The sequence below is a fragment of the Harpia harpyja genome, chromosome 2 (genome assembly GCF_026419915.1).
Source record: "Harpia harpyja isolate bHarHar1 chromosome 2, bHarHar1 primary haplotype, whole genome shotgun sequence".
NCBI classification, from domain to species: Eukaryota; Metazoa; Chordata; class Aves; order Accipitriformes; family Accipitridae; genus Harpia; species Harpia harpyja.
The window spans coordinates 33,285,299-33,504,363 of NC_068941.1; the positions used below are offsets into that span (position 1 = coordinate 33,285,299).

The 219,065-nt window shown below is 39.1% G+C and overlaps 6 protein-coding genes and 2 long non-coding RNA genes across 19 annotated transcripts; 6 read left to right on the forward strand and 2 right to left on the reverse strand.

Annotated features, from left to right (window-relative positions):
* Window positions 1-77,536: 77,536 nt before the first annotated feature.
* LOC128136106 (radial spoke head protein 4 homolog A-like) lies at window positions 77,537-85,072 on the forward strand. 2 transcript variants are annotated; one of them, XM_052775245.1, is made up of 7 exons: window positions 77,537-77,675; window positions 77,707-78,383; window positions 78,892-79,120; window positions 80,766-81,521; window positions 82,652-82,790; window positions 83,623-83,740; window positions 84,422-85,072. In XM_052775245.1, exons 2-7 carry the CDS (start codon window positions 78,115-78,117, stop codon window positions 84,660-84,662), a joined length of 1,752 nt encoding a protein of 583 aa, XP_052631205.1. In that variant the 5' UTR covers window positions 77,537-77,675; window positions 77,707-78,114; the 3' UTR covers window positions 84,663-85,072. The 2 variants fall into 2 exon arrangements, with proteins under 2 accessions (XP_052631205.1, XP_052631194.1); XM_052775234.1 differs by having other exon boundaries at window positions 77,537-78,383.
* Window positions 85,073-85,413: 341 nt separating this feature from the next.
* On the forward strand, window positions 85,414-125,754 carry CENPE (centromere protein E). 3 transcript variants are annotated; one of them, XM_052775204.1, is made up of 44 exons: window positions 85,414-85,513; window positions 85,833-85,924; window positions 86,776-86,865; window positions 86,944-87,062; window positions 88,147-88,266; window positions 89,239-89,320; window positions 89,521-89,588; window positions 89,667-89,738; window positions 91,973-92,024; window positions 92,862-92,949; window positions 93,151-93,277; window positions 93,955-94,074; window positions 95,396-95,554; window positions 95,922-96,066; window positions 97,437-97,531; window positions 97,856-97,912; window positions 97,993-98,160; window positions 100,370-100,444; window positions 100,700-100,822; window positions 101,182-101,316; window positions 101,938-102,115; window positions 103,180-103,334; window positions 104,384-104,698; window positions 105,544-105,855; window positions 106,055-106,213; window positions 107,096-107,305; window positions 108,213-108,497; window positions 108,609-108,767; window positions 109,604-109,825; window positions 111,002-111,164; window positions 111,376-111,593; window positions 112,631-112,768; window positions 113,640-113,840; window positions 113,923-114,069; window positions 115,538-115,750; window positions 116,994-117,209; window positions 117,556-117,765; window positions 119,245-119,466; window positions 120,101-120,304; window positions 120,744-120,856; window positions 121,376-121,473; window positions 122,042-122,204; window positions 122,659-122,921; window positions 123,815-125,754. In XM_052775204.1, the coding sequence occupies exons 1-44, from the start codon at window positions 85,458-85,460 to the stop codon at window positions 123,910-123,912; spliced, it is 6,705 nt and encodes a 2,234-aa protein (XP_052631164.1). In that variant the 5' UTR covers window positions 85,414-85,457; the 3' UTR covers window positions 123,913-125,754. The 3 variants fall into 3 exon arrangements, with proteins under 3 accessions (XP_052631164.1, XP_052631179.1, XP_052631171.1); XM_052775219.1 differs by having other exon boundaries at window positions 107,096-107,200; XM_052775211.1 differs by lacking the exon at window positions 100,370-100,444.
* A 935-nt stretch (window positions 125,755-126,689) lies between these two features.
* On the forward strand, window positions 126,690-141,422 carry BDH2 (3-hydroxybutyrate dehydrogenase 2). Of its 5 annotated transcripts, none has more exons than XR_008233266.1 (11): window positions 126,728-126,776; window positions 128,816-128,896; window positions 130,448-130,526; window positions 133,802-133,898; window positions 134,420-134,528; window positions 135,721-135,781; window positions 136,461-136,574; window positions 137,105-137,163; window positions 137,868-137,960; window positions 139,207-139,800; window positions 140,554-141,422. XR_008233266.1 is itself a non-coding variant. In XM_052775282.1 (10 exons), exons 2-10 carry the CDS (start codon window positions 128,825-128,827, stop codon window positions 139,258-139,260), a joined length of 738 nt encoding a protein of 245 aa, XP_052631242.1. In that variant the 5' UTR covers window positions 126,690-126,741; window positions 128,816-128,824; the 3' UTR covers window positions 139,261-141,422. The 5 variants fall into 5 exon arrangements, 3 of the variants coding, with proteins under 3 accessions (XP_052631242.1, XP_052631234.1, XP_052631257.1); XR_008233264.1 differs by having other exon boundaries at window positions 139,207-139,563; window positions 139,681-141,422; XM_052775282.1 differs by having other exon boundaries at window positions 126,690-126,741; window positions 139,207-141,422.
* On the forward strand, window positions 139,207-173,694 carry LOC128136110 (sodium/hydrogen exchanger 9B2-like). 2 transcript variants are annotated; one of them, XM_052775254.1, is made up of 13 exons: window positions 139,207-139,305; window positions 145,877-145,979; window positions 147,585-147,768; window positions 149,276-149,446; window positions 152,154-152,296; window positions 154,236-154,363; window positions 155,266-155,441; window positions 155,980-156,086; window positions 157,263-157,412; window positions 159,731-159,839; window positions 160,047-160,183; window positions 161,158-162,043; window positions 169,856-173,694. In XM_052775254.1, exons 1-12 carry the CDS (start codon window positions 139,292-139,294, stop codon window positions 161,395-161,397), a joined length of 1,662 nt encoding a protein of 553 aa, XP_052631214.1. In that variant the 5' UTR covers window positions 139,207-139,291; the 3' UTR covers window positions 161,398-162,043; window positions 169,856-173,694. The 2 variants fall into 2 exon arrangements, with proteins under 2 accessions (XP_052631214.1, XP_052631221.1); XM_052775261.1 differs by lacking the exons at window positions 139,207-139,305; window positions 145,877-145,979; window positions 169,856-173,694 and adding an exon at window positions 146,951-147,006 and having other exon boundaries at window positions 161,158-161,557.
* On the reverse strand, window positions 147,144-166,826 carry LOC128136146 (uncharacterized). The gene is made up of 2 exons (XR_008233278.1): window positions 166,713-166,826; window positions 147,144-147,699 (listed from the first exon to the last, which is right to left on the reverse strand). It is a non-coding gene; the product is annotated as an uncharacterized LOC128136146 (long non-coding RNA).
* Window positions 167,650-175,976, reverse strand: CISD2 (CDGSH iron sulfur domain 2). Its single transcript, XM_052775310.1, has 3 exons — window positions 175,776-175,976; window positions 169,034-169,245; window positions 167,650-168,009 (listed from the first exon to the last, which is right to left on the reverse strand). Exons 1-3 carry the CDS (start codon window positions 175,876-175,878, stop codon window positions 167,920-167,922), a joined length of 405 nt encoding a protein of 134 aa, XP_052631270.1. The 5' UTR covers window positions 175,879-175,976; the 3' UTR covers window positions 167,650-167,919.
* A 9,393-nt stretch (window positions 175,977-185,369) lies between these two features.
* Window positions 185,370-187,148, forward strand: LOC128136143 (uncharacterized). Its single transcript, XR_008233273.1, has 2 exons — window positions 185,370-185,550; window positions 186,005-187,148. It is a non-coding gene; the product is annotated as an uncharacterized LOC128136143 (long non-coding RNA).
* Window positions 187,149-190,220: 3,072 nt separating this feature from the next.
* Window positions 190,221-213,837, forward strand: UBE2D3 (ubiquitin conjugating enzyme E2 D3). 4 transcript variants are annotated; one of them, XM_052775333.1, is made up of 8 exons: window positions 190,221-190,556; window positions 205,428-205,491; window positions 205,577-205,608; window positions 208,195-208,272; window positions 209,125-209,230; window positions 210,637-210,730; window positions 211,275-211,324; window positions 212,344-213,837. In XM_052775333.1, the coding sequence occupies exons 1-7, from the start codon at window positions 190,533-190,535 to the stop codon at window positions 211,321-211,323; spliced, it is 447 nt and encodes a 148-aa protein (XP_052631293.1). In that variant the 5' UTR covers window positions 190,221-190,532; the 3' UTR covers window position 211,324; window positions 212,344-213,837. The 4 variants fall into 4 exon arrangements, with proteins under 4 accessions (XP_052631293.1, XP_052631295.1, XP_052631287.1 ...); XM_052775335.1 differs by lacking the exon at window positions 190,221-190,556 and adding an exon at window positions 191,388-191,496; XM_052775327.1 differs by lacking the exon at window positions 190,221-190,556 and adding an exon at window positions 201,240-201,320.
* Window positions 213,838-219,065: the final 5,228 nt, after the last annotated feature.

The window sequence follows — 219,065 nt, forward strand, 5'->3', positions numbered from 1 at the left end:
GTTAGAAGATACATATATATGTATTAAATGGGACCTGAGCATAACACAAATGGTATGGAATAAGGGGAATAATTGGGTCTGGCTGAGATGGAGTTAATTTTCCCCATAGCAGCCCTCATAGTGCTATGCTTTTTGTTGGTAGCTAGAAAGGTGTTGATAACACACCAGCGGTTTGGCTACTGCTGAGCAGTGCTGGCACAGCATCAAGGCTGTCTCTCCAACATTCCCTCCTCACCAGTAGGCTGGGGGTGGGCAAGACCTAGGGAGAGGACATAGCCAGGACAGCTGACCTAAACTGACCAAAGGGATATTCTATACCATAGGACATCTGCTCAGCAATAAAAGCTAAGAGAAAGGAGGAGGACAGGGGGCATTCGTTACTACGATGTTTGTCTTCTGGAGCAACAGCTACACGTATTGAAGCCCTACTTCACAGGAAGTGGCTGGACATCAGATGGGAAGAAGAGAATAAATCTTTCGTTTTCTTTTGCTTCCACACGGCCTTTGCTTTTGCTTTATTAAACTGCCTTTATCTTGACCCACAAGTTTTTTTCCATCTTATTTTCTTCCCCCATCCTGCTGAGGAGGGAAGTGATAGAGCAGCTTGGTGGGCACCTGGCATCCAGCCAAGATCAACCCACCACAAACGGAAGAAACATTCTTCTTTTATCCACTCACATTTCTGTGAATGTCATGCATGTATTTAATTTGCCATGTCCCTCTGTATTTGACAATATTTTTATAAGGCAAGCTATATAGTTGGTAACTTAAATAGTTTTCAGGAAGTTTTAACAGTTCTACTCCTTAGACCAGAATGCTTATGAGTAACTTAACAGATTAATATTTCCACCAGATATAAGCCTGCCCAATACAGTGTAAGAATAGATTCCTAATCTGCATTTTAGTTTTATTTTAATCAAGATTTCATCCCAGCTTTCTGTCACAAGACCACAGATAGAAAAGAGTAAAACAAGATGTCCCATACCTATGTCTGTACCTAAAGGTGTTTGAGCAGCCCACCAAACAATATCATCTTTAAAAATCAGAAACTCATATAAGTACATGTAATGGAAACCATTATACCACACAAGACAAGGCAGAAAGCTATCTTAACCTAACTGTGAAACTTAGGGAAGCTGAACAGTATAATACACATTGTCTGGGCAATTCAGGTACTGAAATGGATGAATCACAGGCACAAAAGAAAAAAGCTAACAAAAGTATCACTGAAAATTATTCTTGGGCAGGTATCTTACAAAATGCACACACACCATCATTACAAGTACAAGAAGAACAGTAATCACTCATTTCCCTTATATACCAAGAGTTACTAGTTAACACTTGTATGTCTAGGACATACTTCTCTATCCAATGAGCATCAGAGAAAGCACTTATTCAGCCTCAGCTATTCCCTTGTGATTGCTAGTGTTCACCATTTAGGCCAGGGCATCATTTCACAACTAAACAAAAGCCAAAGAAATCATTATTAGAGAATATTATGTAGCAGAACACCTTACAATTACAATGCAAATAAAAGAACATGAAAAAACACAAGGATCAAATCACAAACCAGCTTAGAGAAGCACAAAATATCCCCAAGGAATCAGAGACTTAGACTTTTCCATCTTTTTAAGAAAGCTTCAACTCATCTACTAGCTAAATGCACGTGCCTGTGTAGGTATCCGGGCACATAGCTAGGTGCTCTGAGACACAACCAAGTAGTTAGATACCTAACTAGAACATCTTCCGTCTTCCCATTGCAACTAAAATTTTTTGGCTTGAGTAAATTGGGGACAAAAGTTAGCAATTTATAAAAATTGATCCCTTTCCCCTTAGGAGCTGGTGCAACATATTGAATCTTTAAACTAATGTTTTTAATTAAAATGACCTACCTCAGGCAAACACAAAAGTTTCATAGGCTTTGACCCAGAAAGTTCAGTGGCACCCATTAAAAGTTTTGTTAGAAGTTTTGTTGTAGCAAGTAAATTACTTTCCCATAGCATTTGATTAAAGTAATACAGGGAACATCAGGACTCAGAGAATTCTTCTGAAGTGTACATTACTTTCACAGACATCTGTAAGTTTAAGCATACAAGATGAAAGACCAAAAAAATCTGACACACACTGATTCACAGAGCAAAAGGAAATACAAAGCTTGTGGGTGAGGTGGAGTGCCATATACCACTCTTCTCAGCTACTTGTTCAGCCTCTGCACTTCGTTTGTCCCACTGCCAAATTAATACTGTCATACTCCATGGGAAAGAACACATTGGCAGGCTCCCTAGCAATAACAAGTACTATAGTTTTATCTGCAATGCATTACGGATGACCACTGCTGGTTTTCTACCACAGAAATGTGTCTGAATCAGGTAATAAATAGTCAGAAAAATAAATAAATCCTTAATAATCTCTTTTTGAGATTCAGTTCTATCCAACCTGGTTGGATTGCTTCACTATTTTTTTTTTTTGACGTGTAAACTACAAACAAAATCAAAAGGTAATATGGAATTTTCATACACACTACATCAAAAAAAGAAAAAGCAGCAGAATTTATATTATGATGAAGAGTCATTGATTTATGAATATATATTAATTATAGAGCCACTAAATCTCCCAGCTGATAGCTTTGCTAGAATAAAAGTTATTTCTTACAACTTGTTTTATAATTTTTTTCATACCATCCTTTAAAAAATTAGAATCAACAGTTTCCTGCATTTGCCTTTGGAAATTTTCCATGCTCAGTGAATCTGTTTGTCAGAAGATTTTTTCTGTTAGTCAAAACAGTTGCCTTTTCTTGAACTGGATAAAATTAACCTTAGTTATAACCCATTCTGTTCCATTTACATAAGACCTTTCAGTGACTAATCCCACTCCAATATGTATTTATTTACCTCCTTCTCAAACAATTTCTACCAGGTTTTTATATTTTATTTCTTTTTAAACTTAGTACTGCTGAGTTTTTTCCTGCCTACTTCTAGCATTACTTTCTAGCTCCAGTTATGAGATGTCTGGAATTAAACATGCAGTTGTAAGTCAAGGTCAAGTTTGCACAGGAAGAAAAGACAGTTATTTCTTTGCACTGTGATATGACACTTTCGAGGAAAGCACAGACCTCCCTTGGCTTTTGCAGTTGGTCTATTTCATTACACCTCATATTTATGTAGACATTCAGAGGGTATTACAGCAATAGGCCTTCCTAAAAAATGAAATTAAGTTTTTTAATAATGAGTTATTTTCTCCTTCATTAATGAAAACTAACTTTCAGTTTTCTTCTTGTTTAATTTCACTTTTCTCCTCATATATTTGTAAAGATCCTTACTCTAGCTAGTTTCTTTGTCCAACAGTAAATCACTACGTTTAAGTTTGCTTGTCTCTACCAAGTTAAAGAAAGGAAAAGAGTAATGGAGCATGAAGAATTCTATGCACTGCTCTTCTGGGGCATGACCCTCTGCTAGAATACTAGTCATAGCACAGTCTCTAAAATGGACAGAAATGGGTGACAAAAAAACATTGCAATAACTTAGTGTTCCTAAGACAGTGAGCCAAACACTGACACCCCCTCCCCATCCTTAAGTGCCCACAGCTTGTGATGCATTCAGTTTTGCAGCGTTGTCAGTGTAAAGTCACATGATAGGGAAGTCTGTTGTTTTACAGATTCTTTTGAGGGAAATGAAGCTGGCTGTTGTCCTCAAACATTTAAGAACTTTTGTGGAATATAACATAAGTCAGGATGTCTTGCAAACTTATTATACCAATTATTTATTTTTGTTTCTAACAAATCTCTAGGTTTAATTTTAATTCCTACAAAAAAATGCATACCCATGTAATTGGTTATTTTCTAAAAAGTCAAGAATGATGCCTCTGCAAATTGAGAAATAAACTGTTAACAGTGATGAGGTTTTTTTATAATCAAACATGTCACAGATTATTAGATATGTCATCAAGCTGTTCTCATTATTTTGCAACAAGTGAACCAAACATTTGTAGATTTGACAGTGGTTTACTCACTGAGATGTCTTTAATTGTTAACGTGATAGATTTCAAGCTGTCATTGATGGTTGCTAAAATATAATTCAGAAATTAGCATCAGGCACTGAACTTCAAACTGAGTCCTGCTGTTCAGTGATTACCACCTCTGGAAAACTTCTCTTTTTAGATATTTAACTTACAATCAGTTTAACATAACTTGCAGCAACTGAAAGCTTTGCTTGAGTCCCTAATCTCGTTAATTCATAGACAGAGGCTACAGTAAACAAGCACTATTGTAAAAAGCAGTAACTAAAATATCAGTGTCCAGGACTGTCATTCTGTTGTGATAAAGAAACTTGAAATAAATCAACTGTTGGACCACACTGAGCAATGCAGAGGTATTACTGTGTCAGGCAGAGCGTGAAGTAAAACAGTACCCCATAAAGATTCTAAAAGAAAATGGGAACAATACCCATGTCACATTCCCAGTGCACATAATAGTGAGGGTCCTGTGATAACACAGTACTTTAGTAGCCAGGTGAAGAACTCATGTCACAAACATTTTGACTTGCAGCTTAAATGGCTCTGACAAAATAATTTGCATTCTGAAATTAAAGAGAAGACTTTCCTTGTCCAGAGGAAAGAATTTAGTGGTCTACACTTCTGGCTATGCACAGGATGAATTGTTTGGTCTGAGGTTGCCCTGACGATCTGGCTTTGGCAAACAGCAAGCCAAAATCATCTTCCAGTTTTACTGGCTTCACCAAGGGCACTACTTGAGCCACTGCTTCTATTTCCTTACTTCTTTTTCTTTTGGGTGCTAATGAAAGATTTGTGACTTTATGTGGCATTACTTAATGGAAGATCATTGTCTGCCTCCAAGAAAATTTTGTACTGTCTCAATGTCTATTAGAGATGCACAGAGTAAGAACTGTACCTTTCCATCAGTATCTATTCACATTTTTGCTAGCAGCATTTGCTTTTCATCTAGTCAGTACAGTGCCTCTCTTCAGAGACTTGATAGATAAGAAGAGGCTGAACTTCTCTTCATTATAAGCTAGATAGTGAAAGCAAGCCATTTGGTGTCCAAAGGCTAATTTGGAAGATCCGAGAAATTATCTTATCTGGTCCTCATCAATGGTGAGCACTTGCTCACTTCTTTAAAGAAGCATCCACTATCTGCATTACTGAAGACTACCCCACACGCACATCTGAGTATCATAAAAAGCCATAGACAGAAAGCTGACATGGTACCTGAGCTACATATAAAGTGGCATCTGTCCAGCAGCTTCCATTAAATCCACATCAAGAAGAATGCCACTTCTTCCTGTGGGAACTAAAATATTTGAAGTGGGGAAAACATTGTTAAGGTTTGTTGCCTATCTTTCATACCAAAGAGAGAAACAGCACTATACACTTCAAGTTTGTTAATCTTACACTTTTTTGAGATGGCTTGTCTGCCACTTATTAAGCCTAGCTAGACATATGAGAAGGAAAGATGGTCAGGAAAAGGAAGACTAGTTGAACTAGCTGAAGCAAACAGACTATGGGAGACAGGAAGGTTTGGTGTGTACAGAAGGCAGCTGTTTTTCTCAGGCAGATTTCTAACAGCCATCAGTCTGGTGTTTTCCATTAGTGCTGTAAGTTGTACCTATTTTAACTTATTTAGGTAATTACACTAAGATTGTCAAAGAATGAAACTAATACAATGCATTGGCTCTTTAATGCTTTTGTCAGCATGCACTTTTGTTTTGTTTAATGTGAACCAACAGACACAAGGAAAGTCATTAAGTGTAATAAGAAATTTCTTCTTTTCAGCTGAATTCAAGGTGCGTATACGTGAAGGAGAACAGGAACCAAGTCTGAATAGAAAGACCAATTAATTAAAGACACAATGAATGTATCTGTAGAAGACAGTAGGCCAGGTCTCCAGTAGATACAGGAGCCAATTCTAATTACTATTCAACTACTAAGCCAATTGTCATGGTTTAACCCCAGCTGGCAACTAAGCCCCACACAGCCACTTGCTCACTCCCTGCCAGGTGGGATGGGGGAGAGAATCAGAAGGGTAAAAGTGAGAAAACTTGTGGGCTGAGATAAAGACAGTTTAATAAGTAAAACAAAAGCCGCGCACGCAAGCAAAACAAAACAAGGAATTCATTCACCACTTCCCATTGGCAGACAGGCATTCAGCCATCTCCAGGAAAGCAGGGCTCCATCACGTGGAACGGTTACTTGGGAAGACAAATGCCATCACTCCAAACATCCCCTCCCCTTCCCTCTTCTTCCCCCAGCTTTATCTGCTGAGCACAATGTCATATGGTCTGGGATATCCCTTGGGCCAGTTGGGGTCAGCTGTCCCAGCTGTGTCCCCTCCCAACTTCTTGTGCACCCCCAGCCTCCTTGCTGGCGGGGTGAGAAGCAGAAAAGGCCTTGGCTCTGTGTAAGCCCTGCTCAGCAGTAAGGAAAACAGCCCTGTGTTATCAACACTGTTTCCAGCAGAAATCCAAAACATAGCCCCATACAAAATACTATGAAGAAAATTAACTCTATCCCAGCCAAAACAAGCACGCCAATTCACTCTTGCAATACTAGCTCACTTCGTAGGTGATAATAATGATTTCAAGAAGGTTTCAGTCAGACACATTATAAATGGAAAGAAATTGTATGGGTAAGGAATCTTACTCTTACAAGGATGTGTCTGTATTTGCTCCTGCAGTGAAGCTAGTAAAACTCATCCCTGCTGACACACAGACACTTCTGCCAAGTCACGTGTTAATGCATACCTTAATGTCACTCAATAAGGACACTAAAAGTGCTATGTATCACAGAACGAAACTGTCCATTATATCCAGCCTTCAGGCTTTCCCATGCCAATATACAGCTTTGTGCTTAGTTATATATGCAACAAATGCACTTGGGATCTCTTTCCACATGAAAATCAATGAACATCTGCATTAGAAAATAGGCAATTATACATGAACATAAGAATCACTAGAAAGGTCTTAGAAAAATCAGCTACCTGCAGATTCCCAGACTACATTCTAATACTGAGAAAATATCAGAAGCAGTTTTGGAACAGAAATGAAAGACTAAAGTCAAAATTTCTGATCCAGTGTCAATGTTTTCCACTTGCATAAAGTGGCTGCCTCTCTGTAATAGAAATTTCATTGTTTGTTTATAACAAAAAAAAGGCATTCATGTCCCAAAGTTACTGGGGGAAAAAAAAAAAACCTCAAGGACTTTTTTTTTTTCTTCTTTTTTTTTAAAGATTCATGTGAAGGTTTTTCAGCCTTCTCCTTGCCTGGATGAATACACAGTCTAGTTTGCAAAAGGAGATTATTTTTTCTCCAAGTAGGTTGTTAACAACAATCTATTTACTCTTCCATAGGCTTTGCTTAACTAGCTTTCAGCTACTAGAACAAACAAAGAATATTTGTAAAATTGTTCATTTAAAAATGGCAACATATTATACTATCAAAATGTTCTATCATATTAAAACAAGCATTAGCTAGTCCACAAAAATCTGAACACTAAAAATTCCTAAATACAGGCAAAATACTAATTTGTGTTGAGGGTTTTTTCTCCCTCTCATTCACTGAGGAATTTTTCTGCTTAAATCTAAAGTGGGTCTTGAGCCAGCAAAAATGAAGATGAGTCCTCCTCCACTGACTTTCTGTCAAAGGCAGTAACCAACTAAAACATATTTTGGAAGTTTAATTTTATAAAGTTCCTTTTGATGTTCCAATCATATCAAGAACACATATATGGCATTACCTAAAAAAATATAAACAGAGCATCTGACTAGCATAATCTATGAGAGGCATATTCAGTAGTAATAATGATTCTTTTGCAAAACCAATTTATCATATTTCAAGTACCGTCTCTCATGTTGTTGGAATTTTTCCCCATATGTCAGAGACTGTTTCATATCACTGTTCCAAAGATCAATTTTTCTAACAGTTTCAGCTTATCGTTGATTCAAATGACTGCCTACTGGCTTCTCTCCTTAGTTATCTCATTTACAGAGTATATTGTCTACCTTTTTAACATGAAAACAGAGCTCATCTTTGCTGTGAAAATGCTTTCCCTTTTTTTTCCCTCCAAGAGGTATCTTATGGTTTCTTCCATGTTTCCCTTATACATTACATTATTTTACACCTGTATAATGCCCCAAACTAATCTTAGTATCTTCCTTGAACACCTCCTTCCACTTCCACTCTGTCAAAATGCCTACAAAGGGTAGGCGTCTAAATACATGATCATTTGCTTGTACTCAATAAATATCTTTGTGCTCCCTTCATACCACAGCTGTTTTTCTTTTGTTTTCTTCAAAGAAAAGTTCTGCAAATTCCTTCAAGTAGAATCTGCAGTGCCAAGCTGTCACGAATCCCGATTTAGGATCCTGCTGACTACGCCAATTTGTTGTGAATGAGTGATTTAGATCACTTAAAGAATCAACATCAAAGATATTAGCAAAAGTGATTTTTTAATGTGAATTTGTAAAAGTGTGACTTAATAAGGTTCAATGGCAAGGTTCACTCTATTACTTACTACATGGAAGAAACATACAAAGGAAAATCGACTTAGAATCAGTTTAAAATTATTTACACAGAGACCAGAGATGAAAAGGGTAAAGGGGGACCCTTCTGTTGAGTCATGAGGTTCAGAGCGGACCCCCTTGCTTTCTAAACTCCTAATGGAGCTTAGATGTGGCTAGATCCAATCTTAGTCCCAGACTTGGTCAATGGTTTATGTCTAATGGAAGGGATACAAAGGGTAAGGAAAACCTACCATTGAATTACTATGCCAATTTGTTGGGGAATGAGTGATTATGGATCCTAAATGACTTTGAGGTAGCAGCAATTTAAGATTTATTAACACTATTACGGTAAATCACAAGATTAGTTTATATGATTTTTAACAATACTTAATCATCAGCCAATTATCAGAGTGATTTAATAAAGTTTGCTATCAGCACTACAAAGTTTCCTAAATCAAATCGCACACACGCACACACACACACACATACACAAATACAGAGGTTAACCTATGATCAAGATTTTTCTCTCTTTGCCAACTGTAATACATTATTGGTACCAAATGATCTTTGAAACTTCGGGAAGTCTAATTGTAGTGAATTACCCACTATTCTCCTTCGTCAGCATTGGTCAGCAGATGATCTTTGGCCTCTTCTTCATCAGCATCTATCAGCGGACAATCTTGGAATCCTCGCAAAATCTACTATTTAAAATCCTCACGAAATCTACCCTGTGAAATCCTCGTGACATCTACCCTGAGAGGCATCCCAAGTCAGGGGGAGGTACTGGGTCACAGCCTGCTGCGATCCCGGAGAGCTCAAAGGGTCTCACTTAGGATCGCTATTTATAGGATCACAAGATGATTGACTTTGGTCAGTATACTTCCATTCTGGCTACAATTCTTGTCAGGTAATTCTGGCACCTTCCACGGTAGGCCATGATCCAGGCAACCAGAGTGTCAGGTACAGTTAGGGAGTGCGTAATCATCCTAGCTCACTTTACCATAGCTGGGACAAGAAAGTACCAGATTGTCCCAAGTCACTGCACTTGTAGCCAAAACAAGAACACAATGTCAGCTGCTCCTGACATTGTAATGTGGCCCAGGGGTCTGCACCATCACACAAGCGAATACTCCCAAACCAGCTTGAATACACTAGGGGTTTTTTGCTTAGTTGATAGAACTGCAGAGTGATGTTCCACCCTGGCTACTGAGCAGGGGCTTTACTATAAATAGCAAAACACACAACTGTAATGCTGCCAGGAACTAGATAATACATTCATAGCTAAATCAGCATATCTCTGCAAAACAGCGAATTGCATTGTGTTGACATATCTTCAGTTATATATTGTACAGTACTTCAGACAGTGAGGTATTTATGTCTAGAACAAAAATGAACAGAAAAATCCATTTTATTATTCTGCAATGCAAGCCTTTCCCAAGGAATCTGGACTCGTTAATCCCCATTCAATACCATGTCATCACCTTTTGTTTACAGGCCTTCTCGAGACTTCTTCATGTATCTTTTCACTTGATTCTGGCTGACTAGCATCAAAAAAAATTTTACCTGGACATTAAGACAAGTCTATGTCACTGCCACCATGTACTATCTTTAAATCTTTCCTATCAGCTGTCTTGAATGTGACATACTGTTAATAGTAAAGAGACTGGTAGAATAATAAGGAGTTCAAAGTATAGCTATGCCAGTAGAAAAAGGTGTAAGGCTGATATGAGAGCAATATCTTGGCAGTTTTGACTTTGAATGTGGAACAGCTGTATAGAACAGGACTCAGAATAAATAATAACAGCAGCAGTCACAACAGAGCAGAACTTCTGTGAAATTATAACCATGTTGAAGGAGGAGAAAATACCTTGACTTACAAATAAGGAGGAGCTGAGTCCTACTGAATGCATAGCATCCAGGATAAGAGAGGCTGTGGAAGACAGAAAGGGATTTCTATTCACTTCTCATCTTGAGGGACAATTTCAGCAAACAACTTACTGTGTTTCTGCGAAAAAGTATTTCCCTATCTCACGAGAGGATGCGTGTGCATGTGTGGAGATGTTTGTCAGGATCATTTTGTCAAGGTTTGTAAAGTGCTGGGAAGAAATGAGAACTGAGTAAGGGCTGAGTGAGGGCAGGAGTCAATCAACCTCTCAAACATTAAATTTCTGTGGTTTGAAAGAGTTCTCATGAGCTTACTTCACTCAGTTTGGCTACAGAATAACTCTTCTTTTACACTGTTTGTGACACTGGCACAAGTCTGTGCCTGAGGTCTCATTCTTAAGTGAATTTTACAGCTGAAAGTTGGTTTTTAAGATTATTTTTAGTCATTTAATAAGGACCAGACATGGACATCACAAATAAGGCAAAACTGCCAGCAATGCTGAAGCCTAAGCTAACACTGTAGAGTTTCCCACAACGATTATTAAAACCATGAAGTAAAAGGTAAGCTTTGAATGTTATGAAATGGGTATGTAGAACAACATGGCCTGTACTTATTTGAACTAATAAAATCTTTCTTCTTCAGGACATAAAATGATCACCTTTAATGCCTATGAAAGTCATTAAAGCTATGGAATTTTTTATTTATGGATTTTCATATAACTACACACACATATTTTTCTTTTTGGCATCCATACCTGGTTCTGCCTGCTTACAAAAAGAAGTATGACACTAGAGAGAGAGAGCGCACATTTTATCTCATGTGAACATCTTCATGCTGCTGCATGTCATGAAAAGATTTTATATACATACACACATGTATAAAGATATTGGTTCTTGTTAAAATAGGCACTCTGAATATACTGCCTCCCAGTCTCATCACTTAAACTTTTCTTCTGCAAGAGCTCATTAAAAATTCAGGTTTGGGTGTTCTAATTTTGATAATCAGCATTAGAGTTGAATATTATTTCTATACAATCAAGCTGAATCAAACTCAGATGTAAAGCTTGATTAATACTTATGTTTGCCTACTGCTCCTACCTCAAATAACTCTTATCACCCCCTGTGACTGGCCTGATCACAGTTACTGTATATTATATCTTCCTTCATTAGTTAGAGAAAATGACTTGCATTAAACACTTAATAAGATTTGATTCACATTCCACTTTCACTTTGGGGCACCTGAAACTGCAGTATTAAAGCAGAGCTTTTCTCTATCATGATAAAATTTCTGTAAGCACTTGCATAATAAATATATTAAGGCTTGTTTCTGCTTTAGTCATGTATTGCAGATAAACTCCCAAGAAAATGAAGGGTGCTTTCCATGTATTATAACTGAATAAAGGCAGAATATCTTTCCTTTTCTGAGCCTTCTGCTTACTGCTACTGCTAATTAGACTAGTTGCCAGTTACCTGTATGGTGCCTAAATTTCAGAAATAGCCTGGGAACACACCACACACATTCTGAGCAACATTAGTCCCTGTCAGGATACAAATGTGAGCTTCACAATGCTAGTGCCAGCAAAAAAAGCCTGGAAGTCTGCAGGCATATCCCATTTTCTGCAATAAACTTGTAATTCACAGTTGGTATATTAGACATTCATAACTTAATATTGCAGGAATTAACAGCTTGGAAGGAAGTAGCAGTTCATAATTCAACTGCTCCCAACCTTCTGATGGGCTGAATCATCCTTTGTTTCCTGTTTAAGAGCAATCACAAGCATGACCATTCAGCAAATGCTTCTCCTTCAGGTGTTCAGGAAATATATAATCATGCAGGGCTTTGTAACTGTCCATAAATGACATACCTAATTTCTTAGTGACACTAGGAGCAGGCCCACTTGTTATCTGTGAAGCATCAGGGGACAGCCTTTGTGACCACAATCATATAAAGCACTTGAAAGCCTCCTCCAAAAGTGTTAGAGAGAGCTTAATCTCTCTTTTCTGAAACAGAATATAAGTAACAGCATTGTCTTGAATACAAAACCAAGATTTCATATGAAGCCGGGATTTCATTCCCATGAGCTTGTCCCACTTGGGAGAAATTGGAAAGGGGACCAACATTTACATAAATAGTAAATAAGAAAAACATAGGAAGAAATCAAGCAAACAAATGTTGGAGCCCTTATCAGAATTCAAAGTAAGGAAGCCATTGCAATAAAGTGAGCAGGGGAAAAAGTTTAAGCTAATCAAGTTTCAACACCTTCAGAGAGCAGTCAGTAATGATTCCTGGTTCCCATTTCCAGACTTCTGTGACAGAATATTCTTGTATGCTGATTAAAGGTGATCCCAATGAGTAGGATGCAGTAGAATGTATCCTAGAAGATCTAGATAATGTGTTTTCCAAAGAAATGGAAAGAAAAGTACACAAATACTGCCCCAAGAGTGCCTGACAAACTTCTCTAGACAGTAGCTTTACTACTGAACAAAGACACTTGAGAAGAGTTACAGCAAAAAAAGTTCCCTGCCACCTCACCACCTTACTGTAGTCCACTCTCCTCAAGTATGAATCCACACTCCGCAGACTCCCTTACTACTTCTGCTTAGTTACCATTTTCTGTTTCAGAGACCCATTCTATCCTGTACCATCTACAGCACTGGAGAAGTGCATCTTGGCTTATGAATTTACATAACAATGGGATGTGGAATACCTGACATCCCAGGTAATTTCCATCCAAGAAGGGTGGAGAAAAAGACGATGCTGATGGTGATAAAGTAGAAATCGCTTTTAATAGGACAAACCCTTTCTCTTATACAACAATCATAGTTACAGGGCGGGAAGCAAAAAAAGGTGAATCCAGCCGACATTTTAGCCTGCTGTCCCAGAATACAGAAATATGCTTGTTGAAGTAAAAAGAGAGTGAAAAGTGTGTGAAGAAGGAAATGTGGCAGATAGACTAACAGAAAAATGGGTAGGATAGCCTACATATCCAGGACACATGAGTTTATTAACTCACCTGTAAAAGCCAAGTTAGAGACAAACTTCTTAAAAATTATATTTTGTATGTTACTGTAAAACCAAGGAAATTCTGCAGTAGACCACCAATGAGGACGTATTGTCTCCCACAGCCCAAAGAATCTTTATAACTAACATGTAAATAATTTTACAAACAGCCTTTTCCTATCTGGTGTATCTTTTTCAAGTCTGAACCTGCATGAAAAGCATCTTCCTCAATATGTTGCCTCTAACAGTGAATTGCAGACTTCAACCAGCCACTAGATGTGTATACCTTCAAACCCTGTTTTCTAAACTCAGACAAAAACATTAATTAAAATTGTCACTAAATAGCTTATGCTGAGGAAAAGAAGTTAATTCTCATTGCTGGAGAATGTAAATAAACTTCTTCAATCAGGAAAGATTTCACAAAGCTGAGAAAATTTTCAACTTTGGCTTTATCTCAAAGGTAAAGAAAAGTACTTCTAAGATTTCTCTGTATCTCAGCATCCATCATTGGCTTATCCCCAAAAATGTCTTTAGTGCATTTTGGCACACAAAATCCAACACTCTTGAGACAAGACTTAGTCAACAATACAATCTGAGTTAATGCATTGCTGAACTAATTTTATTTACTGTGTATTGATTGTCATAAAATTAAAGGCATGTTCTTACAACAAACCTGAAATTAAGTGCATGGAACTTAATTATATAGAAAAATAATATTCTACTCTGTTACAGAGCTTTTTTTTCTTTGCAATCTGTAAAAGCAATCCTTTCTTTTTTCTTGTGTTATTTCTTTATATTATAATGTCATTGCCGAGCCTAGGTGACATCTAAAATCAATAGTAAAACCATATTAATACAGGCTTAAGGGTGCACCTAAGGGCCCAGTCAGTCTTACAAGCAGTTTTAATTAACAAGGATAAATTGATGTCATGCAGTTCCTCAGGACAGTAAAGGTTATCCATATAAATGAGGACTTCAAATTCACCGATGTTAATAAATAGAAGTAAACCTGCAACATTTCTTTCTTTAAGGTGTTGTCTTTAATTTCATACACCTTTGGGCAAACTTTTTTCAAAGTCTGGGTTTTAGCGAAGAGGGCATTTTATACAAAGAACAAACCAATTTGCTACAAATATTTACATTATTTATAAATTATTACAATTATTTCCCTCACAGAAACTTAACCAAATTTGGTACATACTGCACTCTACAAGCCAACTCACCAAGACGCTAGTAAACTTGGACTCTGACATCTGATAGTGACTGATATCCAGCCTAAACTGACAGAAAACTTGCAAGCAAAGGCTTCAGCCTCTAAATCCTAGTTCAAATCAAGGTATGACAACTTTTTGATGATTTTCTCCTAGATTGCAATTCTGAATTAAAGAAATTAATTTACTGTTGCAATTATACTTCCATGGTTATATTGTCACAATTAGTGGGACTCTACATTTATCCTGTTCCACTGCGTAGTGTGGGGAAATAATAAAATATAAGAGAGAATGTATATTTCCAATGTCTAACCATGAAAAAAACCTGATCATCCTTTTGTTTCACTGAGTCAAAGGTCAAGTCCTAACCAAGAAATAATTTGTGTCATTCACACTAAATGCTTGACTTGCATTTAAGCCACCACTATTGCCAAAAAAAGTGGCTCCTACCTCTACATACCCCTTCTGCTGGCAGGGGTATTTCTGCAGGCATCTTCCAAACAAGCAGTGCTAGAGAACTGATCAGACTGAAAAAAAAAGAAATTTTTTGAGCAGGATTTTTTCCCAAAGGAAAGATAGAGTCATTGCAGAAAGATTAGTTCCATTCATGAGTGGGTGATGGAACTGAGGCAAGAACAAAAGCCATGGAGCAGAAGATGCAGGGTTAAGACAGCTCAAGTAGCACTGTTGTCAAGGCTCCAATCACAGTCCCCAAGTCAATGTTCCCAGCAGTCAGCCTGGGATAGCTGCTGTCTGAATCTCATAGTTACGTACTATGCTTCCATTAAATTTCAAGGATTGCCTTGCTCCAGATTTTTCTCCAGGTAAAAAGCACATCTTTGAGATATGAGGGACAGAAAAAGTAACTTTTTAAACCTAAATCTGGTATTTGCTGTAGTCAGTCAGTTGAGTCCATTTTTTTTTCCTGCATAGGTAAATTATTTAAACTGTCCCTTCTGCATATTTCTTGTACCTTCTTTAAATATGGCTTCCTACTTCAGAGTTTACTTTCTTCATGTTCAGTTTGGCAGGCTTTTATACACTAATCAGTGAAAAAGATCACAAAGAAGAAAACAATACTGATAAGTCACTTAATTCATTGAATGAGTGGCTACCACTGCTGTGAGTTTCATTCTCTGACTCACTGGCTACGTGTTTATTCTTGATAACCTGCTTGCTTTTGGAAACCAAAAGCTGGTCTATTTTTTAAAGCCAATTTGTTTTCTGCTAGAAAATCTTGTCAGTTTGCCAGCGCTAAAGGTAGCCACACAGATGTAAAGCCCTGTCTGGTTTGTTACCAGGTGCAACTATTAACTCTCAGTCCAGCACCTAACCTCCATAGGGCTTATACAGCTGCAAGAACATAGCATGAATAGATACCAGGTTTACAGCATAGGCAGGACTACATTGAGATCAAGAACTACAGACCAGGAGCTGGCAGTGCAGAAATGGGTAAAACAAATTGGGAAACGGGACTGGAATGGAGATCGCTGGTGAATGGTACCACATGAGGGCAGTGTCTCAGAAATAATACATCCTCAGAACTGCAGGAGGAGTTGGCAGGCACAGGTCAAGTAGTTGAGCACTGTTAAGACACATAGGGCAAAAGTTCTTTGAGCTCTTACTCATCAAAGCAAGACAAAATTTGTGTTGACAAGCACTGAGGCTTTGCACTGCCTTGAGTTAATGTGATAATCCAATTCTGTCACCATGAACCACATAAACCAGATGTATGACTACTCCCTTCTGGCACCAAACAAGGCTGACATTGCAGCCCCTGATCAGCTTGCACTGATACAATAGTGGTGGACAGATTAAAAACTATAACATCATTTTAAAAATATACACAGCATCTTCACATGCCACTTGGCTTCTCAAATTCTACCCTATTTACTTTTCCTTGAAAAGCAGTTTGGAAGATGGTGACACTCCTGACTTCCTTTGAACAAACTTATTTGATACTTTGAGCACTGAATTGTGCCTGTGCCCTTGTCTTAGGCTTTTGTTTCATTACAAAATTTTGGTAACTACTATACCTCGCCTGTTCCATGTCATAGCACTTTCTGCCTATATTTTTCTTCTCTGCTTCACAGCTTAGTTTCTGGATTAGAGTCCCTTGAGAACCACAAAGTTTTCTTACCTCCTATAACCTGATAGAAGTATTTACACTGCAGACTAACGCATGCTCGAGAAGTCGATATCGGTACATTACTATTCTGAATGAATACAGATACTTATAGCAAAGACAGCTGTTCAGCAATTTTTCTGGAAAAAGATTCTCAGAAAGAAAAGCAGCAAAGAAATTCCTTTAGATGTCTCCTGCATAATGCATAGGAGAAAATGTTATAAAGCATCTCCATGAGAATAAATTATTTCTGTAACTTTAAGGCCAGTTTTCTGGGAAAATACATTTTCATTTACTAAAAGAGTAGCAAGTTCACTCTTGCTCTTGTTCCAGAATTCCCAGGCAAGTAACAGCCTAAAAGATGGAACAAATACATTAACTTGACAAAAGTTTCTCCAGGATATGATGTCTTGAAGCACTGCAGTAAAAAGGCAGAATTTAGTTGCAATGCTTTATTGTTTAAATGATGAAGAAATCAGAACTTCCACCAGGCTGTTAAAAGAGGTAAAGCTTGAAATATTTAAGTCAAAATGAAGTAAAAAATGAAGCCTACCTTTAGACTCATCATAGCACAGAACAAGGGCTAGAGGATTGTCTAAATCCTGCAAAATCTGCATATACAGAAACTTCACTAACAGAATTATTTTGTGTTTTCACCAGTTGCTACATCAAGTGTTTTAGACAAAGGAGCAAAGGGTAATTACAAAAAGAAAAACCACACAAGCATCTTCCCTATGGACTACAGAAAAGCTACTGGCAGTGAATCTGTCAAAATTTCACATGGAATAATTGAATATAGCAAAAATAATTAATTGAAAAGACAGATGTACCTTGAGTGAGATGCCCCATAGTAGTATATATGATTAGTGAGGCTAGTTCCTGTCTGCTGCTGCAATATTAAAAAGTCCTCCTGTGAGTGATGCTTTTAATATGCTGTTCACTTTTCCTCTTTTCATCAGTAGAACAAAGAAAGGTTAAAGATATCAAGAGAAAAAAATCTAGTATATATGATCAATATATTTGCCAGTCTCTCTCATCAGAGTTGGAAGTGTGACAAAATGTCAGATAGAAAACAACTTTTGCAATAAGTTCTTTAAAGCAAAACAATTTACATAATCAGAGCAAACTCTGACATCCTTTCCAGAGACTGTCACATTTGGGCTCAATTCTATTATAGCAATGTAAAGATAAGGCCATCTTGGAGTGTAGCCTTTTCTTGTCCTTAGAAGAGACAACACTGAATTATTAAAATAACTAAACAAATAATCCAAATTTATAATTTAGACACATCTTTTGGAGAAACAAACAATATATTTGGATTCTTTCATGAAAAACATTGTAGATGCTTAACTATGGATACCTTCTGTATTAAAAAATGTTCAGATTTTCTGAAATCAAGGTTAAGACTACATCTTGTCTAATACTTCTTGCTTTCTTAGGGGTATTAGTAAGTACTATCTATTTGAGGATGGGACATACTGTCTGTATGTTAGAGGGGAGTGGAGTCCAAGGTACCTGATGCAATTTAAGAATGTTCAGGCAGTATACTTAATATTTATCAGACATTTATTTTGTAATTGGAGTAGCAATTATTAAAATAGACCCCAAACTAAAACAATGTTCTTTCTGCAGGAGTAAAAGCAGACCAAAATCTTCCCTTGGCTTTTTGTTTTAACATAATCAATCCTGAGTGTTTGTATAAACGCTTTACTAAAGTGTGTAAGAATCACTGCCAGCAAAGGCTTTCCCACTGAGCTATATATGTCAAAGAAAGCCTGTGAAAAACTGGTTTCCTGCTGCTTACTAAAAGTTTTTTCATAAAGATGCTGTAAGAATATTATTATATGCAGTTGTTTTAGTTACAAATTTCTAAGACAACTATATTATATGTCTATGAAAATTCTCCCAGTAATTTTAGACTGATTTATCATCACAAGTAGATGTTAGATCACATCCAGAAAACTTCTAAGATAATCTTGGATTTGGTACACAAATCCAAACTGTTAATTTCCTCCATTTCAGAGGAATTGAGGAACTGACCTATTGTACTGTTGTAATGTTATTTGGAATTTGAGATAGCTGGAGACCATAGTTTGACAACATATGAGTATCTGCAGTGGTGCAACAGCAGTACTCTCCTCAGTACTTTCTCTATGTGTTTTTCCTAATTTTCCCATTCTTTTAAGCTGGATAATTGATCTAGAAATGTAGCAAGCTTGCCTTGGTGCTGCATGTGCTTTAGCAGGGTTTTCTACCCTCTCAGGGTTTTCATCTTTCAATTAGTCTACCACTTTACATGATGTTGACCATTTCCCCGTAATGGTACACACGCAGTGCTCCATGGTTCAAGACTCAAAGTGTAGGGCTCAAATGAAAACCATATAGATATAATCTGACACAAAAAGAATAGGTTATATAATATCACTTCAATTGACATCCCAGTTTAGGTTGCTTTAGTTCTGCTTTCTGTGCACTTAAGTCATTTAACGTTTTAATCCATGGACTTCCGTCTGTTCTTTTATAGCTAATATTATAAAATCACTAATTTAAGCCATTAGTTTTTTCTGCATGGAATATAAAAACTGGCAAAAAGCTATACTCTGAAAGTCTTCCAGTGAATTATCTTTCAATAATGAACAATTTCATCAGTTCCAGTTGGAAGGACTCCCATCATTTCAATGATTAATGAAAAAACAGTAACAATAAAAACAGGGCACTGTCACAGGAAGAAAGTTTCACACCTATCATACCTATAAGTAATTTCATCTCTTTGTACACCACCCAAGGAAGGTAAATATCAAACCACTGCCACAACAGAAATCAAGTTTAATTTTGCAGTATCTCCTCTGGAGCTGCCGTGGCAAGTGATGGAACCTGTTAACTGGCCTCCAGCACTGGGAGGGGCTCCCTGCTGAGGGGTCTTGTTGAATTAACTCCCATCAGCCCTAACTAGACTTCAGCTTCCATCCATATTCATATGAAGAACACTTTAGAATATTCTAGAGATTGCCTTGGCCAGAGCCTTTTCTGGTGTATATGACCAATCGTCATCTTAATTTAGAAGGGCTGTACTGTTTTATAGTAAGAATGATTTTAGCCTTTACACTTTGAACAATATTAGTGTATTGTTCAAAGTCTGGAAATAGAGACAGTTACAAAATTATGGAAAGTCTCTCTATGTCAATTCTCCCTCTTCCTGTTTCAGTGACTGCAGCAGAACTATGAACAAGACCTACCTTCCATCAGCTGTTCCCTGACCCACAGCCTTTTCTCTGAGCATTCTCTAACACCACCCATCAGTGCAAGACTCTGCTTTCTCCATCTGCCTCAGTCTTGCTGCAAAATACTCTGTCAGCTGCTGGCATGTTTGGAACAGAATTCCACAGTACAGACATCCAGCATTTGTTTAAATAGAAATGAAACAGATGGTTAAATATGCCCATTGTGGATGTGATGGCAGATGCATTTGGATATATTAGCAGGTTATAGTTTATAGGTGTCATACACACATGTACATGCTATTGCTGAATTAGGGGCTTGAAATATTTCTGGTTTTACCTCTGATTTTTCCAGTATCACATTTAAGGTATTTGGCATCATGTAGCAGGCAAACACATCACAGTCACCTTTAGCAAAAATAGTCTGCAAAACTGTTATGCAAATGTATAGCAAAATCTATTTTGTCCCACCTCTTAAGCTTCAGAAACATAATTGTCAAGATATATATTTAAACAAAACAGCTAAGCACACTGTGCTGGGAAAAAGCTGAATAGCCCTATGTCTGTCTTAGTGAAAGCTATACACAGCTGAGGAAGAAGGGAGGAAATACACACAATGACTGAAAATCAGAAAAATATATTTGTCTGAAATATTGAAAATAGTGAGATGCAGATAAGGACTAGCTTGAAAATGAACAGGAAGGCAGAAGCACAACTAATACAAATCTAGTTCCTAAGTGGCTTGATAAATTCTGAAATATATATTGCCCTACAACAGAAAAAGTCTAATAACCAGAAGAAAGTCACATAGCACAAAATTGTTACACTCCAAAACAAGTGTGATAGTACATCGACTGTTAGTTCTCTTCATGTCCATGTTTGCCTCTTAGCATCGATTTCTCTCACAACATGGAACTTGATACATCTGTTTGTTTTGTTGTGTGCTTTTTTTTAATTGGGCACAGCAGATTTAAGATAAACTTTGAGAGGAATACTATTGAACAGACTTCCTCATCAGAATTACTTTCACAAATTTGTTGTTTCACTTCTTCTTTTAAGTGACTGGTTTTATCTTGCTTCAAAGTGTTTGAATTCTAACTGAGCTCCATGAAAACATTTTAAAACCACCGAGTTAGCCTACAGGCTTTTTTAAAATCTGTCATTAACATTTATATCATAATTAGTAATACAGCTTTAAAATATATAAATTATATCCCACTAGGCTAAACTAAGTACTAACACACATGAACAAGTTATTATGAGATAAAAAATTGCCCTGTGTCAGTTCATCCATCTAGAATTTATCTGCCACTCTGCATCTATTTAGCATACAGTAAAATAATTTTAAGTAGATTCTCCTACAATGAAAAAATGCTAGAGCACTCCATAGGTGATCCCTACAACATATTTTAAATGTGAAGATAAAAAGTATTCCATTGTACAAGACGTCCTAGGAGTTTTCTGAAGAGAAAACATAACGAATTCTACTTTATTCATCCCAATAACTCCAATAAAGACCAAAACTATTCATGAAGCCCCTTTCTTATTAATTTTTTGTTTGAATTATAAACCAATACTTTTCCTTTTTTTTATATACCTCCTTTGTTTTCCACCAAAGACAATGGAGATTTGATACCTTCATTGGAGGCCATTAAGACAGACTTGATGTTAGGAATGGTAATTATTCCTGTTTAGGGACTGAAGACTCCTGCTGCTAAGAAGCTGCTCTTAGGTCCCCTGCTCTCCTTTGCTCTTCTCTAACACCGGGGTAACCCGAACACTTACATCTTACACTACTGTAGCAAGTTTTTACTCATGGGTTCTTGAATTGATGCATAGGTGTATGCTACATAAGTGTTCTTACTTGAATTGGGAGTGTGCTTTTGAAACAGATCTTTCAGTCATTCCACTCCTACCAGCCAACACTTTGGATCACACCTCCAAATGGTCTTAGTTTTATCTTCCAGAGGAGATTAACCCAAAGACACACTCCAAAGACTAGCAGACATTCCATTAACAGGACTAGATTAAACCTACTCCAAAGTAGCCCCCCACCCCTTAGAAATAAAGCATGATTGTCAGGTCCTCAGCACCAGCAATGTGTCTACAAATCTCTTCTAACGGAGACATAACAATGTCTGCTGAATGGCAGTTTACTTCTTGAAAGCAGTGACCAGTACTACCTTAAATTTCTTCTGCCTCCACAAAATTATCTATCATCTGACCTTTGCATAAATTATGCAACTAAAAATCACTCAGTAGAATTTAGCTTACAGATAGATTCGTGATCAATCCAGGCACTTTCAGGTACAATTGTGTTATAATACTCCTGAAGAAAGAATATCGAACAGTCCTTTAAAACTTTTGACTGCATAACATTGCATCCAATTATGGTAACTTCTGCACAGTTTACTGCAGTTTTACATGGCCTTGTTTGAGGTGTTTATAAAATCTAGAATGGGGGGTGACAAAATATAGTCAGACAGGATTATAAAGATATTTGTAGCCTGACAGTCAACTTTATGGTGGAAAGCCAGAAGGGGTTTATATTTCTGCAGACAAGTAAGGTTGTGCAGAAGTTGCAATGAAAAGGATATCTAAGACATCTATTCAAGCAAAAGTAGACTTTAGAGTGGCTACAGGCATAGTACTTTAAAATGTTTCACAGATTAGACAAATAAAGCCAGGGATTCATGCACATAAGCCATGAGATCTCTTCCTGAAAAATGGGTTAAAAAAGAGTACACTGAAAACTCTTCATTGTGCATAGCAAGTCATGAGCTTCCTGGTCCACTACATAAGTGTTAAGTGCTAGTTTTAAGAAATCAGGGATTAATTTTATCCCTGTAAATGTAATTCTTCTAATATGAAATACTTTTTACATGTGTTGATCTCTACTTAATCTTTAATATTAAAATGCCAAAATAAGTAATTTACAGACATTTTCCATGTAATTTTGATAAGTAAAGCATATTTTCCTGTAACATCATTTGATTTTTGGCTCACGTAACAAATTTATGATAAGAGTTACAACAGGTGTCAGTTACAGTAAAATCAAATGTTGCAATATTAGTGAAAGCAAATTTCCTTTTAGAAAGAAAATAATGTCTTTATTATCCAATTTTTTCATTTCATACCTGAAGACTATGACCTGATTTAAAAAAAAAAAAATTTCTCCATATATTCTAGTGCTTAGGAACCTCAGTCATGGCATTCATTCAGTACATGTTACAGTATCAGAACATTGTTACCAGATCAATCTCAGGGAGAGAAGGAGCTCTCCAGAGGCCTTTTTTCTGCATGGAGAATGGGCTGAGGAAGCAACTGCATTTCCAGAATGGCGTCACACCACAAATTTCTTCAACATGAGGTTGGATGGAAAGATTCACAAACAAAATATCCTATCCCATTACATGTTTAGAGGAACTCAATGTTAGAAGGGGAAGTCAAGGTTTTTCCCTTGGCTTAGCTAATGAAAATTCATGATTTGCAATCTAGGAGACCATATTCTGACACCTGTTTTACAACTGCGTGTAGTGATAAAAATAGGTAAAGGCTAGACCAAAGGGAATAACAGGGAGGTTATGCTGTCTGCCTGAGCCATAATTCTCTTCACAGGAAAATTCTGTAACAGAGCATCTATATACCGCCTCCCACTCACAGACATTTGGTGAAGGAATTTGCAATGCAAGGCATTTTGAGAAATGAGAAATAAACTCATACTCCCTTCTCCATTTATTTTGATTATTAAAAGTACTAAAAGAAACTAGCTTTGCCTTTCATACATCCATACTTTTGTTATGCTTACTCATTGTGTCACACCTAAAATGAGATCATCCAACTGACTGAAGCAGGAACTAGGTTCTCTATATTTGGTCAGCTTCCCATCTCATTCAGAGTACAACAAAAAAATAACAATAACCACCTCTGAAGAAAGACTTACACCCAGAATCACAAAAGATGAGCAATCAGGTGTAAAGAATTTCACTAGATCTTTTTCTGAGGTTTATCATCCCTTCAAAACCATAAAAAAGAATTACATCTGCCTCTAACGGGAAGAAATCAAATGTACTAATGCATCCAAAATTTAGCATAAAGTTTGATTTATTTCTGTGAGCCAGAAAACAACAAACTCACATGGTTCTAAATAGTTATTCCCCCATCTGAAACTATTCCACTGGGAAAAACAACTATCAGTAAAGGCACTGTCTTCAAATCTGCAAAACTATAAATACATTTATCCTATTGTTAAACAGTAGGTGATGTTCAGCTCTGAAGTTTGAGCCTGTCATTAAATACCTTCTGCTGGAACTTCCTCTCCTCTTCTTCCAGAGATATCACCTTGCAGAGTAAAATAGACCTGAAAGAAGCATGGTACCCTCTACCTTCTCCCTTACAAGCTAGTCTGCCTCCCTTGCTCCAAGGAAGCATTTACTAGAACAACATGCAAAATGCAACTATAAGGGCAACATTATTATTCTTTTTCATTAACCAATACCTCAGGTCTCATTCTAGCTTTTGGGATTTCACAAAATTCATTCCTGCCTATCTGAAAATAGCAGATATTAAACCAGTCATGTATGTAATCCATGCAGGACGTTTCCTGATAATGTACTTGCTGCTTGCACAGTATCTTCACAAGCAGTAGAGCATTCTCAATGCTGATTGATTTTAGTGGAAACTGAAGATGGAACAGAAGTATTACAAAAAAGTGTTTATTTGGAATTTCATCGCTGTCACAGCTACAGACTTGTATGAGGTTTGAAATGGCCTCAGTGTTCATTCATCTACAGTGAAAGACTGAACTGGTGACAGAAGTTTCAGACTTGTCATAGCACTTACAGGATACTGAAGATCAAGACAACCACAAGCTTAACATAAAGTAAATAAGACAGGTTTAGGATAGACATGTCCTACATCTGGGAAATATGTAGCATCACAGTGGCATTCTTACACAGGTATTAACAAATGACAGGAAATTAAGATTGGGATTCAGCTTCTGCTCTTGTCCCCTCAAAACCTTTTAATAGCTATGTGACAAAACAGAGTTGCCAAGGCAGACATCTGATCTCCATTAGGTCTTCACTCCATTTACACTTCTAAACTGTGAAAATACTTGAGAGATGTCACTCCTATTCATCAGTGTATAATACCTGAAAAGCAGCATACTGTCTAAAAATACTCTGTTGCAAGAACTACTTGCTTCCCTCAAAAGCACTCCCTGGCAGGAGGTTCATCTTTGTCTCTGTTCAGTTGGAAATACATCCACCTCCACAGCCAGGTGATCACCAAAACCTTCCAACTAAGTGCCCACTGTTACAAAACCATACTTCAATCTCATTAAAATAGAGACCATCTTCAATTAACACAATCACATCTTGTTACTATAAAAGCATTGTTGCATCACCCTCAGAAATAACAGAGAAGCAGCTCTGTAGACACACCTTTTTCAGGATTCTGTGAGTGTGCAATATGGCCACAAAGCAAATGCATATGTCTAAAGTTTACAAGATGTTCAGTATAACAACATAAACATAGTGCAACCTTTAATTTGTAGTGCACTAAATCTCCAGCAAATTTCCACTTACGTATAACCAAACCAATAATGACAATCCTCTTCCACACAATATAAATTTTTAATCAAAAAACCCTGTTGTTACACTGCATTATCAGTAATTATCTTGTGGCCACAAAGTAGGAGTACTTATCTGTCCTATTAAGTGCCTCTGTCCACATTAAGACTGCATCTCTCCAACAGCTTCCCACACATTGCCAAGCATTATGGCTATGCTTAACAACATCCATCTGTATTTGTGCATTGATGCATTGATTGTGCATCTGTATTGATGGAACAACATCCATCAATATTTGTGAGAACATTACTATCAGCCTGTCTACCAGCAGTAAAACATTACTATTAACAAACAACCATATGGTAGTTAGCTTCCAGGAAATAATTGCTTTAAATTGTTTTCTCTTCATGCAACTTAGCCTTTTGGAAACACGGAAAGACAGTTTCATAACAAGGCAACCTTCAAATTAGGATAATATTTTCTGAAGATTATATTTAGCATTTTCTCTTCTTTTTCTCTTATGTGTGATAATCTCAGTAATTATGCTTATACTTTAAATATCTCACTAAGACTGTATAGTCTTTGAAATTTGAAAGTTAAAAGCACTCAGTTTTGAGATTTCATGGAGCACATGATGCAAGAGTTATCCTAGCCTTTCTCATCAGCATCTTTGCACAAATTCTTTCAGTGACTTCTAGTTTTGTCCATCTCAAGGTAACAGAAGACTGAATCCACATGTACAAAAGTGGAGTAAAGAAGAGTGGCAAGGGCTGTCTTCAAGAATAAAAGATGATGAAATAGTTTCAAATATTTAACTGTACATGTAGCCATAAGAGATAAAGAGTCATCTCAATGCTGATACTGGGTTCAGACAGAAAATTCTTCCAATAGTTGCAATTTGATTAATTATCCAAACATTTAATCCTGGAAGAATGTAAACTCATCTAATCTACTGATATCTTAGTATGCACCATGTTTTGAGTTAATGAAACAGAGGACTTGGAAAAGCCCCAAACAAGCTACTCTCTCTAGTCAGACTCTAACAACATGTGTTTGAGGTTTTGTTTGTATTAGTACATCACACTACACTATTCCCATAACTTACATCCAATTTACATCTGTTCATACTACTAGATTATGCAGAATGCTACAACCTGTCATTGAAAACGCAGTATCTGTTTCAAATTAAATAAATTTCCCTCAAGAATGAAGTTTGATGCTGGGAATGTGTTGTAGTTTAACCCCAGCCGGCAACTTAGCCCCACACAGCTGCTTGCTCACTCCCCCCACAGTGGAATAGCGGAGAGAATTGGAAGGGTAAAAGCGTGAAAAATTGTGGATTGAGATAAAGACAGTTTAATAGGTAAAGCAAAAGCTGCGCACGCAAGCAAAACAAAACAAGGAATTCATTCACCACTTCCCATCGGCAGGCAGGTGTTCAGCCATCTCCAGGAAAGCAGGGCTCCATCACAAGGAATGGTTACTTGGGAAGACAAACGCCATCACTCCAAACATCCCCCCCCCTTCCCTCTTCTTCCCCCAGCTTTATCTGCTGAGCACAATGTCATATGGTCTGGAATATCAGCTTTCATCAGTTGGGGTCAGCTGTCCCAGCTGTGTCCCCCCTCCCAACTTCTTGTGCCCCCCCAGCCTCCTCGCTGGTGGGGTGGGGTGAGAAGCAGAAAAGGTCTTGGCTCTGTGTAAGCGCTGCTCAGCAGTAACGAAAATATCCCTGTGATATCAACATTGCTTTCAGCACAGATCCAGAACATAGCCCCATACAAAATACTATGAAAAAAATTTACTCTCTCCCAGCCAAAATCAGTAAACAGTGCCAGTGCCTAACTGGCAGAGAGCTAAAAAATTGTGGATTTCAAAGCTAGAGTTGTTTTCCTTTTTTAACCATTCAAAGCTTGAGGCAGTCATTAAATGACACCGGTTCTACAGTGACACGCTACCTTTTGCTGGTCAGTCTCTACTCAGTAAACTCCTGTGGGAATTCTGCCTTGTCTTAGTGTTATCTTACACTCAAGGAGCAAGGACTGACTCCTCCTGTTTTCTGGTGTATCCAAACTTGATTGTACAAGACTTGTCCTTGTACCAGTCATCATTTGGACCATGAAGAAATTAAAGTGAAATCAGACTATTCTTTTTTCTATTCCGTTGATTCTAATTAAAGAGATGAAATTATTTTATTTTACTATTCCCCACAAAATTATATAATATAGTCTACAATCAAGATGCTTTCAAAAGAGACACTATCATCTCACTCTCTTCTCCCTGGAAGCCAGTTCTGTGTAGATACAGTTTTATGTTAGCATGAAAAGGGCAAGGAAAACTTGACTTAAACATGTCATTGCTAAATAAAGATAGAAAGCTACTCTGTCTTCTGGAATATGAGCTCCTGTCCTTCTCAGGGGAGTTTTTTAGATTCACACTAAATTAGATCAGTTGATAACTGAGTTACTTTAATTAAGATACTATCATTCTGTATTCTTTCAGATTAATTCTGATAAGATTTGAATTACTTTGTTTGAACATCCATAATTTTTTCTACGTAAGTTGCCTTTGAAAAACATTCAGCACAGTTGTCTGTGGGATACTTGGAAAGTAATGGGCACATAGTGAACAATCCAGACTCGACAGAATTGATCAATTTGTGAGCCAAGGATGTTTTGTAGGCAGCAGGCTTCAAGGACGCTTCGCTTGTGGACACATATTTAGCTAACGGTAGTAAGAGCATTCCAGATGCCTTTAGAAGGCCTTGAACAGAATAAACAAGAAGACAAAAAAAGAAAGATGCCAATTAGAAGAACACAGGTGTGCATTCCACGATAAAGGGAACTTGGCACAAAGAACCTCAATTCGGCAGCTTATCTTGACCAATTAGACTGAGACAAGTTTCGCATGTTTTAGTTAATACAACCAATTATGCCTTATGTTTATGCACGTGTACAGTGTTGTTATAGTGTTATAAATATGTGAAGGTTTTGCAGTAAAGCTGAAGCTTGCTTTATCACTCACATTGAGTCGACTGCTTGACTTCCCTCGCTCGTCGCAGTTGTCTATGAACAATTTAGTTGTAATCTCCAGTCTATCATTTTAATTTTTATCATTTAAAAATCTTAGCTTTAATCCTTATGATTCATCTATTTTCAAGTTGAGTTTTATTATTCAAAAATACATTTTCTAGCTTTGATGAATTAGTGTCTGAAGGCTAAATTGATACTTTTATGTTCAAAGGCAGCTCAGAAAAAATTCCTTATCCAACAACTATAAAGCTGTTGCTATTACACTATCCAAAACCTGTAGCCTGCCTCTTAGCTTTATGAAGTTCTTCTATATTCCCACTTTCTTACCTGCTCAATCTTTTTCATGAACACCGTATTTGAAAAGTCACCCTGTTAAATTCCCACATTGGGAGTTCTATTCACATTGAGTTCAACTCTGCAAAATGAACCCACCTTAGCAATAGGGAAGGAAACTGGATGTAAGAAAAGCAATAACTCAGGAGGAATCCTGGAGAAAATGCACCATACTATTATGCACTAAAACCATTGCTCCCTACCTAAGCTACTCTACATGTTTCATAGCTATCAGAAGACCTAGCACATTTCATTCTCCACTGTTATGGAAGATGGTCTCATCTTTATTTTCCTCCTGAAAGAAAATACCATGTTATATTGTTGTTGCTGCTTTAATTTAAAAAGTAAAATTTGCTGTATAATAAAAACATATCCAGAAAAGGTTAAAACAATATAACAAAACAGATCACATAAAAGGGCATAGCTTTACAAAGTATGTTTCAATTATAGAAATTTGACCTGATACTCCAGCTCTTGCTCCCTGAAGAAACCCTAAGGATGGCAGCAGTTTAATTTTCACTCTCACCTATTATAGCATTTTAATGTAACTTTTGCAGAGCTGCTCCTGGTTGCAGGGTGAAAAAGTATTGAGGTAGACTCTACTGGGAGAGCTTCCATGGGTTTTAAACTATTTGCAAGATTCTGGGCATGTTTGTTATCTATTTATTCCACTGCCCTGAGTGCCCATTTCCAGAACTTCTAAGGATTTCTAAACCTGTTTATTGAATAGCAAACCCCATGGAATTTCATGTGGCATTTCCAGCAGTGAGTGAAGTATCCTTTCCAATAATGTAAGCAATCTTTCAAATTTATACTCTTTGGTATTTTGAAAAATGGAGTTTTAGCCTTAAAAAAAAATGTATATTAAAAGTCAGGCTGTAGATAAGGAATTTACTCAGTTAGCAAAAGAAATTATCTCTTTTCTTACCCTTCAGTACCTTCATATGCAAAAAGTCTCTGGAACTCACCTGAAGGAGGAGGCCTGGTCCCCATTGCAGCATTGGTCAGTTTTCACTAAATTTGACTCTGAGGGAGAAAATCATTAGATTGTTTCTAGAAACAATATCAGGGACCTAATTAGAAAAGAGACTTAAGCTATCTATTCATGAAATGAAGTATTTGGCAGCACATTTGTCTTTTACTAGCTTATGCACTGATTTGAAACTATTCCTGATACATACTGATGTAAATTCTCAGAATTTCTTCAGTAGTTTCAACTGAGACCATTTCAGTTATTAGTTAATGCAACCACACATATTTCTGATATGATCATTATCCTGTATGGCCATCCTTAAGGTTTATATAGTATACAGATATAAGATGTGACAAGTTCTTATAGAGGTAATCTTTGTGTTATGCCCTGAGCCATCTCCAAATAAAATTAACTCATTCCACCTGCTAAAGATGCTTTCTGTTCACACTGGCAATAAAGGTTTTAAATAATAATTCTCAGAATTATTTCTGTTGCGCGACTGGCATGTCGTCAATACTGAGTGATGAACAGAAAATTATGTTCTATGTTGACTCATTTTTTCATGACAAATTCACAAAACTTGCTATGAGTACCAGCAATTACTTAAATATTAGTTTATAGAGGATAGCAAATCAAATTCAAGTTTTCAAATCAACAATAGTTCATTAGTTTGGGGTTTATTTTTTTGTTTGGGGTGGTGGGGAGTGTTGTTGTTGGTGTTGTTTGGGGGACAAGTTTACACTAATAAGTCAATACATTATCCATATTAATTTTAAGGCTTGAATCTCATGGACAATTTTGTCTGTATGCCTGTTTGCTTCTGCAACTGCCAGATTGCCTGGCTGAAGTTATTTTACCCATGTTTTAGGCTTGAGTGGACAGAAACTACTGCATGCTTGAAAAAGATAAATCCTCTTTCATTCCCAGATCAATTTTGCATCCTAAAAGACAGAATAAAGTTCTAGATCTCCCAAATTAGTATGAACTAGAACTGAGCTCTACTTTCAGGTCCAAAGGAAAAAAAGCAGAAAACATTTGTAACTCATTTCATAAGGTCAGTTACTATATTTGGTTTGAATTTTTAATTTGCATTTTCTAACAGAATGTGTCAAGATATAGGCAAGACTGGTTCTGACCCTTGATCAATTGCTATTTACAGATGCAAAGCCTATAGGAAAAAGGCTGGAAAAAAAAACTGAACTCACAACAATTTCTTATGCAGAACTCCTTGCTGACATTCACGAGAAGAGTCTGCTGAGAAGTTACTGTGTTACCAGTGTTGATTTCAATGGGTAAATGCCGTTCTCCTCTATGTTGGTGAAGTAACCTGAAAACAAAAATTAAAAGGGATTGTAGGGATTAAAGCCAGTACCACATACATACTATTGCAAGAAAAAGAAAGAAAAGAAAAAAAAAAGAGAGAAAAGTAATACAGGCAAGTACTCAGTAAAGGACATATAACTGCCTAAACAATGGCCTTCTAGGATCCATTCAAAGTCCTGATAATGGCAACAGGATTCACAGTTAGATCAATGTGCTACTTTGTAGTGCTGCAGCTTTTTTCCCCCCCTCCCTCCATTTGCCAGGCAAGTGAGATTGTGGAGTGCACTGGCCTACATTAACCTTGGCATTACTATCAGAGGTAGGAATCTAACCACTATCTCCATGGTCATCCAGGACTCTGAGTAACAGTCGTCTTGTGTTCCACTCCTCCACCCCCACTCTCTTACCCAAATAGACACCTGAAAAAGGACTTCATTCCAGAGTCCCTGTAGAAGCAGCAAGAAACAGCTCAGAAGCAGCTCTATTTGGTGGGGAAAGTTTCATTAATAGAATTCATTTTTTGATGATTGTAAGAGTGACGTGGAGGGGACATTTATCAGACATGGATTTGTTTTAAGCCTGAAAGGTCATATTTGGAAGGAACTCAGATGAGAGATTTTGAACTTACCTGTCTTCCTTTCTGCCTTTTCTTTGTAAAGACTGTTTTCCTTCAGTCATATCAGTAGTCTTTAAAAAGTCAATACACTTTTTTTTTTTTTAATTTAGCAACTTCAGATTTATTTTTAGATTATTAACTCTGTCAGGAGCTTTTAGGCTTTGTGTTGTCTTTCAGCATAGTGGCTGAACTTTAATTTTGAAGGAGTTTTTCTGTTAAGCTACTTTTGAATAAAACCCTACTCAATGCCTTTGAGATGTGAGCAGGCTCTGTATTAATTTTAAAAGTGTGTAGACCATATGCCTTCTGTTCAGATCCACATACAGGCACTAATTCAAACCTCTAGTTATAAACACAGTTTATCTACTAACGTTTCCTTGTATTTACAGAGGCAGTTAGATGAATTATTTTCACAGATTAAATTTATTGTCAGTGGGAAGCCTTCCTGCCTATACTACTAAGAACACTCCTGTTGCCCAGTTAGGCAGCAACAATAAATCACATAAGATAACCCTATTCATAATTATTAAGCTTTGTAGGGAAAGCTGATATGCAACATAAAAGTTGGTGCTGCTGTGGATTTTGGCTAAGCCACTGTAGTTTCCATTAGACCAAGATCTGTCCTTACCGGATGAAAATGCTGGAAGAATAAACATAACTCATAGTAAATTTTGGAGGGTGGGATTTGACAATGCCAGTAAGTAGTAAGTAGTCCTTAAGACAGAAAGCTTTGTTTTAAACAGGCATTCAAATGTCAGTACTAATGACAAGCCTCTTGGCTTCTAAAGATTTGAATGACAGGGCTGCAAACAATGGAACAATCATCAGCTTTTGCATTCCAGCACCTGCTCTTTGTAGACCAGGTACAAACAAAAGGTCTATTCCTTCACAAGTATTTCAGACAAGGGTCAATAAAAATAAGATGACCCCAGATATCATCATCTGAGCTGACAAACTAAGAATTATTTACAGTTGTGCATCTGTTATGAGCTCTCAACAATAGTGGAGTATTCATAAGCCTCTCTCACTTAAACACCAGCTCGAGCTCTTTCTTCATCATGAAAGGTGGAAATAAGAAATGTTATTCCCCTTGGCCTCATCCGGAGCACTGCAAGAAAACACTCCTTGGGTATTCTGTAAATCTGCAACATGATCAATCCTCTACTTTCCTATAAGTTAGCAGCAATTAAACAGTCATACTAATACTAAAGTCTGATGTGTCATTGAGGCTGTAAGTCAGCACCCGCTATCATGAAGCTATTATTCAATAGTTTACAGATTCAGACAGAGCATGTTACATTAGTAACTCACATTTTCAAAATTTATGCATAATCACAAGGATCATACAGTTGTTAAATAAAGACTGTACTTATCACAAAATATCCACTTCTGTGCCATAAGGTGTAATACTTCATTTAGCAATAAACATTTTGTCGTCTTTTCCTCTCCCAAGAAAAATTTGTTTTCAAGTACTCTGTTACATCTTCGGTTGGAATAGACAGTTGTTCTTAATGCACAATAGAACTATGGTATTTTAAATATATGGCCAAGCTTTCAGCCCTCCCTTCAGCCTTTAAAAAGAAAAGCACCTTGATAGACATGCGTGAAATTTCTCCTAGACACAATGTCACTCAAGCTGCCTCAAAGGAAATAATTTATGCCCACAGTGCCAACAACCATGAGAAGGAAAGGAAATTTAACCTTTCTTGAGACAGTAGAAACAAAGAAAAAAGTTATTTAAGCATTCCCAGAAATCTTAACAACAGAAAAATGAGAGAAGTGGGTCACAGTTCAGGGTCTTCTTGCCCCAACAACCAAAAAAAAATTAAAGTCAGGTAAAAACATGCACATTTCCCTTGCTTTCTTCAAGATAGTTCAAGGGTAATAAACAGAAGTGTGTTCTTTCAACTTTTAATGCTGGGGGAATATATGTGCTAAAGCTTTTTCTTCATGAATAAAGAAGAAAGAATGGACAAATAGATACAGAAAGACAAACCAGCAGACAGAAACAGCTTGTTAGAATAAATGTGCTTGTACTTGGTGCCATGCTGGTGCATTTATTTAAGGATTTGGGGGTTTTCCACTTTAAAGCAAACATTAATAGTAGTTTGGAATTAGATGAAGGTGAAGCCTTTATTCAGAACTCAGGCAAAATTCCTACCACACAATGCTCAGCTGTGAGAAGCTTCAGTGTTTCTCTCATTTTAATTTTATATTCTTCTAAATCACCTATCTTTTATAAATGTCCTACCTCAAGCTTTCAGCATTAGATTACAGCAATAAAAAAGGGACTTATTATGACCTGCTATCTTTGAAGTTCCAGAATGACACAGAAGAGCTGAAAAATGGATGTTACTACATCCAATTCTCTTTTGTGAGAACAGATCAGACTTCTATGAATTATCAATTCTTTTTTTTCAACAAACAAATCACCATCATCTAACTTAGCTGCTCATAAATCAGTTCATGGCTGTTTCAGATGACTAAGCATATATGAGGGAAAAGTCTGTTAAGAGATAATAAGAAAAATCATTTAAAATAGGTATCACACAAGGCACAAAAGTTTAGCTGAAGAAGATAAGCAGAAACTGGGTAAGAATAGAATAAAAAAAACAGGAATTAATCTATATATGCAAAAGGCAGAAAACCAGATTTCAACTCCAAATCAAAATGACAAATCTGTGTTATCTCTGTGTTGATATAAACTTTGACTACTGAATCTTAGATATTTAAATGGCAGCTTAATACAATGTAACTTCAACCATACCTTGTTGTTGAGACTGGGCAGCTCCGTCTATGCAGCAGTGTAATGAACACCACACAACTTCAGTTTGCAAGGGTTTCACTAGGTGGCTAGTTACAGTTTGTCTTTTGGACGTGTAATTCTTTATAGGTTACATGTAGTGCATTTAAGAAAAAGGTGACAGGTTCACATGGTTTAAAAACCTATAGTTATAGTAGGAACAGGTCTAGACTAAAATAATATCTTTTGTTTCAGTTTTCATACATGCATTCATCTGATGATAAATTTTCCAAATGCTCATTACATAGCTCAAAGAAATTCCTTTTGTGCTTACTCTCATAAAGGGCTTCAGGGCTTCACTTGTGAAAACGATTACTTTGCCAACTTTGCATATGACAGAGAGGTTCCCTGTATGATCATATTTGCCAGGATTTTAGTTGCCTCATTACCCAACTGGACCTTTTGGATGGTAGAACTTTATAGTTTGCCCAAAGTTTTAGTTACTGTGGTACTGCTAATTGAATTACTGAATCCCCAGGCATTCCACAAAACCAGGCTCAGTTTTCACCACTGTATCCCATTAATCTTCTAATAATCTCTTCTATCTGGATTATTATTTCCATGTTGCCATTCCCTCTGCTCTCTTACTTTAGCCTCCCATTCCAGTAATTTTTCACCCTGTTACCAGTACCGGTACTGCTACAGTAATTTATAAACACTACAGAAATAAAAATTACTCCTCAGTCTCCCACTGAGACTGCTGCTTATTTTCCAGTGTTAATTACCAATATGGTATTTCAAAGACATCTTTAGGGGATGACAGTCATGATTAGGCCTTACTATAAAAACAAGTTGTCCAGAAATTTATCATAACTGAATTTTGCACTGTATGCAAGTATAACTAGTCAAAAGGGATAATTAGCTCATCATGCACAGAAACACGGTCAGCAGAGTTCAAGAGACGGAAAAGCCAAAAAAGCAAACCTCAGCTGCCACCACAAACCATGAAACCTAATATTATACATCATGCTTTTGACTTTCCTAGGCAGCTAAGTGAAGATTCCTTTTGTATGCTATTGTCCTATCCCTGTATTAATGAATCTCCATTCTTTCTTTTGAATGGGCTTTGGTATCCTATTACACTAGTGTTTCAAGGCTACCTACTACACTACTACTTTCAAGTAGCTTCTCCATTCCCCCAAAACAAAGGATCCCAGCCCTTAACCACCAGATCAAATTGCAATATCATGCCATTTGAGTTTTCAAACTAAAGTTCACACAGAACGTAAGTTGCACTGGAGTCTTTTGTCCACTTGCTTCTCCAAAGCAATGTTCATGCTGATTTTATATGTAAAACCCGTGTTCTGACTTTTCTGTTAGAACAAAATTCACAAAAGATAATACCCTCTCCATTAAGTAATTTGTAATTAGACCAAACACAATCAATATCTCTGCTAAAAGATTATAACAAAATATACCAGATGTTGCCTCACTGCATTTCATTAGAACATTACTTCCATTGAGCTATTTACTTACTTACACTCAGCATGTGGAAACAAACATAGGCCAAGCTGCTAGAACATACCATTGACAGAATGATTGCTTCAATCATCAGTTTAGTTCACAGACCTTGTAGCTTCTGGCTAAAAGTTCCTTTTCACTACACTTCTGTGTCCAGAATTTAATTCAGTCAATACTTATTGCTACAATTCCACAGGGGAAATTAGTTTACACTACATCAACAAAATTTGTAGCAAGTAAGTTTATTAATATAGATTGGGACTGGAGTTAGTAAATTGTCTTGCAACATTTCCCACAGAATAATATTCTGCAACACAGAAGAGAAGTGTTCTTTACCATTAATTACTAGTTCATGGGGTAAAATTGCTACCTGCTTTTTCTGTTGGCCTGTCCATGAAGCATAAACTACAGACAGAAAAAATATACCTTCTTCACTCAAATGAAGTCACACAACATACCTGTCAGCACTTACAACGCTGCTATGTAGTTAGTGCGCAGCGGCAGCCCACCATGCATCAGAATCGTTACTTATAACCATTTGGGAAGTCAAGGAACATGAACATGATGGCACACCAGAAACTGATGCATTTCAGCTTTCTCCCTATACACAGTTTTACACGTATTGACACCAAGTATCCATTCCCTGAATGCAGGCTGAGACCACTGCAATGGAGCTATCATCTGTCAGGCATTTTTTCACTCTGGCAACCAACTGACAACACTTTGTATACATTCAGGTTTATCATTTCCAGTGTGCTGGCCAGTGAAGAAAAAACTAACTACCTGAACTGGGATTTAAAATTTTCTCTTATACTTTTCAGTTGGACTATTCACCTTCAGTTGCTGCTTCATATCATGGCTGGTTTTCAGCTAAATGTTTTCATCCTAGTAATTTGTGAGGCATATCTAAAGAGCTGACAACACTTTAAGTGCTGAAGAAGCAGCAAGCCTTCCACTCTAAAGCCAGACACCATGCTTTATCTGTAAGATGATACGCATGATCTTTAGCAACAGAATTTGAAAAGGGACACAGCATACCGCACAAAGGCAGGGGATAGAAATAGTTTCATTCAAAGAAAGCAGAGCTTGTGGGAACCAGTCTATCCCTTTATCTTCCCAACAAATATTCAAGGGGTGAAAGGGAGGTGGGGGAAAAAGATTAATTCTTCTTTTGCTTACTTAATCTCCTGCAGCCTACTGGCCAGCTTCTATATACTCTTCATGGAGAACTTCCATCTACTGAAGGTTAAAAGAGACGAAAGACATATCAAGTGAAGACAAATCAGATTATTTCATTCAGATCCAACCAAAGCAAAAGAAAAACCAAAAGCCTTAGAAGATTCTGGTCATTATCTAATAAGCACTTAGCTTCAGTTTTCAATAATTTAGTGGACTCGATATCAAGACAGGCTGCGATGTACCCAGAAGCTAACAGGACCTTGAGAAAGAAAAGTGAATCCATTGGCTAGGTGGGACCCCAATCTGAGATTTAAACTTCTACTGCTTCAGACTTCCTTTCTGTCTTTGAGCAAGTCACTTCGGATTTTACCCAGGATTCACTGCAATATATAAAAGCTAAAATTCAAACATAAAAGTGAAATGCTTCAGAGGACTAAAGCAAGCTGAGACAAAAAGAAATCATTCCATACAGAACTTGATCTTTGTCACACTGAAATTCATTCACCCCATGCACACAGGGATCCATGCAAGGTAAGCAGAAGAGTTTACCCTACAAGAGCTTACACTACCCCCTTCCACAGCTTCATGCAATCAGCCTGAATTACATTAAAGAATCCCATCTCCTTCCCCTCAGCCTTGTCACACACTCAGAGTCCTGAATGCCAGAATGACCTTTATCCAACAGAGAAGGAGTCTTCCTCTTGTCTTTCAGAATCTATTTCAAACATGCTTCGAGGCATAGTTTATTAGTGCTAATACAGTCGTCCACGGAGAACACACAATAATTTAAAAGCTACCCTCATACATGCGCATTCTGAAAAATAAGTCAGTATCATACAGCAGTTCCTCCTTCTTTTGCAGCTTATTCCAGTATCAAATTCTCTTTGGCAACCACAGGATTTGCAAACCTCGTATTAACTGTGCATATTTGTGAGCATCTCTCCTTTCTACCTCTTACAAAGTTTTTAACTAAGATTAAACTTTTAGGGGCTGCAAAAGTTATTCTCCTTTGAAGAATATCAACTACCTAGACAGAGTGGAGTGCCTGGCTAGGTTCAGGGAAATGATCAGACTTTAGAATTCTGAGGAAGTGCAGCACTGTAGCTGGAGCGGGGCTCTAAAAGGACTGCAAAGGGGCAGCCAAGTGCAAGTAAGGGCTGCTTGAAGAATGCTCCTGTAAGAAACACTAAGCCTGTGGCTGGGGTCTCCTGGACTACTAAATAAAGAAAAAGATAAAGCACTGAGCTAGATTTAGAGGGTTGCTGGAAAAGTGCTGTCAAAGGAAACTGGGGCTGCAAAGTTTTCCTCGGTGAATTACTGGCTCTGTAAATTGAATTGGGTCCCTAGTCTAAGGTTCCAGCTAGGGCTCAGTTTAGGGTTGAAAGAAAAAGTGCAGAATTACCAGCTGAAGGTAACTCTGAAAGAATAAAAGATACTTCTTTGTCCTGGTGGACAATTTCATTAGATGTTTTTACTGGTTTTATTGTCTTCTCCATCCCTTGTTGGAGAACCAGGATGGTACGGGGAACACAATTTCAGTTTGCTAAAACTCAAGGGCTAATACGTTTGCTACAGTATGTTATGGCAGGGTCAGAGGGAGCAAGGAAGGAGTACTGGAAGAAGACTATCACCTTTCATTTCTAAATAAAATGGCTGTCAAAAGAATATATAATTAAAAAATATTAAAAGGGGTTTGGCATATTACTCTTTTGGACTTGTAAAATAACACCTGCCCAGACTCACTAGCTAGCATGCTTGCTAACCACGCTTCTCAGCCAGTGTCCAAATGAAAATGTTCTATCTGCTGTTTGTGAACAGAGAAGCATAGAATTTCCCTACTGTGTGACTCAAATGTCAGGTCTTTTTCCAGTACTACATGGCTTGGTGCAATCTGTTTAGAGCACTCTTCCTCTTAGTTTTGGGTTAGGTATGAGAAATTTAAGACTGAGAAGTAACAGACTCTGAATCTTATTCTGTGTTCCCTAGTTGTAGTAAGAAAGATCCTCATACATCATTATTATAGGGAATATATATCTAAATTCCCTGTACATTATTGTAAAAGAAATTATTTCTTCAAGAAAAAGGCCACAAAGCAAACATTATAGGGAGAAAGAGAAGTGACAGGTGCTATATATAAAATCATGAAGTAGTTTTCCTTTAAAATTTCTAAAATTCTACATTTATATATGTGCAAGTTTGGAAATGATAGCATTCTACAGAACACATTAATTTAGGAAATGACGTCTTTAAATAAGTGTTACAGAAATAAAATTGTTGCAGCTATTTGGAGGAATAGCCATCCAAATACTAAAGTGTGCCTTTCAGACTCAGGAGATCATGGTACAACTCCCTCCTCAGTCAGAGGCTTTCTGTATCCAGATACATAAAATTATTTAGGTAATCAAAATTAATGGTAGAAAGATATTTAAAAGACAACGAGAATCTGAGCTTCAGTGTCTCATATCCTCAGCTCTTTGTCTGTCATATAAGCATTCTCCTACATCACCAGTGCTGGGAGAGAATAAATATATCAGGGAATGAAAAGTGTTCATATCATTGTTAATGTATAAATGGAGAATGCATAATTTTATTATTTTTATATATAAAGGTATGCATTATATGTATATAGAATTCTGAGTCTTATATGCATTCCAGTGATTTCCTGTTGATAGGAAATAGTGATTATAGCCTTACTGTTAAAAACTGTAGACAGACAAACAACAATAAGGTTCTGTATTAAAGAATTCACGATGCTAGGTGCAGATCCTGCAATTATTTATGCACAGCCATAACTCTAAGAACATAAGTAGTCCACTGACTGAATTATGATTCCAACAAGTGTTTCTGCAATCAAATCCAAATTATTTGATGACAGACAAGTGGGTGTACCACCCAGACAGGGAAAAATAATTTCTGATTCATTTCTGAACTGAAGCACATTAATAAAATCCCCTTTAAAACACTTTCATGATCATGCCCCAAGAGACTACAAAGTATTTATGCACCCAGAGTTTGATTTAAAAGGATTCTACTAAATAGCATTCTTCCAAATGCAATCACAGAATTCTCTAGCATAGAAGCTAATTATCCAAAATATTGCTAATTGTGACTCTTAGTTATGCTACTGCTAGTCAAAAGGAGTTCTACTTAATTCATATTTCACTGGAACCTGTCTGCACACAAGCAATGAAGGAACTGAGAAGACTTGTTACGTCTGTGAGTATGAAAGGAGAACCAGAGCACCCCCACCTATTCATCCAAAGACAAGCTCTGCTTCTCAGGACATCATGATATTCACGGGAATTTCTCTGCTCACACTTTGTTGACACCAGTCAAATCTTTTCACTACTATGGCCTTTATGCTCCACAACTGATGTTCTGATGTCAAAGCCTATCAAATCTCATAATGAAGAAAGAGGCTTTGAGAGGTAATCTTTTTGTATTGCATTTTTGTATGTATTCTTTGAGCTGCCAACTTCTTTGGCCAGTTGTCTATGATAACTCAATAATTAACTCACTAGTATAAGTTCTTGCCAGGAAGCATAGATGTATTCACTGTGTGATGTCTCTTGATTAAATGAACCACCTAAACAGAAAGATTCTTCTTTTCTGTAGTGATTTCCATTAAGAAATTCCAGCCTCAGCAATGATGTATAAGATTTGTGTCATAATGTAAAGAGTCTCTGCAGCTGTTGGACTTCAGTGACTTCAGCAAGGACCTTCATTAATAAGACTATTGTTCTATTTATAGTCAATCAAAAAAATGATGTAAACACTAATTTGCAGAGCAGGCTTTTTCAGTAAGACCATTTTAACACTAACATGTTCACATCGAATAAACAATGGTCAGTCAATTTTCATAACTTTTTAATGCATACATGCTTTGGCACTTGTCATGGGGAACTGTATTAGTGAATTAGTTCTGTGCCTGATGATGCCTCAGAGACAACTTAAGAAATTCTATAGTACACTATTATCCGGTAGCCTCCACGTTCAGAAACTACATGCTTACTTCTGTCCTACAGGTTGGTTTATATCATCAGGCACAAGATTTTGAATTTAAGGTAATTCATCTGTTCTTCCTCCACTAACCCCATACCCCTCACCTTCTCTACCCTTTCAAAATATGGTTTACACAAGGCCCTAACTCAACATATCACTTTCATGCATTTCCTTGCTTTCCCTCCTCTCTCTCTTCCAAGTCAGGATCCTTAATTGTGCAAATCACTTGCTATGATTTTATCCTAATTCATTCAAAATAACTTTTTTTTGTCCCAGTGAACACACAACAACAGAATTACCCAAAAAATAAGACTTCTAAACTTCCATCTTAAAGTGTGATACTTCTGAAATAAAAGCTAACTCAACTTCTGTTGCAAGATGAATCTGGTTTGTGTATACGAGGACCTATTGAAGATTTTTTTCTTTTATCTTTTTTATACTGTTGCTGCTTTTCGTATACATAATAGATTATTAGTCTGCTACTTTTATAGTATTTACTTTCCAAGTTACTTCTTTTCAATTAAAAAAAAAGAAAGATGAGGAATGAGGGATGGAGCATTATCATACATCTGAAGATACTATTTTAAGGGCACACTTTAGTACAAAATAAGAGAACAATTAAATGCGAATACCTCACTTCAGAGTTGTTAAGTGCCTTGACAAAACAAACACACCAGGTCTTCCCCTTGCTATGTTTTCCAGCTCCCTGTTCAGCAACTCTAATCTACAGATTGCTACAGAACCACATCAATGTGCAGTGTGGTCACTGTAGTGGCTGTTTAGGTCAGTAGAGAGAACCCCAGAGCCATGACTTCATGACTCTGAGATGCTTGTGAACTCCAGGGAGCTTCATCCTTTCTCATGGCTTCACCTGCACCACAATCTACAGCCAAGTGAATCCAGTCTATGCATTACTGGAAAGCCAATTAAGCACAGTTCTATGCTTGTCCAAATCTAGCTGGGACTGACAGGCTTGTTTTCTTATACACCTCAGGCACAGGGCTGAGATCTTTGAGTGCCTGTGGCTAACAGCCCCCAGATCTATTAGCAGCATGCCAGCCATAATTATGTTGAAGAAAACATTGCCATGTACAGAGCACAGAATTTTAGGGCACTCAGTCTAGCAGAGGGAGTGTAGTTAAGAATTGGGCTCCACAGATCTGAAAGAAATTTAGACTGTGGAAAACTCTGCAGCTGGCTAAAGATCTGTTGATAAAAGACTAGAAAGTCATGGAGAGACCAGTCTTGTACACTTTCCAACCTCAAGTTAAAATAATCTTTGTGCATTTAAGTAGCAACAACGTCTTCATCTCAAGGTATAAAAACATGCCAAAACACACTGAGGAGAAAGGAAAGAAAAAACAGAATGTGAACTATGTTAAAATAATTACACCCAAAAGCATCAGAAGTATAGTCTCTTGATAATACAGCAAAAGTTTAACACATCAAAAACATTTGCAGTTGTTTTTCCAAAGAATATTCTTGAAAGCTTTATGAATTAAATATGTTTACAGATAAAAAGTGTCAGAAAGCAGAACAGAGCAGAAGGGTTATAAAAGACTAGCAGAGTAAAGCTATATATGTATGACGTGGAGTAAAGTTTTACCGAGTACAGCTAATGGAACCTCATTAATTTATTTCACTATTTTTATCAGATTTCTGAGCTTTCTAGTAGGGAAACAGAAAACACTACCAGGTCTGGTTGTTTCAGAGAGCTCCTTGTTCAGTTCAGAACAGATTTCTACTCCTAGTAACTATTCCATCCAAAAATCTCATTAAGGTATTGTGCTGGTTTTGGCTGGGATAGAGTTAATTTCCTTCATAGTATTTTGTATGGGGCTGCGTTTTGGATTTCTGCTGGAAACAGTGTTGATAACACAGGGCTGTTTTCGTTACTGCTGAGCAGGGCTTACACAGAGCCAAGGCCTTTTCTGCTTCTCACCCCACCCCACCAGCGAGGAGGCTGGGGGGGCACAAGAAGTTGGGAGGGGACACAGCTGGGACAGCTGACCCCAACTGACCCAAGGGATATCCCAGATCATATGACATTGTGCTCAGCAGATAAAGCTGGGGGAAGAAGAGGGAAGGGGGGGGGATGTTTGGAGTGATGGCATTTGTCTTCCCAAGTAACCATTCCTTGTGATGGAGCCCTGCTTTCCTGGAGATGGCTGAACACCTGCCTGCCGATGGGAAGTGGTGAATGAATTCCTTGTTTTGTTTTGCTTGCGTGCGCAGCTTTTGTTTTACTTATTAAACTGTCTTTATCTCAGCCCACAAGTTTTCTCACTTTTACCCTTCTGATTCTCTCCCCCATCCCACCTGGCAGGGAGTGAGCAAGTGGCTGTGTGGGGCTTAGTTGCCAGCTGGGGTTAAACTACAACAGATGTACATTTTCTGGAAATGTTAAATTCTCAAGATACCTCCCCGTCTTCCAGGCAGACAGAAAAGCAAGAGCTATGGTAATTAGTTATATTTTATGATCTTGCTGCACTTAAAATTAACTCCTTGCAACTCACCTTAAAATACCTTACCTGCCAGTAAAATCAAGCCATAGTCAGCTCTAATTTTTGCCTGCTATCCAATCTCTCCTAGTGTGAGCGGACAGAAACATTTAGAATTCTGTCCTTTCCCACTAACCTAGTGAGAAAGAGATTACACAAAGCCACAAAAACTGTAACTGAAAAATACTTCAGTACTAACATCGCTAATTAATCACTGACAAAGACCTACATAAAACTTTCACATTGTTTTGTTCATGGACAAATACAAATAAATACACCAAATACATAGCCATATAGCTGCCTGCTGGTACTACCACAGTCACTAATATACCACTATGCACAACATTCAACACATACTCTGGAACAATCAACGCAAGGTTCCAACCAAGTATCTGGCATAATCGGATTGCTGTGTTAATCAAGCTGAATTGAGGCTTGAAAATGTGAGGGAAAAGCCTAGCTGCTAGTTTTTCAACACTTCAGTTTCTTTGCATATTTATTAAAGTCAAGATGTGGAAATGAAATATGCAAAAAAACCTAAGCAGCAGAGTAGGTGCACTCTGCTTTGACATGCCAAGACTCAAGCAGCTGGCTCTGGCTTAGGAGGCATCTTGGTGAGGAATGTATTTTGCTTTTATTTAGTTCAAAGCCTGATACGTCTGATAAACAGATGATGCAATTTCCATGTCTAACACAAAGTAAAACTAAATTGGAAAAATCAGAAGCCAAATTTGTGTATTAACTTCATGTTCATGCTTCAAAGCATAATACAATCTGAATTTGACAGTGCTTATCTGACATACTTTTAATGTGTCAAGGGGAGCACAGAAAGATAAATCAGTATATTGATTTTTCAGAATGTGTTAGATACCTGTCTGCTCCTAATAACTCAGTTTCGTGTGATATTTTAGCTGCTGGAAAACAGTGTTCTGCTCGCCTATCCTTCCGTACCCCAGGGAACTCCACAAAGACAACATACAGTAAAAGATAACTAACTTTTCATGAGTCTGGATCAAAGCTTACAAAACTTTCACAATATCTTGGTACAGACTCCACAGAGATATCTCTAGAAAGCCAAGAAACAGCAATAAAACAGTTTTCCTAAGTCCTTGATAGTTAAGCACAGGAGCGCTGGAGGAACAGAGCAAGCAGTAAATCAGGCTCAGTGGGTGAAGAGAAACACCTAAGCCAGTTTAACACAGCCCTCTAGTCTTTTCTTTCAGTGGCATGCAACAGCATTTTTAAGAACCAGAGCTAGGGATGATGGCAAAGAGCTGTCATACCCATCAGATTTTGGCAAGAGGCGTTCATAGCTCTTTTCTTACAGACTTAGCCCAAGGTTCTTGAGACCCTTTCTCACAGGGTATTATGCTTTTCAGCTTACCTACTGTTATTTTAAAGACTCATCATAGCTACAAGCTCCAGCTGAAGCTCTCATGGAGATCCATATACTTATCACCATCATTGGACATTAATTCATTAATAGGAGAGATGAGAAAGCAGGTAGTATGTAATCACCAGCACTAACTGCATCTTGCAACACTACCATGTTTCTAGGCGACCTGGTGCTACTAATACAACTTGGTAACACTTCTTAGCTTATGTGGAGTGCAAAACCACACAGCTATGTGAAAGCAGCAAGCAATGGAATATGTTTTTTTACTCAGCTGTATGTATAAATAGGAGTAATACAAAGTACTAACAATTAAAAAGGCTCTAGTCTACAGACAAAAAAGACCTGTTGGGTTTGTATGTGCTTTTTTGATAAATTGCCTATCTAAATTTGCAGATTAGATCAAACATCCTGCCAGCTTTACACAAGGTGGTTTGGCAAGTACAGAACCTGAAAGCTGACAGCAAATAAAAGCACATTAGCATTATTTGGCATTTTACTGCTCTACTGAGAAAACTCATTTTGTATCTTCCTAGTCTCTCAGTAATATCCCATTTTATTCTGTGCCTGCAAACTACCAAAACCCATTAGGTCTCTTCAGGAGATTCATCCTGGAAAACAAAACAGTCCTTTTCAGAGTATTTTTAAGGAAAAAAAAGAAAGAGAAAGAGAGAGAGAAAATGGATGATAGGCATGTTACTTATCAAGTTTTTTTACACTCCTACTTAAGGTCCAGCCAAACCAAGATCCCAATTTGCTAATGATTAGGAAATCGAGGTTACCTTTATCTTCCCTTCCTCCTCCCCAGGATGCTACATGGCTAATTTTCTTCATGCTTCAAATTCTCCAACTACATGGCTATTCTATGCTAAGTAAACTGCACACACACATTGTATGCAACTCAAGAGCAGTAAGGTGACCTATCTTTCCTGCTCTGTAGTAAAAGATGAAGTATCATGTAGAGTGTATAATGGATAACAAGTACAATTTCCCTACAGCATTTCTATCTCAACATAAGAAACAACAAAACATATCATAGAATCATAGAATGTTTTGGGTCGGAAGGGACCTTAAAGATCATCTAGTTCCAACCCCCCCACCATGGGCAGGGACACCTTCCACTAGACCAGGTTGCTCAAAGCCCCATCCAACCTGGCCTTGAACACTTCCAGGGATGGGGCATCCACAACTCTGGGCAACCTGTTCTGGTGCCTCACCACCCTCACAGTAAAGAACTTCTTCCTTACATCTAATCAAAATCTACCCTCTTTCAATTTAAAGCCATTACACCTTGTCCTATCACTACATGCCCTTGTAAAAAGTCCCTCTCCAGCTTTCTCGTAGGCCCCCTTTAGGTACTGGAAGGCTGCTATAAGGTCTCCCCTGTCTTCTTTTCTCCAGGCTGAACAACCCCAACTCTCTCAGCCTGTCTTCATAGGAAGGGTGCTCCAGTCCCCTGATCATCTTCACAGCCATCCTCTGGACTTGATCCAACAGATCCATGTCCTTCCTATATCAGGGGCCCCAGAACCTAACACAGTACTCCAGGTGGGGTCCCACCAGAGCAGAGTAGAGGGGCAGAGCCACCTCCCTCGACCTGCTGGTCACACTTCTTTTGATTGTGATTGGCTTTCTGGGCTGCAATGATCAAGGATTGAGCAAGAGTCCTGGTAACACAGGAAATACAGGGCTGTATTTGGATAGGTAGACTAGCAACTAAGTAATGATAAAATTTTTACCTTGCCTGTCCTTTTGATGAATAACCAATTTCTGCAAAAAGGCTGACTGATTTATTTACAAAAGGGAAGGAAGAAGAGAGTAAAACCCACACAAACAAAATGAGACAGTCACTGAAGAATGACCCTCTTGGGTCCGGTGTTCTTTATGACCACTCCAGTGAAACACTCAAAACCTATATTCATGGTGGTACATTATGCTTTCACTGCAGTATGCTGCTTCAGTGGAATTACTGTTAAGCTTAAATTTAAGTGAGTGGGGGGGTGTCTAACAGATGTTTCACAGGCTAACATTCTACCTGCTCTCTGGGCAGTTCTGCTTACATGCAGCCAATTGTAATATATGTAGCTGTGTGAGTGCAGCTTTTAACCATAGGCAATATACTCCTGAACAAGGGTTGTTGGCTCAGGCTCAGAGCCACACTCATTGAAGTATATTGTTTTGGACAGCTTGAAGTGCATGTGGGGTGAGATTATATCTCAAGGCAAATGATGTCATGCACAGAGTATTGTATTAGATTAAGACCAGAGCATTTAGCATCTTGCAGATCTGAACTCTAGCTTTCATACATCTTGCTCCACAGCCAAAATTGTACATACATCTAGACCTTATAGATGCAAAGCCTTCCTTAAAAGTCTTGAAGAGTTATCTATTTGTCACTCCTGAGATGGTGTTCATGATGCTCTTAGCTTTCTTGCTAGAAGAACTAATCATTCATTTGGCTGTAAACTACATTTTTTAAATTGCTACTTATCAAAAAATATTCAATGCTCTTCTGTGCTATTAGAAATTACATGTTGCACTGCCCTGCGAGGAGCATTATAACAGTGTATCTCTCATATTCAAGGATGAGAAGCCAAAAGGAAGAGAAGCTTATGAGCTGTTTGACTAAAGAGTCACCATGACCTACCACCACTAAAAACCTGCTTCTGTAGTTTAGGGTAAATTTGAACTGTGGAAAAATCCGTTACTACAACAATTTCTCCAATCTAAGAAGGAGACAACAAAATGGACACAAGGTAAGATTTCAGCATTAAAAAAATCAAGAGGTTTAAATTACCAAAAACTTTGAAATCATACAACAAGTAATCAAAAGAATTAGGAACCTGAAAGATTGCATTAATGAATCTCAGGAAAATTTAAGAATTGGTTTCTTTCAGTCAGCATTCTAACAAATCCAGTGTGTTCATGAAGTGTGGAGGACCCTGGCTGGACCGAGGGGCCTGGGGAGGATATTGACCTTGACAAGATTACAGTGTTCCCGTGAGAGAACAAGAAAGGATGAGAAGCATGCCTGGGAAACTAAGTTTAAGGAATGTGTTGACCGTTTGCAGTTGTGATAAGGAACCTGAAAAAGTCACCCAATGAGGGGTGAGAAAAACAACTTCTGACAACTTTTTGACCAATAAGGGACAGACATATGTACAGGGTAACAAGTATAATGGGTAGAAATTTGCTGGCTTGTAGTAATAAAAAAACCTTCTTTGCTTGTACTATAAGAATGCGTACTTGTCGTTTGTCCGTCTTGACCACGACAATTGGTGACCCCGACGTGATGCTGTAAATAATGCTTGTGACTGCGAGGAGAGCAGTGGAGGAGAGCAGTGGAGACGGAGCCCGGCATAGCTTGAGAGCGGCGGGAAGAGCTGCTAGTCTGGACCGATACTTGACACCTGGAGATAAACAGGTGAGCTGCCGGGAACATGGGCGGGACCCTCAGTAAAGAGGATGCCGGAATTGTAAATATGTGGAAAGTAATATTGCAAAAGAGAGGACTTAAAGTAGAAGAGTTGATGTTGCGGAAAATGCTCTTATGGGGCAAGCAACACAGGTGTAAAGCAGATACAGTGACTGCATTTAGTGTGCCTGTGTGGCAAGGACTCGGGGACAAGCTGTTTGACAGTGCGTCCCGACGGTCTAAGGAGGCAGCCAGCCTCCTGATGACGTGGTACCTGCTCCTTGAAACCGTCAAAGACATTAGAGAACAAAGGGATAGGATGAAGGAGCCAGACATCCCTATTGTGGGGGGAGGGCAGTCCTCTCCCACAGAGGACGTGGGGTCTGTTGCCCAGTCCTCTGGCAAGCGTGCAGGGCGGCCAAAGCCACGGGGCCGACAAAAGAACCCTTTCGTTGCTGACTCTGATGATGAGCAGCCCTCGGGACATCCTCGGACTATTAAAGATAGAACATATAAGCGGCCCCAGGCCTTGCTTCCTGGTAGTGACGTATGCCCCGCTGAAACGGCAGAGGCGCCGGTTAACCCGTCCGCCCCCCCCCCCCTTGCCGCCTGATTCAGAGGATCGAGAAGGGATGAATAGCCCCCCCCCCCGGGCACAGGGAGGGGAAAGGGGACCTCATGCCTGTACCCCCCTGTATTGGTTTTGTGTGGCAAGGTTTTGGTAGCGGGGGGGGGTTACAGGGGTGGCTTCTGTAAGAAGCAGCTGGAAGCTTCCCCTGTGTTCGAGAGAGCCCATACCAGCCGGCTCTAAGACGGACCCGCCGCCGGCCAAGGCCGAGCCAATCAGTGATAGTGGTAACGCCTCTGTGATAACATTTTTAAGAAGGAAAACAGTTGGGACGGCGGTATTCAGCAGCCGGAGAGAGGAGTGAGAACATGTAAGAGAAACAACCCTGCGGACACCAAGGTCAGTGAAGAAGGAGGGGGAGGAGATGCTCCAGGCGCCGGAGCAGAGATTCCCCTGCAGCCCGTGGTGAAGACCGTGGTGAGGCAGGCTGTCCCCCTGCAGCCCATGGAGGTCCACGGTGGAGCAGATATCCACCTGCAGCCCGTGGAGGACCCCACGCCGGAGCAGGTGGGTTCCCGAAGGAGGCTGTGACCCCGTGGGAACCCCGCGCTGGAGCAGGCTCCTGGCAGGACCTGCGGATCTGTGGAGAGAGGAGCCCACGGAGCAGGTTTTCTGGCAGGACTTGTGACCCCATGGGGGGCCCACGCTGGAGCAGTCTGTGCCTGAAGGACTGCACGCCGTGGAAAGGACCCATGCTGGAGCAGTTCGTGAAGAACTGCAGCCCGTGAGAAGGACCCACGTTGGAGAAGTTCGTGGAGGACTGTCTCCCGTGGGTGAGGCCCCACGCTGGAGCAGGGGAAGAGTGTGATGAGTCCTCCCCCTGAGGAGGATGAAGCGGCAGAAAATAACGTGTGATGAACTGACCGTAAACCCCATCCCTGTCCCCCTGTGCCGCTGGGGGGTTGGTAGAGAATCCGGGAGTGAAGTTGTGCCCGGGAAGAAGGGAAGGGTGGAGGAAAGGTGTTCTGAGATTTGGTTTTATTTCTCATTACCCTACTCTGGTTGATTTGTAATAAATCGAGTTAATTTTTCCCCAAACTGAGTCTGTTTTGCCCGTGACGGTAATTGGTGAGTGATCTCTCCTGTCCTTATCTCGACCCACAAGCTCTTTGTTATATTTTCTCTCCCCTGTCCAGCTGAGAAGGAGGGGGAGTGATAGAACGGCTCTGGTGGGCACCTGGCGTCCAGCCAGGGTTAACCCATCACACCCCCTCTGCCAGCCGAAACATCAGAGGGTTGGGATGATCCCACGGACAATGATATGGGAGATCCTGAACCTGGGGGGTCTGCGGGAACACCGAAGGAGGGACAATTACAGGGAGGCTCGCGTTGCCGAGGACAGCCCTGGGTCCCTCCGCCGGCTCGAATCACTGTCAGTCCCCACAACCCCCTGAAATTCTGGCAGCAGGTGAAAGCTCGAGCTCTGCAAGAAGGAAACTGCGACCTATCCGAGCAAATTAATGTTCCTGTAACAGCAGGCAACTCCGGTGAAACGAATTTAAGGGGGACTGGGGCCATGACTTTCCCCGTGGTACGGGCTGATCCAGGACAAGGAATTATGGATGAACATAGACCATATTCGTGGAAAGTTATACAGGATTTACAAAAGGCAACTGCACAATATGGTCCCAACTCCCCCGCAGTTATGCAATTAATACGCCTATTAACTATGGAAGAAATGACACCTTATGATATTGCTCAAATTGCTCAAATTATTTTCCAACCTGTGCAATGCACCATTTTTCGTAGTATCTGGACTCAGAGAGCAGAGGCACAAGCAGTACACAATTTGCAGCTTTCACAAACCGATCCACGTTATGGTAACGGAGCTGATGTTCTGACTGGGACTGGTCAATTTAATAATCCTCAACATCAGGCTCAATGGCATCCACTTGTATTGGAGCAAGTAAAGACTATTGGTGTAGAAGCTTTGCTCCGAACGGCGGAGCTGGCAGAGCCTAAGGCAAGATATACCATGATTAAACAGGGGGCTAAAGAGCCATTTCTGTCATTTGTAGAGAAATTGATGGGGGCTATAGAGCAGCAGGTATTTGATGCACACATATGAGAAATGCTGGTAAAACAGTTAGCCCGTGACAATGCTAACACAGATTGTCAAAAGGTGATTGAGACGCTCCCTGGGGATCCAACCCTAGAAGCTATGATTACGGCTTGCAGGAAGGTGGGCTCTGTTGAACACAAAATGTCTGCATTAGCTACAGCTATGTCTGCAATGCGTATGTCTAATCAGAAATGTTACTGCTGCGGGCAGACTGGACATGTCAAGGCTAACTGTCCCGCTAAAAATAGAAAAGGAGGAGCCGGGCAGGTGGCCATGGGAGCAGCTACATGTCTTAAGTGCGGAAAGCTGGGACACTTTGCAAAGCAATGTAAATCTAAATATCATGCTAACGGTCAACCCCTCCAGTCGGGAAACGGCAGAAAGAACGCGAAGGGGCACGTGCAGACACAAATGCCCTACCACTCCAGCAACCCCTTTCTGGTACAACAGCCAGCGCAGACACCACAAGCCTTTGTGACAAGTTACGGGGACAAACCCAAGGAGCAGCCAGGATGGATGTATGCACCGCCCACACAGTAACTTTATCTACCCAAGGAGTGCATAAAGTGCCCCTGGAAGCCTGGGGACCAATTGGTAAAGGATTAAGTGCCTTACTAATAGGACAATCAAGTAGTACTTTGCAAGGGTTAATTGTGCATGTGGGAGTTATTGATGCTGATTATCACGGGCAAATATGTGCAATAGTATCTACTGCAACCCCTCCAGTCACTATAAAAGGAGGCACACGAATTGCTCAACTCATACCATTTATGAGCTGTGTGCCTGCAACAGAACAGGTAATTCATGGTACTCGAGGTTTTGGGTCCACTGGAAAGCCGCAGGTATTTTGGTCGCAACGCATTACGGAAAGCAGGCCAGAAATGACCTGTACCCTCACTATGGTAAATGCATCCCCATCACAGATAAAATTGATAGGTTTGCTGGACTCTGGGGCTGATATGACCATCATAGCGCAGCATAACTGGCCCTCTTCATGGCCATTGTTTGTAAATGCAGAAGGAGTGTTGGGTGTAGGTGGAGTTTCAAATAGTTTTATTGCAGCAAAACCTGTGCTAATAAGCAACCCAGAGGGACAGAAAACCACTGTGAGGCCATATGTCACCACTTTGCCACTTAATTTATGGGGTTGAGATGTGTTGGATCAATGGGGAGTGCGTCTTACCACGGATTTTTCATAGGGGCCACTGTGCTACAGGGCATGGAGCACCCGACACTGGCACTGACCTGGTTAACAGATAAACCAGTGTGGGTGGATCAGTGGCCCCTCAATCAAGAAAAACTCCTCGCCTTGAAATCTTTAGTTGCAGAACAATTGGCCGCAGAACATATTGAGACCTCTCATAGCCCATGGAACACACCAGTGTTTGTGATCAAAAAGAAATCTGGAAAATGGAGGCTATTACATGACTTACGAAAGATTAATGAGGTAATAGCAACCATGGAGGCATTGCAGCCAGGGTTACCTTCTCCAACTATGATTCCAATGCAATGAGAAATTATTATAATGGACTTAAAAGATATTGGTTTTTCACCATCTCTTTAGCCACACCTGATATGGAGAAGTTTGCTTTCACTGTACCCTCAGTGAACAACAGTGAGCCGGCAAAAAGGTATCATTGGAAAGTTTTGCCTCAGGGAATGAAAAATTCTCCCACCATTTGTCAGTGGTTTGTGGCAAAGGCCTTAAGTCCAGTTTGTACTGCATTCTCAACATGTTATTGTTATCATTATATGGATGACATTTTGTTAGCCGCTCCATCTCAACAGATGTTAAGCGAAATGGAATTCACAGCACGTGATTCACTACAGCGATTAGGCCTAGTTATTGCACCTGAAAAGATACAGCGTCAACGGCCATGGCTGTATTTGGGTATGAAAATATTAAATCAGACGGTCACACCACAACCCATTCAGTTACAATTGGAAATAAAAACTTTAAATGATGTACAAAAATTGGCTGGAGTAATCAATTGGGTTAGACCCTATTTAGGGTTACCATCATCGAAATTACAGCCACTTTTGGATTTATTGAAGGGCGATACAGATATTGCTGCACCACGGGCATTAACCCCTGAGGCAAAAGAAGTAATTACAGAAGTAGAGCAAGCAGTTGTGCATAAACATGTGTGGACAATTGATCTGACAGTTTCAATTCAGGTTTTTGTATTAATAGACAAATTGGTACCTTTTGCCATGATCACACAACGGAATTCTGATTGGCCGGATCCATTGCATGTGTTAGAATGGGCCTTCTTACTGTTCAGACCAAACAAAACCGCCCCAGGTCTTTTTGAGCTTTTAACCCAAATTATCATGAAGACCCGAGTTCGATGTATGGAATTGATAGCCAGGGACCTGGAATGTATCACTGTGCCTGTTAAAACCGATTATTTTGAATGGTGTCTCACTAATAGCTCTGCATTGCAAGCAGCCTTGGCAAATTATACTGGGCAAATTGGGTATCATCTTCCCTCTCATCCGTTAATTAAAATGGGAAGTCAAATATGCTTTACACAAAAGCAACTAAGTCAATCAGAGCCGGTGATTGGTCCCACGGTGTTCACTGACGGTTCAGGAAAAACAGGAAAAGCAGCCATTGTGTGGCATGATGGCCAGCAATGGCAACAGAAGGTAGAACAGCAAGAAGGCTCCCCTCAAGTTGTAGAACTTTGAGCAATGGTGATGGTGTTTCAACATTTTCCAGATCCTGTAAACGTTGTCACCGATTCAGCTTATGTGGCAGGTTTGGTTCAAAGATTGGATAAGGCTGTGCTTGGTCAGGTGGGAAATGAAAAGTTATTTGGGGTGTTGAAGCTGTTATGGATGGAGATTCAGGAACGCCGCTCCCCATATTATGTCATGCATATTAAAAGCCACACAAGCTTGCCTGGTTTTATTGTGGAAGGGAATGCTCATGCAGATGCTCTCGTATCGGGGGTGGCAATAGGTCCAGTACCAAATGTGAGACAACAGGCGATCGAAGCTCATCGTTTTTTTCACCAAGGACATCGGGCCTTAAAGCGGCAATTTCGATTGTCGAACTCCAAGGCTCGTGCCATCGTTGCCGCGTGCCCTGACTGTCAGGGCCACCATGTACCTCATTATTATGGAACCAACCCTAGAGGCCTTCGAGCCTTGCAAATCTGGCAGACTGACGTGACACATATTCCTGAGTTTGGGCGGTTGAAATATGTGCATGTGTCTATTGATACTTTTTCTTCTGTTGTTATTGCCACCGCTCATACAGGTGAAGCCGCCAGGGATGTTATTCGACACTGGCAATGAGCGTTTTCTGTGGCTGGTGTAGCTCAGCAGATTAAGACTGACAACAGTCCAGCTTATCTTTCTACCAAGGTGACTACCTTTTTGCAGCTTTGGGGAATTACCCATGTCACTGGTATCCCTCATTCTCCCACAGGACAAGGCATTGCAGAGCATGCCCATGGAACTCTAAAGCATATGCTTCAAAAACAAAAAGGGGGAATGATGGGTGAGGGCCCGGAGGCTCGACTTAACAAGGCCACATATGTATTAAATTTTTTGCAGGTCACTGATGATGTTCAACAACCACCAATGCTGCGTCATTTTGGGTCATTGACAAGTATATCTGGTGTGACCCCCGGGGTTAAGGTTCAGGTATAGGACCTGCAGACGGGTCAATGGTCTGCACCTTGTGACTTATTAACCTGGGGTCGAGGTTATGCTTATGTCTCCACAGATACTGGACCGTGATGGGTGCCGGCACGACTGGTAAAACCCTACTTAGAAGTGTCATCGCCTGCTGCAGTCTCCTCAGAGTAGTGGTTGCAATATGGGTACCATCACAGCCCAAGATGAACATATGGGTAACGCTTGCAAATGCTACGGGCCAAGAGGGATGCTGGCTAAGCACGCAAAGCAATGCTACATCACAAGCTCTTTCTGGATTATTGCTAGATATAGATTCTATATGCCATGCTACGCTATAAAACAGAGCAGCTATTGATTTTCTATTGTTGTAGGTCTGGCTGAGATGGAGTTAATACTCCCCATAGCAGCCCTCATAGCGCTGTGCTCTGCATCAGTAGCTAGAAAGGTGTTGATAACACACCAGTGTTTTGGCTACTGCTGAGCAGTGCTGGCACAGCATCAAGGCTGTCTCTCCAACATTTTTGCCCCCCCCTCAATGGCAGGCTGGGGCAGGGCAAGATCTTGGGAGGGGACATAACCAGGACAGCTGACCTAAACTAACCAAACAGATATTCCATACCATATGACGTCAGCTCAGATATAAAAGCTAAGTAAAGGGAGACGGAAGGGGGGCATTTTTGTCTTCTGGAGCAACCACTACGCATACTGAAGCCCTGCTTCCCAGGAAGTGGCTAGACATCGCCTGCTGATGGGAAGTAGAGAATAATATCATTTGTTTTTCTTTGCTTTCACGCGTGACCTTTGCTTTCACTTTATTAAACTGTCCTTATCTTGACCCATGAGCCTTTTGTTATATTTTCTCCCCCCTGTCCAGCTGAGAAGGGGGAGTGATAGAACGGCTTTGGTGGGCACCTGGCATCCAGCCAGGGTGAACCCACCACAGGCCCATGGCCACAGTTGTGAAAACCTTAATGGTATGTGTTGTATGAACCTATCAGATCATTCGGTGTCAGTGTCCCAGAGTATCCAACAGCTGCGAAAGGAGGTGCAGAAGCTGACAGAAGACCCATTCTCTCAATGGGGGATTGGAGGGTGGTTAAAGGGAGTATTGAAAACAGGATTATTAATATTGGCAATTATTATCATTGCATTGAGCATCCTCCCATGTGCTGTCCTTGCTGCAAAGGGCCCTGCAGTGGACAATTCACATGGCATATTTGGCGCAAAAACAAAAAGGGGAAATTGTGGAGGACCTCGGCTGGACCGAGGGGCCTGGGGAGGATATTGACCTTGACAAGATTACAGTGTTCCTGTGAGAGAACAAGAAAGGATGAGAAGCATGCCTGGGAAACTAAGTTTAAGGAACATGTTGACCCTTTTGCAGTTGTGATAAGGAACCTGAAAAAGTCACCCAATGAGGGGTGAGAAAAACAACTTCTGACAACTTTTTGACCAATAAGGGACAGACATATGTACAGGGTAACAAGTATAATGGGTATAAATTTGCTGGCTTGTAGTAATAAAAAAACCTTCTTTGCTTGTACTATAAGAATGTGGACTTGTCGTTTGTCCGTCTCGACCACAAAAATGAAGGATGTCAGGATCCATAATACCAAAACAACAGATCTAAAAAAAGGGCTCAGAACTAAAGTGTGCATAGAAAGAATTTAAATATAGGTGAAAAAAAATCACAGCAGACACCTAATGCTGCTAGTGTCATTTCTCAGTATGACTTTCAGGTTAGTGTCCTGTACATGCAAAGAACTGAGCAAAGCAGTTCAAAATGTGCCTTACACCAAGCCCAATCAATAACTGCACTTTTTCCCCTCCACTGAAGTCCTCCATGAGGTCTCACTGGGAAAAGTGTGAAAGAAAAAAGAACATATACAAAATGGATTTTTTTTTTTTTTAAATTACAGGAAGAGGGTGCTTTCTTCTACATTGATCTTCTGTTAGTGTTCTTGTATTCTACGCCAATTTAGAATCAGAATCTGTTCTTAGCTATGCCAGAGTTGACTATAATGGAGTATATATTAAACTCATTGCCGAAGTTCATAGGCAGAGATGGGGCCTGACATTTCAAAAGCAAAACAAAAGGTAAGTCTCTTCAAGTACAAAGGCTCCAGGACGGGCTTAGACTTCAGCCTACACCCCAAATACCTATAAAAGATACAGAAAAATTCTGGGAAAGTACTTTTAATCCTAACTTCATGTGACCTGCATGTTAGAATATGGATTTAACTTTGTCATGAATTAGCTTGATGTGTGGCCAGAATCCCTGTTCCTGAATGAAATAAGTCCATTGCTCAGAGACCCCTGAATGAACTTCAAATCCCCCATCATGGAAAAAAAAATGGAAAAACATGAACAGATCTTCTCCAGTATTTGACAGAAGGAGGGGGGAAAAGCTCCTTTGAAGTACCTGGAAAAAGAATTACATGTTACATCCCCAGAGAAAGAATTACAAGATATATCACCAGCCATATACACAGGTTAACTTTGCAATGGAAACATATCTTGCATTCCTAGAGCACTCAGGGTAAAGAACTGCCCTCCACTATAAGTACACTGATGTAAGAGGAAAGATAGTAGGATCTCTAATATATAGCCAGTTCTCTTCTTTCTTGCACCACTTTCATACTTGTGCCACTCCAGTGACTAGACTTTATTCAGCAGAATTGCTGCAGATTAATGTCTGGGCAGATAAGTGTAGAATTAGACTTTAATATTTTAGGATTATCATATGGCTGAAGAAAGCTACTTCAAACTTATCCTCAGGTACATGAATGTTCATGTATGAAATTAGGTGGAGGTCTCAGTAATTTCAGAATTACTTGGTTGGCTTACTGACTCCATTTAGGGGCTTCATTCTTGTTTCATAATTTTACCTAACAAACCTTCAAGATTTCTCATGATTTCTTCTAACAGAAGCAGAGCAGAGAATCTGAGTTTGCATCAGGATAAAAATATGAAATATCTGCCTAAAAGTTGATCTCTCAACCTCAACAAAATTTCTCTCCTTTTCCTTTTTCTCTCCCCTCTCATCCTCAGCTCCTGTGCAGAATTAAGGCTTTAAATTATGCTGAGAGATTATAACCAACGTGGGTAAAAACAGGAAATAATCAGATCATTCAAACTCAAAACTCAAACCAATTGTAAATGTTAGAAGGCAGATGTTATCTAACCAGAGGACAGCTGCGGGCCAAAGAAAGGGAGACTAGGATGGAATCATCAAATAAATTTTCATATCATAACGGTACAAATAAATACCATCCGGCCACCCACACCTCTAATTTTTGTGGAAGAAAAGTGTTTTCTTTCCCAATACTCTCCCCAGAAAGAGCAGCACTCATACCTCTTTTACTGCTGAACTGCTTCTTTTATGTTCTTGGACAGTACTCAAAATTTGTACAGACAAACCCAGGATCCTTAATATTGCATTAAGGGATTACGTGCAGTGGGTTTTGCAGCCTTTTTCATTTTCTCACTCCTATCACACCAGTATTTACTGAGTTGAAGTGTGCTGGCGGCAAGTTCAATTTCCATCTCTGCTCAGGGGAGTGATTAAATTTACCTGATGCTGAGAAAAGAAATTCAGTGTGATGAACATAGCAAGATTGACTGCCAAGCCTATGAGAAGGGATTAGTACCACAAGCAAAGAAGAGCTACCAAAACACCTGCAAAAAACCCTACGTATAGAAAAAAGAAAAAGTAGGAAGGAAATGGAAATTTATTCTTTTTCTAAAGAAGCAAACCCAAACCACTATAAGCCCAGGACTTAAGTTCATTAAACTCAATTGTATATTTCAAAACCAAAGAGCATTCTAATAGTACAATTTCAGCTTCATTAGAATAACCCTTAACTTTGAGAGAGTTTGGAACATAATTTGAGATTTTGATTTTGTGGCTAATATGCATCTTTTAGCAAAACTTAAATGAAATCCTAAATGTGAGTTTCACTGAAGTTTGGAGTTGACTCAAATTTTGCAGCATTTACTTATTCCTGACAATAAGACATTGTATGGCTGCCTCTGTTAGGGAAAACTATTCAAACATTTGCTTCTGGCAAACTGGAGTAACCTTTCCTATAACCTGAAACTTTCCCACAAACTGAAACAGCAGTCATCTCTTCACTCAAGGAGATCAAAGAACACTTCAAAATTAACCATTGTGTGTAAAGGACAACTTCTACTCATACAGCAGGCTGAACACTTATTTTGGAGTTACACATTAGTCCAATTCTTTTTTTCTGTAACATAATTAGGTTTAACTGAAAGCACTGCCTTTTCAAGACCAGGAGAGAAATGTGTTGGCCCAGCACAACCACATTCCAGAATTTTCTACATTTTTACCATTTAGAAAGAGCATGGTGTCATCTCAAAGGCATGGTGTCATCTCTCTTCTCAGAATGAAGGATTAGAACAGGTTTTCCAAGACTGAGGCAAACATACGATAAGGGATTTTTTTAAAACCCTGCTTTTCCTCAAGGAGGAAAACATAAGGGTCTTTTGGGGTTTTGATTTTGTTTAACTTTTTTGGCTTTTTTTTTTTTTTTTAAGAAACCAAGCAGATCCTCTAGAAGTGAGGTCTGCTAATTTGAATAATAACTAAGGAATGAAACAGGCCCCAAATTATCTAATCCTATTTCCATTAAAGGGTGATTTTGAAATCAATTCCATTTTGAATTAAGAAAAAAAAGAATGAATTATCTTCTAATTAAGCTGAATTACTCTGAACAACTGTGTCAGATCCAAGCATATCAACATCAACAACAAAAAAAACCTGTTCATCACAAATTGCACAGAACAATTTTTATCTAAAAGCAGCTCAGTGTGATAAATTACCACCCACAATATGTGTGTGGCTTAATGTCTGCTTTAAAGAATTATTGCATACACAATTAATTTACTATTAGCTCTGAGCACCTAGAAACCTTGGAGCTGATATATAGGTACTTTGGCTTTAGCAAGGTCTTTTGGATACTCTGTAATCCCAAGCGCACTATTCATACCAGGTCCTTTCAGAAGTTGTAAATGGTGAAAGCTACTACCTATCACTGCCATCCCGTATGTCTTGAACACTTAATGACTGGCAACCTACCCATTTCCTATGCCAAGTGGCTCATACCAAGTTTGGGATTGTTTTGTCTAAAGATCATAGTCAAAATTGTAACAATGATGTCCAGCCATTTACATACCTAACAGCCACAGTGATTCATGGCTTGTAGCAGAAAACAAAATATCTCACCATACCAAGGAAACTGGCAAGATTCAGGCAACAGCATTTTCATTGCTTCTTCATGGGCAAGAGTGCACTGCTACAGGAAATCAGTGCAGATCTTCCCTGATATTTATGCAAGCTTTTCTATACATATGAAATAATTCTCAAAAATAGTTTTTACTAGTAAAACTGTACTATTGCTTGCCCCATCTGCCTAAAGCAGTATCATGGTTTGTCTTTTTATTTGTTCATTTAAGCAAATTCATATGGTATGGGAAAAAACAGTTACCAGAGATTAGAGTCCAGTCCAGTTGCCCCTTCCAGATGGTCAATGCTAATATCAGCATATGAATACAAAGATCTAAGAGGCCTCCAAATATTGTAGCACTTTGTTTTTCCCCTTTAATGTCCCTGTCCCCCTTGAGTTAAACTGCGTATACTATCATGACCCTAAATAGCATTGCCACATCACTGTTTTCATAAGTCTAAGGAGCTTTGCATTAGTATAACTGTGCAGGTAATTCATTAATTGCTTATCAAAATAGTTATCCTGATCCAAAAGAGTTCCCAGGGTTGGAAGTCAATGATTCAGTTTTATGATGATCTCTTGGATGATTGCCATGAGTAAGATTTCATGCTTATTTTGTGAGTTTTAAAAGGCAAAAATGTTTTAAAGCTGGAAAGCAAAGTCTTGATTCTTTCCCTGACAAAAAGAAGAGTTGGGGGAGATGCTTGGACACTGTTAGGGAATGTTGCTATTACATCCTCAGCAGAAAGACTGAAAATCCAGGATCTGACAACCAAAAGACACTTCCTTCACCTGTGAAAGCTCAGCATGAGATCTATGCTCTTTTTTACCATATAAGAAGTGAGGAGTGGGAGTTGTACTCCTCCTCCTTCCTGGCTTGAGCCCCTCCTAAAAGACCAATCACTGGAACCAGTGGAACTGAATTCAGTGCAATATTAGCTTTTGTATTCTTTGATCCAGTTCAATAGCAGTTACAATGCAGCTTGTTTTCATAAAATTAAAAAAAAAAAAAAATTTAGATGTTTCTAGTTTCAGAAGTTCAGTGTGTCAATGAATGGAAATTTGCACCTAACACACGGGTAACAATCTATTCTTCACGTTAGGCTACAGCACCTCTCAACAATTAGACTTGAAGACACTTGAAACATTGACCATCTAACCTATGAGTCAATTCTTGCTACTGTTGTGGTAATGTTCCACTCCCAAGATTAAAGTAATTTCAGTTGAAATACTCAGACAAGTGACAGAAGTTATATATTTCAAATATAAAATCTCTTCTACAACAGAAGTTGAGTTTATTAGAATATTTATCCTCTAAGCCATACTAAAACTGTTCCTGCCATAATTACACAAGTGTGATGCAAAAAAACCCCACACACTAACACATATGCCAGTCACCACTGCAGCTGTTGCAACAATGAATTCCTGACCTCTAAAAGAAAGACATGGGCTGGTGTTCCCATTTGCTTGCACATTAGCATCAAAAAATAAAGCAAATATACCTGTAATCACAAGACACTATCACCTAATGACAGAAGGGAAAGAGCTCCTTGATTTTGCACAGAGCCGTCTGAGAAATAATGTTTCTTCTTGTAGCTCCCCAACAGCTACAGAGTTTTCCTAACTGCTCTCTATATGAAGTTCATCTTTAAAGAAATGTTACTCACTTCTGCAATTCAGCTTGTTGGAAAACAAAAAAATATTTAAATAGTGAATTCTTTAATTACAAACACACAGACAGAGAGATCTTTCTCTCCTCATTTTGTTTCTCACCTGTGTCTTATCAGATGGCATATAGATTATATGCCATAATATGTAACTGTCCAGTCATTTGAGGAAATCTTATCTACTTTTTCTCAGAGGTTGACTGAAATGTCCACTGGTCAGGCTTTTATAGAATCAACATTTGTGACATCCAATCAGCTAGTGAGCAAATGCTGCCACTGGCGTACATTATTTACAAGTTGGTCAAGGATAGAGCTTACAACATTCATTTAGTGTTAGATCTGTTTTCAAGTTACAAAACTCATTCAGCCATAGTGGAATCAGCCCACATTTTTAAATCTAGAACTAGAGTTAATCTTCTACAGCACTCCACCATGTTCAGGGATTCAAATCTTTCACGTAAATAAAGCATGAGATTTGCTACAACATTTTCATGTAAAGCAAATGGGCAGGGCCCAATGTTAGAGAAACACAAAATTGTGAATGCAATGAAGTCATGGGTGGACAGTATGGGCAAACATTCTAATTGGCCAAAAATCCAGGCTTAATTAAAACAGTATATAAAAACTAAAATAAAGGCTGCTACACAATCCATAACAAGCCAAACATTCTCTCATGTAACTAATCCCTGTTATATTTATTGTTGAATATATTAACTGAAGACTGAATACTACAAGAAGCTGATTTGTGGTGTTTGAATTTTGGGAGTCATAGGATTTATTTACTATGCATTTGTTACAGCATTTTTCATTTTGTCCCCCAAAGGTCTTAGCAGAAAAATCTTTCAAGAAAGAATTTAAAAGGCCCTTATAGGTGAAAAAACTCCATCAACACAAGCATTTGATAAATATAAACTAATGAGCTATTATTTAACTTCATCACAAGTGTCAGAGGTCTAAAACAACAATGCTTAATTAAGATGATGTGTGCCCCAAGTCTTCTCCCAGGAAACTGGTGAATCACAGCAGATTCCCTTCATTGCCAAATATATTCACAAAATTATATGAACACATCTGTTAAAAATATATGAACGGCATGAAGTCTCTTGCTGTTAATTCAGATTGATTACTTGTTAAACATAATTAAATGAGGCAGGAGGGAGGTTGTTAACTGTTGTTTACATTAGGATATATAAAATAATGGAGAAAAAGCAGTTGTGGCATTTAAAGAAAGGTTAAGGTACTGTTTGAACAGCAAAGTTTATACATTTCAGATGAAACACATAAAATAACTGTAAGAAAACTAATGTTTCCCTTTCATTTTTTACTCTTGTGTGCCTACTGATTTAACAGATTTCAGTGCCTGAATAATATAAACCAGGCATGGTGGACCCTTTATTACTTCTGACAACAGATAAATCATAGTCTCCCATTGTTGAGCTATGACTGCTTCTAAATCCTATTGCTTCACTTTACTGTCTGTTTACAGAAACAGATGCATTACTAGATGAAACTCACACTCCTGAAAGTACTTTGCATCCAACTAGAGAAATGTTTTATACAAATTTACCTTCTGTATACATTGCCCTTCCTCTCAGAGGCAGAAAGAATCTAGCCAACTGAAATTGAAAAAGTGTAAACCTGAAATGATGGAGTCAGATCAGGTCTTTTCTTTCAGTTTTTTAAACCTACCATGATTTTGCCTGTTAAATGACTGTACATCTTTCTGGGCTAGATCTCAGAAGCCTTCCAGGAGAATCTCAGCTTCCTCTCTTGTAATTGTTGTTTATGTAGAAAATTGATTCGAGAAATCCATTTTAGGAAAAGAGCTATTGTTACTGCAACTCCAACCTCTTTCAAGAGTGTTACCTCCACAAGTGAAATGAATATTACCTTTAACTGTTGAATTTTAGGCATGGTGTTCTCCTGTCTTCTGACATATTATTAGCCAAATCTGTTTGACTTTCCTGAGAGTTAATCAACTCGATTAGTAAAAGGTCCATCAGCTTGACACTTTAAACTTATCTGCTCATCTCAAAACACTCTTCTTCATTCACTTTGGACTTAAAATAGGTAGAGGAACTTGGAAGGGAAGAAGATAGCAAGATAGCACCAAGAAATATCAAGAGACAGACAATACAAGAGAGATTTTCAGCTAGCAAAAGCATGCAAGTTAATGGTTTGCAATAGAACTGTTCTGATTTGAGAATCAGTTGAGAACAGCCTTATAATTACAATTGTATCCATTTAGAAAGTCAGTATTATGACTATTTCTTTTCCTCTCACCATCTTTGTCCAAAATAAAAAATAAAAATTCTTTACAGTTACAAATGGGGTTCACTTAAACACAGTACCTTCAAACAGTGACACATTTAGAAGTGTTTTTTGCTAAAGAGTACTCTTGTCCCATAATCCAGGCAGTAACTTCTGTATAATTAAACTAGAATGAAAACTGTCAAGATCTCAGAATGACTTTTCTGTTAATACTGGACCAAAACATTAAAAAATCTCAAACCAAGGCAAAAGTTAATTTGTAACCTTATTGCACTTGTTGCAGGGTGGGGAAGAGAGAGAAGAGACTCAATAACTCAGTAACTGAGTTCTCCCTAGCAGGAAATTCGTAATAATCTTTCATTCCTCTCCCCACCCACCCCAAGTGAATGTGTTAATTTATTCAGAGCTTATAGACCCTGAGTTATGAACTCTCAGTCACTGAAGGGCAAGTTCCACATTCAGGAGAAAGAGCTGGAATGGAAGATAGATGGTAGGTAAATGAATTTATAGTACATGCTTAGAGGAAATGAACAGTGTATCAGCTGCATATGCAGGATACACCTGTGTCTACAGTGACAGCTTTCAAAAAACACCTACCACCACAACTAAAAAAAGGAAAAAATAAGGCTTAGGGTAGAAATACAACTTCTGGAAGAGATCCAGAATTTCAGAAACTACACTGTCTCCCAAAAGTAATTCAAACATCTACATTTTTTAGATACTTGGCAAGTTTTACCATTACTATGTCTTGATTCCTATTATATTTGGATTTTTGTGTTTTCATAAAACAGACTGAAACCCTGCAACAATTTTCAGATTAAGAGATTTAAAATTCAAAGAATTAATACTTCTATATAGAAACCTTTTTTTTCTTTTCTTTTTTGTTGTGCTTTAGTATTAAGCAAATGAAGAGAAAGGCAACAAACTATACGATTTAAAACTGGACCTGATTTTTTTTGAGAGCAATGTCACAATAATCCAGTAGTTTTATTAGAGGCTTTAATTACTCAGAGTTAACTTTCTGACCACAAAATTATTGAATAAATACACAGAGTGAAAGGTTAAGAATACATGGCAAGAATTGTTGAATTAATTATCACAAAGAGACCAATACAATGTCTATACAACATTTAAATAAAGTTCAAACTCTGGATTATGTATTAAAAGTAGTTTTGAGTCAGAGCTACTCTAAGATCTCGGGCTGAGGAAGTGTCTCTTTTCTAACAGGTACAGCTTTCACAGACCTGGTAAGAAACCAACTGGATGCTATTTTAATCTCCATAGAAAGAAGAATGTTAACAAGATGCGTCTTCAAGCTCAGGGGAAGCAAATCCAAAGTCAAACGGCACATAATTAAACCTGTTAGTTAGCTCAGAATTCCACAGCCATAATACTCTTTTGAATACCAATAATGAACTAACTAAACCTATTCACCCAATTTCTTAATGTTTGTTTCAAAGCAGTAGTTAAAGCAGTACCTCACGAAACTGAGTAGTATTTATTAAATCTCAACCTAAAATACTAATTACCATGAGTTGTCAAGGACAGTGGAAATGCAACATAGGTAGGCATATTCAGTGTGCTGAAGTTTTTCCTGTTACAATTTATTTTCAGTCTGTAAATACACCACCTTGTAAGAGGCTTGGGCACTTTTTACTGTGCTTTAAAACTTGAAGCATTATTCTGATCGCTTCATACTTATTTATATCTGTGCAAAAAGTTTGGTTTTTTTTTTTTAATGCATAAACTTAGTGTGTCCTTCTGTGGAATATCATTAATGAAAAACCCATAATGCAGATTCCTAACAGACAGGAGTTTGGGTCTCACTGAGGTACAGAGAATTTCACTAATTAACCTCATGATGGAATTTGCCCCCCAAAATAAAATTATGGTCACTTCAGGAAGCAAACCACTATCTGATTAACAGATGGTGTTTGGACATAGATTCTTTAAAGAGAAGTCTCAAACTCCATTATGAATTATTTTAATACCTTGACTTTTTGATCCCCATGTTTTCTTCTTACAGTTATTACTATATCCCGGAAAACTACTGTTGGCTATGAAGTATTAGCTCTAATTGTTTCATCTTTTTATTGACTGCACTGGAATCTCTCATGAGTATGCTCCAAGATCATGGTTTTCTTTACAAAAGATTTAAGAAAAAAAACCCCAACTTTGAATACTAAGCTAGGAAAAAGATAGTAGAATTTTGTAGTGTACCCAAGTCCCCCCAGACAGACCCAGTTCCCTTATTCAAGATGCAGGGAATATGATTTGAGTCTTAGCCTGAACAGAGTTGAATTCAGGTCTCTCCCCTCCTGAGCTCTACCTAGGTGGGTATAAAGGGTGCATGCTCCCAGCAGCTGTTCTTTAGAAAACAAGTCCTGCTTATTTCTTTGGACCATGAAGGAAAAGGGGGGAAGTCACTTTCTCCTTCAGTAGAAGATCTATAAATTTGGAGTCTGAAATAGATAATCATGACCCATTTCAGTTCTGAGAAGGGTGACTAAAGCCTGAAGAGATGCATAATTTATAGCATACCATGACAGAATTTCTACATCATTCAGTTAAGCAATCCTTGCTCAATGCATGGATTGTCACATCTTTTTAACTTCCAAACATTTTACCCTATGTATATTAACTCTAAGCATCAAAGAGCTCTCAATCTCACTCCAGACAGCTAAAAGTAAAATGTTATAGCCCCTATGTTTTACATACTTAAGGGCACCTTTTAAGATGCTCTGACAGTTTCTTACATGGACACAATATTTTTTCATATTTTGACAAAGGAATACAAATAAATTTATGGTTTAATATGGATGCTTTGAACACTTAGTAACAATGACAGGCAAAGAAGCAGTTTTCATCAACAAAATATGGAAGAGGGAAGCAATTTTCAAATGCAGGTGAGCAAGACTGTTTACAATGGTTACATAAATATTTTGCAAGAAAAACACAAACTAATAGAATCTATTCTACTATCTGAATTCACGGTATATTTTCTACAAAAAACTTATTTATATGTAAAATAGGGTGGAAACTGTTGCACCAAAAAAATCTAGTGATATTGATACTAATATAAAATACGGGAAAACATATCTCAGAGACATTTCATACGTACTCCTGTTTACTTCACCTAAATATAGTCTTTTGATTGCTGATGCAAATTTTTTGCCTTGTTTTTGTCATACTTTTCATAGATAGAAAAAAGACATGGAAACTAAGTGACTAAGTGAAAATAGAAGCCCTATCCAAAATAATAGAGAGGAAAACAAAGAACAAAAAATATTACTTTTCAAGTGAACATGTTACTAGAATAAGGTTGTTTACAGGAAGTTCTACATCTCTGGAAAAAGAAAATGGGACAAAGCTGTCCACAACAATGTAGACTGAACCTAGACGTCCAATTCACAATGAAAGAGTAATTGAACTTCTACAAATTATTTCCAGATGTCCTGATTTCAGCTGGGATAGAGTTAATTTTCTTCCTAGTAGCTGGTACAGTGCTGTATTTTGGATTTAGTGGGAGAATAATGTTGCTAACACACTGATGTTTTAGCTGTTGCTAAGTAGTGCTTATCCCAAGTCAAGGGTTTTTCAGTTTCCCATGCTCTGCCAGTGAGCAGGTGCACAAGAAGCTGGGAGGGAGCATGGCCAGGACAGCTGACCAGAACTAGCCAAAGGGATATTCTGTACCATAGGATGTCATGCTTAGTATATAAACTGGGGAAGTTGGCCGGGAAGGGCAATCGCAACTCAGGCATCAGTCAGTGGGTGGTAAGCAATTGCATTGTGCATAACTTGTTTCTTCCTGGGTTTTATTTCTCTCTTTGTTATATTCCTTTTCATTACTATATTATTATTATATTTTATTATTATTGTTGTTATATTTTATTTTAGTTATTAAATCGTCCTTATCTCAACCCACAAGTTTTACTCTTTTTTCCAATTCTCTTCCCCATCCCACTGGGAATGGGGAGGAGCAAGCGAGTGGCTGTGTGGCACTTAGTTGCTGGCTGGGGTTCAACCATTTTCTCTGGTGTCATGGTTTATCTAATGGTATTTCATGAAATAACAATGACAGAGATGGATTTCTCTTTATTGGAAATCATCACGAAGTGAACTTCATGGGCTTGCTACCCCATTACACTTTGAGTATTATTTCAAATGAAGAATGCAATTGTATTATGAACTCAGTAGATACAAATTAAACATACTGTTTCTGAGCATACCGCTATCTTCAACCAAGTCAATTATTACATATCACACAGTCAAAATAGCATAATATAGGACACTTTGCTTGGACATTGTTGAAAAAACATGGCCTGAAAAGTTGCATTTTTTAAAAGTGATACTCAGTAGCATGGATTTTCTAATGGGACCGCAATATAAAGATGGATTTTTGAGCATAATTTCTTATTTGAGTCTAACATGGCAAGCTCCTCCTATAAAGAATTTAATTATGAACTTACACATATGACTAATCCTAGTGAAATACTGAAACTTCTTCTGTATATCCCTAGGTTCCACAAAACCTCCTAGCCACTTTCATTGTCCCTAATGAAAACAATGTCATCTACACTTCTGAAGGATTTTGATTCTAGAATATTTATTTTCTAAGTATTTTAAAAATAGCAAAGCATCTGCTCAGATAGTCCTTCTAATCATTTGAAAGGGCAAAATGTCAGGCCTGGTTCTCTATTTCCTCACGTTTTGTATAGTTTTGTAAAATACTGCTGAATCATTATACCTTGTTTTACACTGCTGCTGGAGACTAGAGGGTTTACTACAGTAGGGGAAAAAAAGATCGAATCCATTCTCTCTACAATGAGAAGTGCTATAACATACACAGCTAGGGAAAAGCAAAATAGGAATTGACTGAAATTTATAATGCTCTTGAAGTGATTGCAGTTGCTCAGCTTCGTGTAAGAATAAAACCATTACACATAATCATTGTAAATTGAGCGCAGTATCTAATAAATATAAAAGTTTTTTATCACTCTCAGAAATACAGTAAAGGTTACAGATGTGCAAAGTGAAAAGTAAACCTCCATTTTTTAAAATCATTGCCCCATGTTAACTGTCACTTAATCAAATATTAACAGAAACAAAATCCCCAAGAATTTCTACATTGAACAAAATCTCCCCTCCCTTTCACCTCCCTATCCCCCAGGAAAGGAGAACTTTAGATGCACAGCAAGGAGAAACAAGCCTGTTTAATATTTCACAAGCCTGCAACAAACCAGAGGAGAGAAGGTTATTTGAAGCTCATTCCACCACACTACTGCCACATGGTAACACTGTTGTGGCAATCAAAGATCCTAAACTCCACCAGCCCATATTTCCACTGTTGCAACACCACAGTCATCAGGATCTATACAGCTCTGAGGAACAAATTTGGGTATCTTCAACATGAACCACTGGAAGAGGTTCAATTGATGAGAATAGTACAGAAACACACAATTACACGTAGTTAGACCTTTTAAAGAGAAGGCACTATCCCACACAGACATTCAGATTTCTCTGCATAACAGTCAACAAAAACACATAACAGAAGCTGAGCTGGCGCTACGTAGATCCAAAACAGGCCCACTTGAACTCTGTGTCGCAGCTGTAACGTGCTAGCAAGGGTCACCACTGCTTTTCATCTCACCGTAGCAAGTATCACACCACACAGCTTCTGAAATCTGCAGTTGTGCTCTAGCTGTCTTGTAGGAAATGGATTGTTCTGAGCAGCAGCACAAAGTACCTAGGCTGACACTGGTTAAACCCAGCATGTATTTAAAAGATGCATGTATTGGCTTTGTGTGGCAAGGTTTTGGTAGCGGGAAGGGGTTACAGGGGTGGCTTCTGTAAGAAGCTGCTGGAAGCTTCCCCTGTGTCCAACAGAGCCAATGCCAGCCGGCTCTAAGACGGACCCGCCACCGGCCAAGGCCGAGCCAATCAGCGATAGTGGTAACGCCTCTGTGATAACATTTTTAAGAAGGGAAAAAAAAAAGTTGGGACAGATGGAAACAGCAGCCAGAGAGAGGAGTGAGAACATGTAAGAGAAACAACCCTGCGGACACCAAGGTCAGTGAAGAAGGAGGGGGAGGAGATGCTCCAGGCGCCGGAGCAGAGATTCCCCTGCAGCCCATGGTGAAGCCCATGGTGAGGCAGGCTGTCCCCCTGCAGCCCATGGAGGTCCACGGTGGAGCAGATATCCACCTGCAGCCCAGGGAGGACCCCACCCTGGAGCAGGTGGGTTCCCAAAGGAGGCTGTGACCCTGTGGGAACCCCGCGCTGGAGCAGGCTCCTGGCAGGACCTGCGGATCTGTGGAGAGAGGAGCCCATGGAGCAGGTTTTCTGGCAGGACTTGTGACCCCGGGGGGGACCCACGCTGGAGCAGTGTGCTCCTGAAGGACTGCACGCCGTGGAAGGGACCCATGCTGGAGCAGTTCGTGAAGAACTGCAGCCCATGGGAAGGACCCACGTTGGAGAACTTCATGGAAGACTGTCTCCCGTGGGAGGGACCCCACGCTGGAGCAGGGGAAGAGTGTGATGAGTCCTCCCCCTGAGGAGGATGAAGCGGCAGAAAATAACGTGTGATGAACTGACCGTAAACCCCATTCCCCGTCCCCCTGTGCTGCTGGGGGGCTTGGTAGAGAATCCGGGAGTGAAGTTGTGCCCAGGAAGAAGGGAAGGGTGGAGGAAAGGTGTTCTGAGATTTGGTTTTATTTCTCATTACCCTACTCTGGTTGATTTGTAATAAATTGAGTTAATTTTCCCCAAGCTGAGTCTGTTTTGCCTGTGATGGTAATTGCTGAGTGATCTCTCCTATCCTTATCTCGACCCACAAGCTCTTTGTTATATTTTCTCTCCCCTGTCCAGCTGAGGAGGGGGAGTGATAGAACGGCTTTGGTGGGCACCTGGTGTCCAGCCAGGGTCAACCCACCACAATGCACAACTGCCACACCCTCTTTGCCAGAAAACTAAGCTTTCTTCTTAGAAATAGTAACCAAAAAACACCACGCTCTGCTGGTGTTGACAGGGAAGAAATGGTATACCAACATCAATGAAAATTATAATAAATTAGAGATACAGCACCCAGAAAGCACTAATCATGGTGTCCACTGCAATTTTTAGTCAGTCACACAGTGCCCAAAACCAGAGAAATACCATCAAGTTCAGTAATAGAAATAATAATCACAAAGACATTACATTCTAGTATCTGAAAAACTATCAATTTCCTGCACTTCTCCTAACAAAAGTCCTCACTGTAATAACATAGTTTGAACAAAAGCTTTGTTTGCAACATAGGTTTAGCACTCTGATTACCAGGTGATATAAAATTTTTTCCCCCCTGAAATTTTGCTCATCCACACCAACATTGCTGCCACTGCACGGTTATAGTTAAATGTTGTCCTGGTTTCAGCTGGGATAGAATTAATTTTCTTTCTAGTAGCTGGTATAGTGTTGTGTTTTGGGTTCAGTGTGAGAAGAATGTTGCTAACACACTGACGTTTTCAGTTGTTGCTAAGTAGTGTTTAGACTAAGTCAAGGATTTTTCAGCTTCTCATGCCCAGCCAGCAAGAAGGCTGGAGGGGGCACAAGAAGTTGGGAGGGGACACAGCCAGGGCAGCTGACCCAAAGTGGCCAACTGGGTATTCCATAACATGTGATGTCACATCTAGTATATAACTGGGGGGAGTGGGGCTGGGAGGAATCGCTGCTCGGGAACTAACTGGGCGTCAGTCAGCAGGTGGTGAGCAATTGCATTGTGCATCACTTGTATATTCCAATCCTTTTATGATTATTATTATTGTCATTTTATTATTGTTGTTAGCATTATTAGTTTCTTCTTTTCTGTTCCATTAAACTGTTCTTACCTCAACCCCTGAGTTTTACTTTTTTTTTTTCTCCAATTCTCTCCCCCATCCCACTGGGTGGGAGGGAGTGAGCAAGCAGCTGTGTGGTGCTTAGTTACCAGCTGGGGTTAAACCACAACAACTGTCTGTTGAACATTATCCTGTAACTCACAGTGATTTTCTGAACTCAGAGGATGTACAGAATACAGAATTCACACCTCAGGATGCAAACTCACGCTTGGCCTTAACCACAGCAACTCTCCACTGTAAGTCCGGACTAAAATCAGTTTGTCTCCCAGCATATAACCTAGTCTATGGGAAAAAATGGTAATGAAATGACAAAGGACCTAATCTTACTTCCACTGAAGTCAGTAGCAAAACTCCCACTGACTTCAATACGAGCAAGAGCCAGCACTAGATCTCCAAAAATGATTATTCTTCTCTTCAGAGCACTATATGCATTTCCTATCAGCCCCCTGCAGAAGTATGACAGTCTCTCAGCTTTCCAATAATATTGCCTCATAGAAAAGCATCTCAGACTGCCAGCACTAACCTAATGTCTATGACCACCTGAGGAATAGTGTTTGACTTCAGCATATAACCCAAAGAAGAGAAAAGAATCAAGACCTATGGAAGAAGAAAGAGGCATACCAGCAGTAATGACTCAATGATAACCTTGTAACTAACCAAAAAAAAAAAAAGTCACTGCCATATTTTAAGGAGATCTTGTATGAGCATCTATTCCTCTCTGCACAATAAACACCTAAGATTGAGAATAATATTTGCTTTAATACAACAAGCACTTGTATATTTAGCAGGAAATTGCTATTAGAAGTGACATTAAAAAAGAACTTCAATCAAATGGAAAACTATATTCTGAAAGTGATGCAGAAATACATTTTGATCCTCTCTGGGTTAAAAAAGAGTAAAAGAGAAAATTCTGTTACACAATTAAAACCACTTGCTGTATGTTTAACTAAGCATAAAAATTGCATGTGGATTTTTTGGAACTGCAGGAGAAACGTAGGTCACTGGCTTCTGAAGAGAAAAAAGATATTAAAAAGTAGTTATGTAGTTAATAGTCTTTTCATGAGAATTAACAAAGGTAACAAGACAGAACCTACACTTTTCAAGTACCTTTCCTCTTGAAGCAATTTAGAAGCAGTCAGAGCAAGCATTAAGTATTTAATTCATAAACATAGTATAAAGGAAAAGCTAAAGATCATCTTCATATGCTCAGACACTTTAGTCTTGACCATGGTATGCAGTTTGAAACCTATGCCATGCCAAATCCAATAAGAATCTACTAATTATGCCTTCCTCTTAAGTGAGCTGACAGCACACCTGGCAGCCGCTTGCCAGAACAAGCTTCACACAGAAAGCAATAGCAACTGATTCCTAGTGTACAGGCTGTAATTCAGCTGAAGTTGCCTTGCCTGCTACACAGTAAAGAGCAGATTCACCTCAGTAGTTACAGGTGCTACTTATTGGTCTGGTGATGAAGGCATTCTTCTGCAAAGACACACATGGGACCTGAATCTGGGCCTTCCAATTCAATACTTGTTTGCACAGAAATCAACAGAGCACAGAAAGATTGCTACTTGAAATGGGAAGGTCTATTCAGATTGCCTGTCATTCCCTTCCCAGTGCAAGCATGTTCAAAATTCACCAATGAAACTGAGTAGAAATGCAACACATGTCCAGTTCTACATGCAACATTTTATACCATCTTTGGATCTCCACTTGGAAATCAGCAACAGGCAAGAGTTCAGTTAAAAAAAAAAAAAAAGGCTACTGGAAAACAGACTTGAATCCATAGGACATGAGACCATTGCTACCTGGCCACAGCAGAGGCAATACAAACCATTAACATATCTCCTTTGGAAAGAGAAAACATTAATGCTTTAGTTACTGTTCAGCTGATTAACCCATGCTACTGACAGTGTTCATCAGAGTAAGATCCTGCAGCAATATTGCATATATCCATTTCCTACTTTTCTGTATCAACAAGAGATCATCACAGTACCTTGCTGAAACATCCTCCTGCACTGAGGTACTCTTTGCCCTGAGCCATTGTACATTTTACACGTCCTAACTTACATAATTGCAATATACATGCTCCTAGTTTTCTCTTTCCTTGCTGAACAAGATTGAAAAGATAAAGCAGTTGCCCTTTCTTGAGCAGCTGCTTCACAGAACATCACAGGTAGAAAGATAACTTAATTCCATACAATTTTTATAGAAGTGAATTACTAAACGAATCAAGTTTTCCCTTCAAATATGAAATATGGATATCAAATAAAAAGGAATTCACAAGTAATTTGCAAGTACTGTACCGCCCTCTGCAGTCCATATGCAAGTTCTGCAAATACATCTGCAAAATGAACTTGCACACATTCCTTGCAAAGATCAGTAGGTCAGTAATACAACGCCTGCAAGGTGAAACCTAGCAGAAGTAACATTTTCATATTGTCTTACTTGTTGGAATCATAGGAACACAACACAGAAACTTTTTAATTCTTCATATAAATGCTCTGCCTACTAAAGGATGTGGAAACATATGTTTTACTGCTGTTTCAGAATGGGTCAGATTCCTCAATGATACTTCTGGCATTTACTCTCTTGGAACTTGACAGAAATTTGCAATGCCCCATCTAAGAATTTTTTCTGGTTACTTCTAATAAACATCCAAAATAAACTGCATTTTTTAAAAGTTACATTAACTGACTCATCAATGACAGAAGTATATTTTACAGTTCAGGTATTGCGCTATTTTATTTTACACAACTTATAACCTTAATAGGCCATTTTGCTGAGATTTGTACAGCACTGGTGGGTTGACCCTTGCTGGACACCAGGTGCCCACCAAAGCCGCTCTATCACTCCCCCTCCTCAACTGAACAGGGGAGAGGAAATATAACAAAAGGCTCGTGAGTTGAAATAAGGACAGGGAGATCACTCAGCAATTACCATCACAGGCAAAACAGACTCGACTTGGGGAAATTAATTTATTACCAATCAAAATCAGAGTAAGATAATGAGAAAATAAAAACTAAATTTTAAAAACACCTTCCCCCCCACCCTTCCCTTCTTTCCAGGCTTAACTACTCCTGATTTGCTCTGCCTCTTCCCCCCCAAAGGTGCAGGGGGACAAGGAATGGGGGTTGGGGTCAGTTCATCACACATTGTCTCTGCCACTCCTTCCTCCTCAGGGGCAGGACTCCTCACACTCTTCCCCTGCTCTAGCATGAGGTCCTTCCCACAGGAGACAGTCCTCCACAAACTTCCCCAGTGTGGGTCCTTCCCATGGGCTACAGTTCTTCACTAAGCACACTAAGGGACCCATGCTGGGTCCCTTCCACAGGGTGCAGTCCTTCAGGAGCACACTGCTTCAGCGTGGGCCCCCCATGGGGTCACAAGTCCTGCCAGAAAACCTGCTCCAGCATGGGCTCCTCTCTCCACAGGTCCACAGGGTCCAGCCAGGAGCCTGCTCCAGCATGGGCTTCCCACAGGGTCACAGCCTCCTTTGAGCATCCACCTCCTCCGGCGTGGGGTCCTCCATGGGCTGCAGGTGGATATCTGCTCCACCATGGACCTCCATGGGCTGCAGGGGGACAGCCTGCCTCACCATAGTCTTCACCACAGGCTGCAGGAGAATGTCTCCCCCTCCTTCTTCACTGACCTTGGTGTCTGCAGAGTTGTTTCTCTCACACATTCTGACTCCTCTCTTTTCCAGCTGCGACTGTGCCTGCACAGCAACTTTTCCCCCTTCTTAAATATGTTATCACAGAGGTGCTGTCACCATTGCTGATGGGCTCGGCCTTGGCCAGTGGTGGGTCCGACACGGAGCCAGCTGGCATTGGCTCTATGGGACATGTGGGAAGCTTCTAGCAGCTTCTCACAAGCCACCCCTGTAGCTCCCCCACTACTAAAACCTTACCGCACCAAACTTCTTCACATGTACACCTTAAGACAGTATTATTTTCCCTGTTGAATTGTTAGAGAACACTTGACAGTTACCCTTGATCCAGCTGTAGATATTTGCTAAAATGCAACTCCTTAAAAGGCCTTTTGTTTTTTAAACCTCACCTGCTCTATGTTTTTTTTTCATAACCTCCTTGTTGAATACTAGGCAAGAGTATAACTTTACTCGGACAGTAAAAGTTCTTCACTGACTTAGTTATGAGCAATTAAGGGGAGAAGTCATGTGAGCAAATTTTATATACACATGATGAGGGCTCTGGTTATTAACATAACTTTGAGTATCTGTTGAAGTAGAGAGCACTGTAGCACATAATACCTGATAGGACTAAAAAAGCATACAGCAATGTGCTACTGTATTTCTGTAAAACAAATCTTGAGTAACTAAATTAATAGAAGTTAGCGGGTTCTTCCTCTGCAATGTGACATTTGTCCTTTGCATTTTAGTGTTTTAATAATGTTGCAAACAGAGGTTACTTACATTATGGCCAGCTCTCTCCTTAACACTGATAGCATCACATAAGAAAACCGTTTTCTATCAGAACACCTTCATTCCAACTTAATTTACGTCTGCTTTTTTCCCTGGATCTGCAAATACAATTTTTTAAAGTAATTATCAGATTTTACAATATTTTTCTCCTCCTAAAAGAACAAACTTTGTACCTTATGGCAAGAGCATGATATATCACCACTAAAATGCAGGAGATTAAACTGCATTTTCTATCGCACACAAAGTCACAAAGGCAAACGAACGTCACTTATTTCTTTTTAAATGAAAATTAAGCTTTTGAAGAGCCATTCCTCTGCTCTCAGCAGAGATCTGAAGGATTCTTGTACCACAAACGTTCCAGACAGAGTACTAACAGCACTTCGTGGTTTGGGGGTCATGATGAAAGGAAACAAGCAAGGCTTGAAAACCCCTCCAGAAAAAAAAAAAAGAGGTAACAGCTCGGGCAGCTCAGTGGGGTTTCCTGCCTAGCAAACGCACCAAATCTGTTGGGCTGAGGGCAGCGAGCCCAGCAGGAGCGCCCCCAGCCCCCCGAAGGCGGTTCCCCTGGGGCCCGCCCGCCGGGACAGCCCCCTCAGGCAGCCGCCATGCCTCCCGCCCGGCACTGAGGAAGGCTGACGGGGACGGCGGCCCCCTCAGAAATCGGGTCGTTCTCCCAGCCGGCTGCTGTTCCTCAGCGTGCGGCGACGCAAACGGGACACGGCCCTGCCCGCCGGGTAACAGCGGCCGACGGGAGGCACCCGGGCGCAGCGGGAGCGACGGCTCCAACGGCCACCCCACCGCGCGCGGCGCCTCCAACGCTTTCAACCGCCGGCCTCGGCGCGCGGGGCTCCGCCAACGGTTTCCAACGGCCACCCTCAGCCCCGCTGTGCCGCCGCCGCCGCTCCCTTCCAAGGGCCCTGGCTGCGGCGGGCGCGCCTAGCGCGCCCAGGCGAGCCGCTACCCCCTCCCCAGCGCGGAGAGAAACGGGGCAGCAGTTCCGAGTGCCGACAGAAAACCCGCTGCCGACCCACCCCCTCCGGCACCGCCCCGCCGGGCGTCCCAAGCAACGGCGGCCGCTTTACCTCGGCCACGCTCCGCCCCGCTGGCGGCAGTCGTTGCTGCGCGACGAGCGGAGCCGACGGCGGCTGAGGGGCAGCTTGGTGCCTCCGGCCCGGCCCTCACCCCCCGGGCCAGACCGTGGCCGAGCCTCCCGGGGACCCGCCGCCCCAGGCTGTCCCGCGGGAAGGGCAGGAGCGAGGCCTCGGGGAGCACTTGTGGGCCGGACACACCCCTGACCGGCCCGAGCCGTACGCTTCCCACCCGCCTCAGCGGGGCCCCGAGCAGCCGCCTTTTGAGGGCTTTGAGCCTGAACGAGACCCTTATCAGCCTCAGCAGTCGGAACCGGGACCAGCTTCCTACGAATACCAGGGGGTAAGGCAAGGGTCTGATCAGCCACAAGGGCTGAGAAAGAGCATCTCTCAGCCAGAAGCACCCGACCAAGACCCCTACCAAGAACAAGACCAAAGAGGAAGTGTCGGCCGGACCCATACACCGGGACGAGCACCGCATCAATCACAGACCCCAATGCAACACCTCTATCATCCACGGGGAGCAGAACAAGCCTCTTAAACGCTACAGGTGCCAGAAATAAACATCAGCCAGAGACAGACGCTGGGACAAGACTCTCATCAGGCACAGGAGGCAAGGCGAAGCATGTATCAGTCAGATGCAGTAGGATTAGACCCTTACCAAACACAGGAACCAAAAAGTGCCTATCAGACATACGCAGTAGGACGAGATCCCTATCAAGCCTACGAGCGTGCGCATGGCCCCTATCAGCCACATGAACCAGGTTATGGTCTTCATCAGCCAGGACACAGTCCGTATGATGATCAGATACCCGATCCCAAATCCCGAATGCTGGCAATTCAGAATGCAAAAGCCTATTTACTGAAGAGCAGCACAACATCTGGCCTGAACTTGTAAGTCTGAAAAAGGGACACAGTTGAAATGGGTAGGAAGTACGAGTGGAGAGAAAAGTAGTGTTGGTAAAAGGGCAAAGGGTTATGTTGAGAAAGGGAGGGATACCACAGGGGTATATATAGAATGGGAGAATATGTTATAAATGCAATAGTTCATCACTATGTGATACTTGTGTGGGTCCAACATCTTTCGGAATCAAAATTCCCAAGGGAATTTATAGAGTTCAAAGGGAAACTGATTTGATTAAGAGCAAGTTTAAATTCAGCTTCAGGTCCTGAGGCAGGTGCGGTGTATACCAAAAATGGAAGATGGGACTACTCCTAAGTATATTATAATCAGGCTACCTTCAAGTCTAATTTCCCATAATGCTCCATGATCCCCTTTCATCTAACTATTCCAATGATTTCTCCAAAGCTCCAGGTGATTAGCTTCTACTTTTGATATTAAAAACATAATATTCTAAGACTTCTGTATAGTAGGCCAATAATATTTACATTTATATGACAGATATGATCATCTTGCTAATATGCTAACAAAGATCCTGGATGAACAGCCCACAAATGCAGTAGACATAATTGAGAATATCAGCAAGGATGTGAAGTGGGCTCAGTTTCAGAAAAAAATGGACACTCTTCGAGACGAACATGAGATTCTTCCAACATTTGAAGCTGCAGAAAAGCGTAAAGCTTTGTTCCTCAAGGCAAATGGAGGAGATGAAGAACTAGAAGAAGAGATAGTGAGTTATTATCAGAGAAGAACAGATATCATATATACCGGGGAATGGGTGGGAGTATGGTGGGAAGGGAAAGGAGGACGGGAGGTAGTTGTGGTCTCCTTTGTAGTATTGCCCCTCATGATCATATGAATAATTGCAGCCACAGTACCACATATCCTCTTCATAGCTGAGTTGGTCCCCTGTCTAGCTGTGAAGAAGAAAACCCATCTGGTTACTTAGTTGGGATTTTTTCCTATAGTAAATCTAATATCCTGAGCCTTTAAAATCATAGATGTTCTAGAGATGATAAACAGAAGGTAAAGTTTACAATATCTCCCATATGCCAGTTCAGCATGGAATACTGCAACCAAATTTCTTTTCTTTATCTAAAAGTGACATTTCTTTACCTGAAGTGAGCATAATTCTGGACACCAGTTCAAGAATATTGTGTACAGCTGCTACTGTAAAATAGAGAATGGAGAATTTTGTGATCCTTCCAGCTCCAGCTGTGGTTCCAGTCTTTCCTTCTTCAACTAAAAAAAAATATGGTTATAATGAAGAACTACTGGAATGGAAAAGGCACTTCTTAAAACAGGGATTTTTCAGTATTCAGTTGCTTATATGCAGAAGCGTTTGTACCCAATGAAAAATCAAGAGAATTCTTCTAATAACCAAGGGAAAATAATCAACAACATGTTGATTTTCATATAAAGTTACCAGTATATATTCAAATGAATTGCCATTGCAGAATACAAATACTAACAACAGAAGAGATAGCCTTTCATCTTTTCCATAGCCTATTACTTATTTTACAGTAACAGTATATGATGGTAAAAATGGAAAAAGTAGGGTATTTCAGAAAAGAATTTTGAATTTTTCATACTCCTGTCTATCTTGCTTTGATATAAGAAACCTGGCAGGGCCAAAGAAATTCCATACGCAACTAGTACTACTTCTTCCAAATTCCCTACCCTGCCGTGTACAACTTCTAATATCTTTGTCTGTGTGATATAATCACCTACCCCCATGAAATGAGAGAAGGGTGATAAAGAGAATGGAAATACTTAATGAAATCTTCATTATTGGCCTAGTTCTCCTTCCACTGAAGCCAGCTGGAGTCTTAATATGGACTTCAGTAAGAACAGGGGCCATCATTTTAAAAAATGCAGGGAGCTTTATGCCAGGGTTTTCAAAAGAACAACATTCACTCCAGAGAAATATTGCTGGTTTGGTGTCTAAATGTATAAAATATGTATTATATTTTCCCCAAATGCATCTGCTGCAAACACAAGGAAACACAGTGACACTGTTTGTGGGCATCAAGGCTTCTTACATAGCTGACGTGCCCTAGCACTGAAGTCCTTTGTAGATCCTGTGTAAGAATTCTGACCTTCCTTATTTTGCAGTAATTAGGAGTTTGACTTTTGAAATCCTGTATTCTAAAAGCTGCAGTTCATCGGTGTTCTCTTCTTTAACCTTAAAATGGCATTTTTAATTTTTCTAAATGATAGTGGAAGATGTAGTAAGTGAACGTCTGCAAAGCGCTCTGAGAGAATAAGTGGCACTACAGGAAAGTAAAGTATAACATTCAGTGGATAACATGTTTAATTTTTCAAATAGATAATTACATTGTTCTTCAGCTCTAACTCTGGATCTTCTTTCCCAGGGAGAGACCCCTCTACCTAATGTGATGGAAACAGCCTTTTATTTTGAACAGGCTGGAATTGGCTTGAGCAAAGATGAATCCTATCACATATTCCTTGCCCTTAAAAAACTAATTAGTGTTCAGCCAATCCAGACCTGTCGCTTCTGGGGCAAAATTTTGGGCCTGGAGATGAACTATATTATAGCTGAAGTACAGTACCATGAGGGGGAAGAGGAGGAGGAAACAGAAGAGGAAGAAGTTATTGAGGAAGGAGGGAAAAGGAGGGGTGAGGTTGAAGACGAAGATGAGGAGAAAGAAAAAGAAGATGAACCACCAAAGTCCACCTATAAGCCCCCACCTGTCATCCCAAAAGAAGAAAATGGGACCGGGGCTAATAAATATGTCTACTTTGTCTGTAATGAGCCAGGCAAACCCTGGGTGAAGTTGCCTCCAGTGACACCAGCCCAGATTGTCTGTGCCAGGAAAATCAAGAAGTTCTTCACTGGTAGGCTGGATGCTCCTGTTGTGAGCTTTCCTCCTTTCCCGGGAAATGAGGCCAATTACCTGCGTGCACAGATAGCTCGGATCTCAGCAGGAACCCATATCTCTCCCATTGGATTTTACCAGTTTGCAGAGGAGGAAGGAGATGAAGAGGAGGAGGGGGGGGGAGGAAGAGATACATGTGAAGAAAACCCTGATTTTCAGCCTCTTTCTGTGGCTGAAATGGTGGATTCTCTCTCCACATGGGTACACCACGTACAGAATATTCTAAAGCAGGTATGTTCCGGCATAGCTCACACTGACCTCGGATACTGTTCACACTGTAGTACCTGTAGGGTTTCAGAACGTAAATGACACTCCTCACCTGCACGTTTGAACTATTCACCAGAAATGGTATTGGACTGAAATATTTTTCTACAGAAAATATATTTTATATAGTATATAACACATAAATATGCTGCACATATTTACATACAGCATATATTTATATATATATATATGTATTTAGGAACCTTCTAGGTTTAGTATTTCAATGGTGTTCTTGAGATTGAAACCTATCTTTAGATAACCGTATGGAGTTAGGCCTTGATAGATAATAAAAATTTCTGGTAATCTTCTATAATAGTTTTTCTCTTTTGAAGTCCTTACTTGACAAAAATGTTTTAAATTCTCTTTTCTTGGGTAGGATGCTAAAATGCAGATAGCTTATTATTGTTTGCCAGATGGAACTTACTTGATGTTTTCTTCTGGTTTATTTTTTGTGGCTTACTTTCTGCTGTGAAACATGCAAATGAAAAAGCTTAGAAGCTTGTGATATCAGGCTAGTGCTGGAAAGGGGTATTACTAATTTGATGACCATTGCTGGATGACTTGCTGGCCAGTCAAGAATGCTAGTGCGAAATAACAGCAAACGGTAGGAAATAAGGTTTAAAATTATTACCAGCAAAACCATAGTTGTAAAAATAAAATCTATGTGCATTAGAATCTTAAGAAAATTTTGTTACGTTCCTCTGACTGGTAGCTAAATAACAAGGCAGACTTTAAAAGGAAGGGGAAAAGTCCCTAAGTTAAGCCTCTTAGTTTGCAGTCATCTAGCAAGGATATAAACTAAACTGGCAAGGAACTGAAGACTACAAAATAACAAAAAGCTGATGACAGAGGTATAAGGTTATTCTGAAATAGTAAGCAGGGACGAGGGAGGAATGAGGGATATAGGGAATGCTTTGCCAAGAGGATACAATATTCTACCAACCATATACCAGTTGTGGAATATGTATTTTTCTTTTCTCCCCGCCCCCCCCCCCCCCTTAACTGTGTGTGCATGTGCCTGAGCCAATTGTTTTAAATGGCTTGCATTCTTTCAGTGATTGTTACATGTATTTATTATTTTACCATGTCAATTATAGGGTCGCTGTGTTTGGCTTAATCCTTTTCAAAAATCAGAGGAAGAAGAAGAAGATGAAGAGGAGGAGAAAGCAGAGGAGCCAGATGAACTACAGCAAGAAATAGGACCACCTCTTCTCACTCCACTCTCTGAAGATGAAGGTACTCTTCATGGAATATGAAGTTTTTGATAGAGAGCCACTAGGAATGTTGGCATTTAGGTAGTAAATATTTGAAGATATAGGACTCTGATTCTTCATGGAGCAATATAGTTTGCTCCTGTAGGTTAAGCACATTCTTTTACAAAATTGATCAAAAGCAAAATGGTTAACAGTATTGACATTAAAACTGAAATAATTTGGTTTACTAGTTAACAATATTGTTGAGAATGAAGAGAAAAAACATCTCAGACTTGCCAGGCTACTGCAAGTTCAAGACAGCTCACTACGTGAAATACATTCAGCTATTTTTCCATATCTTTTTAGGTTAAAAAAAGTGTGTGTGCATGTGTAAATAAATAAACATATATACATACACAGATGCACAGATATACAAGTAAAAATTTAGATCCTGTAGTGCATTACTGCAGTAAATCATGGGAATATGGGAACCTGAATATTAGATTACATCAACAGTAAATTATTTTCCTACTCTCCATTCTTTAATCAAGGTGAAATAAAACTATGTAATTTATCCATAAGTGATATAAAGTCCTTGGCAAACGAAACAGCGGTGAGTACTACTGAATTTCAGGAGCATGATCGTTTCCATACATGGCTCTATTAGCGTTCCTGTGCTACCCACCCATACATCCACAACACCTGTTTGAATACAGCGCCTACGTGTCTTGTTTCTGACTTCCAGCTTTTCTAATATGCAACTTAATATAACCATTGCTTGAATTCTGTGAAAGTCTTGTAGCTCAGTCTTAAATACTTTGTAGAGGCTCATAAGTCAATTTATTCATAGACCATGTGTGTTTGGCTGCCTCCAGGAATTCAAAACATCCCTGCTTGGACAGCTCAGCCTTCTACAAACCTGATCCCCCAATATGCTGTTGCAATCCTCCAGTCTAACCGATGGCCCGGAGCATATGCCTTTGCATCTGGGAAGTGAGTAGCTAGTTGGCATGGTTACAACACAGACTGTAAATGCTAAACACAGATACCTGTCTAATGAAGTCAAAGTTGCTTTATTATTAATTCATTGACTGAATTCTAACTATTCCAGAGATTGATGGAGAAGGCCACTTAAATGTGCATAGCAACCGTAAATACGTAAGACAGAAAATGAATAATCATTGGAAAGGCTAGTATAAAGTTAATGGAAGTAAATATCCAGTTAGTATTTGGGCACAGTCCTCGATTTAAAACCTATATTCTTGAGTCTGCGGTACTTTTTACAAAAACAGCTACATTCTGTGGTTCTAATGTTCGTTCGTTTCCACTGTACATGGTACAGTCATTACCTCTACGTGCTTTTAAATGGGCACTGGAGTTGGGGTCAGAAACGGTGCTATGTTACCAATGTGAAGTTGGAGTCATATTGCAATACACTGCAGTGACAGAGTATGTACAGCCTTCATCATTTAGCATTTGGAGATTTTTAAGTGGAAGATGTCTTAATCAACAGTTACAGCAGTTAAAAAGAGGTGCTGTCTTCTAAACACTTCAGTTATAGGATATCTGCACCACAGTGACTTTTTGCACAGCAGAGTAAGGATAAGCTTGACAATATCTCCACCGATGTTTTGTCGGGGGGAGAATGTGCCATCTTTCACTTTTCTTTCTCAGGAAATTTGATAATATCTACTTTGGCTGGGGTCACAAATACAGTCCGGAGAACCACACTCCCGCACTGCCTCCGCCAGTGCAAGCAGAATACCCCAGCGGGCCAGAAATCACGGAGACAAGAGACCCCACTCTGGAGGAGGAACTGGCTTTCAAGGCTGCGAAGGAAGAAGCCTTAGCTGCAGCGGAGGAAGAAGATGATGAGGAAGACATTGAGGATGATGAAGAGGAGGAGGATGATTAAAACGGGGGGGGGACGACGACACACATATTTTTACTTTAAAAGTTTAAACATGAATTTTCATAAACTAGTCATTAATTAGCTGACCCTAAAAGAAATGCAACTGGAGCACGCCTTCTTTTTTGATTTCTGTAGGCTCTTGTTTGCAGCTGCCTTACCCTCCTTCCCTACCCGCCAAGCCCGCCCGCCCTGGCCTGAAGATTGCATCGCTTTCACTGGAAGACGACACACCGAAGCAGCCCCTTTTTTTTAGAAGAGTAGGCAAACACAGAGTCTGCCGCTGCTTCCTGCAACAACGCTGCTTTAAACTGAGCAACTACCATCCACCTCACGTCCACGTTGTTTTTCTAACCCGCACTCCAATACCAGCGTAACTTTTACTTAAACAAAAAAATAAACCTAATTACATAACAATGTCACTTTTATGTGTGAAAGCATACTATTCAAATGCAGTAGATAACTTATTAAGTTACCGGCCGAGAGCTGCCGCCCCCAGGGCGTCACTCCTACGGCGCCGCGGCCCTGGCCGGCACCATCGCAGGGCTCTCGGCAGACGAGGGGCGTGTGGAGGGAGCGCTCAGGGGGCTGTTCAGCCAGCTAACCCTCACTACACTTTCCCCCTCCGTCAGCCCTTGGCGGGTGGTACGCTCCGCCGTGGCGTCTGCCCTGCGCGGGCCAATAGGAAGCGGCCTTGGGAGAAGTTTAAACTCTGGTGGCGGTTGGGTCGCTACGTTGCTGGCCTGGGTGCGGGCGAGAGGGTTCCCTCTCCCAGGCGGCGTGTGGCCGGCGGCCGCGGGGATGGCGGAGGAGGGAGCCGTGACGGTCTGCGTGCGTGTGCGGCCCCTCATTGCCAGGTGAGGCTCCATCCGGCGGGGAGGGCCGCACCCGGGCCCCCCGCCTGAGGGGAGGCTGCAGTGCTGCCCGCGGCTTCCCTGGGCGTTGCCGTGCCCCCCCTCGCCTTCAACTGGGCCTCGGGGAGCGCCGCTACCGCCCTACGAAGAGGGGAGGAAGGGGGCATTTGTGCGGCGTCCGTCCCCGTGGAGGAAGGGGAGAGCCGGGAGGAACAGGGCTGGCGAGGGCCTGGGGGAGAGGTACTCGCGGTAAGGGGGCAGACTCCCCTTATAGGAGCAGAGTCCTAACCTAATAAAGCTAACAGAATGTCTCTGCTTTTAGAGAAAATGCGCTAGAAGATAAAGCGTCGCTCCACTGGAAAAGTGAAAATAATACTATTTCCGAAGTGAATGGTACAAAAGTATTCAGTTATGGTAAGAATATGAAAGCAATTATTTTGATGCTTACGTGGACCTTTGTTACTGTACTAGTTGAATGTACCAACTCGCATTAATGACCTTAGCTTTTTCTAACGTCCCTGGACTTTGTTTCCAACTTCATAATTTTGAAGGAGTGCTGCCGGGGCACACAGGATTTCTGCTTTAGTCGGTACCAGGAACGTGCTTTTGAAGTCAGCGTCCTGATGGTCGTTGCTTTCTCAGTTCTGGTTTCACGCTGTAGAGTGGTTTTGGAACACATGAGCTGGATTCTTTTCATATAAATTCCAGTTAAAAATGGACTAGACTAGGGCTAGTCCAGAGCACTTAGGGAGAAGGGGGTGGGGGAACCCAAACTGGAAAAGTGCCTAGTGTGGATGTTAGATCCTCGTAACTGCCTCACTTTGAGTCTCTGCTGATCCACACTACTTGTTAATATAAACGTAGCCACTACAAATATTTTTCCCAAATTATAGATTCAATAAAAGCATGCTCCGAGCTAGGAGTTTAACAAGTAGCCTGTCTTGTCAGGCTTACAATCCTCATAGATAAACTAGCCATAACTGGTTTTAGGATTAAATCAGATGACTATTTAATAGTGTCCATCATTCTTAGGTTTTTTGACTTGTCTGTTGTCTGTTCGTTGTATCTTTCTTGGTTCTGGGTTTAATATTTCTTTAAAAAAAAAAGTTAGTGTCCGAATTACATTTTATGCTGGAATTATCCTATAAACCATCTGATGCCCATTTATTGGATTTGAAGTCAGCAATACCAAGTAAGATGACAGCTTGGTTTTGACTTGCAATACAATGGATACACATGCTTTATTTTAATTTATTTTTTTTAAGATCGTGTCTTTCACTCAAGTGACAACACTCAGCAATTATATGAAGGTGTAGCTGTTCCAATTATACAGTCAGCTGTGCAAGGTTATAATGGTAAGTTTTAAAACTGTGTTTAAATCCTGCTTGTAATGTATTTCATAAGTAATTAGTAAAATTTAACCATCTTTCTAGGCACAATTTTTGCTTACGGACAGACTGCTTCAGGGAAGACATACACAATGATGGGAAATGAAGATTCTGTGGGCGTTATCCCTAAGGCAATTCAACATGTTTTCAAACTTATTTGTGAGGTGAGCAATTCCATTAAATTGAAGTGACTGGAAGGACTAGTAATATTTGTGATTGTTACATAAAAGTTAATTTTAGTATTAAGGAGCTTATGAAGGAAATGAACTTATATTGGACCATACGTTGCAGTTGCTTTGGTAGCCTTGCAAAGATGAGTGGTTTAAAAAAAAGATAATGGGATTCTATTATTCAGAATCAAATCAGGACAAAACTGAGGGGCGTTGTTAAACTTGCGAATATCCTAAACCTTGATTACAAGTATAAATGGATGCTCACTCATTAATGTGGTAGATAAGGTAATGTGAAGCTTTGTGTTTATTCTGCTATTTTAAAATGTTGAAAAATTGACAGTATTAAAGACTTTTTTAGTGGGAAGAATATGACATTAAATTTACTTATTTCAGGCTTTCAAAAGAATCATAGGCTAAATGCTAATAGGAAGTAAGGAGAAGGTGTAAGTTAAAACAGTGATTTCCAAAACATCATCGGCAGAGCACTTGCTTCTGCCTTGAGGACTTCAGGTAATTGTTATCAGTTATGTGAAATCTTCACTGCTCCTTTGAGGAGGTACAGAGTACCTTAGGGGGTCTATAAAAGTAACTAAAGCCAAGAAAGCTTTCCATGGTGCTGTAGTCCTTGAGTCCATTTGCAGCCTTTCCTCACCCCAGTATTCTCTACCAGGGAGGCAGGGGAAGAAGCAGCAGCAGCAAAGTAAGTCTAATCAAGCAGAAAGAGAAGACTAGGTATACAGAGAGGAAAGAGCTTAAGCAGGAGGAAATTAGATACGGAAATGGCACTTAAGTGGGAGAACTATTGTCATGCTTCCGTAGGGCAGTTATCTTACTTTTATAACCCACTGAAAGTGATATACCATTAATGCAGATGGAAAGAGGTGGGATAGAAGAAAAATGATTCTATATTGGTAGATGCTAATGTGCAAAGAGGATGAGAGGAAAGAAATCCGTGGAATGATATCCAAACACGTACCTTTGAGTTAAGAATACTTGCATTAAAAGGTGTTTGTTGGTTAGTCTGTTATTTTTTTCTTTTTTCTTTTTTCTTTTTTTTTTTTTCTTTGAACAATAGATTCCAGATAGAGAATTCTTGCTAAGGGTTTCTTACATGGAAATCTACAATGAAACCATTACAGATTTGCTTTGTGATATCAGGAAAAAGAAGCCTCTGGGAATTCGTGAGGATGTTAATGTAAGTGGATGTTATGTAGCGTAAGTATTGTATCTGCTCGGAGTAAAAGAAGTAGTTAAAAAAAAAAAAAAGCTTTCAGAGGCATCTAGTTGAAAACTTTTCTGCGTCAAATTGTGTAATTATCTTCAGAATTAGCGCAAGGACACTTGCAGTAGAATAACAACAGTGAAGCTGGGTTTGCTGTTGCTGGTTTATCTTTACAAATGTTTGTAAAAGTAGACTTAATCCCTTAAGTTTTCCAGGACAGTATATTTTATTTAACTTTGGCAGCGAATACTTGGGAGATGTCTAGCTAATAAAACTTCTACAAACACAATATTAAGCCTCTAGCTCAATGTGTTAGAAGTCTTCAACAGATGTACAGAGTTACTTTAATACCATCTTCATATCATCGACAAAATAGATACACTTTTCTTCTACTCTGAACATAGAATAACTATCAGACTAGAACTATTCAGTAAGATAATCAGTAGGGAAAAATAAATCTGTATTAATGCCATCTTCAATTTCTTTATATAAAGTTTTGTAGCAAATAATAAAAACTGGTGTTTTGTGGTGTTTTGTTTTGGTTTTTTTCTTTCGATGACCTAAATGATCAATGCTTTTGGAACTTGGTAAGAAGGGAGATTTATCGGTTGTACGATTATGGCCTTATAACATTTACTGAGAAAAATACTCCTGGATTCCCTTAGAAAATGTCCAGAAGGATATTTCCCTTACCAGTTTTATTTTTAGGAAACTTTCTAGATCTCTGTTGTTTGATTCTTGTGCCTTTAGGCTACAGTTCTAATAAAGGTCTAAACTTTCCCTGTCCCTTGTGTTCAGGGTAAAAAGACATTCAACTGATGTTGCTTCCTTTTAAGAAGGAAGCAAAATGGAATAAATACCATAATAATTGCTGCTAATGTTAACTTAATGTATTGAAGTGAGTTTTAGAGTTCAGTAAAATTTACTACTGTTTTTGTTCTTAAGAGGAATACATATGTAGAAGATCTGATTGAAGAGGTGGTGGTTGCCCCAGAACAAGTTATGGAATGGATCAGAAAAGGAGAAAGTAAGTTGTTTAGCCAATGTCAGCTGATATCTTAGAAAAGCATTGATGAATCAGGTATATCTAGAATCATGGGGTATCTCTTTGAGATTATATTCAGAAATCAGTGGTTTTCAGATAGTTTTTTTAAATTGTGCATTTTGTCTGTTGTCTCCGGTTTATCAGAATATAAGCAGAAGTATTCTAATATTGCTTTTTGACAGAAAATCGCCATTATGGAGAAACAAAAATGAATGAACACAGCAGCCGTTCTCACACTATCTTCAGAATGGTAAAAACTGTTTCACTATTAGGAGGGGTTTTATTACTTTCAAAGTGACAAAAACTTCATTGCACCCTCTTCTTCTAGATAATTGAAAGCAGAGAACGAAGTGACCCTGCAAATGCAAACTGTGATGGAGCTGTGATGGTATCCCACTTGGTAAGCTGTACTCCAAGAAGTTATTAAATAGGCATTTATGTAGAGAATTTACTGTTACTGCTTGTTTGAGAGAATAATGTTACTTTAAAATGACATTACAAGCATGCTTTGTTGTTAACTTCTAGCAGGCGTTTCTTGAGAAAAAATCATGTTTCTGATCAACTGTATAGAGGGAGTCTCCTGGGGTGTTATCTAGAGGAGATATCTATCTATATATCTATCTTCTCACCAAAGGGAATTCCAACATGGGAATAGTTCCTAAACGATTCAGGCTGGACTGGGGAGTGTTATGCCCTTCCCAGGAGCATAAGGGGCTGTTGTCGGAGTGCTCTTGCATTTTGTTAAAGACAGCTTCCCCTACAGTTGTTCTTGACGACTGACAAGCCCAGTGAAGTAACTTGTAAAGTGGTTAACCTTAAGGCTTCTCTTCTCCTCAAATTTAGTTGTTAAAAGAATGTGTGGCCTACCGCTGCAATGGTCAGAAGATTAATTTTTTCAAAAGTAACCCCACTTAGCATCTCTTTGGTGGATTACTAGTATATGAAATGTCCTAAGCTGCAGGGAACACACTGCTGATCTCTAGGGGATTGTTTTGGTTTCTGAAGCCTCTATACAGCCTTTCCTTGATTCGCAGAAGAGAATCCAAATCAACCAGAGGAATGAAATCAATATGAAAGCATTCGAGCTTGCTTAAAATCTGCATGAGCACTCTTACTCAGAATAGGGAATAGTATTAGGTCAATCACATGCATAGTGGAAATAGCTTTCTGTTCTGGCTTCATGTGAAAAAGCTCTGGGATCTGAATGTAAACACTGCTTATGCAGTATCTGAGAAACTACTGCCTACTTTTTTTCCTCACCATAACTTATGGGACCTACTCTTCTTACACCACCCCACACCACCTACCCTCTCTCTGTTCCAACTGACTTTATAGTAACCTCTACTAACTGGGGGGGGGGGGGGGGGGGGGGGGGCGGGCGGGCGGGCAGAGGGGGTTTTGGCCTTTTTGGTCTGTTGCTGCTTGGTGGAGTTAGTACAGGATTTTACCCTTCTGAAACAGAAGCCAATTAATGTGAGGGCTGCTTGCTTAGGCAAATCATTATGGGATGCTATAAAGTTCTAGTTGACTTTGAACCACATTGAGTGAGGCTGTCCTGGTTTCAGCTGGGATAGAATTAATTTTCTTTCTAGTAGCTGGTATAGTGTTGTGTTTTGGGTTCAGTGTGAGAAGAATGTCAACACACTGATGTTTTCAGTTGTTGCTAAGTAGTGTTTAGACTAAGTCAAGGATTTTTCAGCTTCTCATGCCCAGCCAGCTAGAAGGCTGGAGGGGGCACAAGAAGTTGGGAGGGGACACAGCCAGGGCAGCTGACCCAAACTGGCCAAAGGGGTGTTCCATAACATGTGACATCACATCTCGTATGTAAACTGGGGGGACTTAGCCTGCGGGGGGGATCACTGCTCAGGAACTAACTGGGTGTTGGTCGGTGAGTGGTGAGCAATTGCACTGTGCATCACTTGTATTTTCCAATCCTTTTATTATTACTATTGTCATTTTATTATTGTTATTACTATTATTATTAGTTTCTTCCTTTCTGTTCTATTAAACTGTTCTTATCTCAATCCATGAGTTTTACTTTTTTTTTTTTCCTGATTCTCTCCCCCATCCCACTGGGTGCTGGGGGGGAGTGAGTGAGCAGCTGCATGGTGCTTAGTTGCTGGCTGGGGTTAAACCATGACAGAGGCTTTTCTTCTGGTATTTAATTTCTTCCTTTCCTTATCCCCACAATGACAGGCAAGGAGAGACATACAGCCAGTTCAGGACAGGGTGCTAGATAACTCATCCAAGCTCTCTTTCCCATGAAAGATTGAACCAGATGATCTGTGATTCCATGAAGCTTCCTAAGCTTGAATCTGTAGTTAACACTTCTGTATTGAGAAACTACGTTTTATCTTTTTGTTAGTGAGGGTAGGAGGAATTGCACTGCAAGTTTGAAATACCGTTCAGGGTGGTATGATAGAGTTCATACAAACTTATTCCTTGTCCTTATGTATCTTGAAAGAGTTGGTTGGTATGTGTGTAGTAGCTATGGATTACTTCCAATAATGACAGACTTCTTGCTTTTTTCTAAGTGTATGAATCTTACGAAATTCTTAGCAGAGATTTAGAATTAAGAGGATCTAAAACTGAATTGCCTCAGAACTAACCTGTGAAATATTTAATGATTTGCAGAACTTGGTAGATCTGGCAGGCAGTGAAAGAGCTAGTCAAACAGGATCTGAAGGTGAGTGTTAAATAGGGCTCTCCTGATGACCACTTCTTATAAGAGTTAATAAACTCTTATAAGAGGCTGTGGTAGAAAGGAAATTATTTGATCTATGTGCTATTGTGCTACTTATTGTTTACAAATAGTCCCTTTTCCCCTTGGTAGGGTAGGATCTACTCAGGAAAATACTGAAAATGCTGTAAAGTGCAAACAATTAGGTAGTAATATGACTTTTCTAGAACAGCAGGTCCAGCAACAGTCATGCACTGAACTAATAGAATGGAGATGAATCAGTAAAGATTCACCTGTAGTAAAGAAATCAATAGAAGCTTGTAGGGACTTGTATGTAAAGGTAAAGACTGAATAGATGGCTCACTCTTTAGCTAGGAGGAAGCTTGATTGTTAACAATGACAGCATGAAGCTGCACAAAAATGCCTTTATCATAAAAAAGTGATCTGAGAGGAACACAAGTTAATATTCTCTCTTACAAGGAATAACTAACCCAAAAGTTGTATCTAAGGCTGGTTTGTTATACTTAGACATGTAAATATGGGCGTTTACAAAATTTAAATAGGAAACAAAATTAAAGTTCTTATAGCCCCAGCTGCTTACTATGTAAAGCTTATTAATGTTTATTTGTGATAGATTACTATCTTATTCTGATGCATTTCAGCTATTATAAAGGATTTGATATTGGTTGCTGATGGGTCATAGTGCACTGGGGCACTTGAGATCTAACTCTTGAATAATCTCTCTGAGCATAACATAGCACAAAAGCTTGACAGGTTGAAAATGTATCTTAATGTTGTTTTAAATTAAAAAATAAATTTAAAAAATTACTGTGTGATACCTAGGTGTCCGACTGAAAGAAGGCTGCAATATAAACCGGAGTTTGTTCATTCTGGGTCAAGTTATCAAAAAACTTTGTGATGACCCTTCTGGGTAAGCACTTGTGTTTGTATACCTGTTTTAAGATAAGTCACTGATAAACTAAGAAATTATAATCCTTTATATATAATCCTATTTTATGTGGGTAACTATTTCAAATAACCTATTACCTCTAGAAAAGATATTTCCTGTGTGTTTTTGATACAAAAATATGAATTCTTTCTTAATTTTTTTTCCTTCCCTCTTTTTCATCAGCTTCATAAATTACAGAGACAGCAAGCTGACTCGAATTCTGCAGAACTCCCTTGGAGGAAATGCTAAGACAGTTATTATTTGTACAATTACTCCTGTTTCTTTTGATGAAACGCTCAGTACTCTTCAGGTAAAACTTCTCGCCTGTTTTCAAGCATTATTCTGACTCAGGGCTTCATTGTAGATTGGAAGGGTGGAAACTGTAATCTGCTGGATCTGTAGTCATTTGAATCTTCTAAAGGTCCTCTGTGGACTTGCAACTTGAAATATTTGTTTTGTACACAGCATCTTTTCCCAGTCATCATCTTGTACTAGGTTGTCTAACTAGAGCTTTCTGGCAGTTGGAACAAAGCTCCTTCTGTCACCTTGCAGGCAGGAGATAACCTCTGTTTTCTCATTTGCCTTTTCCAAACACAGAACTACAAGTCTTTGCTAACACAAGATGTTAGACAGGTCCTGCAGGAAAGGAGCGTAATTGAACTATTTATGAACTGTGTTTTTTAGGTAGGATTGTCTTCCTTTTTGGTAGTCTCTTGTGCTTTTTATTAAATAAAAAATAACTTGGTATATTTTTACTTAAATGTTGGGCTTCACTTTTTAGGTATTGATATCAAGCAAAGAAAACTTACCTTTTCAAAGCTTAGAATACATGAAAAACAAGCAAATGTAAATATTGGTGTCCTTTATTATATGATGTTCTTTATCTAATAAACTGTCCCTTTAATTCTGTTGGGAAATAATGAGACAGAATAAGTCTTTTGATATATTTGTTCTCTAACTATTGCCCATGAGAGAATATTCTTCCAGTTTGCCAATACAGCCAAAAGAATGAAGAATACTCCGAAAGTCAATGAAGTACTTGATGATGATGCCCTCCTGAAGAGATATCGCAAAGAAATTCTGGATTTGAAAAAGCAGCTGGAGGAAGTATGTAAGAAACTTATTAAAATTCATCTATCCTTAGTACTGATAGCTATTAGGAAACATTCTTTTTTTAAACCAAAATCAGTTAAATTTGGAGGGGTAGGTAAACTGTTTGAAGTTATATCTGTCATTTCTATTGAGAGAATAGAAATTGAAAAGATGATGTGAAGTTTAGAACAACTGGTGGTAGTCAACATATCTGTGTGAAAGCTGATACTGAATAAGATCAAGTAACTGAATTGCTTGCTTTCTGTAGGTTAACATATTTAAGAAATAGAAATTTGTCATGCCTTACAGCCCACTTTAACATTGCCACATATCAAAAGGAATAATTAATTGCAATATAAGAATTTATTGAATGTCAGTTAGAGATTCCAACTTAATTCATATTTTTCCCCTTTACTGATGTTTAACTTCAGTTTGAGTTGCAAGAAGTTGCAACTGCGTGAGATCACTGGCAAAAGTTATGTCATGTGTAGGCAGAAGATATATTTAGAAAATGAACAATAGTAACTTCCCACCAGTGTAGTCTTTCATGTGTTCATCTTTCTCCAAAGATCTATGGAGTTGAGGAGCAATCTTGCAAGTCTTGTTAGAGCATAGATCATATAAAAAATAAAGCACAGGAAAATCAATTCTGAACATACTGTTTTGGCGAATTAAATCATCAAAATGTGCTTTTTTCTTTTTTAATTAAAGTCATAGGAAAAGTTTAAGGAAAAATAACTGACCTCTTATTTTTTAAGGTAATTAATTTGCAGTATAAACTTGCGCCTAGAAGTATGTTTGCTTGCTATCTTCTGAGATAGTGAGGGAAGTACTTCACTAAGTACAGAAGAGTTTGTTGGAAAATCCCATGTGAACTTTGAATTACTCTATTGTAAGCTTATAAAGTTGTCAAAAAAACTAGCTACTGTAATGCAGTTGCTTTACATCAGAATAAATTTTCAGTACCTCAAACTTTAAAGGACCACATACATTAGAGTAGCTTGCTGTTATTTGACAATTGAATCATAGCTCTCAAAGAGCTTCAGGCTTCTGGCACTGTGGGAAGGTCATCTTAAATTATGTTACACTTGAAATAATGCTTTTTGTCTAGAAAAATCTGAGGCTATATTGTTTTGGGGAGTTTTGACCCCTTTAAATACTAAGTCTACAGGTAAATTGTAGACTAAATTGTCAGTTTCATTGTTAAAGATTAAAGACATCTCTTCCAGGCTTAAAAGAATGTGTGTAGTTTTTAAGTATTAGTAATTGTGTATCTTCTGTAGGAGTAGTTTGTGCTCTTAAAATGTCAGTTTGGTTAATATTCTTTTTATGCAAGGTGTCTTCAAAGACTCAAATTCACGCAATGGAGAAAGACCAACTGGCCCAGCTGTTGGAAGAAAAAAATTCTCTTCAAAAAGTACAGGAAGATAGGATACGAAACTTAACTGAGATGCTGGTGACTTCTGCCTCCTTTTCCTCAAAACAGAATGCTAAAGTAAGCACTTGTTCTAGATCTTATTTGTTAACTCTAAAATACTTTGCAAAAGATAATGTTAAATGCATAGGGTTAAACTGACAATGAAGAATAAGTCTGATAGGCAATTTTCACATCATTTTTCTTATTTTTAAAGGAGTAACTTTTAAAATAACTTCTGAGTGAGTATCAATTCAATGTTGCCTTGCAGTGAACAGACTGCAGAGACTTTTGGTTTCAAACCATTATGCTGTGGTTTAATTTTGAAGAAACTGCAAACAACTGTCTAGTTAGCTGCTGGTACTATTATAGAACTAGTCTAATGCGACATCTACTCTCTACTTAGTGCTTTGGTTGTATCACTTTTTCTGTAAATACTTTTTTAAAGACCAAGAGAAGAAGAAGAGTTACTTGGGCTCCTGGTAAAATAAACCAGGCGAATGCGAGCTATTTTGAAGACTTTGAAAAACCAAGGCTGGCTGAAACAAAAAAAATGAAAATGTCTCTGTCGTCACTACCAGACATGGAGGATTGTAAGTATCTTCAGGAAAAAAATAAGGAAACTCTGCAAAGCAGCTTTGAAATGAGAAATAATTCCTTTTTAATAAATCTAAGTTATAAAGCAAATTAATTTGCTAATATGAAAACTACATTTAGTTGTCAGTATACTACTCAAATTATGTTCCATGAACCCAATTTTGAAAGAGTTACCTGTAGCCCATAAGGAAATTACCTTTGTCTGCCAGCAAAGAATGCCTGGAAGGGAAGTGGTTTTAGCACAATAATACTGGTAGTTCTTGTGCTGGAAATAAGGTTAATTTTAAATAAAAAATGGGAGCGTGAGTCTTACTATCCCAGGTGAAATAATGTGTAGCAAATTCCCGTTGGGTAGCTTTGCAAGCATTACTTAGTTTCCCATAGGGAGCAAGCTGACTCTCTGATAGCATGAATTAAAAAAAAAAACAAAACAAACAAAAGGGCAAAAAAAAAAATCAAAAAAACACCACCCCACCCCACCCCCCCAAAACCAAAACAACAGAAAACCCCAACCAAAACTAAATGTCCTTGTACACACCTTCCAAGGAAATTACTTCCCCACACACACACTTCTGGATATTGAACTTTTAGTTTGTTAAATCCAAAGGTAAGATCTGTGAGGTGAAAGGCAGGGTCTACAAATACTTCTGCCATGCAGCCTACCCCAACCCCCCATTTTTTTTTTTGTAAAAGTAGCCAAAGTTATTCTTTATCACAGACTATCCATCCAAACCGTGTTCTCCCCCAAAAAAGGATAGGAAAAAAAAAAGTGGGGGGTGGTGAAATTCCAAAATCCTCAACAAGAATAGAGAAGTCATTACTCAAAGATCAGACTGAAATATAGAGAAATTCAAGGTTTTATTAGAGGAGCTAGGGGACAAAGAAAGTTGAACTGAAGACAAGAGCATAATTGGATAGTAGTGTTGCTGAATTGCATCTTCTTACAGCCTTATTACCTATCCTTCTGCCAAGCTTTTTTTGCTTGTGTGTGGATTGTCATGGGGTTTTTTTCTGTATGTGGGGGGGGAGTGGTGCTTTTTTCTTTAAATCTTGCAGGATACTGTTGTGGTTCTTTCCTTGACACTTAAACACTTTTCTTAGTCTGTAGTTAAGTATATATTCTGGATTTGGTTTAGTATTCATTAACTTGTGGTAAGGTGGTCAGCATAAGTGTTGGGACTGGACTTCAGTGTTGTTCCCTTTCATAAGAGAAAATGATGAGATTCAGAAGTCCTACTCAGTGTGCTGCTACTTTGCCATTGAATGATTGCTTCCAATGTGATAAAATTCTTTGATAAAATAATTCTTAATCTCCAGTTTAAAATCTACTGCTACTCTGTATTTTTTAATAGATCTTTCTTTTCAGCTATGTTAGAGAATTCTGAACATGACAACCAATCTCTGATGCTTCCTGATCAGATTTCAGATGTAGAATGGACGGCTGGACCTAACATGAATTGGGTAATGTCACAATCTATTTCAGTTGTCTATTACAGTGCATGTGTGTTACATGCTTCTCAGTAAGATCTGCCTTACTCTTCTGTAGAACAGCAATATTCTTCTGTATGTCTGAAGAATTATTATAAATGGTTAGAAAGTCTGTCTCTTGGTAATCTCTGTGAAGGTGTAGGATGGTTCTGTGATTCTATGGTTTTGTTGCAAATGATCCAGTAAGCATTGGTATTTAAAAAGGACTAGCCATGAAAAGACAAGCAACAAGGAATATAATACTAAACTTGCTTGATCTTGTAGATCAGTTAACCGAAAGTGATTCTTTTTTTCTAGACTCAGAGAGACTTTGAAGAATCTGTGCAACTCTGTGAAGCATTAGCGCTAGAAAAGGTAAGTCTGTTCTGTATTTTCCAGAAATAAGACTGACATTCCAACAACAACTTCTAAAGTTTCTTGTGCTGCTTCTTCAGGATATTGCTGTAAATGAGGTCAACGTCCTGCAAGCTGACTTTAATAACCTAGTATTGGAAAATGAGCAGTTGAAATCAGAAATAAATGAAATGAAAGAGAAACTGAAGGAAAAAATAGAAATGGATGAATTTGAGGCACTGGAAAAACAAACACAAAAAGATCATGAGGTAAGGTGTATTGCAATAAATACAGAGAGATAAGAATTCTCTATTCTCAAATGTTTTCTAGAGTTTATTCAGTGTACATATACTTGGATGTCGATTCACAAACAGATGGTGTTATAAGCTACATTCAGCAACAGAATGAATGAACCCAGGATTTAAACTGCATTTACTCAGAGTGTAAAATTCAGACTTAAATTTTGGGAGAATCACATACTAAAGTCTGGTTAAGCATATATTTGTGTGTGTATACATGTATCCATATATTATTTTTATATATTCATGATCTGAATTTCACTCTAGATTTCTGCAAGAAACTGTTGTTTTGCTGCGTAAATATATTTTAGAACTGTTTTGAAGTTAAAGTATGGTTGCTAAACCATCTTTCATATATTTCTTGTGCAAAACATCTTGGTTTACAATCCAAGATAGCTCTGGCTTTTGGTAATCTATTGAACTATGTGAGCATTAACTTTTACCATATTATTTAACTTAGTAATAAAATATTTAAAATTAATAGCATGAATAGTAATGTCTGTGGAAAACTGAAACGTATTTTGTGCCTGGAAGTCAGAAAAGGTAAACCTACCTACTGGATAACCTATGATATAGGAAATGCTGACTTTCAGTTCTCTTCACCTCCTTGTTCTGTTAGTGGAGATATACCTTGTTTTTCCAAACATTTTATGCTCTGATTCTGTAACCCAAAATTTGTTTTACTTGTATTAGGTTCTAGCTGCCCAAGGGCTAAACTGTGAAATAAGTCACAGTGCAAAAAAACAACCAACAAAAAAAACCCTAAACAAAACCCCAAAACCAACAACTTGAGGTATTGAGACATGGATGTATTATTCCATTTCTTTCCTGATACCTTCTCTGCAGATTACTTGTACATGCTAGTCTGTTTAATATCCTCTGACCATGAAACTAAGGTTGAAGCTGAAGATACATCCTTTTGCATTGTTGTTTCAGGTTACAATTTAACAAGATAACCTCTCATTTCCATTGTGTTCCCTACAAAGATTTATAGGCCTTAAACAAAATGGATCCATAATAGATTATGATTTAGCTTGTATTTAAGATTCTTTTTAGAAGACCTTTTGTATGCTAGACTAATTCTGCTATCTTCCTTATCAGCCAACATTTAACAAATCCTCAGCTAGTTTCCCCTGCAAAGCTTTTGTGTATCTAATAACAGATGCAATGTTCTAAAGTAGCTTCTATTACAAGAATTGCTTTTTGAATGATTTGTGTTTTCAGATACACATCTGAAGACAGTCCATAAAATGTAAGCATTTGCTGATACCAATGTAGCAAGTTAATTAAAGCAACACTGAAAGGTCACATACTTCACTAAATACATTAGTTGAAATACATCAATTTAAATCACCACAGATATATATATATATAGGTAAACTCTGTTATTCTGAATAATGACATTAAATGACTTCTGACAGTAGTATTGTACCATACCTTCTACAACCATACTCTGATTTTAAGATTACAGATTGGGTTTTTGTCTCACTATACTTCTAACTATATAGAAATACTCATAGGACAGTGCTTGTTTTAAAGCTTTTCACTGATCTTAAAACTACAGATTGGATTTTCTCCTTACCTACGCTTGTGACTCTACAGAAGCACTTGTAGATGAGTGCTTACTGTAAAGCTTTTCTAACAAAGACTGAAAGAAAAGAGTTCTTCAATTTTAGAAATGCTTTTCTATCTACTCTTCTACTTGTGCCTCCTTTCAGAGGATGCCACTGAATGTGTTCATGGCTTGCTTTACCTCAATTTTGGCACCTTCTCATTCTTGCTAGTGAATAGATTAAATCATAAATATCTGCATTGTGTCATAAAAAGGTGCTTAACGTGACTAGAATTTGAAGTGTTGTATCTGTACAATTCCTGCATTAATTACTTTGATCACGTTGCTCTTGCTTCTCGAGCTGTTGCAGATTAAATTGTACTTGAATCCTGTCTAATGACTGGGAAGATAAAACAGCTTTGCATCCTATCTATCCATTTGAAAGAATATGTAGCAACTTGCTTTGTAGCTGTTTAAATAGATATGCTTGTTTTTATATGCTTTGCCCGCTAATAGAAAAGAAAACACAAGATCAACCTTGCTTATTTTCATGGTGTTGGCAACTAAAACTACTGGTGTGGGTGCTTTCTAACATCCTCTGCAATTTTGCTTCAATTTGCTCCACAGATACAACTAATGCATGAAATTACCAACTTAAAGAATCTAGTTTCAAATGCTGAAGTGTACAATGAGGAACTTGAGGTGAGCCTGTCCATTAATTTACATGCAATAAGACTTGTGTGAAATGTGCTTGGTTTGTCTATCTTGAAATACTGCATCTGCTGAGGACAACCTAGACATCATTGGGCTCTGGTTAGTTTTACCAGCTGTGAGGATATGTCTAATACCCATGAATGCTTACTATGTACAAAGCAGGTTTTTGTTAAATTCTTACTTGGAAAAACCAAACTGGGCACTAGAATCTTCCTTATCCCTTTTTTTTTCTCCAACTTTTAGGCAGAAATAAACTCCAAATTGGAGCAGCTGAAAGAGAAAGAGAACAAAATAAAGATACTACAGAATCGTGTGGAAGAATTACAGAAAGCAGGAGCAGAAAAAAAAGACACGTCTTTTTCAGTGGTAAATTTGAGTTTTCTGCTGGGTTGAGAGATAGTTTTGGTTTTGTTGGAGGTGGGTTAAATTTAGATATAACTTTGGTATAATTGAAATCTGCTTCCTTACAGATGTTAGGAAAATTTTTTTACAAAACTTAAAATGCTAATTACCACATGATCATACAGCAGTACTCTGGTGAAGTAAAACTATAGGAAATGCTGCTCTTTATCCCATCTCTCAAATGCGCCTTTTACTGTTCTTTTCAGAGTAAACTTACAAAGTTTTCTGAGCCTGTATTTACATTTTAACCACATTACAGTGAACACATTTGCTTTAGTATGTCTATATATTTTTTGATTTGAGTACTTATTTGTCTTTTTCAGGGAGATTCTGATAAGCTAATTGAGGAAATTCAGCAGCTGAATAAATCCCTCTTAGATAGTGAAACCATAGCCTTGGATGCCAAAAAAGAATCTGCTTTTCTCAGAACTGAAAATCTGGAGCTTAAGGAGAAGATGGCAAGTACTTGTTAAACTGCATTTACAGCTGTACAAAATGCTGTTAAGGGCCTGTCTGCTCCCACACTAGTGAAGGAGGCAATTGATAAAGACAAGATGTGCTAGAGTGTTTGGAGAAAGCTAATGACTTGTGCTCCAAATAATGTTTTTATTATGGAATTAATGGAAAATGGATCTTCAGGAGAAAGATAAAAAGAAAATAGAGGCTTCTTCTACAGGAGTGCATGGTTAGTTTTAGGTTTACCAGTAGAGAGAGCGAGCAGATGAACAGTCTTTAGGGAGTTACTAGGACATAAGACTCCAAACCTAATTTTATCAGAGAACAGAAGAGAATAAGAGATGTGAACTCAGGGAAGTGGGATGGAACTTACTTTGAGCATTGAAGGAGTAAAGACAAAATAGTAGAAGCAGTTATGGCCCTGACCTCTGAGATAAGGTATGTTTTACTGTAGGACTCTGACAGGAATGTAGTTGTTAAATTGTGTCTTTTTCTGCCGTATTTATCAAGGCCAAAGTTGTTTGTTCAGAGTGACAACAGGAAATGTGACAGATGCAATATTTAAATGTTAAGCAAGTAGACTTTTATTCTGTGTGTGAATTTCATGTTTTGTTTTCCTGAAGAATGAACTCTTAAATAATTACAAGCAAATGCAAAAGGATGTTCAGTTCTACCAAAGCCAAATAGAAGCAGGAAAAGCCAGTTACAAAAAAATGCAAGCTGACTTGCAGAAAGAGTTGCAGTCTGTATTTCAAGAAAACACAAGGCTAACTTCACTGATGGAGGGTAAAGTTCCAAAAGGTACTGTTTCAGATGGTGCTTTATTCCCCTCCTTCTCTCCTCTCTTTTCCCCATAATGGGGGGGGGTGTCCTGGTTTCAGCTGCAATAGAGTTAATTGTCTTCCTAGTAGCTGGTATAGTGCTGTGTTTTTGAGTTAGGTATGAGAAGAATGTTGATAACACACTGATGTTTTCAGTTGTTGCTAAGTAATGTTTAGTCTAAAGTCAAAGATTTTTCAGCTTCTCATGCCCAGCCAGCAAGAAGGCTGGAGGGGGCACAAGAAGTTGGGAGGGGACACAGCCAGGGCAGCTGACCCAAACTGGCCAAAGGGGTGTTCCATACCATGTGACGTCATGCCCAGTATAGAAACTGGGGGGAGTGGGGCTGAGGGATCGTGGCTCGGGGACTAACTGGGCATTGATCAGTTGCTCACCACCTGATCAACGCCCAGTTGATCAATTGCATTGTGCATAATTCATATATTCCAATCCTTTTATTGTTACTATTGTCATTTTATTATTGTTATCATTATTAGTTTCTTCCTTTCTGTTCTATTAAACTGTTCTTATCTCAACCCACGAGTTTTACTTTTCCCGATTCTCTCCCCTGTCCCACTGGGTGGGGGGGAAGTGAGTGAGCAGCTGCGTGATGCTTAGTTGCTGGCTGGGGTTAAACCAAGATGGGGGATAGGGAAGACTTTAGCTCTTGTTTTCTTGAATACTCGGACCTTCTTTCAACACAAAATATTAGACTCTCTGGTGCTGCTAGCACATAGTAACTGCTTTAGCACTTTCTTGAACCATTTGGAAAACTGCAGCTTACGGAATGTTTTCTATTTCACACAAAGACAGTCAAGTTAATGAAGGCTATCAGGGAGAATCTAAAATAAACTAGATGTCAACCTAACAAATGATGACCAAATTCAGACCAGTAGTTTCATCTTTTAATTGTTGGCCACTGTAAAATATACTTTTCTAGAATTATACTGATATGACATCCAGAATATGTTATAAATATTCTGCTTAATTTAAAACAAGCTTTTTTCTCACACTGTCTTATTAATCTAAACTTGTTAATTCTCTAGATCTGCTCTCTCTTGCGGAGCTGGAAAAAAAGGCAGCTGACTTCAAAGGAGAACTAGAAAAAGCATTGAAAGAGAATGCACTTCTACAAAAACAAGTAAATGAGCTATCAGAATTTCAGTGTCTACCAAATACTGTTGAGATACAGCAGAAAGAGGTAAACAACAACAAAAAAAATCTAACTGCTTCCTTGTTTTTATATTGTGCTTGACTGGTAATGTATTAATGGAGGCCTATTGGATATGAAGTTTTAAAGCCAAAGGTTATCTTGAATCAAATGACCTAAGATTTTACAACTAAGTTCATTGAATTATTGTTCCTCAGGTATTTAATATTTGCACCTAGGAATAAATTTAAGATCACATGTTTAATCACAAAGTCTACTATAATTAATCAGGAATTTCTGGTCCAATGTTTGCCTGTCTATTTGCCATGGTCACTATTGATAACTCTGTGTGTATGTGTAATGGTGTTTGATCCTGGTTTACTGTTCTAAAACCGAATATTTGTCTAATTGGGCAAAGAGAAAATTTTAAGACCTCTTAGCAGAAACGCTGCTTGAGAAGTGAGATTTAACTTGCAAATTCTGGAAAACTTGTAAGGAAACTTTTCTGTTTCCTGGCAGGTTAGGGATTAGTAGACTAAGGTTGCTATAAATGTGTCTTAAAGGGTTTGTTTTCAAACACTTTCTAGGTTTCTTCATCCTTAAATACCTGCTACTAAGCATGTGCAGTGAAAATTATCCAGGGCAAATAATCTCACAAACTCATGAATGCTTTACAAAAAGTTCCAAACCCTTCCAGTGGTCTATTTCCAGTAATAAACAAAACTTAATTAGATGTTAACAATTTTATAAACTCTGTACCATGAAGGAACTATTGATACATCTGAATATTCTGTTTAGGAGTTACAGCTAGGAGTATCAGTCCAGTCCTAGCTCAAACATAGGAAAAAGGAAATATTTAAAGACCATCTAAAGAACTAGAGGAAGAGGTTTCAAGGTTTTGAAAGGCTTGTCTCTCTTCCTTCCCTTTGAAGGATTACTTGCTAGACAGCTCCCTCTGAACAAAGCAAAACCCAATGTACTATGCTGTGTATTTCTCTGTACTTTATTTCCTATATCTGCATATGAACTTGGCTTTTATTATGCAGCTATGACAAATACTGATTTAGAAAATGCTATTAATATTGCTTTTCTGTTGGCAGATTCTTGAAAAATGTGAGGAACTACGCTTATTAAAATTGGAAAGAGAAAAGCTGCTTTCTGAAGTAGCTGATAATGAAATTAGACTTAAACATATGACTGAAGAAATTGGAAAATCAAAAGACAATCTAGCAGATGCACAACTTAAATATGTAAAGTCTGATCAGGAATATGTAGCACTTAAACAGCTCCATGAAGAACTAGAGCAAAAATATGTAGCTGCATCGGAAAACAATGAACAAATGAAGTTCCAAATAGATATTTTATCTAAAGAAGCACGAGAGTCTAAAACAACTTTGGATGAAGTGAAATTAGAGGTCAGTGTCAGCTTGCTCCTTTTTATAGATAAGACATGAGGAATTTATTTATAGTACAAAAAAAAAACACCCTACCTTTTTTTGAGAAGTAGACTTAAAGGCTTGAGTAACACTATCATTGAAATTTCTCTAGCATGGGTGGATGTTACTTATTCTGTGCCAGGTGTATAAGGTTGCAGGATTATGCAGCTCGACAGTCTCTTTCTTCATAGGCAAAGAAATGTATAATGTTGCTCTGGGTTGTATGTTCTCCGTCTGTACTTGACCTTTTAATTCTTCTTTTCCCATTCTTAAGTTATGTCTTTATTATGCAAATATTTTTTAAAATATGCTGCTATGACCTACTCTATCTAAAGTCATAGAAACAAAGTTTCCTCATTGGGAACTGGAGTCTGTATAGAACAGATGATTTTCAAACCAGAGAGTACTGCATAAATTGGCAACTAGAAAGGAAAAACAAATTAAGAAGAAAAGAGAACTAAAGATGTATATTTTGGACAAGGCTTTTGGCACTGATATGGCTGTCATATTCCCGCTATGAATTTGATAGGAATTACCAGATTAGGAGTTAAGGTAGACTACAGTTTCATGTGTGGTGTTATGTTTTAGTAAGACTTGTTGCTAAGGCGAAACCACAGGAAGGTTCTGTAAACAAATGCTTACATAACATGGGCAAGAATGTAAGCAGTGACTTAAAGTAAAATGATGAACTTCTTGTTCTCTTGTTGAAAGCTAGCATTTCTCACCTTTTCTAAGCTAATGTAAGATTTCTGTGAGAACATGTACACATTATGCAGTTTTGCATTACAATGAAAGTGTCTGGCCTTTTCCTTTACAAACTAAAGCTCTCTAGTAAAATGAAAGAACTGGAAGAAAAGACAGCAGAGCATAAACAACTTCTTGAGGTAAGAGAAGATTTTATTCAGACTCAGCGAAAGTTACATGAAATGGAGCAATTAAAAGAGCAGGAAAAGATTATGGAGTTGAGACTGGAGGCCAAGGATTCAGAGATCCAGGCAGTTCTTCAGCAGCTCAATGAATGTCAGCAAGAAATAAAAACTTTAACCCAGGAAAGAGATTACCTGAAGCAAAAAGAGGAGTCTCTCCAAGCTGCGACAGACCAACTCAAAGAGGATATAAAGGACACTGTTTCAATGGTAGGAATTCTGCCTTTATAGAAATGGACCATATGTGTTAAGGGGAGGGAGGAGTGTAAGAACACTTATAAACTTTATTGAAATATATAGGGGAGTGGGGTTTTGTGTGGTGCTTTTTTTTTTTTTTTTAAATCAAGGAGTGCTTATTAATTAAATACTCGATTTTTCTTTTATCTGTTTTCTTTCTTTTATTCTGAAGAACATTTTGGCACATGAAGAACTGAGAAATGCACAGAGCGCTCTCAAGCAATCCCAGGACACTGTCAAGAAGTTGGAAGAAAATATTTCTGAAAAAGAATCTCAGATTCTGTGTGTTGAAGAGGCACTAGGGAAAACCATTAAAGAACTCGAAATACGGGTAAAATGTTATGTAATAATTCAAAATAAAAATGCTTTTAATGTGTCTTCCAATGCTGTGAAAACAAGCCTAGTTATTCTGCATATAGTTTTTTCTGCTTGTCCTTGGAAAATTTCTAAGCTTTTGGTAGAAAGTAGGCGAGAAAGTAGTACTGCCTGATCCAAGTCTTCACCAGTTGCTGATCTATTTCTGTAGAGCTTCAGGCTGTAATGTACACTGTAATAAATCTTTAGTGTGCCCCATGGTTGTCAATTTGAGTGGTGGCATTAGATGGCAAATGAAAGAAGGGATAAGGGTTACTTAGAGGTAGGAATGAGTCTAATGGTTCATAACACTTGGTCCCAGTGAGAAGTGTAACACATGGTTGTAAATGGCAGCTCAGTGCCCAACATACAGTAGAAGGCTGATCCACTGGTTTTTGTGCCTGTATGTTCAACAACTGACAAAGAAAGGTGCTGAGAATATTGTATCTTACACAGTTGCTTCAGTGGCACAGTTTCTCTGAAGGGAGAATCTGTAGTATGTGAGATAGGATTTTTCTTGAAGTATATGAGCTGCCAGACCCAGTCAGTCAATGGTGTCAATTCAGCATTTGCATGTTTCGGAACAGATGCCTAAAAATAATCCAACAGGTGTTTATTTGTTTTCTTCCTCTCAGACTTTTTCCAGATAAAAATCTGGCCAGTATTGCAGAAGAGACTGCTAAAAGGTTAGCATTTAAAACAAAACAGGTGACAAAGGCCAAAGACTCAGTTCTGGAGTTTTTCTAGTTTGGTTACAGTGGTTTGATGTTAAAAATACTACAGCAGAGTGAACAAAACTTTTGCTTTTAATTTTGGTTTTGAATTGATGGAAATACTGTCTTTGTACGTTTTTTTATAGATATTACAAATGACAGAAGAAATAAAAATCATCACATCAGAGAGAGACCAGCTTGCTGAGGAAAAATCAGAAAATAATAACTGTAGAGAAAGTGATCAGCTTCAGGTGCAAAACAAACAAATCTTTTTCCTTACACAGGAAAACAATTCATTGCAGGATAAGCTGAACAGTTTACATTTGAAAACAGAAGAGTATGGGGAAGGAACTTCGGTAATTATGCTAAAACTGTAATGGAAAGGATGCTTATTTAAACTTTCATTTGAGTGAAAATAATTTGCAAAACAAACTGGAGAAAAGGGTCCTGCTACTTGACTGCAGACCGTTAAACACCATGGTTACTACTGTTTACTTGAAATATATTCCACCCCATTGTTCTACATGCACAACTAGTAGTAGAATATGACAAACACTTTTCTGTAAATAGAATTTTAACTTGATACAGGATGGTGATGTTCTGAGTTGATCTGCACAGAGATGTGGTTCTATAACTAGTTGCTAAAAAATTGCTCATGTGGAAAGCGTGGTTGTGCTTTTTCAAAGCATAGATAGAACTGACTTTTTTCCTGGTAGTTAAAGGGATATTGCAGCCAACATTTTCTGTAATTGGACATGCTGATTGCACATATGGGTTATATGTATATATACAAAATATATACAAAGTGTGTGTGTGTATACACACTTTGAAAAAAGTGTGCATATATTTTAATATTTGTGTGGAGAGTGGACAAATTTCAAGGTAATAATTGTCTTGACACCATTACTATCTACTGTTGAGGCTAGAAATATGGATAAGGTCTCTGTAGTTTGATTGGGGGGGGGTGGTTGTTGGGTTTTTTTGGTTTGGTTTGGTCGTCCCCTGGCTTAAACTATGGCCATGAAATTCTGCTTCTGGTACCTTGTTTCAGAAGTCACCACTTCAAATTTTACCGTGTATGTCTCTTATTTCAAGAAACTTGAATTGCATATTGAGTTCAGTTGCATCTTATTCTGAAAAAAAATACAAATCTCTAAAACATTGTTTCTGTTTGTTTTACATAATCAACCTGTCAAAGGTCAGGTATGTTTCGTATAAAGCTACTTCCCCAAATGTGTTGACTTCTATCTCTGTATAAAATAGATACCACAGATTCAAGAAAAATCTATTGAGCAAGAATTACTTCTTCTGAGAGAAGAGCTGAGCCAGGCACAAAGGAAATTGCATGAAATGGAGGAAGTGAAGGCCAATGAATGTCAAAGAGAATCTGAAAAAATGGGGAGAACAGATTTTATTCCAAAATTGCATGACTGTCAGGAAGTGAGCACTCTGACAGAAAGAGGAGATGATAATCTTAAAATGCAACTGGAGAATCTTCAAAATGAGAGAGACCAGCTAAGAGAAACTATACAGGAGACAATTAGCATGGTAAGAAAAATAGTCCTATTCCTTTAGGATAATAGCCATAGTAAACTTCTGTCTTAAATTTTGGAAGTGTTGTTCAGGGTTTAATGTACTCTAACTGTGTTGTGTCCAAAGAATTCAGAGATGCAGGAAGAGTTGAGATGTGCTCATAACTCTCTTGGACAATATCAGGAGACTATTGTGGAGCTGAAAGCAAGCATCTCAGAGAAAGAAAATCAACTCTTGAAAGCGCAAGAGGCATTGAAGGAAACAACTGATGAACTGCAGCAGAAGGTCAGATGCAGTTTTGTCAAGTAAACTAAAAATTCTGTCAGGATTGGCAACCTATGACCTCTGCAGACTTCAGTTTGTAAGGGTTCAGTAAATGTAATAATGAAACTTAATTGAAAGTTTTTCCCTTCTTTTTTTTCCCTATACTGCTTCTCAAAAGAATTCCATAGAAACAGAGGCAGTGAAAAGATGATCAAATGGAATTTGACCTGCAAGCTACAACCCTTACTTATAACTAAACATGCCTTAGTGCTGAGTGATGGATTATTACTTGGAATCAATACTGCTCTTTGACATCAGTGCATTTTCCAAGTCTTAAAACTTTTTAAATTCTAATAATATGTCTTTTAACTATGTAACTGAAGATACTCGAGCAACTAAAAGGCAGCTTAGCTCATTCTTTAACTTGGTGCACTATTATAAATTCTTACCTACTTATTTTCATGTCTGAAGCTATTGTGGCTTTTGGAAGACATTAATGCTTGTTAGAATCAAGCCTATCTGTTGTGGATACAGCAATGGAGTAATTTCTATGGAGTTATAATGGCCTGTAGGTTTTTACACATTCACTTTTGTCTACCAGTGAGACAGAAGCACTGAAATTTGATTGACTTAAGCAAAATTGTTACATCTTCCTCATAACAACCCATATGTACAGATAGTGCTTGTGAAATATGATCTAATAACACTCTTCTTAAATCAGAACCTGATTACTGGGACAACAAAACTTAATAAATTAGAATGTTACTGGCTTCTTTTCCAAACTAACTATCACATTAATTCGATCCATGCTAGAGATCATTAGAAATATTAATATTTGTTCTTACTTGTTCTTTCAGCTCACTGAAGTAACTGAAAACCTGACTCATGTCTCTTCTGAATATGGCAAGCTACTGGCAGAGAAAGAACAAAATGAAAGAACAATGAACGAGCATATCCGTCAGCAGCTTGAGAAAATCACTTTACTTAATCAGGAGAAAGATGAGCTGCAGCAAATAGTAGAGACTTGTAAAGCAGAAAGAGATCAGCTAGAGGCTGACTGTCAGGAAAGCAAGGAGAGAGTATGTATAAAATCTTAAATAACTGTTTTAAAGGCAGGTTGTACCACTCCAAATTATTTCAGTCGTGAAGCCTTCTGCTATTTAGTATCTCTTCCTCTCCCTTCACTTGTTCATAGCAGCAGTAAACTAAAAATTCAGTTTACTAATCCAATCTGGATATTGGAATCTGTCTCTTATTTTTTTCTTCCCCCTATCCCCTTCCTGCCCTTTTGGGCACTGTGCCGCTCTGAGTTTAGGCACAGTTGTCTGCCACCTGCTGGACAAGCACTCTGCAAATTCCTGTTACATCTCTCATCTATATGCTTTTGCATTTAGAACAGTAGAGGTAATCTAGGTTTACTGATATCTAAGGGCCTAATTCTCCTACCACTTCAGCTCGTTCTAGACTGATGAAGAGAAAGATAAACCCAGAAAAGAAACTGATTAGCTATCCTATTTCTCCTTCCTGATGTCTTATTTTCTGGCAGATTAGTGAGTTCAGTATTCCAAGTATTTGCACGAAAAGTATGGTTATGTTGACACACTATTTCAGACAAATATGTTCTGATATGTAGTTAACAAAAATCAAGCTGACAATTTCTAAAGTTACAAGGAAGTCTGGTAAATACTTTTTTTTCCGAAGAGAAGCTCTGCAAATTATTTTAAGAAATGTAAAAGCTTTCATATGAATTTTAGCAGACCTCAGGTAGAACCACTGATCTCTTTTAAGTATGTATAGACCAACTAATTTAAAAACTAAAATCAGCAAACTAAGATTATCAAATCTTTAATTTTAGATTTATATCTTGCTACTAAACAATTGGACAAACTGTTCGTGTAACTTGTGGCAGTTGCCACAAGAATAAGGATATCTTTCATGGTGGTGTGTTTTGGGGGGTTTTTTAGTCATCTACATAATCTGTTCCCCCCACAACATTTTTTCCTCACCTCTTTACTTCTGCCTACTTTTTTTTTTTTTTTTTTAACCGATAAAGACTATTTCTAAAGACTGTCTTCCTTTGGAGTTCTTAAACTAGGCATGGGGGAGTGACAACCGAGGGGTTTTTTAATAAGTAAAAGACTGATTATTCTGATAGTTCTCTCCTAGAAATTCAAATGTTTTGACTTATTCTTAACTCCTGGTAAGCAAAACTTAGTCATACTGAGTGAACATCCATGTAATACTTTGTTCTGCAGTCCTTAAAAGTTCTGACAGAAATGGAAAATCTACAGGAAGAACTAAGGCATCAGAAAGAGCAAGCTGATATCCAGAAGAACATGCTAGCACATGGAGAAGAGAAATTGCAAAACACTGAAGAAAAACTAAATGAAGAAATAAACAAACTGAAAGAAAAGGCAAGTATAGTAATTAGAAACTTAGAAATAATTTAGAGGATGTCCCCTCAAGGACTCCTTAGAATAACAGGTATTTTACCCATGAGAATTTGTACTGGGTTTTTTTATCTAATAGATGATGTCATGGTAATACAATTTAGCAACAGAAGAGAAGTTGTTGCTAATAGTTATGTGTTGATTTTATACTTTTTTTAATGAAATTTTTTAATAGGTAGTCAAGTTGAATGAGAACTTAAATTTGGTTACTAAGGAAAGGCACCAGCTGCTGGGAGAACTCAAAGAAAAGATTGAGAGTGAAAGCGGTAAACTTCAACAGCTGGAGAAACATTGTGACTTGTTAGCACAGGAGAGAGATCACCTCCAGGAAATGCTGGAAGGTCTTCAAGCAGGGAAGAACAAACTGGAGATTAAACTACAGGAGAGTGTTGATAAGGTGCTTTATCTCTGATTAAAGTATAATAACTATAAATGCTTGGTAGAGGAAGAAGGTTAATTCTTGAAGCTGTCTTGAAAAATATCTTACAAGTATTACTGTTATACCCAGACTGAAGAATATTGGCATGCTTTAACTTCTGTCTCGTGGAATGGTAAACATGCATGTAAATTCTTTTGAAAACGTTATCTGAGGCTGCTTTATTTGGGAATGAATGAGGAAGCAGAAAATACATGGGTTTCATTACCAAAGCACTTAACAGGCGTTTTTTTAATGACTTTGATGAAATGGTATGTTTTGCAGTTAAGCTCCAGAGTTTTGAAACTGAAGCTGACAAATTCTGACACTTTTCTTTCTCTTCTGGATGAGGCATATCTTAACAACAGTGAAGACAAGTGAATTGGGTGGTATCCATTGGGCAGCAGTCCTTGTTCAGACATTGAGTAATCACTTGAAGTATCTGTAGTTAATGCAAATCTATGGTGGGAGGAGAATCTTCTTACTCTTGCTACCAATATCTTCCAATTCATCTGTTTCTGAGTATCAATTCTCTTGCTGTAAAACTTAACTTCACTGGAAATTCAGAGGTTTAGTGAAAGGAAAGCTAGTTCTATAATAAATTATCAAAGATAATTTAACTGCACTCTGAGAACAGTCCAACTCATAAAATTGTGGTAAGTAATAATTTCCAGAGAGTTCTTGATGTGAACCCTACTCAAATTACATCTCTGCTTTGTGTTACTCATCTGTGTAAACAGTGATTGCAAAAAATATGTCCAAATGTGTTTGTAGCATACTTTGTCTAATTCTGTACATTACTAAGGATTTATCAATATGCTAGTTGGCAGGCTTTGCTTAGTGAAGGGAGAAACTCTCAAAGACAAAACTTGAGATTTCTTGTACTCAAAGCAAGGGCGGGGGGGTTGTGCTGAGTATTTTGACTGCAATGAGATATTGAATGGCCTGGTGTGTGAACAGTAGATTCGCATGCTATCTCAGGACTTAATTTTAAATTAGCTGCTCTATTTTTACTCCAGATTCTTGAAACTGAAAAGGAATTGAAGTGGCAACAAGAACTCCTCAGCAATGAGAAGATCAAAGCTGAAGAAAGGGAAGAACATTTGTTAAAGGTTCAGAGGCAGTCAGAGATTTTGGAGGACAGCCTAACAAACAAGGTGAGGAGTTCTGGTTTTGGTAGCTATTCTGTCTTCCAATGTTTTATCACTGATGTGCTAAACTTTTGCTCAAGACAAATCCTGCTTGACTTTTAATTCTCAATGCGTCACTTTTATGGGTGCTAAACAAGCATGAACATGGGCAAAGGATTCTGTACAAGTTTCTTTACTGATGTTTAGGAATAGCATCCTCACCTCATCTCAGCCTCCTAACCAGTTGGGTTGGTCATTCCATTAGAATGGACACCAATTTATCCAATGTATGCAGGCTTAATGTAATAGTCAGTAATTGTACATGTATTTATTCAGCCTTCAAAAAGTACTGTGTGGACAGTATGAACCTAAGTGGGTTTGGAATCCGTGGTGCTTTGCACACTTTCAAACTATATCTGTTATTCAGAAAGTCTTGTACTTAGCTCTTGCCAACTCAGTCTTTTTGCAGTTTTCACTTCTTCACTTTTCACCTGTCGAACTCTTCCTTGGTCTGTAGGTCAAAGAATATAACTAAGGATTGCTTCAGATTAGCAAATGTGTTACTGTTCTATTCATTAAGCAGATGGGCAATCTATTTCATTTTCTTGTGATGTGGACATATGTTGACTGCCTTTTTGTTTGTTTCCTCTTGCTTTACTGAAGACCAAAGTTGACTAAAGTAGAGTTCTCTGGGTGTCATGGTATTCCTCCTCTTCTTAATTTCTGACTAGAACACCAAAATTACTTTTTAATTTCTCTTGCTGTTAGTGTGAATTTTAGAGTTATTGGAAATTGTGTTCATTGTATTTGACACAACTGATTTGAGTACTTCATAGGGGACTATACAAACCAGGATCAAATCATAATTCTTTTTTTTCTTCTCCATTACTTATTGTAGATTCAACAGTTAACTGAGACACTAAATAGCGTATCATGTGAAAAAGAGCAGTTATTGGCTGAAAGAGCTAGTCACTCTTTCCAATTTAAAGAAGAAATATCATCAATTAATCGAGAAAAAGATGAGCTACAAAAACTTCTCCAGGATGTCAGGTCTGAGCGGGACCAGCTCAAGACAGAATTGCAAAAAAAAACTGAGATGGTTGGTGTTGCAAGTTGCATAACTAAGTTATTCATAACTTCTTTTCTTGAATGGTACTTAAATATGTATGCTTTTATTTTAGTGTGTTGAAACAAATGCAAAACTGGAATCTGCTCTAGACCAACTGGAGCAGAGAAACCTGAATGATATGTCTATTCAGGTGAACCCAGTGGATAATGCAGAGCAGGTGGTTGATGACAGCCTGAAGCAAAAAACCTTGAAAATTAAGGTAAACTTACTTCTCTGCTTATTTTAAGGATGTATGTAAAACCTTAATACCATTTCTTCTGGAGCATAAACTTTGCTTCTGTGTATAATGTATAAAATTGTTTGCATATCTTGCAAGGATGCTGCAAACCCTGGGATCAGTTGATTTGCTGTTGCTGTTCAGTGACCATGCATCTTGTTCTGAGAATGTTAAATTGAACCTCTCAGTTGAGACATCTCACTTGATTTCACTACTGTCCAGCCACCCCAATGAAAATAACTAGTCATGTAGAAGCGTTTCACCATTTTGTTTTTGCCACCCCCCTGCCAAAACCCTCCCTTCTGTTACTCCCCATCAAAAATAAACTGGTTTAAAATAAATTAAATAGCTTCTCTCCTCAAAATAGGAACTCCTGTAATTCCTCAGAGCTTTTGATAATTTACTCTCCTGAGTATACTTTCTCACAGATGTGAGAAGTACTACTAACCTACTGAAAGCCAAAATGAACCACGATTTACGAATATGTATGAAATACTTTCAAGGGTGCCATTGTACTGCAGTCTGTACGTCTATACAGCAGATTTGGGCATCATTCTATACGTGCTAGAAAAGCCCTGAGTGCTGCTTCATTTAACACCAAGAGTGGTAAAGGACCAAATTGCAAAAATCAGTTATGTGTAGCTTTCTTCATTCACACTGTCTTTCTATCCTACATCAGCAGTAGGGAGCTAATAATGAGGGAAGTAAATGTCAGTTGATCCCTTTTAATGGCATTCTCCCCTTCTGACTTTTGTAATAGGTAAGATCTTATCTGCCTCTTTCTTGTGTGGTTTTCTCAAGTATCTTGTACTTGCTCCTGTTGGACACAGGGTATGTTAGTTCCAATGTTTTTACTGCGGGGTGAAGAGTTAAACTGGTGAATCCTGCTCCTTTCAACTAAAAACCAAAGATGGAGGTAGTATGCCTAGGAAGTTTTGCTTCATATGTGATACTTGAGTTTACTGGGAGTGCCTCGAAGCCTATTGCATTTCTCAGCCTGCTCACTGCTTGATCACATCTCCCTTTTTATGGCAAAGTGCTAGGAACAATTTTGTGATCCCTTTCTTTCAACAAAGGACCAAGTAGATAAGTTGGGAGCTCATCCTGAGGGCAGCCCAGCTGGCAAACTTGTGAACAGGTGACAATTTCATGGCCTGATCTACATGTCTTGATGTGGCCCGGCAATCTAAATCATCAAAATAATTTGAGCTTGTGAAATGATTTTCTGGAAAACTAAGAAATTCTCTGCTTTTGTGCCTGGCTTAGTGTTTTTGTCATATTCCTGTGGTAAGTCACAACTGAAGTCTTAGTCCTATTAACTTTTCTGTTGTAAAACCAATACATACTGTAGGGGTTAGTCTTGGAGTCTGATGGTTTATTTTAAGCTTCTGTTGATAGCTAATCATTCTTTTCCTTATTGTGACTGAATGAATTTTTCACTTGCATTTAGGAGCTTCTTGAGAAATTCCCAAATATGGGGAAGAGGTATGAATGTCTCTCTACAGTGTCTCTTAATTTAAAGAATGAACTGAACAGTCAGAAAGCACTGATAGCTGTGATACTGACTCAGCTTTCCTCGGAACAGAGTAAACAAGTCAAAAGACTTCAAACTGAAAACGAGAAAATAAACAGTCATCTCCAGAGTTTATTGAACAAACTGAAGGTACCAACTTAGAATGCTGAATATGTGGATGCTTCATATTGCTTTGGTTTGGGGGGTTTTTTAATAAGCTCTCAATATTAACAGCTAGCATTCTATATACTCTAGCTTTGATTTTTGTGAATCCATATCTTGTGGAAAATAATTTGATAGTAAATGCTTTACAATCCTGGAAAACTGGAACTATTTAGTTAAGTTAATAAACCTTAGTTTTTGACTGTAGTTCAGCTGCTTTGCACAATATTATTTCATTAATATTAATCCATTTTAATTGGGAAAAGAAGTTTTCTTTCCGTACTCAATAAATAAAATTATGGGCCCCTAAGTATGTATTTTATTGTGAGGGAAAGAGACATGAAAGATGCCTTGGAGATGCATGTTTACTCTGCAAAACTACTCAAGAGTTTGATAACTTCTATAGCCTTGCAGACCTTCCCCAATTTGTAGTTCGGTAGAGAAGCTGATTCCAATTATCAGAAAAAAAGTTGAGAGCAATTGGGAAAGAATTCCTGTTATAAGCAGAAGTACAGTAAGCGATAAGGTGTTTTCTGTTTCTTTATTTAACATGAAAAGTTAAGGGGGGGGGGGGGGGGTTGTTGTTTGGGGGGGGGGGGCAGGAGGCAGGCCCCAGGGAGAGGGTGAGGTTCATGTCCAGTATACAAAAATACTGGACATGATTTTCAAAGTCAGTCATCTCTATAAATATCCATTAGCTAAAAAGTTTAACTATTCCAAAGACCTTTATTGCATAACTTCATGTAGTATTTTTAGGTTTGATCTTTCCTTTTTTTTTTTTCCACAGATGCCCATTAACTTTTATGGTTAAAGATGTTTAAGATTTAAGTAGTGATCTCAACTAGATTAAAGCTTTAAATCAGCACAGTGATAATATTCTTGTAGATCATCTGCACCTTCCATAACTCTAAGAGAAAATAAATACAACAAAGAATACTTTGCTTTTTAAAGACTAGATTTATGTAAGGCTGTCTGGAGCCTTTCAGATTTTTGGCCTTTTTGGGAGTCTACAGAAAATAACATACTTCAGAAATGCTGACCCAGCTAAGTCTTACATGTCATTGCTATACAGCACGTGTGAACTTGATTTTTCTTAGTCATGTTTTAGTTGTCCTGGACACCTATGGACTAGGAGAGTAAATAGATTGAATTATAAAATATGGAATTTTAGCTGGATGCAGGGTACCATTTTAAAGCATACTCACTGATACATCCTGTACTTCTACAACAGTTCCTGTTCAGTCGTGTTTGCTCAAAGAAAAGAGATCATCATACTACTGTTAATAAGTATGAAATGGAATTGCTTGAGGAAAAGAGAAAACAAGACCAGCTACGAGCTCAGATTCAGTGTCTCAGCAAGATTTATTTGAACCGGAATGAAATATCTTCTCAAGAGTTAAACATCAGTACCAGTGAAGTGCTGCAGCGTTTGCACTTAACTGCAGAGGTAGTATTTGAAACAATTTTCAACCAGAAAGAGTTGCATGTTTCAAGGCATGGGGTAATGTGGTGGTGCTAATCTAATGGCATTGCTTTTATCTGTTAAAACTTCACTTAAGGGGGGGAATAGAATTTGTATTTTTCTTATGCTACTAATTCTATAATATGAAGATTCTGTTGTTCGAAGTTAAATTATTAGGTTATAAAATAGTAGGAATGTTATTTACTTGTTTGCCCTGTAAAACACATACTACCCGATACCAAGATGACTTTTAAAACAATGAGATAAACTTTTACTAACATGCATATTTTCCCCTTTCCCCTTCCCCTTTTTTTTTTTTTTTTTTGTAAAGAGCATTCTCAAAGATGTATCAGAAATGGAAAGTGAACTTCTCTGCATAGAGGCAGAGTTACAGCAGGAAGAAAGTGCTAGAAAAGAAACAACACAGTTCTGGGAAGCTTGTTCAGGAACTCATTGTGATGCAGAGGAACTTAAAGAAGAGTTAAAGAAAGATAATGAAAGGCTTTTGCAAGTCATTAACTTCTGGACTCCTAAAGTAAAGGTAAAGTTAAATCTTTAATCAGAAATGTATTTTGTGTAAGCACTCTGTAAATGCCTCTAATCTGATTGGGAAAAAAAAAAAAACCCACCACAACAAACAAAACAAAAAACCACAAAAACCTACTATTTAAAGATTATTCATTATTATCAGCACTTAACTATATTCATACTTAACTGTACGATGGAGGAATACTTAGAAGATTTTTAAAGACTTCTTTCCTCATGCATCCAAACTTAAACTTGCTTTGTAAAAGACTTTCTAGGTGATAAATGGGGGGGGGGTGTTTTTATCAGACTGAATTCTGGCAACTGTAGGTTCAGAATTGTTATATAGCTTTGCTTGCAGAACTTGGCAGCCTGATACAATCACGTTCTTCAAGCTTTATGCCCACAAGTTTGTCTGCTCTCTTTTGAGCCAACTTTATCAAAACTACTTTAGCCATTTTTAAAACTCAATTGTAACTTATATTCTCACACCTTTTCTAATTTCAGAAAGTCAAATTATTCTAGAGGTGGTTCAGTCTTCCTTTTTCTCTTCATTCCTTCTTACCTCTTGTCACCTTTGGAAAAAACGACTGTTTTACAGGGTTAAGTGCATCACGAACAGGATTTCATGGGATTTCATCTTTCTCATTAGATGTATTGAAGATTTCTCAAAAAACAGGTTATGGGAGGGAATCTACTACCTTCTGATTTGTTGTTAGGAACAGTCTTCCTAACCAGTGTATCCTGGAAGTTCCTGGTCCATTCATACGGTTATTCCTTCTACTAGTATTGATCTGAAGTATGAAGAGCTCATCGCCCTCCTTCCCCCAATGTTGTGACTCAGTTCTGTCCTGTTAAGTTTAGCCTATTTTTAAAAGTTTCTTCTGTAGTGCCAATAGCCAGTCTTGACTTCTTTGCCAATGTTGGCAGGCTTTTTGAAAGAATTCCCTGACAGACATATTACGTGGATCAAAGCTTTTACTAAACAAACAAACAAACAAATCTAGTATAATGATGTCATTTCCTGACAAGTGTGAAGTTCTTTATCTGGCATGTTAAGCATATGGGTTTCTAGAATAATCCAATGTGTATGTTTTCTCTCAAATGGTTTCACTTTAGTCAATGAATACATTTTAGCAAAAACTTCTGCGAATAATTGTGTTTCTTACTGTTAATGATATTCAAGAAGTCTTTCTAATATAGTTCCTTTATTTCTGTAATGTTAGTGTTTGAGTTATGCAGAAATACTAGTAAATTTGCAATGCATTATCATCTTCTCTTGTGCCCCTTCCTGCCTCCCCCACTTTTGGAAATGAGACCAGTCTTTTGAATGTTAGTGATTCCATTTCTGATAGCAAGCATCTTCAAATGGGACACTGAAACAAGAATGTGAAATTACTACAGGCCAAGATACTTCCTGTTTCTTTGCTTACCACCTTTCTAGCTGATTCAAAAATTATTTAAAAATTATCTGTATGACACTACTTATTTTCAGATACTCCTTCAAGTTTCTTCAGAGCTGGATGCCAGAACTGCCAATTATTGTAAAAATGCTGATGTTGAATTGAAACAGAGAAAAGAGAAAAGTGAAGAGTTGCTTCAGGAGCTAAACAGTCTTAAAGAGCAACTGGTCCCTGGTGGGTCTGCCAGTCTCGCGTTAGAAGAAGAAAACTACAGGCTTCACAACAAATTAAAGGCTGCAGAACAAGATATAAAGGTATCAATACTTGTTTCTGAGGAAAACTTCTTTGCTTGTTTTCTAAGTGAGAGCACTTCAAACTGAAAAGAAAATAAAGATTGATGGCAACTGTAAATCTGTGCCACACAATACATTGGCCCAAAGTCCACTTTATTTTTGTAGCTTTTGTTATTCCCACAGTTAAAGTTTGAGCTCTTGCCTGTAATGTGATTATTTTAATTGCCTGTTTTCTGTACGCAAATAAATGTCAGTTTAGAAATCCATATGAAGTGTTCCCATTTGTTTTTGAAGTATTTCTTTTGATAGTGTAGTACTCCTGATATGGTATTCACTATGTCAAACTGGAAGCTGGAGAAGAATTCTGTCTTTAATCCTAGGAATTTAGGACTCATTTTTCTCTCTGTACTATTTTTTTTGTCACAGTTACCCTTGTTAAAAGCACCTTTTTCTTAGACTTGAGTGTTCTAGAATACTAAAAGGTGACACAAAACAGTGAGGTAGACACCAAGAGTTGCCAGCCATAGAGCCTGTAGTATTAGATTTTTTTGTGCGGTTTGGGTTTTTTGTTCATTTTATTAAGAATATGACCATGTGCTGTTACTGTTATATCTCATGGCACAACTACTCATAAGTGATTGATAAATCTCAATAGGCTATGGAAGTAAAAATTCAGAAGTTGGAAAATGTAATAAATGAAGTAGGAAAAAATGTCAAAGAGAAAGATGACGAGATAAACAAGTTACAAGCACAGATAAGAATAAAAACAGCAACAAGTGAGCTCACCCAACTGCAAGCCAAACTGAATGAGACAGAGAAGTGCCTCAGAACTGCCTTAACAGAGAATCAGAGTCTTCAGGTATGAGCAAAATACTTTTCCCATTCTCCTCTAATCTCAGAGACAGAGCATGAGCATGCTTGAGAACAGCTGTAGGTGAAACGTAGTGCATTTCTGAAACATTCTAAAAAAATATATAAATTTTGAAACTGAAGCATAAGCTGTTTTTTCTATGTAATATATTTGCATACTAGTTCAAAATTCCCAGACTTATATCTGCAAACAAGTCAGCTAAACTTTCTAAAATATGATTGCATGTAACACACCAGAGTTAGGATACTAACTAATACTATAGTGCTAGTTGGTAATGTGGGCGTTCTTGCTCCAAAATAACTTCCTGCTCCCAGTCTTGTCCTGCAAAATCTAGCAGATCATAGTAAAGATACAAAGTAAGCAACCCTTAAATTAATTTCTAGGTAAAATGCCTTTCTTCATACTATATCTTTTCTTTTATTTTCAGGCAAAATTAGATAAAGGTGCTGAGTTGTACAAAGAAGAAATTGATCATCTCAAAACACAATTGGTAAAATATGATATGGAAAGAATGAAACAATCCAACTCTTTTGATATGAAGTAAGTTAAAATTGAACTTGTTACAATTCTCAACTACTTAGTTCTTAGCTTTTACTTTCCTGGGTTTTTTCCACAGAATAAGAGGTGAGCATTCAGCTTTAGGTGTCCTAGGTTTTTTTTGTAGCTAGGTTACAAAGAAAGTAAAAACCATATGTACCTCAGTTTGATTACAAAACTCCTTCCCTATACACCCACCAAAATTTCTCAACCAGCTCATGTTCAGCCATAAATGAAATAACTGTTCTGACAACAGAGGGTGAGGGGAAAGCAGTAATTGAAAGCACTCTCTAGTTCACTGGAGAGAAGGGATATGCAGAAAATAATTCTAGTCCAACTTTCGGTTTTCTGCACTTTATCTAAAATCTAACTGACAACCAGGTTTATGTAGTTCTGTCTGTATAACTTGGGTATGTTTTTTTTATTTGAGAGTTCATCTGGAAATCAAACTAGCTCTCCTGCAACTGTAATAATTATTAAACTGAGGATTTCTTTTTCTTCTTCCCTTCCTGCCCCATATAGACTTGCTAATTATAAAGCTCTTGCAGAACACCAACAACAACAGTTAACAAAGCTAAAAGAAGAACTTAGAAGAGCACAGCAAGAGCAAGATGTTACTGGTAAATTCAAGATAAATATAAGGGACTCTTTCATGTTAAACATTCAGTTTAAAGGTTATATGGTTAAAGTCCAGAATGAGATGCAGGCCTTTGAGGTAAAAGGGTATGAGGAGGATTGGGTGCATTGGAAGATGAGATGGAAATTAAAATGTTAGCTGCACATATACCACATTAGAATCACAGCAGTTCTTGTCTTTATTTCTCTAGCCGTGTTTGTGCTTGTGGTGGGATAAGCTGCAGTTGCAGTAGGTCATGTTGCCATTTTTATCTTGACTGACTTTGCATATGAATAGCTAGTTCTAGTCATAGTTATGACATACCTGAAACTATAACTATTTTAACTCTAAATGGCCCAGTGAAGACACTTTTAAGTGTCTTTATCTCCCTGGCAGTATGAATGCTGGGAGGTGTGTTTGTGTATAAAAAAGAACAGCTGTTGTAATGACCCTTATAACCTAGTGAGGTTTTACATATAAGAACACAGGAAGGAATAGGCTTAAAAAATATATTGACTTGGTTTTAAGCACTGTCCAAATAACGCACACATCCGTATAAAACTGTTTTCTAGCGGTGCTGGAAAAAGAAGCTCCTCGGCAATCCCAAATACCCCTTACTTGTGGTGGTGGTAGTGGTATTGTGCAGAGCACACAAATACTTGTTCTAAAATCTGAACAAGCTAAGCTACAGAAAGAGAACTTACACCTGAAGAAACAAAATGACCTTCTACTGAGGTAAGTATAAAGCTGATCAGCAACATGTCAAATCATTTGTTGTTATTTAACTATGCATGTCATTAGTGTTTCTTTCTGCAAGATGTATAGAAGTGAGTAATTACTACTAACTTTAGACTTTCTAGATTCTTTCACTTCAAACTTTTATTTAAAGCTAGTGATTGCTTATAAATATCTTTATGGCTTTTGAACTTTAAATCGCTTTCTTTCATAAGAATCTCTTAAATGCTAGAAGATATACTCAAATTGTATGTTGAAAGGAATTTTAGCTTAAAAAATAAAAAATAAAATTGCCTCTGAAAGCAAGATATACAGATATGGTCTTGCATTGCCATGTCTGTGGTATGTCATCTTGCAAATATAGGAACTGTCTGTTGTCAGGAATTTTTCCTTATTTAAAGGAACTACTTGAAATTTTTCTTAATTAAATGCTGGGGTGTTTTTTTCTTCTCAGTAATGAGCTTCAGCTGAAAGAGGAACTTAGAAAATGGAAAGAAAGAGCACTAAAATTGAAAGAACGATCCTCAAGGGAAACCACTCAAGAGACAGTATCAAGGTCTCCAAGGAAGACAGTGTCATATTCCCTTAAAGAGCAAATGCCTTCACCCTCTAAGGAACCTATTTCTCAGGAAATTGTGACTCGGGACTTATCAAAGCCTCTGCCACTGACTTGCCCAACAAATTTCTTTGATAATTCCAGCTTGGGTACACTAACAGGTATGTAACATAGTGGTGTTGTCCTATAAAGATTTGGAAAGGCAAAATATAAGGGGTGGTCTGTGAGTTGAGGGTAAATGCTCTACTTTCTATATTCAGACCTGAAACTTGCATGATAACACAATTTTCCTGAGTGGTTAAGTCAGCTGACTGTTGAAGGGCTGACCAGCTGGAGCTGGGAAGCTTATATAAGCTCTACAGAACCTAAATATTTAAGTGAATCCTTCACCCCCTGAAGATTATACAATTTTTTTTTTTTCTTTTGCTGTAGTGGAAGTGTTGATGACTGACTTAGAGTGAATTAGCAGAATATCATTACTAGACAGCTGATGCTCTAAAATGTTTTGCTTTTTAACTTTACATTGGTTAAGCACAGGCTTCTGGCAAAGCTATTCAAAGTTAACTGCTGGTTGACTTTTTTCTAAACTTCTTCAAGACAGTAGACTTCAGTCTTTGATGTTGAATCTGTCAGTCTGCCTGGCTCCAGCTGCAGTAATAGCTGTTTTAATAACTTCTGTTCATCAGTCCTACTCAGGACTTCTTGTATCTGGCCTGGTGACTTCTGGGGAAGTCTCTTAGTGATCTATGCTAGCATATTAATGCTACTGCCTTCATCATTACACTTGCTTCTAAAAACTTTCAGAAGGCCCCAGCAGACATGTTAAAGAGTTAACCAGTTTTCAAGGCATTAATGGCAGACTTCCAGAAAGAATATGACTCATTGCAGTTTCTTGTGATGGCCAGCTTGGTAATAGTACAGACTTCCTCACAACACAAAGCTCCTCAGAGGCAAGCTTTGATAGTTGACATTTAAAACAGTAGTCAAGATTAAATTGCTGTATTCCTACTGCTTGTCTAATGGGGAAAGTTTAACGCTCTTGTCTTCTCTATAGATACACGACCTGCAGGAATAGAGCCTACAGAAGAACATCTTAAGCACTGGTTTGGAACTTCAGAGAAAGATAAGGCCCCTGATTGTACCACCCAATAAAGGTGCTCTGTTGTAAGCTGCCTTTGCAGTGGCTACAGCCAGAATCTGCATATGCAAAAGATAATTGCTTCAGGTCAAAAGCCATCAGCCTCTCCCGCAAATTGTGAGAAGAGCTCTGGTGGCATGCAAATCCCTTGGTGTCTTGGAGTTGCTACTTCCCACAACTGGGAAAGCTGGAATACAAGAACAAAAATGGAAAAGCAGTCATGTTGCCCACAACCTGCTGATCTGATGGTATTCTACTTTGGTGGGTTGTTTTTTTTTTTTTGGATGGCAAAGAAAGAAAAGCCAATGTATTGAAGAAAAAAATGGAAACAGGAATGAATCACGAACTGATCTACTGTGAAACTTTACAATCTTAAACTTTTCATTCTGTCATTCCTAAAACAGCCCTGTTCTGGGTGGTCAATATTTGTATCTTCAGAGTGTTGTTGAGTTGGAAAGAACTATACTTTTTGTTTCTCAGCATATGGGTTTTATACCATGCTTTCTCTAAGTCTGCAGAAACTGTGTTTTCACCATAATTTTAACCTCTCATTCTGGACATTGCAACTGAAGTTAACTAACTTTCTGTTTATAGGGCACGTAATCAAGGATTCCTCTTAAACTCCTTACAATATTTCTGCAGCTCAGCCAATTATGGTACCAAGAGTAACTTTGTATTTTGCATCATCTTTCAATATACTTCTAGTTCCTGTCTGAAGTCGGGTATTGGAATTTTTTTAATAGTAAGCGATGGACCTGACACTTTTCTGCTACTCTAGTGAATGGAAAATGAACTGGATGATCAGGGCTCCAAGACAGAACTATTTTACTAGCCTGCTTATCTGCACTGTGAGACCTACTTTTTTGTATGTTTTGTATAAGAAGGTTTGTTTGACAATAAACTTTAAGGTGTTAAGTATTTAAAAATATTTTTGCTGGTCACTTCGCTTGTGCTATTATCTAAGGATATTGATTACAATATTCAGTGTCTAAAGACTATCTTTTATAGTAATCTCACCACTTCCATCATTATTATGCTTCTTGTCTGTGTCCTCCATAACTTTCTGCAATCATTTCTTTGTGCAGAAGTTGCACAAATCTGTCACCAGTGTTTTGTTTAAATCTTCTAATCGAGTCTTTCTCTGTCAGGAAATGCTTGAAGTCTGAAAGAGATCTTCCTCCCTTTCCTCCCCACATGCCCTCCACTGCCAACTATATAGGAATTTGGCACTCAAAACCTGAGATCAACTCCGTTAAGAATGAAATCATCATCATAGGATGAGAAAGTCATACCTAAGCAAGATAACTGCATCAAAAGCATCATCTGTATTTTATAAGAATAAAGGTCTCAGTGATGCGAGGTCTCTTAAGTACTCCCTTTTGGGTTACCCAAACTGATAAGCAAATGGTTACATTGACATGTTCCTGAGCATTCAGCAGTTACTGGGATTGGAGGAATTGCACAAGTGTCACTTACCTGATGGAGGTACTTCAGAGATCTTTATTAAAGAACTGACTGTTTACTTTGAATAGCTGAAAACTCTGCTAACTAGTGTAACTACTAAGAAACTGCAAGCATTTATCTCTAAATCTCTGACCTGGAATGTATTTTGGGAAACTTTTAAAGATACTGCTAGCCAAAAATACACAGGTTCTAAATACCCTTACTGAGTTCAGCACTGCACTGTCTCCTTTCCTGCCACAGCTATGTAGGAGCAATTTATTTCCTGATAGTGATAAGTGCAAAGCACTGGTGTTTGTGGTGGGGTTTTTGTTTTGTTTTGGTGTTGGGTGGGAAGGGGGTTCGTTCTGGGTTTGTTTGTTTTTTCAATTTCCTACTATGGTTGAAAAATATTTCCTTTGGCTGCCAGCTTTTTTTTCATTCCCTCCATTTTGGTGTTCTAATAAATTAATTAAACTGACCCTTCCAGAAGGGGGAAAGAAGATGTATATATAGATCTACCTCTTTTATATACAATTTCAAGGAGGGGGGTTATTAATTATTGCTTGCTTGGAACACTTCTACATTTGGAGATTTTTCTGGTGGTTCATCTGAAAAACCAGAACCTATTGCAACAGGTCTGTGTTTGAATTCAGTAGGCAAAAGGTTAGGGATGGAAGGATAAGTGCTTTTAGAAAACCTAGTCATTAAAGATTTTGTTTACTGGGAAGCGGATTTACAAAGCCTTAGAAAGCTATCATAGTTTAGTGGAAAGACAAGATAAACAACATTACTGAACTTTGTGTATGTGTGTCCCAGTTTACCCACAGAAATGGCTTTTATGAGGTAAATGTGCCCAGCTGAAGTTCAGGCAGGACTCCAAATTCTTTAAGAATGCTGTCAGGGTGACTTTAGGTCTCATATGAGCTTATAACTAAATTAGTCCTAGAATTTTCCAGTCTGATGATATTAACTTCGCATTAATAAATATAAGTTAAACCACTAGATATAAAAAGAAAAGCTAAGTTGGTAAACCACCAGTTTAACAAAAAAACAAAAAGAACAAAATTAATCATGCAAGTATTGTCCTAGTTTGGAATTTGATAGCTTATATTGCTAAAGAGAGATTACTTGGGGAAAAATGTTTGTGGTCTCTTTTGGTGGGAATCCTGTTGATTTCTTCAATTCGTTAGGGAGAATGGACAGCTAATGCTGGCGATCCTTTTTTTGTCCTTTCCTGTGCAGGAGAAAAAAAAATTACACTTTTAAAATCTTGAGTTTCACTAGATGGCAGCATCTGAATGCTTCAACAGGAAATTACGTTTGCATAGAGAAATTTACCAGTTAAACTACAAATCCCAACAAGCACAGGAAAAAAGTATAAAACTTCCTTTTGTACAAAGGTCGGTAAATATAACAAGCTGTTTGAGATCGCTTGGTGAGTGACAATATTTATTTTTAAATGCTTCATAGAATCATAGAATAGTGTGGCAAACGTTCATAAAAACTGTTAGATTGAAAAATGTATTTTGCTTCCAGAGTGTTACGGTGATTTGGGAAGTACTTGAACTGATCGGGGGGTTTTTTCTACTGAAAAGATGTATGTGACAACAAAGAGTAAGAGCGAGCTTCCTCTGCCTTGAGGGAGAACTTTGAGCTCATTGTTGAGATACTTGGGACTTGCTTACAATTCATAGAACTTTTCCCAGAATTTTGTGTTTGAGGAGTTGCGTTTTGGAAAGCTTGGTACATTAGAGAGACAGTACAACCTAGTTGTGCATGTAATCTCATTTTGCTCCATTAACTTGGTATTTTTTACCTGTCAATGCAAAAAGGTTATGCTAAAACAGGCCCAATCTCATATAACCTTATCAGGTCTACCATCAGAGACATCTGAAGAGATGTCTTTTTACTAGCCAACCTAGAAAATTATTTTTAAGATATTGTGCTGTCCCCTAATTAGAAAGATGCATCTCAGTTACTGTTTGCTTTGGAGACTGTTCTTTTGTTTTGTGCTTTGTTTCCTTCTTTGTGCATGTGTGCATGTGTGTCCCAGTTATGGGGGAAAAACCTACGGTGAAACATTTCAATGTCTTGAAATGGTCTGTAACTCAGTCTGACTTTAAATCAAAGGACAAAATGTGTTTTATATTAGAAAGGAAAGAATTTTTCAGTTAAATTCTTCAGAAGAAGTCTGATTTGCTGAATCCGTAACCTTCAGGGAAACTAGTTTTGCTGCAACTTTTGTCTGGAAAAGCTGCTGAGAAAACAGAATTTCTGATCAAAATCAGAAATGAATAATCTGTTTTGACATGTAGAACACTAAATTTGACTCGGTAATGTAAGGCACAGCATGGATCTGAGCATCTCTAGATGGTAGCATTGGCTGCTAACCTAGGGGAGATTATGGCATCTTTATCTTAACTTCTCAGTGAAGTACTCATGTTGGATTCAAACATATATTTAAAGACTTCAGGTTCTTGGGACACCTTTCTACACTCATAGCTACATAAACAAATTTTGTTTTGTAGATTATAAAAGTGCAGAAATTTTTGCTTATTGGAAACCCAGTTAACAAACACTAGATATCGCACTCTGACTGGAATACAGTGACCTTACTTTTTAGGCAGTTCTTTGAAACTTCCTATTAAGTAGTTTACTCCTTAAATAACCAAAAATCTGACTGGAAACTTTTGAATCCATAGGACTGAGAGGATGGCATTTGCTTTTACTTGTGTGTCTGCAACTTTAGGTGCTGTATTTCTTTAAACATAATAGAGCATTAGGAAGTGTGTGCTTGGGCAGAAGAGAGGAGGGCTACATTTTGCCTTTTGGCTGCTACAACTTGAGTAAGGTGGAACCTCCTAGAGGTTCCCTACCGCTTGCCCCAAGCATGCTCAGTAGTTCCCTGAGAGCAAGCAATGTGAGAGAGGCAAGACAGTACAGAGCTTCATTCCTGCCCCCGCTCTCCTGCCTTGTTGGAGCTGGGAATCTGCTGTGCTGGAAGATGCCTAAGACAATTCAAAGCAGACACCAAGACCCAGGGTATTGCGTGGAATTTATTGCAATCTAGGAAGTTGATGAATTTGTAGCTTGAGAGGAGTAGAAGACCAGCTTTCTAAGAACACAATGGACAGTGGAAGCATTAGATTACAAGCTATTTATTGTACTTCCATTCTGTTTCATCCTGATTTTTTTTTTTTTTTAATGTTTAAGGAAAAATGAAGTCAGGTTTCTATTATAATAAATCTTGGCTTTTGAGCTCAAATGCCTTTTGATCTTTTTGAGGTCCTTACTTACGGTGAGGAAAAAAAAGTTGAGGCAGTGTCCCCCCCTCAGAACCCTGGATGACTCAGGGTCACACTGCAGCCAAACAGGACAATTTGTGATACAATCTGATGGCAGAGGTACTCTGAATCACGTCTAGTTTTTGGAATGCATTTGCATCTGATTCTGTGACGTATTCTGCCTGCACAGGTAAGCAGTATGGGTCGGCTTGATGGGAAGATCATACTGCTGTCTGCAGCAGCACAGGGGATTGGACGAGCAGCTGCTATAGTAAGTTGGAAAATGTTTGTTCTCCTGTACCTAAGCTAGGTCTCTAATGCTAGCTTGTTTGATGCAGGTGTCATTGGACAAGTTCTTGAATTAATAAACCATAGATGAAGCTAGAACCACACATTAAAAAGTTCGGGGAATAAGGTAGTCACTATACTATATCATGCGTGCTTTCTGCTGTTTGAATATCTGAAAGTCTTCAGCTCTGAGTGATGATATTAGGCAAGGATAAGAGCAAGATTTGAGAACAGCTGCAAGTGCTTTTTAACAATATATGGTTGGTACTGTCTGTTCTTTTAATCCAAAGTCTCTGCTGCTTTGTTCTGGGAGAACATAAGGATGATAGAGGGAATATTTCCTGTTATAAGGCTGGATACTGCAAAGTTCCCCTATAGTAAACCCAAGATATTTTATCTACATTAATAGCTGATGTAACCAAGTCTATGTGATACTAACAGCACAGCTACAATGTTGTTCACAATGAGCAACTGTGAGAAATCCTTTACAAATTTTATTTCACTACTGTTAAACAGAATTCAACATATGTATTAACTTTCTGGTTATCTTTTAATTCCTTTTGACCAGTTCTTCCCCTGCCACTTCCTTCTTCATTAGCAGATAGAGGAACTAGTAATCTCAGTGTCTCTATAACGTAATCAACAAGCTAGGAAAAGCTCCTGTAAGTAAGATTTTTGCCAGACCAGTTAGTTTCTCATGCATGCAGTTAAGAATGCAGAAAACTGCTGATCTATCACTTACATTAAAACACTCAGTCCAAGGAGCAGGTAATTTTCCTGACGATTTCACTTTGTGAACACCCAACAAGTTACAAAAAGCTGGCATGTTTAATGCCACTATCCTCTTAAGCTGCACTTGAGACACTTATTTTGAAGATGAGGGGCTGCAGTCTGAGATGTCAGAATACTTTTGACACGGAGGTTACTTTGTTAACATAGCTGTTAATGTATCAGTAATCACAATGCAGAGAAAGCTGTTTTTGAGGGGAGCATCAAGAATCAAGAAATATCTCTGGGCAAGTATCAAAGAAAAGTCGTGCTGCTTTTAATACTGCTCTAGTCCAATGAATTGGATGCAAAGGATTTTCATAAAGTTTATATACCATCATTCCTTTTTTATGACTTGTGCTTTTACCTGTCAAATCCCATAACTTCATTTAAATCCAACAATATAGACAATTCTAGCCCTATGTGTTTGTAATGTGCTTGCTAGTGCACGTGCAGCTAATAAGGGCAATAATAATTGTTGTCTTAGTCTGGTTATTGTTCTTATATTTTATTTATGGATTCCTTTCTTTAAGAAGAAGATCTTAAATCTGTCTTATATCATGTATAGTTACTTAGTAGTCCGCAGGGTGTGTGGTAATTGACGTCCATTACTCCCTGACATGCCCAGAATGAAAAGTGAGAGATCAGTTGCCTTCAGCCAACTTTTATTTCAAGTCAAAAAGGAAATGAGAAGAAAACAGATTTTATTTCTGGTAAGATCTGGAATATCTAAATGTAAACTAATTCTCTTATTTGTATTCTTCAGGCTTTTGCTAAAGAAGGAGCCAAGGTCATTGCTACAGACATTAATGAGTCTAAGCTGCAAGAACTGGAGAAATATCCAGGTAATTGACCTACAGTAGGTATTACTTCAGATCTTGCAAGTTTTGTTGTAGACTGGCTGAAATATAATTCGAGGATAGGGCAAACTTCAAAAGGTCAAAAAAAATGGAAAATATCCAGGCTAATTCTTTAGATGTTGGCATTGCTTTATTCTGTGGTGTGGAATGGCAGAGATTTAGCATGTAAAATACTGCAACATCAGCATATCAGACTATTGTTCCAGGCATGTGGAATAACTTTGAGTTTCTCATGTCACAGAAGCAGTTGATTTCTGCTTCCCAGAATGGCACCCTTTTCAGTTACCTTTTGAGATCAATAGGCTAATTGTCAAACATATCATTCGAAAAGGCAAGGAATGCTTTTCTCTGATCACAAGAACTTTCATCCAGCTATACGAAAAGTAGATTTAGTGTCTTGCATTTCTATGGTCCATACTTACTAAGGAATGCATTAAAAGGATAGCTGTCTAGTAGAATTCCTATGTCTTCAGAAACCAATTTCACCAACACTAGAAAAGCCTATTCCGTTTGTAGAAATGCTCAGGCCTGAAGGTTGCTTTTCTACCAATATCACAGGAACACACTTTAAGGAGCAGGTTTTGCATAGCTGTGTTTCTTAATCATAAGTGACACAAGTGTGGGACATTATATTAAAAAAAAATTTTTTAAAATCTCAAAATGAAAAATAAGACTTGGATAGATTTTACAACTGAAAATGCTTACAACTTAATTTGATGGAAGGAAGTGGATTTAATGAATTCCTATTACAGGGTGACAGTCAAATACACAAAACCACTTTTCTCTGGCACAGCTTTTGGAGTAAACATCGGTCTCTACTGACTGGAGTTCACCACAAGCGATCCCTTTGTAATTCTTTAGGAACTTTTAGGACTTTCCAGGTTCATTCTGAGGGTATTTAGGAAAGTGTTGCTTTTTGAACTGTGCTTTTTTTTCCCTTCTGCTAGTGTTCACAAGGAAAGAGGTAATTTTCCATATACTCAGAGCCATTTCCATCCTTTTGACATCTGATTAGTTAAGCTATAATTCATTAAGGCTTGGCACATTGTGGTCTTTGAATTTTATCCAGCAGAGGTAATTCCAGTGCTGATGTTAATCACCAGCCTGTAGTCTAATTGCATCATTATACACCAATCTCTTCAAAAGTGTCTATATCGTTTAACTAAGGCATATAAAGCCTGTTCATGGACTTGTCAGTTTGGCTTCAAAAGAAACAGGTTTTTGTCTATTTCAGATCGCATTCTCCCATAATTCAGACATCACTCAGATGCTTTACAGGCAGCTTTACAGTATTTCATAGACTCATGTATGCTGGATGAGACCTCTGGAGGCCATTTAGTCCTGCCTACTGCTCAAAGTGGTTCTGGTTCGAGCAGGTTGCTCAAGGCTGTGTTGGGTCAAGTTCTGAATATCTCCAAGGATGGAATTTCATCAACAACCTCTTTAGGCACCCATTCCAGTGCAACTGCCCTCATGATTTTAAAATAATAATGATATTTTAAAAGCAAAAAAAAAACAAACCAAAGAAAAACAACAACCCCCCCCCAAACCCACCAAAAACCAAACACACCTTATATTCAGTCAGGCTTTCCCATGTTCCAGCTTCTTTCTGTTGCCTTTCATCTTTCCACTGTGGGCCTCTGAGAAGTCTGTCTCCATCTCCTCTACCGTCGCTCAATAGGTAGTTGTAAACACTTATTAGACTGTGTGTCACTAGTTGCACATGACTAAATTGTAAAAAAAAAAAAAAAAAACACACCACCAAAAAAAAAACCCAGACAGAACAACCCTATGTTTTGGGGCATAGGTGTATTCTGCACTAGATGTCCCTTCATCCTTGATGTAGGATATGCTGTGACCAGGCTGTGGCAAAAGGATGATCAGCAGCAAGTCTTAGTGCCCTGGGAGCTTAATTGTACCCACTAAGGAAACTACTGGAGTACACCCTGACTCCTTTTCCACTCATCCTAGTTTCCTTTGGATGAAAAAGTTCATGTATTTGAGAAGGAGGCACAGCTCAATCTTTACACGCAGTATGGAACAAAGGTGCAGGCAAAGTGTATCACAAAGTATGCCTATTCCGTAGTAAGGATTCAGCCTTGGCATGGGTGAGAAAAGCTAGTTGTGTTAGATTACTGGAAGCTACTCAAGTAAAATGAGATAAAATAACATGTAGATTGTATCGTATTTATATCATATCATATTACAGCTCATCTGGAAGAGTAGTTCTTTTACTTAGTTCTTTTCACTTCTGGCTGGGGGATGGCACAGCTGTGGTTGGCCCCAAAGCAATTCTGTTAGAGGGGCTGATTCTATTGAAAAGGGTTTGGAAGAGTTGAGCCTGACCCTGGTTTGCAGTAATTACGTTGCTCAATCTTTCAGAGACAACTTCTCTGAACAAAATAGGAAGATTGTTTCGGTTTGGGGTTTTTTTTTGCTATCAGTGGATTTCTTGGAGGTATGGCACAGGCACAGCTGGTGCTATAAGCACTGACAGTGACAGCTGTCAGAGGCTGAAATACATGGAAGCTTATAGTGAAAAGCAACACGTTTCCAGCCCTCTTTTGTTTGATTATAAACAAATAATTGCAAAAGTATAAGCATTGTATTTTTAACTAGCCTTCATGATAGAAGTCATCAATTTGTTACACTTCCTCTTCATTTCTATTATCATGGCTATGACATCTTTCCAGGTTATGTAAATTATTGGCTCATGCAAAATCACTTTTTCTCATTAAGTGGTATAAAGCTGATTCATCATATCTTCAACTACACATGGATAGATGGCATGTAATGTGATTGTGAGTATATGTGATACATGTGACTAGTTTCAAGTAATTATTATTCTCTAATAGTGGGCATGAAAGCTTGTTATGATTATACAGGCTCTGTAATTCTTCAGTATGAGAGCACGGTGGAACTCAAATTTATTGGAAATGTTTTTATGGTAAATAACATTAGCTCATCTGCTTGTGTGATGCTGTAAGACAATCAAATCAGTTGATCTTTTGTTAATTCCTTTCTGAAACTTTAAATAGCATGCCATGCTGTCCATTGCTGTCCTGATTTAACTATTACACTAATTTGATCATTAAGCGTAGCCCTCGCTCAGTGAGTCTCCATGTCATGGTGAACCACTGAGAGGAGACTGTTCCTGGCAAGCCACTGACTTGCATCGTACATGCAGTCCTCAGCACTTCAGAAAAATAAACTGCTGATCCTTAGCCAAATACACTGAAATTAATTCCATGTTTTTCTAGGCATTCAAATACGAGTTCTGGATGTCACCAAAAAGGAGCAGATAGACAATCTGGCCAAGGATATTGAAAGGATTGATGTCCTCTGTAATGTTGCAGGGTAACCAGCTTCTATTTGATCCTACTTCTTTTTCCAGGTTTCTCTGTCCTACAGAAGTAGTTTATTTTACTTAATTGCATATTATTCCTTTTGTTTAATGCATTTTATATCTTTAATATAAATTTTCATATGTTTTCATCAACTCTGAACTTTTTGTGCCTAGCTGTGTTACTCAGACCAAGAGAGAACGGCTCTGGAATTGTTTTCCCCACTCTGTGGGTACCCTATACTGATAGCTTTGGCCCTTCTGGCACAACAGTGAGCAAAGTTGATGGTCTGACAGTGCTCTATCTTTTTTAATTTCCCTATTACCAAATATTTCTTCGCACATATCAGGTCTGTCTTGTCTCCTTGATACTCATCAGAGGAAATATACTGTTGCTTGCTTTCTTCAAAAGAGCTCTTGCCCATCCTTTTCAAAGTTGGAAGGGTTAGCTATTACAAAATAGCAATGGAAGAATGTGCATAAGTCATAGAAATGTAAATCTAAGACAGTAATTCACTTCATGCACTTACTCTAGGTTTGTTCATCATGGGACTATTCTGGAGTGTGAAGAACAAGACTGGAACTTCACTATGAACCTTAATGTTCGCAGCATGTATCTAATGATCAAGACATTCCTTCCTAAGGTAAGGCTTGGTTGCCCATCACTTTTAGTCTGTGCTGCATTGTGTTTAAAGTGTGAGAGGTCTAAGTTGTTGCCACTCTGACAGCATGGGCTTTGAGATAATGCAAGTATGCATCTTTGGATAGGGGAGGCCCTTAGATTATAGTGATCCTACTCTAAAACATTCTCTGCATCGTGTAATCCTTCAAGTAGACAATCTATCTAAAGGATATGGTAGAGAAGATTAATTCAGGGGTTTTGCTCTGTGTAATTTGTAATTAAAAATCCTTCAAATGCAGAGCAGTGAGGGAGCCGTTGCAATACAGTGCTACTGTATTATACTATAGCACACAACTGTACAATACCACTGCTCCAAAATATTTATAAAATATGTATATTAATATGAATTTTATGCAAATCTGGAAACTATCTTGTGAAGCAATCAGTGCCCCTAATGCCAACATGCTGGTTATATCAGAACAACAATCCAACTGGATAGTCTAGCAGCTTGAGGACACTTGTGTTTGATGTAGTAACTAGGTTGGGGACTACAAAAATTTGGGGACTGAACAAGGTGTTTGTATTCCTGTAAATGCAAAGGCCAGAAGTGGAAGCTGTGACCATGACTGGATGATGACTACTCTTTTCAGTGTTGTTCCAGTCCTTTTTATTTGTTTGTTTAGTTTTGTTTGTTGGTTGGGTTTTTTTCTTAGCTGATCTTCATTTTCAAAGGTGCTTTATAATAACTTCAGGTATCTGAGGTTTTGAGATGCCTAAAAAGGTTATAACTTAAAGAAATTTAGCTACAATTCAAAGATGCTAGAGAGCTGTGTTTTAGTTTTCTCCAAAGCAATGGAGAAGTGAATTACTGCATTGGTAGATGGTATGAGCAGATGTCTATGTAGGGTAACTTACTGTGGTGACAAGAGGACAATGATCCAGAGGTGGCTATCTAGGAAAAAAATCCTTTCCTGTCATAGTCTTTGTCCCTGAGATGACTGAAGAGAACCTAGAGAGAATTTCAGATTCTGCTTTACTACTTCAGTCAACAGATCAAAAAGAGATAAGCACCTATTCATGCCAATTAAGCTGTGTTACCCTGCGTATCAATTGCATGTAGGGCTGTTCTGTGGGTTGTCATAGGCAAAATTATTTTGCTGGACCTGCAGATGACAAAATAGTTTGCATTTGAATGATAAAGTATTCTTTTGCAGATGCTTAAACAGAAATCTGGAAATATTATAAATATGTCTTCTGTGGCATCCAGCATTAAAGGTCAGTTCCTTGCTAGAGAGTTCCTTATATAAATTTTTAAAATTGTGGGAATGCAAAATAAATATTTTACAACTTTAAATTTAGAGGACACTGCCAATCCTGTGGAGAGATGCAATTAAAACCAAAAGTGAACACATCAACTTGTACATACATGCAAGAACACAGATGGGAAATTGCAGAAACACTAAGATTCTTGCCTTTGAGCTTTTGAATCTGTGTCCTGAAAGTTTTGTAGCATCCTTTTTACCAGTTTATATTAACTAAAAAGGAATTGCTTCCAGTGATATCTTGCTACATATGTTCTTCAGAGAAACAATGAAGAAATGATAATTACATAAGCACTGTAGCTGTGTTTCCTGAGGAAGCCTGATGGTGACTTAACAGATGGGTCTGTGCTGTTCCTAAATCTTTGTTTGCTTTGTTAACTTTTCTAGACTACTCCCCAAACTTATACTATTGAAAGATTTTGTGCTTTTCTCTGGTGTATGCCCGAGTAGAATTCTGGCAGTCAGTGTTCTAGTTAGCCTGCCCTTATAGAGAGACTACAGGTGCTACAGGAAGTGCTAGAGTCCAGAAGCAGGTGCATGTTGAACAAATTTGGCACTCTTTTTTTTTTCTTTTCTTTTCTTTTTTGTTTTAAATATGTTTCTACACTGCCTTCACACTGATCTTCTGTTAGGAGTTGTGAACAGATGTGCATATAGTACTTCAAAGGCAGCAGTTATTGGTCTAACAAAGTCTGTGGCTGCTGATTTCATTGAACAAGGCATCAGATGCAACTGTATATGTCCTGGTAAGTCTTCTTACATTCTTTTGTAAACTAGGAGCAGGTGCTAGAAGGCCCTAGTTAGTTTGACATTAGTTGCCACTTTCCAAGTCTATTCTTTGTTAATAAAGTTACCAGCAATCTAAAAGAACAGGACATGCTTGAAACATTTCTGAGACTTAAAATAGAAAAGTTGTTACTTTTGTAGTTAAGCTGTACCTTTAGTCTCTTAACCCAGCACGTGCACCTTGTATATGCATTACACAGTATTTGAATGCTTATTTTCAAAGATACAGTCTAGGAAGTTAGAAGCAGGCAAGGGCTAGCTAACAGGCTACCCATTGTTTAACCATCTGAAACGGATTGAATCTAATTCTCAGAAGTCTTGCCTTCTATTGAAATTTAGAATCCTACACTATTTTGCAGTCTTTCTCCTGAATCATTATGAAGTTACACATAAGTGTTAAGACATACAAACAGAACCAATGAACTGCATTTTTTTGTTGATTATTGATGCAGTTGATTTTTTTTAACACTGAATTTAAAATTTTGCTTAGGAACTGTTGACACACCATCTTTACAGGAAAGAATCCAAGCCCGGCCTAACCCAGAACAGGTGAGAAAGCAATTTATTAGTTTGATCATGTGTGTACATATGTTTAACTCCCTTTAAAAAAATAAAATAAATATATAGTGACACTTCTGCCCATAATCAGGCATGTCGCTTATTTCAGAGTACCAATGAAAACATAACAGTAGCGTCTCCTTTGATAGTTTGGTCAGTTTGTACTCAAGACAGAAGTCTTAATATGCCTCAGAAGGATACTATTGCTTAGTGAACACAGAGGGTATGTCGTCTCTGGAAGTATTTGCAACCATTGGTTACAGTATCTAGTGCAAAAGTAGAAGACCTTTTTTACTGTGGCATGTGGCAGGCACGAACTAGTGCAAAACCATGGTAGAAAGGTCATTCTGGCCTATGCATTTCAAAATTATTTGGGATGCTTAACTATACTGACTAGATAATTGTGAGCCCTCATTTGAAGGGCCTGGGAATATCTACCACCAAAGGAAGAAGGACTTGTGTTGGCTTTATTCTGGAACCAGAGATTTAGGTCCAGTCTCCTACCTGGAGACCTGAAACTCATACCACTATTAATCTTCTAATTTCTTTTTACTCACATAAATTCCCAACTCAGTGTACTAAAGGAAGTTGTGACTTAGGGCCTGTTTCCAGTATTGCTTTGTACATGTCCTACTAATTGGATTAAAATAATTGGGTTTTTATTTTTGATATACCAAATGTTCTTGTATATCTAGGCATTGAAAGACTTTCTAGCCAGACAGAAGACTGGTAGGATGGCTACTACTGAAGAAGTGGCCCATCTCTTTGTGTACTTGGCCTCTGATGAAGTAAGTGTGGAACAATAAAATTTCCTGTCACAGAATCCCATGCTACTTTGCCACTTCACAATAAGGAGAATTTGTTTTAGGAGGATTTATATTGTCTTTGAGCTGGATTGTTACAAAAATAAAAAAAATCTTTTACTGAGTTCAACCTACAATACAAAAAGTACTCTGAGTGTTGACAGTAACTGTTAAGACATTTTGTATTTGGTACCATAGCCTGGTGGTTTCACGTCATCTGAGCAAATTGACTGACCCCAGATCATCCTGAATGATAGGAGAAGTGGGCTTGTCTGCTTTTACAAGTTTGCACCATGGCTAGATCATGTTTTAAGGAGGTAGAATTAGTAGTCATCACCTACCTTCACTATTTAAGAGCAAACATTTGCGTAGAACTGCTGGAGGTTTTGGCTAAAAGCACTAATGCTCACAGTGAATCTACCCTTTCAGCATAAGGAAGACAATAGACCCACTGAGGCTGTTATACACCAAACTCTTAATGACCACTGCAAATACCACCAACACTAGTGAGTACACATCAAGGTTATTTCAGATGCTGTAAATTTTACTATGATTCTAAAATTGGACTGGATTTCTCTCGACTTGTCCAGCAGTCCTACTGAGCATAATACAACACTTCAGCGGAATTAATTCAGTCTTAATGTTGCCATCTATCAGTAATTGGCTTCTCACTTTCATCTTGGTTTTAGCATTTCTGTAAAGCTACTAATTTTTTGCAGTCTGGTCATAGGGTTTTCAACCATGTGTAGACAAAATTCCACTTTTCCAATGTATTCCAGTATGTTTCAGTACTGACATAGAGAAGAATGTCAACAGCTCAATTGCTTACCTCACTATCTGCATGACCTAAATTTTCAGTTAGGTCCCCTTACAATTATTGTCTGACCTGGTCAGATTCTGCTCAGCTGAACAGACCTAATAACACCATAGCATAATGTATTGTTCCTGCAGGTAAGATATCTGAAGTCTAGTTTGTGTGAATTTGTACGCTCAGGATGCATTCTCATCTTAATGCCTCTAATAATACTTTTGCTACACTCCCCTGAGTTAGCTGAAAGGCTTTCCTTTCCAAGTTTGTTTATATTCCATTTATTCAGATATTTTTGTAAAACAAAAAAAGTGTTTGTGTAAAAAGAAAGCATCTTTTTTAATTTAAAGAAAAAGTATTTCCCTGTAATTAATAGCCATGAAAAATTAGGTAAAATTATTGTTACTTGTTATGTAATTTCAGTCTGCCTATGTGACTGGTAATGAACTAATCATTGATGGAGGATGGAGCTTGTGACTGACCCTACCTGCAAAAGGAAATTCCTACCATGAAAGGCAAAAAGTGAGGATCATCTTTCTCAGTTAAGACAGCTTGCAAAGATTCAGATCATGCACATGATGTCTTTCAAAACAAATTTGGTGCATTTTTACTGCTATATGATCTCTTTCTAGATTGATCTTACTGATTCACTTTTCCCTAAGTAGTGAAACGCTGGAGTAAAGCATACTTCATGTGGCTTCAATTTATGGTAACTCCAAAAACATGAAAGAATAGCAATTTTACGCTTAAGATTTCAGAGGGCAAAGAATATTATTTAAGGTACAAAATCTGACTTGTGTTTTAAGCAAATCTGAGTGAAAGGAATTAAATACTACCTTTATTCTCATCCTGCAAAGTATTTGGAAGCTAAATATTCACAATTACATTTCCTACTAGCATTGACAGACTATCCAGAGAAAAAGGAGCAACTACTGTTAAATCAGCCAAACGGATCCTGAACTAAGTGTGGTTTAAACAGAAGAAAGCAGAAATAATAGCAAATTTGAAGATTGGAATGTTTGAATCATTTTGTTACTGGTAATGGATGTTTCTATATTAGAGAACATACTAATTGCAAATTGTACTTGAAAGCACGTTCTGCTTTGCAAATTACAAACTAAGTCCTTTCCGCTCTGTATAACTGTTAGTAAAATGTTTTAGAACAGTAATAGCTGTAGAAAAACAGTCTGAATCATTGAAAAGAATATGTCCCAAGCCTGACAACACTTAGAGATCCAAAGTGGGCAGTGCAAGACAGTCAAACACTGTAGATGTGTGGTATATGAGCACATGAAACTTACTGTGTATACAGCAAAGAGTCAGTGTACATGCACAGCTGGTTTGTGCAACTGCAATGTCCATTTTCCAGATCCTGGGCAAGTTAGGCTTTTGGAATCTGGAAAAGCAGTAGCGCAAAAGGCAGGGCAACAGATTAGCATTGGAAGCAGTAGGATTTTTGTGGAGTTTGGGAGGGTTTTTTGTTTAAGCACATAACCGCTATAGACACTGTCTTTGTGAAGCAGAAATGATGGAGAGGAGCCTGCTCTAATGGTTAAGACTAAAGCTTGTACCATGCAGAGAGCACAGAGAATCACATGTAGTTTTATAATCAGTTAGAAAATGGGTACATTAACTTGTACAAATGAGGACCTAGTGGGAAGAAATAGAGACCAGAATTGTTTCACTAATGGTATAGATCACTGCTAAAATGATCTTGAAAGTATCATTACTATATCTTTTTTTTTTTTCTCTCCTTCCATGTACAGAAAGTACTGTGCAAGGACATCACTCTGGCAGGCATGAATGGGAGTATATGTGGGAGAAATATTCTTAAATACATGGGTGGATCTTTGTGACTACACTTGAATTCTGGCACACAAGCAAAAGGAGTGGATTTTACCACTCTAGATAAAGCCAATATATTCCTTTTCAAAAGGATGTACTAATATTAGACAAATACTGTCAAATCTATATGCTAGGTGCTAAGCTTTGGTACTCTATTGCTTGATTCTCAAATACCAATAGAGTACTTCATGCTAAAACACAAGGCTAAGTTTCTCTGAAAAGGACTGTTTCTACAAGAGTTTGTGTTGATATTTCTATTGTGATAGCACATGGTAGCTTAGATTTATGAATCAGAAACCTATTATCGTAAAGTCTTATACTCTGGAAAAAAGCATAGATCCTGACCAAGAGATCTAAAGCAATGAATAACCTGAATTCCAAAACTATTTGTTTTGCTAACATACTGCTAAAATTGACATGAATGACATGTGCTGACTGCCTAGAAATATGGTTACTTTAAAAAAATTGCACACAGCTCTATTTATCTAGTTTGTGAATGAAGCTGTATGTAATTTCATATATATATTCATATATATTAAATACACATGTACATACATAAATGCTACTGAGTATGATTGATCAGTAATCAGAAAGCACAGGGAAAAAATGTACAATATTTTGTGTGTTTCTGTAACAACAACTGTTATGTTTTAAAAATTATTGCTTAAGCTTTTCAATATTAGCTGAAGCATTAATATAAATTATTTTATTTCAAAGATAATGGAACATGTCTAGTTAAGATCAGGCTTCTTATTTTGAAATTATAAGTAAATGTAACTTTTACAAATGAGAAAGTATTGTGGATGTTGGCTTCCTCAGGCTCATTATGGGTTTAACTTTTACCTTTAATCATGGTTGGGGCATTCTGATCTGGTTTGTTTATGGGATTTTTTGAGTGTCTAGTATTTCAATAAAGTGACCATGGCGGCCAAGCAGGATCAAGTTGAGGCAGAAATCTGAAATTATCCAAAATGGCTTCACTGACATAAATTCAAGTGTTAGAAGTTCAGGCTGGCAGGATACTGTTTCAATGGTTTCAGACTTTAATATGAAGGCCCAAGTCCTTCCTCTGCAGTAGCTGTAGAAGGCCTACATTGAGAAGAGAATCTCCCCACTGCAGTAACATCGGAAACTTGCACTGTGTATTCTGAAAATATGATTTAGAATCTGAGAGAAAATCCATTATACTTATTGCATCTTGAACGTTACTAGTTAACATTTCTAAGCTCACTGGTGATTGAAATATACAGATGCTACTCAGAAATGGCTTTTCTTATCAAAGCACTCCTGCAAGAAAAGGAGGTATCATCTGCTTTTTGCATTGCACTAAAAGCACAGAGATAGGGATTTTTCAGTGGCAGTCGGTGGAAATCAGCGGAGATTGCTGTTTCTTGCCTAATTAGCAATGCTTTTCATGGATGTGTTAACAGCTACAATTCTGAAATGTGTTCTAATGTCTAGGGGTTTTCCAGCAGACTTGCTGGGATTATTAGAGGAGAATGCTTCTTAATGCTCTTGTGACCTCTTAATTCCCTGGTCTGCTTTTAAAAGAGCCGGGTAATTCTGTTTGTTTTCCTTCCACCCCAGTGATAATACAAAGAGGAGTTTTTTGACTTTTCAGATTCTAGGTCAAACTTTTCTCTTGTGGGGGAGGGGGAAAGAGACTTCCCTGATTCAAAGTCCTTCTGGGAAATTTAACCTGATCAGAAAACAGTGCGCTTTTCTCTCAGATTTGTAGTCCGCTTAATTCTGTGTAATGCTACTAGGAGCAAAGTAGCAACACACTGCATTTGGATCTGCTTTCATGTGCACCCAGTGTAGCTTGCAAAATGAGGTTGAGAGAGGTCTGTCTCGTACCCTCATGTGCACTTACAGATGAGGTGGACAGAGGTAGAAGTGTCTTCATGGGAACACCACAAATATGCAAGTTTGGTTTGGTTTTGGTGTGTGTTTGGTTTTTTTTTTTATTCTCCTGCCTGCCGCAATGCAATTCTTCTGCATGCACCCAGAGCAGAATCATCTAGTGACCGTTACCCTTTCTTTGCACCCACCCTCCCACAGTCTGAGTAAGAGGATTGTGTGTAGCTTCCCCGCATCCCTTCCCACAGTCACGGGAAAGGCCACGTAGAAAGCAACCTGCTTCACGGGTGCAGCTTGCGATGAAATGACACGGGGAGCGGAGGGCTGGTGTTGGGAGACACAAAAATCTGCTTCCTTCTCCCTCCTCCTCCTCCTCCTCCTGGCCGCCGTGGGCTGCGGGCCGGTCCATCGCTCAGACCAACCCGAGGCCCCTCTGCCAGCTGGGGTGATAGCCACCCCTCGCCTGCCCGGCGGGGACCCCTCCGCATTGCCAGGAGACACGAAGGCATCCGGGAAGCCCTTTCGGTCTTCCCAAGCCCCAGAGGGAGGTTTTTGCTGCTGGTCTAGCTGAAGCTGTGGCTTTGGAGGAGGGACCGTGGCACCAGCAGCAACAGCGGGGGAGGAGGAGCAAGAGCTGGCACGGAGCTGCTGCTCCTCCTGCTCCCGCTGCTTGCAGGGAGTGGATTACCACCTCCTCAGCACGGAGATGTGGGACTAGCCGGGCGGGAGAGGCCTCAGAGAGAGCGGTTCCTCCCCTCCGATCCCTGCTGTTCCCCAGGTAAGTTTTGTTCCCGGATTCGCAGGCGGGAAGCTGCTGGGGAGGCGGGGAAGGAGGTTGCATCAGGCTTTACTCACGTCTTTCGGTGGATGGTGATGCGTGGTTTGGGCTGGGGCTTTTGTGGGGTTTGGTGTTTTTTGGATTTTTTTCCCTGCATGTTAGTTGCTCTGGTGGTGGTTGTGGTATTTTATTTGTATTCCTCTCTGTACGGTGTGTGCGCAAAGCCAGAATGTCGGCAGTCACCAGGGCGATACAGCTAATGACATAGGCATGCACATGCTGCCCCTGTCAGTCATCTCTTCAGTTCAGCTCTCCCTCCCTTTCTTCCTCCCTCACAATTAAAAAGAAGTAAAATGAGAGGGTCTAATAAAAACCTATAATAAAAACCTTTTTTGTTTCAAAATAAGGGAAGTATATTTTACAGGGCGGTACTGAAATAAGTCTGTTACTGGCTGGTTTCCACGGTACAGGTCTTAACCCTGTGGTATGAATTCTGCTCCAATTTCTCAATCGCTGATTTTGTTTGTATAGGGGGTGAAGCTTAAAAAAACAAAACAAACCCACAAAACAAACAAACAAATACCATGAACCCAAAAAAACCCCACCCTGGTGTGAGTAAACTGACTACTCGCTTTGGTCTCATTAATCCAAGTGGCTGTTGCTTGAAAGTAGCAGTATCGAGAACCTGACAGCATGAAGACCTGTCACAAACCAGGTAAGGACAGTACATCCACTATCAGACTCCTCATTCACACCTTGAAACCATTCCTGCTAAGCACAACATCCAAGCTCCTTGTTTAGTCAATCTTTCCTTTCCTGTGCGCTACTGTGAACAATGCATTAGGGAGCTGAAGCTGTTGTGAGGTTGATTTGGGCTTCTCAGAAGTATTAACATATTTTGTGTCAACAGTTACATGACCCCGAGAACTGGGATGTTGCCCATGCAAAGCTGGATGGAGAGCAATATCCTTCTGTCCCTTACCTACATGCACCCCTTTCAGAATTACAAAATTAAGTACATATACCCTGGGGAAGTGGTTGGTGAAGGGAAGGAAGGAGGCGCTGGTAGGTTGCTGATATTTTCTATTCCAGTTAGTAGACTGGCCTTTGTGGATTCCCAGTCCCAACAAAAGGATGAATGAACAATCCTATGAAAAAATCCCAAAGTATCACTTATTTCATTAAAAAACTTTGAGACCACAGCTATTTGGTTCCACAAGTGGTAATTAAAAATATAGAAAAGTACTGGAATTTGAGTAAACTAACACTTTACATTTTAAAAGGAAAGCAAGCAAAAAACTATTACCTTAGAACACACTGAAAGTGTTTGCCTATGGGTCTGTATTCTTCCTCTATGCCTTGGCCATGTCTCAAGCCAGTTTCATGTCAGAACAGCTCAAACAAAACCACCCTGGTGTTACAATAGCCCCTGTCTTTGTTCATGGCGTCAATTGTTCCCAAATATCAAACATATCATTATAAATTGAAGGCTTGATAATTGTGAGAATCGGCTCTCTGACTTGCTTCCAGCAATTTAGCAAGGAAGGAATTTCTTGGCTCAAAAGTTCTGGTTTAACTTGAGCAGTGTTTTATATGGCCAGAGCAATGTAAAAGACTTCAAGTAAATGCTGTTAGCACTGAAATGTAGTTGGTGGAGAATACATGCACACCTTTGCTGTCACAGAGAAGAGCATTAGCAAGCCTTGTCTTCAGATATGTACATGTGACTCTTGCTGGCTCAGACTTGTGAAACTACAGTAAATACTTGCAAAAACAAAATTCTGACATCCAGAACAGTACACTGCCATATCTCTTGTTAGCATCTATGGGACAAGAAGTGGATCAGTTAGACTGGGTAAATACAACGACAATTACCCACAAACAACTTGGACCTTATTTCCCACTCTAAGAAGTATCTCCATGGGATATAAGCAGTAAAAAAGAGCCATGTTTTCTCAGCCTCACCTGAATATAGAGTGCAAGTTGTGCGTAGTCCTGATCTTTATTCAAACAGGCATCTTCTGTTTCTTAGATATTCAGTCAATGCGTTTGTGAATAGTGATATCTAACAGAACTATGTTCTTGAAAATTCCCCTGAAAACGAAGCCGGATCTGGTCAGATTTAAGTTAGGGAGAAAAGTGTCCCCTTGTGTGTCTGCTTTAGAAACTATAGTTGTTGTTCTTAGCTTTACAAAATGGTCACTTGCGCTGCCATGCACACAGGGCCTGTGACACTTCCAGAACTAATGGTCCTGGTAAATGGTGTTGACAGTAAATAAGCTTTATCTTGTGCTGATAGGAGGCACAAATAGATATAGATATTACACATTAGCACAGATCACTGATTCCAAAACTCAGATTTTTTTTTTTTATTTTTTTTTTTTTAGTGCTTGACTTTGTAAGCTTAATACTGTTCTTCTGTTAGTTTCTGTCTCTTGTTCTACGTACAGCATATACAGGCATGCAAAAAACATTAAATTCCAAATTGAGCTGTGAGGGTTTTTTCACGTGATCTATGGGGAAGGAGAAAACATTACTGAGAAGTCTTCTATCTGGAAAATAGCATTATTTGCTTCTCTCTAACTTTTCTATCTTTATTGTTTTCTTTAGGTTTACAACAATGGTAAAGGAGGTTAATGTAAATGATAATGAAGATACTGAGCCATCAGTATGTGAGACAAATGGCATGATTCCCATGCACGAGCAAAGTGAGGTAATTAATTAGGATCTCAAGTACAATTTTAGTCAGAGGAAACCCTCCTTTTCCTTTCCTTTTTCTTCCTACATCTGTTAAAATCCCTACATCTGAAGGGAATACAAAGAGAAATCTCAGTGGGAATTTCTTACAATTAACAAACATTCAGTTTTTAAAAGTCTGTGGTGCATTGGATTGCTGGAAATCAGCGGTTGTAATTTCAGCTTGAAGTGGAAAATGCGTCAGCATACGTTTTACAATCAGCTATGGAAGAGAATTACATAGACTTAAGATTGCTTCTTTGCTTTCAAATTGTGCCTATCAGTCCACTTGCTGAAAGTTGTTCATGCATGTCTTCCTTTTCTTATCTAATAAAAATACCACACACCCCCCAGTTTTAAACTTCTATATGCATATTTCCAGTGTTCCTCGAAACTTCTATGCCTTTAAAAAAGATTCGCAGTAAATGCAAGTAAAAATGAAATTCTTAATGTAAAAGGCACTTTAGAGTAAAAATATAGTGTTGACTGTAAAGATAAGTACCGTACGGCATATCTTTACACACATGGGTAGCTGGTGATCACAGAATCACAGGGTAGATAAACAAGTAACTCCATGCTGAAAGCTCACAAGATTTGTGTTCCAACTGTGACTCTGAGTAAGGGATATATATATATGTATCGAAAGAGAGAGAGAGAGACGAGACAGAAAAATTGTCAGAAATGTGGAACTATTGCTGGAGGAGGGCCAAACCACAGTATAGGCAAGAATTCCATGTCCATCCTGTGACAATGAGCTGACATGAAGGTGAATAATCATAAGGGAAGGTAGATGATTAACTTGTCAAAAATAAGGACCCTAAAATGAAGTGAGACACGTATCCAAAAATGGTCAAAAAGTGCTTTGGCTATGAATATGGATAAGTAGATGAATCAGTATAAGTGAACAGCTTCAAGGAGCCATTCTTCAAGGAAATAACTCCTAGGGCAGTATTTCTCCATCTCTACCTTGACTTACCAACTTGAGCCTTTCAGCAATGGATCATGTGAGTAATGCTTGTACTGGCCAGCTGTTCTGTTTCTTTCATCTTTGTCTAATCATAAGTAGGTTTTGTTATTTTGGTTCAAGACTTTGCAACAGAAGTTATTTAGGAGTTATATTAAAGACACTGTCTCACTGAAATGATGCTAATTGTTAACTGTATTGTGAAGTCCAGTCTGGAAGCAGAACCTTATCAAACTGTAGAAAATATTAATAAATATTTAGCTTGTACACAAGACAAGCTGAACCTGGCCTGTTAATACTGTTTCTTCATCAAATATGCTGATATTGTTGCTGAACAGGTGCTATTTGTATTGGGACGGGAGTCCTGTTGGTTGCAGATAAAAAGGCAAATGTCCCAGAGCCTCTCATATGCAGTTCTTTGTGCCGTGCAAAAACAAATACATAACCCAAAATCCCAAATGTACGACAAAGCTGGACCATTCCTACAGCGGTTGTTTAGTTAATGTAGTCCTCTGTAGACAGTGTGGATCTAGCGCATCACAGCCAATTTCAGGTCTTGTATGCTACTTCAAATGTATACGGTACCAATTCTGAGAGAGTCTTGTTGTTTTCATTCAGGAGGGACCAACAGCAGATGCCAAAGGTACTGATGGGAATGTACAAACAGAAGAAACTGCTCTTCTGAATCGTTGTGCTCAGCAACCTCCGGAACCGATAGCAGGGTCTTCAGTACCTGCAAGAACATGGAGGCAAATATTTATTTGTCCTCCTCAGGGTTTACTGGCCCGAACAGTGACAAATGGTATGTAAGAAAGACAGAGTTTAATTAAAATGAGAAATAGCAAATGAAGTACTCATTTCTCTGGATGTAATGATATCTGTCCGTTGTCCTTGAAAATAATGAAGGGAAATACATATCACACTTTTGTTTCAATGTTTTAGCAGAAAAAAAATAACTAGGTGAAACAAAGATTTGAATGTATAGTTTTTGTTCCTCCATCCTCTGTTCTGTGTTTAACATGGTAGGTACGTTTTTTGCATTGCAAATTGTTTTCATCAGAAGACCGACCTCTTAATTCTCATCTCAATAGTTCGTTTTGGTGTGAGAGCATTACGATTATTATAAATACAGTGGTATTTTTGGCACACTGGATGGCTTTTTGTTGAATTAAGGCAACAAATACGAGACTTTGCAGTGATAGCTTCTTTTGTTCCTTAATACGCCAGGCTTGCAAAGCCAAGAATCCTAACTACAAGGCAAACTGACTCATTGTCTTTAAGATTTGCCCTACTCTGAAGGCTCACAGAAGACAATGCCTGGCTCACCAGTTATTTCAGACTTTTCCTAACAAAAGGCACTTCCTGTGGCTTTGACTGCTTCCACAGCCTCTGTTCTCTCTCACTTGAGATTCTTAGGCTTTTATGTTTGGAAATCTACTGGTCTTCCCTCTGCCACCTGTCACCCTCATATAAGATTAAGAAAAATCCAATCTGAAAATGCAATATGTTTTCTTATGATTATGAAAAGAGGGGTTTCTTCAACACATTTTTCGGTCTCCTTCAGTCTTCTGCTTTTATATTTATGCATGCCTGTTCTTGTTGGATAACTGTAGCAACAGATTTGGGAACCTGGAAAGAGCTTAATATTTTCACATATTTTTATAATATTTTCACTTAATGTTCACATAATATTTTCCAGGAAATTCTTTTCCCTGTGTATTATCCCTCTTTGATTGCTGTATCAAGGGAAGTATCTGTACTACTTCAGGCTGTTCAGAGACATGATCTTCTTCAGATTTCCCCCCACCCGCCATGGATAGCAATGTGTTGCACAAGCACATCCAGCCAAAAAATTATACTTAAATTCTTTTAAAAATTAGACTGGAACTGCAGTCATTAGCTTGAAGATATGCCAGGCTGTACAACAGCAGGTTCTTACTGCAGTTCTGAATTAGCTGAAGGAAGATAAGCAAATGCAAGATAAGTTAGTGAAAGTCTTTGCTTTAAGTTTGGGACCTCTTAAGTGCTTTCCGCAGTGGCCCAAGACTCACTCGGTACTTTTTGGTCCCTATTGATGTTCCTGTTACCATTTTTTAGAATATCTTAACATCTATAGAATCAGAACATCAGCTTAGGGAGCATCAAAGATTAAACACGTTGTTATGATTAAACTAATTTTTAAGGTAAGTGATTTTATTTCTGAAAGTCACAGTACCTTTTTCATTAGTAGAAAAACAAATGTGATCTAACAGCAAAGAAAGTTGTCCCTGAGAGATGATTAAATATGAATATTGCTTGTTTTGTTCCAGTTGCAATTGTGGTCCTGGTTTGGTCCGTGGTTTGGTCCATCACTGGGACTGAGTGTCTCCCAGGTGGAAATCTGTTTGGAATTCTGTTTCTTTATTTTTTTGCTGTCATTGGAGGTAAAATTTTTGGATTCATTAAAATACGAACACTACCCCCTCTCCCTGCTCTTCTAGGTAAGATACCCTTCTTTCTTTTTTTCCTGCATATTTGTGTTGTTTAAACCGTCAAGTAGTATTTGTATGCTAGGTATGTTTGGATTAGGAACAAACAACTGCATCACGCTCAAAATCTGCAGCTTTTCCAAGTGACTCTTATCTGGTCCTCTCTGAGAAGGTGCAAAATTCCCCAAACTAGCTCAGGTGAAATCTCCCATATGTTACTAAGGCTCTCCTCTTAATTCTTTGGGGGCCAGAGAACTGTATACCTACAGATTCAAAGGTTATTGTCCTTCAGTCCCCTCTGTCACAGTTACTTAGAATTTGGGTTTAATATCACTAAACAGGAGTCTTAGTCTAGACCTCCTGTTACAGTAGAATAATTAATTCATAAGAAAATTATCGTTGAGCTGTTTCGCAAGTATCTTGCACAATTAAAAGGTTTTCCAAAGAAAACTCTGCAGGAACTCCCTACTACTGGTAGTCTAAAGCAGTTTCTTTCTTCTCCTTCCTTTATCTCAAGTTAACTGAAACCTGAGAAAGTAAATTCACCACAAAGAATAATTCTTCTGAAGAGAGTTATTTTGAACCAGTCATAACATTGTTTTTCATATCAACATCTTATTTTACATAAAAATGCAAAACAGAAATGGGAGATGAAAATTACCTTAATTCTGACATCATCAGAACCTTTTCAGACATCTTTCCTAGAGGAGGTTTGGATTAGATCAGTAGAATATTGTGAAGCGCTGCGATGCTAACAAAGCTGAAAAATGAAGCTCCGGGTTCTTCTCACCAGCTGTATACTGCCCCTTACTATGCTTAGTGCATAAATGAGTAAAGCTGTTGACAGACAGTAAAACTTCATGGTAGAGTGGGCTACAGATATCCGACTGTGGTGCATGGGTGTGATTTTGTAACGTGCATAGCTGGTGGTGTGCCTCACACAGTAGCACTGCTTACAGAAGGGCAGTTCAGCTTCATATACGGCTCTCTCCAGGCAGCATGTGCGTTCTTGCACCACTGAGTTTCACGAGGGAGAAAAAAATTCAAATGAGAGGGAGGGAAGTTTTGCGTATAGCATGCATGCCTGCAATAATATGAATACAGAATGTAACACACAGGGAGTCTGCCCTTGCTAAGTAAACATCCCTCTTAAAAAAAAAAAAAATTCTGACCATTTGGATTCTGCTTTTTTTTAATTACATCTATATGTAAAAGTTATGAGTTGAGCATGAAACTGCTTGTCAGACAGGTAATACTGAACAACAGAAACTTAAGCATGACAGCACATGTCTGTTGAGTTGCTTAGGTCAGAGTTCATTGTTCAGATCCCTAGTCTTTGAGAAAAATTGGAGAAATCTGAGTCAGAAGAAGAGATAGACAATGTCTTTGAATACTCCTTTTTACACTAAAAAAACCAGATCTTGTAATCTTACATGCCTTTAATCCACTTGTGCTAGGTGCAGTTCAGTATAATGTGGCTGGCTGAGCACTTAAGTACCTTCTAGTAAGCCTCTGTCTCAGGAAAAGGGAGTGAAATTGCTACTGAAATAGTCACATAGTATATTTTGCAGAGAGGTTTCTGCAGCAGGCAACACGGAGCAGAACAGTGAAGATACCCTTTGAGGTGGAGTCGTTTTGCTTTAAGTAGATTTCTAGATCAGGGTAGCTCCAGTGACTTGGACTTCATGCAAACATTGCAAAGAGCATGTGATCATTATACTAGCCTGATATAATTGTCATGAAGTACCACGGATTAATTATACCACTGTTTTTTTCCGGGACGTGGTAGGAAGAACAATGTCAGAAAATTTAGCATGTTCCAGGACAAATCAAGTCCGCAGCCAAGGCTCACACCAAGCTGGGACTAACTGGAGCACAGTGTTTGTTTACTTTTTGCCTTTTTTGGTTTCCTGTTTCTTAAGGTGGCTGATATAAAATTACGCTACAAAAATGTATCTTTGAATGATCAGGACCTAGAACGTATCTTTGCAGATCTATATTTATAGTCAACCTTTCCTGTACTTTTCTGTATCCTTCCCGAATGACAGTTCCAACAGTTTTGCTAATATTTGCAAGAGGTTGAATCTTGCAAATAGCTCTAATAGAGGATAAGATCAAGTTCCTGATTCCCCCCCACTTTTTCCCCCCTCTTTGCATGAGTCATATTGCCAGAGCATTTTAAAATGTTTAAGTTAGTCCATGATTAGCTGTTTTAGATTATATTTCCCAATGAATTCAACATTATGGTTCCTGTGATACCTGCATTTCTTTACACCTGAGAGGATTTTTAACAATTTTCAACTGCTGAGATAAATACACAATATTAGACGATCTTCCTCTTTTCATGTTAAAACAAGCTAACAAGAAAATGATCTTTAAGGATGCAGAGGAGGTGTCTGCTTATGGTAAGTATGACATGCACCTGGTGAACAAAGCTGCATTCTGTTGACTCGCACTAAAGCTATGTGTCAGCATCCTGCAGATTTATTCGTTGGTGACCTGGTGTGTTCTTAGGCCACTTTCAATGCTTTAAACGTGTCTGTCTCTTTCCGTGCCTTAGTCCACATTGTTAAAACACGGCTAATAATTCAGAACATGAGTTGTTTCTTTGTCTTTCACAAATACATAATATGGTGTCTATTTTTGAGAATGCTATGCAAGCTTTTCTCGTGCAATAAAACCAAATCATTTGACAGGAGCTTATTTGCTTTCATTTAAGGGATGCTACTTGCTGGTTTCCTAATCCGAAATACCCCGTTCATTAGTGACATCGTCCAGATAAACCTGCGCTGGTCTGCAGCACTGAGGAATATTGCTCTTTCAATTATCTTGACCCGAGCAGGACTCGGCCTGGATCCAAAGGTATGGCACCAGTCATTTGTCTGAGGCACAGTATACAAGAGCCCTCAAAAAAAAGTGAATAATTGGTTCTGTTAAAAATATTGAACTGTTCAGTCTTGGAGGATCTGCAAATTAGATCATTACAGAAAGCATAGTTTCTATTGTATAGTCATATGTATCTTAATATTGGCAGTTGGATTTGTAGAGTAGGCAAGCAATCTAAAAAAATACCTGAAGAAAACTGATTTTATGGCTATTTTCCCCCTTGTCTTAAAGAAATTTCCTGCATTTTGTGAGCAGAATATCTTGAGGATGTGTGCTCCATCATGGTCTGTCAGGAAGAGTTTACGCCCTCTGACAAACTCCCTGTCAGTTTACACTGACAAACTAAAACAAGTAAAGCAGGGGATCCCCAGTCCTTGAAAGAAAATGTTGCTTGTGTTCTCACAAATCAAAAAAACCCAACCAACCAAAAAATCCAAACCTGTATGTCTTTTTTATTTTTTCTTTCCTTTTTTTTTTTTTGAATCATTGCCATTTTTATGCAAATATATTAATTGCTAAGATGAGTCCTGCTGCACTACAGAAACAATGCTTCACATCACAATGAAAGCCCATAACACTGCTGTGAACAAAAAAAAAATAGTCTTCCTCTGCACACTATGAAATGCAATGTTCCATAAATTAATGAAGGCAAGGTTTTGCTTGATCAAAATCAGCTGGCTGAAATAAAGCTGTACCATATTGGCCCCTATCTATTTAAGTTTAAGGGACTGCTTAAAGTTTATATAAAATTTAGGTCAAGTATAGCTAGTTCAGAACAACTAAACTGGTTTTTCCCAAGAAAAACTAGGGAGTTGCCAGTGCTTCAGATATTTAGGAAAATAGGGTTTTGTCATTCTTGAAGAATGCCTGGTTTCCTAGATTATGATCATTTTTTTCCAAGACATTGAAGCTTGTATGAGCATGGACTGTGTGTTGTTACACACAGCTTGGATGCCCAGTTCTGTGAGATTGCTTTTTTTTTCTATTCTGTGACAACTTTTTTTTGCCAAGGGAACTTCATCTTTGACTCCTTTTTCTCCCATGTGGTATTGAAACTGTCATTTGGACTCTGTATGTAGCAATGCTTTGATGCAGCTACAATTGTTCCTCATGTAATTGAAGCTGTGAAGCCAAAGATGTCAGTTGCTCGGGTGATTCTCAGCCCTAATTATGCCAGGATAAACTGCACTGGTAAAAAGTGCAACTCGTTGATTCCCACCCCCCATGTCAGAATTAGGCATCTGTCCTAGCAGAGTCAGTCATGTTTGTGACTATTAAAGGCAGCTGTTACAAGTAAATACTCTGTTTTAGAGAAATTTTTTAATAGAAGTTGCTGAGCTAAATGGATCTTAATCTTCTCTGGGTATCAAGTGAGAGACAGGTGAAAGAGGTGCTTGGTTCCTTGTGCCAAGTTTATGCAGTTCTACAACTTTTCATGATTTGTTCATGGATTTGGGGATAATTTTTGGGGGGTGCTCATGCAGCTTGTGGGAACATAGCAAAATCTTTTGTGGATGGAGCAAATGACCTCAAGTAACTGTGGGTAAATCAGCTGTGCACTTTTTTTTTTTGAGGTTGCACTTTTCAAATGGATCCCAGCTAGCCCAACCTCTCACATTTAGTTTGCTTTGCACAAGAAGCCAAACAGAATTTTCTGCCACTCCTTCCTGGGTGGGACATGCAGGAACTTTGTCAAACCTAGATTCAGTGGGTTTCACTGCCACACTTGGAATTTTATATTCAAATCCAGCTGTGCTTGACCCTATCTCTGGCTGAGGCCATGTAAAGCTGTCACATCCTGTACTGCAGCTCAGAGGGGATTCTTTTAATAAACCACATCAGATCGTAAATGTATTTCTTCTCTTTAAAGCCAAGGGTACTGATACTAATGTCTGAATGTGCTTCTACATTGCAGGCTCTTAAGAAGCTCAAAGCAGTCTGTTTACGGCTTTCTTTTGGACCATGCATCTCAGAAACATGCACAGCCGCTGTTCTTGCCTACTTGTTCATGCATTTGCCATGGCAATGGGGATTTATATTAGGGTAACGTACCCTCTTTTCTCCTGCATGACAAAGGTGCCTGTTTTCATAAGCCACAGCTAAATGATCCAAGTGCGGTTAGTTCTCTGCACCAAGCAGAGACCTCAGTTTAACACCAGTTAGGAAGCTATGCTTAGCCCCTGTGGTTGTTTGCTTACCATTCATGTCTGGCTCTGTGGCTAATTTAACGGTCACATTTCCAGGCTGTGGAGGAGTACTTGCATCATCACTCTTCTGTGTTTGTGTTCTGAGCACTTGAAGAAGGATGGTGCAATCCCTGAGTCTTTAACCACAACACAGGGGGCTCTTAGAGACAGAAAATGATACCACAATTTGGAGAATCTTCATATTGGAACTCAGAGTTTCCTTGCAGAGAGATGCACGTAGGACAGTCTTCCTGTTACAAGGGTAAGGATATGGCATGTTATATTCTGGACTAATATCCTTGAAGAGGAAACCTTTTCTATCTAGTCCTATCTAAACTGGTGGACTTGGTCAGGACCCGTATACTGGAGCAAGATGGGTGAACTTCTCCTCTGCCACACACCGATTTTTATAAGAAGGAACTGGGCTACTGAATCATAAGCATGTCTAGACTAGGTTCCTAAATGGGAGAACCAAGGCATATATCAGGGAGCATAAAGCATAAACAGACCTTTACATAAGGTATTTTCCTTACCTTTCCCTGCTAATTACAAGCAGAGATATTTTTATGCATAATTGCAGTCAGCTCTTACTTCCTGCCCAACTCAATAGCATAAAAAGTAAAGGGCTCCACAGACGAAGACTTAAGTCTACCCTGCAGGCCAGTTATGCTCCCTGATATATGAATTGGGGTCAGAACATTTGAAGTTTTTTAGTTCAGCACTTTCTTTTTAAGAGAGGCTGAAACTATGTGTTTTCAGTTTTGTTCTAGGTGCAGTCTCCCCTGCTGTGGTGGTTCCCTCAATGCTGATTTTACAAGCTGGGGGATATGGTGTGGAGAAAGGTGTCCCAACTTTGCTAATGGCAGCCGGCAGCATTGATGACATTCTGGCTATCACAGGCTTCAACACTTGCCTTGGGATGGCTTTCTCTTCTGGTATGCTGGTTAATCTGCACGTGGTGAAATCCAGAACAGTGATATTTTGAAGAATGTGTGCTCTGTTGTGGTTGACTGGTCTGTAACTTAATGACATCTCCTTATAAAGTTCATGTATGGACTTGAATATTGAGAGGGATATTACCCACAATCAAAAGTCTTGCTGTAACATTGTCTGCTCTGAGTTGTGGGTCACAACAACTTTCAGGGAACATTTTTCCCTGTCTGCTCCCTTAGCTGCCAAGTCTGGTCCCTGCATGCCCAACATAATTCTTTCAAATTTTCCTGGGTTTGGCAATGTTCTCACAGTGGCTCTTCCTCTGACTTCTCTGACACACCTTCTTGGCATGAGCTTTCAGAGAGAGAAAGTTGTACTATCCAGTTCTTTCAGGCCCATCGGTTCCTTCCTGAACCCTTTTGCCTCCAAGTAATTTAAAGCGGACACTGTCTTGGAATCACCCTCGTAGGTCTACAGTGTGGTTTGTGCATGAAGGGTCTGTGTACGGCTTACTGAACCCATTTTTCTTTTGCCAAGTAGGTTCTACTCTGTACAATGTTCTTCGTGGAGTGCTGGAGGTTGCTGTTGGCATAGCAGCTGGGGGGATCCTGGGAATGTTCATTCGATATTTCCCAAGCCATGATCAGGTAAAAACCCAGTAAAAAAACCTTTTTATAAAATAGAGATTCTTTGCTAAGGGATAATGTTCTTAAGTTATTAATTTCCAAGCTTCATGTGAAGCTGGTTTTGGGGAAAGTTGTGTCCAGTGCTAACTTCCAGGTTGCAAAGCCTATCAATTGAGGATGTGTTTTATAGGTGATTACTTGTTTACTGCAACTATAACAATATATGATCTCATAGTCCTTCCTGATGCAGAGTTTGGAACCCAGCTCACCTTCCTGCTCTCATTGAAGGTGGTGGAAATGTCCACATGTAAAGGAGAAACGGTTTGATACCCATTTCAGACAGTAAAACAATCATCAATTAGATTGATGTGCGATGCATTTACTTTTGTAAGATGTTTCCAGTAAGCGTAAGATTAAAAATGAGTAAAGAGGACAGATTGTAGGCTTTAAGTGATTGGGTGTATTATTAATGCTAATTAGAATGTGTTACTTTCAATAAAAATTAAGCTTATATAAAGTGGTAGATGAATTTACTATAAAGGGGCAATTAAGTGAACAGAAAATTGTGGAAGAAAGTAGATATGTTCTGGACTACTGAAGTCAATTTGAAAAGCATCTATTGCCTTCAGTGGGACCAAATTTTCTTCTTATTAAATGACGTAAGAAGTGTGATACAGAAGCTAGAGAGATATATAGAAATGGGGAGCAATGGCAGAGATATAACTGTGTTCTGTGAGACTGGATCAAATAAAACTAGACTGTCCCTGGCAAACATTTGTTTGACTTGTCCTTAAAAACATCTAGTGGCAAGGATTTCACCTCTCCTTGGATAAACTGTTCTAGTACTTGACTGTACAGGTAGAAAATCCTGTTATCACAGAATTGAAGCAGGGCTGTTAGAATAGAGCATCGTGTTCCTTGTGATACAAAAAGCCTATTGGCTGTAAGATTTTGGATGGGCAGAGTAAAGAAATTATTAAATTTCCAAAATTTAAATTGCTTAGGAATTAATGTCCAAAAAAACCCCCTCAACTCAACTTAGCAGTTCAAGTCTCACTGAAAAGCTTTGATTCTTTCACAAGGGTTAATGGCAATTTTTATTTCCAAATTGTTATTTTCAAAATTAACAGAAGTAACGTTTTTCCTCCATTTGTAAAAGAAATTTATGTTTTTGTTTGTCTCTTTCCTTGGCTGCAGGCATCTCTGGCATGGAAGAGATCGTATTTTGTACTTGGGCTGTCCATGTTTGCTGTTTTTGGCAGCATCTACTTTGGCTTCCCTGGATCAGGAGGGCTCTGCACGTTAGTCTTAGCTTTTGTTGCAGGTGTGGGATGGTCTGATGAAAAGGTGAATGTTTACATAAAGAAGCATACCATACCAAAACTCCTTTGAATGTACAGTCTGACAGGAGTTTGAATTTCTGTCAGGAGTGGTAATGGTGCATTTATGAAGCTTTAGGGGGTGTATGGATTAAAAAAAAACATTCTATGTTTATTTTGGAAGTGTTTAACATTTAGCATGACAGAAAGTTATCATGTATGTGAATATATATTGATACAGAGCCTAATGCTCACAAGCTTTTCTTAGACATCTTAAGCCATGTAAAGGATGGCAAGTTGTCAAGGCACTTGGCTAGGAATCCAAAGCTTTATGTCCCAGCTCTGTGAGTGTCTGTAACCTTACACAGCCACTTTATGGTAAGATTTACAAACAGGTGTCCAAAATACAGTTGTGCACATGGCCTGAATACCCTGAGGTTTTGTTCCCTGTGGTTTTGCAGGGGGTGAAATGGAAAACACTAATTAACCATCCTCTCTCATCTTTCCCAAATCCCAGCCAGTGTATTCTGGATAAATCAGAGAGCAGGGTGCCCACAATAAATGGTGATATAAGGCCATACAAAAGACTGCTTTTTAGTCACTTTCCCTTAGCTACTAAGCCTGCTTCCTTTTACTGTTGCTGCCCCACTGCATTTCTGTACCTTGGCATGTCTCACTGCCTCTTTTGCTTGATACCATCTACACTTAATGTTTTAAGGGCATCTTTCTCTCCACAGCTGTAGCATTGCAACATGCAGTAGGAGAAGGGGAGAAGAAGAGAAAGGAAAGGGCATCAGATATAGCAGAGTCCACATTATTATCCCCATCTAGACCCTGACTTCAGTAAGATCTCAAGGTTTGTTAAAACAATGAAAAAGAAACCATGTTTTCTGTTGAAAGTATTACATTGTTGTCCAATTTTAAAAGAAGAAAAACTCATCTTGGGACTAACTACTTAAGCACATTAGAACTGATAAAGCTCTCTATTGAAAAGCTTTTAAACCATTTCAGAAGGAAGGACCTTAAAAGAGTGTATGCAGTCTATAAATGCTTAGTTAAATTTCTTTTGATCAGTGAATGAAGCTTCTTGGCCTTAAGGATGTTGATTTCAAATACCTTAGGTCTTCTTTATTAGATACAGTCAGAGATGTCTGCATACTGTATACTCAGTATATTACCAAGGTTTTCCTGCTGAGCTTCTCAAGGGCCACTGCCTCCTACTGTCCCTGGTGGAAGTCACTTGGCAAATGCTGTCCACTGAGAACAAGGACCATCGTACCTATTGCTGGAACAGTTAAGTGGACAGTAAACAGACTGAAATAATGCTAACATCTGTAAAGAGGATTAATTTTTGCCGAAAAAGAAAAGGGTGAGATAACCAGGAGAAATGAGGCAAATAAAGAAAAATGTTCAGAAGTCTGTATATTTCCACCTTGTTCTCTCTAAGGTTACAGAAGTTTTTGTATTACAGTCATCTACCATTGACTGAAGAGCAAGAGATGTTGCAGGATCAGTCTTAGAGAGAACACCAAGGACAGGACATGTCTAGGCTCTGGACTGATTATTAAGTGACAGAGCACTGCACCTATATTTTCCACACACTCCAGCCTGAAGGCTCGTTCGCTATTGCAGAACCCACTTAATTAAAAAAGAAGCGCTATTAGATATGCTATGTGTAACTTTTCAGGTAAGTGGAAGATTCCTGTTTATCCTGACAGCAGTTGTTTTAGGAAAATTGTTAGGCGTGAAGTTCAAACACAAGGAGAAAAGGTGGCTTTGCCCTTATACAGTACATCGCACTGGAAAGTTCAACACCTTTCACTAGGAAGGGATTTCAGATTTGCTCAGTCTAACTTTGCTGCTGCCGCTTACATGGAGACAGGCCTCTGACTGCATGCAGCGTGAGCGGAGTTACGTGATGGCTGAAACTTTTGAGGGTCTAACTCTGCTCAGATACAAACGGAAGAACACGCTTAAGCACGCAGTTCCCAAAGGCTCAGAAACTTCAGAGCAAGCTGTTGAAATTACTTCTTCCTAAATACTGAAAATCAACTATGCGCTATTTTCTTCCTCTTGTCTGCAAACTGCTGTTACTGTTCAAACATCAGTGATTTTTATTTCTTTTCTTGAGATAGCAAGCATTTATTTACTAGCAGAGCTAGACAAACTCTGACCTTTGAAAGGTGCGCAACTGATTTTGAATCTTTTAGTATTAGGTCAAAGAAGGAGGAGCAATTCTGGACAATCTTTATGATACATTTTCACTTTGTCTTTTGATTAATTAAATGTTGTGTCTACTTGGCCATATTTTTGTGAATTTATGGATTATTTTTGTTTTCATTGCAGAGGGAAGTAGAAAAAATTGTCGCAGTTGCGTGGAATATCTTTCAACCTTTTCTTTTTGGTTTAATTGGAGCAGAAGTATCTGTTATGTCTCTGAGGCCTGAAACTGTTGGTAAGATCGCTCACTAATTATCCAGCTTTCAATATTGGTTTCCAAAGAATCTCTATAAAGACATCTAAAGCAAAGCAGACTACAGCTGACCCCAAAAAATCCAAAAAACCAAAAGCCAACCTCACTGTAAAGCTACAGTTTTAGGAAGCTTATTCCCCTCGGGCACCTATGCACAAAAGTACTGAGAAGCGTTTGTCTTTGTTGCAGGGCTCTGTGTGGCTACACTAGGCATTGCCCTAGTTGTGCGAATTATAGCAACATTCCTGATGGTGTGTTTTGCTGGGTTTAATTTCAAGGAGAAAGTATTTGTCTCATTGGCATGGATTCCCAAAGCCACTGTCCAGGTAAACAGTCCAACATCACTTTAATTCCCGGCTAAATCTATTGGCCTTAGCAAAGCTCCTCATAACTAGCACAGCAGTAATCAGGCTCAATAACAGCGGAGTGTAGCATATGGACAGTTCATATTCTAAACCACCCTATATCTGCTTGAAAAGTGCACGGAGAGCCTTCTATGTGAAGGTGTGTTGCTTGCATCCTGGGTTGTAGTCTTAATAATGACAGCAAATTGTACATGTATCATAGGAAGTTTAGCTATTTCTCAGCTACTGCAGATTATTGTGCCTTTACATACAGATTCTGAGAATTCTCAAAACAAAAGTAAAAGCATTTCCCTCTTACACGTGAAGTGTCTGCAGGGGCAGTCACACCAGAGGCTCAGAGTGGGTTTTCAGTTTGTGGTCATTTTGGTAAGGGTTAGTCTGACAGCCGTATTGCTAGAGAAGCCTCAGGCTGTCTGCATTCCTGCTCCTTTATTTCAGTGATTGTTAAGTCATTTAGACTTTGGCTCAATAGCATGATTATTTGCAAACAAAAGTTAATAATCAGAACAGGCAGGGATTATTGTAAGATTTGTGAACTAGATTTTCAGAAGCTGCTACTAGCTAACTGCTGTCAGGACGCATTCTCAAAGTGTGGCATTTTAACAGCCGCAATACGCAATATACTGGCCCATTTCATTAATCACACATCCTCCAGAAATGTGGATAGGATGGCAGCTAAGCAATGTTCTTCACGGGAAGGAACCACCCAGATAAACTCATTAGCTTAGGAAATTTGAAGTGTAGCCAAGTGAAAATTGTTCTCATAGGTGTAATATAACATTTACTTTTCTATGTACTGCCTAGAAACAAATGGGTTGAATGTACTAAAAATGTCAAATTTATGTTAAATGTTGACAGATGATTAGTCCCTTTTTTTTCCTCTTTCAGTGCTAACGGTTATTTGCTCCATCTCAGCAATGTTTTCTTTCCTGCAGGCTGCAATAGGTTCCCTTGCCCTGGATACAGCGAGAAGTCATCAGGATGAGCAACTTGAAAAGTATGGAATGGATGTACTGACAGTAGCTTTCTTGGCTATCTTGATCACTGCTCCAATTGGAGCCCTGGTTATTGGCTTGGCAGGGCCCAGACTTTTGCAGAAGGCTCAGACAACTAGCAAGGAGGATGAGGAAGGTGCTGAGGTTGGAGAAGAGGCAGAGGCCTGTGAACCTTCGTAGGACAGCCATCTACAGCAATATGGTCCTTCAGCCCTTACACTCCTGCTGAGTAAACACAGCATGTCTGTAATCTTTATGGAGGAAACCAAAACAAGTATTAGTTTTGTCTGCTATTTTAAAAGCAGCCCTGGTGGAGTTTTGTAAAATATTTTTATGTGTTGATGGTGCCTTAAGAGATGAAATAGCTGAACATACAGCGAACAGGCTGGCCAGGCAGTGAGTCACTGAGAAGTCAGCAGTGAACAGTTACTTGAAATGTGTGGGTGTGAGGCCAGGGAGAGGCTCAGAACTGTTCAGGCATGGAGTGGAGTCATGAGGTGGAATATAAACAGAAGAAAATTGAGACTGATGTGAATAACTTCTTGACAGCTGAAACTGGGCTGTGAGATGACGAGTTCAACAGCTCAAAGAATGCAACTTCTGAATAAGAGACTGCTGACACATGGTGAATGAGTCCTGCCACGGGTCGGTGATTCCATCTCCTTCCTCATTTGGGCTCCAAAACTTTCCTTTTCCTATCACTGTTCTTCCTCACAGCTCATGCACTCCTTTGTGCCTTCAAGGCACTGTCAGCTCTGGTCGTAGCAAGAAACAGCAAGTGGTACTTATGTGCTGAAAGAGACAGTTGGGTCCATCACAGACTCTGGTAATACAGGTGTGGCTGGTGCTGGTAGACAAAAGAACTGAGCTTGAAAATGAAATGAGGGTTGTGGAGAGGCTATAAGGACTGGGAGAGGGCTGTATGGGATCAGGATGGCTGCTTCTTCACGTGTGTACCTCAGCCTTTGCACAACATGATGTCAAGGGAAGGAAAGCCAGCTCTTCGGCCACTGAGAGTGGCTGTGGTCTGGTGCTGGCCACTGTGGGATGGAGGGGAGGGCTCTTCTCGGGGGGGGGTTGCTGACACAGCAAGGCCAAGGTGGCAATGAGTTGTCCCTTTCTTCCTCAGCTCCTTTTGGGGAACTTGGCAATAGCAGCAGACCTCTTCTCAAATCAAGATTCGTGTGTCAGCCGGGATCTCCTGTTGCTTTGTCCTAAGTTAATACTCATCTGGCTGAGAAAATGCCATGATCAGGTCCTTCTCACATCTGCATTTGGCTAACTGCAGCAAACGAGGTAGTTGCTAAAAATATAGCCAGTCAGTGCTCATTTTTCCAAGAGGTGGCTGGCTGGATTGACTGTGGAGAGCGGAGGCCTCTCAGATTTGTCAGGGCATTTTTTACCTCTGACCGATGCAGAAAACTAATATACTTTAAAATGAACAGCCTTGAGAATGCAGTGCTGAGAGGGATGGTACAAAGCGAAGGGAGCCTCATTCTCACCTACCTTCAGAAAGGCTGCTGTGTGAAGGTAGGTGTCACGAGGAAGCAGTGTTTAGGACACAGCGCTAACACCCTCAGCATGTACCCACAGATCCTGTGGGTCTTTCCAGAAATGCAAGTTGTGTGTGGCTGTGGGTCGCAGTAATGACTGGCAACACTCATGTCACCAGGGGGAGCAAAAAGCTCAAAGTTGGTTTTCTTCATTTTATTTAATATAGATGCCTCCTGCACAGTCAGTTGCAATATAGTTCACATTTGATTTTCCCATGCCCAGAAGAGTTTCCTTTCTCTTCTTGACTGTCCTAAAGCCAGGAGTAAACCTCCTCTGTTGATCAAAATCCTGCTCTTGCCTTTAGCTTTGGTATCAGTTAGGGTTTAGTACTGACAGATATCAGCAAATCTTTCTTGCTCTATATGTTTTGTACAAGTAACTAGCTCCAAGTAGGTCATTCCCAGCTCCATTATGAGGCATGGAGCCAGTACAGCATGCCTCAGAAACTGGAAGTTTTGTTATTTTTTACTAAGGGTGTTAGTGCCTATAACTGAGGTGGACAACGCCTCGCTGCAGATTTCTACACTATATTTCACTGAACTCATTTTACAGGATACTGTATAGAATATACTTGATGTGTTTAGATGTTTTTGGCACAAGTCAGAATTTAGCTTTTACACTTTTAATATGCAACACAAAAATACTTTTAAAAGAAAACTATCTGAAACTGTATTATTTGCAGAGTGTCAAAAGCGTATGCCTCTGTATACAGATTAATTACAGCTCAGTATGTATGCCTTTGTATATGTCTTCCTCTCCAAGCCAAAAAGAAAGCTTCCTGAGAAATATTTAAGGTTCATAGCCTGCAATTCAATTCCAGCACAGTGATAAAAAAACCAGGAAATTCTTTGGTAAGTTTTCCCCTAACAGTTGTCAAACACATTGACATTTTTCTTACTATACACACTGCTGTTCTCTCCGCTTCCTTGGGGAATGTACAATCTTTAGTTCAGTTCATGTTTGTACCCTGACCACAAAGGGAGATGCTTTCGAACTGCACACTGATGAATGGATAGGGTGCTGTGCTTGGTGGTTATTGTGTCAGCCATTGACTTCTGTGCCTGTTCTGTCTACTTTGCATGGCTCACAGAGGTACTCTGTTACTTAAGCAGGGGTAGTTTTAACAGGAGGTTATTATACTTGGAAACTGTAACATCTATAAACCTAATTGACAAGATGAAGGAATATGGTGTTCAGTTCATCAGTGACTGTCTATACAATAATTCTACTTGAGTAAAACTTACAGGAGTAGAAGCTTTATATAGTGCACTTTTTCATAAAGTTTTATAAGTAGAATCCTCCTGCAGGGAGGGATCGCTATGCTGAATTTGGAGTCTCTTCAATAACAGAAGTGTGACATGTAAGGATTATAGCCCTTTAAATTTGAACACAACCTTAAGTATGCAAGCAAACCTCTGACAAACAGCCCTTGTTCATGATAGCCTCTAGTACTTGCTCACCATCATAACAGCATCTCATAAATTGGATTTATCATGTTCCCTTAACCTCAGTGCACTCTCAATTTATTCATTACATCACTCCCACCATTCTAAGTGCCTGAATAGCTCTATACCAATAAAGTGTCATCTTGTTCACTAATCTAAATGAAATTGAATCAATTTTCCTTTCCTCACCACCATATGTGGATGTTTCTTCACAAGACCCCTTTCCCCCAGCTTTTATTAAATCTTCAAAAAGAATCAGGTTGAAGCTATTACATAGACCTGCAGATCTAAAATGAAAACCATTAATGCTTTATAATCCTCCTCTCCTTGCCTTCCCGAAAGGAACAAAACACTTGCATCTTGTCATGAAAAGAAATGTTATATCGGGGCTAAGAACCTAGGAGACTGGTTTTAATAAGTATCATGACAATTTCAGCTGATTTTTAATAGCAGTTAACTTTGAGATACGATTTCACTTTTTATCAGAGTTTGTGTGGGTGAAGTCATGACACTTAAGACCATCTCCCTTCTAACAAATGCCATGAAATCACTCATGAATAATGCATAAATTCAAGCCAATAAAATCTTTATGCCATGCCAGTCTCTTATTTGCAGGAAATAAAATTATAGCACAATGTGCAGTAAACTATAACCAGAGGAGTCCTGCTGTCATGAGACATAATCACAGGCATAATGTAGGAGAGTACTGAGCACGGCATGTGTGTGCCGTTCCAGAAGGTTCACAAGAACCTCTGCAGCAGAAGGGTCTGACAGCACAGCGTGTTTCTGGGGGCCAGCAGCAGGCAGCATATGGGAAAAGACAGAAATTGGCCATCTGGAAGGAGGAAGTCGCACAGGTCAGGGGCTGCAGTGATAATGCAATTATAATCACTGCTTTCTCTCTTTTAGCCAAACTGAGCATTTTAGGGAATTTAGACTGAAGTCTAAAATTAACCATGAAACACTCATGGTGTAGTACAGCCACAAAACAATGAATGATACAGGTTTTGCATTTTGCTTTTTAAATAAATGGTGTGCAAGAGAGCAAATTTTGTGCCAACTGCACTTCAATTACATTTACTTTGTCTAGTAGTTGCCACAAGTCAGTCATCTTTCTCTAAACATATCTGTTTTACAGGTTTATTTGTGGTCTATTATAACTATTGTTCAAATTCATAATCAAAAGAAAGGTAAACATTACTGTTCTTGTAGAGCAAAAAGCCATGTCATGACATGACAAGTTCAGCTTCCCCTGATTTTGCATCAAGACTGTGAAGACTGCCTCAGTCCTGATCTTTATTAGCAGCCAGGACAAATTTCTAACCTAACCTGGAGGCTCCACACAAAGGGATAAAAGTCATCCAGGAGCAAGACATGACCAAGCACATCCTAGCAGGTAATTGGTTCAACTCTCCCAATCGCTGGTGAGACACAGGGCTCTGCAGACACTTCAGTTCTTGGCTATAGACTTTAGATGATAGATAATTTGAACTGATTAGTAAGTTCTTTGCAGTTTTCTATAGAAAATTCTGTGGCCATGAGAGACAGTATTACCTTGACAGATTTCGAAATGCAAGAAAATGGTCATTTATCTTGCTTGTGATCTTCACTTTATCTTGTGGAAATTACTAAAATGTCCTTTTTACAAAGGAACTGTGACTGAGTGCTGCTACTGCAGGCCCATACTACCAAAGTGTTCCATTCCTCTATAGACATAACCAAAAACAAATAAAAACCCACCCGTTTGTTCCATAGCCACATTTGTAGATAGTTTAGCAGCAATCTCATCTAACTGCAAGCAGGGAGAAGAAATTAATTACATGATGAAGCCATGCTAGAGATGAAGTCAAGAGTTTAAACCTTACACTGTCATTCTCCTTTTAGAGGAGCTTTGTGGGAGAAACAAAACCAATTTTGCTGTATTACTTACTCTAACATGGTTTGTCTGAATAGAGGAACAGAAGTGAGAACAGGATTGATGTACGTAGTTTACTTCTCGGACTTTGGAGGAAATAAAACTATTTGAATGCAAAAGTATCCTGATAAAAGCTGGAAGCACATACAGACTTGTATATAACAACAGCCTGCTACAATAGGCTGTGGATTTTAAAGCCTGGAAAAAAAATAAATCTAAAGGCAGGCTTTTGCATTTCACATAGTAGTTTCTTCACTGAACCCAAGAATTGGGGCTTGGTGTTCAATATAACACATCTATAACTGAAGACTGAGTATGAGACACTTAATAACATTATACATTTTCCTCTACTATAAATGTTATATTCTAATATAACGTTTAGGATTTGCTCATCCATTAAGCTAAGGCCACCATGAAGCATTTAAACATTACAGATTGTACCATGGTTCTACTACACACTTTGTAGAAGCAGGTATTTAACTTACTTACAACCACATCCTGATCTGCCATCTTTCACCACAAGGCAAGAGGTTTAGGTACCTAGAACTACAACCATTACAAATGCAGGAGGACTGATCTACCTTAGTTCTACTGCTGCTGCAAGAGTCATTAAGTGAGAACTGCTTTTTGACTTGCTTTCTGTTTCAGCACTGTGATGATCAAGTTTGACAATGGCACACCATGCTGGGGCTTCCCACCTGCCTAACAATGGGTCAAATGAAATGCTGTCAAGGAACAGCTGAAATCTGCCTTAGTACAATTGTCTAAAGTCATAGCATGGGACAAATTTTTATTTTTACATTGATGAATACAGTCTTTCATTGGAGAATAAAGCACTCTGGAAGAATTCATTAGAAGTCTAGCAGCTAGATAAGTAGCAATTATTTAACTGCATCTGAAATTAAGCCATACCACAGCAAGGTTCTGACTTGCCCAAATAATCATTCTGAATGGGAAACAAGCCAAGAATACAGCTCAGCTCTGCTTTCTCGGTTCTGTCATTTAACCAATTCCTCCCATGAAAGTCCCCACTACAGTACAAATGAACTTATAAGAAGCAAATTTGTGCTTCTCTTACAAGAGCTTATGAATGATCAACACAGGGGCCCAAAATAAAGGGATAATGTTAGTGGCTGACCTGCTCAAGTTTAGCTTATATGGTCTAGAACTGCAGCACTCCACCTAGGATGCTGTATGAGACTTTCCAGCTATGCGGGGTTTGTCTGAGCTGGGCTGCTTTGCATGAGACTAACAAACTGTCCACTTAGGCACAGGCCAGACCTTCACCTAGCATAACTTAACATCGCTACACTGCCTGCCCTCAGTGGGACGCTTACGTATATTCACAAAGGATGAATTTAGTATCTTTTCCTCCCACTTAAGTGCACTTAAATTTGTTCCTGAAAAGCAGAATAAAGCATGGTTTCTCAGCAGAACAAAATCAACAGAAAGGTACACGTCTGTCACTTGGAAATAGTGCCAGTTTTATAACTGCATGTTCATACAAAAGAGGCTTAATTGTAGGAAGTCATTTTATTGTTGAAATAAACGACTTATTTACAGAGATAGTTACTTTACAGTTTTACAAAGCAGACATAACTCTTCTCAGAATAAAGTATTAAAACAGTGACAGATTTAGCACTGTCTAAATGCAGTTTATTCCAAAAAGAAATCTACAGCAATCATTAGACTAAATCATACCAATCACATAATAAAATGCTGTCCCTTGCAACTACAACAGTATAAAAAGACTTTTTATCAATCATGATCTAGTGGATTAAGCATCTGCTATACTTCTTTCTTCTTGAGTATTAGTGGACCTACATTATCTCCTGTTAATTCATTGTGCTTATTGTGGGAGCCATCACAGACAGGGAACTGGAAGAAAACATACATGAGGAATTAGTGTAACTCTGTACAGCAATTGCATGGTGATTTTTATACTTCTTCCTATGTCAAGAGCACTTTGATAATGTTGCTAGTTCCTCCTAGTATGTCCCGTTTCAACATCAAACTCCCTGTCTCCTATCAAACACAGGACACATGTTACTAAGGGAAAAAACAACCCACTGCTAACAGGTAACTTAAGTTTTTAAGGTCCTAAACTAGCTGTTCTTAGACACAAAGTCAGGGACAAAGCCTTTTCCATGAAAGAACAAGCAGCAAAGCAGCCATAAATGGTTTAAGGTTTATTGTACAACTAGTAAAAGTGCTCTTAATAGATTTAATCATTTGCAACCAGAAAGTACTGTTTAAAGGAAAGCCGAGATACTTTGCTGAAGTGATTAGCCTGAAGCAAGAATAGTTGAGGCAGTTTCTTAGGTCCAGGGCAGATTTTTTTTGTTAGAACAGGAAAGCATTTGGTCCAGAGAGGACAAAACCAGCGTGCAGTCAGGACATTCAAAAGAAATTGAGGGTAGATGAAAAATACTCATGTACATCTAGTTGATTTGGGGTATACAGACTATCCAGACCAGTCATCTACTGGCTGCTCAGGACCAGATGGGGATATGCTCTCCCTCACCAACACAGGTCCAGCCATACTTTCATCCTACTATGAACAACTTTCTAAGCATTGTTTTTGCAAAATAGAGTAGTTTATCTTCTAATTAGTTACAATGTATTTCCAAATATTAAACAAGGCTTGCTTGGTTTTAATCTACTCACAGGTGGTCACTCTCTAAGTGTTTCTAGAAAAAACCCTACTGTGTTTCTTACAAGTTTCTACTGTTTCTTTCTGCATGCAGATAGGTTTACAGTGGAGAAAAATAAGAACTGTGCCAGTCTCAAAAAACAAAACCATGTTCCACCTCCAGAGAAAAGCAACAGGTCAACATAACCAAAGCACTGATAAAAATATGCAAGTTTCAATCTCGAATCCTACAGTAGCACAGTGTCTTACCGTCTTAGAACGCCAACACCTGCAGTAAGCTTTAGTGAGGCACAGATCTTCAATGTTTATTTCATTCACTACTTTTGGATTTTCCTTCTGGATCTTGAGGTTAATCAAGCTATCCTTTTGCTGTTTCTTCTTGGGGAGGAATGGACGAACAGCAAGGTAACCGAGCAAGGCCAGCACACCCAGGAAAGGCAATAACCGCAGCCATTCTGAAACTAAAGACAGGTGGAATTTAGATTGGCTCTTGACACCATTTCAGTATGGTGCAGCATCAGCTACTCTCAAATGACGTAGGCTTAGGGTAGGGAATGGGGTTGCTCAGTCAGCAAGGCTCTGAGGGCAAACAAGACTCTGTGGTAAGTCTTAAGAAGACAGACCCAGATTAAGAACCTGGGTTTTACTGTAGCCAGAGTAAATATTTGACTCCTAGAATTTCATCTGAAGTTTAATTTTAAAGCTCTAGAAGATGACTCAATGGAAGAGAATAAATCCAAACCAAACAAAAGACATACTGAAATGAGGAACCCTAAAAATTACAGGAGTACTGCTCACCCAAGGTAAACCAGCACTGTGTACCAGCAAACTGGGTGTGATTACATGCGGTAAGTATATTCAGTGCCAGTATCTTAACATTCTGTATATGAAGAACTATTCAGTATGTTTTATAATTCAATTTTTAATTGCTTATTTCAGATTTTTAGCTTCTTGAAGTTTTCCTCATTTTATTTGTTCCAAGTTTTGTTAGAAAGTTTTGGTAGAAATGATACAGATTATTAGATAAGCACTAGCAAAACCTTCACCAATCTTTTTTGGTTTATTTTTCAGAGCTCTGTTTGCTCAGTGATCTGCAACCAGTATCTACAATACACAGAGAAAGAAAGAGTCCTGAGATCAGATAAGTCAAGCCACAGAAAACTGTTTTTATACCAAGATGAGGAACGTCTTTTAAGTACAGGTAAGAGATTCAAGTATCCTCTGCAGACTTAGCTGCCTTGCTACATCATTGTAAATCTTCTAGACACACTGGTGAGAGAAAGACTTACTGGACTTTTTAAGAAATTCATCAGCACCTGGCATAAAATCTATATATATTGAAGGTGGATCCACTTTTCCAGCAAAACATGCTGTAACAATACTCCAGTGTAATTTAAGTACCATGGTGAAATAAAGGAGAGAGCATTTTTCTAAATTTCTGGAGAATACATTAAATCTAAACACTTATACAGAAATGGAAAAGAGTTTAAAAATGTTTTCAAATGAGAAACAAAGTGTAATGAGCTGGAGCACAAATAGCTGCACAAGCACTTTGTAAGACAAGGCACTGTAATCAAGTTCCTCTTTTAAATTATTTAGGATCAGAACATAGCAAAATTTTGTTCTACAGTTTGTTTTTTGAGATTAAGATGTACAAGAAAGGAAATACAATAGAGCAGGCTAAGGATGCTAAGTAGGTTGTAGTTCTCAGAAGTTACGTTATTCTGTATAGCTTGATTTTATTTGTAACAATAAAGCACACACTCATGCTAATACTTTACCAGTTAGAACACAGTGGCATTTTCGTAAAAATTTCAATTTTCTGGAAGTACACCATGTAATGAAAATACTTTGTGGGACTAGTTTTATGTTGTTTGAGCTTTCTACAGCCTTTGATGTGAAAGCCACACTTACTGCATTTTATCTGGGAATGCACCACAACTGTATACATGCTGAAGGCACTGCAAGAACTTTCAGTAGTCTTTCCACACCTGCGCTTGCAGCAGTCCCTGTGCACAATAATTGACAAAATTTGCTAAGAGTCACTGCAATAGACTAATCTCTGTTGCTCTTTTCTCAGTTCCTCCAAAATGCTGTAAGCCCTAAATAATAACAATTAATACTGAAATACTTAAACATGTTCAGTTACACAAAATACTGAGTGACAGCAGTGCCTGTTGGTCTCTTCTATCATTACTGTTCCAGAACACTCCGTCAATAGGAATCCAAGTGCACTTTCTGACCTGATGTGAAAGACTGACTTGGAACGTACTTTAGAAGAGAGGAAAAATATTTGGTCACTGAAAAAAATTTCCAAATTGAGTATTTAACCTGGCTGTTGGCAAAGAGGTGGATCTCTACAAAGCTACTCTGAATTCCAAGACAGAACAGATGTTCCAACAGGTGCACCATAACCAGAAGCAGGGCACCTATCAAGTGTGTGATGAATACAACTGGGCTAAGATTGACACACAATAAGGAAATGTCTCACATCAGAATTAAACATTGTTAAAGGAGACCAGCAAGTAAACAGCAAGTGGCATCTAAATACAGCTTGAAACTCCCTGATACGCCATCAAAATTGGAACAGTAGTCATGACTATGGGAGACTCATATCCAGTTGGGTTCATCCAAACGAAACAGGAACATGACAGCTGTACTCTCTGAGAAAGGAAATTAGAAACAAACAGGAATAGGAAGTACAAGGGTATTATGTATCATGGTTATTAGCTAATATTTATATCATGCTAACTGCTGATAAAGAGTTTTGTCCTCACTAGCCAATGATTTCTTTACATATTTCTAATCTGGGAGTCTTTGGAAAGCCCCCAATTACACCAATGTGAACACTAATGATAAACTGACTTGTTATTGCCAAAAGACTGCCAGAAGCTCATACTTTTAGATCACAAAGTCAACATGACCATGCTTATAGGGCATGAGAGACAAGATACTGTCACAAAGTAAAAAAGTCACAGATCTTTGGATTGGGTGGGCAGGGATGGGAGAAAAGCTTCACTCAAACTAATGCAGCGGCATCATCCTACAACTGTAAGCTGCTCTGTGTTTTTGAAGCCATTCATACCTTTCTGAAGCAGATGTAAGGCAAGTCACAAGACTGTTTATTTTCACAGCTGATAACTCAGAATTCAGCAGTTACATTGATTCTGGAGATTCTTTATCAGTTCTGCTGCATGGGAAGAGGCAGTCTTTGGAGCCAAAAATGGAGAGTAGAGTATCGAAGAGGTTAGTCTTCAAACTTGACTTGTGTTAGACACAGATCAATCCCAAAGATAAGTCCTGGAAAGTATCAGGAACATCACTGAAACAGGAATGCCCAGAGAATTCCAAGAAGCTGAGGCCACAGACCATAGGCCACAGTTACATTTTCAAGGAGAGGTTGTCTTAACATTTAGTCCAACAGTAACAAGCCCCCAAAAAATAATAAACACATGCACTGGGAACAGAAAGGGACTGGCCAGTCACTGAGAGTCAAATCAAAGCAAGTGGTCCCTGCTTGTCTTTCACCGACTACTCCTTTGATATCTTTTACTTTGATTTATGTTTTAGCTAATTTCTGTGGAAATGACCCTATGCAGACCCAAAAGCAACTTCTTACAGTAACAGCTCAACTGTAAGCCAAAATTTTAACAAGCATTAGCTACCAGTCAAAATGGAGATTGGAACTGTGATTGTATATTCTCTAAACTGATGAAATTCTTCATGCAGATTCAAATTACTTACTCAATTACATGCTCTTCAGAACTAATAAGCAGTTCTATCCTAACTGTTTTCTGTTGTTTGCTTGGGTGTCGTAAAGGTGTTCACATTGCTACACAAACTAAACACAGAGGACTCCACACACCACTTTAATATGTCTGTTAGCTTATGAAGGTAGAGAGGTGACAGTCCTTTTAGCGACACAGCACACTTTAAATAAATTAAAAGCCAAAGCTATGGGTAGGTTAGCAAGCCACTTTGCAAATGACACATTCATGGTTCAAATGGGTTCTGAAGACTGTTATCATGGTATCACCCTTCTTTCCCTCAGTACTGTAAAAGACTATCCACAAAACTGTCGTCTTCCTGCCTGGCAGCTTGTTACATTAAAGTCCCTCTTAACATGTAGGCCAAGTGTAAGACAGCCCACACAGGACTGTATCATGTCTCTGGAAAGAAGTCTAACACCTAGATTGTTACAGAAACCTTGAAAATCTGACCACATGCTATTTTGAGGTGAATATCTATGCCGTTTTAATGACATGTACCAGGATAAAAAGCAATGGCAGCACGAGACAACACTGTTCATTTCAGCAAACTTGAGAAGGGAAGGGTAAAGCAGCTATGACAAGAAACTGAAAGAGGCATCTGAGCAGCAGCAGCGTGACGATTTAGATATCCACTTTCGAACCCAAGGTCAAACATTCTTTCCTTCCTTCCTCATTGCTTTTACCTTCAGGAGATTCGCACTGGATGTTAACAGTCTCCCTCTCTCTAAGCAAGCAGTTTTCCACTGTGATTTGGTGAGGTCACGACAGACAACAGCTGTCTCAAGATTTTTAATCAGCACACTATACAATATCCTACACAAAAGGATCCTCCCTATACTTTTGGTCTGTTGTTTCTACAGTTGATGCACTACAGGAACTGAAGTTGCACCTGCCTGGAAGCTAATGCAGGTTTACAGAAGCAATAAAAGAGCCAACGAGCAAAGGACTGCACTGTTCCAGATTTGGGTTCTGGCCTGCCTTTGTGAACAAGGTCTATGCTAGCAAGTGTTTTATAGTGCTGGTCCCTGACTAAGTTCAGTAGATGCCACCAAAGGACAAATACTAATGCACTTCAAATGTTTTAAGATCGGTATTTTTTCCCACTTTCCAAAAAGAAGCAAAGAAAAATGCTTGACATGTCATTTGCCAAAGAATATGCTCCTCTGTAATTTGTAGTAGTAAACACAAAAAGAGAATATTAATCTAATCTTCTCTATTGTCTAATAGTCTTTCACTAACAGTAATTCAATAGATATGATCCTGTAAGTTACTGCTGTAAAATAACTCCCAGAATTGGGAATCCCCTGCTCTTACAGGCTTATGACTTTAGGACAGGACAGACTAAGATCACAACAACAATATAGAAGAGGCTGCACTTGCTGAAGAAATCCAGTTTTCTCAGATGAAACTTTAGACTGACAGCAGCTCTGAGTGCAGATAACTACAAGACTCCTCAATGAGCAATGAGGTTTCAATGACTTTCAATAACTTTTAAGCACTAAGGGAGGATAATTTTTTAATTTAGGTGCGTAGGAGGTGGCTTCCTATGATTTCCTTTTGAAAAGACTCACCATGTTGCATTTACCCTATGCCATAACTTTAAGCACCTTGTACAGTTTTGCTGTCTTCTCCATTTCCATTCATATCCACCCTTCCCTGAGAGGAAGGTATACAAGTACGACAGCAGCTATTAGTCTGGTCTAGCTGACTGTTGAGGTAAGTAACATGACAGCAAAACAGTTCTCCCCCATTGATGTTTCATTTAAAAAAAAAAAAAGAGTTCTGACCAGAGGTTTTCAGAATAAATTATATTACTACTATATAGTATGAATAAATACAGAGACTGCAAAAATAATCCTATTACAGAAATGTATGTTTGGACAAGTGAAGCAAGAAGAAATTAAACTCAATCATTACTAAGTTTAACAAATTTAAGTACAACCTGTGGTTAAAAGGGCAATGACTTAAGTAGGAAACTGCCAAATACTAGGAATATGAGAAGCTTCGTTGTTCTGTAGCTTATTGTATCCCATTCCTCCCAACTTTGTAGTAACTGAATTTCTCTATTCGGTAAAAATAATTAACAGTATTTTCAGATGAGAGAGTAGTTGTGGGGAAAGAAAAATTGTTCATTTAAAATGGGTTTCCTTGTCATGGGAAAGATAACGGGACTTAAAGTTTACAAGCAGCCTAAACATGCTGGAAAAAAGTACTCAAACCTGGTTTTAAATAAATTGTGCCTGTTCTAAATTAAATCATTTTCCAGCACTATTAAAGTCAAATACCTTAGTGCTGCAAGATAAACATATAAGGTTGATTCTACACTTTGAAGACTTTTTCTATTTCCAGAGCGTTTCTGTTAGAGCATTCCTCTTATTTATTATCACCAAACTAATCTTGTCATTTAACACTACTTGAGGTTCTGGCTGTATTATCACAGCTGAGCCTGGGCTCAGACAGCTCCAGTTTGCAAAGCACTGAAATGCATTGAACACCTAAAGAATTTACTAGTATTTAAGCACTAAAGCACCGAACACAGAATTTGCTAGTATTTAGTTTTCTTTCTTGTTCGCTCTGTGATAGACCTATAATTAATGAATAGGTATTTTCACTCCCTCACCCAGAAAATACTTATAAAAATGATTAAATAAAAAAAACCCCTAACTTGGTGTATGTAGCAGGCTCCCAGAAATAGATTTTTTTTTTTTTTTACTCAGTATAGACGCTCTTTTTAACCTTTTAAGCAAATGAGGAAGCAGTGTTTTAGGCCTTCAGCTAAAATCCCATTTTCTTTACATGCACGGCCTCTGACTTGCTGGTACTTGCACAGAGAGGAATTTTAAGTACAGCGCAAACGAGCAGGGGCCGAGGAGCCTGGTGCGTTTTATTCTATCACTACGTTTTACCTCACAGGGCATCTTAAGCGTCTTGTCGGATAGTTTCCCTGCTGAAACGGTTTAACGGCGACTTCACGTTTGGGGTTCCCCCCCCTTCCGTAACACATAACTTGTTCAGCACGGCCGGGAGAAAGCGAGCGATGCCTGGAGCGAGGAGTGGAAGTCGCAGCCCGACACGGGACAGGCCCGGGGGAATGTGCCGGAGCTCAGGCAGAAGCGCGGCGCCCGACCCGGCTCCGCCGCGCCCCTCACACCGCCGGCGAGCGCCGGAGGGGTGGGAAGGGGGTCCAGGCCGCCGGGCCCCCCCTCGCTCCCCCCACCTACCCGTGAGGCGGATGAAGCCGCCGACGCTCTCGGGCAGCGGCAGGCGCTTGAGGTACGCAGGCAGCTGGACCTTGACGATGCGAGCCAGGCTCTCCAGCACCATGGCGGCGGCCGTGAGGGAGGGGAGCGCGCCGCGACCACCACCAACGGCCCGCGGCCAGCCGCGCGCTTCCTCCGGCTACTCCCGCCGCGCATGCGCGGTGGGGCGGGGCCACGCCGGTGCCGGCCTGGCGTGCGCGTGCGCTCAGAGACCCAGCCCGTTCCCCTCCGCTCGGGCCGCGCCTTCCCGCAGGGGCGCTGCCGCCGCGAGGCGGCGCGCGGGCGGTGCCAGCCGTTATAGCCAGGAGGGAGCGGCGGCGGCGGAGCCCGGTGGGCAGCGGGGGCGGGGCGGGGCGGGGCGGGGCGGGGTGAGGGGGCCGCGGCCGTTGGCAGCCCGCAGCATGGCTCTTCCTCAGTCAGCTGCTCTCCTGAGGCGAGGCGAGGCGAGGCGAGGCGAGGCGAGGCGGGGGGGGGGGCGGCAGCGGCCGGCCAGCGGGTCTGTGGTGATGTGCGGCTGGTCGCTTGGGTCTCACTTAGCATGGGCAGCCCTCGCTTGAAGGTACGGCTAGGGAGGTGAGGGAGTGCGGCTTTAATCAGGTGTGGCTTATGACTTATAGGCTCTATGTTATCTGTCATCACCCTGTTGTGTTCGAGTTGCGTTTCATGTCGATGGTCTTAAAAATATTGGAGTAAAAGACTGAAAATTTTTCTTCACGTGAATGATGTTTTTCATATGGTATCATAACTCTTTGAGATGGGATAACGTGAGTGCTGAGAGGTTTAATATTACAGGGAGAGGCCCACCTGCCTCATGTTTGGCAATAGTTTGCGCAGAACAAGCTCTATCTGAGTGTGTTATTTAATTTTGTTTCATTTTATGTCAAGGAGACTGGTCATTTTGGCACAGAAAATTGCCCCTGTGTAGCCAGGTGAAAAAATGCAAAGTATGCAGCCATCCCGGGTCAATTTAGACAATCCAGCCAGACCTGAAAACTCTTGCGTTAGTCTCTTGGTCATGAGTCCAACACCATTTGGTTCAAGATGCTTTGCTACTGTGAGTGAATCCATCAAGTGCTAATAGCATATCGCACAGAGCACGAGCATCTTCAGGAAAGCTGAAGCAGCGCAATCCTTCTAGAAGATATATCTCCTTCCTTACGTGTTCTTGACTGGAGCACAGTTCTCCTCCCTCAGTGTATGGAAACCACACATATTTGCCCATATCAACTGTGCGCTTTTCCTGCCGGCCCAGAATTGGTAATTAAGAAGTTCTGGGGTAAGTTAATAGGGTTCAGCAAAGCAATGAAAGAGTAATTGTAGGTATTTCTTGAGTCAGATGAACCCACTGGTCTGTCTTTGGCTGAATCTACTCGGCAGTCGTGTTTGCCTTGTATTAACTAGGATATATAAGCCCAGTGCTAGATCTCTTTCAGTAGTTTGCTTTAATGATCAATTCAGGACAATCTTAACCAAAAGCTGAAATCACCATAAACAACTAAGGCAAAAAAACAAATACTGGAAGCTAGGTTTAAGACAAACAAATCCAGCTTGTTTGTGCTTCTGGCCTGAATATTACTTTTCTACCTGTGACCCTATATTAACATTTCCTGATGAATCATCTTCTTTAGCTAGTGAGAATATTCCTGTGCTCTCAGAGTATCTTCGTTCCCTACCTCACCTAAGTTTATCCTTGTAATGACTATGTCTGATGTCCTAAGATGATTCGTTCTTGTGTAGGCAAATGCCTGCTGTTAGGCAAGATAATGAAAGAGCAAAATGCTTGATTATTCTGTAAAGATTACACATCAGATGTCATGATGTAACCTTGTTTGTGAAACTTTCTGAGGGAAGAATACATAAGGCTGAAGATACACAAGGTAAATCCTCCAACTCTGAATCAAATAACTTCACATTGAAGTTGAAAGCCTCTGTCCTTCCCTCCTCCTCCCTTTCTTCTGCTCTTCCAGCCTTCTTTGGATGCTAGCTGTGATACTGGGAGCACAGCTGACATTTCACTGAAGCTTCTGAGCTCTGCTGTGCTGCCTTTGATCAGTGCTCCACTCAGCACACTGCTAGACAATCTGCACATGTTGCAGAGAGGAACCGTTCTCACTGTGCCTCGCCTGTCTGCATAGGTATCAGTTGACATGAGCCATGAACAGTTTTGGTATATGAAAGGCTGAAGTCATAGATTATGGAAAAACTATAAAGAAAATGAAGCCTGAATGAGATTCTTAACTGAAGGGGAGGCAAAAGATGGTCTTCAGAAATCCAGTTTGAGCTGGAGCTCAGGAGATGCGTGTTCACTCTCCAACTTGGCTGCAGACTTCCTGTTTGACTTAAGAGGAAAAATGTAAGCTGCAGCTTGCTCAGTCCTGCAGAAAAGAACAGGGTTTTACACAGTAGTCCATCTTCAGGGACCATGTCATGGGGTCAGGACTTAAGACCAGTCAACATCAGGAGGTTTACCAGGCAGGTATGACATCTTCCTTCTGTTACACACATTTAACACCCTACATGGACATTCTTAGTCCACAGGCAGATTGCTTCTTCAGGATTTTATCAACATCCTTTTCAACTTTGCCTCAAACCTCAATACTGTTGGGTATCTGGGAAATTTTCTAGCTTTTTCGGGGACAGTAATATGCAACAATTCATTCTTGCATATTTAGCTTCAGTTTGTGAACTGTTAAAAAGTAGAGATTGCGTCTGCTTATGTGTTTCATGCTAAATTTGGCTGCTGAAACTCTAGCATTGGGTAGGATGTATGGGAGACGCTGTAATAAAAATAACAGCACAAAAAGCCCAAGCATAGATACTTGAACAGAGCCTAGGTCACCGATACTGAAATATGATTATTGCTTTCAGCAGTAGGTATCCTCTACCACTGGGATTTTTCATGTAGCAAGAACATTACAGATAAGATGGAGCATGGAGCCCACATGAAGACATCTACATAGTTAGTGCTAGCTCGGGTCTTTTACATGGAATTCCCAAAACACAGCCCAAAAGAGAAACAGCCCAATTAACTTACTACTATGCATGCTTTGATGAGAATGGTAGAAAAGTTTGTAGCACAGATGCAGCTCATGTTTGGCAGCATTTATTCTGCCAAGCATAATGTCACTACAACATAGCTGCATTGGTCCAGCTCGCAGTAGAAATAAAGAGCTGCCTTCAGCATCCACAAGCTGGTTGGTCCTGGTCCAACAGACTGAGCATAGGTGAAAACAAGCTCTTGTTACCCTTCAAAAATTGCTTAATTTCCCCGTGCCTTTAATTCAGCTGTAAAATGAGATAATACTTACCAGTCTGTCTAGAACACTAAGATTTGCAAAGGAAAAGAACATTTATAAATTATATTTATTTATTTTATTTTACCAAGTACACACCAGTAAGGGTAAGAGATGAAAGGTTCTGAGGTAGCAGACACACAGTCCTTCCATCTCTAAAACAAGCCTAAGTAGCACAGTAATTTGCTCAGCACTCTTTCATGGTAATGAGCTTTTCTATCAACAGGATGTCTCGTATTGTTAAAGCCATTTTGTTGGAATAGGCATTGCCATTTTCCATACTGAGCACCTGGAATAATCTCTGCAGCAGGCAAAAGTACTGCTGTCAACTAAAAACTATACTGTCACCAACAGGCTGGCTTCTGTGATCAGCAAACACAAGCCTCTGTCTAGGAGGAAGCTAGATCTCTCCCTTTGTATTCGAATCATTTCACAGTGGGGTTTGATAAGCTGCTGTTCCTGCTGTATGCAAAGATCTCTCTCTCTTCCATTTCCCCAAAAGCAAGCAAAATCATTACACCCCAGAAGGGCTATAGGAACTGTGATTCATTTCATGCAATGTCTCCATCAGTTAGTTATGCAGCACTGTCAACACCCAGTTATTAAATAATTGAATCTCAAAAAATAAGGAGACTGGCTTAAAAACGTAAACCATAAGACCACATATATAAGGTTACTTTCCTCTATTACATGCTTATGAACATTGCAAGCAAGTTGCAATTGCATTGCATACTGGCTAGGTTTTAATTTCTTATTTTTACATCCAGAGGCTTAATTGCCTTTAGAAGAAAGCTGAGATTGTCATGCTTTCACTTGACTCTGAGTCCTGGCACCTTAAGTGGCTCCTGCTGGTGTTTATTGAAAATAGCTACTATTCTGTGGTGGGCAAAGTGTTCGAGAGAAAAATGAGTTAAGGAAACAAATCACATTTATAATAGAATCAATAGGGTAATTTTGTGATAGCATAATTTCATATTATAAAATTACTACTAAATTAGCATGATATTATTTTCTAATCTAACTAATGTCTGAGAATTTTACAATGTAACTATTATGTTTTGAAAGCAGGTGCTATTGTAATTGCCTAAGTGATTGCAGTGTCCTACTACTAGCATGTATTATTGTTGAATTTTAAGATTCCCTGTGGCTTAGATGCTATTTATTGTCGCAGATTGTAGCAAATTAATTTGCAAAAAGAACGAAAACAGGAATGTAAAGAAAAATGGCAAGACTTCTACGAATTGGATCAAGTTCCAACATGGCAACTTTGCGCGTGAGAGAACAGAGCAGTAGACTCTCTTTTTATTTATTCAAGAAAACTACCATGCTTTGACCTCTCAGCCACAGGTTTAACATTTTAATTTCTTCTTCTGACTGCTGCTGCTGCGGAGTGGGAAATGTTACCCATGAGCTGGGTATGAAACGAAGAAAAACCCAACTCAAGAAAGAATAGGAGTATTCAGTGCTAACTTCCTAGATATCCCCAGATAAAGTTCAGTTACTTTCTACTTACACTGTATGTTTTTTCCAAGCTGGAACTGTCTTTATGCAATGGTTAGCACTGGTCCATGGTAGTGGTTTCTACAGCGACTATATTTGCAGAAATAGCACAAGATGAAACTATGAATATCCACTCAGTTACACTAAGTTACTGATTTCAACTGCCTTTATTTAAAGCATAGAAAGTAACAAGTTGTATGACATGAAACTATTGGAAGTAACATCAGTCAAGTAATACTAATGATGCACAAGAAAGTACACAGTTAATACAATATTGCAATGAATTTTAAATTTTGACCTATTGCATGAACCATCCAGTCTTTCCATCCACTTTAGGTAGCTGATCCAATATGTACTGCTCATGAGGATCCAGACTGATCTGATCACTGGTTGCATACAGACTTGCATTGGGAACTTTATTGGCTTCCAGGGAGTTGCTAATTCACAACAGTTTTACTCAGAACAAGTATCCTTAGGATTCACTAATATGTTCATAAAAGACCAGATATGTTACTGATTTGTGTCAGGTTCTGCCTGGTTTGTTGCAATAAACCAGGGAGCAAAATCCCCAGATTGTCCCCTGGGAGGAAGCTGCAGTGATGGAAAACAGATACATCCTCCCCTATGCTAAAGGACCTACAGAGGACAAAGCTGACATAATCTGGGAAGTACACGCTGCTAAATGAACAGACGTGAAGTAAAACCACTGTCAAAACACTGCAAGCCACTCTCTTATGATGGGAATTGGAGAGAAAAGAAGCTATATATGTATCAATATATTCTCAGCAGGGGACCACTCACCATTCCCTTTTAAACCGCATTGATCTTTGCTGTCAGTGAAGGCTGTATATCCTTGACCGGGCAACTAAGGGTATATTTGTTCCCTTAGTACTTTACTCACTTGGCGTAATAGCTGTGACTGAAAGATATTTCCTTCATTTTGGAAGGCAAAGGTGAGAATGCCACAAGACTAATTCCTGTGACACAATATGCATTCGTTGGCAGTGGCTAATTATAGCACAGAAAAACTACCAGCTTCCCCTGCCAAGGACAGAGTACAGGATCTCTGCAATACGACTGCACTCTGCTCTTAAGTTCTTCCTGTGTCACAATGCCTACTGACACTGCAGTAAAACAGCAGTTTATCATTCCTTCTCAGGCTGCTGTGTAATAACAGGGCTGTGGAGATTTCTGAGCCTGTCTCCCCTTTTCAAGGTTAGCCAGGTCTGGCATTGACAGTAACCCATACCCCTTCTCGATCATCTCACAAGAATAATGAGGAGCCAAAAAAAAACCCCAAAACACCATGCCTCTTCAATTTCAGACAACAAATGTATGTATAACGGATGGAGATGAAAGCAGGGAAAAAGTAGCTATGTTGATTCCAAGGCAATGACATGGAATAGTACTGTAGCAGGTAAATAAGATTAATATAGCCTCTTTTATGCCTATCTTAGTAATGCTTTTTCTTTTCTGTTTTTTCCAGGCACTCTCTGTCCTCTAGACTGCAGGTCAGCTATAGCACAGTGCAGTTCCATATCTAGGTAGTTGGCTATTCCCTAGAAGATTTGTAAGTTACTTCCTCACTTACTTTTCAAGATATTGCCAGAATTTTATGTAAATTCTGTACTTCACTCTAGTACAGGGAGCTGTAAGGTCTGTAAATATATGTTCTTAAAAATCAGTTTCTTTTTTCCCTTTGAATCAGCAGAGAAAGCAACCAGCACAAAGAGTGGGATATAAACATATCACCTCAAAGTTTACAAAACTTACTTTACAGGAAATGTAAGCCTAATGACTGTGAAAGGTAAAAAGTAAATGAAAAATAAATACATGGTAATTAAGAGGCATTCATCTTGAACAACATGCTAGGAGAGTACTTTTGGAAAGATCCTAGTGCCCCCTTATTTTAGAGCAGAGAGTCTTTCATTGAAAATTAGTCTTGTCATAGGTGTCTACAGTTAATTTATTAAGATGCTTGAGAACGTCTTGAACTGCTTCCCCAAGAGAAATGATATTATTTTTATTCAGTTTTTTTTTACACTTTTGTATGAGTTATTTTGACAGCTTCAGGGACAGAAATGTTATAATTATTCAGAAAATGGCTACGGTAGAAATGGATGCTGCACCTAGTCCCTCAAATTGCCTGTCCAATACGATTTGATCCTGTCAAATATCCTGAACGATGTAAGGGTAAGCGTATCATTTAGTCTCCAAGTACCTGAGTCCTCCATGCCTAATTGCAGCAGTGTTTGTTTTTCTAATATGGGAGCTAAACAGAGATCATAAAATCATTTAACATAGGCCACCAAATAGTCAGGAAGGACTAAGAAATTATCTTTTTCCCTGTTAACTTGAATTTAAATCACTATGAGAAAATTAGTATCTTGGATCCCACTACCACCTCCTTAAGCCAGTATTTTTCTGTGGTTTTTCTCTTTCAGACGACGTTCCATTATCCAAAGCAAAAAAAAAAATTGCAGCCCTCATTGTCTTTATAAAAATGAATTAACATCTATGCTTGTAAAGTGACAAAACTCTGTAATATTTCTTGAAAGGCTGAAAAGCATGCTTGACCTTGAAGAATAAAAGTCACCCGGAGTGCAGAAGCTAGGTTGCCTTTGCTTTGTAATTTGCAAAATTTTCAACAACTTGCCAACACCTGACCACGTTTCATGACTACCGTGTGTGTCACAACCCACCCTCTCAGAAATACTGCCCTGATCCATCCCCCTAATCATAATGATGAACAGTGTAATAACTGGCTAATTTCAGTATTGGTGATTTAGAGTCATCAACAGTATTTCCCGAATTACAATATGACAGCAAACAAGAATAATATTCCTTCCTTCTAAGAGATATATTTAGCTCTAATTACCTGGATATTTGAGGTCTAAGCAAGCTCTTGGACATCTTATGGTTAACTGGGACATAGCAAAAACTGGAAAGATCAGCCAAATCTTAAAAATGAGGTTGCTCAAAAGGACAAAAAGAAAAGTGAAATGACTCCTAGTACCACATGATAGTTGGCTAGTTAAATCCATTGTCTAAATACACGGCATATACTCCTGTCAGTTCAAAGACAAACAAAAGAAAACCCTGAAGTATTTCTGTGGACTTTCTTATTTATTTAAATCATTATTTTAAATTAAGTCAATACAGCATCAAACAATTAAAACACTGCAATCTACAAGACTATGTAATAATTTCCCCAGGGAAATGTAGCATTATTTTGTATAAAACAGAAGAGGGGGGTGCAGGGAGAGAGAATGTTCTAAAAGGAAAAAAAGCCTCTAAATGAAGAGTGACAGAAAGTCAACCTGCTACCTCTGCTGAAGTGTAGTGTAATGTTTACTTAGCTACAAATATGTGAGCGATTCATCATCAGGACTGCCTCAGAAGAAGGGGGAATGACCAAGAAAGGTGGTTTGCTGCAGGCCATTTGGGAAGTCAATGGTACTAGGGCTGCTAACTCTGGAGATGGTCCCTGCCCCAGGTCTTCTGGAAACACTGGCTGATCTCTGCAGGGAAACATCCTAAGATAAAAGGTGGTTTATACTTCGGTATAAAGTACACCATCGATGTCCTGATTAGCTGAGGCTAACTAATTCCCTGTAACTAATCGAACAATGAAAATTGTACTTGGCATGTAGCAAGCCAGGTGAATGGAAGCCTACACTTCAAATCAGTCAATGCAGCGTGTTGTGAGGTCTGAACAGCCATGGCTATACTAGGGGGCCTGTGAAATACGTAAGCTAGCCTGTTTGAATAATTAAGTTTAATCCTTAACATTTTATCTGGATTAGCAACTTCGATAGTGTAGTAGGTACACTGGTCAAATCATTTGTTAAACGCAAATGCTCCTCAAAGGTTGTGGTTTGCTGGGTACATTTGCATCCTGGAACAAGTATTGGAGGAGCAACCAAATTAGGATGGTCCAAATCTGACTAGTAATCAATTACATCAAAGTAATAAAGATAGACATATCTTGAAAGCGCTTCAGAGTCCTTTGATGCCTCCTTTAGTAAACACAATAGGCCAAATTAAGTACTGCTGAAAACTGCTGTAAGAGCTTGGTCATTTTTGGTAACAGTGTACCTCCTACAGACTTAGCATGCAGTCTGAAAGCAGCCTGAGGGGTCAAAAAACAGGTATAACAAGGAAAAGCAACCACCTCCAAAGGGATGGGGTAAAGTAGGTCACCATTAAACACATTTTTGAAGAGATCTCCAACTGACGTAGCATGGCCTACTGAAATTGATAAAACTCTGATTTGCTCCAGAGAGGGGTTTCACCTGCTGAATTCAGCCTGTGTTACCTTATTTTAGCAATGGTGACTAATACTCAGCCCTTCACACCCCTATTTTAAGATGCTATTTTGCCATGTATGTTTATATTGTCTGTGTTTATTCAGGAATGTAAAGAATTCATACGAAAGCAGAAAACAAAGGTAGTTAGTAACTGCATGACAACAAAACTTTTCGTTTTTCAAAACTGCCATCATAATTACGCCATGCATGTGCTCATCTGACTTTTATGCTTCAATATCCATAGGGCTGAATCAGCACAGAAAATGAACATTCTTGTTGACACAAACTGCTGCTGACTTGAAAGGAATATCTTTTTCATTTAGATCAAATGGTAGTTTTGCTGTGAAAAAATGAGTACTCTGTATGAATGCTAATAAACATCCTGTAGCAATTTTCAGAGGTTTCATTGTTTAGGTCTGTGAAAATAACATAATGAATTTTACGTTGTCAAAACTTTTTTCTGGTAAAATAGCTCTTATTTTCTGTAAGGATTTCAAGAGAAGAGAAAAATCTTTAACTGAAAGAAAACTATGTTGTCACTATGAGGCTAAAAAAGTGCTAAACAATGAAGTGCTAAACAAAATCCTAAAGACCGGAAGATTTTGTGGGGAACTTTGGTCTGTTGATCTCCGTGTAAGTTACTGAAGTATTTTATATTCTGGTGAATCCCACATGACCTTGTGCAAGCCATGAAACCTTAGCATGCCATTATTCAACACAGCACTCAAGCTTTTCACTGGGACTCGTATGTGGACTTAAAACATTATATCTTGGAAGTCCCTACACAGAGCAGCAACAACTTAAAACATTAATGTAGGGACTCAGTGTTTTGCCCCATGACTTAGCAGTGAGACAAAAAGCATGACTACACAAAGGAAACGTGGAATAGCTCGGAAATTGTTTTAGTGAGAATGTCAGAGAAGCTGTCGAAGAAACAATGGGAGATGAAGAATTGCCAAGTTGAAATATAAGACAAAAAGTTACCTTTTATCTAATACTCCTTAGAAAGCTAACTGCTGCCTAACACATTTGACCTTGGGCTGGACTCCAGATGTGAAAGGGTTTTGCTACCTCTTCTTCCTAACAGAAGGAGACATAATGGCCCCAGATGTGACAGCCAGGGAATGGAGCGTGCAGTACAAAGGCTGTAACTATGACCCTGCCATCCTTCTTGAAGGGGAGCCACACAGGAAGGGCTGCTGGTCTTTGGTATTTAAAACATGGATCAGGTGGAACCCAATGATATCCCCAAACCTGTTTTTCTTCCACTGTCATGTAATGGCACTTGGGTTGGCAAATTCAGCCTTTTTGTTTGTTGTGTTAAAAAAAGCCAATGGAACAATCTTATCAGCTTTCTTCTGTGATCTTATTCTTTCTGGTCTCCACTGGATCAAAAGGGTCCACAATAAGGTGACTTTTGCTCAGATTGAAGAGGGATTTGACTGCAAACTTGCTTTATGATAATTAAAGGAAAAACAAGTTGGACAGGATGCTGAAGAGAAAATTGAGGCCTGGTAATGCATGCAAACAGGCAGAAGCTGTTGTTGTTGATCTTCTTAGTGCTTTGTTTTCCAGCAGGAGAAGCCGCTGTGTTTTGTCTCCTCCAAACAGGAACTAATAATGATCTACCGGATGGACTAACAAGAAGGATGTCTTGCTTTTGTTGAAGTAATTTTTTTTCCTTCCTAAAAAGGAAGATCTTTTGGGGAACATTTTGCATCTTATTTCCCCCTTTCCTCTCAGATATATGAAGTGTCCTGTATGGAATGCTGCTTGGTGTCCAGGGTGCTTGGTTGCTCCACCTGTTTTGAAGACAGGTAGAATAGCATGCTCAAAATGTAAAAATGGCTGGTCTTAGGCAAGCGGAAGTGAAAAACTGACATTGATGTGCAAGCAAACTACACTAACCTTTAAACTAAGGCTGGGATGCTTTTCCCTCATCCCCTCTATGCTGAGGGGAAGTGCTATAACAATGTATCACAGCAATCTCCATTCATGCTTGCTCAGCTGGACCATCACAAAGCAGCTGAAATGGACTGGCAAATTCAGCCTTCGGAGGTTATTGACCACTTGGCTGCACTGGGCTCTGTAAGGCCGTACTTGAAAAAGCAAACAAAATTCAAAGATGGAGTTCAAGTGAGCTGGTCTGTTCTCAGTATTTTTGTGCAAACTGTTTATTACTGTGCCACAGCTACTAAGCTATTTTACATAATAAACCTCTGAAAATCTAACCCAACTCCAGTACCGTATAAGGATTAGACATGGTAATACCTCTCTTCAGCCACTTCTGAGGATTAGCTTCAAAAATCAAATTAAAATGAAGCAAACCCAAATAGACTGGTTAGTTCCACAGTAAGTCGCAACGCCCATATTCAGCAACCATCATCTGTGCCTCTTGCATTTTATATTACTCTATGACGCATCTGTGCAAGTAGTGTTAGAGTATACCTGCTGCATATGGTAAAGGTGAGAAACTCTTTGTGTATGGCACATCAATATATTAAGGTTACAAGGCCTTACTTGCCCGAGTATTCCTACTGAAGTAAGAGCTCTTCCTGAGTTTTTATTTATTTCCAAATGCTGAGGGGAAATTACATGATTTTTACCTCACAGTTTGAGGAAAAAGAGATGAGGGCGAGAAGCATGATGTTCTCCAAGCAGGACTGTGCGCTGTGACTTGCAGAAATGGCCACAGAACTATGAGTGTGCATCTTGTTTTTCATTCCTACACAAGTCATCATTTTTTACTCTTTTTCTCGAATGTATTTAAAGGTATTTAAATTGATGGATTTGCTTAAGAAAAAATGACCAGTGAGTGTAATAAAGTGTTTGTCTAAACAGGTATACTATAACAAAATAGGCAAACCTGTTTCTGAGCAGCGGCTATAAACAAGAGCTATCCAATACATTTTAAATTCTATTTGGAGTCAAATGCTAATAGAGATATTGATTTTAACACGTAACTGTTGAAAGGCACACAAACAAAACTTGATTTACCAGATTAACAATTCCTGTTGTCTTAAATTAGCAGGGAAAATTACACCCTGTCAACAGTGTGTTTGTGCTGTTCTTCATTCCTTTCATTATACAGTAAAATGCAAACAGCAAGCCAGATCAAAACTCTTAATATAGAGTCACATTAGAGGTCATTAATCTCAAATAATAATTTAAAATGTAGAACTGGAATACTGTTAAGTACCTAAATCTCCTGCAATGACAGACAATAATGAAAAAATTCAGGAAGTTTGTAAGCAGTTTACAAGGCAGAGGAAGATGTCTGTGACAGAAAGATAGACACGCTGGTGATTTGGAGCAGTTTAACAGCATCCATAATCCAAAGCAGGCAAGGAACAGCAAGGTGTTTTTCAACAATATTCTTGATTAAGGTGATAAGAACATCAATGAACTAGTTTGGGACCACACTTCCTGAATATGCTGTTCAGTACAATTAAGATAATGAGCAGAAAATGAAGACTACATGAGGAAGTTGCTAGGAATGGTTTAGGTGATCACAGAAAGATAACTGCACTTTACAAGTACAAGGCATTGTTTTCTCTCTAGCCTGTACCTGATGTAAATGCTAAAAAACTATGGCAGTGCTACTACAGTACCATTTTTAAAATTAAAAAAGGAGCATTGCTTCCCTAATTCACTGCTGGCTATTCTCAAGCTTCTTGCTAAAAACATTGTTACACAATCAGGTTTTCTGAATACGCTGCCTTCTCCAGACAAGTAATAATTAGCATCCTAGATAGCAAGAAAACTAACAGTAGTGCAATAAAGGCACTATAATGAATGCAAACTCGGTTCAGTGCAATGGATTTAGCTAATTACATATCCATACTCCCTCGACAGCAAATGCCATGTTTATTAATATGATATATCCGCTCATTACAGCAGAAAGGCAGTCTGGCAATCTTTCTCTCCTTGTTACTTGATGGAAGTTGAGTAAGAGTCCTTCCTCACGTACACAACTATGCATAAACCTACACAATTTATTACTATTGAGAAAAAAAAGAGCCTATGTGACAACGATTTGTTGCCCCGTGCTGCACAAAATAAAAAGCCTCCAAGGAGCTGGAAGTGTCACAGAAGGTATCACTGCAGATTAAGTAATTGATGAGCCTGGCCCTTGTGCAGACAGCCCGTGTTGCTGTATCTTCCCTTTGGTAGTGGTTTTTTTCCCTACGCTGAGAAACTCGGCTTGGTTTACTTGCATGTGCCGATATGCTACTCCGGGCCCGTTACTCTCACACCGGGCCTGCACTCCTCGTCGGTGCTGCTTCTCTCCCGGGCAAGAGCAGGCCTTTAGCTGTATCCCTGGCACCAGCGATACATGCAAACCCCTTCGTTTTAGGGCTCCCGCCGAGGCGCCCTCCTTGCCCCGCTTCCAGGCACTCCGCCTCCCGCCGAGCCCCGCGGCGGCGCGCATCGCCAAGCCCTTGCTGTTGCTGCTCTCGAGGCGGCAGGACGCCTCAGCCCCGCTCCTCGCCGCGCCGCCGCTCCAACTAGCCCCTTCCCAGCCGCCCGCCGCGCAGCCACACGGGCGGGCGAGGGAACAGGGGCCTCGGGGCGCGAGAAGCGCCTCCGGCGCCGAGCCCGGGGTCAGGCGATGCCCAAGCCGCGGGCGAGCCAGCCCCGCCTCCCCTCCCGGTGTCACCCCCCCGGCGCTGACGGACAGCCGAGGCCCCGCTTAACGCGCGGAGGGACACCTCCGCCGCACAGATGTAGATCCGGCCGCCGCCATTTCGTGGGAGGGCGGCGGCGGCTTGTCGTCAGCGGTGCGCGCCGCCGCGCGCAGGCGGCTGCCGCGGGCCCGTGCCAGAGGCGGAACCCCCGAGCACTCCCGCTCGGGCGGCGGCAGGACGCAGGGCGGCGGCACCACTGCGGCGCCGCCGCCCTCGCCGGGGCGACCGCGGGAAGCCCCAGACCCTTCCTTCCTCTTCCCCCGCCTCTGCCTCCCCGCGCGCCGGCGCGGCACCGGCGCCTACCGCTCGCGAGATCGTCCCCCTCCTTCGGCGGGGTTGAGCCACAGCGCACGCACGCGGCGCATGCGCCTGGCCTGCCTGGCGGCGCTAGTCCCGCCCCGAGTAGGGGCGCCGCTGGCGGCGGCGGCGTGTCTCGCCTCGCCCCGCCCCGCCCCGCCGGCTCCGCCTCCCTCCCGCCCTCCCGCGGCGTCTAGGCCTGGCCAGCGGCGGTGGCGGTGCTGGGCTCTCGCGCCCTCTCTCTCGGGCGGGCGGCGCCTCTCGGCTTTGCCCCCTTCCCCGCCCCCTTCTTCCTCCCGGCGCTGACGGGAGGCGGCGAAGCAGCGCGGCGGGCCGGCTGGGCGGGCGCAGTGCTCCTCCCGGCGGCTTCCCCGGCGCACGGCCTAGCTGCCCGCAGGCAGGCAGGACTCTGGGCGGCCGCCGCGCTCCGGTCGGGCGCCCCCCTCGGCTGTTTCCGGAGGAAGGAGAAGCGCGGCTGCCCCCTCCCCCCTCTCCGCCTTCCTCCCCCTCCCCCTCCTCCTCCTCCTCCTCCTCGCTTGCTCCCTCCCTCCCGGCCCCCCCTCGGCGCGAGCGGAGCGCGGAGTCACCGCGGCGCACAGACGGGCCCGGCGGCGGCGGCACTCGCACACAATGGCGCTGAAACGCATCAACAAGGTGAGCGCCGCGGCTCCTCCTCCGCCTGTCCCCCGCTCTCCCCCCCCCCCCGCCTTCCCCCCTTCGGTCTCTTTTTATTTTTATTTTTTGTTTTTCCTCCCCCCACCCCCCCCCACCCCGCCCCGAGAGGAGAGGGGCACGGGTCCGGGGGTGCGCTAGCCGGGCTCGGCGGGGGGGGTAAGGGGTAGGCGGGAGGCTGGCGGAGCGAGGCCGGGCAGCGGCCGGCTCCTTCCGGCGAGGCCGCGGCCCGGCTGGGGCGGTGAGGCCGCTCTCTTCGGGCCTAGGCCCGGGACCTCGGAGGTCGGCCAGGGCCCCGGAGGGCGGCGGGGTGGTTCGGTTGGGGCCGGGGCGCGGGCGGCGCCGGTCCCGCGGGCGGGGAGCGGCAGTTCCCGGGGACGCTCAAATGTCAGCGCAACCCGGAGCCGCCCCGCCGCGGCGGTGGCGTCGCCGCCGCTGCCCCTCCGCCGCCGGCCGGCCCGGATGGTGCCGGTCCGTGTGCGGCGGAGGGGCTTTCGGTGCGATCACGGCCCTCCCCGGGGCAGGCAGCCGGCCTCTCGGGCCGGTCTCTTCCCTCTGGCGTGCAACTTCTTTCCCGCATTGTAAGATGGCGGCGGGTTCGCCTAGTTCGGGCTCTTTCCGGGATCTCTCGCTTTCTGCAATAACATGACACACACACACACGCGCGTCCGCGCTCCCGTCGACTCCGGAGCAGCTGCCGCGGTGCCATCCTCTCCTCGCGTTCCCCCCGCCCTCTGCCCCGGGGCCGGCTCGGCCCTCCCGCCGCCCGGGGATCGCCTCGCCTGCCTGCCGCCTCGCCTCGCCTCGCCTCGCCTCGCCCCCCGCGCCGGGCGGGAGCGCGCACCGCGCCGCCGCCGCCTCCCCGTTGCACAATCGAAGCCGGGTGGAGTAACTTCGCGGCTAACTCGGAAAAAATGCCGAGGTGATGGAAGTTTTTTTGGTTTGTTAGTTGGTGGTTTGGTTTTTGTTGTTTGGTGGGGGGGGGGGGGGTGTTTTTTTTTTTTAAAACCTCTCCCAGGGAGGAAGGCTCCTGACCTGAGATTGCGCTTGGGCTGCTTCAGGGTTTCTCGGCGGCAGCGCTTCGGGTTTGGGAATTGCTGGGATGTAATTGCAAACGCGATGGGAGCGCAGTGGCGTTACCGGGAAGTCGCTGTTGATCTGTGCTCCTACGCGAGCTACGTGGAGCATTTACGTATTTCAAGAGCTGAGAGGAGTTTCTTGGTCATCTCGTAGCCTGGCAAGATGGCAGAAAGTCAGCGGGTCCTGAAATCGGCGAACTAAACTTTGGTGCAGAAAACACCTTTTATAGATGGTGTATAAAGTTCGCCACGTATTAGTCTTACTGTAATTTCACATCTCTTTGGCAGTGCTTGTGGGCATATTTTAGTCAAAGTGAGGTTATTTATAATTTATTAGTGAAAGGATAGTTCTGTTATCCCTGAAAATTTTAAATCTGTTCTGGATTAGTGCTAGCTCAATGGATTGTCTTTGAATTACGGCTATGCTCTCACAAGAATTTCAAAACAATTCCTTTTGAATCTGCCATCAGAACTTGTTCCCCTGTATTAGTGGATGATATCATTTGAGTTGAAACACAGCTAGGATACTCCCTGGTATGCTTTGTCATCAGCTCATGCTTATGAAACACGTTCAGGCGCTGCAGGTAAGAATTTATTGTCAAATATAAACCAAGGCAAGCCCCCACTTTACGTAGTAATCTGGTAGTCAAAACCTTTAAGCGAGTCAGTGTGACTCTTGAATCAATAAGTCATCTCTTTGACTTGAAGGTTTGGGCCTGTTGTGTGCAGCCTCTTGTCCTGTATTGGTCCTTACGCTCTACGGCACTGTGTAGTAGCAAGCTTCTTCCTTTGCACAGTGCTAGAGTTCAGGATTGGTGAGACGGTTGGGTTAGGGTTCTTTTTTTGTTTGTTTGGTTTTGTTTGGGTTTTTTGGTTGGGTTTGGTCAGTTTTTTGAAGGTGCTATTTTTAATCAATTTAATCATTCCACGCTACAAGATGCACTTCCAAATTCACATAGGGTTTACAGTTTTGATTTTGTATTTGCCAACCTGGAAAGTGATGTTTTGCTAGACTGAAACCATTGCTTGCAAGTTGCTTTCTTCCCAAGCATGGTTTCTGATATGAATGTTGACTGGGGTTGAGGCTGAAATCAAAAAATAGCAGGGCCAATTTTGTAACAAGGTGGTTGTGAATTTAGATTTTTAATCTTGCCAACCGGTAAAGCCAGAGAATGGCATTCTGTCACCAGTGAGCTGGGCTCCCCTGTCTTCCAATCATAAGGTCACAGATCAGACCTTGAAAGTCTCTGCTTCCTTGTGGTATGTTGTTGACACTCGATCAGAACAGGCTAAAGAGAGACCAGGACCTCAGAACATTGTAATCACACATAGCTGATTTAGTCTGACTTGTGGTATTACCTGTCAGGACTAGAATTCATTGTCTCCTGCAGCAGATGACGTCCCAAATGCACCAGTGAAGGTATTTTCAGTCTGTTTGGCTGCCTCCCTCTTTGTGGACTTGATGTATCAAGCAAAATAAAATTCTTTTCTGGGTAAATCAGAATTTCAGACTGCGTTAGTGTGTGTAAATTTAATCTGAAGTATGTTACATATTCAAAATACAACCACCCCTACTTAAAGCATAACTGGCAAATTCTACTTTTGGCTTGGAAATGAAAGCACAAGAGTATTCATGTGTTGTGTGTTGGGTTATCTACTTCTGGAACAGCCTTTATAAAGCGCTCTTCAAACTGAAGTAGTTCTCAGGTACGTAGCCAGTCCCAGAAAGATTATGTTACGCTGGAGCTCATCACATCTGTGCCATCTGCCCTGAGGGTAGCCTGCATTCGATTGGTAAAACTCTGCTTTTATTGATATGGCTTGCTTTCCACAAGAGTGGCAGTTTTGTTATAACAGGCAAGTGCTTTTGCTGTGGAATAATGTGAACCTACATCTTAATTTTAACTGTTTCCTTTCCTGAGGATGAAATTTGCCCCCAAAATTCTTTTTTTTCCCCAATTTCCAACAAATTCACATTGATTTATGAGCTTGTATCTAAATGCTTGATACATGCTGGTGGCACATTGTGTTGGTCTGAAGTGTTGAGTGGTATCAGCTAAAAGCACATCCTATAATTGCTGCAGCATGTTGGCGCTTCCAGTTTGAGTGATGATGATCCGGTAGTAGGGAAACATTTATGTAGGAGTAGGGAATTGGGAATGCATAAAATTGAGAAAACTTGGGAACATTACAGCATTGATACACATCCATTTCATCACTGCTATATGCATCCATTAAAGTGAGGTAGTATAAAAGACCTAAGCGGTGATCTTGATAGGCTAAAAATAGAATTAATATAGGAGATGTATGCATGAAATATCTCGTCTGTGAAATCCTTAAGAAAACTTGTGCCTGCTGTGTTTTATGTCCATTCGGTTAAGCATAGCACAAGTCAGCATCATTATGTCGGGGTATTTTATTAGAAAATCTTAAGTGAAGTTGGCATCCTGGAAGCTAAAGGCTGAAGGTGACAAAACCATTTATCGCTACTTAAGTACAGATAGAAGGCTTCCATTGACAGTGGTGGAGTGGAGACTAAATAACTATTTTCCTCAAGGCTATAGCCTCCAGCACTATTCCTAGATGTATAATTAATTGCAACTTTAACCCCTCTTCTCCAGATGCTCATAGTAAGAACCACTACTAACCCTGGAGGCATCCATAATATTTTTCAGAGATTGGATGTAATATGCAGCAATGAACGCAGCATGGAAATCTGCATTAGTTTAACCAAAGATGTGGCTTTTGTAGAGGTGATTCAGTTGGAGAGTTATAAAGCCTGCTTATTACTTTTGTTTTAAACTGCTACTCTTTTCTTTTGAACTCAGTGTGAAATTTGAAAAAAAAAAAAAAGGCTTAACTAGAAAAAGCTGTTTGGAATTAAGTTTTCTTCTCTGGATGAAACCTACAATACTTTGTTTTTGCAGGCAGTCTTGGATTTAGTTTGCTAGGCTTACTCAAAATAGTTAAATAACTTGAAGTTACATGATTGATCTTATGCTTTGAATGAATGTCCAGAAATAAGTCTGGATTTGTCTGTTTAAGGGCTCAGAAAGTTAAGATTAACTAGCTAATGAAATGCAGTTAATCTAAGCTTAGTTAAAATGCTTTAAACCTTTGTGAATGTTCTCTGTCTGTGTTGAATTACCTTTTTTATTTTGGTTAATTCACCTTAACTATTTTGAGTATCCAGGGGTAGACTAAGTCCTGCCTCGAGGAGATAATGCAGTGTGCAGCTATGGCACTCAGTGGTTAGAAGGGTCATGTTGAGCCAGAAGGCAGTGGTTGATTTTTAAATCATGAGATTTCAGTAATGGAGTTTGGGAAGCACTAGTATCAAAGAACTTCAGTGGTTTTTAAGTCAGAATAAAATTATTCAGCATCAGATGAAAGCTGTCATCACTTAAATTCTGTTTAAGGTTTAGTTTATCTGAATAGTCAGAAGTGACATACTACGAAATGAATATCATTAAAATGGAAATCATGCTTCTTAATTAGGTAGGTTTGATACCCATATTCAAGTCTGGCGTTTACTATTAAGGTCTTGGACGTGTTTTAAGAAGCGGTCATTTTTTGAGAAAGGAAGATTGATGCTTCCTTAACTAGAAAGTCTGGACTGCAGTAACTTAAAGATTTCTCCTGTTAACTGGGCATTGTGCTTGTGAAACAAGTTCCCAGTCAGCATAGATCTTTAAATGTGTGCATTGGAATGGGGGGGAGAGGGGGATAGTAATCTCACTTAAGTAATTTACAGAACTTCAGAGATCAATATTCCATTAGATGGGCACTTCTTGCATACCTTAAAAATGGGAGTTCTCCAGTATGTTAAGGGTTTGGGTGGGATAATGTACAGCGTAAAAAGGATGTCCAGCCAATGTTTTCTTTACAATCATTCCAGCTTTTAAAGATCTGTTTTTGAAAGTAAGCCAACGCTTTTGCTATTATTCCCTGTGTGAGTTTCTTCTACAGAAGAGCATGTAGATCTCCACAGAATGAGCTCCCTTCAACCGCCTCCCCAGTCTGTAACCAGCTCTGAACCACTAATGCCCTTCTTTGCGCTCACGTTAATGGGTAAAGGAGGGGGGAAGGATGTAAACAGCTGTAAGTAGCAGCTGTTGAATACAGACCAGTAAACTGCCTCTTGCCAAAGGCATCTCTGTTCCTTGTGGAGGCCACGTCTAGCCTGGCATCATCCCCTGCCCACAGATGTTTTCTGTGCATCCACAGGGTGAACTGTTAAAGGAGAGAGGGGATGGACGTTCTTAACCTTGTCTGAGATGTCAAGTGACAGCTGGTAAGGAGGAGTGGAAAAGGGTAGAGCTTTTGTGTAACTCAGATTAGGGCATTGATATGCGATCTGCGATAAATCTTTCTGTTGCAAAAATTAAGGTTTTGCTACTTTAACTGTCTGCCCTGTGTTCTTGTATAGGTCCCTCCCCTGTGCATCAGAGCTGGTGGATGGGAACGTGTGGTCTGCACTTCAGCATTAGGTCTGATATCTCAGTATAAGCTGACTTTTGTTGATAGTTTAGGCTAAGATACCATAGCTTACATTGAAAAGGCTGAGTTACAGGCACACATTTTCTGCTGGGACAGATGTGATGTAGTAATCTGCCATATAATATGCAAAAATATGCAAATATGCAAAAAAATTGGGGTAAGAAGTGAAAGGAGCAGTGAGGATGTATATATGATTGCAGTCAGTAGTGCATTTTTATATGCAGTTGCTTTTTGTCAAGTTTGCTTTATCAGAAGAGAGTCTTAAACTGAGTTGCACATGCTGGACAGTTTTGTAAACTTCCTGAATCTAAATTTAATGCCTCAAAATCTAAATGGAAAGTACAGGAGCTTTTTTTAAACAAAACTTTCTCTTCAGTGGGCTTTTTGTGGGGCACTGATCTGATGCATTAAATGTGGTAGGTTATGTTGGGGAAGCCTTGCAAAAAAAAAAAAATTAGTTAAAGTTAACATTCACAAGTTTAAAATGGTGTTTATGCCTTTGGTTGCTCTTCATAAAACACTTGGATGTAGACAAGGTTTAATACTGAAAAATGAGCCAAATAGAGCATTGCAGGATTCAGGACTAAAAGCTAAATAGATAGAGGGGATTTTTTAAATTTTGTTTAAACATTGTTCAGAGCCTTCTTAAGTAAACTTCAGTATTAAAATTTTGTGTAAAGGAAGCCTTTGTTCTGAACCTCATCCCTTTGAGATGTGTGGTACGATAGACATCTTCAAGATCTCCTGCAGTTTTTTTCCAGCGTAATTGTGATGTTTTTTTATTCTGGTTTTAAGAAAGCAAGATGGGAGGATTGCGGACTGCTTTGCAAATGTTAGGGCCTAGTAAAAAAAGGAGGAGACAAATGTTTAATCCTTTCCACAAGCATCTGGACACCAGAGTTGCAAGCTGAACTTAGTGCAGATGCTGAAGTGCTTTTGGTCTTCCTGATGGAGGGCATGAGGACTGTGTTAAGTTCTCAGTTAACTTTATAGCGAGGTTTCTCTGTAACCTGGAGTTAGGTTGGCCAGGTGCTCATCACTTCTGTGAGCTCTTCCAAGAGCTCTTTTTGGTTTCTAGTAAATATGAGTGTCCTGCTTTAAGGCAATATTTCCCAACCTTTGCTGGCCTATTTGAGTAATAATGCCAGATAATTCTCTAAATCAGATAACTGCAAACTTTGTTTGTCCTTTTAGCCTTAGTTTTAATTTTTTCTTGCCCTGAATAATATAGGAGAATCTCCTGAATGACAATTTGCCAGATGAGCAATGGCCCTCTTTCATTCCCCTAATTCGGGTTGCAGTCTGCTCATAAATACGTTTTTTAATACTTTTTCCTTTTTTTTTTTTTTTTTTTGCCTTTTAAAGACCCTTGTGGACATCAGTGTCCTTTAGATAGCTGAGCTGGAATTAAACTGTAAGAGCAGCTGCACTCCAGAAACAGTTTTTGATGGTTTGTTGTTTTTTTTACACTCTGTTGGCTCAGTGTGAACTGATTTTGTGTGTAACTGTACCTAATCCTATAGACAGACCCTTAGTTTTGCATCTCTACCACTAGCTGTTCAAAACAGAACCATTATGAAGGGTAGTTATACAGAATAGCATAATATGATAGGGTAATTGTACAGCTGTAGATAAGCTAGTGTAATCATCCCCATATAGTTGTGTTCATAGACTATACCCATACGGTATATTGCAATAGCTTTCACATGCATCTTTGGATTCATACAAAACACGGACTGGTAAAAGTCAAGACAGCTTTTTAAAAGCAGAGCTGACTTGCAGAGTTCATTATGTTAAATAATTGTAGTCCAATATATTATTCTGGAATTTATCTAAACAATGAATTCGCCACACTGATTACAGATGTGTTATTTGTTAGAATATTAATTTTATAACTTTCTGGTATATGGCCCTTCTTTCCATACATTTCCTTGAGAACATAGAGAATTCTTGTACCTTTATTCAGAAAGTGCAGACTTACCGAGGTCAAGTGCCCAATTAAGGCTGCTTGCGTTCTCTACAAAAACTTGTCCCATATGCTACCAGTCCCCAAAGTTGGTGTTTCTGTAGGCTTGGCAAACTCTGGGAGGCCTTGATCACATCAAGTCCAGAGCAGTGCGCATACAGGTGCTGCTTCTGGTTGATGTGTCAAATGCTGGTGGCTGAGGTTCGGCTGTAATGTTACTGTGTCCGTGACAAGCTGCAGGGCAGCGTGTTGGAAGGCTCTCGTGTAATGCTGCCAAACCCCAGTATCTAATGAGTGTTAAGCTTGCATTTGTGTGAAATTGTCTATCACAATGCCAAAATCTCATTCCTGAGTGGTAGCCATCAGGCCAGAGTGCCTTCCTTTGAATATAAACTTCTTTCCAAGTGCATCACTTCACATTTGTCTGTATCGAATTTAATCTGTCCCTTTGTTTTTCTGGTCATTCCATTTCATTTAGCTAGGTGCATGTTGCTGCTTCTCTTTTGGCCCATTTACACCAGTTACTTTTTCTGAGGGCTGCTTTATAGTCCTGGGTTACAGAACCAAAGATCAGTGTGGTTCTTCCAGGAAAAACCTCCAAATGAAAAGTATGCTAAGTTTCAGGGTCCGATACTCAAAAGCTTGGAAATGCCAGAATTAAAACACCCAGTTATCATTGAATGGATGGGTGGTTAACCAGTGCTTCACTTCACACTTTAGCCTTCAACGTACTTTAGTCAATGTGCATGGCTCTCATCCTACACTAAGCATATGTGTTTTAATAGCTGTTATTTTCGGGGAATGGTAATTGTTACAATACCTCAGAACTGATGTTTGTAAAGCAGGCAGATTTTCTTCATCTTCAGGAAGACAGCTGCTGTGGGTTTTGATTACTTTGGGGGAAACAAGCCATACCTTTGAGTTCAAAGCACAACTATAGGTGTGTAGTTGTCACCTTTTTTTCTAAGTTTGTTCTGAATGTCTTTAGTGAGTGACCAAGAAAGCAAGTTGGTAACTGAGCTCTTTTTCCAGTTGGATCTGTCCAGCTATAGCAGTGAACTCTGTGAAAGGTTGGAATACAATAGAGAGCCATTTTAGCTGCAGTAACCCTGAAATCTGCTGAAAACCATTACCTATGTTGTACACCTTCCAAATTTCGGAACAGATGAGAAGAGCTGTAGACAATAGTCTCATTCACAAAGGACGTGTACTGAAAGGTGGGTTCTTCGAAAAGATAGCGTGTAGTCATTCGAGTAGTTTGTATCACAGTCCAAGCACACAAAGTGACTTAATTACAGTTGCACAGCAGTCTGGCATTTCCTTTCTTAAATGCAAGGCTTAAAACATGAATGTTTCTATGTTTGTCTCTTAATATACCATTATGATATTGTTGCTAGACATTGTACAAACAATATGCAGTGTGTAGCCTGAAAAATTTAGTACTGAAGGCTTGAGAAAGGAGAACCATGAAAAATAAAACAAGCAGAATAATCAGGATGGGGACAATCACAACTGTTACATTCATGGTCATGTTTTGGGTTTCTTGAAAAACTATTCTGTGCTCTTCAGCCCTCGCTGTTTTCTGTGACTGCTCTTCATGTGTTTTCTCTGCATATTTGCTCTAATGTCTTTTTTTAAATGACAGGAACCTACATCTTTCTGTATTATGCACTGTCATTATATGTTGTTTTTATCCATTTATTAAGTGTTAGCCAAAAGGCCAGCTTGTTTGAAACTGATAATTTTCTGCTGGTTACACTTGTCTTGTGATGTGTATTGTGCCATTGCTTTCTTATTCAGCTTGGAAATCCACATTCAGTGTTCTTTCAAACTGTTATTTTCTGCTTCCAGGGGTAATTAATTTTCATGCTGAAACAAATGTTGCAAATGCAGGTGTGTGGGATGAGGCAGTAGTTCTTTGCTGGTTGACACTTCTTAATCTTCAAACAGGCTTAAATGTTCTTCCCCTCCCTTTATAGCTGCTTCCAATCCTTCCTTCTTTTTTAAAGCTGTTTTCAACTGTGAGCTAATGAGTGAGACTAATGCAGTGATCAATTTTTGGATGCTTAGAGCTTGAAATAACCTGTTTGACATAGACAACATTAGACAAGCACTCAAATTTATAAATGTTGATTTTTTGATTTTTGTTTGGCTTAAGTGTTCTTTTTTTTCTTCTGCTTCTTTTTTTTTTTTTTTTTTTTTTAATTTAAACTTCTGATTTAACTGCATATCACCTTTCATGCCCTCCAAGGTAGAATGAGTTATTGTCTGGAAACTTAAAGCAAATTAACCCCATTTTTTCCATTATGCTTTCTTGACTACAAACCAGAGAGCTGCAGTATATAATTTTAACAAATAATTTTGTTATAAACCAATATTAAATCTTTACAAACCGATATTAAATCTAACTGTGAGTCTATGCCTGTGGAGGAAAATGAGTGATCTTCTGTCACTCTGTATTTAAGTCAGCTGCTACTATCATTAAAAATAATCCCTGGCTATTTCCAGCTGAAACTAGAAAAATGTAGCAGTAGTGCCACAGGGAGTATGAATTCTGACAAATGGGAAGAGAAGGAGCTGACTCAGATGCTGCTCTACTTGGTACCTTGCAGGAAGGCAGCTTGGTAGACATCAGGCTGTCATTTCTTACTGAATTTGCTGAGACCTGAAAACTTCTGTTAGAAAAGCAACTAGTTCCCTTAAGTATTTTCCTTCACTGTCTTGCTCATGCATATTTGGATGAGGTATCGTTTGTCATTCTTTAAGTTTTCTTCATCCTTTAAATGATTTCTGTAGTCTCTTAAGTAGCTGGTAGAGAGGAGTTGTTTGAGGGGTTTTTAGCAGCTTTTCTGTTAAAAAAAAAAAACAAAAAAAAAAACACCAGACACTTTTGTGGGCTATAACAGGGTTGTAGTCCTGCATTCGTACTATCATGTCAATGTTTTGGATCATCACTTGAAGCATAAGCCATATTTTCTATGTTAGTTATGATTATATTCATGCAGAACAAGCAGATGAGCTTTTATAAGCATTTTTTTCTTGAAAAAAATGGGGGTTTTTTTGTTAGCTTTTTGATGAATTTATAGAGAAAGAGAATAGAGACGATTAAGAATGGGGCTGTTTCACCAGTAAACTATGTCTTGCTACAGTCTTAATGTGAAACTGGCAGAAGACCATGGTGTTGAATTTGTTTTAAAGCAGGTTGGTCTGTTGCAGTGACAGGTACTGATGCTGTATTTCCAGTTATCTCTCAGTTTTCCAAAACTCTGTTGTAAAATTGTACATGTATTGCTTCTTGTATATGCTACATTACCGTTGTCCTTTAACAGTAGCATTGGCGCTTACTCCTTAAACAGTGTTTAAATCTGTAAAATTCTAGGTGACTAATCATCCTTGTGGAGAGGTAGGAACTATCACAACTTTATATTTGGAAACTGGGACACAGAAATGGTGATGTGCTGGAGCTACACCGGAAGCCTCCGGCAGTGCCAGAGACTACTAGTCACGGTTGTAATTCAAGACTAATCCTTTCCGATAGGCATATAACGCATCACTCTGAACCCTGAAATTTGGCTTATTGTTTCTATGTAAAGTCTTTGGAATTTACTTCTTGGAAATTTATATTTTTTTCTTAAGCCACCTGTAAAGTGAAAAACTATACCAGCTGATTCCAGAAAAATGTGGGTTCTACTTTGGGGATTTTTAAGAAAGTTTGGGATGTAGCTTAGTAGCCCTTGACAAAGGAAAGCACTACTGAAACTGAATGTGAACAAAAAGAAACAAAGTTGGTGATAGTATTGCAGCAGAAGAAATATTAGAAGCATAAAGCCCTTAGATGTAGAAATTTTACAGAGCAATGCTTGGGAACATTTTTAAATTCAAAAATACTAGTTAAAATCTGCTTTGTAAAATGAAACCTAACATGGTCTTTACCTCTTGGTCAGAAATGGGTGAAAGCAGGGGAATAATTATGAGCCGATTTCTTAAAAATTATTTTTTTAATCAACTCATGGAAATGATGAAACTTAGTTTTGATGTCAGAAATATTTTTGAGATTAAATATTTTCCTGTTATAGAATAGTTGCCCTAGATTGTTAAGCTGAGAAGGAAGGTCAGTCAGTTTGTGTTTCTGCTGCTGAGTGGGAAGCTTTAAAAAAAAAAAAAAAGCTCCTCCCTTTCCTTGAATGAAATGCTTCAACTGGGCTCCAGATATCACAGCCCATGTGCCCCTGCTTGTTTAGTTTCCAGTTATTCCAGTTTGCCTGTTGGATTCAGCAGAGTTGTAGCTTTCAGAAGGAGGCACTTTTTAAAGCTACACAGAGAACTTTCCATTCCCTTGTTGCAAAAAGCCTCCCTCCTTTTGTGTGGATGTGAAGTGTCGCACAATTAACAGGGAGACAAAATGGGTCTGGTGTTACTGTAAGCAGGCAAAGCTTGCCAGTGTTTATTTCACGTTTGCCCGAGTTCTTCCATGACACTTCACACTCTGCTGAAGCAAACAGCTTTACTCCAAACTTTACTCTTCTGACCATAGTACCTAAGAGAAGCAAATACTACAAGCATGTGTGCTGCCTCAGCTTTTTTTCTTTCTGAATTCAGTGGTTAAATTATTTGCTCTGTGGTTGAAATGCTGAGTGGTTTACCATGTGTTCCTAACCTTACCGGTATTTTGAACTGCTTTGTTTAGCACAGTTAGGTTTTTTACTGAAGTTTTTTGGCCTAGACAAAACTTTAGTCCTTTAGCTAGTCCTTTAGCTTATGAAAATAGGTGCTTGTTTGTTCTCTAGAACAGTTCAAGTGGTTAAAATGCGTAACTATATGGACATGTATTTTGAAACGACGAGACTGGAATAGTAAGACTTGTGTGTATCAGCTTGTAAATTATTCTTAATATTACTGAAGGGGTTTTTTGGACAAATTTTTCATCAGAACTTATTAATATTTGTCTTACACTTGCAATCCTACTTATTTACTTTTCCTAGTTGAATTATTGTTATATTCTAATTTTCCTGCTGTGTTAAAACACTATTTTTGAGTACTGATTTCTTATTTCTCTGAAGATAGTAGTACCTTTTGAAAAGCTTTCTAGTCTAATGCACATACCTGTGACACTCCACTTTATGCTGATCTTTTCTTGTCCTTGTCTTCATGCTACTAATTTTTGTAATTTTCATAAACTGCATAAAGAGCCTTTTCATAATTCTTAGTCCCTGTGATAGTTTAAAAAAAGTAGGATCTGATCATCTTCCCCAATTAATTCAAATAACCCAGTAATAACTACACAACTACATTGAAATAGTAATATTTGTGTCTTTCTGCTTATTCTATTGCGACAGCTTATTTTAAGGGACAAAATATCTCCTTTTTTTTTTTTCTCTCAGATTTTGGAAATGATTGATTATTCTTAGAACTGGAAAATATATTTAGATGAGAAATAAGCCTGATTAACGAAACCTGCTGTATTTGTTAAATGGGGGGGAAAAAAAAAAACAATCCACCCTGAAAATTAAAAAGCTTTTTATCTGAAGGTTCTTTTACATTTCTTGTTTGCCTTTATATGGATAATATAAATCTAACTTAGCGAATTTTTCTAGAGGGTGCGGAACAACGTATGGACCTAATATGTGATATTTCATGGCAGAAATAAGTCTATCACAGGGACCCCCAATTAATAACTGGGGAGTGTAGATAAATGTACTCTAAATGGATTTACTGTGATGATCTGGAAAGAGCTGTTGCCCATGCTTCTAAATAACAGCAGCAGTGAAATGAACAGTAATATTAACTTCATTGTGCCATTGCTTATCAGAACTGATACAGTTCCATTTTATAAAACAGTCTGATTCCAGTGCAAAACTGAAATCTGGTTAATTGGAAAGTTCATCAAAATTAGCATGTGCAGGGAGGGGAAATATGGGACTAAGTTTTCTTGGTGTTTTTGAGGGGGTTGGTTTTTGGTGTGGGTTCTGGGGGATTTTTTTTGAATATATGGACTTCTACATGTTGAAGTAGTGTTATTCTCTCTGTGTTTGCAGGAGCTATCATCTTACCAAAGAACAAGGTGTTTTAAGTTACAGGGAGCGTAGGGGTTTTTTTCCTCATTTTGTGTTGGCTTATGCTTACTACATTTTTATCAAGTGCAGAATTTGTGAAACTTAAAGGATGTACATTAAGATCTTCCCAGGCAAAACAGTTAGCTGTCTGGTCCAAATATGCATGTTTCCAGCTTAATAGGTATGCCTGGGTTTCTTAAATGTCTGAAAAAGTAATGGAAGGTTCTTGTCTTAATGGCTTGTGTAGACTTGTAGCAAAATAACTTGTGTGCAACTGTTGATATATGGGAGAGGGACTGAAGGTTTTCCCTTTTCTCATGATTTCTAGATGCCTTGACAAGTGCAGATTTATAGAAGCTCCTGAAGCCATTTTTAGATTCAAAAGAGAGCAGGGAAGAGGGAAGGTATCTGTTACATACTTCAGCTGAAAGTATAACTTTAATTTTAAAAGACACTGTCCAAACAAGTAACTTGCAGAGTGTTTAAACAAATTAATGCTGAGTTTCTTTGATACTACACAAGGAATCCTCCATCTGAAGTTTCTGTTTTCATTCCCGCTGTAATGGGGAGGGAGGGAACTGCTTCTGCAGCTCAGTTATTCAGAATTTTAAAGGCATATTTGTCTTAAATGTGAAGTTTAAAATTAAAAAATATGGATATTTTGCCTGATTCTAAGACTTGTCAGCCTCTTTAATTTTCCTGTCTACTTCAATCTGTGCAAGATGTATCCCTGCTGGAGGTAGTGGCGAAAATGAGGCTGAGTTTCTGTGTCAGTTTGTCAGGTTGTTTTTTTTTTTTTCTTTCTGTTCTGGTTTTTAATATCAGATGTTACACATACAGTGCTTTCTGTTTCATGAAGACTCATTAATTGCTTTCTTTCTTCTCACTTCAGGCTTCTCTCTAAGACTGAATCCTTGAAAATCTTGATCAGAAAGTGGTTAGACTTTGCCCACTTCAGGCTGTGTCCCCCGCTCTCTTTTCTGTCCCTTCTTCAGCAGGGGTGTCTTTACAGTAGTGATATTTATTTGGAAAAGCATAGTCATTGTAGCTGTTAACCTTCATAGCTAGTTTTGGTGTTCATTGTCTTTTATAAAGACAGTTTTGGTACTGATCTAGTTGTTCTAATGGCTGTTATTGCACATTCTTCTGTGTTTGTATATGGAAAAACTATTAAAGGTTTTTGCTGGACATAAAGTGAAAAAGACTGAGTTCATTAGTGTTCCTCTCTGAACAGTTTTGTTTGTTTTTCCTAAAGGAACTTAGTGACCTAGCCCGTGATCCTCCAGCACAGTGTTCAGCAGGTCCCGTTGGAGATGACAGTAAGTAACCTTAAGTTTTGTGTTCTACTCTGCTAACTCAAAGCATATCATGCATAGATAATAATGCGGAGTTTTTCTTTTGTAGTGTTTCATTGGCAAGCCACAATTATGGGACCTGTAAGTATCCTAATTCTTGTGATGTAATATTAAACTGGTAGTTCTTATTCAGGAGGAGACTGGGGGTTTTTGTTCTACTTTTTTTTAACTCCCCTTATCAGGCTTTAGTTCTAGAGGTACTTCTTACAGTAACAGAAAATGAAGGAGGGGGAAAAAATCAGGCTGCTGATGATTATTTTATTGCTAGAATGTTTTATGAGGACTTGCATTTCCGCTGAAATGATCTCTAGAGCAATGTTAGGCATTACCACTTAATATCTAGAAACTTCATTTGCATTTAACTTTTTCTAAAGTTTGAATCTAGCATGAACTTTGTACTAGGAGCTGGTCCCAGTGTCAGGAATTATTTGGGATGCTTTTGTGTGGATCTTAGAATGGAACAGGGAATCCTTGTTTGGTCTGTTGTCATGTACTGAGATCTTGAATAGTTCTAAGAATAGAAGGGAAAAAGTCACTAAAATGTGTGGCTCCAGTTATGACTGGAGGAAGAAAGTCTGTGTTAAATGTTCAGTAAGCATCTGAAACCTGAATGTGACTTTTTCCTTGTTAGAATAAAGGCGGCAAATGTTTGCCTTTACTGAAAACCTAACCTGCAAACACTTGACATCTGGAGTTCTCAGGGCTGGTTATCTATATTTAGAAAACAGCCTTCTGTAACTTAAGACGACAAATACTGGATGCCAGGAGACCTGCAGCCACAATGTGATGCTTCTGGTGATGCTACAGAGTAGGAATTAAATATCAGTGATGCTGAATTGCCCTGACTTTATATATAGCTACAAGTGCAGTTTTAGGAGATTGCTATGGAAAATGTGCTTATTAGAGGTTCACCCGACTGGAAAAGTGGCTGTCCATTCCAAAGTCCCTGGTCCTCATTGATTGTAACTAGGCGCCTCAAAAATATAAAATTGTTTAATTGCTATATTCATGCTTAAATGGCAAGGAATGTTCTGCACTATACTGAGTATGATATTATGCGGCTGGTGTCTGCGTGGTCATAAGGTATTAAACATGAATTGATTTTAAATTGGGATTATTATTATTCTTAGCTTCCCTTTCTGGTTTAATAATGTACAGCTCCTTTTTTGCCATATGGTTTTTGTGGTGCCAAAAGGTCTGCTTTCCTGTTTCAAGATCAGGCAGTATCCTGACAGAAGTGTGGTGTTAGTAGTTCTAGTGCTCCTGTGGTGTTGCTTAGTGCCTTTAGTAACAGATGAGTATTTTAGAACCAGTCATCTGGCCTTCTGCCTCTGCAATAGGGTATTATACAGGCTGTGATTTTCTTAGATGTAAGAGAGCTTGCATTGGTTTAACACATTCTAAGAGGGGTTTCTGTAATTGCTAAAATGTATCCCCAGAATATGTGCAGTAAAACAGTTGCTTTCTGGCTCCTCAAGGCCTCACATAGTATCTGCAAATGCAAGAGATTATAATCTTGATTGCTAGGTTTTCAGCAGAGACTGCTTAGGGTATAAACTACATGTTTTCTGGTTTTTGTCCCTTGTGTTGCAGGATTCCATTTTCTAGTATTTAACTAAGAAAGATGTAGTTATTTCCTCACACTGGTGAAATGTTCTTGCAATTAATATGAAAATTCAATTTACAAATAATTCAGGAGTGTGCTCTGTGTGTGTCTAATTCATTTTCCCTAGCCCTGAATCTGGAATTAAAAGCATTGTAGTCTTCAGGTTAAACAATGAAATTGTTAGCTCTTTTTCAGAAATTTAGTTGTAGTTTCAACTAAAAACTTCTTACAACTTTGTTCTCATAACTAGTAACTTAGTCATTAAGTTGACTTAGTAATTTAGTCACTCTGTTTATTCTCTGCTTACTATCAGCTTTTTTACTTCCACATGTTGATTTACTGCTAATAGTTAATGCCTGAATGTATTATCCCCATAATTGTTTCCTTGGAGTAGGGAAATGTAAAATACTCTTCCATACTAGATTACAGTGAATTTCTAATACAGAAAGGGAGGAAGAATTCACTTTAATCTTTATGGTTTTTTTTTTCTTTGGGGGTGGGGTGTTTTGTTTTTGTTGGGGGTTTTTTTGGTGGTGGTTTTTTGGGGGAATTTTTTGTTGGTTTTTTTTTTTTTTTCCCAAGGAACAAGGAGTTAGCTCTGTATTCGTAGGTTTTCTGCAGGGCTGAGCAACGCCTAAACCAAGGACAGAATTTAGGAGGGAATGGGAGGCCCTTAGAGCTGTCCCTGACCACTGTCAACTTGGGTGGTTGTAACAAATAAGCTCCAAACACAGAACTTGAGGTTTTTGAACCTGACAGGACCCAGCTCTGTTAACGCTACTTCTTGGAGCTGTCTCAGAGGCATTTGGATGCTTTTGCCAAGTTGTCCTGAGTGGATTGTCAGAGAAGCTGTTTTCTATGAAGCATTAGCTTGGAGAGGTCCATACAGAAACTGACCTGTATGCGTTCTGTATCGCTTACCTTAGGAAGCAGTAACTGAATGTTAATTGCATCTCTCTTGTATTGGTGGATTAAACAGTCCTCTCCTTTTATTTGTTTAAAAGCAACATCTTCAGTGTCCTAAAGATGATAATAGGAGTATTATTTGTTTGCTTTGGCAGAATGACAGTCCATATCAGGGTGGTGTATTCTTCTTGACAATTCACTTTCCTACAGACTACCCTTTCAAACCACCTAAGGTCAGTATTGCTTTATTATTTGTGAAATTAGTGCTTTTTAAAGAACCAAGTGCGGGGCAGAAACTTTCAGCATCTGTGTTGTAATATTGTCAAGTTTTCACTTCTTTTCACACGTTCTTACAGTATATTAGATGGCTAGGTCCCTCTCTGACTACCACAAGAATGGGTGTGTTAGCATGTATTTTTAGGAGCAAATTCATATATGTGAATTCTGAATGTCTTGGAATGATGTTTGGTTTTATTTCTGTTTTTCTTAATTGATAGGAAAACTCATTAGCTTTGTGTTATTGTAATACAATTCTTGCTGAGGGGACTGTCAAGTATTACAGTGTAGCCGTTTGGGTTGCTCTATACTAATGTGACACTATGGATAGGGATTAGTTTGCTGAGTGCCTAAAATTAGTGAAGATGGTATCTGTTAGAATTTGGCAGTAATTGCGAAATAACGCTTTTTTGGTAGCTTTATCAGCTGCTAGCATTGTCTTCTAATTTTCAGTCAATATGAAAGTGCACACTTGAAGTGAGCTCAATGTTTGAAGTTCTTTAGCTCTGTGATAGCAGTGTTACTGTGGTTCAGGCACTTCTGTTGAGTGTCTTCATCATGATGTAGGCACCTGTGATTAAAATACAGCCTCATACTTGCCCTGTCTCTGTTTGAAATGGAATTGGAAACTGAGAGGTTGCAGCTTGGGTGCATTTCCATGAATTTGATGCAGTTTAGCTGCTTAATCCCTTTCTTTTAGAGTAAATTCAGTTGACTAATAGCTTGACTGAGAAGAAAGGGCGATGTCATTGTCGTCACAGACCAAAACACACTCTGCTTTTTTTCTTTTTTTTTTTTTTCTGTTGCAGGTTGCATTTACAACAAGAATCTATCATCCAAATATTAACAGTAATGGCAGCATTTGTCTTGATATTCTAAGATCACAGTGGTCTCCTGCTTTAACTATTTCTAAAGGTAACTTTCGTGAAGGAGAAATGTTTCCATCTCGTGTTGAATAATGTGCTTTTAGCTTTGATTGTCTTGAGTTCTTACCTCTCTCTTGATTTCCCTTACTCATTCTAGCCTGTGTGTTGCCAATTTGATAATGATATCTTACTGCGTTTTTAATGGATATTTGTTTTTTCTCACACCTTCTGCTACGTGGTTGTTTAAGGCCTTGTCTGGCCACTTACTTGCTTCAGTATTCTTAGCAGAGCTTACTAGCTTGGTCCCAGAGGAATTTGCCAGCATTTGGATTGAAACAGGCCTGTGGTGGTGTATTTGAGCTAAGGCTGAGAAACTGCTTGTTTGCAGCTGTCCATGTAGATACACACTTGCATATTAATTAAGATTAATTTGTCAGTTTTTAATAATGAAATCTGCATAGTTTTTTGACTGAGTCTGTCTAGAATTACACGAAGAGTTATATTAGCATATCTCTGTGCTAGATGAATAAAAGCAAACTGTTATTGATACGTGTTGCTTTCTGCCACTGTGCACTGGCATTGTATTACATTACTTCATGAACTGAGCTTACTGATTCTACTTCAGGAAAAATGGATGATGTGCTGCTGTTGAAGCTTTGTAGCTTTCCTTGTTTTACTATAGTAAATAGCAGTTAATTCTCAAGTATTTTCATGATGATCAGATTTCGTTTTGCCTCAAAGCCACTGGTCACTGTGGCTTCAAAAGATCAATCAAAGTGCTCCTTTGTCTATAGAACTTGTAATTCCTGTCTGTCCAAGGAGTAGGTTTGTGATTTGAATGTGGTTCCCTACATTTTAATGCTGTCACTATTGTTTTTCTTTCAAAGCTGCTGTGAGAGTAGAGGGCGAAGTCCTCATAGCTGCCTACAACAGCGTTACTCCTTTATTTTACAACATACATGTAGTTTTATCAATGCAGATCAGGGTATTGCTATCTTACATACAACAGAGAAAGAATTCAGTCTGACTTTAAAAAAAATATTTTTAGTTAGGAAGTTCTGGTTTTAGCGATTAAAACCATGGAATATGGTGGTCATCAGAATACGTGAAATTCTAGTTTTAGTGATTAAAACCACGGAATATGCCTGTCATCAGAATACATAATGTGCTTTTGTTGGCTGCTACATTGCGTCATAGTGCAGGGGACAACAGTGCTGTTCTCAAGTGTGCTTACTGACAGCTGTAAGTATTGGGAAATAGGAAACAAATAGTTCTTACAAACTTTTAAGTTGTTCTGGGCTTCTTATTTAGAGTAGGTTACAAATTTGTATATCACAAAAAGGCTTTTTAGGTTCTCTCCTGTGCCAACACTGTGCTAATGCAAAGATCTGTGCTCCATTGTTTCTGAGACTGTTGCTCCTGTTTTGCTATTGAGAATTCTTTTTCTCTTTACAGTTCTCTTATCCATTTGTTCACTGTTATGTGATCCAAATCCAGATGACCCACTAGTGCCAGAGATTGCACGTATCTATAAAACAGACAGAGACAAGTAAGTACAGAGTTGCGTAAGACTAATATTTTAACAAACTTTCTAAGAGTGCATTGTCAGACAGCAATTGTGTTGAGTGAGCCTTTTGTGAAAATCTGGGATGCAGAGAACTTGCGTGTCAAAGAAGTACCTATTCTTGGTAGCGTGTAATTTAAGAACAAAGGGGCTTAGTACCTGAAATTGTGGGTTCTCACATACTGCCACTCACATGTGTGGCAGTATTTTATAGTATGTATTGCCCAGTTTTTTGCTTACCATGCATAAATAAAATATAGTTAGATCTTCGAATTGAGGAAAAGATAGCTTTGTTATTTTGGTGCTTTCTTTTGGTAGCGGCTTGGCCTTTAATTTTGGTGGTCCCCTTGAAAAAAAGGCTACATAAATGTTTTCCTATCTGTGTTGAAACAACTTTTTTTTCTTACGTGTTTTTAACATTTTGCACAGGTAGAATCATATGAAGTAGACTTTGTTTGGTTTATATATTTTTATATATATTTATATATATATATACACATATTAATGCTAAATATACTTGTCCAATTAGGTACAATAGGTTAGCAAGAGAGTGGACAGAGAAATACGCTATGCTGTAGGGTAAGAATATCTGCACATTATGGTGCATTTAACAAAATGAAAACTTGTCAGCACTTGGGTGCTGCATGCTCTAAGGCACTGGATTGACTAACAGATAGTGGATGTACCAGTTACTGAACTTCGATATTTAACAGCTTGGTCTCTGGTTAGTGTGAAACGTATTGGCTAGTCACTATTTCTCACCGATACTGCTCTTGCATGGCCAAAAAAAAAAAAGATAGTATGAAATAATTACCAAGTTTTGAGCCAGCTTGTCAACTTGTTCTGGTAAGTATTTACCCAGATTTTGTTGGAGTTTTATTAAAAGTGGTGCCCTGTAGTGAGACCTCATGCATAAACATGGCTGAATTTAGGGAATCCAAATTTCAACTTTTTATTACTCAGCAGTGTCTGTCTTCTACGTATAAACTAGGAAAATGTATGGGGATTATGTTCTGCTTGTGTAGTTGAAAATTAACTTCTTACTGACAAGCATGGAGTTAAGTATAAACTAATTGTCAGCTCAATTCCTGTGGAAGTAGTGTTCTTAAATATTCTTCTGACATCCTTTTTTAAAATTGTTTGAGCAGTACATTCATGTGGAAAGAGAATAGTTTTACTCTAAAATGGGAAAATAGACATTCTGTATCCAATGATATTATTAACCAAGTAATCTTTACTTATGGCATGTGATACTCTGTAATCTTTACCTAAGGACAATATTTAAACAAAATGCTCCCCTTGCCTCTCCCACCCCAGGTGGTCTCTGTTCCTTCCCCTTCAGTAGTTTTTTGTAACAGACTTCTAGCAGATCTGCTTGTCTTGAATTTGAAGTGTTTCATATAAATTAGAGAATATCCTAGTTAGTCTAGGGAGGGATTTGTTCAGTTTTCTCAGTTCAAGTATATCTTAGTACAGAAGGAGACTTCACTTGGTGTGAAGAGAATAGGGAGATGGGGATAAAGTGGTACTTAAGAATTAACTGTTTAGGAAATTGTTATTTTCATGCTGACACTAACAATTCCTGGGTTTGTTTGCAGGTACAACAGAATATCTCGGGAATGGACTCAGAAGTATGCCATGTGATGCTACCTTTAAGTCAGAATAACCTGCATTATAGCTGGAATAAACTTTAAATTACTGTTCCTTTTTTGATTTTCTTATCCGGCTGCTCCCCTATCAGACCTCATCTTTTTTTATTTTTTTGTTTACCTCCTTCCATTCATGCACATGCTCATCTGAGAAGACTTTAGTTCTTCCAGCTTTGGACAATAACTGCTTTTAGAATCTGTAAAGTAGTTACACAGGAACAATTGCCCAAGATTCAGAATTTTTTTTAATGGAGCATGTGTATTATGTGGCCAATGTCTTCATTCTAACTTGGTTATGAGATTAAAAACAAACATTCCTCACTGCTCTAACAGATGCTGAAGATATCACCTGAAGGGGGGAGGGGAGATGGATGTTCAATTTTCTCCCATCAAAGAAGTAACATTGCTGTAGCAACATCCATCTTGTTCCAAACCTTCCAGTGTTAGAGAACTGAGGTTTTATTATATACTTTTGCTCATAACTGGTGTGTCTGGAGAATTGGTACTGAATCTATAGCATCAGCAGAACAGAAAATGTGATGTATCTTATGCATGTCAATAAAGGAATGACCAGTTCTTGTTTTACAGAGAATGGAAATTGGAAGTCAAACATCCCTTGTATTCCAAAATAGGGTCTAAGAACATTTTTGTAATTCATTTAAATTTTGTTAGGAGGCTTGGAGCTATTAGTTAATCTGTCTTCCAAAACACTGTTTAATATAGCACTGAATAAATGATGCAAGTTGTCAATGGATGAGTGATCAACTAATAGCTCTACTAGTAATTGATTTATTTTCTTCAATAAAGTTGCATAAACCAATGAGTTAGCTGCCTGGATTAATCAATATGGGAAACAAAATCTTTTGTAAAAGCAAAGCTGGTTTTTGTATATACTGTTGGGATTTGCCTCATTGTTTAACATCAAATAATGATGTAAAGTTCAATAGAGTGAATCTTTTGCCATTTTCAGTTATAATGCTCAGTCTGTTGCAGGTTGACACATTGTTCGGCCTGATGTATGCAGAATTAATAAGCTAACATAGTAGTGTAGCCTTAGTAGTGTGCTACACTTGGTGCTGGGAGCTCAGCGTTCAAGGATGGACTTGGGACCCAGCAGATCTGAAGTGGTGTATTGTGGAGATACTTCCTGATGCACCTGTGTTTGCTGACTGAGAACCTTTTTCTTCACCTTGTACACTTGACAGCTGAAAGATCTTAATGTGGGAGTAATGATGAGGCAAAAAAATATAAAATAAAGTACTGTTTTGATGTGGGAATTGTCATGAGGCTGTGTTGAAGTGACTTTACTATGTGGGATGTTCGTTACCATTGAAAAGGACTTGTTCAGCCATGCTGCCATTTACATTGATGACTATTTTAATGCAACAGACACTTTCCTCATGTCAGGTGACTAAACGTGAATAAAGACTCATTGCTATTGGATTTTTGTTCTACAAGAAACACTGTCTTGTGCCATTAGTTTATCTTTGCAGCAACAAGGGCATTATTAAACATCCGGCTCTCCTCTTTCCTGCCCTCTTCCTTCATATTTTTTCCTTGTTTGATTTTTTTTTTTTGTCTCCATTCTTAACATCCATAGCTTCATTTTCTCTAGTCTTGTACTATCACTTTATTGTGCATCTGTGACTTCGCACTGGCACCACTTATGCACTGCTTATAGTTATGTACATTCTGATTCCTTGTCCCCATGTGGATGTGGAAAGCTAGATGTAAAATAAATGTTAAACCTTAATTTTTATAAAAATTTGAATATGTAGTTTGGACATGGTTTGTTCTGGTTCTAAACTATGAAAGTGAACTTATTTTAAAGTCTAGTTGCCTTGAAATTTAGAAACCTGGGCTCTCTTTAACAGCACATGCCTCACTGAAATGATGTTCTGAAATTTGTTGATGAAGTTGCAGTTCATGCAGTGTTTCTGCTTTGCTAACTGAAGAGTTTTGCTTACACCATTTTGCTGGAAAATTGGATATACTTAAAATACAACTGCCAGTAGCATTACAACTGAGGTAAAAGTTTGTATTTTTAAGCTTGCAAACATGTTGCTCTCACCTTTTTGCTAATTGTGTTAATTTGATGCTTATTACTTTGTCTTGGAGTCATAGCCACTGAAATCACTTATGTGATCAACTAGAACGATGTTTTGTGAGATGTAAGGTACCAGGCTTTATAAAACTCGAGGTGTGGATGAGGGAGGGTCAGAGAAGGAGAAGATAGTAAGATACTATGTGGAAGATGGAAATCTTGTTTGGACCATGACATATTTCTCTTGTACATCTGTAATGGTCCTTCTGTGATAATTTTCTGTAATTAGAAAGTATGTATTTTGATGAAAGAATGATGGGTGAATTTTAGATTTATATATGCATGCCAGAGGTCATGCTGAGACTTAAAATCTTACCTTTGTGAAGTGGGAAATGGCAGGTGTTTTGTCCTTGAAGCAGTCTCAGTGGTGTCTTGTGCAGACTTCCTGTGGAAGTTATATTTGGGTGTGCTATTCAAGTGCGGGGGCAAGGGAAGGAGCTAGTTAACATGAGCTAATGAGGAGATGATGAAAGAATTCAAGGACTTTTATCAAAACAAAAAGCTTTAATTCGTGATTACCTCAATGAGTAATCTACCTACCAAAACCACAGATAGTCTAAAAAGTATGTAGTAGATCTTTATTACTATGAAACACATGGAGGGGGAAAAAAAGACTTTCCATTTGAACTTCATGTGAAAAATGAAGGTTTTGGAAAACACTGAAGTGACTTGTCCTGTCCAGCTCTGTTAAAATACTTATTTCAGGATGATAATAATAGCTTCAGAACACAGGGGCCAGCTCCATCCTAAAAGTCTTGGCTTGAACAAAATCTTTCTTTTTAATGGCTTTTATTTGAGAGTATTTATAGAAAACAAAGTGTCAAATCAAGACACTTTAACAAATATATGACAAACTTACACTTCAGTTGTTTTCTGGAATAATTTTTTTTAAGATTTCTTTCTGTGTTTAAATGGGGCTTGAATTTGACAACACGATTCCAGTCAGCTTACTCAAATTGCACTTGAAAATCTTTCAATGGTTTTAAGCACATTTTTGAGTCTTTTCAGGATGCAGGAAAAACTTGATCTGTAGCATTGGTTAGGGATATTTTTTTTCTTTCCCTGTCTGCTGATGCATACAGCATTTTCTGTATTGGTCGAAAAAAATGAGTATAAAACCACATTTTTACATGTGTGTGTAAAAACATTCTACTCAGTTGCACTGTATGCAGTTTTTATATGAAGATTATAGATGCTAACTCTTTATGAGAAGTCTGGCTTTAAGCAGACCACAGCAGTAAGATGTGATTGCTATGGAAGCATGGAACTACAATCTGGCAAATGATTAAACGACAACTAGCTAGTATATAGGTGTGCAGATGTACTATACCAGTCCTGTTGCTTACTCAAAAAGGAACTAGCATTAATTAACGGATAATGGTTTAAACATTCACAGCCAGAAATGTTCTAAATAGCTTCTTTTATTGTATTCTTTTCTGCTGCCTCCCCTCAATTGTTCTGTCTAGCCATTTTACTTCAAATCCTTCATTGTTATAAAAAATAGTATTTTACAGTTGGCATCATCTGAGGCAGGTACCATAGGTCCATCAGATGTGGCTAGTGATTCAGAAGAAATCTTCAGTCTGCAAGTCCGTAGTAAAACTTAAAGCATAGTAGAAGCTGGAATTCAGCTGAAGATTTCTTGCTGTGTTTATAGGTGTCAAAAAAAATCTAAATTCAGTTTCTTTCCCTGGTTTGTGTATAGTTTTATACATGAAAACTAGGCTAAGACAGCTGTCTCTGTTAAAGAGTTAAATGAAACAAATCGGCATTAGAACAATGGAATGAGATAAAGAATCTGTGATTGATAAAGGATCTTAATGTATAAAGGTTATTTCACTAGAAACAGACTACACTAGTTCCTTCAAGCTTGAAAACCAAAAAACTGCTACTCAGAAGAATAATTCTCTTTATGCTGTTCAGTTGTCGGTGTCATTGGATGCTATTTTACACCAGTGCCTTCAACATAAATGTAAAATGGGCATAAATTGGAGAACTGTTGGATTCAGATCTCAGTAGGCAGTTGTTGCATATTTAAAGGGTGGTTGGAATTACGGCTAAAATATTTTCAGTATAAGGCTGAGGGCTTATATATCGGCAACAATGCAGGACCAATGCAGAGAAAGCATGTTAATGCAGGAAACAGAACTGGGTAAATGTGTGCTGTAAAGAGGAGGTATGGAAGGTAAAGACTGGATGGCTGCCCATATTATTGTGAATTGAAAATGCGTTGCTGTCAATTCACGTAGTCTAGTGTAAAACGAGCTGGCTTCAAAATAATCTGGAATAAGAGAGCTGATAAATTGTAATTTTAAGCATCCAGGTTAGCCTGTCAAAGAATAGCAGTTCAGATGTAGCCTTAGGAAGAGCAATTTGGAGTGTAGACAGACAAGCTTTTGCAGGTGTGTATAGAACAGTTTGTAAGTTGATGTTTGTGATTAATTAGCCAGTGCCCATAAATTGTGATTTACCATTCTCCTTAGTTAATGCTGCAGGAACTTTGGTCTCTGTGTCATTTAGAAGCAGGTACTCAGTCTCCTGCAGGGGTAGTTCAAAGTTGTCAGCTTTTTTTGTACTGCAGTGAGGTGGCATGTGGTTTGTTTACTGTGAATCAGTTGTGGGGTAAAGAGTTTAGTAGCTTCCAGGTGAGCAGCAGTTAACTGCTGTAACTATTTCTAGAGCTGTCTGTCTCAGGTTAGAAGAGATGACAAGCGTAATCTTTACAGTGATAGGTGCCAGGAATGAAACAGTGAATTTGATAGGACAGCTCTGCATAAAGTAATACTTGAGAAATTTTAAGGATGTCTGGTAAACATCCCTGTTTGCCCCAAATAGCTGTCTTTTTTTTGTCTTTTTTTTTTTTTTTTGTCTGTCCACTGGGAATGGTGAGAATTCAGTATCTTCTTCAAACAGAGAAGGTTTTTAGTTTGTGAGGGGAGGATGCTTCATCAGGAGATGTACCATGGTGATCAGAACATGCAGTTTTTCAAGAGCTTTTAAGTGATCTTTGATCTGGGGTTGTACCTGATTGACTCTGTGAGAGTAGGCTGCTCTCTTTAAATAACTGCTGTTGGGATTGGTTCTCCTTCAGAAGGTTCAAGCAGAAATACTCAAGCTCTGTATTTAAGAACACCTCAACTTCATTCATCTTCTTATTAACTATATGTTGTCCCATCGCAGACTTAATATGTGCAGAGTATGATCAGTTGCTGAGAAGATGGTGATACTACTTTGTCCCCATGGGAGGAATGCTATCTGGAGAGCTGGGCAGGTGGTTTTGCACCAGCTGCTTTGGCATACCAGGGTTGTGGAGACAGAATTTGGAAATGCCTTTACCTTTATCTGGGATAGGAATTTTGACTCAAGTTTAGTCTCTCACATGTGATATCATGATTCATTAGAGGGAATGCACAAATTAAGCTGTTTCCTGTGTTCTTGAAGGAGCTAACTGGTGATGTTCTGTTCTTAGAAAACATTGATAGACACTGAATATGATAGTTTCATCTATGCTTGTTTCTAAATCAAGCCTGCTTTTTTTTCCCTCTGGCCAGGTAAGCCTCAGCACTTCTTACTGTATTTGATGGAAGTCTAAAAAGAAACCGTGCTCATATAGTCATGAGTCCTGTCTTTTTTTTTTTTTTTTTTTTTTAAAGGGAATTTTCTGGAACACAATTCTTTACTGAACATGCAGCTCAGATCCTCTTGGCATCTAAGCGATGCAACCTGCAGGTTGCAGGTCGCAGTTTGCAACCTTATGTACAGAACTTAGTGTGAATCTGTAACCCCTTCCTGGTGATGTATTTGTGAAGGTAAATAGCAAAGATGTGTCGTAGCTCTGGCAAAGACCGCTGTTCACTATGAAGCTATTAATTCCTTGGGGAAGAATACTCTTGCTAAAACAAGGTTTACAGATTCTGTGCCATGGTATTAATCCTGCTCTGACAGTGAATGCAGAAAACTTAATTCACAGGTATCTTGGAAAATGAAGGATCTGTTCCATATAACCATTATTTTATTTTTTCTCATACTGCAAGGTTTGGAATGTTCTTATTGGAGTAAGAGATCCAGATCTCTTCATATGGTATTAGATTTTGGGTCTGTACTCAGAAGGGCATTGAAGAAAATATTACTGTTAGCAACTGTAGGAGTTCTCAGGTAACAATCTTTGTGGAGAACAAGACAGCTTCTGGAATACGGCACTGCTATATCCTTTTACAGAATGGATTAGTGCTGGCTAGAGAATTGAACTTAGTGTTTGGGACTGAGTGTTGCTTAATCTCTGTCTGTGAGAAGTCACTTAAAGTCTTGCACCTCTGAAGCATGTCTGTCTGGTCTAATTGACGTGTCCCTTGACAAACTTAGAAGTACAAATTTTACCTTTTTTTGTTGTTGTTTGTGTGTTTTGCTCAGCTTTTGTATACTTGTGTTCTTCCACTCTACCCTTTCTTCAGTTTTTCTCCTTGCTGTGAATCCCAGTGAGGATTTCATTCCTTAAAGTTTCAGGAGACTTCTAATAGAACTCACAGTACTGTTCTCTGAGAGGTTTGGGATTTTTACTTTTTTTTTT

Coding starts and splice junctions, on each gene's coding strand:
- CENPE (XM_052775204.1), top strand. CDS start 85,458: ATGGCGGAGGAGGGAGCCGTGACGGTCTGCGTGCGTGTGCGGCCCCTC. Junction 89,589..89,666: donor CTCACACTATCTTCAGAATG/GTAAAAACTGTT, acceptor CTCTTCTTCTAG/ATAATTGAAAGCAGAGAACG. Junction 108,768..109,603: donor CTGATGAACTGCAGCAGAAG/GTCAGATGCAGT, acceptor TTGTTCTTTCAG/CTCACTGAAGTAACTGAAAA.
- LOC128136106 (XM_052775234.1), top strand. CDS start 78,115: ATGTATCAGTCAGATGCAGTAGGATTAGACCCTTACCAAACACAGGAA. Junction 79,121..80,765: donor AAGAACTAGAAGAAGAGATA/GTGAGTTATTAT, acceptor CTTCTTTCCCAG/GGAGAGACCCCTCTACCTAA. Junction 81,522..82,651: donor TACAGAATATTCTAAAGCAG/GTATGTTCCGGC, acceptor TGTCAATTATAG/GGTCGCTGTGTTTGGCTTAA.
- LOC128136110 (XM_052775254.1), top strand. Junction 147,769..149,275: donor GGCCCGAACAGTGACAAATG/GTATGTAAGAAA, acceptor GTTTTGTTCCAG/TTGCAATTGTGGTCCTGGTT. Junction 155,442..155,979: donor TGGGATGGCTTTCTCTTCTG/GTATGCTGGTTA, acceptor TTTGCCAAGTAG/GTTCTACTCTGTACAATGTT.
- UBE2D3 (XM_052775327.1), top strand. CDS start 201,255: ATGTCTTGCTACAGTCTTAATGTGAAACTGGCAGAAGACCATGGTGTT. Junction 201,321..205,427: donor TTGAATTTGTTTTAAAGCAG/GTTGGTCTGTTG, acceptor TTTTTCCTAAAG/GAACTTAGTGACCTAGCCCG. Junction 205,609..208,194: donor AAGCCACAATTATGGGACCT/GTAAGTATCCTA, acceptor TTGCTTTGGCAG/AATGACAGTCCATATCAGGG.
- BDH2 (XM_052775282.1), top strand. CDS start 128,825: ATGGGTCGGCTTGATGGGAAGATCATACTGCTGTCTGCAGCAGCACAG. Junction 128,897..130,447: donor TTGGACGAGCAGCTGCTATA/GTAAGTTGGAAA, acceptor TGTATTCTTCAG/GCTTTTGCTAAAGAAGGAGC. Junction 133,899..134,419: donor GTCCTCTGTAATGTTGCAGG/GTAACCAGCTTC, acceptor CACTTACTCTAG/GTTTGTTCATCATGGGACTA.
- CISD2 (XM_052775310.1), bottom strand. CDS start 175,878: ATGGTGCTGGAGAGCCTGGCTCGCATCGTCAAGGTCCAGCTGCCTGCG. Junction 169,246..175,775: donor CGGCTTCATCCGCCTCACGG/GTAGGTGGGGGG, acceptor ACCTGTCTTTAG/TTTCAGAATGGCTGCGGTTA. Junction 168,010..169,033: donor GGTGTTGGCGTTCTAAGACG/GTAAGACACTGT, acceptor GTTTTCTTCCAG/TTCCCTGTCTGTGATGGCTC.